Source organism: Atractosteus spatula, chromosome 6 (genome assembly GCF_055471065.1).
Source record: "Atractosteus spatula isolate fAtrSpa1 chromosome 6, fAtrSpa1.hap1, whole genome shotgun sequence".
Lineage (NCBI taxonomy): Eukaryota > Metazoa > Chordata > Actinopteri > Semionotiformes > Lepisosteidae > Atractosteus > Atractosteus spatula.
Window position 1 is genome coordinate 6,412,451 of NC_142711.1, and position 288,358 is coordinate 6,700,808.

At 38.8% G+C, this 288,358-nt stretch overlaps 1 protein-coding gene across 1 annotated transcript; it reads right to left on the reverse strand.

The window, feature by feature from the left end:
- Nucleotides 1-28,673: 28,673 nt before the first annotated feature.
- On the reverse strand, nucleotides 28,674-138,432 carry LOC148831735 (uncharacterized). Its single transcript, XM_088919056.1, has 4 exons — nucleotides 138,227-138,432; nucleotides 138,035-138,130; nucleotides 31,399-31,559; nucleotides 28,674-29,668 (listed from the first exon to the last, which is right to left on the reverse strand). The coding sequence occupies exons 1-4, from the start codon at nucleotides 138,430-138,432 to the stop codon at nucleotides 28,674-28,676; spliced, it is 1,458 nt and encodes a 485-aa protein (XP_088775182.1).
- Between the last annotated feature and the right edge of the window lie 149,926 nt (nucleotides 138,433-288,358).

Genomic DNA, 288,358 nt, shown 5'->3' on the forward strand with positions numbered 1-288,358 from the left:
TTTATTTTATTACTTTTCAGTCTGTGTTAGATCTTTTGAATATTTTAAGGAGTAAATGCTGAATAAGGAATTCAATAGTTGCATAATTAAAAGTTTATAGTTTTGTTTTCAAAGTCCCTTCCTATCGTACTTCACATCATTTAAAAATGGCTTTGAATGTATTGCACACTGTTAAAATTATGTAAAATATAAAAATGTTCACTTTCACTTTGCATTACGTTTCCCAGCTTGCTTTCCAGAATGATCCAAGATCTTGCTTTTTCTTTGCTTTTATTTTGTCTAAAAGCCATGTATGCAAATATCTCATTGTTGTTTTTATATTATAATTAGTGCTGTACATGAAAGAAATAAATGCACGTTAGTGATTAAACAGAGAGATGAATGCCAATGTAAGCAAGACTTCATTGCCTCTGGTACAGCTATTCAAATGTGGTGGAGAAAATTAACATGCTGAGTTGTGAATCTTTAATTTCATACAAAGAGATATTAATTTACAGAGAAACATGATGAGTGTATTTAAAATTTAAAAGGTATAAATATATCTACTGTAAATACTCAGTGTTAGAGGACAATTAAATAAAAAAATACCTTTCAGAGCAAAAGAATAAAAACTGTAGGTTGAGATTCCTCCACTATTCCATCCTTCAATTTTCTTTCTTATCTGCCTAAGGAACTACCTTATCCAGCACAAGGTCACAGGGTTGATTAAGAAAACAAGGTTGCCTTCTTTATTAACTTCATTAAGCCTCTATGCCACTTCTTTCTTACTTTTAATGGAAATATGATATTGTTTATTTGGAAATGGTATAACTGTTACAGTACATGATGTGTTTTTACCACAGTGAAACGTGTATCATTGCTATAAGACTTATGATCATAGCTGAAGACTTTATGCTTATACTGTATTACTCTTTAAGCTCCTCGAAAGAAGTTGCATCTTGTTATGTGATACTACATTTATTATGTTTTTAAACATAAATGTGGGATAATTGGAGTGGAATTTTACAGCATTATCAATGTATACTGTGAGAGCAATAAGAAGCACTGCAATGATCTAAAGCCATTCTCAGTGTACTAGGCTGAATCACGACACATTGTAGCGATATTTAATTTTGCATCATCACAATACTAATCTAATTTTATTTGTGAGCTCTTTACAACAAACTCGGAGTGCAGTACAACAGAGCACGCATCTTTCATAACAGAAGCAAACACTAAAAGCCCAAAAGACTGAAAGTAATAAAAAAGAATAAAACAAAATTATTTAGTGAGATGCATTAAAAATGCAGCAAATAAACATTGGAACCAATTGCATTTGTTTTTATTTTAATGCCTCTCAGTATGCATTACAGACTTTAATTAAATGACACCTTCAAAGCACGTTTTGAAAATGTTGACAGAAGAAGGGCCATGAGATGTGAGGCTGCAAATCTGAGAAGACTCTATCGCCCACTGTGTGGAATATGATCATTGTCAGTCATAAGGCCTGAATCAGCAGATCTCACATTAAGAACTGGGTTATAGTCATGCAATAAGTCCTTGATACTGTGTATGGAACATACTGTAGTCTCTCTAATGTGAAGAGTAGAACCTTGATGTTCACTTTAAATATCACTGGTGGCCAGTTCAGTGAAGAGAGGATGGAAGAGGACTTTGAAAGAAAGGGCTTTAATTTCCAGTCTAATCTTGATTAAATAAAGAATTAATATTTCGGTCTTGAGGTGAGCAGAGCAGGGGTCTTAACTGAGCCCTGTTATTGTGGAAGACTAGCTGAAAACAGATCTGTTATTGCAACTGACCTGCCAAGAAGAGTTACTGTAGCTACACAGCCCCTAAACTCCTTGTAAGTAGTCAGGCGAGACATGAGCTGTGTAATTATGAGTTCAGTGTTTTGGGTTGAAGAATGCATATTTTCACATGGGGGTTATTACATCATTATTTGACATTTAAAGGGCATACATGCAGCCAGTGGTGTTGGGTGTCTTTCTGGAGAAAATAAAGCCTCCTGGACAGGACCAGGTGTTAGGTTTATTCCATGATGAAAAGAAAATAAAGAAAACACAAAGTTTCGGCCGTGGAGACTTCTTCAGGAGCCTTCTCCAGCCTTCTTCTGGACAGGACGTCCGGTACCCATCATGAGATTTTGTGTGTGCAGACGCTGGCAACTTCCTTGGCTTGGTAAAGTCTATCCCAGTTATTCAGGTAGACCTCCTCGCATGTGTTTCAAATCATAACACAGGATCAGGGGAAACACCAAGACTTCTGACTTCAAGCCAAGGTTTGTTTTCAGAAGGATTGGCAACAGCACTGAATTCACCAACCTTGCAATGCCGATGTTGGCAGCAAATCAAGAATGTTCTGTATTGCTTATGTACTGTATGTCATTTGGTATATTCCTGATTCTGAAACTCATCATACTAGATCATATAGGAACATGTACAGTAAATATTACAACTACAAAGTTAAAGTCCTAGCATGGAACCTTGTGGAACACCCTGAGTATGTGGGACATCAGGTTTAAAACAGCCAAGAATTTCAATTCAGTTTCCTGAAAGAGAAATAGCCAAACGGAAGTACCATTTCCCATGTAAACCAGGAGCTGGCTGTGCTCAGCTATATCAAAAGCTACACTTAAACCCAGAAGGACAAGACTATTTAGAATATTAAGTGAGTGAGAGTCAGAAGTCAGCAGCCAATCGTTAATTACCAAGGTGTCTGTGTCTTTGTATAGAACATGACTGAGTAGGGTCAAAGAAATCATTAGATACAAGGTGACATTATTATTGAGCTGCTGCTGCCTGTTAAGGGTTTTTTGAGAAAACGGTAAATTAGAAACAGGATGTTAGGTGTGAAGATGATGATGATGATGATGATGATAATAATCTTCATTATCATTATCATCTTTATTTACATAGCACCTTTAAAGGTAATGTCTCAAAGCACTTTACACTATTGCAACTAGGATCCACATCTTAAACAAAAATAAAATGTGGTAGTGACGGAATTGTGCTGTTTCAAACCTAATAAGGCTGGCTAACTAGTATTATGGAAATTAATAAAAGTATAGTCCATACAGCTTCCTCTGCTAACACTATAGCCTGTTGTATCCACTATAACTTTAAATTTGGGTGTCTGAAATATTTGCATTATTAGCATTTCTGAAATTGAAATCCTGTCTAGCCCCATTTACTCAATTTTGAACTGAAATGGAAAAAGCCATGAGCAAGAATTTGACGAAGAACTCAACTACCTGTATAACAAAATCAAGAAAGAGAAAAAAGAACTGTAAGAGGAAAGATGGTAAGAGAAACCTGTCTGAACCACATTTCCCAGGAAGCAGTTTGGGATGACCTGCCACCCTCAGTCACCTGATTAATTGGAGGAAGAGAATTGGTTGGGTGACAGTTAAAACCAGGAAGTGGAGATTTCCAGTGTCTGTCATCATCTGATGTTTAGGAGATGACACCAAACCCTCTGTTTCATGCTGTACTAGAAGGAAGATGGAAGCAAGCGGATGGCCAAGAGTAGAACATCTGAACCTTCTAAGTTTGAGAGTAAGAGAGATTTTCATTTTGATGCCAGTAAACAGCTTAGATGCCTGGCAAACTACAGGAATACTACAGAAGATGGTCAATTAGAGCTCAGAGCATTCTAGGGTTTTGCGTGGGTTTGGAAGTAGTCTTTTGTTGTTTAAGACTATGAAAAAGCCTTAAAGACAACACCATAGTGGTTTTTTATGTTCTCAGATTCCCTGATCCATGCAATCAGTCGTGAGGAATCTGTAACAAGCAGATAGACAGGGAACCATCTGTTTTATTAGTGGAGCTCTAACATGGTGTTTTTGAAATAAAAACAGAAACCCCTAGGATGAACAAATGAGACTTAGTAACACATCAGGACACCAAATTATACAGGACTCTGCATTTTGGTCTTTGTTTTGCCATTATCATTGAAATTAGATTAATTTGGAAATGTTGGTAAGCCTTTGCTTCAGAAAATTATCTACCATTCCATCTCCTCACACAGTCCCCTGTCTTTACTGATGTCCTCCTCCGCTTTGCCATTTAATATCCCGGGAAGAATAGCGCCGGCTCTGCCTTGTTCAGTTTTCTGTACACATCCTTCTGACAGGGGCTCATTATCCCACCATGACACCACTCACAGAAATTACTCCCGAAGTAGTGAATGATGTTCCACAACAACTGATCAATAAAGATGTGTAATTTCTGTTGAGATTACAGCTCTGCAAATACAAATGTTGACAATAACTAAGCAAGTCTATCACCTAACAAAATCTCTTTTTTTCCCCTGACATTTTGGCTTCAAAATTAGGGACTGTCTAAGCCCCGAGTGCCTATCATAGTGACAGATTATGCACAACATGCAAATTAAGAGGAAGCAAAATAACCTACTAAAGTGGGTTGCAGCAGAATTGGTTCTAGTCCCTAAAAGATTCACAGAATGCTGCACATACTCTTTGGGTGCAGACTGCTATTACTCTACAGTATATCACCCTGTAACTCACAACTGGCAGCCCACTGGAGCTCAGCAGCTGTGAGCCCAGTTAGTACCTGGATGGGAGGCCCCCTGGGAAAGCTAAGGTTGCTGCTGGAAGAGGTGTTAGTGGGACCAGTAGGGGGCGCTCACCCTGCAGTCTGTGTGGGTCCTAATGCCCCAGTGTAGTCAATAGGACACTATACTGTAAAAAGGTGCCGTCCATAGGATGAGAAGTAAAAATCGAGGTCTTGACTCTCTGTTGTCATTAAAAATCCCTGGGTCTTTCTCAAATAGAGTAGGGATGTTAACCCTGGCTACATTTTTCCCTGCCCTTTACCAATCATGGCATTCTAATAATTCCCCGTCTCAGAATTGGCTTCATCACTGTATTCTCCTCCCCACTGAGAGCTGGTGTGTGTTGAGAGGACTGGTGCACAATGGCTGTCGTTGCATCATTCAGGTGGGGCTGCACATTGGTGGTGGTGGAGGGGAGTCCCCATTACCTGTAAAGCGCTTTGAATGGAGTGTCCAGAATAGCGCTATATAAGTGTAAGCAATTATTAATTATTATTATTATTATTGTCCCGGTGGGGTCTACACACCGGTGGTGGAGGGGAGTCCCCATTACCTGAAAAGCGCTTTTGAAAGGAATGTCCAGAAAAGCTCAATGTAAGCGTAAGGACTCTTTCCCTCTCCCCGTCTGGAACTTGTTTCTCTCAGGTTGGATCTTCCTCAACTTTTCACTTGTTTCTGCTGATGATATAATATCTTCCAGAGCAAACTCCTGTTGTGAATTATTTTTCATTAATTTGTCTTGCCGTGAGTTGTGCTTGTCTGTGTGCCCGGCGCCTGGCGCTGTTATTGTTTTCCTGGGCCCTAGCAATTCGACCCATCCATCCATTTTCAGCCACTTGTCTTGGAGGCTTTTGCAGTGCGATTAACAATACGATTATAATAATAATACAGTAGGAATCTGTAGGAATTCCTACAGGAATAGTGTAGTATTCCTACAGGAATAGTATAGGAATCCGGGTCAGGGCCTGAGCAAAGAGCAGGGCCATGCATCAGCTGTGATTCAATCCCGGTATCCAAGCACATAGACAGCACATAACTTCGCTCTGCCAAAAGACTAGGAGAATTCTGTCCCATCTAGGTCTCGGGGGGGGGGGGGGTGACCTCACTTCTGTAACAGCACACAGAGTCCTGTTCCATATGCAGGTGATTTAACCCATTTCTGAAGAGAAAATACAGGTCATTCCTCAATGTATTATCCTGTCTGGGAATGGTAAAAAGCAACGCTCCACCCTGAAAGAGAGATGTCACTTGACAATAATGACAGACACCTTTGTCAATTATTATGTAGTACTTCTGGGGGGCAGAATATATGAGTGGCACGGTGGTGCAGTGGTTAACATTGGTGCCTCCCAGCGCTCAGGTTGAATTCTAAGGGTATTATCTGTGAAGAGTTTGTAAGTTCTCCCCATGTTTCCGTGTGTTTCTGCTGGGTGCTCTGGTTTTCTCCCACAGTTTAATGACATACTGGTAGGTTAATTGGTTTCTGGCCCTTGTGTGAGTGTATAGTGTATGTGTTTGTCTTTGTGTGTGGCCCTCCGATAGACAGTACCCCTAAGACACCCTGATGGCATGCCTGCCTTGTGCCCATTTGCTTGCTGAGATAAGTCCTGTTCCCCTGCGATTAGAAAATGGTTGGTTGTATACTATATATATATACATGTCTGTTTTTTCTATGGTTAAGATCAGTTGCAACCATGAATTTGTTTTTTGTCAGTTCAGGCATCCAGAATTTTTCAAATCAAGGTCTTTTTGTTTTATCAAAGCAAGGCTTTTTCTTTGTTTGTTAACTGCAGTGGCAAAAAAAGTACATTTTTCTCCAGATTTATAGTTTTAACTCAAGAGCAAAGATGCTCTTGCATTTTTGTAACTTTATTAGTTTTATTTATGAATTTATATTGACATAGACTCCTCTGCTACCCCAACAGCTTTTCTCACAGCACAAAACTGTGTAAATTGCCATTCTTATTAAAGTATTTTGTTTTTTGGTTTCTTACTTTTGTATGATACCTTAATGATTGTTTATATTAGTAATAGAATTCAATAATTCAATACTTTTCTTGCATTCATTAACACATATAATTGAATAAAAGTTAAGGGATTTTATTTTTCTAACATGACATGAGAACTATTCTCATTGTCAGCATGCAAGCTGCAAAGGAGCAAGAAAAGGGTTTTTCTATACTGAAAAAAAAGAAAGAAGAAAGAAATTCTTCCTACTTTTTAGTTAGTAATTAGCCTCTACACTTTTCTTTGAAAATACGTAATCTGGCTACATTAAACCTAATATGCTTTTGTAATCAGTACTTATTATTCTTTGATCACAAAGGGCACTGAATTTATTATTTGGAAATGTCAAAATACATGTCAAAAAATAATGGCCATTTGAAAGACAACCCATGGCCACATTTCACAGTGTACAAAACACAGCTAACACGTCTCAGATCTCTCCCTCCAGACCAGAATTCATTGCAGAAAAACAAAACCACACTGTCTTGAAGCAAAACAAAGCACAACAAACTTGTCCTAGCCTTTCTCTCTTCATCACCTAATGATTCGGGCACTTTACAGCCAGATGTGCTTTTCTTTCTGAAATAATTGCCTTCACTGAATCATGACTTCAGTATATAAATACTTTGTGATTGTGGCCATAGGCAACTCTGAGTTGCTCCCTATGCTATACTATTTACAAGACTTTAATATTTTTTCATTGGATGATGATATTGTTCTCTTAAATTAAAAAGATCAATCTGGTATTTTTGTCTTGGCAGTTTACAAATCTTTAAAGCTGTCAACCCCATGAGAGAAATGTAAAAGAAATATGAGAAAGTGAAATGAAAACTACAGCCCATAAAACTATCAAGTATAAGGTTATCGATTCCTCTGCTCTTCCAACTTTATTTTGTTCTTCCTGTGCCATCCAGGGAGCTGGCGCTCACCCCTCACACCCACACCCCTGCCCTAATTAATGAAAGATTTGCTGATGTGAGTGTTGGGTCTCTGGGGGAAAATAGGGGGGGGGAATAATTTCTTGTTCTGGGCCACTAGTGATGTATTCTTTTTGCTCTGTGCAGGAGCCAGCATGTTATGCACATACCTTCTTCCGTTTCTCCAAATCTGAATAATCGCCAGAGGCAGAAAAAAATATACATGTAAATTTTTCTATCCTTTCAGGAAGGCTGGAAAATAATAGTAGCACATTATAGCAAGCTAGAATGAAAAACAGTGCATGTGTGTGCACACTAAGTGTAGAGATTTTTGTTGATAATGCTGAGATTGTAATCCTTGAGGTTTTTGAGGGAATATATCTATATAATGTTTGCCTTTCTCAACATCTATTAGCCGATTTTTGCTCCCTTTCTTTCAAAGCCTCACTTTCGAAAGACCCAAACAAATGGAGCTTAAGCAGCAGTCTCTGTGAGGTGCATTAACATTCTACTGATGCACTGCAAATGGTTTTCACAAATACGCTAATACGCTTTGAGAATTTGTTTAGCTTGACATGAGATGTGTTAAATTTGTAATTTTGAGGTACCGGTACATGCATTAAGGGCAATACCTAAGCAAAGAAGAGCCCTCTGAAATGCCCTCAGGCTCCCAGCACTGTGATGTGCATTAACAATCTGTGAGACAGTATTTGCATGTGTGTTTTTTTTCAAGATCTGAAAAACAACAGTCTGAAGAAGTGCTCCACGTGACAGCATGACTATCAATAAACCTTGAACTTTATCAAGCCAGTTCCCTCTCTTAAGATAACTTTGCATAGGAGAAATCTTTTAAATACATCATTGGGAGCAACATCAGCCATATTATTTGCAAACTTGGATTTGATGATGAAAGATCCCTGGCATGTGTTCATTTCTCCAAGGAGCCTCATTGAGGCCACAACATGGTGAAACCAGGATACGGATCACAACTGGAAATTAAATGGAAATTCATTCATTGGAGAACAGGAAATATTTTATTAAACAAAGAGTAGTGGGTATCTGGATCAGACTTCATAGCCAGGTGGTTTGAGTCCTAAATTCTTGGGAAACAACTGGAAGACATTTTAGTAACTTCCTAAAAAACAACAAGTGGTCAGGATTTCTTACATTCTTACTTATCTGACTGTTAACAGGTGATTCTTTGCAACAACCTTCAGTTGTAGATTTTATAAAAATATTTGGGAAACATCAAATCACATGGAATGACTAGTCTGTGAAGGTAATTCCTGCACCTTTATTGGAGAAATAAAGGCATTGAAGGAGTCTGTAACAAGCTTCCAAGCCAAATAGCTACTGTACTGTAGATGTTGATGGACCAAATGGTCTCCTCTCATTTTAATCTGTCTGTCTTACATTAGTAGTGCTTTCCTGTGTTTGACCAATAATAGAAGTAATTGACAAGCACTTTATTTCCGTCATGCAAAAACTTCCCGAGCACATTATAAACCTGTAGCGTGAGTAATTTTCCATTGCTTGCATGTGCTCCAGTCATGATGTTGGAACCAACACCCTGGCTCAGGCGTCTGTCTGTGTGGAGATTGCCAGGTGATCCGTTTTATCTCAGCTTTCCAAGATATGAAAATAAAACCTTATTGCTTACTCTAAATTGTCCTTTGCAGTACAAGCAGTTGCGACTGCACTGATGTCGCAGATGGTAATGAGGTCTTTCGTCTTAAACACTACCTAATGAGGGCTTACCCAGGTACACAGGCTCAGTAGTGCCTGGGGAAAAATACCTTTAATTCTCCATTCCCAAGCAAAAAACATAGTTGAGATTCATCCATTACGCTTATCTAATGAGCCCTTGGAACATCTTCTGTCGGGGTTTAGACAGAGATACCGCACTGAAACAGCCCTAGCTGAGGTACTTAAAGATTTACTTATGGCTTCTGACTCTGGGTTACTTAATGTTCTTCTCCGTCTGGATTTTTAAGAGCAGCTTCTGATACTGTCACTCACAGCATCATACCTGGGACACACTGGAAATTATTTATGCCACTGGGTTGGCTCCCATTTGACTTCAAGGAGCAAGTTTATAAATCTGGGCTGTTTAACTCTGATATTCCACTTACTCAAGGTGTTTCACATACAGTAGCTCTGTACTGGAACATTTAAGTACTGTCACGTTGCTTCTTGACCTTCTCATCAATTGCCATCATGAACTTGTTTTGCTGTGCTGATGACATTCAGATATACAGTATAAGGACATGGATGCAAAAGAACATGCTTTTACTTGTGGTAAGTTTGAGGTTCATAGGCTCTCCACATATGCTTTGCAATGTTGGTGACTTTAGTATTCTTGTTGATGGTGTTCAAATTAAACATTTGTGACAATTAGAAACTTTGCTATGACTTCTGAACGTGCGTTTTCAATTGAGGTGTATGTTAGGAATGTCACAAAGGCATTTATATTATATATATGATTTATGTACCATAGAAATATACGTATGTTAAATATATTTATTTTATTATTTAAAATTTATCATACGTAAATACACATAGCCCTAGTCCACTTTGAATTGCACTGGCGCCTTGTAAAACTGAACATTCCTCTGGTCACATTAGACACTGAATGGACCGTAGTCCAGCTCTTAATCTTTGATTTGCTGATTTGGGCCTTGTCTCTCTGCTGAAGACTGGGCTCCACACCATGAGCGATAAGGTTTCTTGAGTGTAGCATCACAACTGTGGAACCCATTGCCATAAGGCACTGGAGACATTGCAACTGTTGTTTAAATCTTGCTTAAATACAGTATGTGCATATTTTCTAAAGCTTTTAATGTAAAATTTATTTTTATTCTTGGTTTCATTTGCTGTATCTGACTTCCCCTGTGTTTTTGTTTCTCCTGGGTATTATGTATACACTATTTTTGCACCTCTTTAAGTATGTCTAAAAGTGGTTATAAATAAAATTATGTTTTTATAATATCTTATAATCTCACTTGTTTACAGCTATTAAATGTCCTTCTGGTGAACACCTAGAACAAATGTGAGAAATGCTATCACTAACTTTTGGTATTCTTAGACATTTTTTTGTCTGACGTACTAATTCTAATTCTAAAACTGTTTCTACTTAACAGACAGTCAAGCAAGTATTCAGTTCTTCTGTCTGAACAAAGTTTGTAAACAGACCGTGTTTAAGTTGCATAAGTGTCACTCATGTCTAAAACCTTTGCACAGCCACAGGCATTTCTGTTACAGCAGAATAAAATAATTTGTTCTTCAAACATGCCTTTGAAAGAGGCTGAAACCTTATAGGCTCTTGAGCTAAACCAGCATGAAAGATTTTTAAGCATCTAACCAGAGGATTTGACAAGGTTTGCAGCTTTCTAATAGTTTTGGTTATGACTAACATTGTCTGCCATATTTTGTAAAATAAATTGAAATCAGGTTCATCTTTAATCTTCTTAAGCTTCATCCTTAAGTACCACCAATTTCCTTGCCAGTCTTTTCTTTGGTAAAAATGCTTAAATCACATAAACAGCAATCCTGCATAGTAGTACATTGTATTTTTGCAAATTGTCTGCAGTAATTCATTTAGTTTTGAAAGGGAAATGAAACAGCATGATCACACTTTGTAACTTGTCATGTACAAAAAGAGGTTTATTTCAATTCCCTTTAAATGTAGTTCATATGCTTTCAATAATTCATTTCCCAATGAATTTGCAAAAAAGTATCGGCGTGCATTTACTGATCTTGTCCTTCTTCAGACTAGAGATAAATCATTAAGTACTATAATATATCTTTTACCTCAAGATGAAACACAGGAATGCTTAAGGATAGAATCTGCAGCTCTCTGTATCCCCTTTAATAACATGTGTGATTGAAGAAGTGGCTTGCCTTTCTTTATTAAAATAAGTCATGTCTTCAAAATAATAAAATGCTAATTTATTTATCATTAATTGTGAGTGAGGAGCTTTATATAAACATCTGGTGAGTGCTGGAAAGCATTGAATATGAAAAAAATTAGAATATGTGCATTCGTTTCCACCCAATTAAAAAAAATAACAGTACCACAGTAAAATCCCACATCTTGCTCATTTTGAACAGCACACTTAATTAGAATTGCAGATGCAGATTATTTTATTCTTGTACTTTCAATTTAAAGGTGATAATGTTATACACCATGTACAGTAAGAATTTATTAGGACACCCTAAGACTTAACTATCACTGATCTTTGCAGTCAAACAATATTATTTATCACAGTTATTAGCCCTTAATTACTACAGACTTATACTACAACCTATTCAACACTGAAAACAGTCTACAAGTTTGTTTAATGCTAATAATGTATTTTGTATGGCCACCTTTATCATCAATTTGTCATTGTGCTAATGTGATTTCTCAGATTTCTCTGGTGTGAGTTAATATATTTTCCTTTTGTACATCTTGTTATTGTCTCAGTTGTGTATTCCAATGAATTGCATTTTTTTCCTACAGAGCTATCATCATAAAATTCAGAAAAGCTACAGCTGTGAGGAGGCAGCACCTGTACTGATTCTACTTGGGACAACCGTCGCCCAACATGTGAAATCAATTTCAAATCCCTCCCCACAGTCTTGCAGTTTTGGACAGCCAATCACACATAACCCTGAATGTTTTAGGTTGTGGAAGGAGATTGGAGTGCCCAGCAATGGACTTGAACCCTGGAACTGAGAGGCAGCCACCATACTTCCTGTGCCACGTAAGTAATCCTGAAAAATGATCTCTTCTCTTATCTCAAATGATTTTCCTCCAACATTATGTAAAATAGCGTAGAGATCACATTAATCTTTGATTCCAGCTGTGCTGTGAAGACAATGAGCAGCATTGAAATACCCCTGATCATGCTTGAGTGCTGGAAGGGCTCTCTTTCTTGAAATTTCTCAATTTCTTCAACAAACATTTACAAGACAAGTCTCTTTGTTATGTTCTGTCTTCCTCGGGGGCCAGAGTTCTATCCCTTGATATTGTATTTGTGCATTTTTTTGCCTTCTCAGGAAACAGAGTTTTTAGAGATCTGATGCCTTTTTCTATAGGTTTTTTGTTTTAGCATCACACATTTGATTGTTTTTCCTTGTCCACACTATACAACACACTGCTGTCTAACACTTTTTCCTCAAACTCCATTACAGGACACGTAAACATTTAATTCACTGTCTTCATTTTGGGATTCTAACAATGCATCATGAAATAAAGATAAAGCATAAATGAGGACCAGTAAAATAAGAAAAGTTTTCAAAAGATAGGCTGTTTATTAAAATAATTATTGGGTTCAACAATATGGCTAGGTACTGTAGCATGTTCCTAGAACCCTTTGTGTTAAGATGTCCCTCCTGGTCTCAGTTTTAAATGCACTTCCATGTAGTTACCACTTGTGCCTTTTGATTCATGTCTCACTGTCCATTCTGAAGACATTCACTGGGTTGATTTGGTTGAAGCCTTTAGGATTTTTAATACTTATATCAGTTCCCTCATAATCTTCCCTGTTGAAGACTAAAAATGATAAAGAATGTCTGCTTGGGACATTCAGTTAAGCCCAGGAATGTATCTTTATATATATAAAATATATATATATATATTATATTTATTTATATATATTTATAAAAATATTTTTGTGATATGGTTACCAAAATGTTATACAATACTCTGAACGAGGTAGTCAGAGTGCATTGTACAGTTTTTAGATGGCATCCCTTAATTTTAGATTACCATACAGTATATCTTATCACTCTGTTTGCCTTCTTTATTGCCTTCCTACAAAAGATCAAAATGTTGACTTAAACACCTACTGTTCATCTTTTTTGTGTTGCTTTTTCAAGCTCATTGTCTCTTATTTTTTATTTATAGATTGTTTTTTCTACCTGCAAGCAACTCTCTGCGTTAAATGTCATCTGCCAGATGTCTACCCAGACTTCAAATCTATCTATAATTTCCTTGCAGCTTCTTTTGTGTTCACTAATCTCTTATTTTGTTATCCTCAGCTAAACTGACTAGCTTGCTGTCTACAGTATAGGCTGGCCAATCCTGATCCTGGAGGAAGGGTGTGGCTTCAACATTTCTAGGTCTCTTCAGAGCATCAGCTCCTGTAGAGCTGGGAGTAACTCTTGAATCGGAACCAATTAAGCCATTAACTGGCAGATATGGTTCATTAAGGGCTGGGCTGGATTGAAAACATGCAGACACTTTGGCTTTCCAGATTTCCAGGATTGGACAGCCCTGTTCTACATTATCGATGTAAATTTGCAAGAACAGTGGTCCTGATACGTGTTTGCTTGTTTCCTCCCACCATCCAAAACATACAGTACCTGTAGGTTGGCTTCTCCCATCCCGAATATGCCCTTCTTGTGCCCGGGATAGGTTTCTTGATAGGATAGGCTGTAATGGATAAATCTATTAGAAAATGAATGGATGTTTGTGATATCAGGGCTTCACAGTCCTTGTCCTGGAGTACCACAGACCGACCGGTTGGTTGTCATTCCAGCTGAGCTGAGCTGAGCCAAGCCTTAATTTAATTAGCTAAGTTGCTTGATTGGAACATTTGTAATTTTTTTCTCTGTTCAAAAGTTTTGTATTTGACTTCTGAAATGCAATAATTTAAGGGCTGAAAACATTCGAACAGTTCTAAATTACATCTATTATTAAGTCAATGAAGGATGCAATTGGTAGCTGAGAACTTAGCTTGAGCAAGTCAGCAGGTGTATGGGCCTCCAGGAGTAGAAATGGAAATCCCTGCTAGCATCACAGATACAGTACCTCTGCTTATTGCACCACCCTAATATGAGCATTCATCCCTTATGCTGTATGTAGTCTCTGTTACCTAACCTTTACCCAATATTAAATCCAAATACAGACATTTAATTCACTGTTTACTACCTGAAATTTGAGAATGAATTTTTATGAAGAACTAGATATTTCTCATAAAATAGTATTCAAATCTAAATACACCAAATGAGATACTTTTGTTTATCAATTACAGCTGTTTCTTCTTCCAAGAACCCTAGCAGCTATGCAAGACTGACTTTTACTGAATCCACGTTAACTAACCCTAATAGTAACTAGAATACTATTGCCATATATATCATCCTCTTGTTCAGGGGCTCCAAGCCCAGGTTCTGTGCATGCCTGTAGTTTATCAGATTGGCTTATTGTATCCTGGTATAGTATAAATCATCTGTGGTCTATTGCCAGTTGATATTTGGCATATCAACACACAAGAAAACCCAGGATCTGAGTGATCCAGCATGGACTATTTTGTGAATCTCTTTCAATAAGCGTGATTTAATTATTATAAAATGTGTCGCTTAAGCTCTGCTCTGAGAGCCTGCTTACAGGATTTTACCACAGATGTGCAGTTAAATTTGGTTCATAATTTGTGAGTCCAGGAGCTGTAAAGGTTCATCTCTAAATCTTCTTAATGGCTTCGTGTCCAGGAGAGTAATTAAGAGCATGTGCTTGTGCAATTTAAGGATTATCCTTTTCTTCTTCAGCAAAATTTGAATCGGAGTTCAGCTATCGCCTTTTTTAGGCCCTTGTTATGTAGAGAACCGCTAATTTAGCAAAAAGGTGTACCCTAGAAACATAAACTGTTATTTGTGATTCTAAAACACCTTATAAACAAAATTAATTGAATTTGAAGGTTAAAATATTGAAAGCAAAATATTGGACGTTTGCCGAACAAGAAAACTTGCCATTTTTCTTTATTTTAGAATAAAATCACAAAACTCTAAAATCCTGAAATATGAAAGATTGAGCCCTTGGAAACAGAAAAGATACTGCCTATTCTTCCTTTTTATGAGTGAGGGAAAATAAGTAGTATTTCTTTTAACCAGGAATAATTTAACTGTTTGACAACAAAGGGTTACACTTAGTCTGGAGCTGCAGAGGTTTGTGTAAATGCCCTGAAGTAACATTAGGCTTTTTTCTGCTTGTTGTCATTTTTTACAGGGACGTACGGAAGAGGTTTACAGAGTTGTCGTGAATTCACTTATTGTCTAATTGCCCCCTGAGGAGGCAGGTGTCAGCCTGGATTTCATCTGTCTCTTGCATAATGATTAAAAATGATGAAACTGGGATGGCTTCAGAAAAGGTCACTGTATAATCTTGCTTTACTGAAACAAATGGAATTAATGAAAGTGCTCTGTCTTTCTGGAGACTACTGGGGTGAGGTTTCTTTCCAAAGAACAAATGGTTTTATAAAGATATCACAAAATATTCCAGTCACTGTATCTATTACTGAAGTTAAGAGCACCTGAGCACATCCCATTAAACGCTGCGGTTTGTTTAGTCATAAGAAGCTAATAATGGTAAATAACAGACACAGAGGAACAGAAATGATTCAAAATCAATATATTTTGCATTTTTAAACTTTTGAAGAACGTTAGTTTATGTGAAAAATGTATTAATTATTTTATTATAGAGTAATACCATATTTGGAGATCAGCCAAAAATACTAACTTGCTCTCCTTATTTATTTTCATTTGACAAATTTGCTTTGACAATTTTTGTCTAAATACAGTACATAACTGTGTTTTTCTTGAAAACTGGACCCTAAATGAATCCTAGCATTAGTGAAACATAGAAAGCTGTCCCTGAAGCAGTCTTGGGCAACCAAAAACAACCCAAGAGTGTTGCGTGTTGTGATTGTCGTGCAATTCTTTCTGAAACCATCTTTTTAAATACAGTACATCCTGTATACGCACACAGTAAATAACACACATGGCAATGCTTTATGGAGGGCAATTATGGACACATGATTCAAACATGTTATTAGATGGAAATTCTTTCACTTTGACTTCCCATTGAAATATCACACAGATAATTATCTATTGAGGACACACGGAATATAATATCTGTTGATAAATATGCTAGTAAGACGTTTCTATTATGAGGCTGTTTACTAATTGAATGGACTAATCCAAAGTAGCCAGCATTTGAACCCATTAATACAGCTGGACATTTTAATGAAACAGTTCAGGTAAAGTATTGTACTGCACATGGCTTAAGGGTACAGTAACAGTGTCTCCTATGTAATATGAACCCACAACCTTCCAGTAACAAATCCTGGTCCTTAACTGCTTCTCCCTACTGTTCCCCTAAGTGGCTAGTGAATATGAAGAAAAGATGGCCAAAGGACACTTTCATCTCTTTCCAAACTAAGCTGTCTTAATAACAATGTTGTTATAGTAGTAGAAAGCACTGGTGGAGGCTTTGAATAAGGTGTTCAAATGGGTACTAAAAACTAACAGCATTTGCTGTACTTTAATGCTTAACATTATATACTATCACTCTTAATTGTGTGTAAGACGTCTCACACCTTGGCACAGCAATGTATACATCTATACAAGTTGTATAATCCTGACAGTAGTCACTTCCAGAGCTATGCCAAACCCTGCAATTATAACTGCACTGCCAGAAACATGTAATTAAAAACCAGCTCCTTTAACGAGAGTGCCTTGATCTTTGTGTTGTCCCAGTGCACTAACAAAATCAGAAAATTAAAGGTACTGAACAAATTGGCTGGAGGATCGAAAAGTCAGCAAAAATCCACTAGTATTGAATCCAAAGAGGAAATTACAGGTGAGAGGTTGAGGCTGTGCTTAATTTCTCCTTTTTAATTTGCTGTGCGTACAAGATTTGCTGAATCTTGCTGAAGTACAAAGTGTCATGGGCCATGCAGGAAAAAACAAACAAACTAGTAATTATACTTCATAAGTAAAACATGATGTCTCTTTTTTTTATTGTTATATCAGACCAGTCATAAAAAATGGATCATAAAACAGCAAGTCCCACCCATTGCTTGATGGAACTCTTAAACATTTGTTTGCTTTTGATCAGAAAAACATTTAGATTTTGTTTTGAGAATCTTTGGTAGAAGTTAAAGTGAAGACCAACTTGCAAGTCAAACTGTTTTTTTAAGAAAAAAATAGAGAAAATGTGACTGCAACCCTGCAGAGTGTAGCATAAGCTCTAACCCTCACCCTAGGCTAGCCCTAACCCTACTGTTCACACCACCTGCAACATAACGTTTGCCCACATCCACAAGCTGAACAAAGCTGCCAAAATAATGCAGTCTAACCAGCAAATGTATGTTTCACCTAATCTCAATATACAAACTATAGTTTACTTTAGATGTGTGTTTGTTTAGGGTCTTGGCATACTTAAGTAGTATTACATGAATATAGAATACACATGGCTATTGAAGGAGTTCATAGCAGGTATTTACTGTAAATTTTACTGTGTCCTGTATTTCAACTCAATAAACAGCATGTCCACTCAAGGTCCTGGTGATTCAGTTTCAGTTCCCTGTGTCCGTTGTCAATACAAAGCTGCCTCTCTTCCCAGTGCCTTCTTACAAGACAGAAGTCCTTATTACGACTGTGTAATTATTGTAATTAATCTCTCATTATATCTTGGTACTCAGATCATTATAGACTGTTGCATGTGTGCTGAACATTAAGAGTGACTACACTCTGGTGGATGAGAAATCGCTGTAGTTGGAAGCTGACTGTCTCCTTTAACCTGTCGCAGTTGAGTGCACAGCTGCACGTTCTCCAGAGCCTGAGCTTTGCTTACTTGGCTGTGCTGTAAAAAAAACATTCTAAGATTAAATTAATGCAAAAATGCTCCGGTATCCTCCCACAGTACAAATACATGCTGGTAGGTTAATCAGCCTCTGGCAAAATTTGTGAGCGTGTGTGCTTGTTTGTGTCTGTGTGTCCACTGCCATGGACAGGCATGCTGTCCAGGGTGTATCCCGCCTTGTTCCCCTTGCTTTTTGGGATCATCTTCGGCTCCCCCAAGATCCTAAATCGGAAGAAAATGGAAGGATGAATGCAAAATGTGATCACTTCAATCATGATAACTGTGCATTTGAAAAAAAAAACTCCCCCAGCAGATGCCCTTCCACTATACCCCTCTCTTACAAGTTACAACACACACATACTGTTAATAGGTATATAAACGGTGCTCAAGATATTAAAGTATAATGAGAAATCGGAAGGTGCTTTTGTTTCAGCTGTTCATTGACAGAAGCCAGGGTAACAGCTTCAGCAATATACAGTAAGTGGGTAATTCCTATAGTTTGTCAGTGTAGGACATTTCTTTGAGCCAAGGACAGTGTCTCTTGGCTCTTCTCTGGACTGATTCCAGGGAATTCTTCAGTCCTCTGTACTGTACTGCCCAAAATTATTCACACTATTCTAAATGGGTTCTTCTGAATTATACAATTTTAACATAACATCCCTTGATTTCATTTCTACACTTTTAACAACAGTATATACTGTACACTAGGACTGGATTTGCCTTATTTGCTGCTTACTGTATAGGGCTTTACCTATGCAGGTTAAAAATATACAGTACAGTATGTCAAATCTCACCATACTATGATCACAGTTACTTAATGGTTCTCTCTAATCGTCTTGATGATTTGAAAACACAAGATCAATACTGGTGTTCTCAATCCCGAGCGAGAGAGCAGTTATTAGTCAAATCTACCATTTCTATTTCAGCTTCTGACGTTCCTCTATGTGTGGGAAAGTAAAAATCCCCCATGATAACCACTTCTTCCTTTACACACGCAATCATATTCTCATTCTATACAGTAAGACGTCTTCACAAATCTGGACACAGTGATCTGTAACATGCTCCTAGAACCATGGCCCTTTATTGTGTGGTTTGTAAGTTTGACCCATGTACTGTAGATTCTGAGACCCTTGGTTTTAATATAGGTGACACTCCCGTGCCTGAGCTTTTGGCAGTACAGAACTTCATAATTACCTGCGAAAACAGTCGATTATGTGTTTTTTTTACATTTCATTCCCATTACTCCCCATATTAATGGTAGTTACATATACTGTAAACATTTAATCTGGTTCCGTGATGGTTTGTTTTTCCCCTGGGTTCTCATTTAATATCCACCCCCTCTATATCTCTCTTTCACATTTTCTTTGGATTCTACTTCCATCTATTTTAGTTCAGATGTTTCCGAGTTGCTCTGTAGTCGCTTGCCTCAAGCCAAATGGCGCCCATCTCAATTTGTTGCAATCCATCAAGAGGATGTTTTTTTTCTCTCTCATTGAGTTCCTCTCTCCAGTTTGTTTCGAGGGTCTTTGAATTTTGTTAAGTTTGGACAGAATGCTGTTTGTGCTAGTGTTATTTGTCACAAGATGAACCCCTAGATATATTCTGAGGCTTAAGGGGACATTGATACGGGTGTTGAAAATCCTCAAAGACACTGACAAAGTCAGCCTAGTGGACTTTGTCAGTGCCTTTGGAACTTTTTTGTACCCTTTCTTATGTTCTTATGAACAACAACTGGGTCTTCACTTGCATTTGCTAGTTGCCTCTCCACTCTGTGGAGAAAGCTGCTTATTGCACTCCAGTGTCTTTCAGTGTATTCACCACCACCCACCTTTAGGAGTCATTGTAACCAATTTCTGAACCTCAAGATCTGCGAGAGCGCCCATATTAAAAATATATACAGTATGTACACTGGCACACCTGGGGATAAGGGCTCTATAACAGAATCTTTAAAATAGGTGGGTGCAGGTAAGAAGTATGCTTCCACACACACAGCCATAATGCAAAAACTAAAAACAGAAACCACAGAAGCAAAACCTACTGTATGCTCCTTTTCGAGCTAATAACTAGACATCTTCGAATAATAGCTGTTCCTCTCTGAAAAACTTTAAAACTTTTCCCCATCAAAATTCAGCCTCTCTCTAAGACTCTTCCAAATTCTTTCTGAACAATTATCTTTCTGAACTTGTCAAGTGACAGAGGGTGGCAGCACATTCCCCATAGCATCCTGGGAGATGTGATTCAGACAAGAATCCCCATCTTGTGTGAACTAAAGCCCAGTACAGCTCCATGATTATCTTTGATTGTGATCTTTGATATAAATATTTACCTTGATAAATATTTAGTAGAGATCATTGTAAACCATTACTGATCTAAAGAACATCAGTATGTTTAACAGCAATCTCTATTAAATATTTATCAAGGACATGTGCTAATATGGTTTAGTGAGGGACTCTTTCTTAATAGGCTTACATATGCACAGGTCTAAAGATAAGCATCTTTTTAAGCAGCTGAAGGTAAAATGTGCTTTTTTTAATTAAATACTATATTGTGTTTGGACAAAACCAATCCAGAACTTTAAATCCAAAAATACAAAATTAGTATTGCATGATAAAAGACTAGAGGAAGAAAAATATTTAATCTGTACAACAAAGAAAAAAAATCAGGAATGACATGATACTGTACTGCTTAGGCAGTTAACACTGGTTAACATTTACATCACAAAGCTTCATGGAGTCGTAAGGCACCTGAATATTCTCATACTGCACATACATTAAATTAGCAAAACTATATAATGTATATTTCTAGGTCTTTAAATTTTAATTTAATTTCTACTATTGGACATGTTTTGTTTAGACGTAGCACAACAAGCGTAAAGTTCATTCACCCCCCTTGTGTATAAAGCACACAGCATATCTACATAGTTCTATATCTGTAAAACTAGTACTTTATCTTCCAAAGTTGCTTCCAGAAAAAAAAACAATTCTATTGCATTTAGTAATCTGACAACTGGATGTAAGTATAGTCTCAGAACTGATCGGCTCGATCCAATATCTCGCACAGAGAGAGCGTGCAAGGAAGTGCCAACAGGGAGGTGACCAAGAATAATCTTTTCTCATTTGTTGTTTCAGTCATGTCAAAGTTCAATGGTAAAAAAAAAAACATTGTAATTCACAAGCTGTATATCCCCAACTGCACGCTTCCTAATCAATTTCCATTTACTGGAGTTATCTCCAACCTTCCACCACCTCAGTGAGCTCTGTTGCTTCAGTGCACACAAGCACTATATCTCTTTCAGGAAGATGCAAGCAAAGCCATGTTTACACCAATCATCTAATGTAAATAAAGGTCAGAATGTATGAGGCTTCACCAGCCTTGGTAAATGCAACTTCAGCTCTAGGATTTCCATACTAAAAGGGATTCTTCAGTTTTCAGTGATTGGAACTGATCATTGAAGCAGGCACTTGTAATTGGTCAGGAAAGTAGGCACTTGTTCACAGTCCTGGAGGCGTTCTGCTTCTTTTTCAAATCCGCCTTTTGCTTGAATTGCAGAGCTGCTCTTGTGAAATCCGTCAGAACTGAGGAAGCGCTGCTGAAATCTGCAACACTGCCGAGGGATTGGGGTGAGCTCTGGTCCTCTGATTTTTTCTTCCCAGGTCTCTTCACTTTCAGACCTTCATCAGTAGGAGGATAAAGTTATCTCCCCCTCCTTGGATTGATTGTTACATCACCAGCAAACGTTATGCTGTATTGTACGTGTGTAACACGTGCCCCAGGTTGGTTTTGTGTCAGTATTGTGTCTCTCCGGCATCTCCTGGCCCCTCTGAAGCCAGTGAACCGAAAGACTGGTCATTGCATCCAGCTCTCAGCAATGAGATCTCATTGAAGCAGAAGCTGGGACCTCTCTGAGTGAGCTGTTTATTTTCAACATGATACCGAACCTGAAAGTCACAGCCAGACCAAGTCTTACTACCAACACTGGTAGGAACAAGAACTCTAAAATCATAACTTCTGTCCTCTCCTGTACTCTGACCTTAAATTACAGAAATGTTATAGGATGATTTTAACATAAAAGGGAAAAAATACTTTATTATTATTTTGCTCCATAATATAGATCAGATTAGATGGACAGAAACAGATGAGGATATGCAGTTCAGGCTGACTCACAGGGTTCCTTGAATACCACACAGCTGTCATTCCTCACAACGGGGATGTTTTGATGATAAAAGCTTGTAGTAAAATGCTAGCACAACATAACGTATTTTATTTTGGAAAAATAATTTTATCATGATATGCAAATCATAATTTCAATTCCCTTTCAAAATTACATTTCACTTTGGCTTCCTTGTAACAGACCAAAAATGATCAAGCAAAATACCCTCAGAATTTTCATATGAAATGCAAATGAGCAAATAGTAGCATTTTCAATTAATCAAAAAGTCATCACTCATGATCTGGAAATACTATATACTGTAGCACGACAGGTTCGGTGAGGATAGAGGCAGGGACTCAGGCTCTTGTTAACTGAGAACACGGCGCTCATTATTAATCAGACGTGCGTCTGGCACAGCAACCACAACAGAGCAGAGAGACAACAGGCTACAACACACTGGGGTCAATTCGGGTACAGTTACACAGGTATAGGGTGGTAATTGGATACATATATAAAAGGGGTGCAAAATCAGGGAAACTATTTACAGTACATGAGTCCGGGCGATCTCGCGACACCGGTTCCACAATTGGTCAGCAGCACTGGCCAGCTGCTCTGCTAGTCCCCGCCCCGGCCACCACTACTCCCTTGTTCAGGTACCGATGGTAATTGTCCTGTTTGTTTAATAACAGGTTTGCATTATATCTATTGACATCTGTATTGTAAGAGGACATTAGGTTCTGATAAGGAGATTCTTGTCTGAATCCTTTACATTAGACATTAAGCTGAGTAAAGATCCCATGGCACAGTTCCAAAGATTAGGAATGTTAGTCCTGGTGTTCTAGTTAAGTTTCACTTTGATACAGTATGGCCTCCCTAAAGTCCCCCCCATTAATCCAAATGTTGAAGCAGTTTCTTTCTCCTCTGCCTGATCTGCTGTGCAGTGGGGCTGCTGTGTCACCCAGGTGTGGCTGCAGTTCAGGGAGGATGAAGTGGTTCCCCTCCTATAGTATATGTAAAGTCTTTTTGAGATCCTTTGGAATGAAAACTGTCATTAATTGTGGTATAAATTGTCTTCCATGAGCACTGAGGGATATATACAGTACATCTTTGTGCATTAATGAACGGCTGGGTTTGTCAGTAGGCCTGCTACTTATTATGTCAGAGACTGAGATGTGATTTCTAGTGTTGAATGTAGTGAGTGTAACCCTGTAAAATCTCTTTTACGCAAGACTAATAGTGGTTATAAAGCTGATTATGCAGGTACTGTGCAGATTGGTTTCTTTCTCCTGACCTCTGGGATCAGCAGAAAGTTTTGTCCAACATTCCTAGTATCCTGCGCTAACTTCAGGGAATGATCCCAGTGCCAGTTCCTGTCTTCTTCCTCTTGTTTCTCAGTGTTAGGTTGTGTGTGCACTGCATTTTGAAAAAGAAACAGTACAGTAGTCTGATTTGATGCTGAGGTTATTACACCAATTAGAAGGTGTTACCAGCCCCGGCTTCAAATGTTTGTTGTGCAGAATTCAGTCAGGTGTAATTTCTTGTTGTTAAAAATTCAAGCAGATAAAAGCAGGTGGTGCACCTCAGCTCTTGCTGGGACAAGCTCTGCTGACTGAAAGAATCTGTGGATTTCTCGGACAGCTGGGCATCGGAATATGCCTTCTGTGATTGATGTTCAAAATATGCCTTCACCTTGTCTGTGCTTTTACATTCTATTTATTTATCTTTTACATTCTATTTATTATTCTATTCTATTTATCTTTAAATAAATGTTCTGTCCTTGTGTTGACATTTATGGTCACACAAGAGGTTGACCGAGCTGTGTCTGGATTATAAAAGGCCCTGGAAGTTGATGGTACTGTATGGCAGTGCAGAGCAGAGTGGATACTTCTGTGCTCTTGGAATGGCTGTCCATTCCAATGAAGTTACTTTGTAGCTGCTCTGAACTGCAGTGTGACTTCTCACATCCCTACACTTGTGTGTACTTACCTTCAAAGCTACTTACCAAAACTTGTGATCTTGCTTGATTTTGTGAACCCACATGCTCATGGGTTCTGAAATGCAGTATAGTTTTTGAGTTTGTGCTCTATACCTGAAGCTGGCCCTTCTCATGTCTTTTAAAATTGGATGTGAGCAGCTGCATATACTGCTTGTGCTAAGATGCCTTTGTTTTATACAACTTGTTTCAGGGTCTTGCTAGTTTGCTCTGAGTGAGTTTTAGCCCAAACTGTGTTATCTGTGTATCGATTGATAAATAATACTTAGCAATGTGTGCTTTGTGTGTATTAAATACAAGCTACTGATGAGCTGTACCAACATCATTGTGTCTAAATAGTCAAATAAAATCCCTGTACTAGTTGTTCAGGAGACTGGAAACAATGATGTTACTGCTGGAAACAGAATATATTGTAGCGTTGCAGGTTCTTTTCAGAACTAAAGAACAGTGGAGACGCGATTAACCAGCCAAAACACTGACTTTATTTGACAACCACACCAAAACCAAACACAGGATCTACACACACATGAGGAGACTGACGGAACACGTACACATATTTAGGGTGGTAATTACCTAACAACACACTACACTTTTACAGGACTACACAGGGCACTCGAATTACTAGGACATTATTTACACAGGTAGGGTCAGCCGCTGGTCATCGTGCTGACCCTCATACTCTCCCCGGCTACCACTCCCAGCATGCCCGGCGGTACTACGAGCGCCTAGGGGCGCTTCCTCCTCACCACCAGGTGAGGGCGTTACACTGCCCCCACCTGAAGCGTCTGGCGTCTCGCCGACATCGAACACCCCCCTCAGGCTGTACTCGTATTCGGCCAACTGCTGCGGAACCCTGCGTGAGCGGCCGCTGCGCTGCGGTGACGGCTGGCGACCCACGGACGCCCCACTATCGGCCGGCTCCAGCCCCGGCTGCTCCTCTAGAGCCTCCCCACACGGCTCCTCCTCCCGGGCCCGGTAGGGGGCCAGGCGGTCTCGGTGCAGGACCACCACTCTCCCCCGTGTTCGCAACCGGACACGGTAGCAGACCTCGCCCACCACCCCGAGTACCTCAGCGGGCCCCTCCCACGACGGCGCCAGCTTAGGGCTGAGGCCTTTGCGGCGCCGCGGGTTGTACACCCAAACCGAGTCCCCGGGCTGGAAGGCAGGCCCCCTGCAGCGCAGGTCGTAGTACCGCTTCTGCCGGACCCCCGCCTGTGTCAGGTGGGTCCGTGCAAAGCTGTGCACCCGCTGCATCCGCTGCCGCAGGTCCCACTTGTAGTCCGGTCCAGCCGGCGGTGCCGACCCGTCTCCGGGCGGCGGGCCGAAGACCAGGTCCACCGGTGTTCGCATTTCCCGGCCCAGCATGAGCGAGGCCGGGGTGCACCCGGTGGATTCCTGGACCGCGGTCCTGTACGCCCAGAGCGCAAGGGGGAGGTGGCGGTCCCAGTCCCGTTGGTGCCGGGACACCAGGGTGGCCAGCTGGGTGGCAAGCGTCCGATTAAACCGCTCCACCAACCCGTCGCTCTGGGGATGCAGCGGTGTGGTCCGCGTCTTAGTGATCCCCAGGCGCTGGCACACTCTGGCGAAGACCTGGGACTCGAAGTTACGCCCCTGGTCACTGTGTAACTCCTCCGGCACCCCCAGCCTGACAAACATCCCCTCCAGCAGTGCATCGGCCACCGTGGGGGCACTCTGGTCCGGGAGGGCGTAGGCCTCCGGCCACTTCGTAAAATAATCCATGGCCACCAAGACGTAGCGGTTCCCGGCCTCAGTGCGCGGAAACGGGCCCAAAACGTCCACTCCCACCCGCTCCATAGGAGCCCCCACCTGGTGTTGTTGGAGGGGGGCCCGGGAGCGCTCGGGGGGGCCCTTCTGTGCCACGCACACCGCACACGTTCGGCAGTACCGCTCCACGTCCCGGTGGCAAAGACCCCAATAAAAATGGCCTCGGAGACGCTGCAGGGTTTTTTTACCGCCGAAGTGCCCCACGCCCGGCTGGCCGTGCACCGCTCGGAGCACCGCCCCGCGGAGCGACCGAGGCACCACCAGCTGCCACCGTACCTCGCCACTGGAGGGTACCCGCCACCCCCGGCGCAGCACCCCGTCCTTTACCTCCAAGGCCTCCCACAGGGCGCAGAGGGCCTTGACGGACTTTGGGTGCGGGGCGAGCTCCTCTCGCGTAGGCCGCACTCCTGCTGCCCTCCAGCGGAGCACCGGCCCCACGTCAGGATCAGCTGCCTGACGCTGCGCCAGGTCTGGCAGGCCCACCCCCAGCGGCCCCTCCCGGGCCGTGGCCGCGGTGCTCACCCCCGCCACGGGGCGGACAGCCCCCTCACGCTGCTCCCGCCGGGCGCAGTGGTGGCAGTCCGCGGCCTCGCAGGGGCGCCGCGAGAGAGCGTCGGCATTGAGATGGCGAGACCCCGCACGGTGCACGACAGTGAAGTCGTACTCCTGCAGGATCTCTATCCATCGCGCCATCTGCCCCTCCGGCTCCTTAAAGTGGAGCAGCCAGGTGAGGGACGCATGGTCGGTCCTCAGCCGGAACCGGGTCCCGAACAGGTATGGCCTGAAGTGGTGGACCGCCGCCATCACCGCTAGCAGCTCGCGACGGGTCACGCAGTAGTTCCGCTCAGGCCTAGTCAAAGCCCGACTATAGTATGCCACTACGCGCTCCCCATCCGGCCCCTCCTGCTCCAACACCGCGCCCACCCCCGAGTCACTCGCGTCGGTATCGAGAACATACGGCAACCGCGGGTCGGGGTAGGCCAGCACGGGGGCCCCCACCAGAGCTTCACGCAACCGGCCGAAGGCAGTCTCACAGCCCGAGTCCCAGTCAAAACGGCGGCCCTTGTCGGTGAGGCGGTGCAGCGGGGCAGCGATGCTGGCAAAGTCCCGGACGAACCTCCGGTAGTATGAGGCCAACCCCAGAAAGCTGCGCAGCTCCGCGACGGTGCGTGGAGTCGGCCAGCCCCTCACTGCGGCGACCTTACCTGGGTCCGTAGCCACCCCTCGCGGTCCAAAACATGTCCCAGGAAGGTCACCTCCCGCCGCAGGAGCTCGCACTTGCGGGGGTTGAGCCTCAGGCCAGCACGGCGGATGCAGGCCAGCACCGCCTGGAGGTTCGTCAAGGCCTGATCGAAACTCCGGGCATGGACCAGCAGATCGTCCAGATACAACACACACTGGTTCCGCGGGACCGATGCCAGCACCCTCTCCATCAGCCTCTCGAATGTCGCCGGGGCATTGCACAGGCCAAAAGGCATGACAGTAAACTGCCAGAGGCCCTGGCCGATGGAAAAGGCCGTCTTCGGGCGAGCATCGGGAGCAAGCGGTACCTGCCAGTAGCCGCAGCGGAGGTCCAGGGAGCTGAACCAGGTCGACCCGGTGATGTAGTCTAGGGCGTCATCTATCCTCGGCAGGGGGTAGGAATCTTTCCGGGTGACCTCGTTCAGCTTGCGATAGTTGACGCAGAACCTCCACGAGCCGTCTTTTTTTTTGACCAGTACGGCTGGCGCCGACCACGGGCTCGCGGAGGGCTCAATCACCCCCGCTGCGGCCATCTCCCGGATCTTTTCCTCGGCGGCGGTCCGCTTGGCATGAATCATGCGTCCCGGTGGGATGCGGATGGGCCGAGCGTCGCCGGTGTTGATCTCGTGTTGGACCAGGGCAGTGCGGGTGCAGTCCTCATCTCTCGCCGCAAAGAGGTCTTCGTTCTGGGCGAGTAGCTCCTGGAGCCGCTGCCGCTGGTCCTGATCGAGGCCTTCGCAGCTCCGCTGGAAGAGGTCCTCCACGGCGCGCCTCGCTTCCACGCAACGCTCGGCCCCTCGGCTGACTCGGGAGCAGGATCCGGCACGCTCGCTCCCCGGCTCACAGGCCTGGTCTGCCCCGGCGACTGACGCCGCCGTCGCCGCCGCCGCCTCTTGTTCCCCCGGCTCCGGCAAGCCCGCGTCCCTCGGCCTTCGCCGGGCCTGCCCTCCACCAGGTGCAGTCGCTCCCCCTGCCACACCAACTCCTGCCGGTCCAAGTCCAAACTGGCCCCCACTCGCTGCAGCAGGTCCAGCCCCAGAATGCAGTCCTCCTGGATGGGTGCGAGGTAGCAGGGGTGGCGCACCGTCGCTGCACCCAGACGGAAGGCAAGCACCTGTTTCCCCCGGACTGCAGCGAGCTGCCCCGTCACGGTCCTTAGCCGCAGGCTGGAGGCCTCCCATCCTGGGGGGTTGGTGCCCTCGGTGTCGGGGAGGACGCCCGGTCGGAGTAGGGTCACCGAAGAACCGGTGTCGAGTAGGGCCAGGCAGGGTTGGTCCTCGATTCGGCATTGGAGGTACAGGCCTCGGCTACTGCCGACTCGCCCCACGGTGGCGTGAGGGGCACCGGTTTTTACAGCGCTCTCCGGAGCGGGGGTTGAGGTGTTCAAGGGCGGCCTTCCCCGCGCTGAGCCGCCCCGTTCCCGTTTCCCGACGCCGATCGGGGAGGACGAGGCTCGGGTGCCCGGCAGAACCGGGCTCGGTGTCCTCTCTTCCCGCAGCGGTTGCAAATCAGCGTGCGGGGCTGTTCCGCGGGGGTCGCTGCCTGGGCTGGCTCCTCTTCCCCCTCGCTGGATTCCTCCGTCGCCGTCTCGGTCAGCCGGCAGGGCGCACTGCGTCTGGTGGCGCTCCCAGCCACCCCGAACACCGCCTCAGCCCGTGTGGCAAGGGCCAAGGCCTGCTCCAGCGATGTTGGCGCGGCCAGCTGCACGTGGCGCCGCAGCTCCTCTGGCGAGAGGGCCTTGAGAAAGGCCTGGAGAGCCATCTCCCGCTGCGCCTCCCGGGGGAAAGTTGGGTATCCTCGGCGGGCAAGGAACATGACATCCGCGGCGACCGTTCCCAGTCGCTCTCCTGGTCGGCGCCGCCGCAGGGCCAGCCTCTCCCGCATCAAGTCCGGCGCCTCCTCTACACCGAAGCGCAGCTGGAGGGCTGCCGCCAGCGCCGCGTAGTCGCCTCTGTCTTCCTCCGGGACGTCCAGGAGCACCTGGCAGGCCGCTCCTTCCAGCGCCGCCGCCAGGTGGCCGGCCATCTCCGCCCGGCTCCAGCCATTCGTCCGGGCCGCGAGCTGGAACTGCGCCTCATAGGTTTCCCAAGGCGCTTCACCATCGTAGCGACCTGGTCGCACCCGCGCCGATGGGTGTGGGAATCGCTGATCGGCTTCGGCAGGGAGGGCATCTTCTCTCCGGGGCAGCCGCCCCAATTCTACTGGCGGGGCCACTACTGGGTAGCCCTGGTAAGGGCTGTGGCCACCTGTCGCACCCAGGAGTTGCTCAGGCTCCCTATGTGCGCTGCCGATGGGTTCTGCGTCTGTCAGCGTCTGCCACGAGTTGCTCATTCTGCCCGCTTCTGACACCAATGTAGCGTTGCAGGTTCTTTTCAGAACTAAAGAACAGTGGAGACGCGATTAACCAGCCAAAACACTGACTTTATTTGACAACCACACCAAAACCAAACACAGGATCTACACACACATGAGGAGACTGACGGAACACGTACACATATTTAGGGTGGTAATTACCTAACAACACACTACACTTTTACAGGACTACACAGGGCACTCGAATTACTAGGACATTATTTACACAGGTAGGGTCAGCCGCTGGTCATCGTGCTGACCCTGATACTCTCCCCGGCTACCACTCCCAGCATGCCCCGCGGTACTACGAGCGCCTAGGGGCGCTTCCTCCTCACCACCAGGTGAGGGCGTTACAATATTAACCAAGGTACAGTAATTCAGTCCCCAATTAGAGACAGAGTTGTTGATTTTCATCATTTGTGTTTTAGAAGCAGAGAAATGAATGCATCAAAACATCAAAATGTTTCTTGTAAATCAGGTACAGGTAAATGTCCAACACATGCACAAATTTGCAATTTGTTTTCCTCCTGTGAAAGCTTATAGCTGCATCACTGTGGGTTCATATTTCTGTAAACTGATTTTAGAAAGAACTGTATTAATTTATCAGAGTGGATTAGAAAGCCTATGAAGAGTGTCCCTCTCTTGATATGAAGCGAAGTGGCATACGGTTTTGTGGAAAGTGCTTAATATTAGAGACGCCAGTGATTTGATTTAATATTTTGAATACTGGATTGAATTGTTTGAGGCTTTATGAAAGATCTTAATAAAACCGGGAGAGTATAAAGGTGTAGTCAGGGGATCTTCTATATGAAAGCAACACATCTTGGCAAACCACAGGAGGAGAGCAGAGCAGATTTGCTGCAGGAGTAATGAGTTAAAGTGTCCATGACCCTTGTATCTTAAGCTGGATGTGTGCAGATTGTCAATGTGGAGTCTGAAGTAGTAGAAATGCAGGGGACAGAATATAAAGAAAGCAAATTTTGCAATTTTCATATTCTTAATTTCAATCAATAACGTATTTTAGTAATTTTTGATGTGTTAAATAATTTGATGTGTTAAATAATTCCAGCTCTGTGGCTGGAAGGTTGCCGGTTTGTATCCCATGGCTGGTAGAGGAATCCTACTCTGTTGGGCCCCTGAGCAAGGCCCTTCACCCCAGCTGCTCCAGGGGTGCTGTATAAATGGCTGACCCTGCGCTCTGACCCTAAGCTTCTCTCCCTGTCTGTGTGTCTCATGGAGAGTAAGCTGGGGTATGGGAAAAGACAAATTCCTTATACAATAAGTTGTATATGGCCAATAAAATGATCTTATCTCTTATCTTACCTGAAAGATGGCACCTTCTACAGCACAGTGTCAACAGTCACCATACCTTGGCATAAGACAAAGTCCTCTTTCTTGTCACTTCTACCAAAAGAAAATAAAAATACAATGTAAGCCCGTTCCTCACAAAGAAATGCAAAGAATGATTAATGACAGCTTGTTCTCCTTTTCTGGAACAACAATAAGACATACAGTACAAATGATATGTGGTAAAATGCCATGTTTGCAAACACTTCAGATGAACAAAGGGCTATGAAGTCTTGGAACCAAAATAAGTGTAAAGATCTAACCAAAGTTCAGCCATGAAATATGAATGACTTCAGCAGAAAGACCCTTGTAAAAATACAGTAAGATGCAGTCGTGTGGTACTCCTGTGATTACCATTAACCTGCTAGTATGCCCTTGGGCTGTGCAAGGAACACTATGCAAACAGGACCGTGGCGGTTCCGGGCTGGCTCGTGCCCTCCGCCACTCCATCCCGCCCGTTTCGTCCCACGACACCTGGGGCACGAACCCGGGTCTCCGGTGGAAGGCAACAGGGAGCCAGCTGCATGAGCTAAAGGAGACCTCCGCCAGCCCAGGCGGCTGAGGTCCGCGCTATGCGCAGGGAGGGCTGTGACGTCACCGTGTCCGAACTAGCTCCGCTACACAATCACAGGGAGAGCACAGAAACTACACACAGATAGCAGCCTGGGAGTTGAAACCCAGGGCTCTTGTATCACAAAGCAGCAAAGCTAACTACTGCACCACCATTCTGCCCAATAACCATTATATAGAAGAAAAAATATCACAGGATTTCTATAGAAAATGTTATGATAGAAATCCTACAGAATTTCTATGCAAGATCACTAAATCAAAGCCTTTTTTATGAATTTAACTGTATTAATTTCTATATACAGTAGGTTTTCCTTAGTTACTTCTGTAGTAAATGACTGCAGCTGCTTAATCAGGAATTTCTAAGATGTCTTGTAATAAGCATTATGTGAAGGAAACAGCTATTCCCCAAAAAATTATGGACTCCACCTGGTATGATCAAACACTTACATGTTTTGAACATGTCTGGAACGCATAACACATGAAATCTTATAGAATTGTGTATTACAATATCAATACAGTACTTTAGGAATGTTACAGTAGAAAAAGGAACACAACATTTCTACAATAGGAAATGTAGCTGGGAATAGTTTGCTGCAGGATAAATACCACATAATTGCTAAGGTAACTCCTTAAAACGCCCTAATTCTCTCCTTAATAACCCACACGTCTGTTGCTTGAGGAGAGTTGCAGGTGAAAAAGCCAGCATCCTTAAAGGAAATTCGCAAATAAAAAATCCTTCCCTAGAAAACAAAACTGGGGAGAATGAAAATAAATGAAACTGACAAATAACAGAATTGTTTGCATATATATTGTATGCAAATTTTACCTTTGTTCCTTTCTAATAATGCTACAAATCTTTAGATACATATTTAAAAGCAAAAGAAACCTTGTTTTGTGCAGCCTAAAAATAGTTCAGCTGGGATTCAGCAGTAAGCCAAGCACAGGTTTTGGAGCTAAAGAAATGACAAATTCCAACATTTCAATGAGATGAAATTTCAATTCTTATTTCAATAAGCCTTTTCTTTATTTAATCCTCCTCTTTTTTCTTGTCCAAAGTGTTGTGTTAGGCCTTTCTGTGTCACAGTGCTGCATCATTTAAACAAAAACAATGGGTACCAACAAAAGATCTCTTCAAAAACAGGTTTTGGTTTTTCTACAAACAAGGCAATAATTCACATTCTAGGTAAACTGCACATACAATGACTTTGTCATTTCTTTGTTTTTTGAAACCGGTGTTCTAAACTGTATTTTTCAATTTACATTAAATGATTTTTAACGTTTTTTTGAATATGAGGAAAACCACATCTGAGACCATCTCTGTGAGTCAGACATGTTTCATTATCTAACCCTGAGAGTGGAAGCCCAGCTTAAAGTAGATCAGTGACCTGGAAATTGTTTTTATTGCTCCAAGTATGGGGGTCTTTCTTTGGTGATGAAAAGATTGATTTCATACTAGGACTGAAAGATATCTGAAACTTTAAGGGCAAAGCACAGCAGTTTTATATGCTGCTGAGCCAAAAGCAAGCTAAGAGGGAGCTGAATTTCCGGAAGTCTCCAGATGTACGACTCTATTTTTCTCAGCTTGAGTGAATGCATGCAGAGCTTTCAAAGAATAAGATTATGATTAAAAACAAAAAAGATAAAAGTCTTCTTATATAGTCCAGCACTATGAATATAATTCATTTTTTTAATAAAGGCACATAATGCTCTTTGTGTTTTTCAGATGAATCTGTAACATATAGTATAGAACAATTAAAATGTTTGTTTCAATAATCAAGTAAAGATGCATTTCTTTCTACTGAACCATTGTGTTTCCATGGAATGTGTTCAGCTTAAGGCAGGATATTTTCTTTCCAATGGTAAATAAATGCTGGCATTTTCAGATGGTGTTTGAATTGGGTTATGTGTTTAGAGATGTTATATATTGGCTGAATTCCTGGGTTTCTCTCAGCATGAACTTGAGCAACCATAAGCCACTTCCATCTGCCTTTATTTCTGTGTCTTAAAATTAGTCTTTGCATGCCCAGGCTTTAATGAAAGCCAGATACACAGTCTTATTTAGAATGAATGTGTATTTGCATTAAAAAAAAATTCAATATGCAGTGTGTGTTTGCTCACATACTGTATATTACATATCCTCAAGTACACCTGCTTATTTTCTGCATCTTATGTATATTATATTTTATGCTACAATATCAGATTGTATACCATATTTTAACACTACACTGCCAAGCAAAAAATATTTTTTAATCAATTCTAACTGGGCCTGAGATGATTTGCTATTCAAATATTGCTGGATGTGAAATAAGGATCAAAACATTTCTATTAATAATTTTACCTATGTATCCACAGTCACAATGACATTAATCATAATTTATATTTCTGACTTTCAATGTTTATTAATATCAGTTGTTTTAAGCTTTATTTTTTTCTCAAAGGTGGATTTACAGAACTCCAGTGGGTGAGTGTATATGAACATGCGTAGCATGCTTAATTCTGCAATAGAAGCACAGTAGCCAGTTTGTCTTTTGTTCATCTATTTTTATATCGGGCAGTTTTAGTCATTCTATGAGTAATGCTTCACCTCTAATGGAAAATTTTCAGGTCTTAGTTTATGTATTTATTTTTGTAAGCCATTCTCTAGAAATAATGACCTGTTTGAATTGCAGAAATTAAAAAATATAAAGGACGCAAATCATTTTTAAGCACATTCGGTATCATTTTATTTGTACATTGTATCCTGTCAGATTAACTATTACAGTAGGATATTGATGACTGAAAGAGAATTAGGAAGAGATGAAGGACAGTTAAGAGAACCATTTTTAATTGAAATGTAATATATAATCATTAAAATGCAAAAAAATAATGAAGATACTATGAACAAAAGGTAAAAGGAACATTTATCACTAAAGTTGCTTTATCATCACAAAAAGCAATACTTTTACAAGACATCTCTTTCAGTCCTCTTAGTCCCCAATGGAGCCCATTTCAGTCATGTGAAACATGGAAATATCTACACGTAGAAATTTGTAAGACCATGAACAGACTGAAAGTACATGTTGACAACCTAGCTAAGGACATTACCCATGAATTTGACTGCGCATCTGTGCAAAGGAAATATTGGGAAGTTTTTCTCCTTCTCTGCACCTGTAGACGAAAACCTCCTGTACAGTCAATGCAGTTTCTGGCAACAAACTAGAAAAACTGTAGACAAGGCCAAATGGGACTGCTTCAGATTTCTACTTCTACATTTTCTTATTAAAGACATAATTTGTACAAGAAGGATCTCTCCCTCAGAGAAACACCTCCAAATACTGACAGGAATGACAAATATTAACACTGAAACACAAACCAGATGACACAAGTGGAAAGTGAAAAAGAGGTATACAGTATTTAAAACCAAGAGCAGGAGGTACTTCTTCACCTAAAGGATTGTGGGAGTGTGGACCAAGCTGCACAGCCTTTTGTTGAAGCTGCTACCTGTAACCCTGTAACCAGGACCCTATGCAGACGGTATAATCCGGAAGTAAGTGGAGAAGGACATCCGGGGAAGGTACAGCAGGATAGGATGGGTAGACAGACGGGGGGGGGGGGGGCGTGACGACCGTGATCCGGTGCTTGGGGGGCGTGGCAAGGGCAAACAGGTCCAGACAGTCCAAAAGGAGGAATCTGGGGCGCAGTCCAAAGTCCAAAACCGGGGGACCCATCCAAGACAAAACAAACACAGTTAAAATCTGGAACTGGATCTGGAGCAGGGACAGGGAATAAAAACAAGATGACAAGGCCAGGCGCTCCAACTCAGATGGTCAGGACGCCGTGATGAAGCCTATGCCGTCGGGTCTCTTCAGGATCCTGCTAGTAGGCGGGCTTCCGGGCGTCCATCTCCCAGTGCTGAGCCAGGAATAAAGGGAGCACCAGGCTTAAATAAGGAGACAGAACAGGGGGCATGTGCATGTAATCAAGTAAAATACAAAAGGGCCGGAGCACCGTTAAGAGGAGGGGTAACGATTGTGACAATACTCAGGTTTCTTTCAAGAAATGGCTGGATGAGATCCTTGGATCAATTATGTACAAATTATTATGTGCTAGATTTGCCAAATGGCTTTCTGTTGTTTACAACCATCTTTCACTGCATATACAGTAGCAAGACAAAAATTACATGTAAACCCAGACATTGTTTCATCTTTCTTCTTGTGCCAAATCTAAAATGATCATTGTTTGTTTTTTTCAAGATGGTTTTTATTCTTCCTTCATCTATACACAATTTGAAATATGAATCCTTTCTCTACCACTTTAGGGAATTGTTTTAAAAGTTATTTCTTCATTGAATTCATGTTCGATGTGTTTATGTGGAGATTGCAATTCTGCTCTGTCTCGGTGTGGGTACCCCAGAGTGGGTACAATCACTCTGCCAATTGCCCATGTCTTTTAGAGTGGATAATCTGTATGCTGTCTAGTTTTCAAAGAGGTGTGGCCACTTCGGCAACATTTTCACTGCATTGAGCCATCTCAGTGCTCTCCCCCTCTGCTGCAGCACGGGGCAGACATCAGCCTGTAAAATATCAAGTAGCACACATGTCACAATTGCTACTCTGCTCTGCTCTAGATGGAATTCAGTCACGGTTACTTGCAGACTCTGAACACACACTTCTAAGACAGATTCGAACTCTGCGACCCCAAAAGACAGGATTTGTGTCTGTCAAAAAATTCTACACTGTCTGGATGATGTCATGTGGATAACCTTCCTCTTTCGAGCCTTGGTTCCTCTCAAGGGTTCTTCCTACTTTAGTCTAAGGGAGTTTTTCCTTACCACTGTCGCCTTAGGCATGCTCACTGGGGGTTCAGGCCCGGAAATCTGTAAAGCTGCTTTGTGACAAATGTCCATTGTAAAAAGTGCTATACAAATAAAACTGAATGAATTGAATTGAACATGCTCACTTCACTGTTCTGTAACAGCTCTGTACTGGTAATATACTGCAATTAAGGAAACAGAAAAGAAGTAGATGTACGGATTTAAGGATGTAAGAACCACTGTGTATAATGAGAACAGAATGTGTGTGATACTGTGTTCACTGTAAATTGGGACTCCCTGTCAAGCAAGCAATCAGAAAGTGGTACATCAGCAAAAGAAGTAAAGGTATTTCAGACTTAATCTTGTATCCCTTATTTCAGCAACATACTGTGAGCACAGTAGTTCTCTGGTACTGTTCTCCTATTCAAACTGAATAGATCATGAAATTGCACTGACATACTGTTTGTCTGAATAGTAATTTCAGAACTGCAATACTGTAATGTTATTTTGGAACTTTCTATACATTTCATAAGCACAATTAGTGCACATGATATCTAATCTGTACAGTTTTATCTAAGCATGTTTACACGTCACATTAGTTGTTTATGTTTTCTTGGCCTCTAAAGATATAATCTACTGTATGTGTACCGAATACTAAACCAGAATAAAGCCCTTTTATAATTAATAAGATTATCTCACACAAATAATGCAGTCTTGTTTTTGTGGATTGTGCATCAAAATGATAGGACACTTTGCATCCATGAAATATGAATTTATTGATGTCTTTAAAACGAAATATGAAACAAACCATGGCAATGAAACAAACATAAGTATGTATAAAGTATATTAAGCAAAAATAATAATTAAAAAATGTCTAAAAGGAGACCACAAAACTATAAATGTTATTTTCATTGTACTTTGTATATTGTCAATGGAGACAAATACCAATTTCACCCGATGTAGATGTGTAAAACAAAGTAACTATTCCACTAATAACATACTGTAGCAGTAACTAAGGCAGACAAGTCCTTTCAGCTCCGTCAGTAACATTTCTCATGTTTACTGTAGTTACGATTAAGGTATCATTTCCTAATTGATTGGCCTAATTGTTTGTGAATAATTAATTACTTGCCATTACTTCTTCATATCTTAATTTAATGTTTAGAAAAAAATCAGCATGTGTGAAATGTCACACATCCTATTTACTTTGTATCTGTGCATAAAGCAATGATTTGAAGCAAACCTTTAAAATACTTTTAAAACTGAGAACGGGAGGCACTTCCATTGTTGTGGAAGTTGTTGACGTACTGTATACTGCATAATCTGTTCTTTTATGAAACAACTGGAGATCCTCCAGTCAGGACAGGAGTGACTTCTTTACAGAAAGGATGGTGGAAGTATCATACCATATCCAGAGAGCATTGATTTAGCAGGGCGGATATTTATACAATGATTTCTGTTCACAAGTTTTGCAGTTCTTCCTTGACCCAATAACAGCTGTTCAAATGAATCGGTCACAGAAACCGTATTGTTTTTCACCATTTGCTAACAATTTCGGACTGATCTTTAATATCTCAGTGTAACAAATACACCCCTGTGTATAACAGTAGCTCAGCCGGCAAGTTCCCTGTTACATGATGCCGGAGACCTGGGTTTGTGCCCAGGAAGTGAGGGATGACCTGGCAGGGCAAAGGCGGAAACCCCAAGAACCGTTACATCAGCAACATTCTTAAATCCTGACAGACATTTGCTCATTCACAGCATATTGGTGAAGTGGGGCTATGCTAGTGAACGTGCCAATTGGACAGCACGAGAAAATGGAATGACTAATCCTGGACATGTCTTGTTCTTGATCATCCGTGCGGTGTCTGTGCTACAGTAGGTAGTGTACTTGCTACAGTATTAGTGAAAGCAGAATGCTAAAAATTAGCAAATATTTATGGTTTTAGAAACAGCTGCTTTTGTAGAACATGTCCATTGGCCCATGCTCTTCAATGTATGTGAGCTGTGATTCTCTATCTGTCACGTAGCAGTTCCTTCCAGGCCCTATGCGGACGACGCGATCCGGAATAGTGAAGATACACGAGGGAGAAAGTCATGCAGGAAAGGGTCAGGATACAGGGGGGCGTGTCCGAGGTGAGCAGGTGTCCTGGGGAAGTGAGTCCGGGTGAACAAACAAAGCCAAAGTCCAAACGGGAAATCCAAACGGAAGAGTAGAGTCCAAAGCCAGGAGATCCATCCAAGGGTTAAAAGCATGAGCCGGGTGAGGACCAGCGGGGCAGGGGATCAGGAACAGAAAGTTAAAACCATAACGGAGCCAGACGCAGCAGGACCCCGGGCTCTCATGATGCGGAAATCAATGAGGAACCAGGAGTGAGGTCCGCGTCTGGCTTTTAAGGGGGAGCGGGAATAGGGAACAGGTGCAGACAATGGGAGGGAACAAGGAAGGGCTGGAGCGCCCTTAAGAGGAGGGGTAACGATCGTGACACTATCAAGCTCAGAGTAATACCAAAGTAATCACTGCTTGCTATTACAGTTGGACTCTTATAATGCATGCACATTATGAGCCAGATCAACTTAGAGAGTCAACTCTGGGATCTATAGTTGTTGTTCGTCTGAGATATTATTTTTGGTAGTTTTGTGAGATTCAAATAAGTGTGATATAGAGACAAAATGTATTAGAGGATTGTTTGATGTAATATACCAGACTGAGGGAACAGCAGCCTGACCATAAGGATGAGGCTGGCTGAAACGCACTCACTTTTGTGAGGAATGAGCCAGGGAGATGCTGTTAGGGTGAAGATGGGGTGGACAGAGAGGTGCGAGAGATATGTGCAAAGGGAAGTTCAGGGGGTGATATATACTGTACGAAGAGCAAGTGGATGAGATTTAGAATCTGACCTACTCCAGAATTTCTGCTACAGTGTAAGCTCATTTTTCACAAATGGCTTTCATGAAAAGTGAAAAGTGATTTTTCTTTGCAGTGGAAAATGATAGAATTCTTATTTGCATGTTACTGTGACTAAGACAATAATATATTTATTTGATTTTACACAGTCATTTCTTAAAATAGCTAACCATGTGTTACTCTTAGAACATGAAAACAAAATTACATAATAATTTCAACTAGTATGGTTACCTCTACGTGCGAAGATGAATCAGTTTTAAATAAACCTCAGAAAGAGTTTAAGAATGGGTCTCGATTAAATAACAGCATTTATTAAACAAATCTGCACACAATTGTTTTAAAAAAGATAGTGCAAAGAATTTTGTCTGCGACCATAAACTCAAAAGAGAAACTCAATCAAACTTTAAACCCACACAAAACGTATACAAATTATTAATCCAGAATCGATAACAGTCTTTAGTTTGTGATTGACATTTTCCTTCTTGCCAAAGTAAATCTACCATCAAACTATGGGTCTGTAACTGGAGTTTTGTTCTGGCAAAATAAAATGAGCACTTTTGGGAATAATGGGGCAGCCCATTAGTTTACACTGCCATGCTGATAGAGACTATGAACTGTAGAAACAGCAGCTAGGCAGTTTGAATGCAATGTACAATTAGTGCTCATAATATTTACAAGAGGTTTAAAAGTGGCCAGAGTGACAGAGTCATTCCCTGAGCTTTAGACCTGTCAAATGGATTACACCATCCCCCGGTATAATGACAATGGGATGATAGCCGGATACCCATCCAACATCAGCGTCAGTAAAGAAGTTTGTAAAAGCCTTGCCAGAGCCTGTCAGATGTTGCAAATGAGATAAGATCAAATTTGGATGTGGGTGCCTCTGACAGTCATGTAGAGGTGCAGAAAAAAGAGATGGTTTTACGAATAATCTTCCAGTTAGAACCAAAATGCAATTGAAGGAGTTGAAGTATTGGAGGAAAACAACAAATCACAGAGTAAATAAGCCATTAAAATGAACTTCCCAAATAATAAAGTGGCCTTGTTCAGCACTGCGTTGAGCATGATCCTCGACCTTCACTCAATAAAAGCATCAGGGCAGAACTGAACAATACAGAAGAGGACAGAATTTAGCCCAAGTGGCCCACCTACTGTATAATAAGACAATGCTCTTTACATCCAACCCGTGTACTAATCTGTAGCGCTGACAAGGAGAATATGGTGCTGAATGCATGCAAAACAATTAACGAAATGAAACTTTTGACCCAAACAATTGCAGTTTTGTCACATGATGCGTCGCATAACCAACCAGCCCTAAGTGCTGCCTTCAATGTATTTCTGTGGGACACTCTCTTGAGTCAGAATTAGTCATAGGAGTATGCAGGTGTTTGCAAGTGGATTAAGTAACTATGCTCAACAATCGTAGTCTCTTCAGGCCTTCCTCCAGAGGCTTGTGCCAAGATCACCTCGTAAGGGGGGAATGTTGTATTGCTGACTTAAAATTTGACTTCTTTTTAGTCTTTTTAGTCCGTTTTGTTTTTTTCAGTCAAGGTTTTCGAGTTTTAGACCTATACTGTACATTTCAGGAAGATTTGGCGACTTGCCACACAGCCAGAGTGATAATAATATGGAAGAGGAGAAAAAAGCACGAGATCTGATCTGATCCAGCCTTGAGAAAAATCTAATTATCTTTTTTTTTAATCAAACATTATTCTATTATGGTTTTGAAATAATTATCCATGATATCAAAGTTTATGAAATACCAAAAAAATACACCACCTCCCAGACCTCTCAAGCAGAAGTCTGGAATTTTTAATGCATAAAAATGCTGGAGAGGAAAAACAGTAATTTGCCATTTTACAAAAAAAGAATATACAATTAGGCAGCACAAAGATCAAATATAACTTGAATGGATAGAGCTTGTGAGCAAAATATTATCTACGCTTACCAGAGCTGTTATAGTGCTGTGAAATTGTCTACAGTCAGAATAAAATGGCTCAAAGAGTTCAATATTGAAAAATCGGCTTAGTAACTGAACTGTCTCGTTTACTCTAAGATTTTTAATAAGAAAGGAAGGTTAGAAAAAGGGCTGTAATTAAGCAAGTCTTCAAAAACTCAAGATGTGCTTTTTAAATACAGGTGTAACAGTAACAAGAGAGAAAGGCAGAATTCCTGAACAAAAAATATCCATTAACCATGGAAAAGCAACTGAAAAGTCTAAGAAAGTACAAACAGAATGCAGCAGATATAGTACATCATTCCCATCGATCAGATCAAATTTACTTTTATGAAATAGACTGTATGAGTGGAGCTTCTGATGACTGTCATAGTTTAATACAGACAGAACTGTCAAAGTGGAAAAAATATCCTTGAATGTTTTCTACTCTATAAAATGAAAGCCAAGTTTTACAAACCAAATGTATGCATTCTGAAAGACATTTTAAGCCTACTCTTCTAAGTAATAACATTTGACATATTTTTGAAATACAGAAGAACAGCACTTAATTTAAACTTCTGAAAATATTGACAAATGTTTAAAAAAAGAAAAATTCGCACATTTGCAGTAAGACAGAACCCAAAAGAAAGCACGACCTTTCTGGAAGGGAGTGGAACTCCTGGTGTGGAATGTGGCCAAGATTAATTATCTAACAAATCTTTTGCAATAGAAAACACCTGGACATTTCTAGCTCAGTCTGTTAGACTGAGTAATTATTTTTGGTTTGATGATGGCAGTAATAAAGCTACAGTATATCTCACACCATAGACTTGTAGGATTTGTTATTCTGCAAACTGCTTTGCTTTTATTCAAATATATATTAGATGGAAAAAAACATAACAAGCTTTTTACCCTGCTTACTCATTTTTCCTTGTTTTCACACTTTCAAGTTAGGCTGCTTGCCATAGATGGAATTGTATGTACTGTATGGGGGTTTAAGTAAGATTGATAGTGTAAAATTATACAAGAAAGATATCTGCCTTCAGATATCAAGCTGGAGGAAGCAGAACAAGTCTGAGTATCCATGTTTGATTTTACTTGTGTACTTGAAATTAAATATTTTGTTATTTTCTTCAGACTTTTCTTCATCAACTTTTTTTTTGTCACTAGATTGGAGAAATTGAAGCTGTTTGAGGAAGACTAGGAAATTTTTGATTTTCATATTTTTGCACAAAAAAAGAATTACCATTAGGAGTACTTATTTGAATTAAGGTAAAAAGTAGTCTCAACTTTCCAGTGTGAAGTGGAAGCTCTAAATCCTGTACCACATTTAATTAAATCACACATTTTTACTAGCACGTACTGTAAGTGTTAATTTAAAATAATAGAATCTAAAGATGAACCATTGTGGTTATGTAGCATTTGTTCAGGAATTATTAAGAAGTTGAACAATTAATATGCAGTTCTTTGGACTGGGGAACAATTTAGAGACACCAATTAACCAAGACAACATACAGTATCTTTGAGTGTGGGAAGAAGACCCACATGATCACAAGTAGAACATGGAAACTCCCCAGGTCAGAACTGAACCCAGTACCAAGTGTGTGACAGGGGTGTTAACTGCCACCACCTCATTGCCAGGCAGACTGATCCAGGAAAATCCCAGAGATCAAGAAGAAAATAACCTAAGAAAATCAGCTTTAATCTACGTTTCATTTTTATTTAATTGTAGTTCATTTGACCAGGACACTGGGGTTAACACCCTACTCCTTTCAAGAAAAGCCTTGGGATTTTAAATTACCACAGAAAACCAGAACCTCAGTTTTACGTCTCATCTGGACAACAGCACCTTTTTTTTTACAGTATAGTGTCCCCGTCACTATACTGTGGCATTAGGACCCACACAGGCTGAGGGTGAGGGCCCCATACTGGCTCCACTAACACCTCTTCCAGCAGCAGCCTTAGTTTTTCCCAGGAGGTCTCCCATCCAGGTACTAACCAGGCTCACACTGGCTGAGCTTCAGCACTATTTACTTCCTTCTGTTTGTTTGCCGGAGTAAGATGTGTATATGACCAATATGAATTTGTTCTTCAAAGTGTCATGACTGTTTTGAAACAACACAATGTGAAGCTGCATAAGGGTCTTAATACTTTTCCAGGGCAATGTACAGTATATATACAGTACAGTGAAATTATCAGAGTCAATGCCCACAGGGTGAATAGTTCACATTGTGTCACAGAGAGGTAAGTAACAAAGCAGTTTTTTTAGATTAAGGTATGAAAAGGTATAATTACTGTAGTACCAATAGCAAATAACCGACTTAAGAAGCAGTAAGGAGAGAGGCAGCCACACAAGTTTTCATTATTGTTATGTTCAATATTTTTATCCAAGCAAACACTCACAGCTTCTCTTTTTGTACCACTGGGTAATAACACTTTTGAAAGTACAGCAGGGTGTATGACCAAGGTAAACTGTGTTCCTGCATGGCCACAGCACACTTAAAATACTTTATATGCAAGTACAAATGTTTGGTTTAAATATCAATTTAGAAAAAAGGCACAATAACATTAAGTGTGTTTTTTTTAGAAAGAAAAGCACTTTTCTTGCATTTTATTTAGTTGTTTAGCTACAAATGATCTGAACTTGCCAATGAAATGTCACTTGAACAATCGAGAAAGCCCACCCTCTGCACATGGACGTCATTCTGCATTTTCAGAGATGATTTGAGTCAGTTTCAGTCTGAATAGTAAAATAATAGGGGTGTTAAAAAAGGAGGAATGCTCCATCTCTGTCCACACAGAGAAGAGTAGTTTCCATCAAGCATTATTGCACGTCACTTAAATCAGAAATGTAAAAATAAGAGATTCAGGGATCAAGTGATTACTCAGGTGTGGGCACTGCCTCTGCGGATTTCAAGATTAACTAACAAATATGAGCCACCTCAGTGTAGTACTGCAATAACTGTATATTTTCCAATAATGCAATCATCTGCACAGAATTATTAGTGGAAAGTGGGCTAGACACCAGCATGGTCCCTGGTGTTTTAGCATTGACACATAGAGTATGTCCTTAGTAATAACTGGGCTTGGAGATCTCACATTTGGAGACCACTTACCAGACAAGAAATGGACAAGTGTCCCATTCATGCATTAAACAGTTTATTCAATCTTATTTCAAGTGTGATTTCAAATGGTAAGTGTTTTATCCAAAATGGAAGAATAAGTGATACTTTAAAGGTCACAGCTGAGGCTAAACTGAACAGTCACCTTAAACGGAGACTCGTGAGCTCATAGAGAAAGCCATCAATTAATTGGGTGATGAAGATAATTTTGGACCTGCACTGCGCAGTTATGACTCTTTCCTCAGCATCCTGAGTGACATACTGTACTAACACAGCATACTAGGACTTGGTAAGTATCATCCTGCCAATGTAAGGTACTTGTAATTTAAATGTTTAAAAGTATTGTTAGTCACAAATAATCCCTGTTCTTTAATTATTTTTTATGCAACTACTGTAACAAACATTTTGGACTGTAAAATGTTTAGGTTTAAATACTATGTCAAACACTAAACAAAAATAAGGACAAAAAAATGAAAACATTCATCATCTAGCACTTCAGGCAAATTAGAAATAGACACAGACAAGATATTTGTGAAGGTATGCAACATCTTTGTAATAAAATGATGGGTCACTAAACTTGAATCCATCTTTATAACAGAAGGATGACAATAGGGAATTCATTTCTCAAGTGCCTGTGGCTTTTTTATGATACTAAATCTGCTTTCCATGAAGCCCACCTCTTTAGAAACTATGTCTGACAATTTTTCATAATCTGTTTAGGATAGGCTAGACATCTTGAAGATACTGCAACCTGTAATTCACATTACAAATCAGGCAACTGTTAAAGGGTTTAATGCAAATGAATTCACTTTGCTGCGATTGGGGATTTTGATAATACCAAATTAGAGCAAGAGTATCTGAACATATAAATATTCATTGGCCTGCAAATTATGCAAGTACCTTTTAATTGGATTCCCCCAAATCACCTTCACAACTAGTACAACTTCAGCCGAAGACTTTAAAATAGGGAAGCTAAGACCTCCAAAATAAAAGACCTTCCAAATTTTCCCTTCAGCTGTTGTGATCGAACAAGCTCTTAATTGCTTAATTAGGCATTAATCAATTAAATGTGTTAATTAAAGAGCTGGAAATTAAATCCAGTGGAGACACACATATTAAGAAATCTGACCTAGAGCATTCTGAAAAGCAAGGCAAATAAAAGATCTCTAATGGAAACATTAACAATTTACCTGGTTCTTCAACTGGCATCCTGAGAAACCTCTGCCACAGGGCTTTATCTCAGGAAACAGAGCTCAAATTATATCCAGACTTGCTCCTGTCAACCAATTGCAAGTCACAGGCATGGAAAGAACTGATGGCCACTTTCTGTTTATCAGGAGCTCCTACATGGTTAATGAGCATGATAGAGGACTGGGCATGGAGTTAATACAGTAGGTGGTGTGTTGTTTGATTTTTAAAAACGTTTGGGCCATTAGGACTTGTGGTCCTAAAGCTCCCTAATGCTTTCTTTTCCTTATTCCAAATGAGATCTTAACTTATATTCTCGTTCAACATATCTGTGTAATTAAAATTAAATAAACTGTTTTTCAATTTCTCATAAAGCTACAGTGTTTGAGTTTCCAATACAAAAGAATAAGCAATAGCAAGCTGCCCAATGCATGAGAGCAGAGAAAAAAATTAAAAGGTTTTAGATTTTTAGATTAAGTAAAGGTTCATTTAAATAACACAGCTCATTTGAAGTTACAAAAAGAAGACATACGTTCTTCATAAACTGTGTTTGAGCCCCTCTGCCATAGAATGTTTAATTATTTTGTGCAAATTTTTTGTTGATTTATTTGCAACATTTCCTCTAAGAAACCTCTATTTGTATCTTTGTTTTGGACATTTTTCTTTATCTAGTTTTTTTTTTTTTTAAATCTGCTTCCAGGAGAGACTTTAGGATTCTGCACTAAACCATTTGTAAACAAACAGTTTTCTGGTCACCAGTCTCCACTTCAACCTGCACAAATAGTTGAGGTGAATGAGTCACCCCATAATCGCCAGAACACTTTAAGACAAATTTCCCCTAAACCTGAAAGAGCTCATTGAGTGACTTTCCTTTATCAAAAATACATCATACTCAAATTGTTCTCTTCAACTGTAGGTGTTTCCTTCTGAGCTGTGATGGGGCAGCTGAAGTGGTTGTATGACGGGCCTACTGTATGATTCACCTGCTCAGGGTCAGCCACACTGTTAATGCAGTTCCTCATACCCCACCAAACAGCAAATTGAAAACCCAGGTACATGAGAACAGGTGCAAACAAGAAGAGGCCAATCAATCCATGTAGCTCATGGGGTAGTGAGCAGCTAATAGGTCTGAAGATATACATGAGCTGATTTGTGAAAGAAGCCAGGGTATTGGCTTCAACAACATGGCTGTGCAGCTCGAACTATACTCCCACAACTGTTAGGGTGAAGAAGTGTCTCCTGTTTTCAGGCACTTAAATATAATTTCTATCTAGTTTTTATTGGTGCCCTTTGCTTCATGATTTTACTGTTGATTGTGAAGATGGTCACTGTCACGAAGCGTTCTTTCAGGACCCTATGCAGACAACACAATCCGAAGAAGAAGACACGGGGAAAGAGGCATGCTGGGGGCTGGAAGGAAAACAGGGGGCGTGTCCACGGTGCGCTGGTGTTCGGGGGAGGTGTGGCCGAGGCAAACAGTCCAAGGGAGTCCGTGGCAAATCCATAAGTGTAGCAAATGTCCAAGACTGGGTGATCCATCCTGACAGACAAAGAGTTAAAAACCGGAGCAGGATCCGGCGGAGGGTCGGGGGAATAAAAAGGGGGTAACAGGACCAGATGCTCCCTAATCCCGGACCCAGATTGTCAGGACGCCGTTGTGAAGCCTGTGCCGTCGAGTCGCTCCTGGACTCGCGGGTAGGCGGGCTTCCGGGCGTCCATCTTCCAAAGCTGAGGCCCGATAGGCAGGAACGTCTGGCTTATATACAGTAGCATGAGGGGCTGGAACCAGAGGAAGGTGCGAGAGATAAGTATAAAACAAGGAAGGGCTGGATCGTCCTTAAGAGGAGGGGTTTACGATCGTGACAGTCACTGGGGTTGACTTTGTCAAAATGTTTGAAGATTTTTAATACTTGTTTGAAAACTGAAAAAAAAAAGGTTCAGTTCCTTGCTCCTTCAACCTTTGATACCATTGTTAAGTAGAAAAATAACTCACAGCTTAATCGGTAAGCATACTTGTGGATACTTCTATCGGAATGGGTTATGACAATTTCAGATGAAAAATAGAAAAGACACTTGCATGGAGAGATGAGAAAATCCAGACAACTTTCAACACTCTTTCAAACAATTTACAACAATGTCAAAAGCTAGACTTAGATCTACCAAAATTAATAGTGATGCAGAGTCCAGTAAATTGACTAAAGTATTCAAAACAGAAAAAAGGCCTGTCTTTGTAGTTAAAATTAAAATGCCATGATGCACTTCAAGGGTTTAGTTTATATGTTTTATGCACATGCCATTTTTGACCTTTACTGCAATATTCACTGCTGTTTTTTGTACAGAGGATAAAAAAATGACCAATTCCCAAGAGTTACTGTTCAGTTACACCAGTTGACTATAGCAAATATATTGAGCTATAATATAAAAGTTAATTCTATTATCCTTTATGTTATAACCATAATAAAATAAGTATAATAAAATAGTATAAAAATAAATGGATAAAATAGAAAAAAATCACCATCAACGATAACTGTAATTCATCTGAGTTGATAGAATGTCTACAGAAACCATCCTAGATTGAACACAAATTCTGCAGTCAAAATTTGTGGAACAACCTGTAATCTCTTTGAACTTCACAGAACGGGAATGCAGTCTTGAGAATTTTGTGTTCTGTCATGAGATGTTATTTCACTATACATACTGTTCTATTCTTTGTGATGTAAAAAAGTATTATTTTTTTCAGAATTGCATGCACTTTAAAAAAAATAAAGCCTAAATTTATAATTATTAAAGAAAACCTAATTCTCCAATTTCCTTAACTGTATTTTCTGTCATTGTAATAATCATAAATTAGGGATAAGTAAAATTCTTTGATAACTTTGAAAAAATTTAGAAATGTTTCAGGAAATCAGATTTGAATTCAGTTGGTATTACCTAAGTGTAGTGTTAAAGCCTTCATGAAGTTCTTAGCTACAAAGTAATGCAATAACAAATATATGTGCTTTTACAAATAAATAGTTTGGTTCTATCACATCTTCAATGCACTATTGAAAATGCTGAAGAAATGTGTTCTGCCTCATTGATTATAAGTCTCTTAGTATTGCATGATTCCCAGTGCTTTTGGAGAAAGTGGTAGAATAACCTCCAGTACTAGTGGAAAAACCTACCTTTTAACATTTTTAGAAAAATATCTAAAATTATTTTAATGCTGTTATTGCAAGCACTCTAGTTTGTATACCAGTGTTGATTTTGATTTTGACACCAGAGTCAAAGCTTTCTTGAGCAGCTATGGAAGTTAAAATATTCTTAACGAGATGGATGTACAGGTACAGGTACAGGTACTGTACACTTTCCGTGCAATACGGCTGATGCTGTTCCTTTTTGTGAAAAGGGATTAATTTTATTTTTTGTCATGTCTTGTATATTTTCCTCTTTCACCACAACTGCTTTTATGTAAAATGCTTTCAATAACAAGAACAAACATTTTCCACATAACCTTGACAAAGATGAATGTCAGTATCATAACAAAGGATTAACCCCTGACTATAAATATGCAGACCAGATGGCACAGCAGGTTTCCTAATGTCATGAAGCACTAAGCATCACACTCCTTTCTCTGTGGTGTTGTTTTAGGTTTTGAACACTTGACACTACAGTATATGCATTCACTCTGTCCCCTCTCTGCAAGTAGCAGCACAGAAAAGTTAGGCCTCATTACCTGGTCATGGGTCCGAGCCACCTATGCTTTAATCCAGACTTTAATCCATGCTTTAATTCTCAGATCTATAATTCAGAGTGTCAGAGGGTCTTGGGGTATTTGGCTCACCTAAGTGGTAAATTAAACATAATGTAATATATAGTCATACTGTAGATTTGAATAGACCTCCCAGTATTTGTAATTCAAGTAGGTGGCTGTGTCAACATGCGTAGGCTGCAAAGGAACAAGTAAAGGTTTTTTACATGCTGTAAAGAGAAGAAAAGAAGGACTAAAGTACCTTTCCGCTCTGGAGCCTTCTTCTTCTCACTTGAAGAAGGCTCTGTAGCTGAAAAATTGTGCTTCTTTTCTTCTGTTTTCAGCCCCAACTTGTTCCTCCCAATATTTGGTTAGGAGGTGTTAAAGGCAGTTTAAATAAATCTCGTCAATGTACTGTAACATGTCTAGATGAGTCAATTTAACAAATCTAGGTGAATGATTTAAGGTATACTGTAGCTGTTACGATGCGTTGGTCAGGACCCTATGCAGACGGTACTGGAAATGGAAGTACATGCTTGTGAAACAACAGGGCAGGTTGACGAACAGGGGGGCGTGATGACTGTGCACTGGTGCTTGGGGGGGCGTGGTCCTGGCGTCCAAGTCCAGAGGAGTCCAGAGGGTAATCCAGGGAGAAGTCCAAAAGTTCAGAGCCGGACAATCCAAACGAGACAAAGACAAGACAAGGTTTAAAAACCGGAACGGGATCCGGTGCAGGAAGAGGGAATAAAAATGGGATGACAGGGCCAGGCACTCTGAGCCACGGGCTCAGCTGGGTCAGAATGACAATAGGAGGCCTATGCCCTCAAGCCACAGGCGTAGGGCAACTTGTTGGTAGGCAGCCATCCGGGCATCCGTCTTCCAATAGCGTGAGCGCCCGTCTTAAATAAGGAGGGGCAGGATTGGGGGCAGGTGCACAAAATCAACTAAAATGTGAAAGAGCTGGAGCGCCCTTAAGAGGAGGATTTACAATCATGACAATAGCAGTGTTGTGCTGTGAGCAACAACTTACTGTGTTTTGTGTGTGAGAGTTTTTCCAAGGGAATGCAATTCCAGCTGTTGTGCTCAATGTCATTGGCCCCGATGCTAATGAACTGCCTGAGCTTAAAGAGAATGGCATACAGTACCTCTGTTGACTCAGGGTGCCTAACGCATGTCCCATTTGCAGTTTTCCTGAGAATAGAGTCTCCAGTCACTACCACTTCACTTCTTCCAGTGTTTTGATACTGGATGCCAGCCTCTCAGAATGAGTTCCACAATCCTTCCTCTAACAATAGAAGTGATTTCATTTTCCTTACTCTCACATTGATTTTCTTCACACAAATTGGGAAAACCCATTAGGGATGTTAGCAGCAGAAAATGAAAAGGTTGATGTTGATGACTGCTTCCTTACTCAGGCTGTCAGAGCACCTACAAGAGGGAATGCCTGTAGGTATCTAATCAGAATAGAGTAAGGAAAAAGGGGTGAGTGACCTGTTAAGTGCGATCGTAAAAGGGTGTGCTTTGAAGCACATTTTAAAACTACACAGGACGACTCCAAAATAAAGGTTGATAAATGCAGATTGTGGGGGAAGGAGACATTGTTTAAGAGATGAAGAATAGAATTGGATGGATATAAAGTCAGCATATAATGAATACAATTAAACTGTCTTTCCCAGTGCTGGGAGGTCCAGGTGTACCTACAAACTTTAAGATTTTTGGTCTGCCCTGAAATTAATTAAAATCACTGATGTTTAACCAGTTGCCTAATTTTAACTTTTCTGCACTTGGGTATTATGGATATACAGTATGTCTTTCATATGTGTTAATTTCCAAGGACTATAATAATTTCTATTTAATCTCGGATCAAAATTGTTTTCCTATTTTATTAAGCAGAGGAAGCATGTCTTTACCCAAAGGGCTGTGGGAGTGTGGAATAAGCAGCAAGAAACAGCTGAGTGTGATCCTTGGGTCAGTTAATTACTAGCTACCAAACAGGCTAGATGTGCTCAATGGTCTCCTCTGGTTTTTAATCTTTCTTTTATTCTTAGGATCCTAAGTTAACTTCCACCTGGTCATTTAACTGGTCCCAAGAGTGAGGCGAAGCTCTAAAACCTAACATCTGGCACAAGGAGCATACTAATTCCTAACCCCATTATTGCATTTAGGAGCTGCAATGATGAAAAAATATACTCTAATTAAAGGCTTAATAGGCTTAATGAGAAAGAATGCAGCTGGAATGAAAACCAGAAGAGACAGGGGTACTTCAGGATTAGGAAACACTGGTTCAGAGATTGTTCTGCATAAAGCAGAGAACTGATTCATCCCAAGAGAAACAGAATCAAAGGCTCAACAGCAGTCACCTACAGTAAATGGTTTGATAAATCAATTAAGAAAGCTCTTTGTAAAGTGTCTGAGAAAGGGCAAGATCCAGTTAAATAAAATGAGTATAATTAATTACAGGCACAGGTAAGAAAAGAAACTAGAATGGCTGAGAGACAGAAGATTGCAAAGTTCAAAATTAATAATTTACACACTGTACATAAAACAAGTAAACCAGCGAAAGAATAGAAAAGGATGAATCTTTAAAACTATGAAAGGAAAGTACTGATGTGTTAAAATTATTTTACTCAGGTGTTTACCAGAAGAAACAGACAAGGTGATTGAGGCTGACCAAATAATAAAATTCTATATTAATTATTATTATAGCAAAAGAGGCAGATATGTTACTGGTAGAAGACACACTTAGGATAAAGAATTCTCTGGGGTCCAATGATATTTTACTAATTGTACTTAAGAAAAGAAGATATGCGGTTCATAGGTCACTTCCAAGATTCACTCAATACAAGGATAGTACCAACTGATTAGAAAATTGCTAATGTAGTATCTATTTATAAGAAGGGTGAAAAATAAGAACTAAATATTTATAGACTAAAGGTTTGGACTCTTGTTATTTAACAGGAGTTCGTGAGGATGTCAAATAATTATGTCGGACTCCCCTATGTATAAGTACTCTGTGGCTGTAGACAATTGTGTTATCATCTTTCCTAGCATCCCCCCTTCATTTAAGTGAGAGGGTTGTGACAGTGCTGTCTTTGGTAAGGTTCAGAAAATAACACTTAGAGCGAAAGTATTAATCCTTAATCTACAGAGGATAATCTGTGTGACAGTAGGTTTCTGGGCAAGAGTTAACATGGATTTGGAGAAGGTGCATTTGGTTTAACTAACTTGTTAGAGTTCTTTGAACAAGCAGCTGGAGTAATGGTTACAAGCACACCTTTATTATAGCATGGTATATTTAGGTTTTTTAAAACTGAGAACTTTTTGTCACGAAAGACTCATTCGATTCCAGACTTTTTTCTTTCTATTGTGGGGTGGGGGGTATCAGTACTTTGATGTTGTGCAGGCGTGAATCAAACCACCAGGCAACAGCTGGATGAGTCCCTTGGATCAAGTACGGTAGCTACTAACTACAACAGCAGCTAGATGGGTTGAATGTCCTCCCTCTGTTTTTAACCAATCTGACATTATTAATTTAAGCATCCATTGCAACTTTCTTTTCCATTTCTCTTTTTACCTGTGCTTGCAATTCATTGCGCTTCTTTTCTTTAGCTGGATCTTATTATTTTTTAATTGTTTCATAAAATGCTAGTCGTTAGTTAATTATTATATTAGTGGTTAAGGGATTTAGTGCACATTTTCAGATAGATGTAATTAGCGATATGTTTGGATATATAAATGACTTTCATGTTGTTAATGCTAGCTGGGCTGGAAGCCGCCTGGAGAGAGTTAGAGATCACAGCAGACAGAACGTGGGCTTTTGTAGACTTGAATAATTCTGCAGTGCAGCCTCCTGAACTTTACTGTTGTTACCTTTGTGATTTTTTATGTGCTCAGAGACCAGGAGCCACCTTTTTAAAAGGGGAGTCTGTAATAAAATCATACTCCTGGACTGATTACATCTTTGCATCCCAAGGTCTTTTTTCCTGTGGTACACATTGTTGAGATAAATCAGTTTTGTTATCACCAGGACTTATCAATCTTACTATACCCCCAGCTGGTGTTAAATACCATGTTATTATACAGTGTTTCAGATATGATTTCAAACTAAATTGGAAGCATGCTTTGTTTTTGTACAAGATGTAATAGATAAACCTTCCTCCATTTGATCAAAGAGAGTCAACAGCTTCATTAAAGATAATTCTACTGTATTTGTCACACAACCTCCCAATTCCTGCCTTAGGATAATTACTGATTTGTAAACCAAGTTAGCTGTTCTAGGACATGATAATTTTTTTTCTGAGGAAGCTACTTAAGAAAAATCAACCTTGTCAGCAGAGATATAGATATAAATGTGCTGCTTAGACACTGTCCCTATCTTCTTACATGTAAATCCATGCAAATTACCATAATGGCTGGTGACTAAGCCATTTTTTAAATTTCATAGTAATTAATGATATTCCTACCATAAGATCAGCATAGGTGGTATTACTGTCAGATCCTGAGCACATAAACTCCACATTTCTTACTCTAAAGTACTTTATTCTAAATTATGCATTTCAGACATTCAGCACAGTGAGGAAAAGTGTGTTTGGATTGTCCAATCCATTTTTGCTCCATTAGCCTTGGCGTTCTCTTGCAGAGGCACCTATACTGGAGGCAACTACTGGATACACCTGTCTGAGCTAAAATAGGTGGCTCAGGACATGACAAAAAGTAAATCACCTGGTATTAATGGCCTCACTCCAGAGTTTTATCTGACCTTTTGACCAATTAGGTTCTGTTTCTCTAGAAATATGATGAACTGCTGTTGAAAAAAAGCTCTTTTCAGGGCTGTGTTAATAAAGATTTTATCTTTTATTAAGAAAAGATACATAACCTGCACTATATAAAAGCTATCGACCCATTTCTCTGATTTATTCTGATGCCACAATGTATACCAAAATCTTGATAACACTAGTTGGAAGGCTTTATGACTAAATTAGTACTGTAGATCACAATCAGACAGGCTTTACTAAAGGGTATTCTGAGTCTCATTTGTATATCTACTATAGTATATCTACTTTAATTATTGTTACTAATATCAGTTTTCTCATTTACTATAGATAAAATGTTATTTTTATTTGTCTGTTGTAGATCCTTTGTGTTCTCTTTGTCTTCTATCTGTTCTGCTATTTTGCATTGGGTTACAGAAAACAAGATAAGATCACTTTATTGGCCATATACAATTTCTTGTATTAGGAATTAGTCTTTTCACATACCCCGACTTGCTCTCCATGAGACACACAGACAGGTAGAGAAGCTTAGAGTCAGAGCGCAGGGTCAGCCATTTATAAGGCGCACCTGGAGCAGTTGGGGTTGAGGGCCTTGCTCAGGGGCCCAATGGAGTAGGATTCCTCTACCAGCTGTGGGATACAAACTGGCAACCTTCCAGCCACAGGCTCAGATTCTTACCCACAGAGCTACCACCCCACCCCACGTTGAGTTACAGAACCACACTCACCTCTGTCTTAAGTGAGCTTTTATCTGCCCAGGAGGAGGAGATTAGGAGGGGGAAAGAGCTTAGGGAATTTAACTTACTGTAGCACTCATGGTATAATGGTTACTTTAGTCTTAGTCTTATCTGTATGCTGAGACACAGCTTGGACTTATTTTAGGCATGATACATTTAAAACTGCTAGTAGCAAATTCCCCGGAGAAAGTTATTTTTAATGAATACTTACTCTTTTCCGTTTTGTAAATATATTTCTCACATCAGAGCACTTTTAGTAAACAGACAACTTTTGCACTATTTTTGTCTGGCTTACTGTATGTTTCTTCAGCATTGTTACACCTGTGTCTGCTACAGTGATTTATTTTATTTAATACCCCTTTTTCTTAAAACACAGGAGATTTTCTGAACACTTTTTTAATCTAAGATAAAGGTTGAGATGTGAAAACATCCTGCTGTGCTAATGATTTGTAATGTTGCCTCCCAGCACCCCACATGAGAGAAATGCTTAACAGAAAAAAAGGTCTTTTGCTCTGAATCTGAAGTACATAAATGGACTTTGTTCTCATCCACTTTAAATTGTTGGGTTGTTAATTTTTCAGCATGTCTTCCATTTTGAGCCAAACTCGAGCTTTGAGGCATATGTTTCTAAAGATTTAAAGGCTGCTTCTAACACCTAAGAAACATACTGATGCCCAAGTGCATTTTTTGCCACAATTTGCTTCTTTTGTGGCTTATTCAAGAGAACAATCCTTCTCAGCATAATGTATAGAAATATCTTGGCTTTCCCTTTGTGTCATCACTTACAGTACATCTCCAAATCCACATCACATTGTTTATTAAATTAAATATACATTTCATGGAGCTACACTAAGGACGTCACATTTACAGTTCTAGCCACTAAGTTGCACCAAGTTATTTGTTTCTATAGAAAACCAAGCAAACCTTGGTTTGGAAACTTGCAAAGATAAATTGACTTAGTGAAAAATATATAATTCCCCTGTTAGCAAAATATGAAAACTTGCTGAAATTTTACCAGTCCTGATACGAACATAATATAAGAAAGGTTACAAATCACAGTCATTCAGCCTATTTAACTTGCTTGGTTGACTGATGAACTTGTGAATGTGAATGTTATAGTAGCCAGGTCCTCTCAAGAGCATATCCAGCTAGGGTATCAGTTCACAGTTTTGATATAATGGCTTGGTAGCTTGTTCTGCACTTCCACCACCCTTAGTGTAGAAAATTGCCTCCTGTTCTCCTATTCTCCTGTTCTCTTGTTAAATTCACATCCCCACCGGTGTCCTTTGATTCGGATCCTGAAGAAGTCCATTTGCTTTGTCAATGTGCTCTGAATGCTTTGATTCAGGACTCTTGTGGTCTTCTAGGTTCAAGCCTAAGAAGTTCTCATCAGCCCGTCAGTGTATGGCATTCCCTTAAGCCCCAGAAAGTACATTGCATTACATTTTTGTTGGCATTATTCTGCACTTTTCGGCAGTTTTCCTTTTTAGTGCAAAACCACAGTTCCATACTACTTTCCACTGAAATGTTAACCATTGAGTTTTCATCTAAAAATCTCTTTACAGGATTGTATTTGTAATATAAAAAATACCTTTTAACATAATAGATGTACTGTACACTATACAGAGAAACAAATGATGTTAATAAAGAGAATCAAGTATCACCTGACAATGAGTCATTTAGATTTAATTAATAAACTTGATGGATTACCTACTACAACACCTCATACTGCCCTCTCTCCTATAGTATACATTGCCTTGAGTTTTGGTGATCTTGTTTATGAAGATTCTCATTAATCTGATCTAAAGATCATTAAATAACAATCTGGAATTCTTCTCAACCAAAATAAGATAATAATGCACTAATACTGTTACGGTCAACATTTTTGAAATAGTATTAAACACTTTGAGTAAATTGTTAAAAGCTCATAACATATACATACAATCACTTCCAAAATTATCGGCACCCTTCATGGAGATGAACAAAAAGGCTGTATAGAATAAACAAAACAGGTAATGACTTATATTACATTTTACCAAAAAGTGGAACATATAATACTTTATTAATTATATTATTGAATCAACCGAAATTACACATTTCTCAGATTCTATAAATGAATTTTCTCCAAAAAATTAATTAATAAAACCCTCCCCTTGCAAAGATAACAAAACTGGGCCATTTTCTATAATGTTTCATGACATTGGAGAACACTTTGGGAGGGATCTTATACTGTACCACCTAACAGAATCTTTACAGACCCTTGATATCCTTTGGTCTGTGCTAATGGACTTCCTCTTTAGTTCAAATCACACGTTTTCAATGGGGCTCAAGTCAGAACAGCGTGTTGGCCATTGCAAAATGATGATTTTGTAGTCAATTAACCATTTCTTTGTGGATTTTGAGGTGTACTTGAGGCCATTGTCTTGCTGGAAGATATACTTATGACCAAGTTTAAGATTCCTGGTAGAAGCTACCAGGGTTGTGGCTTAAGTGCCCTGGTGCTTGGTAGAGTTCATGATGCAGATGACCTTATCTAGGCCGCCTGTCACGAGTGACCCACTGAGCAAACGGGAAGATGAACCCTATGCGGTACCTTAGGGGGGTCTAGAAATGAGGGAGAAGATTCCAGAGGGAATGAGGGCAAGGCGAGGGGCGAGGTCCGAGTCGAGTTCCGAGGTTCATAACAAAAGGTCCAATCCGGGAGAAAGTAAGGCAGAAGTCTTAAGGTGTAGGTCAACGAGAAGGCTTCCAATCCAAAAAGGGCAAGACAGTAGATGTGGTGGAAGGAAAGATCCAAGGTTCATAACGAGGAGAGAGTAGAATCCTAAAACAAAGGTGAGGCAGGAGCTCCAAAGAACAACCAGTACCAGGCAAAGAACAGGGGCTTCTGGAGGGTTTAAGTATTGTGCGAGGGAGAAGGTGCGCTGATTGGTGGAGCGTCGTGGTTGGCTGAATGTCGTTTAGCAGAAGTGCTCAGGGCTGGAGTGTGATTAGCGCGAGTGCGCTTCCATGTGAGAATGTGGTGGGATGAAGGCGTGACACCGCCAGGGCCTGTGGAAGCAACACAGCCCCATAACACCAATGATCCACCACCATACCGAGTTATTCTACATAAAGGTTTGCTTCCGGCAGCCCTTCCAAATAGTCTATTGCAATCAATGTGGCATCTCATTGTAGATTTGGAGACTAAGTGATCCCAAGGTGCAACCATGTTTTGTAATTCTCTAAGTGTGGACCTGGGATTTTCTTTGCCTTCCAAACCATCCTCCTTATTGTGTAGGGGGGCAAGGAACACTAGGCACATTTACAACTGTCGCAGTGATTGAAACTACTTAATTATTGCCCTAATAATCAGTAGTTTATTTTTTATTGATGTTTTTTATGATTTATTTATTGATATATGAGGGTCAACAACCATTTGTCTCTTTTCATTTGTGAGTTCTTTGCCTTTCCCCTTGTGGATGGATGATAATGGGATTTTGCATGTGTGTTACCTCATTTTGAAACCCCAGTGAACCAAGAAGCCCCTGAAGGCTGCAATATAGTTCTTTAGAACGGAGATAAACATAAAAACACTGAATGTTAATGCAGATTTAACCTTGTTTGATTTTCTTTATACTGTATATCTATTGCCAATAATTTTGAAACTTATCATTATGAGAAATAAAATGAGTTTTTTCATATTTTTGAGCATACAAAGTAGGTCATTACATGTGTTCATTTGTTCATTTATACAGCCTTATTTCTCATCTGTATCAAGGGTGGCAATAATTTAGGAGATTATTGTATGTTGTAAATCCTGATTGGGTCTACAGCCTTTGCACAGAATTATATCTGCTTGCTCTTCTCTGGACTGATTCCAGTGTAATGGGATCTTTTCACATGCCAGTGCAGCCAAAATTGTTTTTTGAAGAAAGTCTTAAATATGGATTTTACAATTTAGGATAACATCTCTGATTTAACATTGATTGAAAACCAGTGTCTATACACACAGTTTGCTGGTAACAATAGCATTTAAGAGATAAAGTCGACATTTGTTTTCAGATACACCTTGTAAGTTTACAGGGACCAACATTTACAAGCAACAGTTTCCCTGGAGACAGTGTTATGTGTTTTCAATGTTACTGCAGTAACAACAAAATAGTTTCCCACTTAAGGGCATCCAATCTGAAGCACAGACGTGTTTTCCAAATGCCACATGAATATGCAATTGAGAATTTTAAAACTGTAACTACCTTTACATGCTTTTTAGAAGAACAGTATCCTAGCCAAACTGTAATGAACCACACAGTATAGAAAGGCATATGGACTCTCTGCTTGACCACTTTCTGTTGTGCAGTGCAGCTCAGACATGCCACTGTGACATATGTATAGGCACACCACCCCTCTTTCTTGCCTCAGATCATATAGTGACTCACTGCATACTGAGCAGAATTTGTCAACAGACAAAATGCCAGAGTCTCTAGTTTTTGGAGAAAAAAATAATAAAAAGTGTCATCAATTGGGAGTAAAAGACAATTGTTTGCAGACGTAGTTTGGAGGCACAAAATATTTCCAGAAACCTGGGTTGAAAATGCTCCACAATGTTCATATCTTAAATAAAAATATATGCAAAATGTGCAATATAATACTACTAACAACAACTTCTAAAATATTTATTTGTTGTGGGGGGGTAACTAATTTGCTGCTGCCCAGAGAGATCCATAATGTTTGTTCCTGAGAGTGTACTAGTGGGTAAAGTTAAGAATGCATGTTTCTTTGACAACACAACATACAAGATTGCGATGAAAGGTGTATGCATAAATTACATAGAACAGTAAAGTACTAAACTATAATCATTTTTGTTATTCTGCTTTACAGGTACAGGTATATCAGGTCCAGGAATCCCCCAGACCTGTGCTAACCTACACATTAATTTTTAAGAGTTTTCAGCTATGGATGACATGAACAATCTTTATTGTGACTGTGTGTGTGACCTTAATTCCCACTTCTCAAGTCTCTTTTCTGAGCTGCTGACAACCTCTCATGTATCCCAGAACGATAAAATAAAGTTTGATTGACTGGAAATCCTCCTAAGCTGGTCACTGAGCTGTACTGCTTGTCAAGAGCTCTGCATTGGTCAGGCAGCATCCAGACACAGGAGCACAATATCGCCTGACATTGCGGTAGCTGACAGTCTTATAACATATATCACACTCTATTGTGTTCATTACCTTTTAACTCTGACGGCTCTCTGTTAGCATTTTCCAGTGGGTGTAGAAATTCAGTTAGCACTTGTATTTCCTGCCAAGTTACTCGGTGTAAAGAGTGAGACTGGCAGATCGAAAAACAAGACTTCCGTATTTATAAGAGTAAACCAAGCTCTCCGTTGTTGCAGTGTTGTTCTTGACGTACAGTATTAATATTGTGGGGAGATGGCTTCAAAAAATAACCTGAGATAAAAAAAAGGTTTGCACTTGTCTAAGAATACTGGATATTAGAAATAATAAACATTTTTGTACATACAAAATTTTTAAAATTTTTAAAAACATTTTAAAGCACTGAACTGAGGAACTGATTTTTTTCTTGGAGCAAAGATGTATACTTTTAATCAATAGCAAAGCGAACAGAGGAAAAAAAATGTAAAATCAATATGTACAATTAGCAGTCACAAAAACATCCCGCAGTTGCCAGGTTGATACTTTTCTGAAAGCAAACACACAAGGCCCAACAAATCAATTACAGTAGGAAACAAATAAATTAGGAATTATATGAGGACAAAGAAAGTGCTTTATAATATTTAAGGTATTTCCAGTTAAGGGAAAAGAATGCAATGAATTACAAGCAAAATAAAGGGCAGGATATCTAAAAGGCCAATAGAGAAATTAAAAGGATTATAAAAATGGAGGCTAAAATAAATAATAAAACGTTCAGTACTACAACCGCAAAAGAACCATCAAGGATTAAGTAAAATATATCTAGATATACTGTATATAAAGATCTTTTCACTCAGACGTTCACATGACTCAGGCAGTGAAAGAACAAAGTTTTGTAGTATCAGCATAAAAGGAGGTGGAGAAGTGTTTTGAGTGCAAATTATACTCAAGGAATAAATGTTGTATTCAGGGGCTATTGACAGAACTCTTCCAACAGTCATTTAAGTTGTAGGACCCAGGGACTGAAGAATCGTTCATTTTACCCATGAAGAAGAATGATAAGAAAACCGAGGCAGGTAATTTAAGACCACAAATTCTGACTTTTGTTATATGTAGGGTTATGGAAATAATTATAAGAACTAAACTAGAGGATCACTTAAATGGAAATAACATCCTAGAAAACAGCCAGCATGGATATAGAAAAGTACAGCAGGCCTAACCAGCAACTTACTGTAGATTTCTTGGAACAGGCAACAACAGTAATGGAGATACACAGCACATATGATGTGAAAGAACAAGTAAAGGTTTATTCCATGCTGAAAAGAGAAGGCAAGAAACACAACGAAGAAGGCTCCACAGCTGACGCAGCTGTCTACGTGCACATACAGTATGATGTGGTGTATTTAGATTTTCATAAGGCTTTTGATGAATTTCCTCCTAAACATGTTAATCATGAATCATGAAGACATTCAGGGAAACACAAGCGTTTGGACTGAGAATTGCTTATTAAAGAGAAAATAGAGGGTACAGGTAGTACCTAAAGTGAAATCAATAGGTAAAAAATTAGTGGAGTACCACAGGAAACTGTACACGGACCACTGCTCTGCTTTATTTGTAACAATGATCTAGATTCCAAAATAATTAATAAACTAGTTCCGTTTGCAGATGATACTAAACTATTAGCAAACACTGTAGAAGCAACAGCTGAAATTGCTAAATATTTAGATAAAATATAGATAAAAGACTGGAGAAAAACCTGGCAGATGACATTTAAAGTACAGGGTTTTACATTCAAAACATAAACTATAAATACAAAATAAGAAGGTGCTGAGATATACAGTAAGAGGCTTCTAATCCAAAAAAATTAGGTGTTTATGTTGACACATCATTTGCATCTCCTAGGCAATGTGGGGAAGTAATTAAAAACTGAATGTTAAGATATGGGGATTAGACACAGTTGCTAGATGCAGTGATGGGGCTCTGGGTTCAAATCTGGACCTGGAGTGCTATCTGTGTGGAGTTAGTATGTTCTCCCCATGTTAGTGGTGGTTTCCTTCAGGTGCTCCAGTTTCCTCCCACATTCCAACACAATGGTAGGTTAATTGGCTTCTGGGAAACTGACCTTGGTATGAGTGTGTGTGTGTGTGTGTGTGTGTGTGTGTGTTGGAACAGTATCCCATCCAGAGTGTACCCTGCCTTGCGCCGACTGCTTGCTGGGATAGGCTTAGGTGCCTCACAACCCTGAATTGGAAGGGGTTAGAAAATTGATGGATGGATGTTAGTAAATATATTGAAAAGCATAGAATTCAAATCAAGGGATGTTAAGTTACAATTGTAATCAGTGCTAGGAAGACCTTCTTTAGACTGCGATTGTACAATTTTGGTCACCGCCTTATGGAAAAGACTACAGTATGTTGCTCTGTAATCAGTTGAGAAAAGAGCAGACTGATAGGGTACATTCCAGGGCTCAAGGAAATGTCCTACACAGACTGGCTGTTATTTTAGTTTAAAACAGAAAACTAAATGAGGGGAACCTGAACAAGTATTCAGAATTCTTAAAGGCACTGACAAACTCATTGGTTATCTGTAAAACAACCAGGGGGATTTATACTGCATATGCTGAAGTTGGGAGCAGCATTAGTGTACACGTTACTGTAACTAACTAACAGAGGTTAATCCCACAGTGAGGAGTAGATAACGTAGTTCTGAAATGTGTTGCTCCTTTTTATCACATTTCAGTGTAGGAATTCATACTGTATGTATACTGTAGAAGACTACATTTTTTTGAGAATTTTGGGGTATCTGAATATAAAGTTGTGGAAATATAGAATTATATAAATAGGAATACTATCATTACATGGGTAAAATTTGGAGAAACACTACTGAGCTTGTTTTCTTGCTGCTTAGAGCTCATACAAACATCATGCGAAGAAAAATGATGATTTTGCAAAAGATGCTGACCACACACTTCCTTCCCAGAACTCTGATCACATTTGTCTTACCTCCTGTACACATTCCTTTCATATCTAATTGAGATTCCCAGACTGCCTTTGAGAACAAAGTATCCACCAAAGGCAATATTCAGATTGAAGGAGGAGTGGAAGCTACTAATTCTCCAGGGTCTTCCAGCTGATTTTCTATTTAAGAACAATTGTGGTCTTACATAAATCACATCAGTGTATGGTTATTTTTATATAATTAATTTATTACTGGAGTACATAAACCATAATTAAAAATCTAAATGTATTTTTGCTTGTAATAGTATATATATGCAAAGCATGTGAATAAAACAAGTCTGTACACAATTATCTGAAAACCTTTATGGCATTTATTATGTTGTAATGAACAGTCTGACAGTTTTAAATCCAGAGGGGAAACTACCGCTGCAGTTTGCATACTTTGCTGTTACAACTTTGAGGTAATTGTTTCAGTTTATCAGATACTTGCTAGTGATAGGAGTGGCAAATTATATTTTTAAAAAAATCTCCTAAAAACATTCTGCTATTATCAAGCATCCTAACCAAATTCCCCTTCCCTTTTGACCGGATGTGTTCTCTATTGGATGTGACCTACAGTAAGGTAAACAAGACCTTAGTACACAAAGCTGGTGCCTCCATCACTAAAGGGAATTTACTGTACTGTAGGCAGTAGGATTCTGCTTTCACAGTGAAGCTATACTCACAGTGTCAGAGAAGCCTGCGCACATACAGTAATAACACAAGGAAGATTACCAATTGGCCCATAGGACCTATTTGGTTGCTGATAGCTATTTAATCCAAGGATCTCATCCGGCCATTTAATGAAAAAAGCCAGGGCATCACTTGATCCACACTCCCACAACCCTTTGGGTAGCGAAGCGCCTGCTGCTCTCAGTTTTAAACGCACATCCCTTAAATTTCTACTGGTGTCCTTTGCAGATTTTGAAGACGACATCTTTAGATGCTTAGATCAGTTCCCCTCATGGTCCTCTCAGTTCAAGTCTAAATAAAAGGCTGTTCAGTTTGTCATTGTAGAACATCCATTTACACCTGTCATTGCAATACTTTAAGCCTGTGAGAATATATACGGTTGTTATTTTCAAAACATCATAATTATTGTAATGTGCTGATCAAAATTATACTTAATAGTCTTAAATGAGGCCTTACTAGTGCTACTTTTAACATAACATCTATTAATTTAAATTTAAACTTTAATAATTTATAAATATATTTTAAGTAATTTAAACCACATATCCTACCATTCTCTTTGTCTTTTAAATGCTCCCTACATTGTGCAGAAGATGTAAATGATATGCCAATGTAAACATCTACTGTACTGTAAGTCTTTTTCTTAAGTTGCTTCTTCAAGCTTGTATTTAATGTTCCACTGTACTGTAAGTCTTTTTCTTAAGTTGCTTCTTCAAGCTTGTATTTAATGTTCTTGCTGCCTATATTTATATTCTGCATTGAAAAGTCATGAGAGAGAGTCTGGTGGGGGATCTGAAGGACTCATTCATGATGGAGAGGTGAAACAGCAGTAGCACCTAATTCAGGCTCTGTTGCTTTCATTTTGGCCTTCTGCCAAGACTATATTTTCATAACTGCACTTGAGAAAGTAGTAGCGTCTGTCATTTGGTGTGTATCATTAAGAGGCTGGCTCTTTCTTAGGGAAAAGGACATCTACAGGTGCCCATCACATTTCTTACAGTAATCCACAGTTTAATAGCATTGCTGGGATCTCAGGACCAAAGTGTCAAGAAGGCAACACCAGTGCTTAAAACTGGCCAGGAATGGACACCAGAATAGGTTGTGGAAGAGCCCAGGAGTGAATCAAACAAAACCAACAGAACAAAGGAGGATGCTAGTCAGACAGGTGTAAAACAGAAACAGAGGTAGGGGTTTTTCAACCCAATGTTTCATGAAAGGCAAGGGGAATGGGTGAGGTAGAAAAGGCGGAAACAGTGTAATACTGTATATGTGGGATGAGCCTATGGTCAGTGGAACAAAAGAAGATCAGCTCAAAAACAGATCAAAACAATGCCGTGGAAGAGGACTTGGTGTTTTGGTGTGGCAGAGTTATCCTCTTTCTAGGGAGTGGTGCTTGGAGCTGGGTGAGGTTGAATCCCATCGGGGTCACCCTGCAGACAAGCAGCAAATAAGAGTAATAGAAATGAGGTTTACTTGAGAAAGCTTGAGGTAGCCGAAGATAAGAAGATACAGAGCTGTCAGAAACCCCCTCATTTTCCCATCCAAGTTTGCCACCACTATGATGTGTCCTGCTGTTGTTGGACAATGTTTTTGCCCCCTGTGCAGAGATAAGATGAGGATGCTCAGACATGTTGGCATTTCAAGTACTGTACACACAGCAGAGGTGAACAGCAGACTGGCAGAATACAACTGCGTGAAGACCTCACTGGGACTAGAAGAAAGAAGATCAGAATGTATGGCTTACTGTAGTTGAGTGCACTAGGCTGAGTACACCTGATTAAGTCTCACTCACTTCCTTGCGTGGACACTCCAGAACCTCTCTTCTTGACCTCATGCAGGCTTCTTGATCGTACTCAGAGGTGTGGCTGGTTTCACAGCCAGCCTATCCTGACTGGCCTTTTCTCATTCCATTCCCTCTTGCCTGAGGTAGTGCCCCGCACTACACCTTTGCACTTGGCAGCCATTTTGGCTCAGGGCTACACCTTGGCATGGGTGTGATCCAAAATGGTAGCTTCTACAGGTCGGTCTTTTCACAAGCACATTTCACTGTGAATCCATATCCTGGTTTGTCAATACGTTAGCAATACAAGTATCATATAAGCATGGCTACTAACCATTTGCATGTGACAAAACATAGGTGTCCAAAATGTTGGGCCCATGAGATGAAAGTATTCATTTTTTATATACATTAATTCTAAGTAACACCTCTGAGGATGGATTGATGAACAAGACCTTTGTATTTTATCAAACATGGTGTCCGTCAGTCTTGATCCCAAAGTTCACTTCTGTTTGCTATAACTATCGTATTGTTAATTAATATGTTATATTGAATTATTTTTTTGCAAATATCACTCTTCATAATGGATTTTTATTAAGAAATGTTACTAATAATAAATGTTAAAAAATCTATCCATTTTCAGTTACTCAGATCTGATTTTTTTAGAAGATTAATACTGTTTGGATAGGAGAAAATGGATGGATGAATACTTCTGCCATTACTAATTATATATAACAAATTTAAAGTTATTAAAAGTGAAATAAAAGGAGTGATTCTAAGTATTGATTGTTCAAATTACCTCTCATGTTAAATTGCAGACCTTTGCAGAATATACAGAAAGTTCTAATACAATCATGGTGAGTATCGATAGACAAATAATTACAATTACCTTTAGATTGTTCTTTGGAGCAGATAGGTAAAATGACAGCATGAATTCACTGCTTTGCTATAAGGAATGACAAAGGTAGCACATAGTTCCAAATTAAACCATTCCTTATCATATAATAGCCGTAAACCAAGGAACTGCTTATTTTATATATCAACGTTTTTTTTCTGTGCATTAAACTGTAATGATTCTTGAAAAAACATGATGAGAGAAGGCAACTCAAACCAGCAAAGTTCGTATGTTATTTAACTAGGAAATCTCTGTATATTTCATATACTCTGTTGTCTTAAATGACAAAGAGAAAACGGGCTAGGGTATTGTTTTCTGAATTCTATCTTAACCCTGAAACAGGCATACAATTCTTTTGAACACAGCTACATGTTAAAGAGTCAAGAAAACCAACTGACTATCCATATTAACCAGCAGTTTATTTTATACCAGAGGCGTTGTTTATTCTCACATTATTTTTACACGTGTTTTTATCTTTTTCTTTATGCTTCTTTTGCTGCATGTCTTTTAACTCTGGGTTCATTCTTTCCTAGCTGTGATTTATTACTTTCAGTAGTTGTAATTTACCTCTCAGACATTTCACACATAAGGATTACCTAAATATTCAATGTTCTCTAAAATTGCTTAAAATGTTGAGAGGTTCTTGACCCTAATGATTGTTCATGTTCTGATTTTTCTGACATTTAAAATGTGAGTTTAGGGAAGATTTAAAAAATGATGAATCATATGCTTTTTTTCCTGTGTGTTTGTATTGATTACCTTTCATTCCAGCAAGATCTTGTAAGGTTAAAAAGCACTTAAAAGTTTTATAACCGTTATTGATCTGTCTTACACCAGATCAAGGCTGGCATGCATAAATTCTCATTGTTTTTCTGAATGTTTAAGCCAATTTAAATTTTAGCCAGACTAAAATGAAAGTCAAATTAGGCAAAATAATTTATCACTACAGTACATGCACTTTCTGTGTGACAGAAAGATGTTTTTAATTTCAAATAAATACAATCAAGGCTCTCTTTAAAATAAGCTAGTGATTTGCTATAGAAAGCCAGATAGCAAATGGTTTTAAATGTATTTCACCCAATAGTAAAATCAAAGTCAAGTCAATTTCACTCAATAATTAAGTCAAATCAAGGTCATATTTAAGAACGTTCCTATATAAAGCATGTTATATATGCCATTCAAAATAATAGTGTACTTTAAATAACATGCAGTAACTATGAATACTGGGAATTAATATTATATCTTGGTGTTTCACAGTATTGAGGGGGTGGGGGTGGAATCATTCAAAGACTTGTAATTCTGCCTTTTGTGTACAACTTTACTGGTATCAGACAGCTGCTTCAGCCTTATTTGGGTCCATCAGCATCACATGACCATGATTATTACCTAACTTTGACTAGCGAAATGGACATTATACTGTATATAAATTTATGTCCACATATAATTTGACTCTTGATGATATGGGGACAATACATATCACGTGATAACATTTATAAAGTGGATGATGTTCTAGCTTAAAACATTTTAAAAATGTTACACAGTAAGCATACTGTAATAGCATTGCACAGAGCAATGTCATAAATAATGTAAGTCCAGAAAACATGAGAATAACTTTTATTTACAGCCCTATAGTAAATGTTTTGTAGATCTTCTCCTGGCAACACTTACACAGTAGATGCCTCCTGTAATGTACTATGAAGTTTGTGAACTTCAGACAGGAGGTTTATGAATTTTTCTCTATATAAAATTCCTGTCTTTCAAACCCTGTTCTATAATTCTATAATAATACTGATATTTTTATATTATTACAGTATATTGTAAAAAAAATATTAGATCTTTACAGTATTTCTCAATGGCCATGAGTATTTTCTCAACATGAGCTTAATCTGTTTCACATCAAACTTGACACTCAAAAGCAGGTCCAAAAAGCTCAAACTTCCTTTAATCCTTGACCATTTAATCCTTGAATTTTTACCTCAGTTTTTTCAGAATTTGACTTTGAAAGAAGCCAGGGGATCAACTTCAACAAGATGACGGGGTAGCTTGTTCCACACTCACACAGCCCTGATCCACAAATCAGGATACACTCTTTGGTGTGTACTGAATTCTGACTCATCTAGGCATTGTATGAAAACAACAAAAGGGCAAACCAAATATTGGAATACATAGATACAAAAGCAGAATTAAAATCAAGGGGAGCTGTGTCAAAAAGGCTCAAAAGGCCTTGATACAAAAAAGATTAGAGAGACCTGAACAAAACATTCAGTATCCTCAAGGATATTGACAAAATCCAATAGACTTCTTCAGAATCCAGTGTGAAATGCAAGCTCGAGGAAACAGATGAAAACTAAGGATAGGTGCATTTAAAACAGAGGCCAGGACTCACTTCCTTCTACAAAGGTTTGTGGGAGAGTGGGACAAGCTTCCCAGTCATGTTATTGAAGAAGGTAGTCTCATAACGCCTTTGAAGAAAGAGCTCAATTAGCTTCAGAAAACCAAATAAGATGGCAAAAGGCAATCAGTGATCTCTTGTTCATCTGATATTATGTTGGTTTAAAAACTGGAAAGAATGAAGTAGAGAATGAATGGGAATATTGGGAATATAAAGGTTGTCATTTGTTTTTGCTAATATCCTGAACAGTACTTGTACATTTTGTTTCTATCTTGCATACTGTGTCTTGTATCCGTTTTGCAAAGGCTTACATTATTTGTGAGTAAAAGGGATGCATTTTACAGTAGTTCTCATGTTTAATTCCTGAAAGCACATTGACGTTAATATAGTATACAGCAAGTGAACATGAACATGAATATCCCCAGTGCATCCTCATAATGTATCTACAGTATATTTACTGTATCAGTAATGCTGTGGAATTGTGAAAGGGTAACTGTTTCCTTAGAGATGCTTTAAAATTTCAACATTTCCCCAGGCAAAAACACAAATAAATGGAAACACATGCATACAGGCCTGTGTACATCTCAAAACGTCCTTTGGTGTCATGACCTGGGCCCTACAGACCAACGCTTCTGTCAGGTCACTGAATTTGCTGCAGAAATTAGAGAAGGTGTTGTGATATAAAATTCATTTATTATGGTGGCTACAGTCTCCAAGTCTCTCAATAAAAAATAAATAAAAACCTCATGGTAGGAGGAGAACAGCATATTTTCTTATTGGCTTACAGTAGGTGCTTTTTAGAGCTACTATGGTACAGTACAGTATATGCAGTTTGGACAGTGCTATGTCCAATGCCTACCTGAAAGCAGCTGCGTATTCTACATCATTAACAACCCTCACGATGTGTTTTAAGGCTTTCAGTGAGTTTTTAGTCTAATTTTGCCCAGCTTCGTCAAACAGCTGTCCCCTGAAATTCATGACCATTCTATGACCATTCTCTGGATTTTTTATTTTTCTGTCATTTTTAATGCTACTATATGTCTGTGATGCTGAAATTCAGATGTTTTTTTTTCACTTTTTGGATCTTTCACATTTCTTTGACATTTATATCCAGATGCCAGTCAAGCATACTGTGCTTAATACATTCACATCACCCCTAACTAGGCTTATAGAAATCTAGCCCACTTCAAAGTATATTGGTGTTGCTTGATCAGTAGGTGATGTTCTTCTATTTGGTCCTGAATTTCCCATACTAATGACCTAGTGCGTTGACTGGGGACACTGTACCATAAGTGCTGTCCCTTGAATGAGACATTAAATTAATGTCCTGAGTACTTGGCCAGTATCCTAGACCCTAAGGCACTACTTGTTATAACTTAGAGTGTTAACCTGTAAAGTGTCCAGACTAAATTCCACTGTGAGCTAGCAACATCTGGACTCCCTAACAAAAATTAGAGATGTGAAGCAATTTCCCACTTCTTTACCGGAAGCTCCTGTTGCAGAAAGGTTGCTGTGACATCCAGGTGGGCAGTGCTCTTCTGTGGGGGTTGGAAAGGCAGCCCTCCGATTTGTAAAACTCTTTGGATTCCTTTGGTTTGAAAGGCCCTGCACAATGTATTATGGATCTATTGCCCTCACCCAGACATTTCCTGAAATATCTTAAGAAATTGGCTTATACAGATCCTTTGGATAATCCACAGAAACAAAATTAATTAACTGATTGATTGATTAAACGAACCCCTCCTTCATGTATTCTGATCTCTCTAGCTCTACAGTATTTACCTTGATTCTATCACTCTAACTCCTCAGCGGCCAACAAACTTGATTTTGTCCTTACCTCCCTGCTTTTTTACTCCCAGCATGTTTCTTGCCTTGGGATATTCCTGTCATCCTTATCCCAGCTTCATCTGCAGAATGCAGACTTTCATACTCCACTATCAGTAGCTCCTGCACCAAGCCGCTCAGGACCCTATGCAGACGGCATAATCCTGAGGGGAGTGAGAAACACGAGGAAAAAAGGACTAGGATAGAGGGCTGGAAAAAGTACAGGGGGGCGTGTCCAAGGTGCGCCGGTGCTCGGGGAGGCGTGGTCCATAGCAAACAAGTCCGAGGGGTGTTTGTAGGAGATCCAGGGGATGCAAATATCCTGAGCCGGGTGGTCCATTCGTGACAAAGATGAGACAAAGTTAAAAGCCGGAGTGGGATCCGGCGAAGGGTCAGGGGAATAAAAAAGGGCGCTCTAAGCCCTGGACTCAGATGGTCAGAACGCCAGGGAAAAGGCCTGCCTTCGGACAACCCGGAAAATAGGCAAGCCTTGTGGCGTCCATCTTCCAATACTGAGCCTGGAATGGTGGGATCATCTGGCTTTTAAAGGGGAGACTGGAACAGGAGGCAGGTGCAGGAGATCAGGTAAAATTTGAAGGAGCCGGAGTGCCCTTAAGGGGGAGGGATTGCAATCGTGACACCTCCATTCTCCCTGTGCTGCAATATCCCCTGCATCAGCAGCCAACTCTCCCCAGCTGATCCAAAAACTGTAACTTGAGCATTTTCTCAGCTTCAATCCTACCAAGCCTGGAGAAATGTCAATTAAATGGATGGAAGAGCTCCTTAGACACATAAGCCACTAGCAATTGAACAAGTACAGTATTTACTATAATCTCTATACTTAGTTTTTTATTATGCAGTCATTACTGCTAAAATTATTCAAATTAGATTTGTTTATACCACTCTATAAAATGGAATTTTCCATTCTTATCTGTTTTTGTTAATAGACGTTTCTTTGGATATACTGTATCAATCAGCTACATGAGTGCTACATAGTATCAACAAAATTAGCAGGTGTTAAGACTGCCTTTTGTTATTTTCGATGGCTTCTTAGTCTCAAAAGTTATTTGCGTTATGAAGTTTGTAGGGTGATTAACTGAATTTCGAATGGATAAGGCAATACAGTTTCCTCGTACAAAGGTAAAAAATATACAGTATATCTTTTTCACCCTTTCTTTCTATACCACACACATAGTTCAAGGATGACATTACATCATGTACTGCTGGACATTTTGCAGAAGCTAAACGTGGTACCTAGAGACAGCACGTGCTCAAGAGTAATGTTTTACAAACCACCAGAAGCTGACTCAATACATTGCCGATACTATCTCCGCACTGCAGCAAGGATTTTTAAACATTTTAATAATCATATCAGACGTGGTGCCCAGAGATGCTGAAACTTAATATTGAGGTGACAATCTGATGATTTTACATTTTTTGAAGATTCACTTCATTTTGCAATATTTTTCGGTGCAGAAAATGTGCAAAAAAATATATCAACACTTTTATTAGTTTACTTTAATACAGGTGCCATGTTCAAAGTTCATTTCGATTGAATCTACCATTTTAAGAACTCTCCTTATGTGTTGACTTGAACCTTCTGACTCCCTGAATGCTGTGGATCTTATTGTCTGTCCTACCTTATTGGTTCTTGTTTGCCGGCAGTGTCAAATCTCAAAGCTCAGCTATATAGAGTCTAAGAAAAATGTCATCCAGGTTTCAGTGTGTTCCTCAGGATAGAAATTGACAGCTTTTTTGTTTGGTGCAACTTTCACTAACAATACACACAGACTCCTAATAATCTGCATCTGTGAATTGTCTTCATCAATCTGTTTTCCTCCCTACTGACAGCTGGTATGTAGTGAGCATACTTGTGCACTCTGGTGGATGCTGCACATTGGTGGTGGTGGAGGGGAGGAGTCCCTATTACCTGTAAAGGATTTTAAGTGGAGTGTCCAGAAAAGCGCTATATAAGTGTTAGGAATTATTATCATCACAAACACAAACATCGCATTCAGGGGGGCTGATTTCCAAGCAAGAATTTGTAAATACAAACCTGGATCTGTCCTTCAGAGGTAAACCACCACTTGATCTTCCTGAACAAGTGTTTCCATTTATCTGTAAGACAGTTTAAACTTTGGGGAAAAAAATCCCATTAAATCATCTTGGTGCAGTGATTCAGTTTCAAGATACCTACCTGGTCATTGAAAGAATGTACATGACTAATTGTTGGATGTTATGAAACATGGCATCTGTGAGAGGATTAATTATAAAGTCAAACCTCTCCATATCTGCAGTGCCGAAAAAAGCTAGGACTTGTATTCAGATAATATGACTGGGGATTCTTGTTAGCTTAAGTAATTAAGAGTTCTTGCAGAAAGAAAAACAAAATCACTGGAGATCCTAAGCTAAAGGCCAAGTATTCTATTTGTTTTTCACCAGATCTGTATTTCAAATGTCATTGCTATTTTACTCTTTTAAAATTGAAATATACAGTATACGGGAAATATGGGAATTCTCTGATATTTTTTATCCTATAGAGTATATATCTATGCCTGAATTCCAAGTTATTTCTGCAAACAATTGTGATATCAACATCATTCTCTTTGCTGTTTTGCAGCAATAGCTCAGACTTCCCGAGCAGCCTGTTCAAGTGATTGCTGTTTGAGCTCTTTCAGCTCTTTCAGGTACAGGCAGAAACTGTGTAGTTCACAGCAGAAGCACCACACTGGAGCTGTGATGATATGATTACTAACCCCCTGACCCGGTATTCCATCATACTCTCCAGACGCCATCCTGAGCAATGTCTGGTTATCAAAGACAGATGTTTCTGAACAGCCGTAACTTTTGTGTCTTTTTCATAGACTTGACTTTTAAGAGTTTATCTTTTTCTTATCCATCGATTTTCTAATCTTTTTACAAAACACAGGGTTGCGGAGGGGCCGGAGCCTATCCCAGAAACCGAGGGATACAGGGCAGGGTGCACCCTGGACAGAACAGTCCACCTCAGGGCAGACAGACACAAACACGCACTCACACCAGGGCCAATTGTCCCACAAGCCAAGTAACTTACCAGCATGTCTTTGGACTGTGAGAGGAAAGTGGGCCACTCAGAGGAAAACCATACAAATGTAGGGAGAGCATACAAACTTGATGCAGATAGCACAGGTCTGCAATTGAACCCATAGCTCCAGCGCTGTAAGGTACTAATTCTAAGCACTGCACCACTCCACCCCTTCTTATTCTTATTCTTATTCTTATTCTTATTCTTATCATTTGTACGGGAGAGTGACAGAGTCTACAATCCATATACCACAGGTACAGACTGCTTCTATGCTTCTATACATTTGCAGTATGTCAGCGACCCCACCATCAATGAGCAGGCACATCTTTCCTTCTTGTTTTGGAAGATAACTGTACAGTATATCTGTTTGGTTGGCTCATACGATAAGATCTTTTTGCACCAACATGTCCTATATCTCGGAACTGTGAATGAAATGTATTACCGTTTTCCAGGCGATTCTATTCCATTCCCCTGCCATGAAGATTGATGCAGGTGAAAATGGATGAACTCTGGGTTCTAGCACTCTGCTGGCAACAGTGCTTTCTCTGCTTGCTTGCTTACACTGCACTAACTATCCACCTGTAGGTTGAGGATGTGCTTCTTGTGATAACGAGTTTGGTGCCTAGCCTCACTTAGCTATAAAGTCCTTATGCAAACAGCTATTTCTGAACTCTGGATCAACAAAAGATCTTTGTTGCACTCCACAGAATTGCCTTATGTCTTCATGTTGCCTCAATGTCTTCATCTCAGACTCAGTCCTTGAGCTGCTTGTGTTGGGCTCTCCTTTGTTGTGCATTATTAATACTTTTTACTGGGGGGTGAAATTTGCACAATATTTTGTTTACAAAAACGTTAAAAAATGCTTTGATGGTGTCTTGTATCTAGAAACTACAGTATAGAGTAGGTGTGAGCCTATTGTCTATGTACTGTAAGTACTGTAGGTGTTTATGCCTGTCAGCTTTCTTGCTAATATTTCAAAATATTAGAATTTCATTTGTTTAGGGGGGTTCCACTGGAGTATTATTCAAAACATGTTTTATATATTCTTTCCATTTAGACACATGAGTACAGGGTGGGAAGAGGGGTCACTTCTTTCTTGTGCTGAAGCAGACTAAATTTGCAGTTTGTGTCTTTAGCTTGTTTATTTCCTGTTTTTTGATTTCAGATTGCTTAGCAATAGTACTGTATATGTGGCAGAATGCTGTGGCTGTTCATTCTGCTGTCTTAGAGCTGCAGGATTCTGGGTTCAATTGTGGCCCAGATTTGCATGGAATTTGCACGTTCCACATCACTATGTCCGTGATGCCAGTTTGAGATTGCCAAGCTCGCTGTGACATTCTCCAGGGTAACATAAGCAAGGTTATGAATGAGAGATGGCCATTTGGGCCATCTACCCTATTTGGTAAATAATATTGTCAGAATGTACAGTAATTTTCAACAATCGAAAAGTGCACAGACACAAACATACATATCCATTAGTAAACAGCAGGACTTAAATCATTAATTATCATGAGCTTTTTTGTGTAACATTTTAATTTTGTACCTGTTATACAGCTGGAAAATTTACTATGACAACTTGAATGAAGTACAATCCCTCACTCAAGGATACAACAGCTTTCCTCCACACATGTTTTGAATCCACAAACTTACAGTTTGGAGTCCAGAGTCATGACCACTCCACCACCCTGCTGTGGCTTATTGGCAACAGAGGGATAAAACAGAATAAAAATGATCGGAGTGTTCCTGGGTCAGTCAAGACCTTTCTTTTCAGGAACAGTACAGGGTATGTGCCTACCCATTATCAATGCTCTGTGCTGTTTTCTACTGTACTGTATATCTGTGTTCAACTTTGGAATAATTTGTATATCATCATTAGAAATTGATCAGTTTTTAAAGACTGTATTGCTCGTGAGTCAAGTGTGTTGATGGTTAAGACAGGAAATTCAATTTTTTGTGTGATGTACAACATACAACACTAAAGCACAGAATAAAAGAAACGTAAATAATGAGAGCAGGTCATTCTGCCCATGTGCCCTGTTTGGTAATTAGTAGCTAATTGATCTAAGGCTCTCTTGCAACAGTTTCTTGAAGGAAGTTTGGCTTCAACAAAATGGCTGTATAGCTTGTTCCACACTCCCACAACCAAACCAAACCAAATGCTTGTTCTTGTTCTCAGTTTTAAATACACAGTTTAAACAGCTCTCTTTACTTCATGCCATCAGACTACCAGATGAGTGTTTAGCCCTCACTTGGTACTGTAAGTAAGAGTTTTTAAAAAACCTCACAGTACTATGTGTTTGAAATCTCCTCCTCTGCTCCCCACTTCAGCCATTCCAGGGCAGCTACCTCTGCCTAGGGGTTACTAATAGTGAGGCACAGTGTGCTTCGAAAGGTTGCTAGGTGACAAAGATAAACAGGAAACATTGGAAAAAAGATCAAGGGTGCAATTTGTGAAAGCAATGTTTAATAAGTATGTATTTGTATGACCTCGCCTGCTTGAGCTATCATTTTATCTACAGTATGATGAGGCAACATGTGGCAGGAAACAATGTTCATGGAAGCATTTTGATAACAGCAGCACTTCAGGTAAAGGAAAAATCATGTCACCAATTTGATACATTACTTGCAGTGCAAGATGGGATTCAGATAAATACCCTGTGACAAATAAATGTTGAGAAAAAGACATGAATGCAGGATTCGCAAGGCACCTTGTGACAGAAGAAGGAGATATTTGTCAGTCTGCACAACAGATGGCTCTAGCACAGCACTTGATGAATTGCCTGTGTTCCCTTTTGCTGTTCACCGCTGTTGCAAAAGCAACTCTGTGGCACTGTTAATCTGCATGCATTAGGCACAGTGATCTGACGCACTGAGGGTGACTTCTTTCTGTTTAATGACCTTCAAAATATTGTCCATTACTCATGTCAAAAGTCCAGAAACATGTACTGTAGCTTATAATTATGCACTGAAATTCTAATATATGGGGTTTTCTGTCACAGTAGAATTGAAGCTACTGTATGCCGGGGTGTATAGTAATTGTGACAACAGTGTTCCTCTCCCTGTAGGTTGACCTCATCAGTTCTCAGAGGCTCAGCATGGCTGAGTTGAGTCAGTTTAGGGATGGGAGACCTCCAAATAATAGACAGATTGCTGCTGTAAGTGGGGCTGGTGGGCTAGGAGGTGGAGCTTTCCCTCCAAACTGGAAGTTATAAAACAATACTGTAGGACAGTGTTGTTGTGAAGACACTGTACTGTGCAACAGTTTCTTTAGTGAAGTGCCATGTCACTTCAGACATTGATGAGTGTGCTGTAGGAGTTTGAAAAAAATCACATGTGAAAAAATAAAAATGAAATGTTACTTTATGCACATACAGTATGCTGTGGGATGGAAAAGGTTGGTAAACATGGGTCTGTGAGGTACCATTCCTCAGATGAGGAATTAAACTGAGATTCTGACTAAAAAGATTGTTTTTATTTAGTCTGGATTATTAAAGATCCCATGGTATTGTTCATAAGAGCTAGCGTTTTAACTCCAATGTGCAGGTTTAATTACGCTCTAAGCTTTTAAAATCAAGCCTCCCTTAATTTTTCCCTTAATTTCCTACTTATACCCATGATCTGCTGTGCAGCGGGGAAGCTGGTGTAGAACGATTGTCCAGTGGCACTTCAGAGGTTAATAAGTCTTTCACTACTGTATGTGCAAAGCCCTTTGGGATCCTTTGAGATAAAAAGCAATATACAAATGAAATCAATTTTTAAATATTGACTTGTTTGTGCATACAGTAGCTGGGTTTGTTGGTATTTCTGTTCTGTACACACCTATGTCAATTATGTGGGCATGGCTGTATGTGTGCATGTAGCAGCAAGGGTACTGTATCATCATTGAGCTTCAGAAATGAACAGAACAGAAATGAAGGTTTTGGAAGCTCACTAATGGCATAAGCTGGTATGTTCATTTTTCCCTGACAGACTCACTGGAACACCTTTTTCAGACCAGAACTTTTATTGTCCTGAGGCAAAACAAAATTTAACTCCAGTAGAGTTTAGAAAAAAAGTTATTTTTTTTCCTTTGTGTGTAGAACATAAGCTGACTTTGTGATTTTGAGAGCTGTATTTTAGGTGGGCAGGGTGCCCATAGAATCTACGATACAGTATTTGTGAACAGTGGGACATACAGTATATAAAAGTATAGATTTTGTATTCAGGATCTAGTGTTCAAATACTGTATATTCATTCCAAATGTATTCTTTCTTCTTGACACACATTCCTGGTTTCATCTGGTGACACAAGCACCTGCTCATTGGTACAGCTAATGGTGTAAAGAGCACGATTTTACAACCTCTGCAAATGTCTGTACTTCAGAGTGGAGCGAATGAGGGTCCGCAGATATCTCTCTGACATCTAGGATACTCTGTCATAAACCAGTTTCAAAACTACTACTCTGAATTGCTTTGTGACTTATCGGATACCTTGTGGACCATCCACTCTAACTCTAACTCCACCCAGCCACCCTTTGCTAAATGCCACCAATCAGGGCCTGAAGTAAGCTTCCACACCCCAGTCATCAGAGAAATAGTACATAAGGGCTCCCCAGACCCATGATACCCTTCCATTTTCAGTCTTTGCCACCAGCATGTACAGTAGTTTGATGTGCATTGGCTGTAACTCCATCAGGCCTGTTGTCCCCACTGCTACCCTCTTTAGGGCAGTAGCAAATTACAATATCACAACGTCTCGGCTGTGGAGGCTGAGAAGTCTCCACAACCGAAACGTTGTGTTTCTTCTCTTTTCAGCGTGGAATAAACCTTTACTTGATCCTTTGCAGCCTACGCATGCTGACACAGCTACCTACTTGAAATAAAATATAACGTATAATTAAATAGTTCAGGTTCACCTTTCAGTTTGATGCATATGCTAACATCAAAGTCTTGTAATGAGAGATGTACAGCAGGGCTCTTATTATTTATTTCATTTTATTTAAATTTATTGTATTATTTTTTTTAATCAAGAAAAGTCTTCCATGCATTAACAAACATTGCTTCTGACAATTTGAGCCTTAGATTCCGAATGCTTTAGTGCTATTTGTAGTTTTGAAAGGCAGCGAGTGCATGGATGTCACTTCTTAGGCTTCCATGCTAGCATTAAATAAGAAAGATCTGTTAGATTCTTAGCTTTTCTCTAAAGCTGGAGATCACTGAAAATCACTGCAGACCACTAGATCACTGGAGACAATCCGAGATTATTGGGGACTACACTAATTCAAGACGTGTCATTCAAAATAGGCAAAACTGGCTCTGGGCTTATGTGACATGCTTGTGTGTGAGTGCAGCCTTTGAAAGACGCAGCCAGTCCATGTTAGAGATGATGAATCCTTCAGTGTCTTGCCATGGTGGTTGGTGTCAGCAGCAGATGTTCTATCTCTTGGTGGTCATTAATGCATGACGTCTGTCTAGCAAAACTAAAGGACAGGATAAATGCAGCACATCCATTACTGTCTTTAACAAGTTATTTGGGTTATTTGAAAGACAAATCCAGTTACCTGCACATTTCTAGTGTCCCCTTAAAGCCAGCATATGGCTTCAGTGATCTTTGAAAGATTAGTAAAGTTAGTCCTTTCACTGACAATATCCATGAGTTAAACTGTCAATGTTAATTCGTCAGCAAACTGTTGATTGGTTGTACAACTGGCTGGCAGTACACAATGTATTGGAAATGTGTACAGAAATGTGTTCTGTCTTAAGCAAATTTCCAAAAAGCACAGTGAAATGTACAGGGCATTCAAAGAAAAACAGAAAAGCTGAAGCTCTTCAGCTTTCTAAGCTGCACTTGAGGGATTTGACTCAGATTGAAAAATACACTGTTCAACAGCACACTATAGTTCTTGGTGTAAGACTTTGGAACATGGACACCAATAGACTGCTCCAGTCTCAGCATATTGCTACCTCTGGGGTTCCCAATCCTGGTCCTGGAGAACTCACACCTGCTGGTTTTCAGTGTAGCTCTGCGTTTTCCTTGCATTAGTTTCCTTACACTCAAGTGGATCAAAAACTTGGGATTTGGGATCCTCTGCTCTACATTGTTTTTGTCAAACTAACCTCAGGGCAAAACAATGCCATCCCTTGACAAAGACAGTTTTTTCTGTAGTTTTTCAATGTCTTGATACTGTATGTCTTCAAGTTCTATTTCCCAGGTGTTTGTACACATCTCTTTGACCGGACTGATTTTGACTTTACTGACTTGAGATCGAATGATGAATGAAATATTAGCTCAGCGTCTGTAATCTTTCCAGAGCCTTGCATGTAGTAGAAAGATCAAGCAGGCCATACTGCACCTTCTTGGGATTGCATTCTAAAGCAAGCTGAATCTGCAAGGTTTTATGATTGTTTCAGAGATGGAGCAATAATTCATAATTATGGGTGGCTGGATGGCTACACACATGGTAACCAAGAATAATGTACGTACTTTCTGCTGTTTTGTGCGATGCAAAATCTTTTCCAAGCAGCAATCTGCAAACAAGCAAAGAAGTCCCCAAGGTACCATACATCAGCTTTTAGTATAACCACCAAACCGGATGGTAATGTCATATCTTTGTGCACTTCTCTGTTTTACCGGCGTTATCGAGGTCTGTGACTGAAGATACACATTTTCTCCCAAAGAAAAGTGAAAATACACAGAAAGAGACACCTTCCGTGCATTTCACTGGGAAAGTGAAAATGCCTGGAAAATGCCCCTCCACTGTCACGGTCGACATTCCAACCCTAGAGGGCGCTCCATTTCCTTACTATTTACTCAATAGTTCCATGTGATCGTTTATATGTGTTCCAGGTGTGCCTTCTTGTGTCTACCCCTATTTATTCTTAGTGCCTCAAGGGCTCAGGGCTCAGCATTAGCAAATGGATGTTGTGAGGCCCGCCTGGCATCAGGTCATCCCACGTCCATGGCCTAAGGGCATAGGCCTCTTCCCTGACGTCTCCCGCATCCTGTGCCTGGGGTCTGGAGGACCACGCCCCGAAATCCCAGGATCTCCGTGTTCGTGTGTTAGTGTTTTCCCCTTCCCGGGGATTTTAACCTTGTCTCGTCCCAGGATGGATCTTTCGGACATGGACTCATGGACTGTGCCCTGACCCTGTTTTGGACCCGCTCGGATTGGGATGCCGCTGTTTATTTCCCTGTTCACTGTCTCACGAACTCTCACTGTTTACTTTATTGCACCATTAAACCCCTGTGTGTGTTTCCCCGTACTACGCCTTCTGTCTACCTCAGCCCTTACCGCTTCGCATAGGATCTACTACACCATCCAACACAGACTGCAGAACCAGTTCATAACATCCACCTCTTGAAGATGCTTTGCGGCAAACTGTTTTTAATATGGTCATATTTGTAAATATTTGTATTATTCATTTGTATATACAATCAAAAAACAGTAAACCAAAACCACAACAAAACAACCCCTCCTTTTCCCCCTCATTCTTACTGGCCACATACTGTATCATCTACATAATCACCATGTAAAGCATAGATTATACCATACAGTATATAGTCTCCACAGTACAGAAAACAGCAACCAGATACATTCAGGAGCTTAAAGGAACATCCCACACTTACAGACAGAAGTAACGGAACCCTTTTAATCCTGAGCAGAGAAGATAATAAGAGGACATGATACAAGCAATCAAAATCCTCAAAGGCATTGACAAAGTTAACTCAGCGGACGTCTTCAGAATCAACAGTGAAATACGAACACAGTCACAAGTGCAAACTATGTGGATGTGCATTTGAAACTCAGAACCGGAGGCAGTTCATTACCCAGAGGGCTGTGGGAGTGTGGAACAAGCTACCCAGCCACGTTTTTGAAGCCAATACCCTGGCTTCTTTCCAGAAATGGAAGGATAAGATCCTCAGATCAGTTAGCAGCTAAATAGGACTAAAGGACTCCTCTTTTTTGTAATCTTTATTATGTTCCTATGTTATTCTAATTGCTGTTTTTATGTCCACTATTGCTTGGAATGATACTGACCCTTGTGCTAATCCCTTTGTCATGTCTGCATGGAATGTGTCCTTAAAATCACTGCAGTGCTCTGTATCTGCTGGTAAACTCTGAAAGCCATGCTCATTCCTTTCAATTTAACTGCACTCAGAGACATGCTCCTGGTATTGATACCCAGTAGAAACATCTTGCAGACGCTGTGATACCAGGTCCAGAATTCCACTTTGGTGTTATCAGGAGGGAGTGACTTTATCAGTGAACACGTACTATTCACACCTCAGTAACACACCCTACTGCCTGCTATTACAGCTGCTACTGAATTTAGGGGAGGTTTCTGTATCTGTGGTTTGCAATGTGCTTCAGCCCAGTCAACACTCATTTCGAATGTGGACTAGGCAGGTTGGCCTGCTGCAGCTGGAAATGAGGATCAGAAGGTTTAGCGATAAAAAGCAATGTCAGAATAAACAAAAGGAGTATTCCACTGCTGATGCAAAAAAGGAACAATATTGAGATATTAAAAAAGAGGAAAAGACTACAGTCCTCAATGCCACCCTCTTTGCAGAAAGTACAGACATTGATACTTTCACGTGTTTTTAGTTTCTAAATCTCTTCTTAAGGTGTCCTTGTGCATGTGTGTGACAGATACAATCGTGCCCTGTGGTTTTGGGATAGACCCTGGCTAGAGATGAGCCTTACTAGGGTTAATTTCTGTCAATGGGTGGAATAAAAAGTAGTGGCAATGTCACAAGTATACATGCACGTGTATGTATTCCACTAAAGGTAAAAAGAGTTCTTTCATTCATATTGCATAAAAAATTCCTGAATATGTTATAAGCATACAGTAAACAACAGCACAGTCAAGTAATCACTCAACTCCTTCCAGCAGCATGGTTATTAGTGGTATAGTACTTAATGCTTGGTAGATGTTATTCTATAGGAAGGATGCTTCACACTGAACAGACAAAAATCTTTAAAGTACAAGTTTCAGTGTTTTTCATGTTCTTATGAGACAACTTACCTGGTCTATGAGCAGATAAGAGAGTCCATTTCTAGCTCCGTTTATTGCTCAACATTAAATGCAATACCATTAAAAATGCATCTTTCTGTACGATTTATTGTATGTCAGAAAGAGATATGGCCTAGTTAACAATTTCATTTACATTTTTATTACTCCCCTTCTGTTACCAGTTATTCATTTTTACACTCCTTTTTAAACATGTATAACTTCCCAAAGGGAATGTCATAACTCTCCCTATTACCCAATATAAAAATTACAACCACCATCCTAAATGCTGATTTATTGAGATCTAATTCAAGATAGAAAAATCGAAAATCAAGATGTACACATCATTCCAGTAAAGCGAATGTATTTTTACATTTTGTGACATGAATACCAGAATAACAGCACATAAAAAGACACTACTGTATATGGTCAAGAATATGAATGTGTGGATAGTAAAAGTATTTACAAGGGAAATTCAAAGAAAGTGATGATCATGGCATGCCTATCCTGATGTATTCAATAACAGATAATCACTTAGTCCGGTTCTTCGAGTCCCAATGTCTTCTGGTTTTTGTTCCACCATGTTCTCGAATACACAGTTTGTCTAATTGATTAGCTGCTTACCTATAATACTTATAACCAGGCTCTGAGGCGATTTATACTGTAGGTATCTGTGTTTTTAATGAAGTGAATGTCTTGTGTAATCAACTGTAAAAGTGCTTCACAAAAATCCTACAGTACATTTGTGTACTGTAATTACAATAAGGGCTTGCAGTGAGCCAGTGTCTAATGGACTCTAATGTGTAACCCATCACAGGGCACGCACACACAGGGCACAATGTAGAGGTGCCAAGTGAGCTAGATACCATTTCTTTAGACTACGTGGGCACAAAACTAGAAACCTTCTGGCCCTCAGGATGGCATTTCTTTCTACCTGAGCTCTTCATGTATGAATCAAATCCAAGAACTCTGAGACACCAGCACTACTTTCCACACCAACACACAACTGCCCTTGTTACATTAGCAGAGTGATCTGACATTTTGGTAAGTGTAGTTTTTGAATGCTGCTATCATATTTTGATGCAAAGGAACAAGTAAAGGTTTATTCCATGCTGAAAAAAAGAAGAAAGAAAACATAATGTTTCGGCTGTGGAGCCTTCTTCAGGTGTGAGCTCACTGAACCGGCTCTCCTGAACCGGATGTGAATTTTACTGTTTTAGAACATTTTTACACTAACATACTACTTGATTACCAAGGTGTAGCAGTAAAAAAAAAAAAAGAAAAGATGTGCCTTCCCTGATGATACAGACTTGTGTTTTCCCTTGCTGAGATATATAACAGTTATATATGTTTTACACGCCTCCTAATTGCCCTCAGAGGAGTGGCAAATTCTGTGGAGAAACTATCCTAACAGCTCATTTCCCTCACGTGAAATTTCAGCTGTGTCTAAATCTGCTGTTCTTCCCAATTATCAGGCAACCATCTTGGCTCAGAGTTACACCTCTGGGACTGTGTTTTGAGCCAAGATGGTGACCTTACCAAAGAGGTCCCTTCCACTACATCGCAGTATGCGAAGAACGTTTAAAAATAGAATAGCAGATGAAGCTAACAATTTGAAATGAACCAGAGACTGCTGTTGTTTACAGGAATATAACCAAATCGTCATATTCTTCACTCCTTATTTAAACTGCATAAGTGGTCGTTAACACATGAGGGATTTTGAAAAAAAAATATTGTCTTGTCAAATAAATCTGTTAAAAGAGTTTTTTTTATTTTTTCAAATGTACAGTACAAAATGTGTACCATATAGTACAGTTTACAGAACATACTTTTCTAAATCTAAAAAGACTGCTCTGTTTTGTATTGTCTGTAAAATAATGAACTCACCATGCACAGTGTCCTACAAGAGCAATGAGACAGAAAAGTCTGCAAAAACATTTATTCGTGATTTACAGTCAAAATTTGTATTTGTGGTCATGGAGCTTAATGTTGTTACAGCTATAGGAGACTAGGAAGTGTGTCTAAGAGGGGTTGTTTACTGAGAACTGGATGTCCCCTGATCAAAATAATTATAAAGTTTACCTTGGATTACCTAGTTAATTAAGTTGTGAGTTAAGGATTGTCAATGAGCAGGCCCAAAAACACACCATATAAGATCATATTTAGACCACAGAAAGGATTAGGAGAAAGGAGACAAGTAGATTAAAAAAAAGAAGAAAGGAGTCAGGAGGAGTTGGAACTTGAAGCCTGTGTCAGACGACAGCCTCTATTTCATGATCTTCCAAACAAAACCTGAGCAAACGTAGGTTTTAGAACCTTGCTAAAGAGAGCTTGCTATTCTGTGTTTTTAGGGAACTTGGGTTTCCTGGGTTAAAGATACCTCGCTGCCTTCTTAATAAATGTAATACAACCTGCAGTTAAATCTCTCTCTGCAAACCCAGGTGCCACAAAATAAATTTCCCTAGTTTAAAAACGCACCCACACTCAGGGAAGACGTCTCTAACTGAGCAGTCTTGGGGGTTTTCTGGGTATTTACAATGATAGGCCTCTGGAACCCCTAGTTTGTACATACTGTAAACATAGTAACTTGTGTGTTGTATGATTTGTTATGTGTAGTGTTTGTTCCGTTGTCCTTGTTAATAAATATTTTTTAACCAAGTGTGCCCAGGTTATTACTCTTTTCACCAAAGCTGTGCCAGAGAACAAATAATTCCCATTCATCTTATTATACCAACCGTTTAGGTATATTCTGTAAGAAATCACTTACAAGTTGGTGGTTATGAATAATTATTTCACTTACTGACTAAACTGCTTGGTAAATTCCTGAAATTCACCATTTTCGCAATCCCCCATTTGTAACAATATGAATTACAAGTGCTATATAATATCCCTTTTATTATTGGGTAATTCTGTGCACACATTTGATCATATTGGAACAAAACATACTTTCATTTCCATCCAGTAATTACAGCTATTCTGCACAGAGAAAAACAGGTGTCTGGAGGAAACTGCTGAAGCTAATTACCTGGGATTCTTCAAAAAACAGCTTTATAAGATTCTTGAATTGCCTACAAGGAGTCAAATAAGCAAGATAGCTCCGTGTAAAGTGTTGATAGTGTCTTCAGCATGATCAGTATTCTCTGACCAGCTTTCATGCAATTTATAATTGTTTTTCATAAAATGTGACAAAGACGCACACATGCCATTACTGACAGACTAGTTAATGCTATTTTGAAAGAACAGAAAACATGCTTCTTTAAAGACACAAAAAAATAAAATTGCCTTGATTGAAACCTCTCTCTAACAGTCTGATATTTCAGGCAGTGTTTCATTATTTTTATTTTCTTGCTTTATCTGATTAGTCAGTGATTAAAGCATCAGATGATTTCCATTTGATGACTCCTATTTTTAAGCATGAGAGTGAACAATCCAACTGCTCTTGCGGATTAGTTGCCAAATGTGTCAATGAACCAGCTGTCAAATGTGTGCAGGTCCACTATGTGCAAATTATGGTGAGACATTCAAAACTGGTCAGTTTGCATCTTTTCACCTTTGCACTGCTGTTTCACATATTATTTTAACAAGATTATGACCAATTCTAACAATTATCAGATACAAGGCATGTATTCTACCTTGTTTTATTTCTACAAAATATGTTACAAATTAATAAACAACTTATTTTCAAAAATTGAACACCTCCAAATAGCACCTCCCCCCATCTACAGACAGAATCATAGAAAGAGTGTTTTATGTGGCAAGTAAGGATTACCTGGAGATGAAGTCAACACTCAGAAGATATTTTAAAAACATGATTTAAATTCAACAGACGTCATTTTAACTGCTTCAGCTTTTCAAAGGAAGCTGTTCTTTTTAGTGCATTCTTATCTTCAAAGACTGCTTGCTTGGAGTGTGTTTTCTTCACCTCCGGACCTTTGTCAGTGAAACAGCTGTACATCTGACAGGTGAAATGTATCCTGGGTAAAATATTCTTCATATGATTGACCCGTTCTTTGTGTGGCTGTTCAACACATTTTTCATGTCTTATCATGGGAGGTGAAGCTGGCCTTCAGGGATGTTGTAAATGTCTGAACTGCCTGCTAATAACAAATATGATATGATCTGTGAACTGCTGTATACTGAAGACAAGGCAGTGGATTCATTGGGCTCTCCTGTGTATGTTCATTATTTAGGTTTTCTGTTATAGAACTGTAGAAGGCTTTATTAACTAAGCCTTTCTATTTTGTTCCTGAGTGATCCTTACTAATCATTTTAGTTATTTTTCAAGTTTCAACAACATGAATGGGTACAGTAGTTAGTTCCATACTCCCACAACCATCTACGTAAAGAATGGCCTCCAGTGCTCAGTGGTAAAAGCACTTCTATGTAGTTTCCTCTTCTGCCCTCTGACCAAATTTTTTTCTAATTGTGAAGAATCTGATGACTTCTGCTTCCCGCACATCATCTCTGCTCAGTTCCTTTGTAGTTTCTAGCAAAATATGCATGCGTGTTTCAAGCAAACATGTACACACAGCTGCTGGTAAATGCATGACAGTTTATTTTAGTCCACCTTTCAATTACATGCTTGAATCAATTTATTTATGAGGTATGTCTAAGTAATTAGTCCTCGGTCTTAATAACGTACTAATTAAATTTTGCCTAACCGTCTGCAGAACTGCTCCTTTGCCAGGTTCTAATGTTTTAAAAAGACATTTAGAGAATAATTGAATAGAAATAATGTTGTTTCAGATTGTATTATACTGTTTCAGTAGGCAGCATGGTGGTGCAGTGGTTATCAATGCTGTTTTGTAGCGCTGGGGCTCTGGGTTTAATTCTCGGGGTGCTCTCTGTTTGGAGTTTGTTTGTTCCCCCTTTTGCTGTCATGCATTTTCTCCAGGTGCTCCGGTTTCCCCCACAGCCCTGTATTAGATCGAGCGGTGACCAAGTGGATGGATGAATGGGTGTTGCAGTATTTGGATTCTGGAGTGAGAACATGGATTTTACTCCAGAACAAGCAATGATTGCCTAGTAGTTAAAAGATTTACAGACGAGAGATGTAAAAAGAGCCGTACCTGAAATGATTCTTAAAAAAAATGCACAACTAGATATGTCAAACTGGAAATTTTGTCAATGGAGACAGTTTTGGACAGAGTCTTAAAATGGAGGATTTTCCCCTGCATGATATTACAACGAAGGGATGCACTGAAAGGAGAGGACATTCCGTGAATGTAGCCCTGTGCAACAGAAGTCACTGTCTCCAAGATATTGTATTGTGTACAGTAGATCTGGAGTGGGTAACAATAAAAATTGCTCTGCAATGCCACTCTGTGAATATATGCCTGGACCAAGAAGTAAGGACATCTGTTTCATGTTTTATTTGCAATTAATTTGTTTGCCCTGGAATTACACTTTAGCCTGGAGGTTGGCCTGTGCCTCATCTCTTCCTCATGCCGATGGGTTTGCCCCTGTCTCAGAATTTTAAACATGATAATCCTGATAACTTCTGCCTTTAACAACAGGAAACAAGCAGACATCCTGCCACGACATGATGAAAAGCTTTGCACTCAGTAACGTATCAACTATAATTATTACAACCAATGTTACAGGTATTATTACATTTTTTGCAATGCTCATTATGCTACACTTGTTCCCATTTTGTAGTTTAACTGCTGCTCCTGTAATGTAATTGTACCAAAACAATGTTTATGCTTTAGTTCAAAACCTGTTTGACTATTCTCCAAAATCTCATTATTTTTCCAGGTGTTTTGTAATTTATCATCATTTGCATCAGGAAAGAGGAATCTGCCACAGAGTGATAAGAAATTTGTTTTATAGGGACAACTGTTTATTTATGTTTTTTCTGGAAAGCTGTGAAATCTGAAATGTATTTCAGGAATCTTCTATGTGGAGACACAGCTGAGCATTACTTAAATCAATATTGTGCTTAGAATGTTTCTTTAGGAAGTTCAGCTGGCTGTTATGTGATTGTATGCACTGGTATGAGAAGATCATGGTACTGCACCCACTGAAATGTGCCTACAAAATTGATCACTTTAGCCATAAGTCCCATCTAGCCTTTAGGGGCTAGATGTTTTAAATCTTTAAATCTAACCTTTAAATGCGATTTAAATTGCATTTAACCTGCTGCTTCCTGTAGCTTTGTTTATATATCTATTATATATAATATGTCTTATATATAAAATGTATATAAGACATATTAAATATACTGTGTATAATATTATATTTATCTATGACTTAGATATATATATATATTATATATAATATGTATTATATATATATTGTCTGTGTTCCTTTAAGTGATGCTTTTTGTTCATATACACTATATTACAGCTAGAATATACTGTAGGCAATTAGCAATAACACCTTCCCTCCTTAAAATTTAAGTTAAATATCAATTAATTGGCTTTCATTTCCTGTTTGTACACATCATTTAAAATTACTGCCTAAGTAAAAATATCTTAACAAAAAGATATAAATACACAAAGTGATGGCAGGATCCCTGTGCAGAGTGTTCAAAACATTATATTGGATTCATTAAAATGTGACAGTTTTCTGTTTTAAATGTTTTTATGCTGCAGCCTGTAGTTCAAAATGCATCACACCTTATAATGTGTCTCCACACCGGACAGCAAAGCTCTAACTTGTTAACAGTTATTTCTAGATCTGTTCTTGTTTAAACAGTTGTTTTTCCTGTATTCAGTGTTTTGATATGCTGACTTTTATCGTCACGTTATCTAGTTTCAGCTTTCCTCAAACTGGAACAGTGTTCGATATTCCAAAATAAAGAAATTAGCACTCATGCCAAGTTGATGAACAGAAATCAAGTTGTTGAGTAAAAACCTGTAAAACTAGCAAAATAACTTTGGCAGCATTTCGCCATACACACATCTTTATAAGGCCATGACAGTTGATTTTGCTAATTTAACTGTGACCTTTACTCTTCCTTCAGCTTTTTAGGAATGCATACTGTAACAATAAACATAATCTTCCTACCTGCTGTTAAAGACACAGCATCAAGCTACCCCCTCTGCTTCTGGTTTACCAAAGGCTATGAGAATCATATTTTCAAAGTCCAAAGAACTGTGTGTTAAATATATAATTTTGTTAAATTTTAATTTGTGTTTTTTTTCTGTTTTAAATTTATATTTATTATTACACGTACCCCCAAGTCCCGAACTCAGGATTTGTTTGTTTCACTCATGATAAGTTTAATACTTATACAATATGTGGAAACTATGTAGATGTACATTTAAAACCAAGAACAGAAGGCACTCCTTTACACAAAGGATTGTGGGAGTATGGAACAAGCTACCCAGCTATGTAGTTAAAACCTACACATTAACTTTGGAGTAAAAGCTCTTTGAAGAGGCCATGATTTGACATAAATTTTTCAACAATTCTAATTTTGTTTATTTTATTATATGTAACATTGGGGTACATAACTTGTCAATTCTGTGTATAGTATATAAATGCAGGGAAGCTTGAATGGCTGAATTAATCTATCCATAAATTAATTCATCAATCCATATTGGATTAATAAACCAGTATAATACCTTTATACTGAACAGCATTCAGAAAAGGAGAACTAATGTATAACAGATATGGACTGTAAGATCAGTTTCTCCTCTCTCAAACTGATATCTGTTTTCCCATGTAGGACACAGTCAGATTTTAAATGCTGGGAATCAATTGCATATCACTCGTAGCACGCAGTAGAGTTTACGGTCATAATACAGTTTTGAACTTAAACGCTTGCTATGTGTTTACAAGATTATTTTTTCAGGCTCCCTTACAAAACACTGCATAAGAAAATAATAGCCTGTGAATGTGATACAGCCATTAGTTGGCTGGGAAAATTTCCTAACAGATAACTCTTACCTACATTGCAGTGGGAGTCCCACGCTGAGAGCAGAAGTGTTTGATTGACTCATCATCTCTGCTGGAGCCCTCTGCTCTTCTGCCTGCCTCGGCTTTCTTGCCCTTAAAATAAAATGCTGATATTCTACAATTCATGAAAAAGAAAAAATGAAAGGGGAGAATGTCTGATTATGAATACAGTTTTAAAGGCATTGCTGTCTCATGAATGGCTTAATGAGGACTCCCATGGCAGCCTTTATTTTATTTTTTTTTAAATGGCAACAGAATGCTCAGCTGAAAGAACCTTAAATGTCAGGCATAGTTATTGACCCTCAACAACCCAACATATAGAGAAATGTGAACGTATCAAGCCCCATTAATAGCTAAGCAAAGCAGCAGCAATTAAATTCTCTTCAACATTCATTTCAACATATATTTTAATTGCTTTTCTGCCTGGTGTTGAATATCCTGTTTGCCAATAAGAAAAGGATTTTTTTTTTGGACAAATGCAAAAAATCAAGCTACTTTTCTGAACTGCGAGGGGATAATGGTCTCATTAGCCCATTTGGTGCAGGTGCCACTCGTTTTACCCTGTAGAAAATCTTTAGAAAAGCAGGACTCACAATCTGTATGTGTGCAATTTAATGGTGCCACTGGTAACTTAACAAAAGAGTCTCTTTCAGCTCATTCTGTTGAACTTAAATATTTTATACCCCAGGCATAGGCAATCCAAAGAAAATAGAAAGTACTTTAACTTGAAGGCTCTGAATTATAAATAATACAGTTTTCCAGAGTCCATAAAAGCCTTTGGAATTCTAATTAAATATACATAAATGCAAATATGTAAATAGTTTCAATTCATGCAGGTGCATTTGTTAACTCATTATACTGTACTGTATATATTGTGTTTCACTGTCAATGGTTTTATTCTGCATAACAACGACTTATAAATCTAAAAATGCTCTAATAGAAAGACAATATGGTAAATTGATTTTGTCTGATGTGTCAGAAGACGGAATCCTTGATGTTTGAAATCAAGAAATCAAGATAGGTTGTCAATCTTTATCCTGCATTTTTGTCTCAATAGATTTAAATGTTAACTTTCATCTGAGGGGAAATGTTGAGAGGGTAGCAGTGTGGGGGAGTGATACCTGTTGTGCTGTATGTAAAAATGTTATGGTGACTTTAAAGTGCTTTTTCTCTACACTGCTTTACACAAAGGGTTGTGGGAGCGTGGAACAAATGCCCCAGCCATTTTGTTGGCAGGGGAGACCCTATTTTTTGTAAGAGGGGAGGATGGGAGGCAAGAGGCAAAAGCATATATGTTAGTAGCTAATTACAGTAGCAGTTCCAAAGAATATCCGGGTCATTACAAGGCTTGGGAGCAGCAGGAAAGGGATGTGGCAGGAAGCCAGGTTGAAAGGGATGGGATCAAGCTGGCGGAGGGGAGCTTGAGATCAGGAGTGAGAAGAGGAAAACAGGAATAGGGACCTCACCATACAGGGGAATAAAAGGGGAGAGGAGAGGAATAGAGCTGGAGGGAAAGGGAGCCACAACTGTTTCACCAGGTTGGACTGTAAACCCTCTCATAACCCTCCTCTGTGCATTGAACTCGAAGAGTTCTCGAACTGCAAGACTGCAAGGGGCTATGTTGCTTTATGGCTGGAGGGGCTTCAGTTTCACCAACCCGGGTAACACACCAGCCCAGAAGTGAATGGTGTGTGGCTGTGGATAGGCCAAGGAGCATTTCATTATTTTTTTGCAGCTAGTGGCGCTGGTATAAAACAGTTCAATTATGCTCCTGAAAAAACGCTGTGAATGAGAAAGGCCAGCTGGAACTATTATAGTTAAAAGCACAACAATTACTGAAAAGTGCTAAACAACGAAGCGAGTGCTACTGAGATTAACACATTCAAATGTAAACGTTGCTTATTGCTGGCTCATTCTCCTCGCTGCGGTAGCTGGGAAGTTAGCATCGTGCTAAAAGGAGTCTGGCTGTTACAAGTGGGCTGGTTGTAAAGTGATGTAGAAGTTATTCTCATGAAGGGCACGGGTTTACAGTAACTAGCCGCGTGGGGTATGTTTTTCAGAGTACGAGAAAGTTAACAAATGAGCCATTGAGCTTGTATTACTTTTTTATTTACTTGTAGTTTAATTAATTGATGATTCCTTAGTCAACTGGTCAATAGATCACATTTTTATAAATTTAAACTACCTGAATTCAACCCCCAGCATACAGTAATTTTCCTAGATTCAACCCCCAGCATACAGCAATTTTCCTTGTTTTAGGTTAAAAATATTCAGTTCTCCTAATCTGTCAGTGTGACAATTCCTTCAGACTGGGTTAGTTTTGCTGCTCTTCTTCATACTGTCATTAGAGTAGCAATACTCTTCTGGTAGTTTCTTGACCAAAACTGTTTTCCAACAGAGGTTTGTTTTTGTATTGTGTGATTTTAACATTTCTTCTCTGGACTTTTAAATGCAGTATCTAAGCACTCGGTTGACTTCTGTATGCTTCCACAAAAAAAATGTTTTTTGCATATACAAGAAATCCATGTCATCTCATGACCTCTCATGAGGTCTAACATAATCTGAAACATCATCTTCACACACCAACACATATACAGTACCCTCACCTGTTTAGCAATGGTCTGAATTGTTACCCTCAGTAACTACATTGTCATCATTTGTCTTTTTTCTGTTTTCTGTGAAAACATTGTTTACGTGTTGTCAGCCATCTTGTGAGGTCACAGACTCCTACTCTGTTGCTGTCTCTACCTGAGCAGTCTTGCCCTGTCCACGAGGGGGAGCCAAAGGCTTCAAACTTTTCTCAGAGCTGTGTTTCTCTTTTTGGTTTATTGCAGAGTGTAGGGATGTCAGACTCCACAGCGCAGTTGAGTGTGGTTTTGAAATAACTTTTATTACAAAAGACCCCCCAGAGAGTTGAGAAGTGAGACACAATCATTGCTCTCAGAGATCAGCTCTAAAGATCAGACCATTTCTATATACTTTTATACTTATAAATAGCCTCCTGAGTTTCCTGATAATGAACAAAAATTTGTGCTAGAACACAGACATATCTGAAACAAATGTATATTTAAAAGCCAGCACAGAAAAAATATCTGCAAACCACAGAAATGCAGACTCTGCAATGTCAAGTCATTACACATCTCCTACAACCTAAAGATCCATTGGTGCCAGAGTCACAAGAGTATTGTCTGCTTTCTTAACACAAAGGAGCTATATCTAATTCTCCTGAATTCAACAGGACTTTTGCTTGCTGGGAAGAGTTTGACACAGGCAGGGAATCTCTCTGTTAACAATCTCACTGGCTTTTTGAACATCTCCTAAACAAACCTTATAACCTTAGTGATACTCCTTGGAATGCAAGTGAGTTTATCACAGAGGCCTATGAATGCTCTGAGAACTTTTTTGGTTGCTTGTATTAGAGACTTTTGCAACCCTTTATTCTGCAATGTCTATACAGTACCTACAGTAGTTTGTATATTCACTGTACTACAGACTAGATTATTCGCATAAATTAGGAAGGATAGTGCTAAGATGGGATACCTGGCATTTTTATTAGACCTGTATTTCTTTAAGCTGACATTAAACATTATAAGAACAAGTAATAGGTTTATTCCATGCTGAAAAGAGAAGAAAGAAAACACTTTTGGCCATGGAGCCTTCTTCAGGTGTCACAAGGCCGAAAACGTTGTGCTTTCTTCTCCTCTTTTCAGCATGGAATAAACCTATTACTTGTTCCTTTGCAGCCTATGCATGCTGAAGCAGCTACCCACCTGAACTACATTAAACATTATACTGTAGGTGATCCTAAGAAAAAAACTGAAAAGAAAAGATTCACCATCCTCTGGTGTTTCCTAAAATCTATAAACCATAAACTATTGCCAGTACAATCTAAGCAATCTCCTGAATTCAAACAATCCATAAAAGCCCTTCTCACAATGTCAAGCACAGTAATACCCCATAAACATTTTGCGTCTAATGTTTACTTTTGCCCAGTTTAGTCATTTATTCAGAGAATTAGATAGAACTCGTAACTGTAGATGGTGTTTAATTAGTGTGATGGGTAAATCTTTCACTGACCCTGCCTGGATTCTGTCCTGGTCACTTGTGAACTAAAGTACTCTACAAGCACACAACTACTCCCAGGTACAGTAATTCTGCATTGCCAAAAGATAAGGTCCTTTGCTGTGGAAAACGTTTTACACTGTCTATACACCCCCTCCCTGGATTACTTACTGTAAGTAATCGGTTCGGTTCCTCGAGTCTTGATGAAACCCGAGTTATGAAACGTGCACATGTACTGTAACAATTTAGAATGCGCAAGGTGTCAGTAGGTATACCGAGGTTGGCAGCATGGTGTTATAGAGTGCCAGAGTAATTATTTTTTTAATAATCTGCAAAATGAAAGTCTTTAAGAAAAGTTAGTGTTTTGCATGGAACTGGAAAATAAGATACACATCACATAATTTGGTCAGAGTAATCTTTTCCTCCCCACAGGTTGATACAGTATCTGTTATATAAAATTGTTTAAAGCCAGCTCACTGATTTTATTCACCTTGTTACTCCAGCAGCTTCTGTTTCAACCTTCTCAAAATCTGTAAATTCCTCTGGATTCACTCAGTGTTTCGCCTGAAACCCAAAAAACATGCCTTACTGTTAGAGAGAGACAGCACAAATATTTCAGTAATAAGTAGAATAACAAAAGCAATGTATGTCAGAATACTAATTTATACTGATTTGGAGGTTTTCTTCTGCGACAGGCGTCAATCATTTTGTCTGCTGTTCAGCATGGTCAAGCAGCTTAGAAGCATTTCCCTTTTTCCCAGAGTAGTTTTCACTTGAAAGCCTTTCATTTTGAAGCCCAGTTGCATTTGTGACATCTTCTCAAATAATACAGAACAGTGTGCCTGGAAATGTGTGAAAATAAAAATAAGCGTTTGATAGGGTTAACAATGAGGCAGGAAATTCTGTTTATAATTTTGTAATTCTTGTTGTACAAAGTTACTTGATGTTAAAGATCAGTCAAGATAAAAGAAGAGATTATAGGAAGACATTGAAAATATTTTAAAAAAAGACTTCTTTTCAACATATTTGCCCAAAAGCAATTGCCTGTATTTCATGTCAGTTAATATTTTCTAGATTTTAAGGATCTTGCTGCAGTGAGAGTTTATAACTCTTTCTTATCTACTCTTCATACAGGTTTGGCAAAGCTCAAGTTAGTAGTCAAAAAGAGCAAAAAGGAACATGCAACACAGAATGCTCCACTGTAGGGGTCCCTGTCTCTGATCCTCAGAGGCCAGGATGTGGCAGGATTTCCAGGTACAGTACTGTATATCAAAATCACGAACTGTTTAATACATAAGAGCACAAAGAAAGGTTACAAACGAGACGAGGTCAATCAGCCCATCTGGTCCTTTGAGTAGTTAGTATTTAATTGATTCAAGGATCTCAGCCAGACATTTCTTGAAAGAAGGTGTTCTGACAATTTTTGTGGGTCTTCTTGGGTGCTCTCTAGAAAAAGGCCCTTTTTCGTAACAAATTCAATAACTTCATATTTTGACTTTTTGCATCCTCTGGGCAGCGTGTTCCACATTCTCACCATAACCCAGAAGAGAAGGATACAAAATAATCCTTATTTGGAAGAATACCAAAGAAGAGGAATTGGTCTAAATAAAGGGAGAAGGATTTGCGATTTCTACAAAGCAGTTTGCAGCAGCCTCGGAAAAAGTCTTTAACACACATCAACACTCCTGACTGTGAAAATCTCAACTAAACATTTATTGTACCTGCTTGAATCACCTGTATCCACAGTCATCACTAGGAGAGTGGACTAAGAGTGCATAAGGATGCATATGGATGAATAACCTACAGGTGACTGATGTCGTGATAGCATGTTTAATTAACACTAAACTTCACTATAAGGTCATGCAGATGCAAGAACTTAAATGACACAAGCAAAATAATGGGGCAGAAAGAACAACAATAAATCATATTTGCCATTTATGAAGAATTATTTGGGTTAGGTGCTATAATTTATAGTCATCCTTCTGAGCTAAAACATAGTTAATATATTTTGAATGTATAGTTGCACGGATAGTTAATCTTTTGGATAAAGAAAGCTCTTATAGATTGTAATGATGCTGCTTTTTTCTCGTAGACTGTGGACTGTGTCAGCTGGCATGAGCAGGTATAGTCCAGAGTGGTAGTCACAAACAAAATGAGGTTTGAAGCCAGGTACAGAGACACAGCACAAAAGGAAATCACAAACAGGGTCGAAACAAACAAAGTTGGCACCAATTCCAGGAGATGAGCTCTGAGCAAAATGAGGGTCAAGAATCCAAGACGAAGCACAAGTCAGGGAACACATAAAGTAGAAAACAAAGTTAGGCTCAGAGTAAAACTCTACAACAAAGTCCAGAGCACTGCCAAGGCAGTTCTTAATCTGTTCCTCATGAGCCAGGTGTGGTAGTATTTTGAGCACAGGTGGAAAAGATTTCCGGCCTCAGCACGTAGTCACGGCAGGTGGCTGACTGACAGGTGAGTAGATGTATCTCCTGTTGCCACAGAAATGCTAGTTAGCTCCGCAGCACTCCAGCAGGATCAAGCATGACATAGATCAGTAACATAGTTACCTGCTCTAGCCACTGTAACGGTCCATGAGAGACTTTTGGCTCCTTCTACCACATGTTAATAAAGTTTATTGTATAACCCTGGAGGATGATGGAGCTCTCAGCTGTGGACTCCAGGAGGTTTCCTGACTGTTACGTCCCAGTGTGTGTTCTCTGTGTGTTTTTTCTGTTATTCCCACACTGCTGACCCTTGATTGTTCTCCCTTCCCCATTGGCCAACCATCACACCACTGTTTCAATATGATGTCATCATCAATCAGCCCTCAGCCAATCAGAACTCATTTTATTCACTATATAACATGGAGGCTTTCAGGAAGAAAAGGCCTTTTGTTTGACTTCGGTCCCGTTTGGTTTTCGCTTCGCTTCGCTTCTGGCTATTGCTTCGGCTTCGTTTGTTGGTTTGTTTTGCTTTGTGTGTGTGTATTTTTGTATAGCTTCGGCTTTGTTGTTTTGTTGGCTTTCTGTTAGTTTCTTTGTACTTTCGTTTGTTTGTGTGTTCATCCTTGTTTTGCCATTACCTTGCCCCAGTGTTACATGTTCAACTTTTGTGTTCTTTTGTACCCTGCTCCTGTTGATTACTCTTGTTTTCCCTTATTTGTATTCCTGGTTCATTTGTGTTTTTGTGTGAACTTTCGTATATAAGGTTAGTTTAGGTTGCTGGGTACACTTTACACACTTAGTTGATTTTGTATTAGTACACTAGTTTAGTACGGGTGAGTGCCGTTTGTCTTGTATGGTTTTGGGTAGTCAGTGCAGGTTAGCTAGGGTGTTGAAGACGCCGAAGACCGTGTGTTTCGGGTTTTCTTTTGTCGTCAGATTAGCTTTCCCTCACTGTCCTAGCCAGCTCCATTTTGTTTGTTATTTTCTTTTCTTTGGGACCACTCTAGTTCCTTACCCTTGTTATCACGCTTCCTAGTCCCTCACCAAAACCCCCCTGCTTCCAAAAGAATTATCCTAAATGTTACACCCCTTTTCCCCTAGACAGGTGTGGTCGTAACACTGACAGTTAAAAGAGATTTTTCCTCCCCCTGTGCTGTGCAGCTGATTCTATGTGTGGTACTTTCTCGGTCGACATCCAACCCCTTGAGGGCGCTCCACTTCTTTCCTGTTCCTAGTTCCGTGTGATTATTCATGTCCTTCCGGCGTGTCTGGTTTTCATTTCCTATTTAGTTCCTGTGTTTCCAGTGTTCCTTGCTCAGCATTAGGGTAAGGATGTCGTGAGGCCCGCCTAACACCAGGTCACCCCATGTCCGTGTCCTGGGGGCTTAGGCCTCATCCCCAACATTGCCTGACCCCTGAGCACGGAGCAAACCTCTGTGTTTGTCCCATTTTTACCACTCCACATTGGGTCTCTACTGCTCTTCTGTTCATTCCACGGCTGGCCTTTCTGTGACAGCCACAGCAACTTAAACAATCCTGGTGCTCATGGAAAACAGAGAGCACATAACCCCTCTCTAGATGGGACACCAGCCCATGACAGAGACGACCCTCAACAAATGCTGAGTCCCATTTATATACTGTCGTTGTGTGGACTGGAGCACCTGGGACAAAATGCTTCACTCAAGGGAAAACAGCAATATCTGCAGTGGGGATGCAAATCTCCAGTCAAGAGTCTAGAGACCTATCCACTACACTATGCTACCCCTGAAAAGCCTTTATACTGTAAATGAAATTTGTCATTCTTTTTATTGTTTTTTGCCGAATTCAGAATGGGGCTGTAAACACATTATTACTTTTTCTCAGCCTTTCCCACTGGTTGTTGTCATGCTTTTATGCCACCGATTTAACCCATGCATGTCAGCGGTAAAATTACACAATTTTACACAAAGAAGACTTTTGAATTAGAAATCTGGAATCTGATATACCGCTGTACCGTTGTGAATTACAAGCACCTTCAGCTTGGTTTGCAAATTAGCTTTAGGTACAGTAAGTAGCAAGCAGGTGTCCTTCATATAGAAAACATGCAAAACAAATATGATAAAGTGATTATGGATGCGTAGGGCAGGCAAATAGAATGCAGTGCCAAAAATGAAAGCAAATGGGTGAATAATGCAACAGAAAATGTCAATCTATCTGCCACTTCCTTGGAATTAACATCCTACCTGGCACTGAGGGGACACTATAATCAGATATCCCTCTATTGTTAGGAGAGGGTTTATTTTAATGTTCAGGTCCTGCATGGTGGGACATGAGGTTTGGAGCAGATTTGTATCCCTGGTTAAGTACAAAAAGCGCCTTCACTGCAAACAGCCAGCTCAGTGCACAGCTGTGTAAAATGACAGATCTTTACAGGTGGGAAATGGATTTCTTGAGGCCCTAGAGAGCATATTAACATTGTAATGCTCTGAAGTTGAGCAGTGAAGCATTATACACACACTCAAGTGTAACAGTGCCATGAGTCCCCATACTTGGTTTCTGGATGAGTCTTGAGTGATCATTTCAGCAGCGATTTCTAATGAAGTCATTGACAAAGCTGTATGGGGTACAGGAAGCCAAATGTTCCAGTAACACGCACTGTACAGTATGTCTCTCTACCTCATTAGTCTCTCGTCTTCTCTCCTGTCCACGGGAGAGTCATACTTTTATGACACAGGCATTGAATAGCTTCCTCAAAAGCTTTATACCAACTCAGTAATCGGATCTGAAATGTTACTATTAACACTTTCTTGATAATTGAATTTTAGAAAGGGAGAAGCCTGTGACATTTATGTAGGTGATCGATGCATCCTTTATTTTTGTGTATCCTCATAAAGCTGTGTGCCATTACATTTAAATAAAATATAGAAACATTTGATTAACAAAAAATACAATAATACAAGGCAGTTATTGATTTTATTGTATATTTATTTAGTAATTTATTGTGATACCATACATGATATTTCGATTTAATTGATTTCAGTAAAAGTGTTTTTACTCCCTGTCACAGTCTATATCATTTAGAACTGCTTAATCTCTGGAGGATTTTGTCTTCAAATTTTTAATTATCTTAAAGTTCAATGAACAGTAATTAAAAGAGATCCTATCTAGCCAGTTTGGTAGGAATTGATTAGACAAACTCATCCAGATATTTCTTGAAAACAGCAATGGTATGGGCTTCAGCAACATGGCTCGGTCGCTATTTCCATGTCCTACAGCTCTTTGTGTAAAGGTATGCTTCTTGTCCTCGCTTGAGAGAAACACGGCTAGGTAGTTTGTTCCATACCCCTGAAACCAATATAATGTTTACTTAGCTCCTTCACTTTCATTGCTATAAACATATCTGCTAAAGCATCATCTGGAAATATTACAGATTCAGTGCAAAACAACACAAAATCCTGTTATTAGTCAAACACAATTGGCACACACTGGGTTTATATTAAATAGCATTCAATACCATCTCAGGAAAGGAAACTTTCACACTACCATAGAGACCACAGTGAATTCTGTTTCAAAATTAATCTGCTAATAGACTGGCATCTGTGTTATATTCATCACATCATTGCTGCCTTAGAGTCACTGATTAATCTCTGAAGAGTTTTTGATAAACATTCTTATAAAGTATGTATATTAATAATAAAGATAAAATGATCAAATGGATCACAGTATTAATGCGGGGTTCCATACTCAATGTCAAATGCACCTCAGCATATTTTGAATCTATTTCAACCTCCTTTCCAGTTTCAAAACATTTAGTATGCTTCCAGAATACCTACAACGTTAATTGAATACTTCAATTTCTTAGATTAGAAATCTGGATATTCTTTTATACTAATTGTGCTTAGAAATAAGTTTTTTATTTATAAAAAATAAGATCTTCAGTAATACAATCCTACACATTAATCTTTGCTAAACTAAAATATTAATAAAACACAAAATAACTCAAAATATTTAAAGGACAATTTTAAGACACTTTGAAATTTCCTTATGAATTTGAAAATGCAAACTTTGTCAGTAGAACCACCTGCAAAAACTGAGCACATGTCTGCTTGATCAAAATGCTGGAAGACAAACTCAGAATAATTTGCACTCACATCTGGAGCATGAATGTTTTTTTTTAACATGTTCCCACATTTTGTGACCTATGAACCTCAGCTTTAATCTTCACATTTTAGTGCTTATGTTGCTTATTTTATACAGAGTGAATTAGAAGGATTTTGCTAAAAGGAATTATATATAAGACAACTGCTACTTTGTAGCAACATTTGTCTCCATATGTTCTTGAAAGATCCCCACAATTATAAACAATCCAAGATAAGGATAATTAAAATCCCCGTTAGCTCTGTAATACCTCTGGTCATGAGATGCAGTAAGCTGGTGCATATTCATCATAGAAGTTTCTTTTTTCCCCATTTTAATAATACATCATGTGGCGGAGAGCTGGGTAAAAGAGGAAGTCTGTGTGAGTGCATAAGGTCTCATTAAAAACGACTGCAACTCGAAGACAAAAGGGCTGAGTTTGCCCTCAGGCACAGTGTGAGAAAATGGCCCATCTAATTAAATTACTGTGGAATGGGCAATTTGCCTACATTTTCTCCTGGTGCAAAAGAGAGACCAGCATTTCTGCCAGCAGCAAATGACCAATATTTGGTCATCTAGGCAGCTTTCAATTTTGGGGTTTTGGCGTCTAAGATGTGCTGGAAGCATAATAACTAGGACCCAGCAAAACCCATACAGTAGGTGAATAAGAGCTCCCATTTCACTGGGAAACCTCGCCTTGCTGATTAAGCCACGCCAATTTCAAAGCAAGTAATCAACACATCATGTTCTAGCTAACCAAGCCATATTCTCAGGAATGAGGGTAGTAAATAGTAATCCTCTGTATTCAGTCTAGTAGTACTTAGGCTTTGTATTCTAGCATTCCAGCTGTTATAGAATGGCTAGGATTCTTCATCAGTTTCGGGAGACACTTCATACTTAGCAGACACATTGCCACATTTCAGCCTGATCTTATCAAACTCCATAGTCAAGCAAGACTGGGTCTGATTCAGATTGGGAGGGGAGACCTCCAAAGAAAACTCAGTTGTTACTGTTGAGGTGTTGGCAATGCAGTAGGCCCAAACAACAAAATCGTGTCCCAAACAACAAAATGCCGTCAGACACACAAATGAGGCAGCAAGGCAGAGGATCTTTTGTGGGGAAAACTGCGACTGCAGGGTGGGTGGGAACTCAAGCTCTTTCAATGGCAAGACAACAGGTTTGTTTGCCTGCTGAGCACATTTGCAGGAGCATTACCAAACACAACGGACAGAAGATGGGACAAAAAATAAACAAGCAAAGACTTGATTGTTGCCTGCCCTTGTGTTGTGAAATTTAGTAGGCCTAGGGCCTATGAAAGAGGAAAACAATAGTGACTAACGAAAAAACATCGACTTGCAATCGACTCTAGATGGTCCCTCCAAATCAATAATCTATGCTATCTAGCGGCTGTTCTAGAAACTAGAAGTATCGAAATGATGGTCGCTCGACTCGCTCCATCAATCACATGGTTTAGAATAAAATGCATCATGTCAATCAACATAATTCAATTGGCGTTTACCTCTCTTTTGCACATTTCGGAGTGAAAGTGCCTTTAGCCTACGGACACCAAAAAACCGTCCCTGGCTATACTGCCAGGCCAGTAATCACTGTAGTGTTGACAAGAAACATCAGCTGTCCCTCTTCGACATCAAGTGTGGCATAGCACAGTCTCTGCTGTGAAGGCAAAGGCCAAATTATACTGTGGAGTATCTAACTGGTGAAGAAGAGAAAGCTTCACATGCTGACTAACCTGGACTGCAGAACTGGGCTGGTTTACAGGGAAAAGGCACAGCTTTGCAAGAATGGAGGCAGCTAAAAACTGACAAAAGTCAAGTGTCAGAAATGTGTCACATTTTTGTGTTTTGTACCTTTCAGGAATTATTTTATGGATTTTCATAACTAAGCAGACCTCAGGTTGTGGTGAATACTTGTGCTCAAGCAAAGCAACGACAAAGGGATGTGTTTTACATTGTTTAAATATTTTCTAATTGTTAATATTATTGTATTATCCACTGTTTAAAAAGTAACTGATGTAATGGAAAAAATATTTTAATCTTTTTATGACTTTCAGGTCAAATTGCTGTCCCTGTAGGCAAAATAAAAATTAGAAACCCTATTTTGAAATGTTTCAAATGTAAATTTATGAATTTGCATGGTTAAAATAAACTTAACATTTTAATGTAAAATCATCTTTATTGTTAGATTTGTCATTGAAGTAACTGCTATGATAATCTTTAAGTAAATGTTAAAAATATATATATATGTTTTATAAATGTATTGTTTATTTAATTTATTGCTGAAATTAGTTCTTGGAATGTTATGAAGAATTTCACTTTTAAATCAGAAGTTCCATATGAATTATAATTTTTATTTTATTGTTTCTTATAAGCTGTACAACCGTTATGGCACAGTGCATGTTTGAACATACATTTGATTAAAAAATAAATAGAAAAAGTTGATTAAATTTGTGTTTCTGGGACCTAATTCGTTACAAATTCATGGATGCAGGTTTTTTGTTGTTGTGTGCTTTAAAGTCCGTACCATAGTTAACTAATTCTCTTTGGAAAATCAATACTGTATTGTGTAGTATGTAAAAATCAAACAATGTTCATACCTTTTGGGATGCTCACAGCTTAATATGAGCAATATTTATTCATGGCACCTTAACAATGAGTTTTATCAGCAAATTAAGGAACCCTGAACATAGTCAGTTCAGAAATGAATCTGAAAACATTTTTTTAACCTGAGAATTCCACACCACAACAAAAAACAACAACAGAAATTTCCTATAATAAATAAGGAAGAAAGATCTCTTATAATAAAGCTCAGATTATCTAGAGTCACTTTTATAAATTTAAATTGTGTGTCTAAATCTGTAGAGAGTAAGAGAGACTAAAAACTTCTCAACCTAAAGTCTTAAAGAAAACAGGAGACCAAAAAACAAACAGTAGCCCAAACTGTGCTTTTCAAATCTTTTTAATCACTTTCAAACTGTTTTTATTTATGGGGGTTAAGGACTGAGTGATTAACTGCATGTGTTTCGTGCTGACTTTTCAGTCTTGATTATGTCCTCTGGCTTTGTGGCTGCTGTACCTCAAGGTCGGAGGAGATGGGTTGACTTGACCTGTTGTTTCTTTTTGGAAGTACAAACCAGTACTGAATGTGTAAATGTAGGGGTGTACTTTTATTCTTACTTTATATTTTCTTTGTCCTACTGCAAAAAGTAAATAGATTTTTTTTCATATTTAGGTGACAATGCCTTCAACAGTGTCTATGAACCTGCTTTCGTGCTGCCTCATGGTTAAATTGGATTTTTATGCTTATCAGTTGTTCCATATACTCTGAGATATCAACAAATCATAAAGGCCCAAAAATCATACAATAAACATCCAAGGCCTTTACCTATTAACATACAATATACAATATTGTACTACTAAACGTGAAAGCACGTTTCTGATCAATTGAAAACACATATTACGCCATTAAAGGGTTGCTATGTTATAGCAACTATTAGCTCATACTAATTTGAACCCTTCATGTTTGAAGGTGGATATAAAGGTAATCCTTTTTTAAAATGCGTAAAATGAAATCGGCTTTCATCTTCTTTTCCTGACAGTTATTTTAAGACAAGAGCTTATGATCGTGCTGATGTGGAAGGAGTAAAAACCTTTGTGCAGACAGATCAAGAAAGTACAATTTACAAAATTAGAGCAGTTCAAAGTGTCTTGTCTTGGATTCAAGAATTGCATCATACTTAAAGAGGTTTAAAAATGATTTCGCAGGGTTGCAATCAAAATCATTATGATGCAATTCGCTGACTTCTTCCCAGAAACACCCAAATAAGATACTCATACAAATTAACTACCAGGAATCAAATAAACTAAATGGGCAATGGGCTCTCATTTGTCACCTTTCTTATGTTCTTATTTTTCTCCTGTGGTTTTACTTTCTATCAAAACAAATTGCTGCCTTAGCCAGTGAATTATACGATATGTGAAAATTAGTTGGCTCTGTAGCCAAAATGGGTCTCCATTTACGTAACTGAGACTTTGTTTTCAATAGGAATACAGTACCTGAAAATAAATGAATATAAATACTCGTAACATACAGGTACTGTACATAACATGACTCAGTGTGCAAGATTGCTTGTTACAGAATGTGACCTCCTTGGAAAATCACTGTTCAAGTCTATATAGGAGATACAGTGGCTCATGCTGCTTTCTGTAGTATAAAGCAGCCAAGATAGACACCAGTCTTCCCCAGGAACATCTCCCAGGAATGCTGGTGCTCACTCATACAGCTGGGAGGACTAGGGTAAAGTACTGTAGATAAGATAAGATCACTTTATTAGCCACATACAATTTCTTGCATTAGGAATTCATCTTTTTGCACACCCCAGCTTGCTCTCCATGAGACACAGACACACAGACAGGGAGAGAAGCTTGGGGTCAGAGCACAGGGTCAGCCATTGTACAGCGCCCCTGGAGCAGTTGGGGTTAAGGGCCTTGCTCAGGAGCCCACCGGAGCCCAACAGAGTAGGATTCGTCTGCCAGCCGTGGGATTTGAACCAGCAACCTTCCAGCCACAGGCGCAGGTCTTTAGCCACAGAGCTCACTCAAGGTATAACAGCAGTGTCTGCAGTGGGGACTTGAACCCACAACATGTCAACTAGCAGCCCAAAGGCTCATCCAATATCAGTGCCACCCGCCTCTGTGCACCCTTGACAAGATGGCTTTCCAGCAGTAGGAGAGCCTGTCATGGGGTCTATTAGAAATGTCCACAAGCTGACGAAAGCTGATTTGTTGCTGAAAGGCCAGAATGCCTGTAAGAGCTATACCTGTCACACATAGAGTAACTTGTCTGTTTTGTTACAAACACCATGATAATATAGCGTGGGAAATTAATATAAACAGTTCTAACTCGGTTATGATGCTATATTGTCTTATTATTCCAAACTGAATGAGTTGTGGCGGTGCTCTTGTGTGCACACAATGAGAGTGAAAACACAGTGCAGTTTCAGACAGCTGCCTGTGCACTAATATCACTGAGAAAGTGACAAGAAAAAATGTTAATTCAACCTAATCTCCTTGCTTGCTGTAGAAGCTAACTGGGGAGTTATTGAGCCCTGCAGGCAAGTTCATCTTCTAGTCCTTCCCTTTGTCAGTCCTCAGAATTTAATCTGGGGAGCAATAGATAGGTATGTATTTTTTTACAACTGCTGCTTTTAACATATACTGTATTGCTTTGTACAACATGTGTATAGAAATGGATTAGGGGTCATTTGTATTACACTCCATCAAAAACTGACAAAAACAACATAACAGCGCTGTGAACGAGCTCAGCTAACAGCTTTCTTCACAGGTCATCAGCGGTTATGACAGTGACACCTTTGAACTAATTCAGTTCACTGAAGGGCCAAAAATATGCCGTCCAAGCTTCACAGCAAGGCAGATAAAATAGTAAATCAGAACAATATATGTGAGTAAAACATAAAGCATGGAAGATTTGTGGAATTTTGCAAGTTTACTTAATTAACACAACTGTAAACACACTCATTATACTGTAGCTCTCAAAATGTAGTATGGTATGTGACTACCGGAGGTACGTACTCTGTCATGGAAGAAAAAAACAACTGCACACCTGCTATATTTGCACAAAAGTTGTCAGTCACAGTGTTTTGAGGCGCGCAGGTAGTGTTTCCCTGCATCTGTATTTAAATTCAAGGATTCATGACAAAAAAATTCAAAACATGCCTGTGAGAGACTTCCCTCTGCGAAGAAGGCTTGTGAGCCTATAAAGACTTGTTCTTCATAAAACAACATCAGCTGATATCCTACAGTATAGATCTCAAGCAAGCCAATTGTTAACCCTTCACCAAACCCTATTAATTAACTGACAGTTATCAGTTCTACCTCATGTGAGATTTTTTACAGCTACTGGAGCCTGTAGCGTTAGGTCAGCTGTAATCACAATTCGTACTACAGTTGCAAAAGGAGCAAGAGAAGGTTAATTCCACACTGCAAAGTAGAAAGAAGGAATGCAAAGTTTCAGCTGTTGAGCCTTCTTCTGGAGCTCCCTACCCAAAAATCTTACTACAGTGTCATCTTGAGAAAGACCGTGCAGGGGTGTATGGCTGTTGTATGGCTAAAAATAGGACACACTTCCTTTAGTATAGAGAAGACTAAAGCACACCTGAGGCCTAGACACACCATATAACAGACTCTGACTCAGGTGCTGAAATGCCCAGTGGGTAAGGAAGTGAATATTGGTCAGGATTGATTAGTTGTTCTGTCACTGTATCCCTCACTATGTACTGTATCTCAGTATACTGTACATATACAGCACATACTAGAATCCACACTATACAGGGAAGCACCAGAGGCCCTTGACAGAGAAGAGTAACGAGGAGGGCTGATCAATTCTGTTGTTTATTGAGGACTTACCAAAAAACAAAACCCAACATATTCAAAATCTCCAGTGAACCACAGCTCCTAAGGATGGAACTGAGCCTTGGACTTTGGACTCCGGAGCAGTGAGGCAGTTGTGCAGACCCTGAGCAGCAGCTGACAAAATCTATTGTTTTTCCAGAGTTTGGTTAAAGTACGGATTAGGCATAACCTGCAAAGCAGGGTGTAAAAATCTGTAAAAGCCATCAGAGCTTAACAAAAGCATGGAAAAAATGTAACACAGAGAAACTGTCTGCAGGGGAGTATTGCCTTTGTATAAAGCAATGGCATATAGACTTTTTCACTTTCCACGACTTCATCATGTTGTGTTATGAATAGTAGTAACATTATTTATAGGAGTAGTGATAATAACAAAATCTGCAATTATTAATACATATATCAGTGTGTGTTACAAATAAATGCTATCTATGGAGAGAAAATAAACAAGTACAAAACAAAAACTTAACTGAACAGAATGACACAGAAAAATACATTATGTATTAGAATGTATTGCATTGTTGAGGCATTTTAAAACATTCATTCACCAAATCAATTTAATGTTTTTTTAAGCTTTAACCTTTAAAAAAAGCACAGCAGTGGTGGAATAAAAAATTGACGTACTGTGCTGTCTGCACTGCTATGGGAGGGTATCTGTTAAGTAAGTACTCATTATCGGATGATTGCCTGGTGATAAAATTATTACAGCAAGACTAAATCACTCTGCATGAAACATCCTTAGATCTGCAAAGTAATGCTATTAGCACATAAAATTCTGTCTCCTCTTGCCAGAAACTTAGCATAAATAATGGACATGCATAATCAACCACCTGCAATACGCTGTCTCTAATCCAAAGGTGTTGGAGTCTGTGGGTATTTTTACCTCATTGTGATTAATTGGTCAAATTAACTACTTTGCTGACATGTACTGCTGTATTGTAGTTTCATGTTTTGCCATTTTCTTAAGCAGATATCACTGGCCTAAATTACAATCGGGATCCCCTGTCCTAAAGCCACAACTAATAATGAGTAATAAAAATCTAGTGTGTTTTGGTTCTGCTTATTATGGGTGAAGTTATGATTCAAGAAACCTTAAGGATGGCAATGGAATGGCAGGAGAGCAAAATAAGACCCTATGCGTAGTGGTGGAATGGGGGTTAGCCCGGGCTCAGCTGGTCAGACAAGGTCAGGTAGAAACCTATGCCCTCAGGCCGCAGAGGAGACGACCTGGTGCTAGGCGGGTCTCAAGACATCCGAGCCCTCAATGCTGAGCGAGGAGGAAAGCGTGACCCGGAAATATTGATAGATAGATAAGACTTTATTGATCCCGAAGGGAAATTGCTGAAATATATAGCCCCAGACGAAGACACACCAGAAGGACAAGCAAAGCACAGGGAAACTAGGGACAGGACAGAGTAGGAGTGCCCTGTAGCTGTAGAAGACGTGAAACTGAGCTGCCCGAAAAAAGGGGAAAGCATGTGTGTCAGGAGGCAGCCCTCTTCTCGAAGACCAACACTCTGAAGCCAGAAAGAGCCACCGGGGATCACAGCTGGGCTTCTCTGGATGCTCCTCTGGGAGTTGGGGTCTCTCCACATACTGGTGAGGCGGGAAACTCCCACTTGGTGATCCTCGATCACTCGGTCAGGGCAGAGGAGCCGGTCATTAAGGGTACATGCACATGCCCTTAAAGAGGTGTCTGCACTGAGACCAGCCTTGTGCACGCTGTCAGGTGCGAATGGAATTGAATACCCAGGCAACTTTCGGATCAAACCAGGGGAGACATCTGCTAGGTATGGGTGACAAAGAAACCCTTCCATATCCCCTCTCGTGCCAGATCGGCACGGCTTCAGGGAACAGTCCCAGGCAGGGCCCAAGAACACAAGAATCCTCAGGGAGCTCAGACTAACTAAGCATTGGAGCAAAAACAGGACGTCTGGTTCCCTAGGAAGAAAACAGAGAAGCGCTAGACAGCAGCATTGGGGCGCTAGAAGTTGGTTAGGAAAAGAGAAAAAAAATAGAAAAAGGAAAGCATGACCCAGGCAGCTCAAGAAATAGAAAGTGAGAGATAAGAGCAAAGGCTGCCACCTGAAGCAGAACGGAACTGCTGCAGGAAAGGGTCAAGGGTTCATGGGCAAAGCCAAGGGCCACTGTGCAGACGGGAGGGTGAAGCAAAGTGCAGACATGGAACTGGAACTTGAGTGCAGAGCAAAATCAAAACTTGTAACCTAGCATTATTGAATCATATTCACTAGGAGCAGCTTTTGTCAATGGTCTTGATTGTTTCCCACTCTACCTTTAGGTTTGGGGAACGTGTCATACTCCGATGCTCAGAGAGGTTCAGATATACTGTGGATCGAGGAAATGCCCGGTTGACACCCCAGTTAACGCTGGATTTTGGGGCTCAAGTCAGGTTTAGAACAAGTGGTTATTTGCTCCTATATGAAAATTATGTTTTCTTAAACTTTCTGGGACCTGGATGGTGGGGTGTTTTTGGTTTGGGGAACATGTCAAAATAGTGTACTGCATGGTGCAGAAACAGCTCTTGTTAGAGTTACTAAGTGTCTCCTGATGAATGCTGTCTGCAGTTTTCTCCATTCCTTTTCTGCTGGACTTTAGTACTGCCATTGACACTGTTGTAAATTAGAGAGGGCTGTTGGTATGACGGACACTTTTTTGTTATTTTATATAACTATATATAGAAAATAAATTGTACACATCAGTCTTACTTCATCCGAACAACACTGATCAGGTCTGGTATCCAACAAGGCCCTGTACTTGGTCCAATACATTTTCATACTGTATCTATACTGTATGTTACCTTTAGGTCAAAGTTTTAGTTGTTATTACATCAGCTTTCATTTTCATCGCTGCAGTCTTGGTATTCTAGCACTCCTTAATAATCAGCTTCACCATGCTCAAAGAGATTTTTGAAAAAGTTTTTCTGCCTTCCTCCTATCTGTTCCTTTACACAACTTTATATCGGAAGTTCACTCACTACTTGAGTGAGGGACCTCAAAGAAATACATGTTTTTATTTTGAATGCATGTGAACCACTATTAATGCACACCGACAGAGGCCACTCAACTAACTGTGTGGCTCATTAAGGAGATTGTTTGAATACTTATGCAGTAGTGTCTTATCTGTTTTTCTTTCATGTTAATTAACTATTTCCTTCTTTCTTTTGTTTTTTTCTGCTTTTAATGTGAAAAGTAAGTTGTGTGGGTAACAAACTTTAGTTGTTGATATGACAAGCTTTAAAGCTCTAAGCAAAAGGTCTGAATACTAAATAATGTGTACATTATATATATAGGAAATACAGTACATATATACACACATAGTTTATCTGATGCTGACTGTTATTCATCTTGGAGCGCTTTGTGTTATTTCAAGTGAACAGCTCAAGCTGTTGTGATAGTAGCCCTGTATTAACACAGAGTGTGCTTCTTTAAATGTGACCGTGAAAAAAGCTCAGTGCGCTCCAAAGTATTGATACAAAGCTGAGTTTTGGATATGTTGATGCCATTGTCCTAAAACATTAAACATACTGTATACAGCATACAATGAAAATGTAGACAGAAATGTGTAATTCCAGGATTGCAGAGCAAGCTCCATGGTCATGATATTGATGTCTAGCTTGCTTCAACAAAGAGCTGGATGCGATTCTTGGATCAACCAACATCTGAAAATAAAAACGAATGGGCTAGATGAACTGAGTGGTCTCCACTCCTTTGTAACTGTTGTCATTTTCTAACGATCATGTTATTATGTGGAATCTGGACAAGAGGTGAAAAACATAACACTTCACTTTGAGTTTGCAAAGAGAGGAGTAACTCCCACACACTGTGAAGTGTGAAACTCACATGTATTGCAGAAAGATTACAAAGCCGATGTTCTGGTCAGGGGCCTTCATTAGAGTATTGAATTTATAAGCTCATGTTTTCTCATAACCCCGGCTATCATGCTCCTGAAGGACTGGTTTACAAGTTTTCACTCCAACTCAGCTGTTAACAACCTTAACAGGCTTTAATGGGACCAGTTTAACTTCTCCCAGCTCTTCGGGTGCTGGTACTTTGAAGAGATCTTGACTACATGCAGACACCAGCCCTCCAGGACCAGGCCTGAACATCATTTCACTATGCAAACGTGTTACTAATTAACTGCTAATCAGTGTTCTCAAAGTATGTAAATGATCAATTTCCAGTCAGTCCATTAACAACAATAAAGCTTCATCATCCACAGCCAAACTGGACGTTAGACATAAAGAAAACTAAATTTGTTCCAAACCAGCTGATCATTTCAAATGTGTAATGTTTTATATATAATAAACAGTTGTAGATATTACTGTAATATTTAAACACATACTCTACTAATGTGTTATAATAACAGTCACAGACATTTTCAATAATAAATCAGAATATACACAAAATGTGATATACATTAAAAAATTCATATTACAAACTTCTTATTCAGCCATTAAAAATATCAGTTGTACAGTAACATAGCTTGTTAATAATGAATCATTCTAGCCCTTAATTATAGAGGTCCTGAAAGTCTGAAGAGTCTGTTCTAAGATTTCTCTGTGCATGTCTAAATAAAGAAGGCATTTGTGATCAAATGTGACACTTTATTTCAAAAGGCAGTTGGCATCATTTAGGCTCCTCATAAAGATCAGTAATTCTTCTTCAGTTTGTAAGCAAATACCAGAGATGTCATTCATCTAAAACAACCATCTGAAAAAGTAAGAGAAAAAAGGAAAGTTGGGGTACTACATATATTTTTCCTCAGAGAAGAAAGGTACAGGTTTGCCTAATTTGATGCTAAATTTGATCCCATAGCTGATCCCTAGGTCTGTACAGAAGATTTCTTTGGTAACAAAAAGTAGTTTAATCTTCAAAGAAAGGATGCCAGATTTAAGATAAATTGTGAGGGAGGAAATACATTCTTTTCATAAACTCTTAAATGATAATGTTTTGCATAATGATATCTTATTGCCTTCAAACCTTCAGTTTGATTCCACAAAACTGTAATAAAGCAGAAATCTTTTCCTCTTCAAGCAGCATTGAAAATAGTTTTGCCTGGACTGAGAAAGAATGTCGTTAGGGATTGCTGTGTGCTGAAACAGTAAGTGTCCTTAAAAACACTTTAGAGAAATCTGAATAATCAAAGCAAAGTGAGCCCAACCTGTTTTGAAAATTGTCTGAAGCTTTTCTTGAGCAGCCACCTTTTTAGCTGCACTTTAAAGCTTAGATTTAAAAAATAAATAAATAAGCAAAACTTAGAAGTGCTTGTTACAAGCAGGATTGGAGACCCAATGGTGGTGGTGTATATGTGACTGGTGCAAACTTTTTGGCCATTAAAAAAACATGAGTTTTGAAATATTTTGCTATTCATTTCCAGGCCCACCTCTCAGAATGGAGCAGTGTGGAGAAGTGGTCAGGGTTCTGAATTTGAGACTGGAAGGTTGTGTGTTTAAATTCCATGTGGCACTGCTGGTGGTGTACCCTTCAGTAAGGACTTCCTTCATATTGGCCTCAGTAGAATACTGACTTTTATAAATGAGTGAAAATGTACGTTACTTTACCTATAAATGTCGGGCAGATAAGCAATAGCAATAGTAAATAGTTACTATAAAGTTATTATAGTTAAAAGTTACTATAAAAGTTACTATAAAGTGTCTGTGCTTTCTTTCACTCCTGCTGAATTAATATACTGTATACAGTGCAGATTTCTAATACAAATGATTCACAGAAACAATCATATATGTGTATAAATTGACAGGAATCAATTTTGTTTTCTTTTCATGATTGATTGTTTATGCAAATGCTCCTAGATGTAGCAGGGCTCTATCTTTCATTTCTGTAAAAGAAAGCATAATTTCCAGGAAGGGACACAAACAGGTGTTCCAATCTGCTGGAAATCATTCATTTCTGTTGACTGCTTTGCAATGTTCACTTTTATCACGCATCTTTACTTATATGTTGTGCAATCCTAAATGTTTTCGGGACCCTTACAAAGCAATAACTGTGCATGTTGAAATGATTTCTGCCCTTTTCTTTCCCAGAGTAACCTTTCTGTGGTTGAAAATCTCCTGAAAGACAGCACCCTTCCTGCAGCAGGTGCAGTCTTAATGATGCTTTGATGCCATATGTCAAATTTCATCACTTGCTGAGTGGAGTGACATTTCTCTTGATAGCTCCTAGCAACAGCATTACAAGTGGTTGGTGGTCACTTCACAATATACAAATAACTCCTGCAGCAAACACATTTGTTTTCAGTTTCATGCTAGGTTGCACACAGGCAACACAGCTTCTGGTGCTATTTCCATTACAGAGGTCTGTTATTATGAGAGTTGTTCATTGCATTTAAGTAGACACAAGGCTCTTCACAAGCAGACAGTTGGTAATTTATTTGTGTGTGTGACAAGTGAATCCGTGATGATAGGTTATTGTAGCAGGAGTGATTCTATTAGAAATGCTATAGTGGATTGTCTTTCATGGTTTTGTTTATATACTTTTTGTGATTGCAACCAGCAATCACGGCTTTTGTGAAGCAATGCAACTTAAATTATTAGATGCGGTTACTGTTTTTTTTTTCCTAATTTAAATGATCGTTTCCAGTTAAGAACAGGCTGCACTCATTTGATGAAAAGTGCAGACACGGTCACTCCGTCTCTAATGTCCTTTCTGTGGTAAATCTCCTACATGCAGCAACTGTCAATCACTATGCCTCTGGCATAACCAGAGGGAAAGCAGAAGGGATAACCGTTGCCTTTACTTCTAAACTCTTTAGAATACAAGGACATTCATTATTTATACTGTACCTGCTTTGTTCCTTGGAAAGGATTTTGAGACCATTGTGTTTGCCCCAGCCATTTACAATAAGTATGCAGGCACACGCAGTGTGTAGTAAATGTTTATAAGGCAGACCCCAGTGCACGGGTGATCAAAGACCCTGTTTCACTTTAGGTCAGGTTGTAACACAGCCTTCACCTGATTGCTCCATTTTAGTAAGATGTTATAACCGTGCTTTGTTTCCTTTGGAGTCTCTTGAAGAACAATCTCTTTCAGGCTCTGGGTTAAAAAACATAAAGTGAAAGCCTTGTCTTAATATATAAACCAGAAGCAAGAAATGCTTCTATCTAGTTATATATGTTAATGCAGTTCAGTATGCATTGATGAGGCAGCTGTACTGATATAAGGGTTTGTAATCTACTGAAACAATTAGAAATTGGACTATAAATTGACGACTGTTCAAATCAATCAAACACAATAAATTACAGTCTCTCATGTGGGTACTAAATATACAATATGCAACTTATTGCTTAACCACCTAAACAAGTATAGCAAACCAACACAAATACTAGAATATATTTGTCAGGTGGTTTGCTGTAATATGAATGGTTGATCGTTTACTGAGGGATTACCTAGATAAGAATCAGCAACATCAAAGTTGAAATACTGTATATCATCTATAACATGTTATTGTCTACCTTGTAGGTTATATCAGTCTCATATCACATTCAAATTTTCCAAAACACAAGTAAAAATACTTACAGTATATACAGTACACAGTATAATTTATCAAACATTTGTTTGGAATAAAAGTTTAATTCTCAAGAAAATTGAAGTTTTATACTCAAAGATTCGTTGACCAGATGTTTCTCAAAGACAGAGTTGGGGGGGTTATCCATGATCCAATTCTTTAGCTGCCTGCTCTGTGCCAGGACTGTCCTAGTGCCAGAGAAACAAGGGGGGGTGGGGGGGAGCTCACCAAGGATATTAGCATCTTGCTGAACTTTTGTTGAGTCTTTAAATCAGTCTGTGCTCAGCTTTCTGCTGAGATCCAGCTGCAATAAGATAGGAGGGAGAATGCTAGGATATTCAGAATGTCAACAAGAAATGTCTTAATTTCACGGATCAGGGGAAAATAGCAAATGGTTTGGGAAATACAAGATCTCTTCTGTTGCCGAAAGAATATCTAGAGCAGAATACCGTTCTTTACTGATTCTCTGTGTTGGCCTTGCGTCTTGAACACATTTAAAGTCCTGACTAGGACTGCTTGCAGGGTTGCCAGGAAAATGGAGAGGGAAGAAGAGAGGAGTGAGTTGTGCACTACTTTTTAAAGCAGGAAACCACGGTTGTTGGTTGGTTAGAATGCCTTCCATGTCACGTGTCACAATGTGTATACTGTATTTGGAAGCTAAATGGAAGCTGTTACATTTTATTTTCACCATTGCCTGAGCATACTAAAACAAAAAGGAGCGTGGTCAACAATTTCATACAAAAAATTACCTTTTATAAACATAAAGTTGTCATACAGTATTAATCTTGTAGTATGTGGGACAGCAGTGTAGAAACACGAATACCGAATTTTTAGACAAGAGCATGTTTACTTCACCTGAGGGTGTATTTCTAATCATCTGATAGAGGACTTTTTTTTTTCAGAAATGACCTGAAACAAATGATTTTTTCATAATCTTTTAAGATTTGTGTACAACAAAAACATTTTCTTTTTTAATTGATTTTAGCATACAGCTAAAATGTAAAACAACGTTAAAAGGATATCAAACTAACCAACAGAAAACAAAAACTTTATAACAACAACTTTGATGTTATATAATAATGATGGTGTTTTTGTGTGAAAATCCCATCATTTATTAAAGAGCATGGATTGCTACAAATATTACACGGGGGACTTGACCCACAATCACACTAAATTTCCTTTCACCCAGGGCACAGCTTTTTTACCGATTTTCTGTCAGAATTAAAGCTTACTGTAATTATTCCTATATTTAAAATTCATGTGCTTCTTCAGGAGAAAAAAAAACTAATAATTAAAATGTATGCTGCACACTATTAGGATAAATTAAAATAACATTTTTAATTAAGGATAGAGTACCCTTGTTGTAAGAACTGTGACACAGCGAATGATTGGGGCACACTTTTTAGTTGATGTTCAGCTGAATGTACAGTGTATCTCCCCTGGGGATGCATTAAATCTATGACTGCATGCTATTAGTAAGCTAGCAGGCTTCCATCATATCAAAAGCTGTTTCATTATGTGAGCACTTCTTGAATCAAATCCCTGTTGAGGTAATATTAAAGAATATGGGCAGAAAAGGTTTACTTAAAGCATGTTCATGTCAGAATGCACCTGTTTTGACACTGATAGTTCACAAACATTTTTTGGTGACGCTATGTCACAAGTACTTCTAATGGACAAAATTAGGTGAGGAGTATTTTGCCTTACATGGGCTGTTTATGGGCTGTAGTTCAGGTCTTCAAGTTACGTTGGGCCTCAAAAAAATGAATCCATAATTATAGATGTAGAACATGCTATATATTGATTTTACATACAGAAAAATTGATATATTAGAATGTACTGTATCTGTGGTCTTGGGCAAAACAACTCTATGCCGCTGTTGTATCTTATTAAAATAGCAGTCTGATCATAATCATCATGTGAAAAATCTGGTCATGTGCCAGATATTACTTGGATCTATGTGTGTCTTTGCAGGGTTTAATAAAACTGTGTACCTTAATTGAAATGCAATGTTTACCCGGATTTTACAAACCAAGGGCAGATTCACACAAGACGTGTGATTTGAAGGTTATTGGTGGTCACAGGGGTTGTTTTTTTGACATCTGACATCTGTTTTTTTTGTGCCCTGTATTTGCACTTCTGTGTTTCCATCTGTTTTCTAACCATCTCATCCAGTTCAAGGGCGAGGGGAAGCCGGAGTCGATCCTGGTAATGGGGTGCAAGGCGGGATACACCCTGGACAGCATGCCAGGCCATCATAGGGAACACACAGACACACTGGGACCAGTTTTTTCAGAAGCCAATTAACCTACCAGTATGTCTTGGGACTATGGGAGGAAACCCATGCAAACATGGTGAGAACATACAAACTCCACACAGACAGCACCCCAGGTCCAGGATGGAGCCCATTTAACCCCAGGTGATGCTAGTTCAGGGCCCCTGCTCTGCAGGGCAGCAAGGCATACCACTTCTACCACAACCATGTTGCCCCACTTTTGTGTTTTCTAATACAAATATGAATTTCTAAAATTCTGATTTTTACAAATCAAGGGAGACATGAATTCAGTTCAAAAGTACTGCTTAAACAAGGTCCATGTAAGAGACTACCCAGTGGCTCAGCTGGTATATAAACATATATAGAGTGTATAGCCTATACAGTATATAGTAATTTAAATAGATTGAACCCTGTATGTTTATAGACTTGTACAATTAGTTATACAGTTGCAAGAAAACGTTTGTGAACCCTTTGGAATTACCTGGATTTCTGCATTAATTTCTCATAAAAATGTGGTCTGATCTTTAAGTCACAGTAATAGACAAATACAATCTGCTTAAATTAATAACACACAAAACATTGTCCTTCTTCTTTAGAAATGCTTCTGTAGTCTTTTCCAGCTTCATGCTTCTCTACAATTCTTCTTCTTCTAAGGTCCTCAGATATATATTTTGATCGGGGAATGGTTCACATGAACAGCTCTTTCTTGAGACCTTTGTGTGCCTTTTTTATAGGGCACCTTCAACCCACACCCCCAATCCCATCTCAGTGATTGGAACACACCACTAGTTTTTGCAGAAGTCATTAGCCTAGAGGTTCACATACTTTTTCCAACCTAGACTGTGAATGTTTAAATGATGTGTTCAGTACTGACAAGAAGTACAACTATTTGTGTTATTAGTTTAAGCAGAATGTGTTTGTCTATTATTGTGACTTAGTTGAAGATCAGACCACATTTTTATGAGTAATTAATGCAGAAATCCAGGTAATTCCAAAGGGTTCACAAACTTTTTCTTGCAACTGTAAATTGTATGCATAGAGTTATACTGTATATGTTGTATATGTAGTCACAAATGTACTGTTATGCTGTTATATACATTATAGTGTTTGTATTTATATACTGTATATAGAGGTAGATACATACTGTATGTTGTTTATATAGTTACAGTATATATGTAAAGTTGGTATGGGCTGAACCCTGTTGAGTAATACACTATATAGAGCTGTACATGTAGATTTATAATCAGTATGTGTTGTGCATATACTTGTCTATGTACAGTGATACACATATATTGTATATGTACTGTAGTTGTGCTGTAATTATACATTTAGTGTTAGGATGGGCTGAACCCTGTTGAGTTCATGTGAGTTGTATATAATGCATGTAATGTGCGTGGAGTTATATTCAGAATGTGTTGTGTATGTACACTGATATGCAGTACATATGTTGTGTATGTAGTTACACACACAGTATAGTGTTGGTATAGGTTTGAACCCTACAACCCAGGTGATGCTAGTTCATGCTGTGTTATAAGCTAAGACCGAGATGCCCCAGGGGATTTTGGGACATATCTTTAAAAATCCAGATAAAGAAAAATAAATTGGGTAATGACATAGTTGAATCTAAAAGAGTATTGGTTTATTTTGTCCCGTGTCAGTGCTCAAAATGCCTACACTCTTGTAAATGATGGGAGATAATTTGTTTGGTTACATCAATGCAAGTTACTAAATCATTGTCAGTTATTCACTGGGATCAGTGCATGGAAAGAAATAGTAATCACACTTCAAATATGGTGATTTTTTTTCTTTTGCCTTTTTTTCTGATTTATTTTTTACTTTTGAGGTGTCCATAACACGCATTTATAAACAAAAGAGGTTTTGAAATAATAATAATGCCATACCGTCTGCAGTCACAAAATACATTTATATACTGTATACAGTATGTATAAACATTTTTAAACATATATTTTCCATCTGGCGTTAAGTGCTATGTGTGGTTTGCTGTGACACTGCTGGAGAAACAATGGTATTTTATTTCACTTTCTCTGGTTTCACAAAGGTTTTCCAAAGGAGACCAAGGGCATCCATTTTTATAACTTCCCACTTCTGTTTTCTTTTTAACAGCAAAATCAGCTTTTGCTGTCTGTCAGGAGAATTAAAACCTGCATAAGTTTGAACAAGTCCTTTGTGAATTACTGGAGTTGCATTTAGCTCCTTTGAAAACAGGGAATTACATGAACATCTTATGAAATTCAATGTATAAATAGCTGACTTACTCATTAAAGGTTACCAACCTCTTGGGTGTGTTGAAGTGACTCTTGCTTCATTTATGACTCAATAGTCCAAAAAACTATTCAAAAACATAAGATTCCACACAATCTAAGTAAATACTTTTGCAGTAAGTGGGGGGAGCTGAGTTTCTGCTGGGATTAGCAATGTTTGTCTTCCCAGATTGATTGCCCTACTCTGAAGCTTTGGAACAATGGATATTGTGCTTGTATATGTAAATAACTTCTTGATAGAAGATACAGATGATCAAAAGTACTTCTAAAGATTTACTCAGGTTAATTCACTTCACTGTTAAATCTTTAAGACAGCCATATTAAAGCATAAATATTCAACAGTGAAGATTTCTAGTGAGATCATTAATCCATCCTCTATACGGATGGACCCTAACCATACCTACAGCAACAGACATACAGACAAGAAAGGAATCATTGTCAGAAACTTGTGCTGTAAGAGAGCTCCTTTTACCAATGACATTGGAAACCAGTTTCTATCCAGGTAATCTGAAAACTGAAAGAATAAGGGACTCTTAGGCATATTATATAAGAGAGCTTGCGGCCGTATTTACTGTATTTAGAGATTCTGACATTTCAGTTTATTGTGGAATCTGCAAACTAAAAACATTTCTCCTAAATTAGTGATTTCATTGTGTAGAATAGGGAAATCCTATTTATTTGGGAGCATCTACTGTATATAGAGAGGGAGATTTAATTCTGCTAAGGACCAATTTTGTTTATCTGGATGCAGGGTCTAATTTATGGCCTGTTAAAATGTTCTGTTGTACTCAGGTTAATGAAATAGAATTCATGTATTCTATGTCTATACTCAGAGACCTGTAAATAACTGTGCGTAGTGTAAGTGTTGTATTTTATGCAACTTTTGTGTGTTAGTATTAGTTATTGTGTGTAACACTCAATAAAGTCTGACTTTACAGAGTGAAATTAATAATTTTTAGTACATGTTTGCATAACAATCTGCCTTTGTATTGATTTAATAACCTCCTTATTTAATCATTTAAAAATGCGCCAGGTAAGTAACAATACTTTGATTTTATTTAAAAATCTTTTGATGGGTGAAGATAAATTTGTTCATGTTACCCCTGTGTTTCATAGGAGTAACTTTTCTTTAATACGTACGTAAATGTAGAGGACTCATCACCTTCTAATTAAAAACCTGTGCTAATGTGAACTTAATTACATGAAGGATACCTTGGCTTAAAATTCTCAGATCTGTCTGCTTTGTGTCCTGACAGTGTGTAACAGAGAGACTGAAATAGGAGCTCATGGCACATAAAAACAGCCTCCACTGGTTACAGAAGTTTAAAAGGCGCTCCTTAGGGACCTTCGATAGAATAAAATGCTGGTGACACAGTCACGTGTTTAAAAAGATCAGGATTGTATTAAAAATAAATTAGTTCTCCCTAACTACTGAAAATTGTGTGGGGGTGATGAGTTATAAACTTGTATAAATGTAGTACCTGTAGATATGGCCCTTCACAGGTTTAGTGTTGTAGACAAAGGCTCTAATAAAATTTCAGTGGAATCCTTCACTTTTATTAGCACAAGAGTGGCATTAGCCCCAGGGGGCTCACTGTAAATTGCCATTTCCAGCCGACTTGCATTTCCAGGCATCTGAAACTACAGTTCTGTCAATAAAGCATAAGGCTTTCTCGATTAATCTATATAGTGGCAGGTTAAATGCCACTGACTTTTAAAACATTAAAAGAGGACTTTAATTTGTGCTATCCATCCACTAGAAGACTCAGACCTTATTCTTGGGTATTCTTGGGTACTAAAAATGTGTGAAACTTAAATCAAGGGATGTTATTCTCTAGCTTTGCAGCAGTCCAGTCACACTTCATTTGCAATATTGTATTTTAGTTTCCACACCATGAACAAGGATGATCATATAGTATATGGAGAGGTTAAAGGAGCTAAATCTCTTCTGACAAAAGAACAGAGGTGACTGAGATGAGATTGGAACTAAGCATCCAATCCTACAGTGTGTAGATCAACAAAGGGAGTATTTTACATCGAATCGTAAAAGCAAGGATAAAGGATCAAAATTAGAAACTACAATAAAAAGAAAAAAAGGAATGAGCACTTCTTTGCACAAAGAGTTGTATTGATTATTGATTCCAAAAGCACTCGGGCAAATCCTGGAGTTATAAGTTTTTACATTTATATAGCACCTCTTATCCCAAAGGATCTCAAAGTGCTTTTCAAAGTCCCACCTTTTCCACTGCAAATGTACAGCACCTCCTGCGGCTGCCATCCCACCCCAGCAGCCCCACTACACAGCAGATTGCAGGTAGAGAGATGAGTAATCACTGCACCAATTTAATTGAATGGGAGCTTTAGGAAGAGCAAACTGTCCAAGCTCAAAGTGCCCTGGGAATTATAATGACAAAAAGGTCAGGACATTTCATTCAAGTGACAGTCCCTGGAACCATACAGTGAGAAGGGCAATATACCAAATAAACACTGTAATTTAAGTGAGTGTCTGGAAGAGGCTGCCCAGGTAGCTGTTTGAGGTCCAAACTCTGGGATCCTTCAGGAAAGGGCTGGTTGAATTTTTAAATTCACTTAGCTACTGTACTAAACCACCAAACAAGCTTGATGGGCAGAAGTGCTTCCTCTCATTTGACAAGTTTCCTAGGTCTTATTAAATCAGATTTAACATAGAACTGCAAATTCTGTAGCTATTTTGTACTAGAAGACAGCATAGTGAGCTTTGATATGATATTCTTCCCGTGTATCAGGAGTCTTCCTTAAAGAACATTTATTTAAGTTGCTGGAATTCACAGCTTGAGTATACAGATGCCTTAATTCAATATTCTGTCTGGTCCATTTCACTACTGTTTTGGTCAAATCTAAATGTCCTTATGGCTCAGAAAAGTGCAAATATCTTTATAATGATAATCAATAGGGGTTTAATACTGAATATCTTTTAGTGGCAAACTGGCAAATCCTGCTATTTTTAGCTCACAGTACAATAAATAAGAGTAACTTGCAGACTTAAAATATCATACCATAAAAGAGAAGCATGGCAGATACATTGCTAAGCCGCCTCCAGATTGTCACTGATTGGCATCCTGCTGGCATTTGCAGAACCCATGCATTGTCTTTGAAAAGGACTGCTGTCAGCAAAGCCTCTTTTTCGTCTGTTTGGTTGTTTCTGAAGCACAACAGCCTTTATTATTTGCAAATTATTTACCATCTCATACATAGAGTTTGGAAGGTGATTTCCATATTGTTTTGCATTAAAAGGGTTATCAGTTTGGTATATTCTGAGAGGCATTAAAAACACCACAAATGACTCCTCAGACCCACAGTGCTTAGAAGTTGATCAAATTCGTTTTGGAACCCACTCGGTATCCTTTTCTAAGTATGCAAATTGAGGAATAAGAGTTATTTCCGTGTAATCTAAATCACTGTGCATAATAAGCAACCCAGTGACCTGTATTATTATTATTCATTTGCTTAACAGATGCTCTTATCCAGGGTGACTTACAATGTATACAGCATGGAATTGTACCAATATCAGATCTTCACCTCCCCTGAAAAATTATTAAAAAACAAATGAAAATATCTAATATTAAACAAAGAATGGTTTTGCATTACCATTTTTTCTCTATAGAAAGAAGCAAATTTCTCTATGCAACAGTATACAGTACGTATTATATAAAGCAGTAACTTATTAGTAAAAATAGAAAAATATATATTTTTCACTTGTCTGGTGTTATTTGATAGCTGTGATTTATAACAGGCCTCTGCCCTGGAGACATTGAGGCTCTGGTGTTCCACTGCTTTAAACACATACTGTTAGTGTTATGAAAACAGGATCAAATAGGATCAAAAGCATTAAAAACTTTAAAATGTAACAAGACGTCAGATACTGAAATGGGTTAATTACAATTAAAAAAAATCCTGTTTATTCAAAATTTCATCAATATGTGTGGATGTGCCTTGGATACCTCGATAAGTGAGGAATACCAGGTGTGCCTACCATTGTTTTAAACTGGAAACATAAACCTGTGGAATAGCGTACAAAAAAGCACAGTACCATTGCACAATGAATAGTTACAGGTGCAAAACCGTGTCATGTTCCAGAGGTGTTTCAGTATTCTTCTACAAACCAGATTTTCAAGGTTGTGGGTTATACTGTAAAACCGTGCTTTAGAATTCAATGCACCAGTAACTTGGAAAGGCTGTTGGATAGCTAGTAGATAGAACAGGTGCTCTTGGCACACTGAGTCATTGCTCACCCTGGGCCTCCCTTTCTCTTTCTGCATCATCTATGGCCTCATGGTTGTGTCCCTGCAGCTTCTGAGAAGCTCACATTGCTGAAAGTAACTTGTGGAATTAGGTAGCAAAACATATTTGCAAGACTAATTCTTCATACTGTATGTAAACCCCAACATTATGAATTCATTCATTATTTAAAGTTCTCCTTTGTTATTTTGCATACCTGAGCATTCTTAAGCAAAGCATTCATCATTGATATGTTCATTATTATATGAAAAATGCATCTTTATTATGCATATGCTGTTTAACGTGTGGTAACCCATGGTCCGAGGACAGCATTGAGACTCTTGGGGACATTAAATATTGGGGATGGTCTTTTGCACATAAGGAGTTATTTAAACGCATCAAACACATTGAGGCTCTGGAAGGCCACAAAGTCTTCTACTGCATAGGCATGCCATGGGCTCTTGTAGGGACAGTCTCCTAAAATAATCATATAGCTTTGCATTTTACTAAATATCTATAAACTGTAGCAGCAAACGTCTGTAAATAATAAAATTGCTTCATAATTTTCTAAATAAAGAGCTAGTATTGCAATTCTCTAAATAATCACATAACATTGCACTTCCTTACTTACAGGGAATCATGTAGCATTGCAATTCCCTAAATAATCATATTGAATTGCACTTCTCAAAATAATCATTTCAATTCACACTGCTAAACTCGCAAAACAGTATCCACAAGTATTATAACTGGTTTTGGCAAAGATCTGTAGCTTACCAACTACAAACATTCTAGACCACAGCAATTCAAACAAGAGGAAGACTAAGATTACAGATAAGGAGAACAATGTGAGTTTATTTAGTGCTATAAATGCAATGAGCAGGTATTTCCTTGATTGGTTCTGTTAACTCAAATTGATTGCAAACTTCGCGGAACTGCAGAACAAAAAATATCATTTTAAAAGCTCGCCTTAACAAGACTCCTTGTATACAAAATCTACTCTGTGCTCTTTCTTTATGGAATCACTCATCACAACATGTTTAAACTTACGTTTTGAGCATTAGAGCAAAATTCCTTCCACGGTCCAAAGACATAGTGTTAAGTTGGTTGGCCCCTGTAAAACTGGTCCTGGTGTGAGTGCGTGTGTGTTTGTTTCTATGTCCGTGTGTTCACTGGGGATCACTATGGTGTCTTATGCCTTGTACCTGTAGCTTGCACCCCTGTACTGGATAAAGAGGTTAGAAAATTCAGGAATGGATATAATATTGCTTCTGTAATTGTAGAAACACTAGATTCTGAGTGGCATTTTCTGCGAAACATTTTGTTTTGTATTTAAAAATTTCAAATTCAACGGAAGGGAGAGGTATTCCAACTCATACTGCTCTCTACCCCCTCTGACATGACCTCTTGACCTTGACCTTTAGTCGTGTCCTCAAAAATATGTTTTCCCCTGAGGCAGGCAGGACTGTAATGGCTGTATTTTTTATTAATGCCCTAATCAGTATTCACCTTGCTGCTGCTTCAGTTCTTGCTGGTTGAATTTCTTTGTATAAGATGAAACAGTAAAGGGGCATTTTAGAAAAGCTGGTTTGATGGGGCAGAATCCAAAACCTGTCGAGAGAGCAGGCAGTACTAAGACCTTCACTACTTTGAAATGTTACTGGGTATGAGAGGGATAGGATGGAAATCCAGTAGCATTATTACAGTATGCCCTTGGGGATGATTTGAACTAAATGGGAAACAAGATGATGGCTGAGATGGCAGCGAACATGAAGTGTCTAGCTGCTAATCAGGAGAGATATTTTAATGAGAACATTTCCTGTAACGTTTTTCTCATATTGACTGTGTTCTTTCCAAAGGATTATACATTTCAGTAGATTATTCTAATTTTTTCTCTCTTGGCTGTATTTCAGAAAGATTTACTGGTAGTCACCATAATTTCATCTACTTTAGAACGTCAGATCCAAGCTTTTTTAACATTAGTCTATGTTGTCTAGGGGTAACAAAGCTGAGTCTCTACAAATGAACGAAAACCTTTTTATTGGTTGCTTCTTTAATCTTTGTGCCCACCTTTGTTGTATAATGTTTTTTTTATTTCTGCTGTGGTATTTATTTATAAAAATGAAATGCAGCAATTGTAAAGCTAATAGCTACAGTATACAGTATCTCCGTCATATTGGCCACAATGACAAGTCTCAAACCAAATCTACAACTTAGAATGGCCATCTCAATTAAAATAGGGTTTAAATAGTGGTATTTATTTATAAAAATGAAATGCAGCAATTGTAAAGCTAATAGCTACAGTATACAGTATCTCCGTCATATTGGCCACAATGACAAGTCTCAAACCAAATCTACAACTTAGAATGGCCATCTCAATTAAAATAGGCCTGAACTTTGCTTTTCATTAAATAAAGTGTTCAAAAACAGAAATGCAAAATCTAAAAAAAATGATTTTTGTCTAAAGTGACACATAGCTTTAAATCTATTGTCCATGTTTTGTAGTTCACCAATCCATCTCTATGTTTTCAAATAGCTCCATTATTTTTGTCTGCTGGGAGGTGGTCATTAAAGGGGTCGAAATATTTTACATGGCATCAGCAGCTGTAGTTAACCCATTTAGAATAACAGGGCCTGAGCTGGTCATGATGATGTGTGACATTTTTATTGTATGAATGAATTGGGAATTCTAATACTGCTAAAGTGCAGATAGCTAAAGCTAAGGAATGTGTAAATAAAGAACAGCACATTCTTGTGACATAGTTTCATACATCTAGCAAAGTCACCAATCAGAAATGCTGTGAATCGATTCCAAATAATTCTCATTTGCATTGGCGTCATGCTTGTAAAAAACGCTACATAGGGGTACCACTTTAGCAAAATTCTTCTGGCAAAAACAGTACATTTCCTATTGAAGCAAACATAATCACTGTAGTTTCACTGATGCAAGCTTTTATGCCTCTGAGAAATCACTCAGTTGGGCTTTGCAATCTAGAATATATTTACAAAAGCAAAAGAAATAATCATTATGGAAAATTGAATCTTCTCCTTTGCGATTTATTAGTGCACTGACCAAAAGCATCACTGTAAATACCTCTTAAGACTCAACAAATGTACTGTAAATAAAACATCCTTCCATACCACTAACTTTAACCCACTGAAAAGGGATAAGCCCTCTTTTGTTGTGATAATGTCTTTACTGTTACAAGATTTATTCATACTGGACAAGTGAAACTTGTCATAAGAGCACAACAGATATCTGACCTCCTGAGGCAATCTCACACACCTTCAGTAGATGTCTTTGAATTGAAAGGAAACTATTGTTGCTGCCTCATAAAAGCGCGTCTTCATTTATCTGCAGACAAAGAATAAAAGTTGTATGTTTTGTACAAATTTAGCCAAGTTACTTGATTTACTGTAGTATACTTTTTTAAAAATACTTTGTTTTTACCATAAATGCTGAAATAAGTTTTTTGAAACTGTAAAAACATGTTTTTCTATACTTATTTAGGGTGTTAAATCTCTTGAGTCTAATTATGTATTCATTTTTAAAAAGATGACAACAATGTGCAGCTAGCTGTGTCAGCGCTGGAATGACAGCTGGTGTGCAGTGGCCACTGGGAATTACCCAAAATTCCTCCCTCACAGCTACAGTACCTGGAGTGTCTGCAGTGGCAAATGACTAAGCTCATTCAGAATCACTCCACAACATTCTAAAGGTGAAACAGACACATCCCTCTGTTTATTGTTTATCTTTACAAAAAAGATCCAGAATATTTCTTCTGTTCTCATTACAGATTGAGTTTCCTGTCTTAAGATTCATTTTAAACTGAAGCCTGTTTTGGTGCTTATATCTCAGAACCAAAACATTTATAACATTTCAAATCAAGTGAACAAGGATATTATTTTTCTATTAAATATACAGCAAATGATGTTTGCACATGAATATATAATATATTAAGATTATTGTGCTTACTATTGTGACCTCATATATAGTATAATGCTCCCTTTTGCCATTTTACTAAAATAAAAGCAAGTTTCTCTAGGCAGTTAGTCAGTTCACAGTTACTTCATGTTTCACTGAAAAATTAAGGACATGCTATATTTGGAAGTTATGAACATTACACCCATCTGTGTTTAATAAACAATAAACTTTACCCATGAAGTCTTTTTTTTTTTAAAGAATGAAATGAATGAAAATAATTTCTGGTCTGTTTTACCAATAATGCTGACATTTTCTGCATTTATTAATCTACTGTAGAAACAATGTTTTTTTATTATGTGTCATACACGAATACATTATTCACCACATTCAATATTTATAGTCATCAGCTGAAAGCATGCTTTGAAAAAAAATACAATTTTGGCTGATCTCCATAAAAATGTTTTTAATTTTACTGCAAAATCCAGCTGCACTGAGAAGCATAGAGGGGTTTTATTGAAAAAGCTTGGAAATTAGCTACTGTTTCTGCTTCTGCTTAACAATCAGAAAGCCACTTTGATCACTCTCAGAAATGGGTGCAACAACCCAGAGCCCATCCTGGAAGCACAGGGTCGAAGATGGGACCCCACCCTAGACCCGTGATATTAACTCCTGGTCCTGGAGGGCCATGAGGTGTTTTATATACAGTAGCTCACAATCCTCAGATGACAACAGTGGTACTTAAGGTCAGTTAAGGGAACAATTGATTCAAATCAATTCATTAAAAGTCCAGGGTGGAGTGAAAACCAGACATCACAGGAGGCCTGCAAGACTGAAGTGAATCACAGTGCACATATTGTACGCACAACAGCCAGAATGACTTTCGAAGGTGGGAGAAAACCGGGGCACCATGTGAACATGGGGGGACCATACAAAATGCACATAGAAGACACCCCAGTCCAGCACTGAACCCTGGACCCACGAACTATGTGACAGAAGAGATGACAGCTATACCACCAATGACATGTCACCCAAATGTGGGTAGTACACTTGCAAAACTTCTTATTTTTTGCAGCATAATGTGTTGACAGGTAGTGGATTTGATTTCCTGCTGCGGACACTGCTGTTGTACTGTACCTTGAGTGAGCAGGTCTAGCACTTTACCTCCGTTGCTCCAGTCCACCCAACTGTAGAAGTGGGCACCAGCCTTACTTTAGGAGTTAGTCCTGGGATGGACCTACGTCCCATCCAGGAGTGAGTCACATGCTCTCTAGACTGCTCAATGATACAAAACACAGGAGTGCTGGTCTGTTAGCCCTCTGTGAGCCTGGAATGAATTTTAACTTTTTATGCTTCTACATTCATGTTACAGGATATTTCTGAAATTGGTAGAAATGTGGTTGTTCAAGGAATCAGTTCTAGAATTAATTATATTAGAACAGTACACCGTTTTACTTTTATTTGAAGGCTATTTTCTTCTTGTTTCTATCAGACTCAGTGCTCAAGGCCTTATAGAATATTATATTTAAACATAACGTATATATTAGAACCCCTGATTGTGTTATTATCCTTTCTTACCAGTACAATACAGTATTTCACGTTCTTGAATAAAATATTAAAAGATTTTTAAAGAAGCAAAACCCACTAAGATCACTCTGTAACTGAACTGTACAACTCACCTGCTTGAGGTTACGAACCTTGAATTCTGGCACTAGCCTGTGAGATATTAATCAACAAACAAGGTACAGCAAACTAATAAAGAGTTGAGCTGTAAGAAAAAATGCTATTTCTTCTCTTAGTTTTTTTGTCCTGCTAAGCATAAGTCATGCACCACAACTGTATCAAAGCTACCCTATGAAGAGCAAAAAGTGTCAAACCTACATTGTAATTATTACTTGACAACTAGTGTGAAAAACCAAGATTAGTCGAATGATAAGCTGAGACAAGTGCTGTAGATTAATAAATCATTTTAAAATGGGGTCTGTAATGCAAATCTTAAGAAAAATATATTTTGGGCAACTGGTCATCCTGCAGATGAGACATGATTAGAATGTTGTGCTAAGTAACTAGATCACTGAAGCTCCTGTCAGTAATAATTCATTCTACTCATAAGCAAGGCAAGAAATGATTTTGTCTGACAGGCGTCTGAAAGAGTAAATGCTGGAAGTAGACATTAACTTCTTGAAAGCCGGTTTACGTACCCATAAAAGGACAGAACTTGTGAGCATACATGGTACAGCATCTACTGTAGGTGCCTGAATATCTTATCATCACGTTGCTCCTTTTGTGGCTATGTCTAAAGCAGGGATCCCTCTAGTCTTGGAGATCCCCCATCCAGTTAATACAGGGGTCCCAAATTCTTGTCCAGGACAGCCCCCATCCACACAGGGGTCCCCAACCCTGGTCCTGGAGAGAACCAGTCCCCACTCCTCGTCCAAGAGAGCTCCTCTCCAGTAAGTCCTACCTGTTTTTACAGATTGCCAACAACTGTAAACTATTGATGAATCAAGCAAATCATCTGGTCAACTAAAGCAAACTCCAGACCTTTAGTGCTGAAAAGCACTTATATTTTGGTTCTAAATATTCTCTAAATGATTTGATTTAACAAATCATGTTGAACTGATCTCAGTAACACTGTTCCATAATTTTAAAAAGTACTGATTTACAAAACCTGCTGGATTGGGGTTTCTGAGGATGAGATTGGGGGATTCCTGGTCTAAAATATGGTATTACTGGATATGGAGTCCATACCAAATGAGGTAAAATATGGTAGAAGAGGTAGTATGTGGTACACAGTGACAGAAAAGTAGTTACTTCTCAGAATCACAGCTGATGTTACTGACCCTTCACAAACACTTCCTGTGGAGAAAAGATTTAAAAATATAACATTTCTAGAATGACTGTTTATAGACACCTGGACACTTCTTTCAAAGACTGAGATTCTAGATTCTAGATTCTAGATTCTAGAGAGCAGGTCAGGTGAAGTACTAAGGACTGGCCAACTTTGCTTCATTGTCAAACTCACATTTCTGGAGAATCAATGAAAAATAAAATGATGGCGGTTTATTTTCATGTTATAGAAGAAACCGTTGAAACCGTTAAGTGCATTTACTGTATAAGACTTCATTTTGAATATACAGTAATGTAGGTTTCGTGGCCACATTATAAACAAGACATTGCTTCTCTGGAATTCGTCCTAAGCTGTGTCCTACTCTTAACAAGCTAAAATAATGTGTACTTTATAACTGAAATATTGAAAAGAGAAGACAACAAAGGAATTGTTCAAGGGCACTGACAAAGTCAACCCAGTGGACTTCTTCAGAATCAACAGTGACACACGGATTAAATGACACAATGAAAACTACGTCAAAGTGAATTTAAAACCAAGAACAAAAGGCAATGCTTTACACAAGGGGTTGAGGGAGAATAGGACAAGCTACCCAGACACGTTTTTGAAGCTGACACTCTGACTTATTTCTGACTTACTTATAGAAGCAGCAATGGTGGGAACAATATGAAACATCCATACTGTATTTTCCATGAAAGGCTAATGGGCAGAGAGATGTCTCAGAGACACAACTATCAGACCCAGGCTTGACCATTCAAATTGGCACCACTGCATGTTTTATTGACTCTCTAAAATGTTTGGCACAACACCAAACATTTCCTCAAATACAAATGGACAAATATTATTAAGGCCAAGTAATCTGGTAGCTTTGAGGGCAACTATTGCCCCTAATGATTCAGTTTCACTTATATTATCCCTCCTAAAATCATGTGAAGTAATATGAAGAATGTTATATTATTTTGAAAATATAATAGTATGCCAATGCATTTAATTTTATTAGTTGCATGCCTGTTATCATCTTTAATAATTCAATTTTTATCTCACAATGTTGTTCAGTCCCTCCTTCACTTTTCCTTTTCCATCCTGGGATTATTCGGATTACTCACTGCAGTATTCCTTGCTGTGTGTGCCCTTTGGCATTTCTTATTTCTTTCTTGACTTCTGTAAGAATAATTTTGCTTCTGTTAGTTATTCCCAACATGTTTTTTTTTTCTGTGATCTTAAAAAAAAAACAGAAACAGTTACAAATGTAGAGTTTCTGAAGCACTTTTTGTTTCCTGGGGTTGGTGGGTGCATTGTGATATTTCAAAAGCATGTGCATGGCTTCAGATTTAGACAGTATCCTCTGTCAAATCTAGTCATCAAGGCAGAATGATCATTATTTTGTTGAATTCTCTGATGTCAAAGTAATTCAGCTGTGGTATTTCATGTCAGAGGGAAGGTTCTCACAAGCAGCCACACATGAACTGTACAATGGTCTCAGAAGACCTGGGCTCAGCATAAAAATCCTAAAATCTCAGAAGAATGCTGTTGCAAATACAGTATGTTTCCTGTTTCCAAAAGTATATGGCTTGTCTTCTGCTAGGGATTGTAGGTGAAGAGCAGTTTCATACAATATTATTTATTTTTCATGTACATTACAACCTCTATAAAATCTTGACTAACAAAATGAATGATTCATAAAGACATGAATTATGTGTCAGAACATTAGCAGGAAATCCACGTCATCGGAACATGTTTAAAAATCTTATTTCTGTGTGCTTTAAATAATCAGAAACATGTACAGTACTGTATGTTTGACCCAATAAACACCATCATTGACACAACAATATTTTTGTCAACAGCTGAGTACCACTGAGAAGTTGCTCTAGATGCAAGAGAATACAGTAACCCCTGCAGAAATCTAGGTTCGATGGGATGAGCCACTGTCACCCTTGGTAGGAAATCACAAGTTTACTGAAAAGGGCACAGTTCCTATTATCTCAATAGACTGCCTTTCAATTAATTCCTGTTGAAAACAACTAGTCATGCTCTTTGCACATGATTTTGCACAGTACACTGTAGGTGGGCACTGCAGCAAGTCATAATCATGAAGTCTTGCAGTTGCACACAGAACACTATCTTAGGCTTAAGATAGTAAGACTCCTTGCCAATATGTTTCAGAGCTGTTCTGCTCAGCATGCCCTGTCATAATCATCTTTATTAATGAACAAAAAAGATTTACATTATTTATCCTGTCTGTTTGACTCTGTGTTTGATAACTGAACTTTGTCCGGGGTGGAAATGTTCATTTTGTAACCTAGGGCCCTGAATTGTACAGAATATTACACCTGAGGTCTAACTAATGCATAACATTAACTCACTATCATTTGATTTAAATTCTACACATACCAGTAGTCCAGCAGTTTGTGAGCCTTTTATCGCCTCTACCACCTTGCCAAGAGAAAGACAGTGATGAATCAGGATTAACTCCTAAATTGCTTTCATATGTTGCTTTATACAGGTTCAGTGTTTCTGACCTGACATTTATATTGGATGTTTGTGTTACCTACAGGTTACTCCATGCTTTTCCATCCATCCATTTTCTAACCAGTTTATCCAATACAGGGTCACTGGAGAGCTGAAGCCTATCCCAGCAAGCAATGGGTACAAGGCAGTATACATCCTGCTTGGTCCATCAGTCCATCAGTCCATAACAGGGCGGACACAGACACGCACACAATAACAGTTCTCCCAGAAGCCATTTGACCTACTGTATTGGTACAGATTAACCTTGAACTGTGGGATGAAATTGGTGCATTTGAAGGAAACCCATACAAACACGAGGAGAACGTACAAAATCCATGCAGATAGCACCTTAGGAATTGAACCCAGTGCACCAGGGCTGCGATGCAGCAGTGCTAACCACTGCTCCACCATGCCACCCACACTGTACTTTTCTAATTTAAATTTAATTGGCCAAGTGTGCTGTCATAAAGCATCTGGGTCTTTTTTATATTTTCTTTGCAGCTTCTATAGTGTTTGAAACCCACCAAAAAGTTAAGCTTCTGTAAACTAGGTTTCTGCTTATGTGAAGAAGCTGTCCCCTGGTATTTCACTACATCCATTACTCCGATGGTTTTGTGTCCATTAGTTGATTCTGAATAAGTCCACTGGGATACCTTTGTCTGTGTCATTGGGAATTTTGAATACTTGGGCCAGCTCCCCTCAAAGGCTTCTCTGTTTAAGACTAAAAAAGTCCAGTTTCTTCAATCTTGAACAGAGAAGGAAGGCCATGATGGGGACCTGATATGAAATACTGTAGGAACTTTGAAGGGTGGCCAGTCCTCAATCTGGAAATAACAGGAAAAGCCGCATGACTGCCTCTTATTCATACTATTGAACTGAGGTTTCCTTAATCTCATAACAAGAAAGACCTATCACTTGATCAAACCAGAGATAGCATAAAAATCTTTCTGAATAGTAATAAGACATTTAGAGATATGTCTCGTGGCTTAAAAAAGTACTTTACTAATTTATTTGAATCATACATACAGTACATCTCATACATCTCATTAATTCACATGGCTAGAGAGTGTCATCTCATTTTTGGTGTTAGAATATTTCTTGGTTTTGTGATTGATTACTGGATATCCTTAAGATGTCTTGGAATATGTACATTTTTGCATTTCCTTACAGTATGGAATCAATGAGCGAAAAAAAGAAAAAAAGATGGAATTAAACAGTATAAATGATCCACTTTTTGTGTTAAAATGTTACCTAAAGTATTATGATATTAACATATGACATGGGCCAACCAATCTAAAAGTACTACACAATCTCAAGACTTTTGTATTATTATTGAATTTTAATTATGTAGTGAAAACGATCCCTCCTGATGATCTCACACAATCATGTCTATCGAAATATATTTCAAAATATCAAAATACTCTTATCAAAAGATTTCAGCCCAACTTCACAGTACACCCAGTTCTACATGTAAGACTGTGGGAGCTTTGTGAGGCTAATACTTCTGACAACAGAAGAACTCAAGGAAGAAGACTCTAAGCTCTCTAATGTCACATTCCTTTTTTATGTGATAGATAACAATCAAGGACAAATAAGTTCAGAATTATTTCAAAGAGTAGACACAGTGTCTATTTGTCTTTGATTTTGACTTCTCTTTCAGAATGTCAGTGTAGGACATTTCATTCGATGAATCCTTCTGGTTGCTCTTCTCTGGAACAATACAGCAATATATTTTGTTTAGTGGAGATCAAAATTGTACACAATATTCTAAAGGAGGTCTTGTTAGTGCCTTATACAATTAAATCATAACATTGCTGGATTAAAATTACAGTAATTACAGCTGTGTGTCTTTTAGGATTAATCTTTATCAAATAGTGCACATCGGCTTGGTGTACATTTCGCACATTCTTCTTTGAAAACGTGCTCAAGATCTGTCAAGTTGGTTAGAAATCATTGGTAGACAGCAACTTTTCTTGCCACAGATTTTCTGTAAAATCAGGACTTTGTCTGGGCAGTTCAAGGACATTCATGTTCTTCTTTTTGAGCCAACCCAGCGTTGTTTTGGCCTTTGGGTTATTGTCTTGCTGTAAGATGATGTTTCATTCCACTTTTAGGTCTTTAGTTTCAAAATTGTTCTTGGCCTCATGGTGGCATCATTCACTTGCCCGACTGCCCAGCTGGGAGGGATGGCCTGATATAGGCAGCATTTGGGTGATAAGATATACTTTCTACTCCTTAATGATTGTCCTCCTTGCTTGAAATTCACTTTCTGACAGAGGGATCTTACAGAAACAGATATCTATATTCCGAAAATGAACCATTATTGCACTTGCACATTTTTAATTGCAACTTAGTTACTTCAAAATCTGTATCCTTTTTTGTTAGATGTTTCCATTATTTTGTCCATCCACTGTATGTGTATGTAGTCACATTTGCTGTAGTTCCAGAGTAACTTCAATGGTGTATTCTGAAGCAAGTTGGAATTCATACTTTGTTTTGATCAAAACCGGAAATGAAAAATTGGCTTGCATGCAATCTTATTACAAAGCCATTAGAAATTACAAAGGTATTTAGGAAGCTACAGTACAAAGTGCATAACATTCAGTAGTGAAACTGTAGAGTGCCACAGGGTGGTTCGGTGGCTCTATGGCTAAGGATCTGCGCCTGTGGCTGGAAGGTTGCCAGTTTGTATCCCGTGGCTGGTAGAGGAATCCTACTCCGTTGGGCCCCTGAGCAAGGTCCTTAACCCCAACGGCTCCAGGGGTGCCGTATAATATGGCTGACCCTGCGCTGTGACCCTAAGCTTCTCTCCCTGTCTGTGTGTCTCATGGAGAGCAAGTTGGGGTATGCGAAAAAAGACAAATTCCTTATACAAAAAAATTGTATATGGCCAATAAAGTGATCTTATATGTTAGTCCACTCCTGGAGTACTGTGTCTTGAAACGAAAGACAGCAGATTTTAAAACTGGATCTAGCTGATAACAGATCTGGATTAACGGTCATGTTCATTTTGTTTCTTCTTCACACTAAATCAGGGAGTGTAGCAGTACTTTTAAGGAGGTTTAAAATGAATGCAAGTTGCCATATGCGCAGCCACACTTGAAGACTCCCTGGGTCGAAGTTCTTTCACTGAAATATGAATCACCAATTTGGAAAACAAACTAAAGTGAAATGACAAAAATGTGAGCACACTATTGTCAACATATAAATGGTTAATAAAAAAAACAGGAACTCAATTTAAACACTGAGGGCTCCTGAGGCTACCTCACAAATTGCAGATAAGCAATCACCAATAGCAACATCATGTAGATAGGAACTGAAGGAGGACTGAGGCCCTTCAAGATCAAAACCTGAGAGACTGACGTGCGTTCAAAGACAAGATAGTAATATGCTCTGGTCAAGAGTCAAAATGCAAACTCTTACAGGTATTAGCTGTGCTGTAGCAGTTTTGAAACAAGGATAAAAATTCTCTTTCTAAAGAGTATAATTCCATCATTTTCCTGGATAAATTATACTTACTGTATTGGATATTCACTAGGACTATTCTATTAGAGCTGGTAACTCTGCTACACATTGTACAGTACATACTGTACTAATAAAGCAAACACACACTGTGGGTGCTTGAAATAAATGTATCTTCACCGGCTCAAGTGATACACGTCTCATTGCAATGATTCAGTTTATGAAGAAAATGTTTGCCAATCTGAGAGATGCCGCGAATATCACTTATTCAGATGGGGGTGTTTTAATTTTTTTTACAATGTTACATTGTTTATGACATCTTCTTCAACATTATCACATCTCCCTACCCCATATGTCTGCTCATGCCAAAAGAAAAAAAACCTACACTGTGCTGTGATAAAACAATATCACCTACCTTCTGTCTGGGGCACAGTTCTTTACAAAAACACTCTCTCATGGTTAAGCACACAGGTTTTGTTTAAACACAGGAGGCAGAAGTTGGAGAAAAGTATACACTCCATAAAATGTGAAAACATTTGATAAGCAGCATTGGTTTTTAAATTTAACAGGGGTTTTATGGGGTTCTTATACAAAATTCCTTTATTATTAGAAAATAATAAAGAACCAAGTGATGGGCAAAATCCGTAAATCAACAGTGTTGTTGTCTAGATTTAGAATTTCAAGTCCATTAATTACATGTTTATTATTTATGTAAAAATTAAAGATATTGTTATTAACTTATGCCTCCTGTTCACTCTTTACTCTGCAGGGAGGATCCCAGCTTCCTTAACCTGTGGTCAGGGGGCCGGACCTTAGCAAACTGGGTAAAGTCAAACCTCACTAGTCCTCATTACTCAATAAACATCCTCAAACGCATGGAATTCTGAGGTGTCATTAGTGCTTGAGAAAAGATCTTGATCATTTTATACAGAAGGAGGCATCCCTATGTTAGTATCGTGATATAATTTCTACAGCCATCCCCCAGAAAAATGGATATAAGATGCTGCATTTCTGCTTGGGTATCTTACAGTATGTATGGTACTTTTGCTGAATAGGCAGGAAGAGCTGCTCCTTCTTCAATTGTAAAATTGACATAGCTGGAATACGCCATCAAAGGCAGCAGCTGGAAATAATCTTTGTCGGGACCGAGTAAAACTGATCTCACCATCCACTGTGTTCATGCAGACACCAAGTGATGCTTTTACTTCTGGTCTAATTTGACTAATTACAGTACACTCAGAGAGTGTACAGGATAGGCTCCACACTTAGTGAAGTGGGCAAAGACCCATGTAACAGTGTGGGAGTGAGCGGAGCCGCGGCGAGCACCGGTAACAAGTCAACGCCCCTCACTGAGGTGTGAGGCTAGCAGGGACCGAGAATAACACAAAAAGGGGTGAAGAATGAAACAGAAAGGCAAGAAGAAAGGTGTACAACTGTGCGTCACAACCTCCAGGCTGGGCTTACCCTATTTCACAGGGTCCAGCCTGGGAAAAAGAAGAACCGCTAGCACAGCGGCGACCAGACTGGACTGGCCAGTTAGCAGGGTCCAGTCTGGTACAGCTGGGCGCATAAGGCCAAAAACAAAACAAAAACTTAGTGTGCCTGCCCCAGTGAAAATACTGTACATGATGGGAGAGGCAAAAAGAAAATGACCACTTTATACGGGTGCGATCCCCCTCCGGGACGATCGGTGTAAACAACTCCCCCTTTCCGGGCGTGTCCAGTGCGCCTTTATAGGACCCGCCCAGCTGTGGCTCATCGTCTAGAAGCCGGGACTTCTGGGACCACAAAGGCGAGGCGTCGCCCTTCCTCCAGAGCTTCGCCTCCACACTGGGCACGCCCCCGCGTAATGCCACACCCATAACAAAAACTACCAAGAAATATCATATTTTACTGTGTCCTCCTACCAAAGCTTGCCCTATTCATTCCACTCCTGTTCTCACCAAATGAGTAATGAGTGAATGAGTACATGTCAGATTAACTGGGATCGAAGGCTGAGGCTAGAGACATTATTCTTATCCCAGAAATACCACAGCTGCAGCTTAATCTCTGCTTATCCAAGCTTAGAACACATGAAGTGAGGGTGACCCTTTCTGAAAGTCCCATTTAGTGTTGTACAGTACAGTTATTCACACACAGTGTTTAGATACACACACACCAATTTCAGTAGAAAAGCAAGATGCAGCTAAGGCCCTCTCAATGCCATTAAGAAATTTCTTAAATTTGACAAATTAAAGTTGTAAATTGGGCTTTTATTTTATGTGTAAATTGCACAAGTCATCCCTGTTAAAATAATGTCACTATCATCATTAAATTTAACATTAATTGTGCACAGTTTCTGAAGTTAAACCAGCACATTGTTAGTTGTGACAGTTTACTAATTACAAATGTTCTGCTTGCAAACACAATTCAAAAAATGAAAAATAAATAGGAATCAATTGTTTCCCTAGCTTTACTTTTTTTCCTACTTTTTTTTGCGGGATCAGTGTTCATTCGTCTCTCAGTTTAAATGTTCAGGTTATCCAGGGGAAAGAATGAATAAACTACTTAACACAATGCATCTCTGAAAAGGTAAAGTGTGGGGGTTACGATTCTTCCCACCTCCCAAGCTATTCTGCTTAGTTGAGACAGAGTTGAGCTTTTCGTGCAGCATTTACTCTTGATGCTTAAGGTGTTGCACACGTCACAATGCATGCAAAGTTATATCAGGTGATATCCGGCTGGGCATCAGGGTGCAATAGTGATAACATTCTTGGATTCTTTTCAGCTTAGTTTGCATCTCTAAATTATAGTTGTACTGTGTGTGTCCTGTGACTGGCAATATGTCTCGGGTGTAGTTATGCCTTGGACCCTGTGACTCCTGGATATGCTCTGGGTAGGCTCTGGATCACCAAGAATAAGCCACTTTCTGATAATTAATGGATGCTTGTGAGAGACTTGGATTAATATTGATGGCAGATGGCCAAAAACTATGAGACAGTAAATTAAATCTATATTTTGTACTTGCAGGAGCAAGCCTCTTGCCTCAACAAAACTTTGATTACTTCCAGGCTGACAGAGGTCTTTTAGGTGTAGAATGATAGCCTTCAAGGCTTGTCTGCAAACACTGACATTTCTCCACCTACAAACCCCACTACGTGTCACTCAGTCTTGTCAGTTCAGCAGGGGAATTCTGAGGGAATGCTGTACAGTGCAGAAAATACCATGGTATCCTGGAATAACAATGCATTGCAATGGAAAAAAGCAATAGGGTAACAACAGAATGCTCATAAATCTCAAATCAGATGAGTTAATTTTATAGGTATCTACAGGAAAAAGGTTGACAAATTGCTAGTTAATTTAAAAAAGAGCAAATTTAATTCCAGTTATCCTAAGGTATATATATTTTTGGTTTTATTTGCATGATCCACAAATCTTTCAGTTTAGAGATAAAAACATATGTCATTCAGTTACTGCAATTACCAAGTTGAGAAAACATGGTCATTAGAAAAGTAAATAGCTAAATAATGTAACTTGTTACCGATGTGGTTGATTTAATTCTAAAATAAAATAAAGTACACGCATTAAGTATAGAAACTTAGTTCATTAACAATATGGTAGGCCAGTTTTAAAAAAGGAAGATTGTGGCATTAACTGATTTGTGGTGAATATGGTGATTTGTGGTAAATGCATGTGAAAGTTTTAACTGGGCTCAGGTTAAAAAAGAACAAACATGAAATATTTCCTGATACAGTACTGTATCTAACACAATGAGAATACTGTATGTTGCGGAGACCAGTAGATGAATTATGGAGTCCTATATCCTGTTTAAATCAGAAAACTGAAAAAGTAAAAAGAAAAAACAAAAAACATGGTGCTTCAGTTGTGGAGCCTTCTTCACACATATAAGAAATTCTGTATAAGTGAAGCCTCAAGGTTCTGCTCCTTTGCACAACAATGCAACACTCCACTAGAAACATGTACAGTATAGAGACGTGTGCTCAATGTCATAGAAACCACCCAGCTCCGACTCATATGTCTCCTTCTCTGAAAGCAGTGAACTCTACTATGCCAAGAGGCTGGCTTCCCATCATAACAGTATTCAAGGCTAATGATTTGTTTGTAAATATACTGTACGCATGCATGTACTGTATATATTGTATGCTGCTGTAGATATCTGGCTCTGGCCTGGGGTCATTGACCTGGTCTCCTGACCTGGCTTTAGAGAATTTTAGAATGGATACCTGCTGTTGTACAAGACACCACAGAAATAGCTGAAAGGTGGGACAATATCTTCAAGAATAGCCAGTGGGCCATAAAGTAGAATGTGGACTCTTAAACCCCTATTCATGGTAATAACATGGCTGGTCTCAGACTATAAAAACCTGTTGCAATTCGAGGCACTGTGGAAAACATACCTCATGTGTGTCTCCTTCAGTGTTCTCCAGAAGTGGCCCTTTTCATTACAATTAAATTAATCTCAAACCTTCACTGGACTGTGCTGTAACTTCTTGCATCCCTACACTGCAAATACTGAGCATCAAAAGAACCTTGATGTTGTAATGTCACTTCTCTTACCTGACTGAGAGCAGCAGTCTGAGGCAGTGAGGTGAACACAAATGCAGGAAAGACAGGCGAGCAGGCTGATGAAAGCAGACAGGCAGATCAGCATCACAGGCAGACAGAGAGACACAGTTCAAAGCCATAATCGAGAGCAAAGCAAAGTCCAAACTCGTTAATACACAGAGCAACATCAGGAATAGGAAAGTGACAAGTGTAATCACAGGAAACAAGTTTGTAGCTGGGAAGTGAGTCAAAACACCAGAGAGACGGACAAAAACAGGAATAATTCAAAGATGTAGTGAAAAGTATAAAGCACAAGTGCAAAATGTAGCCAGGGGAAACAACTCCAACACTAGACATGAAATCCTAAGACTGAGCTGAGAAGTGGTGTCGAGGTTGGTATCAAATATCCTACTGGTAGAGAAAAGAGATGAGTTGTACACAGGTGGTATCAACTCTTCCAGACCGCATTGTCACGGCAACTGCCGTATTGGCAGATTGAGAAGAGACTCTTCCAGCTGCAGTGGTGTTTCTGGTGTGTTGTCAAGCACTCCTATGGGAGCAGGTGTGACAGATGTTTGCTATGTTCAGTGTTTGCTTATAATTAAACAAATTCACTACATTATTATTAGGAAAATTGTATTATCTGTAGCAAGTTCACTACCATTTTACAGAAAAGACATGGCACAGGTAAATAAATTATCCTTCTTTCTTTCATCAGAAGTGTTTAACAAGGGAGTCTACTGGAAGCAATACAAGTTGTATTGTATGTATCTGGGATGCATGCCTTATACTATACTAGTTTTCAATCTTTGTTTTGTGGGATTGCATAGAGCCTTTCACGACAAAGGATCTAAAAGTACTTCACAGAGCACCTTGCTCATCCTCCTCAGACATGCAGCCTCACCATGGTGACACACAGCAGCCACTCTGCACCAGCAGATCACAGAGAGGAGAAAGAATCTGCTTCACTAGATTTCATCAGGGAGTTTGTGAAGGTCAGATTTAACAACACTGATTTGAAATTTAACCTGGACACACCTCCTTTTACAAACAGTGTCATGGAATCAGTAATGACCAAGTAGTTAATATCTCGGCTTAATGACTCGGCTTAATGACAAAGGGCAACAGTTCTTACAACATACTGTTCTCTGTCACTATACAGGGGTATTGGTTTGGAAATTCTGATCAAGAGGGAAGAGCACCACCTAATGGTCTGCCAACTTTTTCACTGATTTTTGTTTTCGCTGTCTTGCACACCATTTTATATAAGAGCTTTACTTCTGTACTCACACACCCACAGAATAAAAAATCCTACATAGATAGTGAAACACAGCACTGGCAGGTATGCACCATTTAAAAAAAAACAGGTACAGATCAAGCAGTGATGATGAAAAGATGATGTTCTGCTTCCAAACAGTGTGGGGATAATTAGTCAATTAACAATCAGTCAGTTGGGAATAAAGAAGTCATTTACCACGTCCGAAGTAATCAATTTACTTAGTAGCAACTAATTCATTTAACTAGAACTTTAGATGCATCTGCATTCTCCAGAACACATTCTATATCCCACACCTGTAGGACTTCCTTTCTTATGTTTCCACATTTGTATTTGATTTTGGCTGCCCTGATCTAAAAGCGCTTCTTACTGTACATGTATATCCACAGCTGATGCATTCATCTAGGTGTTATTTAAGTGCATTGTCTAGGTGTACTTATTCATCTACTCAGAACTTTATGTAACTTGCAAATATGTAATTACTGAAGATTTTTCCAATTTCAATCCGTCTCTAAAAAATGAGTCTCAATATGCCTATTAATTTTTTGTTTACCAGGGGATTCGGCTGAATGCATGTTTGTTTGTTTTGCTCATTTGTAACAAGCTTTTGATAATTCTGCAATCACACTGCCTGTGTGCCTTTCAAAGCCAAACAATATTGTCAACAGGAATCTTCTGAAACATTAGAAATACAGCCGATCTCCATTACTGGATCTGTCAACCTGAGCTTTATGATAAGAAATTTCTCTGTTCCTTTGATCTTGAAACAGTGAAGAGGAAAGCCAGTGTCTTGGCTCTTTTTTGGCAGAGGTCTCAGGAACAGACTCTGTGTGAAACTGGTATTGTAGAAATATCTCTGCCAAATAGCCATTTCCATGCCATAACCCCCTTAGTGTACAGCTGGCATAGTTTTCCAGGAATTAAATGCATTGGAATTCAGAACTATAGTAAACCAGACATTTAATAGAAGCGCTGATCATTATATTCGAGATTAAAACTATGATCTCCCTGCTACAGTCAGCACTCAGATATGTTATCCAGATTATGTCAAATGCTTTAAGAATAAATTAAATTCCACCTATAAATCAATACACTCATCTGTCACATGCAGTTTCTGGTTCCATCACCAGTTTCTGTTGACCATAGACCACTTTTGCAGTCTTAAACAGCTTTGCATTATCCATCAGTGCCAGCATTTACTTAATGTACATACATAAAAAAGAGTCCATTGATAGTGTGCACCACCAGAAAAAGCAACCAATATGCAGCTGCATCTTTTGATAAATTGCATTGTTTGTTACCTTGTAATCAATTCTGTGCATGAAGCTTGATCATTGATGAGCTACTGTAGATCAAGCAGTGATAAAGTAAATGCATAAATAAATGGATTTCAAAGCATGCTTGCAATGTGTGCTCTTTGTGAATGTCAATATATCAACTTGTTAAAAGCTGGGAACAGAGCAGATTGCTCACATGAGTTTTTATATCATGTTGCTTTATTTAAAATGAGATAACCAACTAGCTCCTTTTTTCCCCCCGATGTGAGTAGGCTGTTCCATAGCCATCACTAACTGCAAACATTTTCAAATAAGAACTTTAGAACAAAAAATGATTTTTACACATATTGTTGGAAAAGTAGGCCAAACTTTTTTAGTTCAAACTCAGGGACACATATCTTTTGTTCATTATAAAAGTAGTGGTGTCACACAACACACCCACAACTCTCTATTTAAAGCAGTAAGAATATGGCAGGCAGAGCTGTCAAAGTAAGAGCTGCTTCACAGAATGAAGCAATGGGTGTTCAGTGCCTATCAGGCTCCAATCAACCTGAAAAAGGCTGAGAGGTGATCAGTGGTAATATGCAATTGATGGCTGCTGTCCTTGCAAGCCTGAAAATCTGTATCACTTAAAACTTTGTTTCAATAGGCCTGAAAAACTCAGCTTATTCTTTTTAAAATAAAAGAAATCTAGAAAATGAAGGGTATCCAGTAAGAGGTTGAGTCACGTTTATTTTTATTTTGTCATAAAACTAAATGCAATTTTGGTGCCTGTTTTATCCCAGTATCCGATATTTGTAACACAAGTAAATGTAAAATGCATTAACATACAAGATGTACAAAGCCAGACAATCTGAAACAATTCTCCCCTTTCCTTATAACGACAACAATAATACTTTCTAATGCAATTCAGGAAAAGATTAACATTAAGACCCAAAGAATAATCAAAACGTAGACTGCAACAAATGTAGAGTGCAATTTCAAAGCATTTTCCAATTTTACGCCTCGTGATACACTGTGCTTTGCAAAAATATTCAGACCCCTGCACAGTTTTTTTTTATTTTGTCACATTAAACTTTCAATCCTGACACTTTGAAGCAGCAAATAATATTTGTTATATGCACAAGCCACTCCACACAGTTAAAACAAAACTGTGTAAAGTAAAGTAAAGTAAAGTAAATAGATAATTAATATTAAAGAAAAATGCCAAAGTCACTATTACATAAAAATTTAACCCTTTGCTTTGGCAGAACTAAATTGTAGTGCAGAAAATTACTTTAATAAACCACACAATTAGTTGAGTGATCTCTGTCTATATATAAATATAGTGGTTATCATGAGTTCAGGAAAAACACCTCTCTCTGTGAGGCTCCCTGGTCAGATAGTGAATGTCAAGCAAAGACTCACCCATGAAAACTAAGGATTTTTTAAAGCAAGTCAAGGATAAAATCATTGAAAAGCACTGATCAGAAGAAGGGTTCAAAAAATATCGAAGTCCCTGAATGTTCCTGTGAATACAGTCTACTCAGTCATCAAGAAATCAAAGATGCATTGTACCACCCAGATGCTGGTTAGATATCACTGGCTATTTCCCCAAATTGAACAGCCAGACAAGCAGGAAGCTGGTGACGGATGCCACTGTGAGGTGGTGTTGTGGTTATTACTGCACTACTCCCAATCAACATCATTGTCTTGAGTGGCCCAGTCAGAGTTCTGACTTGAGTCCAGATAAGCAGATGCCCACAACTGGTCTACAAGCAACTTGAGATACCCTGTGCAAATCCATTGAGAGGAATGGACAAGAGCTACACCAAACCAATGTGCAAAGTGTTCTTTAGAGACCTTCAGAAAAAGACTTTGTAATTGCAGTAAAAGCTGCTTCAGCCTAATATTCTGAGATCATGGAACTGAATACCTATACAGAATGCAATCAACATATTTCATTTTTTTTTGTCATGTTTTTGCTGACATTTTCTGTAACCTATCTTACCCTTAGGAGTCTTCAGTTTGAGCCGAAGGTATCCACTGACAGGTCCAAATCAGCAGATGTTTTCAGAATGAACAAAACCATAGGACACAAGTGCAAACAATGTGGAAGTGAACTTAAAACGAAGAACAGGAGGCAGTTTTCTTTAAACAAAAAGCTGTGAGAGTGTAGAATGTCTGCCATCTTCTTTCAAGAAACAAGTGAATGAGAGCCTCGGATCAATTAGCTACCAACTACTGTACCAAACATGCTAGAGGGACCTCCACTCATTTGGAACTGTACTTAGGTTCTAAGCAATAAGGTTCTTTATCTTTGCTAAAGCATTTCCTCGGAATACTACATAAAACTTTACCACCATTTGTAATTAAGTAGAGGTTATTGTGCCGACTTCGGTGTGGTTATTCTTTAGGAAAGTTTCAGTGATGCTCAATTTATTGCAATTTATTCATCTTCATCTGTAGTGCAATAGTTCAGTAATTTAAAATTGTTCTTGTTGTCCAGGTTTTCTGGTCCAATTAGATTTTATTGGTTTAAATTTAAAGAAACAGTGCTATTTAAAGAAGCTTTATTTCAAGGAACATAGTTTTAGCTGCATACTACTTGTCAAACCAGTAGAGGAGTAATGGCAAACCTGATGCATTATTGATTTCATTTCAAAGCACTGTACAAATTGTCAAGTTTATTTGAAATAGCACATTCACTTCTGGATAGGTGTTATTTCAAGCATTACACATTTACAATGAAACGTTTTGTTATGTGTGTGTGTGCTGAAATTTAATTGTTTCCTTTCAATAAAGCTGTCTATGGATTTTTACCACCCATGTAAGGTGCTTTCTTGAAAGTAATGTATTTCTACCAATTGAAATACGAGTTTCTCTCAGCCCATACATTTTATATACAATATATTTATAGATATGCTCATTTCACTGAAAATAGGTCACTTTTGGTATGTATTATTCAATGTTGCTTTCTCTACCTATGTTAAAAAGTACAGTACCTTTATATTGAATAAGGAAGTATACTTGTGGTCTGGTAAGAAGAAATCTGCATTTTAAGAAATACAGTCCAATGCCAAGAGCAAACAACAGAGCTTTATGTTCAAAATAGATCTTCACTGCATTGTACTTGCAGTCCTATGTCATGACATTCTTTTCACTACAGAGAAACGCTTCTTTACATAAAAGATAACGTATGCAAACGGGAATCTGTAAAAAGCTGACAAGCCTTTTTTTTTTTTTTTTTTTTTTTGCACTGTTCCAAGAATTACCTTGCACTGTTTATGTCCTGTTAAATTTTCTCTGTTTGCGGAATTTTGCACAGTTTTCGATTACGTTATTTATGTTATGTTATTACATGTTGTTACTGTTATTGCTATTGTGTAACTGTCTATTGTCTCATCTTCTGTCCTATTTATATACTGCACCTGAGTGACTAATGAGAAACACTTTTCATTATACTATGCACCTGTGTAAGTTTAATGACAATAAAGTTGAATTGAATTGAATTGAATTGAAGCCATTTTGTTGAGCTGAAACCCTGTTTTTTTTTCAAGACATAACTATGTGAGATCCTTGACTCGATTCTTTACTGATAAAAATTAAATGAGCTCAATAACCTTTCTGATGTTCTTATGTAGAGGCTTAGTGCACCCATACTATAAGGAGTTATTGAACAGGAAATACTGTATATTGCACCATGAAATCTTTCCTTATATTTAAACAAATTCATTTTCAATGTGTTCAGGTCTCAGAAATCTACACAATAAACACATATTAATTTGAAATGTTTTTCATTCAGACTGGATAGCTCTGCAAAATGGATTGCTGGAATGGGTTCTTTTTTAAAACCTGTTTGATGTTAACAAAAGTTTAAAGTAAATTTGTTCCCTCATGTACTATATTGCTGTAACATACAGTAGCATGATCTCACTCTTTCTTTAGCTAAAAAAACAACATTTGACATTGTTTAATTTAGAGGAAATTATAACTAGTTGGTTTTAAGTTCTCACCACATATACATTTGTTCCAACAGCCCCCATTACTGTAGCCTCTTTACTTGCTTTGTTCAATTTATATTCATTTTTGAAATTGGAAACAAGTGCTTGGCCTCAGTTTCATATATCAACATTCACAGTATTTTCATCTTTCACACAATCCACTGCCTGCAGTGTTTTTTTGTCTCTCCTGAATCATTTCATTAATGGTTTCAGATACTGTATACCATGACAGCAACTCCCACAGTATCCTGTCTATCTAGATTCAATCTAGAAAAGCACAGTGATTAAGTGTATTTGATTGAATTAATATGATCAACTGAGAATAAAATGGCTGAAATAAAGACAACAATTTGTCTGTGCTTATGTTGAGCTGTCAGAATTAACATGTACTGTAGATACAAGGCATAGATAACAGTATAAAAGTTCTACATACCCTAGAAACATATGGAATGATGTATGGGTTGAATAGCATAAGGAAACAAAATAATGTAGATAGTGAGCTAATTCTTTGACACATCATTAGGCTTCATTTAGAATAATGTACAGTTTTGGACACCTTGTTATAGAAAACAATGTTCATGATCTGGAAGCAGTCCAGAGAACAGGAACCAGATACATCCCAGGGCTTAAAGCAATGTCCTACACTGGCAGATTGAAAGAACTGAACCTCGAGGGCACTGACAAAGTCAACCCAGTAGCCTTTTTCAGAATTAGCAGTAAAAATGGACACAAGTGGACACTATGTTGAAGTTCATTAAAAACTGAGAAAAAGAGGCACTTCTTTATGTGTGGGACTGTGGGAGAAACGTACCACGAAATGGTGTTGAAGCCAGTGCCGAGATTTCTTTCAAGAAGTGACTGAATTAGATCATTGGATCAATAGGCCAGATAGGCTGAATGGTTTCCTCTCATTTGTAACTGTTTTTATTGTAGCATCGCAAAAGTGAAAAAAGTAAATTGGCTCATTGCAAGAGGAATGGATTTGTGTTTAACCCCCCCAAAAAAATAGCTACCAAAAAGGGATACATAAATGGATCTCAAAACACGTCAGAATCAAAAAGTCCTTCAGTAAAAAGGCAAGAAGTCAAGATGTTTCCTAGGTGAATGGGGAATAGCTGAAAATATGACTCCCTGGACTCTTGGGCAAATTCTCTAGCAAGGGATTAACCAAGTTACGTCTAGCAGAAAGCTATTCCCCAAGCCCACACACACAGAAGATAAATCTCAATGTCTCTGGCGAGACAGAGTTATACATTATTTAATACTACCCTGTTTTCATTTAATTTTCAACCCATAAAATTGCCAAATGTAAAGAAGTATTTTTACAACCACATGAGTTTGCAATAAAGATTAATAGAGTATGTGCAATGAGAAACACTGTGCCTCCTCTTTTGAGACTTTACAGAGTTCAGTTAAACAAACAGTACACAAAATGTGCATTTTAAGGTTTTGGTATGTGCATCAAGCCTGAACCTAAATACTATTTAAATGAATGCCATGCAAATGTACACATATACTGTAATACAGAACAGACAGGAGTTAAGCACCAAGTGTATTAATAAAATTTCAGACTGATTTTTTTATAATACATAAAGGCTAAAGAGTACACTGACATGGTTTCAAGGAATTGTGCTGGCTCAGAACAAAGGAACATTTACTCTTGCTCTTTTGCAAAGTGTCTTGCGAGCTTTGTGGTTCTGCTGAGGAGCTGTTCTCATGGACCAAAAGAGTATTCCCACTCCAAACTCATCCCTACAGTGCAAACAGTCTTTCCAGCCCAGCAGTATCACTGTCCCAGAACCCCCTAGTGAAGAGTGTGCCAACTGTAATATGTTGAGTGATGACCAGCCTGCCAGTGAATTTATTTTCCTTACAAGGGCTCTGTTTAAATTCCGCTCAGCATAAAGTTTTTGAAATTAATTGCTGTATCTGTGTCCAAACAAAACCCTTAACCCATGTCTTATATGGGCATATGTAATAGTTTTTGCTTTTTATTATGCACCTCTCATACTGCAAAGAAATACAGACACTAGTTTTATATGGGCAATCCTTAAACAGACAAGCACAAGTTCAAAAGATACCAATACATTTAATGATTGCTGCTTAAGATTTAATCATTACAGCACACATGTCATTACCAAAATTCATGAGTAATTATCTGCAGTTTAATGCATCACATCAATTCCTTTGATGTACTCTTTGATATCATATTATATATATAAGATTTATTAATCAACTCAATGATTTAGAAAATTCAATATCCATTCCTCATACAATCATACAGTACAAGCACAATTATTAGAAAATTAACGTGATATTAATATAATCCGAACTAGTGATTTTCTTTCCCAAATCTGAGTGACTACATACAGTAATGCAATGATTTTGTTGAGCTGCTTCCTGTTCAGGGAAAGGGCATGCAGAATGAATTATGTATGTTCATCATAATGTTTTATCTATGCTGGAATGGCCTCTTCTTATTTGTAATCTTTCTTATGTTCTTAGCAGCAGTCAAGACAGGAAGAATAATGTATCTCATAAGTACAAATACACAGTTTAGTATAAGAAGAAAGCTGGGAGATTTAGAAAAATGAATTATTCCTCTTAAACAGATGCGGTTAGGATGTGTATTGTTTAGTTTTACTGGAAGAACCCACATTGACATCCTAACTTTCTGTTGAAGACAGAGCCATGATTAGAATATATTCATGGAATATATTTATAGAATATATAGAATGATTAGGATATATTATCTCTTTTGATGAGAATCTCATTCCATATGGCTACTATTTTCGAATGATATCTGTATTAACCTTTTCTGTCTGTGTCCCTATTGATCTGTTTTTCTGTGCTCTTCAAATGCATAACAGATGCTAAAGCTGACGTTCTCAAACAACTTTTTATTCTTATAATTGTAATAGTCCTTTGTTTCTCCATGGCATCTGGCACAACACATATTAATTCTGATATTTTTTGTGGTTTACAGCATAATGTGCACTGTGCTAATTGGGGAGTTACCATAAGACTGCTTTTTCAGGAGCTATAATTCTGTTTTAGTTTGCACAGGGGGGTTTCACTAGGATATCTAACGGATGGAGCATTACGAAATATTAAAATCCATAATTTACAATTTTCAGAGGGACTACAAATAATTTCAGATGTTGTATTCTCTTTTGCTTCTCTAACTCTCGGCATTGTGTCATTAATAAAAAAAAGAAGAATTATCCTTGTTTAGTAAATGTCAATGTGTTACCATTTTAGTGCTGAAATTGTTAGTCACATTGGGTCAAACTGCATGAGTACAGATGAGCAAAAGGTTAAGGTCTTATTGTACCCAATGCAGAAACATATCATTACTCAAATATTAGAGTTCTATTTTTTCCACAGTGCTCAAAAAATATGGAAATATGCCCAACTTAGAGACACTGAGGTCATAGCTTTCCGTCGTATTTGGACAGGAGCATTACCTCCTTATAAACTGGTCTTGTCAGCTGTTGGATCACAGGGACACTGCTAAGGAAAACCGTGTTTTGACTGTAATTGCTGCTGGTGGACCAATAGATAGCGCTCTTCCAGCAGCACAACAATTCCAAAACCATTATGGTGACAGAGACCCATGCTCTGTAGCAGCATTCAGATGAGAGGTTATGTCAAGGTCCTTACTGTCTGGCCATTAGAGATATGCAGGATGTAAGTGTAAATATGTTAAGCCTGATACCCTGACAAAATTCCAGCTGGGGCTTGTGAAGTCAGGCCTACCTGAAGTTCTTCCTTTTTTAATTTGGTTAAGTAATGTCTCACCTGATCTGTGGTGTAGTGGTACTACTGGTGCAGAAAGGAAAGGTAGTGCTGCACTGTCTGTAGATCTCCTACACTGCATTGCACTGTAATTGCTTCAGGTTCTTTTACGATAAAAAGTGGTATTTAAATGCTAACAACCATTATTAGGTCTTGTGATCCAAAAGTCATTTTTTGTTTTCATTTTACTCAGGCTCTCTGTCACTTACTGTAATCATTCCCTTAATTGATCTAATAATTTGCTGAATTAGAACTTGATCCATTGCCTTTATCTGCCAAAAAGGTTTATGATTTCAAGATACTTGTGGAATGCATTAGTTAATTTAATATCCCATATCGTTCAATAAAGTAACAAAGTAAGGTGACTGAGAACTCAGCTTAAATGAAACCCAGCAGACAGTGAGGTCTGTGGCTGTGGTGCTCAATGGTCTTTGCTGAGCCTGCCATCAGATGTGCACATAAGCAAAAAAAACAGCCATGTGGTAGAAGATTGTATCCTTCATATAGAGAAGCACATTGTCACTCAGCAAAGCAGAACAAGAAAACGCCACACTTCTTACTAATATTCTGCTTTTATTGCTTCCACTAACATCAATGATTAAAAACTGAAGGTGGCTGCAATCTTCAGGTAAGGAATTTCTAATGGGAATACACAGTGACAATGTAAAAAATAATAATACTGTTCTTCATTTATATGGCTCATTTAAAGTGGCATCGCAAAGCACTACCCAGTAAGAAAACAGTGCCTGATGAGAAGAGAAAACAGAAATACACAATTACAATAAGGGATTGGAATACAGTAGGAAAGCAACGGAGCAGACCCAGAACAAGTAAATAAACACTCTTCTAAAATAGAAGGTTGTAAGTCTTGATTCAAAAGAGCTCAGGGAAGGGGACTCCCTGATATCCTTAGGGATAGAATTCCAGGGCTCTGGGGCACAGCAGGAGAAGGCCCTGTCACACATAGAGTGTAGACGGGCCTGGGGGACAGACAGGAGACCAGAATAAGATGAACAAAAGCTGTGAGGTAGGGAGTAGGAAGCCAGACAGGTACTGAGGTGCCAAGCCATGTAGAACCCTAGAGGAGCGCATGAGGATTTCAAAGGTGACATGAAATCTGACAGGAAGCCAGTGTAAGGACTCCAGGACAGGAGTAATGTGATCACTTGTACTAGACCTGATGAGGACTCTGGCTGTCGAATTCTGGACATAATGTAGATATTAGTTAAATATATTTAATATATTTACATTTAATGTAGTTAAATGTGGATTTAGATACCTCAGCGAGCAGGGTGTTACAGTAATGAATTCACGACAAGACAAAAGTGTTGACCAGCTTTTCAGCAAACAGAGACAACACAGGATGTAATATTTCATGATATTTCTGAAGTGGAAGAATGATGTTTTTACAAAATGTTGCGCATGTGGGTCAAACATCAAGCCTGAATCAAATATCACTCCAAGCTCTTCAATTTAGATTGCAATTCAAGTACAATGCTATCCACAGATAGGGTTACTGCATTGGCTTTACAAACTTGATGGGATGTATCAAGAACCATGAATTCAGTTGAGATGCAGTTTAAATGAAAGAAAAGTTGAGTCATCAATGTTTTTATATCAGAGCTCTGCAATTAGACAGCTCTGCAATTAGATAGAGCACGGACTTCCACTTCAGTGTCAGATATAATAGACTACTATTTCACACTCAGCAGCACAATAATGCTCAAAGGAACACAAATGGAAACCACAAGGGAATTAAGTTATTGCACTGAATCAACACTTCTTTAGATAAAGTGGTTAAGGGTATTTGAAATAGGTCTGTACCCAGGTTTTTAAGACCAAAACACTGTGCTCCTTCTAGAAACACATGGACAAAATTTTAGTTACTGAAAAAGAAAGATAGACAAGACGACCCCTTGTTTCTGCAAAAATCTTGATAATAAATATTCCAAGGCCATAAAAAGATTCTCAAGACCAGTATGATTACTGATATGAAGTTTAGTAAATCCTCTAGATTCAAACAGGATGTACTGTAGAAGTAAAAGAATTCTGTTGGATTTGAAGGCAGGGTCATGGCCATTTCAAGCTACAGTATTTTCAACATAGCAGCTGTCCGGCAGGACACTTCTGCACTCTGCTCGGAGAGGGTGTCATGGATAAAGCAATAAACTCAATACCAAATCAGATCTTGTCAGAATGTTTCTGGGAGATGGAAGGTGATTGGAGGACCCAGAAAAACACATACAGTACAAACTCCATAGACTGGAATCGCACCTAGGACCCTGGAAACTGAGAGGTACTGTATAATAAACTAATAAACCAGCAGACAGCCCAAAGGTGCTTCATCTCAGTGGTCAAACATACAAAAGAGGATTTGAAAGACAATTGTCTCATTATTATCTTTTCTGACCCTCTTTCCTGACCGCCCCATCATCTCATATCGCTGATCACCTAATCTGCGTAACCTTCTTGTTCACAGCTCCCTTGACCACCCTCAACAACCATCCACACCAGGCACTATCCCCAGCAACAGAGCTCGCTGTGTCACCTGCAAGTACATATCTAACACCACTCTCATTCAAGGCTCCTCAGGACAAATCTAGATCTCCCAGGCGACCTCTTGTACCTCTAGCAACCTCATGTACTGTATCTCTTGCAGGAAATACCCAGCTATCTATGTTGGGGAAACTGGAAGGAGACTAGGAGACCGCTTCAGAAAACGTGTTAGGGCTGTGAAGATGAAAGATTTCTCCAAGCCCATAGTTTCTCATTTCACCTCAGACGGCCATGATCACACTGATCTCTCAGTCTGCATTCTCAAAGAAGGGTTTCTAAACTCCCATAGCAGAAAGACAACAGAAACAAAAATTATCCTGAAACTTGGTTCACACCTTCCCCTTCTCTCAATGACCGACTTGTTTCCGTGAAATCTTCTCTATTCACATGCAGATTTCGACTTCACCCCTCTCTTCACCTCTCTCTGCTTCACACCACCTGAGTGGCCTCTCTGCCTCTCCCCTGCTCCCACTCCCTCCAATCTCCCAGCTTTTGTTCTCCTGTGCTCTTTAATCTTTGCTGTCTGCCCTGTCTTTCTCACACCTGAAGAAGGCTCCACAGCCGAAACGTTGTGTTTTCTTTCTTCTCTTTTCAGCACGGAATAAACCTTTACTTGTTCCTTTGCAGCCTATGCATGCTGACGCAGCTCCTCACCTGAACTATGTCTCATTATCTACCAGTTAGCACCTCTACACTGCTAATGATAAAGTTGCAATTATATCAGTTTTTTCTTATACACAGTGCAAGAGCTTGCAAACAAACTTGTGCCATCTCCAGATACCACAAATATATCTGATCCGCTTACACTTGTATGATGTTAAAACAGTTTAGGTTTAGGTGAAACAGATATTAACTTTAGTAAAGTTTCCTTGGTGATCAAGTTATTGCTTTGTGACCAATTTAATTTTGTTTTAAAAAGACAATTATACATAACTGGTAGCATTCTTTTGTATCTAGCAGAACACTGTACTGTATGTACTGGATGTAAAGGAACAAGTTGAGACTGATTTCACATTCAAATAAATAAAAAGGAGCAGAACACGATGTTTGAGCTGTGTACTCCTGCAAGGTACTGTAACTTAATATGTTTATGATTGAAATTTTATAATGAAATTCAGACAGAAGAGTAAAACATACAGTACTGTAAATTTTTAAATCCCAGAGTATTTCAATGGATTTCAATGCTGTAGAGTAATGTATGTCTTTCCAAATATTTCCCTGCTTTTTCAAAGCTGGACTGCCATGTGCCAGATACTGTATAAACCCTTTTTTTAGCTGAGCAGTTGAAATGAATCCCTCCCACACCGAGATGCAGCAATGCTCTGACAAACATTTGGGGCCGACATCAATGAAATATTAACAGCTTAGACCTGCTCCCTGTTCATTGTGTGGGTGAAAACCACAGGTTAGGGGATAGGCTCAGAGAGTTATCTGGTAGTCCTCATCAAAAAGCAGGTCTTTTTGCATGCCTATCTGGACGTACCTTTGATATATTTGTCAAAGATCAGCCAAGGTAAAATCGATTCTGAGATTGTGGAAGGCATGGTCTCTGTCCCTCTTAGGAAATGTAATGGTGTTAAAAACATATATCCTACTAGCTTTGATATACTTGGCAGTAATGTACTTACTGCCAGCCAGAGTCAGGCTCTACAAGGAATCATGTTTAACTGTGTCAGGGCAGCACTGCGGAGCAGCTGTTAGGATTCTGCACTTGTAACTAGAAGGCTGTGGTTTTAAATTCCAGATAAGACACTGTTGTTGTAACCTTGAGCAACATGCTTCACCTGAATTGTTTCAACACGATGCCCGGTTGAACAGTACACAGTAAATGGATGCAAACGTGAGTCGCTTTGGATGAAAGGGTTAGTGTCTGGGACTGGAGGTACATCACCAGAATGGATGAGCCAGGCAGATGGAGGAAGAGGACAAGATGAGCCCCACTGCCTCTTGAACCTGAACTGCTTTTCTTTAGGAGCCTACACCAGGCGCTAAAGAACACAGTCAAGCACAAGTTTTGGGACTTTGGCAGGCTGTAGCTTCTTCATGATGATTGGTGCTGGAAGTGGGAGTTTAGTTGGCATCTTATCGTGGCAAACAGGTGTTGTCTAAACCACGTTACCTCCCAGTTATCTACAGCAGAGGTTTCCAGTCCGGGTCCTGGAGGCCACACACATTCGAGTTCTCGCTCCAGCCCAATGTTATTATCTACTGTAATTGAAGCCTTAATTAAACTAACAAGTGGCTTAATTACATTAATTGCACGTTTGTTTGTCTACTTAAATGTTTGGGATTTTATTTTACTTACTGTATAAAACACAATAGTTACAATCCACCCTGTGTAAGAGCTGAAAACCACCAAGCAGTTCAAAATTAAATGTATTATTAAGTCAGTTAAATGTTGTACTGTGTAACAGAGCTCAAATGCAACAGAGATCAGAAGGTGTGTGGTCCTCCAGGACCAGGGATGGGAACCTCTCACCTGCTGGATAAAGACAACTAAACAGGCTGTGTGCAAACTCTTACTGTGCTGCAATATAGGATAGTACCATATCTTCCTCTACAAGGCAAGCACACCGCCTTATCTACATGGGGTCTGATAGCAGTTTATCTACTTTGTAGCCTGATCTTGTCTGATCTCAGAAGCTAAGCACGGGTGGCCTGGCCATTATAGGCATGGAAAAAGGAGTTTGCTGATGGTATTGGTAGAACAATAGGTGGCTCTGTTCCCTTTGTACCAGAGTTTCCAAACCAAAGACCCCAATTTGGTGACCAGAGATACAGTGCTGTAGGAGTTCCTATCTTCTGGATAAGACATGAAGCTGAGGCCCTGTACCCTGACTAATTCTCGTCGTAATGGTCCCATGGACTTCTTTCAGAAGGGTGAAAGCGTTACCTCAGTGCCTTGGAAAAATTCTACTTTAGTCTTGCCCAAACTAACTGCCTCCTTTTTTCCTCAGTAGGGGCTGTTCTTCCATTTGGACCAGAATTTCCTAACGAGCACATTAGTATGGTGACTTAGGACATTGTGCTATACAGTAGAAGACACTGCCCCCCAGATGAGACTTCAAGGTGAGGCCCTGAGTACTGAGTCATTAAAGATCCTGTGGCATTGTTTGAAATAATGTGGGGATTAGCTCCTGTGATCTGGCTAAATGCCACTCATTCCTCTTGATCTGTTGTGTAATGGTGCTGCTGACACACAGTTTCTTCTACACATCATTCAGGTAGTTGTTCTTCTCCTCCTTGTAAAGCACATACAGTAACTCTCCTTTGAGTTGAGAAGTGCTACACGAATGCAAAGAATCTTCATTAAATCTACTTTGTGACTCCGGCAGAAGGCTTTTCAGTAAAGATGAATAGTGCAGCATCTGAATACTTTGGTGTCTTACCCATATGCAAAGCTGCTTTGCACACTTACTAGCATCGATTGAATTTTGTGCTATAATATAAAAAAAGGAAGAAAGTATGCCTCACATAGCTGATTTAACAGCTTCCCCTCTGAGTACTGTTAATACAAGGTTGGGAGTTTTATTGAATAAACATCTTGAATCTGCAGGTTGCATACAGTAATTTATGTACACTGATGACAACACCTCAGGCACCCTAAGGGATGCTTTTTAGAGTGTCTTCATACAGCTTGACATGGAAACTTTATATCTTCCATGAATTAATTTCATGTTCTTTTCTATTACGTTGGTGTGCAGACAGTGATTTCATGCGATAATATTTGCATACAGTATCTCCTGGAACTAAAACAAGAATGTGGTAAGAAATATCCACACTAATTGCTTGAAAGTTAATTATATCACAAGGCAGATTGTTTTGATGAAACTGTTTCTAGTCTTTAAATCCTAATGGGTCTTTAGCAATAGTTGCAAACTGAAAACAATGTATTAACTTACATTGCAGGATGTACTGCCAGCTAATTACTGATATAATATTTTCAATATGTAATGATTTTAAGCATTGCTTCCCTTGTGTGACTGGCTTGCCAGAGCTGTCCCTTGACCATGCCTGGACTGCATGATGGGCAATCACCGCAGTCTCATAAAAGATGACTGCCAGGACTTGGCTGTGCATGTGCTCACTGTGCTTGTCCAGCAGGAAGCACAATTCGTTTTTGTTCTGGTCACAAACTGATTACATAAGGCATGTCTCGGGGCATACTGGGCATGTTCAGTCCTCAAGCAATGCAGTCACATGTTGTGTGAGTCGTATGCTGGAAGTCTTTTATCACGGCAGCTCTTGCAGAGGGGGAGGGCTATTCTGGTTCATCTAAGGGAGTTGAATGGGGGGGGGGGGGGGGGTGTTTAGAAGTGTCTGTGTCTTTAGCTCCCAGTCCTCTGGAGCAGGCTCCACTCTCATCATGCTGGAAAAGACAGTGGGTGGTCTGGTGTTAGTTTTGGGACAGGAGATCAATTCTGTACTAGGGATACTCCAACTTCCCGGGAGGAGGGGGTGGAAAAAGAAGAAGTTGGGTTCTGGGTCAGAGCTGAGCTGTCCCTGTCACAAACCGCCACGCAGACATGCAGACACTGTTGCATTCCCATGAGCACCCACTAATGAACTTCACTCACCTTGTCTATTTAAACTCCCACCCTGCCACTTGTCCTTGCCCATTATTGAGGTTTCCTTAGCCTAAGTATCCAGTATCCAGTTAGCAACTTACACCGACTTCTCGTTCGTTCTTGTGACCCCCTGGATTGCTGACCTACCGCTTCTGATCTCCGACCTCGCTCTAGTCTCACAACTTGGATTACATTCCCCTTGGAATTCTGTTTTCTCTCTCAGACTCCAACACAGGGTCTCCCTACCCTTTCCCTATCCTCTTCCCTCGGAATACGTAACAATCCCCAATACCAAGAGATTATCTGGAGAGCTCCTGCCAGTAAGGGCCCACCCCAGGTCTTGTCAGGGGCCCCTCCAGAGCCTACACTAATATTACCTCCCTCATTTTACTATTTAGAACAATTACATAAATGAATTATATAACTATAAAACATATTAAACAGCTTTAAACAACACATAATAAATAAGTTACAAACAACGGCAAGAAACACAAATCTTACTAGGATAATATGTATTTTAACATTGACAGTGATAAATAGAACCACTGATAATAAATAACGATGAACAGAATCTCTGCTCTGTTACTCTGTTACTCTTAACACAAATTACTGCATGCAAAGGAATTGTAGAAATACAGTATGTATGTAAGAAACAAGTGCACTCAATTTGAAAAGTGAAATCGATGTGAATCGATTAACTTCTAGAAAAACACCTCCAGCAGTCTACATATCTAGCTTGAAAATGTGACATGTCTACCGTTCGCTAGTTACTGTACATAGATCTGACAAACTCAAAACCAAGTGGAATGCAAATGCATTGTTTCAGTGAATTCATTTGGCGTACCTGTTTTGAGATAGCTTATTCCACTCTTCTGTTCTGTGCTTCAGAAATATGTTTCTGAATATTACATAATACTCAATTATAATTAGTCATTTTTTTACCAGGTTTCCATTAGGATAGTCACAGCAGCAGAAAACAGAAAGAGACACTATAGGGAATTTTTCGCTTACATTTGAGCGTGCCGATTAAAAATGTATTGTGTTGCACTCTGAGGGGGCCCACTGGTGGCCTCCAGGCCCTAGATGATTGCTTAGGCTGCCAGTCAAAGTGGAGGTCCTGAGGTCCTTGATGTCTGGATGTCTTGTGCGGGTGCCCTGTTATAGAGGGGGGTTGGGGTTACCAGGGAATGCTACAGATCACCTACGGTGGGGGAGATTGTTGCACAAGTAGAAGCCACCTACCACATGTTTGAAGAATCTATACTCTTGTGTTTGGGGAGTGCAGCCAGCAGGAACTCTATGCGTTGTTTCCTTGTGTTGACACACTTATGGTTGAGACCACACTGTTGAGTCCTTAATAAACTTTTCTTTAACCCCAGGGTCCTCAGGGTTAAGGTCATCAATCACAATGGAAGTAAATGGGACGAGAGAGTGAATAAGAGAACACGTGCAAGACAATGTGTTTAATCACCATCGTGTTGTTGTTTCAATTAAGACATGAGGAGTTTGGTTAATTATCAAGAGTAAGCAGCAATGACACAGTAGCAGAGCAGATGAAAAAACCTTGAACAACAACAGAAAGGCTGGAAAGTAGAGAGTGGTTGTGAGCATGCATGGACCACAATATGAGAAAGACTAAGGTGGACAGTGAACTCGGATTAAAACCCCCACTGACCCTAGATTTACCAGCAAAAGCCTTGGATACAATGGAATAAAACAAGGGTAAAAACATCCCTTACCTAAGACTTCTACCTGTCACCTGTAATTTTGTAGAAATTAAAGACTCACTTATTAGAGACGGGATTGTGTGTGGAATTCATACAGTAACTCCCATCTCAGTGAGATTCTCTTAAGGGAAACAAACCCGACTTTAGAAAAAAAAAGGTTTACTAGATTGCAGAGGTGCTGAGCTGTCAAAGGAGAACATCAAAACGAGTGAAGAGAATGCAGTTGAATAAGTGCAGGCAGTGAGGGGAGATAGCTTCAAGGATACCGAACATACAGTATTCTGTGGGCAAAAAAGCAAGAAGCAAAGAGGAATGCAATTCACAGGGGAAACAGTACAAAATGTTGGAGAAACAACTGTTCTGCAACTAAGTGTATGGCGAAAGTGAAAAAGGGAAAACAAGACTGCAAAATGGGGTTGAAACTAAGGAGCAGCAATATGAAAAGATTGAGAATAGATAGATGGATGCTTTATTAATCCCGTGAGGGAAATTACAGTAAGAATGGAGGAACAGTTACAAACAGGAGGAGACCATTTGACCCATCTAGTCCCTTAGGTGTTTAGTAGCTAATTGATCCAAAGATCTCATTCAGCCATTTCATGAAAGACGCCAGGGTATCAGATTCAACAACTTGTCTAGGTAGCTTGTTCCTGACCCCCACAGCTCTATGGGTATAGACATGTCTCTTCGTCTTGATTTTTAATGCCCTGCAACTCTTTGTGGAGTTTCCATTGTGTCCCCCGTACCATGTTTCACTGTTCATTCTGAAGAAGCCCACTGTGTTGTCCTCTACTCAATACAAGGGTATTACTACTGTATATGGGTTTTGGAAATCGATTAAATGTTGTAGCATCATTTTGATTAATTGTACATGTATCATTGACCATCATACATCCAAGGTACTTTGTTGCACTAAACTACCTTATTATTGGAACAGTTAATTGGGCAGAGGTGATGAGGCAATGTAATGATTCATTTTTTACAAAGCAGACCTGACCCCTTCGAGATGATACAATATGTGTAGGAAAGCCTAAACCAGCATGGATGCATTGATGGGTAGCAGTTGGAAAGCACAGAATGGGAAACTGTGCTGTTAGCTCATCCTTTGTGAACAATCTTAATTATGTAATGGAAGGTATGACTCTGTGGATAGATGTAATGAGATAATTGAAGGGATTCCCATGGGCTCACCTATACAGATGCCTGAGACAGAAGCTGTTAAGTGTCTCTCCCAGATTCAGCCACACAAGGCACCTGGCCCAGATGGTTAGCGGGGCAAGGTGCTCAAGGTGTGTCCTAATTTATTGAAGGGAGATGTAACTCAATTATTTCAGGCACTACTTGATTGTTGTGTTGTTCCAAATATGTGGAAAGTTTCTTCTTTACTATCATACCAGTATACCTAAAAACCCTAAAGCCAAAACACTAAGTGACTTTTAATCTGGCGGCGCTCACCCCCTTATTAAGTGCATGTAGAGGGTTATTTGTTAACATCTCTCAATAACAGATCATCGGGACCCTTTGCAGTTTGCTTACTAAGAATGCAGAGGGAAGCAAATGCAACTATGACTTCTGCAACAGTGTTTTTTTTACTTGATTTTTGTTCAGCATTTAATATGATTCAGATCCATGGCTGATGGGTTGGATGTTAATTAGAGCCTTATGAAATTGATTAAGGATTTTCTAGCAGATTGCTCACAGCAGGTTCTTATGAGGAAAACATTGTCAAATAAAATTGTTTTAAATACTGGTGTTCCCCAGGACTGTGTTTTGACACCTTTACTATGTTCCATCTATATAAAATGAAAATGCTGGGAATGTCTGTTAATCTGTTCAAGAGCGCGTGGATGATATGGCACTAACAGGACTGTCTGAGAATGATAGAGAATGGGTGGATTTTGAAAATTTGAATCTAAGAGAAAGTGGTTTACAATACAGTATATATCAAAGACATGTTTGGAACACACTCATCTGGAAGTAATACAATTCAGTTCACAACCTCCTGTTGTGATGTGTGTCGTGGAAACTTTTACGGTTAGAATAAAGGGGCCACAGAAAGTATTCTCGATTACTTAGTAAGGTCTTTATTCATATTGCAATATGGGTAAAACCCATCACCCGTCTGTGCAGAGAAGTGAAAGCTGATGCAAAAGCAAGCAGGGAGAGCCCTTGTTTTATATCTTTTTTAAGCTGATGCTACACTTCAAGGACAGGCAAAGCAGTAATTTTCCATTCCTTATACTGTAGGTTTCTGCTTTAAGCAGAGAAGAGCAGTTATTCAAATAGTTTCTAGTTATTCAAATAGATACTCCCTTCTTCAAGCAGCAGAGATAAGCTTTATTAAAACATCCCGTGCCCTTGACGAGTTGGGCACTATCACACTTTGTTCTAAGTATCCAGCTGCTTCTGCAGCACAGCTCTGTCCATAAACAACATTTTTAGGATAAAACACTTTTTCTCAGTAACTTTCCATTACATGTGACTCATCAGATATAGGAATGGTAGTAGATCTGGTTTAAGCAATATTCTGTCACCAACATAACTGTCAGTTCCTGTGTCTTGGTGCTCCAACGATGTGTTGTGTATCCCTTCTTGAGTGTGGGATTTTCCCATTGCTGCATCTCATGGTGCTCTATGAGTTCCTGCAGCTCCAACACTCAAGGAGGAACGGGCTGCCTCTTTTTCCCACACGGAGTCTTCTAGGATGCTGCACTTACTCTATGGCACAAGATGTACATCACAGACTTGAAGACTGATATTAAGATGGACGTTTTATAGGAATTCTTTAAATATGCAAACATGTAAATCCCATGATCCCACATTGGAAACAAGTAACATACTTCGAATGAGATATATATTTAAGTTGTGTTTGCATCAAAATAAACTTTTGAGACTGTTCAAATATTAGCCTGTTAATCGTGAGACAATACCAGGTTGATGTGAAGTATTGTAAATCACTTTCAACAAATTGCAATATAACTCAGTGAAATTAATTTGCAAGTTTCGTTAATCTAATTTTGATGAATGCAGTAGGTGAAAATGAAGCGATCACTAAGAAGAATTTTTTAATTAGCAAATCATTAAAGTTTAAAAGGGGTCAAATGATGTTTGAAAAATTAAGGAACACTATCACACTTCTGGAGATTTTTTAAGAAGACGTTTTTTTTCTACTTGCTTGCTTTCTTTAATGTTTTAAAAAAAGATCATCTTCGCTGAATGTGCTTGTTTCACAGCTTCAGACCTGATATCAGATATTATCTGAAAATGAAAACAGAAACTTTGTGTGGTCCCTGTCTCCATAGCAACACAGTGTAAGTTTAAATTCATCATGCAGTGGCATATTTGCAAAGACTGGAACTGTCTAGATATGATTTGAAAATCCATCATTACCTAACAGATGTCTGCTATGCATTTTCCTCAAGTTGTTGGCGTATATCTTCATCCCTGATTACTTTAGTGTTTAATAACTTTTCAAAGAAGAGGTACATATTCTATATTATTGTCTAGAACGTTATATTAATAAAAATTAAAAGATACAAAAATATTTTACAGTATGTACAATACACCTCACATAGTGTGCCAGGATAGGCTCCAGCTCCCCTGCAACCTTGTATTGGATAAAGCAAAAAATGGATGGGTGGAAATCTCTAGTGGAGATTTTCAAAAGTTATAAGAGTGCCAATCTGGACAAGGGGATACACATGTAAGGCATTAAGCTGATGTTTTTAGGACAACATTTTAGGGGCACTTAAACCAGGGGAGTTTAGTACTAGGAAGTAGAAATATGTATCCTGGAGATGTTTTATGACCAATGAAGTTCTGGGGGAAACTAAAGGAAAACCATCATGTTTATTATTTGCCTTTATGTCTGCTTAGGGAAGTGTCACTTTGAAAGGTGGGTTTTAAGGTTGTTTACAGTGGATGTTGTCCGCCTATGCTGCACAATATCTTACATTGCTGAAAAAAAGTCTGTGAACCCCCAAGGTTGGTCCTCGTTCTTAAATATGTTAGACCTAAAATATAATTGGATCTTCTTAAGTCTTCTTTAAAGATTAAAATATCACAATGATGGCAAACAGTCCAGGTCCTGAGTCAACAAAGCAGCTCCAAAAACCATGCTTGACAATCAAAGTGAGGTTCGTGTCTTGAAAAACAGTGTTTGGATTTTGCCAAACAAAACTTTTCTTATTGTGGCCAGTTTTTTTTCTCATTGTGGACAAATCAATTTTTGTGACCAACCAAACACTGTCTTTCAAGACAAGAACCTCACTTTGATTTTCAAGCATCGTGTTTGGAGCTGCTTTGTTGTTTATGAATGGTTTTGCAACCCTCTCCCAACTCACTTTCTGAGTTCCTCTGAAACTCTTTTGATTGTGGATTGTTTCTACTAACCTGTACAGTACGTTAAAGACCAAACTCACAATGTGTCTGATTATTGTATAGAACAGGGCTGCCCAGAATTACTCGTCTACTTCTTTAACCAATTATTTATTCCCCTGATTCTAATTACCTCCTTAATTGTGGTAAGTAAACTAGGAATTCACTTCTTATTTCACATATACCGATTCTTAATGATTCATTCTTTGTATCTCATGCAAAATTGCATTTAAAAAACATTTGTCTAATTATGAAATCTTTTTTAGTTATTTAAGGAAGAACTTTTAAATTGTGGTAGAAAGCTGAAATATACAGTAGAGCACTAGCAACACTCCTTAAACCTATAGAAAGGTAGGGACGTGTTCAGCTATGTGCTGTCGCTTCATCTTATTGAATGGAGCCAAGAATGTATTGAATGGAGAGTGTTCTGCTTAAAGAAGCTGTCACACACCAGCTGGGAGCACTACAGCACCTCCCCTCCTCCTCCCTCAACCAGCAGCATGCCAGCTTTAGGAAATGGCAGATGATAAAAGACTGGGACTGAAGGGAGGGGAGGCTTGTACTTACACCACATTAAAAACTCCACGGCTTATCAGAAAAGCACAGTGAAAGATGGAATCAGCCCTGACTGATTGGCAGTTCACTGTGAAGAATAAGCGGGGGGAAAGACAGGTGAAGTTGAGGTAAGGAAGTAAAAGGGGGTATTAGATTAGAATTACACAATACCAAACACGCTAGATGGGCGAAATGGCCTTATCTTATTTGTAATCTTCCATACAATATTATGACCCCATGATCTTGCTGGCTTAAGATAAATGTGAGTTTTTTAAGAGAAAAAGAGTTCGCTATCCTTACTCTCGTGTAAGGCATTGTGGGACTCACAACATGGCTTTCTGGAGTGCAGTGTATGCTGTACACATTCACTAACACGCTGGCACAAGCGGCAAAAAGGATCACAAGGGCAAATTTACCGTCTGTCTAATCATGAGGCTCTAACGTATTCTTTTTGTCATCCCCCGAATGGACGGACACTTGCAGCCTTCAGTTGCCCCAAGAACATGTACAGTACCATGTCACTTGAGCGTCTGCATTCTCTATGGTGCTACCAGAACACGCTTGGGCGATTTATCGGTGGCCCCCTTATTCCAATAAGTAGGAAATTTTCCCATCTAGTTCTCCCTATACCGTGTTACACCACTGGACTGGTGCTCTGACATTGAGTAAATCCCAGCAGTGCTAATCATAGTACTGGCCTGAGAGACTCTTCCAGCCTGAAACTTGAAACCTTATGATATATAATTCATCACTATACCTGAGAACTCTGAATGGCTTTTTAGCACCAGACCAGTTGCGTCAGCATCTCTTCAACTGACACTGCCCCAAAAACTGCATTCACCTTCTACACAGTAAGATTTCCATCCGCCATTAACCTACACCATCTTCCTCCCTCCTCGGCTGTCTCTGGTGAGTCCCAGGCTTCTCCAACTTCGGGTTTCTCCACCAGTCCTGAAGATCCCTGCTAAATCCCTGCATTTGGATTCCTGGTTATCTGTAACTGGCAGCTGGCAGCTTCACCTAACCATGGTATTACAATTTTACAATTGTAAGATAATCCTAATTGTTCAAATGAACATGATTGGATCAAATGTTGTGAGCTATTGAGAGGACGCTGAATTGATTGCAACATCATTTGCATAACATTTCCCAATCCTGCATCCTTTGCTGCTACACATGGATTTTTAAACAAAAGTTTTGTCACGATTGTAGTCCCTCCCCCTTAAGGGCGCTCCGGCTCTTTCACTTCAGACTTGATTTTGTGCACCTGCCCCCTGTTTCAGCCTCCTCCCAGCCCACCTTAAAAGCCAGACACCCACTCAGTTCAGGGCTCTGCATTGATTCCGGGACCTGGATGCGCCTGGCTCTGTGATGGTTTTATTTTCCATTCCTGTTCCCCGCCGGTTCCGATCCGGTTCCTGTTTTTATCCTGTCTAGTCTCAGATGGACCGCCCGGCTTTGGACTTTGCGCATTTTGGATTCCCCGTTTGGACTGCTTCTGGATTGTTTGCCCTGGACTCACTCCCCCTGGACACCTGCACACTTTGGACACGACCCCCGTTTTCATTCCCGACTCCTGCATGCCTTTTTCCCCTGTGTTTTCCTCACTCCACCCCAGATCGTGATGTCTGCATAGGGCCCTGAAAGAACTCTTTCGTTACAAGTTTGGAAGGAAGTCAAACCCTAATCTTGATCACTTCCACCTACCTGCATATAATTATGATGCTTCACGCAGATTCGCTTGTCCACTTCATTTTTCGCATCCCTGCCTCCTTCCTCACCCTTCTAGCATCTCCCTGGCTCATCTCTCATTAGAGGGAGGGTGGGGGTTTCAACAGCCCCTGCCTCATGGACTGTCATTCACTTGTGTTTAAACTATCTTATGTTCTTACATCAATAGTGAGACTAGTTGTATTAATTGGCCCAGTAACTAAATGTTTTAATTTTGCATAGTAGTCAATTATCTGTATAATAGTGTAGCTTGAATGTTCTTTATTGGGGAAATAATTAGATTGTTGTTGTTAAAATCCCCTTAATATTTTCTGACATTTTATGCTAGATGTATAAAGGTGTTTCAAAGCCATAATCTAATTATATTGTGTGAAGTTTCAACTCAGCCCAGCACCTCTGACACCACACTGGAGAAAACTGTGTTGATTAATTTTAAATTACAAACTGCAAAAGTTTTATAAGTGATATGCGACTTTTTAAAAACTATGAAAAATATCTATGATAAATGTGTGATTTGAGTAGTAATATTAACTATATATTTTGTTCTAAACTAAGTGGTGTATGACATATATAATGAAAAGTCATGAAAAGTTTAGTATACGAAAGAATAATGGAAACATAGGTTCATTTATGAAGGTACCACTTTTTACTACATCTATTTGTGAACCAGCAAAGCAACCTGTTTTTATTATAGACACTACAGAACATCTGTCAAAATCTTGGTTTTGTTCTTACTCTTTATTCTCTGAGTTGAAATGTTCAGTCTTCACTTGATCTACCTACAAAACTCCTGTATTATTATTTTTTTCGAATCATTTGGCTTAGTGCTCATTTTAGCATAAGTTATTGAGTCATAATTCTCCTACCATATCAGCCTCTCAAAGAAGTCTCGTTACTGTTTCACTTGATGTGGAGAAATTTGATGAAGTATTTAAAGCTCTAGCAGGCTCTGTGCTGTCATGTGTTCATTCCATCTTCCTGCTTGAATCAACATTTTGTAAATGGAGTTTTTAACAAAAGTTTGGGAGTTCACCTCTAACTTGTACTCCTACAGTACATGACATCACTTCCAGAAATGTTATAGAGAATTCCTCTATATTGTGCAGGTGTCCTCCAGCTAAATTAAATTGAAGAATTCTAAGGTTCTAAATCGACCTGAATGATTCTGAGGTTCTACCTCAGTCTCTGGGATTCTAAGGTTCTAAATTAGCCTGAAGGTTTCTGAGGGGTTCCAGGGCCTCTCTGGTGAGTCCAAGATCAGCACCTATTAATAAATGCTTCTGCTGCAGCAGCTGTTGTAAAACACCTGGATACGAGTGCCTGTCTGTTGCATGCTGTGATCTTTTACCTTTCAGTTGTGTGTGAGAGCAGCTAAGATATACGGATACCCCAAAATGCAACACTACATATTATTTCATTTTTTCAACAGAACTGTTAACATAATCAGGTTTCAAATAACGAATACGTGAGAAGAAATTTCACCGTTACAGCGTTTAATATATTGTCATTCTTCTCAATTGCAAAAACACATTTTCTTGAGCAATTGACAGCATTCTCCAAAAAAACTGAAAAATGATACAAAAATGTATAATTACATATGAAATAGAAATCTCAATTAGCAAAATGCATGAAACATCATTTATTAATTGACCAAATGCTTTTTGTTGAGAATGCTGTCAACTGTTGAGAATTGCTGTCAATATAAGCCTTGCCACAGCCTCAAGAAGTGACGTTTCTTCATGGTGCCGGCGATCATTCACCATTCACCCCTTAGTTACAACACCCTATTCTTCCACATATCTGCATATAATTATCACACTTTCTGAAGACTAGGTTGTGCGTTTCTTGTTCTCATCCTTCCCATCTTCTTTGCCCATACAGTATCTCCCCAGCTCATCCCTCATTATTATTATTATTATTATTATTGACACCCCCCACCTTTTGAACCTAACTTTTCTAATGTACTTACGTTAAGAGTGAGAGTGCACACACAGGGACAACTTGTACCAGCTGTGTTAATTGGCCCAGTAACATAATCTTCGCATTTTTCAAAAAGGGGAATAAGACTTGAGGTAAATGACAGAGATGCGGAACAAACCAAACCCTCACTGCTACAGCATGATGGGAACTCACGTTGCCCCACGCCATGATAGACATCTGTGGTCACTCTTCCAGCTTTGGAAAGGAAGCTTGTGACCAAGTGACCAAGAAAGAGAAGTATTGAATGAGCCGAGCACTAGACTGTGGAGGAGCAACACGCATGAGTTTGAGAGCACAGCACGTGTTGACCCTTCCTCCACACTGGCCAGCCCACAGTGTCACGCTGTCCTCCGATTGCTTTGGCCACATTCCGTGGCATTTTGCCAAGCTGAAGAAGCCCTCGTCAAATGCAAAGTATTTATAGGGACAAACACTGGCAACCAAGGCCATCATTCGTGTAAGAAAGAAATGTTCAGGTGTGTTCAGAAGAAGGAAATCAGAACTGGCTGTCCCTGAAATAACACTGTAATATTCATGGGAATGAGCAGTCTTGCAACATCTTGCTTGAAGATTCTTGCCTCGGCGTGGGCTTGCAGGAGAGGGAGTGACAATGGCTTGTAAAACCTCTTTAATCTGTCACTGAGCTGTTAAATTACCTTCGAGGACTATTAAAGATGTTCTTGTGCTAAATGAGGTGCCACCCCACATCATTAAGCTTCCACTATGTTAATGAATGAATGGCTGGACAATGCAGCAATCAATGTAACCGTAGCAGCAGTTTCACTGTCTTGAAAACAATAACAATAACGCATTTTATTTGCATGCACTGTTTAAAAAATGTGTAGATCTAGGTTATCTTTAAGGCATATTACTTACTGTAAATACAAGTAGTATAATGGAATTAGCTGCTTCAGTCCGCCTTACTCTACCAAAACCATGTTCAACACAGTGAGTGACAGAACCATCTCTTGTACAAATCTTTGTGTACAAAACTAGTTGCCCAAATTTATTAGATATGCAGTTGTTGGAAACTTTTTAGCAAGTCCATCAAGAGCACAACAACATTCACCTATGAGTTATACCTTCTGTCATATTGTCTCCTAAAGTATTTCTTGTACTGCAGCTTTTACAGTTTGTTTTACTCTTAAATTATTACATTAATGCTGTGCATTACTTTTAGCTTCAGCAATATTGCTGTTTGTGATTCTAATCTCTTTTCCGTCATTCAGTTGCAGTGTACTGTACATATTTTTTCCTCCTGTTTTTTTCCTATTTTATCCTTATTTTCCTGGAGATGGATTTATTAGTTCTAGGGATTAATCATTTTGAGTTCATACTGTTGTTAAAAAATCAAGATGTGATTCAATCAAGTCCTGAGACTCGCTTGCTATGCAAGCCAATTAAAAGTTAATAATCCCATTAATATCCATGGACTACAAAATTTTAACCAACAAGTGTGTCTTCTATTCTCTGGCACAGTTTGATAATAGAGCAATGACCAGGTCCAGACTGAGTACAATCAAATATGAGCCTGTTTTTCTCTTCCTGTCAGATCTGTTACTCTTATTTATTCCCTTTGAGGCTGGCATAATGACCTTACTAGGAAATGTCCAGTCACTTAAATATTGATGTTCTAATACAGCTGACTTGAAGATTTAACAGACAGTTAGTTTTAACCTAAGTTAACTAGCCTAAAGACATCATGACATGCGTTAGACCTTCAGAATAAGTTGTTTTGCTGGGAACTACAAATATTTCTTTTACAAACCAGATGTCAAAACCACCCCCAGCCTCATCAATATCATATTTTTTAATCTTCCTCTAATGATTCCCAATTCCCTCTTTATAAGCTCTGCCTCATTCCTGAAAGGCTGTGTAGACAGCACAGCAGAATCTGTGCAGATTCTGAGAGACCATGTCCAAATGACAAGAATAAAACACAATCCTCAACTGAAGTCTGAATCAGGCCAGAGTCCAGAGCCTGGTGCCGTAGGTAATCCAGGAAGACAACAATAAATCACAATTCACAACCGAAATCTAGAAACAGGCCAAAGTCCAAGAAGTTTCAGGGTAACAATAAGTAACAACAAAAACAAGGAATACGCTACTGTAACTACAGGGGGGAAACAGGACAGGTGAGAAAATACTTTGAACGGAAAAAAATCAAGAAGTCAGGATCCACAGCTCAACACAGAATTAAACTGTACTGAACACATCATTGTCAGGGAGCAGGGTTTAAATAGGCTTGAGGAGGGGATGCCTGGCGACCTAGGGACACTAGGCAACCGGGGATTGGCTATAGACGTCTGCTTGGTCTGCGCTTCTGCTGCGCAGCTCAGGTAGCAACCAGAGGTTGAAGTGCCCTCTGGTGGTGAGGTGGTGTAACCATTAGAATTCCTTCATTGTCTTCTTTATCTAAAATTATAAACCCCGGTTTTAGGCTGTGTCCTTGGAGATGTAAAGTGAACACAAATTCTCCAGTGGTTCTATTGCATCTAATCCTTTTATCCTGAGCCACGTATCCATAAAGACCAGGTCAATAAGAGCACATGTTCTAGTAGGTGCCTTAACAAACTGGATTAAGAAAACTATCATAAACTATTTCAACCCAATTAGTTTATCCAATATCCAATAACCCCCCTGGCAATATATGTGCAGAAAGTTGAAATACCCCATTATTATCATGTCAGTTTTGCTGAATACCTTCTTGGTCTCATTATACAGTATGATCTCTTCTCTTGTGTCTGAATTAAATTAAACATACAGTAGGATATACCTGCAATTTATGCTTTAGATATTTTTTTCTACTTCCTCCTAAAAGGTGTGTACTTTATTAATTTTATATTAATTTCCAATTATTCTACCTTACCATGTTTCGATTGTACTAAAGTCTTAGCAACTTCCTTAGAAAACTAGACATAGATTCTTCCATTTACTGCTTATGCTTCTAGCATTGAGATATAAACATGTAACAAGAGACTTACTTGATGTGTTATTTGTTTGAAACTGCTTTGTAGTGTTGCTTTAGGCCTTTTCGATCCCACCAGATTTGGTCTGCTGTGAGTTCCCTGCAGATGTGGGATACACCTAATCTTTCAAAACCTGGAACCCCCCAGTGCACCAGATGATCATGCAGGACTGAAAATGGTTTGAAACGTTTTAAGTTTAGAAAGTGGAAAAAAAAGTACAATGTTTTTTTAAGCAGAATCCTGGAGTGAATGTTAAGAGCCCGCATTGTATCTGTTCCTTTGCAGATTAGCTTTGCACAGCTGTCTGTTTTCGAATCTGGTAGGACTTAGTGACACTGGGGCATGACATATATTCCTAGCAAACCCACTCTGAACAAGAATGAAACGCACAATTTTGGCAATGCGGTCCATTCCACAATGCACCACAGCTTCCTTCATGACATCCCTCTGTTTTCCAAATATTCACCCAAACAAACGAAAATAAACAGAGCTCTTAATTAATTTTAAAAAATAAGGAATGTATTAAATGTAGACTCGCGTAAGATCTCAATGTCGGTGCAATGTATTGTATTCTGCCACTCATACAATGACATGAGTAATATTGCACTCAAATGCAATAACATTGCTTGTACCAACATTATATATGTACTGTACTGTATACAGCCTCTCTCCCTCTATTGCAACAATTTTATCTGCTGCACTGCTGTTTCCTTCTTGAATTTACATTTGGGGAAAGTATTAGCTTTTTGTAACCCTTTGTGTGATTTCTGATTTGATTTTACTTCTTTTTCTTGTTTCTGTCCCACTTGCACAATTCTGTTTCATTGCTGACTGGCTTTGCTCAGGTAGGCTATAACACGAGCCTTAGTGAGATGGATGACATTTTGTGTCATTGAAAACAAACACCACCATGAGCGCAATGTTACAGTAATACTGTATCATGTCTGTAAGGGGGCAGGTGGACACCTGGAAATAGTGAATGTAATCATTGGCCCTTACAGAAAATGGAAAGTTATGAAATCTCTAACCAGTCTTTCATTCTATACAATGGGCACAGTATGTAATTAATGGATTCTTTCATATAAATATAATCACCCACCCTCCACTATTGCCCCAGGGTGTCCCATAGGGTGCCTCTGGCTCGAATGACCTTTGTCACATAATTATGCAGACACCTCTTGTGCTGTATGTTCTCAATTTTCTCTTTAATTTCGACGGCATCTACAGCTAAGATGCCCTTCTAGCATAAGTTTGCCTAAATGTCCCGTGAATCCAGATAAACTGCTCATTTTTTTCAGAATCTATCCAGTGCATACTTTGTGAATATTTCTTTCAATAATTGTTTTAAACAGAGCTGTCACGTTTTAAAGGATGCAAATCAGAGCAAAGGTGCGATGTGAATGATATAAATACGCAGGGCACAACTAAATATAGGGGAACATGAAGGTTTTAAAACACTTGTGAGTCATGATAGTTGAGTTAAGCAGATGTAATTTTGAAGCCAAAATTAACACAATAACGCAAAAAAACTAGAAAGCAGGAGGATGAGCTATCTAATAACCAGAAAAAAATCATAGTATGAGGCCACTTCATAAGACTACTTTAAATTTTGAACATTTTTAAAAATTAGTATTAAAAAGAACACCTGAAGGATTTTCCCATTTACGATTATGATACAGTTTTTTGATTAAATATTCATGAATTTAATTAAAAGGACATTTCCCGAGTTATGGAAATTGTGTGCTGTCACAATACTTTTTTTTTCCAGACAAAATTGAAGGTGTGCATGGGGATTGCTGTAGTTATGTGATTTTTAAGAATACAGGGAATAGTTCCATTTAATTATGTGGAGGCCTTTATCCTTTGCAGCTAAATAAATAATCCTTTGTATTCTAAATATGTCATACATAATTTAAACCATTTTCCAAATCTCTGGTAAAACCAAAGCGCAGGCATGTAAGGGCTCAATCCTCCGGAGCTGCTGCCTGTAGAGAGTCCAAATCAGAGTGCATTTCAGCAGAGTAGTGGTATATAGCGCTTGTTTTATACAGCAGCCAGTTATTAAACATATCATCCATAGCTGTTGTTCAGGCATTCTTCACTATCAAGCAAATTATTTGACTTAATCATCTACTTTAGTCCGTATAATATATCACAATCAAAGCAAAACAAAATATTGTTGCTCATTCTTTTGCTAAAGAACAAGTCTGCTTTTTAGAACTGCTGTGTTTGCATATATTACCTCGCTGCAGTATTTGTCACTGGAAACCATTAAGGCACAAAAATACCTTCTTTCTATTCAAATAAATTTTAATCATTGCGTTCCTTATCTTTCTGGGTAAAGTTACGTGTGAGGAATTTGCATAAACCTCTAAAGTAGAAGCTGTTTTTTTCTTGGCAGTCAGAACAGAAATAAAAGGTTTTGGGGGTTTATTCTGACTGGTGACGCTATTTAACTGAAAATGATTGTCTCCTAGATTTTGTTTCCACTTGTTATTCTGTCACAGAACATTTTCCTGTTCCCTAAAGTGATCCTCAGCTTCGTATGCAAGATGATTCCGATTCACACACAATTTTCTCTGTTCTGTAAGCAGATTGTGACTGAACAATGGACCATTAAGGAGGACTGATCTACTAAAACAATGGTTCCAGACCACACTGAATGTGGAGGAAAGACAAAAATAGGAAGATAAAAAATCCTGTTAAAAAAGCAAAGAATCACAGAACTACGGTCCTAACTTTATTTGCATGAAAAGATTTGTACTTTTTGAACTGTGATTTTTGCACTTTAATTTGTATAACCGAGAAATCATTTTGTGAGGTGCACTTCACACGAACACTACCCCTCTTACTGTATACTGTATAGCTCAGTTTAAAAGCACTTCGCAAGATGTGGACATCTTAACGACAGGGAGCATGTCAACAAACTCATTGTTATGTTTGAAGTGGATGGTTAGGTTTCATAAACAGCTACATGCTTTCCCCACCTATAACATGCAATTTGCTTACAGTTAGTAGGCTTAAAGTCCTTTAAATTTAGCTTTAAATGGTTGTACATAAAGCATTACGATTTTAGTAAATACTTTGTGTGTTTTATGATGTTTATGATTATTTTAAGTATTGAACAGAATGCATGAACAGGAAGACATCTTTAATTTACACAGGCATTTGACAGTTTGTGAAATCATCTGACATGGAAACATTCAGCTGCTTGTCAGTGAAGCTCCATGGCACTGTGGCAAAGTGGGTTGTGCTACAGCACTGCTTCACAGTGCCAGGTCTCATTCTGTCTTTTCCATTCCTTTCTTGCTTTGCTCCATTTCCAGGTTCATGTCTGTTTGCATCTTTACTATACTACAGTAAAGGGATGAGGGAAATAAGGGAAAGGTCAATCTTTTTTACCCAGTCATCAATACATAGCATCCATGAATACTGGGAATTGTTTAACCAGGTATGTGGTACATTTTAGTACTTGAAACGTAAAGGATCTCAGTCAGCCTTTAAAATGTAATGAGGTGTTATCTTGTCTTCAACACCTTCAGTGAGGCATGGTGTCCTTGCAAAAAAATGACTTTTTGAACAGCAGATCATTTTCGATTTCACACTTCCTTCTTATTATTCTCTTCTGAGTTTCTTTTCTTCTCACGTTGTTCTTTTGCATCTTTCACCTCTGAAACTATGAAAGTGTGTTGATAGAAAAATCCTACCTTAACCTGCAGGTTTTGCTCTGATGATATTCATTGACTCAATTACAGTAAATGAGATTGTTTATATCTTCCAGCTTGACATTAAGATAAGATAAGATAGATAAGATCACTTTATTGGCCACTTGGAACTTGTCTTTTTGCATACCCCAGCTTGCTCTCCATGAGACACACAGACACAGAGAGAAGCTTGGGGTCAGAGCGCAGGGTCAGCCATTTATACAGCCCCCCTGGAGCAGTTGGGGTTAAGGGCCTTGCTCAGGGGCCCAACGGAGTAGGATTCCTCTGTCGGCTGCAGGATTCAAACCGGCAACCTTCCAGCCACAGGCGCAGATCCTTTGCCACAGTGCCACCATGCGCCAGGGTAAAATGTATTTACTGTACATTTTACATTTATTCATTTGGCAGATGATTTTACCCAAAGAACACATTTACTGTTCTGTGGGAGGAAAGGGATTTGTTAAACATCAATTCACTTTTGAGTTTGTTTTATAACTTTTAAAAGTTCTGAGTGTTTACAGTATAGCTGAATTTCTTCTGGGTTCCTTGCAAACAAACCTCCAAAAAGAGTGAAGTGTACATATTTATGTAAGTTCCATTTACATTCAGACCATTCTTTTCTGAACTTGGGTTCTTAAAATTATTTCCAATGAGGGACTTGTAGAGCTTTGGAGGTATAGGAATCTATATTCTGAATTTTATAGTCCTTTTGTGGCCTCATTGATGATATTGTCCACTTGTAGATGGTGCTGAGGGTCAATAAGGACTACAGTGAAATTAAAACATACAGGGGTTAGTCATAAAACCTACCATCTGCTTTGCAGTGGCTGTAAAGGATCCTCTTATTGTTGGCATGAAAGGTATCATGTTTAATATTTTCTTTTTCATTTTGTCTGATTGACACGTCTATCACTTTTTTAGCAGTTTTTTTACAGTTTATATTTGTTGTAACTGAAGTATTGTAATGCAATTCAGAAGCAATTTTCATTTCTGACAGTAATGTGAGTACAGATCAACTTGACAGAGAAAGTCAAGAGGGTTGTATTTGCCTGTATATCTTTCAAAATTATTCTAAACATCCATCCTTTTAAACTACAAAATGAGTATTTCTCCATTTCTGATCATGGCTAAACAGAAAGGCTTCAGCTCAACAGGTTGTCACGTCCTGGTCAAATCAACACAGAAAAATGCTCCTGTGTTTGAAAACTTGCTTAATATTTACTTCTTACTGGATCACTAGAGACATTTGCAGGGTTACATACCAGGATAAGTCTATTGTACTTGTTTAAATAAAATCTGACTTTTATGTTTCTTTCAGTGATGCTGTTTGCCACTGAATCATATCCATCTATTGTGCATTTGGCATTTAGCTGCATGTACGCCTTTTCTTATTGATTAGTATCATAATATAATACTATAATAGTAATGTTATGAGCTAGTGGTATCAAAGTATAACATTTGCTGTTGATAACATATTGTACTACTCAGGGCCTAAACATCAACAACAGACAAACACAAAAACAGACACACACATGATCACACCAGGGCCAGTTTTCCCAGAAGCCAATAAACCTCCCTGTACTGTAGGCCTTTGGACTGTAGGAGGGAACTGGTGCACCCACAGGAAACCCATGCAAATACTGGGAGAACTTACAAACACAGTGCATTATTATTAACTGGGGATTATTTTTGCCAAAAATGCTTCTGTCGTGTACAATAATGACTGAATATAACCTCTGACTCAAATGATAAAGCAGACACAATTATAAACCTGTTATATCACTCAAATAATGAGTTAATAGCATTTGTAAACACATGAAAAATTAAGCATTATGTATTTATTACTATGACATAATTGTATTAACAGACTTCAATTTTAAAACATAGGGCCCCAGTGCCACAAGGCAACAATGCTAACCACGGTGCTACCCTCACAGCATAAAAAGACAGAAAAGGAAGGAAGACAAGAGAGACAAAGAGAAAAGAAGAAACATTCATTTTCCTCTACGTTTGTGCCATTTGAGAGGACCTTATTCTGCTCAGTGTTAGAGACCAAATTTTGACTTGGTAATTTGAGCTTTGTTATATAGAGCTTGCTCTCCTATTTTTTTTAAAATTCTGATTTCCTTTATTGTGGAATCCTCAGGCTAAAGCCATTCTTCCTTGATTTAGTGACACATCTTTAAAACAGGGAGACAGATTCCCTTTTACTTTCAGCATCCATGCTGTAGGAAGATTTAGTCCTGGTCATATTCTTGTTTTAGGGCACATGTTGTATTTCTCTTTGTGGCCTGTTAGGGTAGTTTCAGTTTAAGGCCTAACTTTCTCATTTTTTGGGTCTGTAAAATATGTTTTGTGCAGTGTAATTTTTTATGTTGTGTAATGCTTTGTGTTGTTTTGTTTGTGTTATAATATTGTTATAGTATTGTCTAGTTTGTCTGTGATTGCAGTAGCCTATCTCCAGAGCTGAGCCAGAGAATAAAAATAACTTCAAATCTATACCTACTTTTGTATAAATTGATTTTAATTATTTTATTTCACTCCCCGCACCTTGTAACAGCAACTTGAGGATATTACCTGTGATTAACTTTCAGAATGAGTTACAGATGTGTTTCTCAAAAGCACACTAATTTTTGTAATATGAATTTTGTTGTTGTAGTCCCCAAGCTATATGACTGCTCAGCCATGTTATTGAAGCCAAACTACTGAAATTTATCGTAGAGGTGTTTCTTGAATTATACTGATATAAATAGACAAAGAATGATTCTTACTCTCTCAAACACATACTGTACATAATTGAAAATCCTGTGCACACACCTGCTAGATCACATACATGTTGTGTTAAAGGGTGCCAAAACATTGTTTATTCTTGAAAAAAAATGTTTGTGTGAGATCAGAGTCCATTTTTTGGTCAAAAGCACCAGCCACTCATAGTGAGAATCCAGTGAAGTGAGATTTCTGTTCTACATTTACACACAAAAAGAGGCAGTGATTAATTTAGCGATTTAAAACAAAAAAAAGGAAAGTTAAATTCATTTTGGAACCTGGGGGAAAATTATATAACATTGTGTATATACAGTACAGTACACCTAAGCTGCAGAAATAGCTGTTGATGTTCAGAGCTTCAGCAGTGTTACAGATAACAAAGGGAATCATTGTTATCTGCTTCACCTGAACATGTTATGACGTTGAGCCTGATTGGACAGTTAGTGGAAGGAGGGAGGCACGGAGGCTGTTGTTCTGGCTCAAGACCAAGCTTCATTGCTCTTCTTATTTACCACGGGTGTAATATTGGGTTTGAGGAGGTAGGAGAAGAAGAGAGAGAAACTGCTCCTGAGTGATTCCAAGCGGGAAGAGAGTGAGCCAGGGTTTCTCAGTCCTTGGAGTTTGGAGTAAAAGATGGAGAAAAGGGGAAGGGTCACAGGAACAGCTCATTTCCACGAGGAGCGGATCACTAAAGTATACATACAGTAAAGTACATCCAGACTGGTGACATGTTGAAGCTCAAGAACAACATGAAATATCTCAAAGGAATTCTGAGCTTTAAGGGCACTGTTGCTAGCCAGATTTCTTATTTAAAATATTGGGGTTCAAAGAATATGAACTAAATGTCTAATTATTATTTTTTTAAAAGCTGTTGGAAATAAGCAGATGATAATAAGAAACATGTTATAAGACTAGTAGATATTAAAAGGTTCTTCAGGTTGGCTTCTTGGCTAGCAAAAGCAGATTTTTAATTTTATTTTACAATGTCACGGTTCATTTGGGCACACAAGTGAAAAACGTTTCAAACACAATTTTAGAGATGTTTTCACCTGTATTTTTATAACACAATTTTCCCCCATGTTAAGTAAATATTTATACTTCAAACATATTTGTAGAATATGCCCGGTAGGCCATTTATTTGCAAATAAAAAATATCCCTAATCCCCCTAATGTTGGAACAGAGTAAAGAGAGGTGAAAGTAAAATCTTTCTCACAGGGTAAATTTCCTTTTATCTAAAAAAAAATGCCCCCAAAATGCTTCTGCCATGTGAAATAATGACAGAATACAGCCTGTAGGAACATTACACAGACAATTATAAACGTATTATATATCACTCAAATAATAATCTAATAATATTTACAAGCACATGAAAAATGAAGTATTATGTATTTATTGCTATTATATAATTGCATTAACAAACTTCATTTTTAAAACACATTTGGAACATTATGTAGACGATGACAGGGCTGATTGCCCTGAACAGACGGATATAAAATACAATTTGAAATCAGTTTTGCTGCAGGTATTACATTTATAGTTCTGCATATTTAGCTGAGACTATTAATCCCAATAAAATATACTATTAAGGTCTGTTTGCACATAATAGCCGGCAGTGCAAGAGTTGTGTGATAATTCATTTTGCAGTATTTAGTTAGGGCAGACTTTCCAAAACAATGCTCTCCACATTCTTTCAACTTTTTAAAAATCTAACAAAACACAACACTAAGTTGCTGAACCGTTTTTAAAGAAGAGCAGATACTGTAGTGTTAAGTGGTGTATTTCCCCCAACAAGAGCCTTGACTGTTCTAAATGATCACTGACACTCAACCGGTGTAGTGTTTTCAAAGAAAGTGAATATTGCAAATGATGTGATGGATATTTAGCCATTGTGGTTTATGTAAGGACAACATATTTCTTCATGTATTAGTTGTATTGTCTGTAGGATGATCCCTACCCATTTGTGATTGAATTGCTTAGTTCCAATTTGATTGGTAAGACAGTTCCTTAGAAAGAGGCAGTTTAAACAGGGGGAACAGATGTTACTGGTAAGCCCACTTGGGTGACGATGCTTACCATATTTAGAATTAATTGTCCAAATGTTTTTTAAAGAGCAGGAGCCACATATTGACAGTGAGAAAAACTAAATGGCTGTCAGGTGGCCATCTTGTGTAATGCAGGAACAGGTTCACACACATTTTTACACATACATTTCCTGTTGGTATTAGAATTACACCTAATTATATATTATATATAGAGTATATTAGTTTTTGAGCGGTGACAGCCTGCATGAAGGGCAACTAGAGTACCTCAAAATGGTTTATTAGCCATTTTTAGGTGAATCCTTGTTTATTCAAGGCCTCCTTTTAATAGCTTGCTGTATTTGTCTCCGTATACTATACAGTATATGCCTGGTAAGAAGTGGCCAGACCATCTGCCATTTTAAAATGTTGAAAAAGGTCTACAAAATCTGGACAATGCTGAAAAGGGTAATGATATCAAAATTATTATGAAGTTATCAAAAAGTTTTTCTACAGTATATTCTCATATACCTGTATGTTAGGTCTAAAACTCAATTAGATCATCATGAAAGTATTAAAAAGATTAAGATAACCTGATTGATGGTTGATTAACCTGACCTGATTAACTTTGATGGCCATAAAAAACAAGGACAGAAGATACTGTATATTTGGATAATTTCATTAACAAAGTAATCCAACAGTAAGCACACTGATTGTGAATAAGTAAGTGAACCCTTAGATTCTGCACCTGGTGGCACCTCCTTGAACAGTAATAAATTCAACTAGACAGTCTCTGTAATGTCTCTGGCCTTAGCTGTTTAGGAGCTTCCTTATAGAATTGGTTGACATGTAGATAGACGTCCGTACCACTTGAGGGTTTTCTTGCATGAACAACTTGCTTCAGTTCCTGCCATTATATTTCATAGGGGTTTAGAGCTCAACTTTGACTTGTCTAATCCACAATGAAAAATGTCTTCTTTTGTTGAAGATCTGCTTGTGTTGTCTTGATGCATGATCACTTTGGACCTTTAAATGGTTTCCATTATATACTGTATGTCTATAAAGGGCTGAAATATAATGCTAATCTTGATTAACTGGGGGTTCTGTGTTTAACTTTTATTTTCTGTTTTAATCTTTGTGATGAACTGTGTAATAATTATGGCTTACTTTAGATATTTGCATCTTTTTCATCAGAACACAATATTGCAATAGCTAAGTTGTTACAAAAGGTAATGCTATTCTAAGTTATAAAGGTAATGCAATTCAGAAAGCATTTCCTTTAATCAATTAATAAACATAATAGATATGTTTGCTTTGTAGACATAAAGATACTTATATACTCCATTTGCGGCCAGTCTTCAACTTTTAGATTCTGATTAGTATTGGTTCACGAGAAATCCTGATTTCTTCACCTTTTGCATTTTGGCTGGAGGTGATTGCATGTTCCTTTGGACAAAAGCATCGGACAAATGAATGCATGTAAATGTAAATAATTACACTTGATCGGAAAAGGCACGTCATGGAGAATTAAGAGTCAGAGCTGGCGAAGTGGAGAAGCAGGAGAAGACAATTTGATAACCGCCATCTCTTTCGAACCGCCGTTAAATCTCCACGGAAAAGGCACACTTCAAATGGAATACGAGTGGTGAGGCACAGCGAGCGCTGCATGCCAGGGAAACTGCTGCAGCAAAGTCACCTGACACGGGGCAGACGTTTGCACAGCTCATTATCGGTGCCTGGATTTCCTGGCACAAGCAGGTAAGAAGCCCTGCTGTCTGCTAACCGCCAGACACACTCCGGGGAAGGGGGGAGTGCAGGGAGGCAGGCGGGTATTTACTCAGCACTGAAACAGATCTTTTTTTTTTTTGCTCTTCCCACTTTGCACAAGCCTGCTGTCAACTTCCAGCCTCTGCATCTCCACTTCACCTCCAGTCCCTGGCCCAGACAGCCCCTCTCTAGCAGAAGTTTCCTTGTTTCTCTCTCTCTCTCTGGAGAACAGGTGACAGAAAGCATTGAGCAGTCGACAAATCTTAAACCTCCCAGTCCAATTCCCTTGCTGCTGTATCGCTACCTCTGCCTTTACTTTCTTCTGACATGATGAATGAAGCAAAATCCATAAAAATTATTCTTTATCTTCTTGGGTTTTTTTTTTTAAAAAAAAAACCTTTCCTTGACTGCTGACAGCAAATTACTGCCCTGACTCATAAGGCACTGATGCAAGACAGATTTTTTCCCCCTTTTATTATTATTATGGTTGAATTATTCAGGAGGGCCCATTAGCATAGGGATAACTTGACAATTTTATATTTAGGCTCCTGTGTTGACTGCATCAGCAGCACACTTCTAAGGCGCTCTTTTAGCGTTTTTGACAAGGAAAAAGTGTGCAGTGACTCAGAACTGACTGCAATTAGTGACCAAGGGGAAATCTGTAATAACTTTTCCTTAGATCATCAGCACAACCTTTCCTCTGTATAATGCCTTTTTAATGGCTAAAGGAAATTTTCCTCTTAATTATGATGAGCAAGCTAGATTGATAACTTTTAACGTCGTCTGCCAAAAAATATGATGCACACCTTTTACAGTAGGGTCCCATTTGTCCTTATTAGTTAGAATCGTGAAAGACGGAATCTATTTTTCTTCATCTTGCAAAGCTATAATTTAGTCTGCTGAAGATAAATATATATATTTTCCTGCTTTGCTGGGAGCCTCTTATATTGCTTTTTTATATGGAGAGGAAATGGAATCAAGCAGCTCTGAAGGTGATAAAAAAATGAAACTTTTCTTGAAAATGATGACTTTTCACTTGTCATTTCTAAGAAACATGCTGACAAGCATCTATGCTTAAAGATAAAAATAATGCACAATATATGCAATAAGAACCAGATATCCTGTGTAGAGTACAACTGTGTATTTTTTTAAATTGCATTTTTGTCCTAGTGCCTGACAGGTGTGTCCTTTGCTACTGTATGTGCAATTCTTCGATCTGTCATCAAATTACAAGAGTGCAATCTCTTCCTTCTCTTTTTGTGGGAATGCCTACTGTACCACTCCCATTCCAAAACCTGCTATTGAGATGACTCAGAATTTCTAATCGCCTGGTACCGGAGAGACTCTGAGAAAAGTCATGAAACTGCTGTCAAAATGTCTTTGCCTTGGAATGATTTCCCAGCCTTCACATTCTCCATCTTTTTTAAAAAAAAAAAAGTTCCATTAAAGAAATAGCAGGAATGTAGTGGGCTCCTGTCTGCATTTTAAACCATGGTACTCTGCCCTGTACATCAGTTATTTGATTTTAATTCATGATTCGCGTTCTAAACTCCTGTTTCAATATAACTAAGCATTACACAAAAACGAAACACATAATCAGTTTTAAAAACAGGCTTACTAAAGACAGGAGAATATTATTCAGGAGATTGACGTAAATACAAATGTGTTTGTTTTGATATGAGGAAGATAATGGGCATGAATTGGGTCTGTGTTTTGGCTCCTTTTTGCCTTTAGGTACAGTGGTCCGGACTCTCCTATTAAAAGCATGAAAGGGACCCTACTTTGGCAGATGCTGTTGTTACAGAGATGCCTGTGCAAAGCACACTGGGAGTGAAATTCCAAAGCCCTGTGCTCATTCCCAAGCAGAGAAGACATTTGCTCCCATCAGTTTTTATTCACTGTAGATTTTCCTTTTCAATAAAATCAGCTTCGAAAACGTTTTACCCTATCTGGTCTTAAATGTTGACATTTCCCTCAGCTCTGGTCCTGCATGGAAACAGCAATAATGTTTTGCGCTCACTGCATGAATCCCGTTCATCAATTTTTCGTCAGCCATGGAACTGAAGTAAAAGTGGCATCTCTGCGTACATCCAGAGTTCTCATTTGAAATATACTGAGATGCATTCAAAATATAACAAATGATTAGTGTTTTTAGTTAATAACTGTTTATGGACAGAAAAACTGTCACGATTGTAGTCCTCCCCCTTAAGGGCGCTCCGGCTCTTTCACTTCTGAGTTGATTTTCTGCACCTGCCCCCAGTTCCAGCCTCCCCCTTCCCCGACCCTCCACTGGATCCCGCTCCTGTTTTTAATCTCGTTTGTCTTCATCTCTGATGGACCACCCGGCTCTGGACATTTGCCTCGTCTTGGATTTCCCTTTGAACTCCCTTTTGGACAGTTTGCCTTGGATTCACCCCCCAGAACACCTGCGCACCATGGACACGCCCCCTGTTTTCATTCCCGACTCCCGCATGCTTTTTTCCCCGTGTTTTCCTCACTCATCCCCGGATTGTGTCGTCTGCATAGGGTCCGGAAAGACCGCTTCTGTTACAAAAACTATAGTAACACTTCAGAAAAGGAGAAACCTGTAAGGCATGTATTATTACTCTTTTATTACCAAACATACTACACTCTGCTGAATGCTGGGAAATGCAAATACATGCCTTATTAGTGAAGTGTTAAAATAAATAGTTCTGTCTTTTTTGTGAGTAGACACTTCTAGCACTTTTTGTAGTTATTATTTTTGCTACCCTTCACTTGTCTACATTAAAAGTCATTTGCCAGGTGTTTTCCCAGCAATGAATTTCATCTAAATCTTTTTTTTTAATTTAAGTTATTTTCTGCCTTTACAGTGTTAACTAATCCTTCCTGTTTGGTATCAACTGCAATGTTCCAAGTACAGATCCCAGTGGTACTCCACTGTAATTACATCATCCCAGTTTGAACATCTTCCCCTCATCTGTATTCTTGGTTTCCTATTTATTAATCGGTTCTCAATCCAGATGTACACATTTCCCTGAATGCCAAGCGCCTGTGATTTGAAAACATTTTTTATGGGGAACTGTAGCAGAGGCTTACTGGAAATATACAGTAAATCGTAAGGGCTTAGATTGGACCTTTTTCTAAATCAATGTTGCCTTTTTCCGACAATGTTATTTCTATGTGCTGAAGACAGTCCTCTAATTTTGTTCTAATAATTGTTTCATAACCTTACATGTAGTAGAAACCAGATATTGGTCTATAATTACCTGGGTCAGTTTTGTAACCCGTCTTGTGGATGAGCACTACATGATGCTGTTGTTTGGATGAGTTGTCGAATACTATACCACCAAATAAAGCCAAAAGAACTTCCTCGTGTCACCCAGGACCAGCTTCTCTCTTTCTGTGTTTCAATGTTTCTCTGACATTCCATGGCGCACACCTTCATGAAAGCTGGGTTCAGCAGCCCTTCAAGCCATTGATTGACAAAGGCTTCATTGATCACTTAGGAAGACATGGCTCTACTGCCAGTATGTGCACCAGAGGGTTTGCTCCAGCATACCGATAACACAAGACAGCATTCTTCTCTGTTACGGTACCATCATCCAGCCACCAGGGGGCTCTGAACCACAGGCACCTACCTCAGCTACCCAGGGAAGACTCAGATGACCTAGACCTCGTCAACCAATCCCAGTACTTCTTCACCACCACGCCTCCCCTTCCCAGCCTACTTAATCCCAGCTCTCTGTCCCTTCCCTGTTCAGTATTTGGTTTTCACTGTGAGAGCCACACCTCTTGTTTACCTTGAGATATTCTTTGCTTCCCTTTTGGCCTATGGAATTAAGCCTTGCTTTTGACCATGACTTTTGGATTCTCTCTCAGGTATTTTTTGCTCTAAAACCTTTTGGCTTTTGACCTACTGCTTGAAACTTGTATTTGGATTCCCCTGTTTAACTCTGTTTTTCCAATTCTTGAGTTCCCTGGATCTACATAGGGTCCATCCCTTGCTATCTTCTTAACACACCTTTTTTTGGCTGTTGAACCTCTTCTGGTTGAGAGAAACAGAGGAAGGTAGCAGAGACTTGGAGGTAAATAAAGGGCAGACCAGGAGAGAAAAAAAATCCAAAGGATAAAGGGAGATCTGGGGCTGAGGTGTGAAAAGACCAAATCTGTAAATTAACAGAGAGGTTCTTAAAAGGAATTAGTTTACCATTGCGATGTCTTATGTCTTCTTTCAGGGAAAGTCCTGAAATCCCTGTAAAATACAGAAAGATAAGTAAAATCATGGCAGGTAGAGGTGAAATGGGGAGCCATTGGCTTAGAGTTCTTCAACCCTCACAGGCATACATACAGTATCCTGAAGCAGTCTTTTTCCTGTCTGCTGAAAGGGCAAGAAGATGCAGCTAAAAGTTATAGAAAAAAGCAATAATCAAGGTCACTCCAGTGTATCACGGTCTGTCTTGAGTGATTTACGACCATGTTTTCCTGAAATATTTAATCAGCAATGTATACTTCATCTAAATATGTACATCCACAAGTATAGTACAGTAGTATAGATACAGAAGATATTCAGATTAGGCTACAACAGGACATACATAAGATAATGTACAACACTGCAATACCCAAATAAAGACAACTCCTTATTGTTTAACGCACAGTACTAACCTCTACTGTTTTCAGAAAGCAAATGGCAAATTAAATCTAAGTAAATGTTCTAGAATTGACATACCTTCAGCTGATGGCTTTTGCTGCTCTTGCCTCTATCTTCAGGTGAGTCCCTCTTCACTGGGTGTTGCAGTGCTACTCCCTACACCATCTAGAGGCAGTGCTGCCTGGGAGAATCAGGCTCCTCCTGATCCGGCCCAGGTGTAAAGACTGGGACTGGCACACCTTGCTCTCATATGCCTCCTCCGTGAGTTCCTACCATGGGATCATCAGCTCCAACACAATGATGTTCTTTGTAGTTCTTGACCAAAATTAATAGGTCTGGTCTTAATGTTGTGTTGACAATATCCTATGGGAAGGTGAGGCACTGTCTGATGTCTGTCCCAGTCTGTAGGCATCCCTAGCAAGCCACTCTCCTTGTTATTTGAGGTCTTCTCCACACTTCTGACGAGCTCGATGAAGGTGGGTCCTTTCTGGAGCTTTGTGCATTTCTGTAGTTCCCTCCAGGTGGCCACCAATGATATAAGAACTTTGTATTATCTCCAGCAGTATTTTCCCTCTACTTAGGCTTTTCTACAGGTTGACAGGATATGTTCTAGGTTTGCAGACTTCCTGCAGTGTGCAGAGCTTATATCTTCTTTTAGCCTCCAGGTAACAAGGTTTGTGGGACTTCGTAGGACCTCATACACACTGCTGAGTAGGAAAGCAACATCAATAAGAAGAGAGCCTGGAGAGCCATAATCCAATGTCAGAAATCTGATTTCATTAATTGATTTAAATGAAAAGTCCTGAAAAGCATGTTAACTTCTGATAATTAAACAACCAATTTGACAAATTAAGTTATTCTATGAAAACCAAGGATCTCTCCTGCGTTCTAGGGCCAGAGCAGCAGAAAGCCTGCTCCAGATTGTTTGGGAAGTTGTACAGTTATACTGTTTGGGTACAGCAGATAATATGTATATGTGAACCACTGCTCCATTCAAAATAAATTCTGACTGTTCCATAGAGTCAGACTGTTCCTTCAGAAACTGCCAGAGCAGAGAAAAGAAGGGCAGATGAAAAAGTGTATTTTCTTAAAAGCTCTTTAATCACTGTACTTCAGGCACTTGTGAAAAGTATGTGCCATCTTCCAAAGTAAAGAAATGTATAAAAAAATAAATATCTGGTACACAGGTTCAAAAAATTCAGAAACTATTAATGTATGGGTACAGTTTATTACGTCTGGCATCTATCAAATGAAAAGCTTTAGTCTTGGTCTCTATAAATAACTGCTTATAAACAATCTATTAACATCCTATTTATTCCAAAATTATTAACAAATGTTGTATAAATAACATTAGAGCATTTGTTCCTAAAATCTAATCTGTAGAAGATGTCAGTTATTATCAGTTTATGTCACTCAATTCATATAATGTAAAAATAAATTGATGTTATTTTTATAAACGTAATATGCAATGTTTAATCTAATGTATTGCCCATTTACCAAGATAAAGGAAGCAGGCAGGGAGTAAAGTTGTGTTTTGTTTTCTCAATTGCACTAGAAAAAAAAGTGGAGTCCAATTTAGAAAGTATTCCAAAGCATTTATTTAATACTTAAACCACCAATTTACAGAACTTTATAGAAGTGCATTTCAGATAAGTTTGTATAGATTTAATATTTTATTAAGGTTGTATTTGTTTATATACTGTAAGCAAATAGTGCATTGTTAAACTATATAATATTGAATTGTATAATTCAAATTAATTATAGAACTACAGTATATGACTAAGAATACTTTCATTTTGATGTTCATTTTCACTGCAGTATGTTCAGACACAAGCATTTGCAACCCAATTAGTGAAGTTAAAGTATTTGATTCTCTAGTGATAAAAAATCAGTAGTTTCTTTCTGAAAACTGTTAATTAGATGTACTAAATGACCTTTTTTCATACATAGAGAGAAGCCAACTGTAACTTATTGCTAAACACTTTTTTCTGAATAAAACCCAATTTCAAGATGAAAGGCTATTCTTTCTTGATTGTGTCGAGAAAGTCATCTAATTTCACCAGACATTAGTCAGGACTCAGTCTCATGAGTTGCAATTACCTGCTTCAGCTGTATCAACTTTTCACTGCTCTCAGACCAAGATTCTCATGCTCATGGTCTTTTATAAAAGTGAGGTACAATATGGACAAAGATTTCTAGCAGAGCTAGCAGTGCTGGTGGATGACAGCAGCACTTCTGCCATTTCTCTTATAACTTAGCCAGAAAGTGTTTTGTGAATACTTAACATAAATACTGAATCTTATAAAATGGGGAAACTGACTATACTAAATTAAAAAATAAAACATATTGCAGCATTCAGACTAAAAACTGAAAGAGAGAATAAATAAATCTGTACCAGGTTAGAATCCATCAGTTTGATTTCATTCATGTTCCAGTTAAGATGTTATAAGTTTCCTATGGAGGAAATAACAAACATTGTATATATATCATTCCATTGTTACATTTCAAACATAAATATTCCTCTTATCTTTCATTTTGTATTGTGCTACAGAGCATGGGGTAAAGTTATAGTGGTAGTCTAGGCTACGATAGTCTGTAGACAAAATGTAGCTTTTCCCTGTTTATTCTCAATGGTTCAGGCTATATAAGGGTAGACCAGAATGAGCTGTCTCTTGTGACACAAGTTATTAGTTCTGGAAACTATATTTTTGAGTGGGCGGGATTAATTAAAAGAGATAATGCAAAGTGTTAGGGGAGCCTGGAACAAGCTGCCCAGCCAGTTTATTAAAGCTGATACCCTGGCTTCTTTCAATACTATATACATCTACAGTAAAAGCTGTTTAAATAACATACAATTTAATATGTGAGGGGTAGCTTATATTGGGGGAAAAATACAAAAATTAAAACTACTTTTTAACTTGCTGATGCATTCATTACTGCTTGTAGGAATTTGCGTAGCAAAAATGTACTATGAAGAAAAATGTTTGTTACAGATAACTAGATGCCAGCTGTAACTGACACGGACTGAGATCCGTGTCAGGTCTTGTAGTAGACCCTATGCGATGCGGTAAGAGCTGGAGAAAACAGGAGGCGTGGTAAAAGGAAACACACAGGGGTTTAATGGTGCACAAAATAATAGTGACAGTCCATGAGACAGTAAACAGGGGAGACAAAGAACGGCATCCAAATCCAAACAGGTCCAAAGGCAGGACAGGGCACAGAGTAATCCATCCTGGGACGCGACAAGGTTAAACTCCCCGGGAACGGGGAAAACACAAACAGACCAAACACAGAGGTCCAAGGGTGACGGGGCGAGATCTTCCAGACCCTGGGCTCTGGAAGCAGGAGGTGTCGGGGATGAGGCCTATGCCCTCAGGAGACGGACGTAGGGTTTCCTGGTACCAGGCGGGCCTCGCGACATCCTTACCCTGATGATGAGCCCCGAGGACTGGAGGAGCTGGTCTTTAAATAAGACACCTGAGAGGGTACACCTGGGGAGCTTAATCACAGGAACAAGAACGGGAGTAGTGGAGCACCCTCTAGGGAGGGATGTCGGGCGTGACACCAGCCCTCTTTACTGTTATTGTGTTGACCACCTCAAACTCACTAGGGCTTCTAGCACAATGACGGTTGAATTAAGTTAGAAATAGATGCCGATATGGGCTGACTGCTCTTCTTGTGAATGGCTCTTCTTGGCTTAAGAAAATATTTGACTACTCTGATTGAGAGGTCTTGAAATTTAGCTTCCATTGGGCTTCAGCTATCTAGGAAAATGTCAGCATGCCTTATAGGAAGCACTTAATTACTGCTATTGCTTTCTGTATTCTTAAAGCAGAGTGATGCAGGCATGCTTGCAAACAACTTTGAAATTCACCGCATGTTCTCTTACTGTGACAACATAATAAGAACATGCATCTAACCTCGAACCATCCTCCTGCTTTAGTGGCTAAACAACACCATCATAGAATCCCTGGAAGAACAAAAGGGTTTTTGTCAGCTGCATCTCGGACGGAGATGTGAGACGTTATGAGTTCAACATCTAAAGTGGCAAGATGTAGGGAAAAGTCTGTGAAATCTCTTCCATTTGCATAATGTTTACAATAAGTCTTTGAATGACAACTTCTCTTAAAATAAACTTCTCCATGTGGGTTTGGTCTTCACCCATCCCTGGAAAGGGAAAACTCAGGGATAAAAGATGACTTGTAAATCACAGGAATCAGCGTGTGCATTGTAATCACAGGCATTTTTCATATCAACACACTCTCCATCTTTTGACATGTTCTGGTTTTGTCACATTTTATTACAAACTTTGTATTTCTGGTTTTCATTTGTATATGGCTATACTATGCAATGCTTACATAACAGCAATTTACTGTGATTCTAACCATAGCATTGTGCTGTAGGAGTGGTGTCCCAAGTTGGACCATTTCTAAAACCCATGTTAAAAACTACAGATTAGAAACAAACGATTGTATTAGTTTTAAAACTAATTATATTACAAGAGAATGGGTGGAATAAGAATCAAACTGTTCTAAGAGTTTATTATGTTTCTGTAAAGTCAAAATAATATTTAGCAGACAATCATTGATGGGTTGCACATTTAAGAGTGGTGTTCATGCAGAATAAGCTCATTAACATTAAGTACTAATTAGTCCCTTAGTATTTTACAATGAAGCATCAGCAGCTGCTTACACAGTGTATGCTAATTAACAATATTAAATTCTGAAATAGTTGTCTCTGTTGCTCTGTGTCATAATATCCTTTATAATTGTACTTTAGAGAGCGTTGATCCACCAAATGGACATTGGCGTGACTTTGCACCCAAGTGTACCTTAATGAGCATTTCAGAAAAGTAGACAGAACTGTGAAATATCAATTGCTACTAACAAAGCTAAATAACAAAGCTACATTTATTTGTTTTCTTTTTTTGGGGGGTAAGGTATAGAATACTTGTGTTTTCAAAACAAGAAGGAATTGTGTCAGAGTTTTAAATTTGTTTAACTTACACAGATTTTCTGGGTTACCTTCAGCTTTGTTACACTTTCCTTTGTTAATATTTTGCATGTCTCCAGCTCTTTTCTTGGGAAACAGGGAGCATGAACCTGATGAATCAATAACATACTGTACAGAAGAGACCCTCAGTTCTGCTTTCTTGAAACCATCAGCTATTGCTCAGCTTCACAGAATCATGTTGAAAGATGTTCTGATCCAAAAAAAGATGTGCTTAGCATTTCCAAAGCTCTTCCAAAGCTCTAAAGTTGAATGTCATCTTTTGCTAGGTCTACACAGCCTGTTGTGAAAAGAGAATAATACAATACAAATATTTTGCGATATTTTTTCCCATCTCTGTGCATCTAAAGCCAGCTTCAGCTTCAGTAATGCGGACACACATGCCACAGATAAAATATGCATGCTAAAGAACTCCCAGGAAAAAGAGAGCAGACGCAAGCACAGCAGTATTTGATAAATTGGCCTTGTGCACCATGTGGGGCGTGATGTAGATACCTATGTTGAAGGATAATATTAAGAATAAACAGCACAGAGGCATTGTGGGATAACACGATAACACGACTGTGTTTGAAACTCCTTATTACATATTCCAAAACTCATGCCAGCTACTACCAGATTAACCATAACCATCCGAGCTGTGATGAATCACAGACTGCAATCTCTCCATCCATTCTTCACTGTCATTTTGGCTTTATTCTAAAGCTCTGAAACCCTCCTTAGAAGAATGAGATGCAGCATTCCTTGCCACGCTCCGGTGAATCACCAGCCATCTAATTAAGACCACAGGCAGGAGTTACGGCACAGTCTGTCTTGTCTCGGCATGACACGAAGACCATCTGGACCATCTAAGGTGAGTCGCTTCAAAAACTGCAAAGAGTTAAACGTCTTGGAAAACGTTGATTGGTGAGTGAGTGCATCGAACTCCCAAATGGTCGTGGCCATTTATGGCTGTGTCCTACTCACGGATTCTGACAGTTTTGACTAAGAAAAGCCATTTTTAAAAAACTTTTAGATGAAAGATTAATCACATAAACTGGGTTCGTGCTTGTGATACTCACTCCTTTCTGGACAAACCTCCTCATTTAACCCCCTGTGATGATTCTTATGCATACTCTGTCTTAATGAGCATATTCTACATTTTACATTATTTCATATTATTTTGGTTTACTTTTATGCCTCTTTTATGTTAAGTTTTATTTCCTATTGTAATGGACTCTCCTAGAAGGTTAAATCAGGACCTTTTCACCCTCTTTAAACATATGGTAACATTAAATATAACACAGAGACAATCGTTAAAGAGAAATCATGTATATATAATTGTTTACTACCTGAATACTACCCGCTATCATTACATCTACCTCTTAAGTTTTTATAATCATATTATAACTGAGGAATATCATAAACATTAACACCAGGATGTTTAAAGTTAACCTTATTTTCTTCACGGAAGACTTTCTCATTATTAATTCAGCAAAAATACATACGCTTCAGGGTCTCATCAAATTTGTCATAAGATTTTCTTTGTCTTTTTTGTTGATGATAAATTATTTGAAATTATTTCATTTCCCACACAGGCATATTACAAGTTCTAATTGTAAGCAAAACTATCTCATGAGATATTCATTTAAAGTTTCTGTCTCAGCGGACAGATGAGTATCCTTACACACTGTGCTTAAGTTAAGCTGCCATGAAATCCCATTGTTCCTGGACCAGTGATTTTAAATCCCTGCTGATGCAATATGAACTATTCATGCCAATGAGTTTGAACTTGTTTATTTTATACAAAGAGGTTTGGGACTAATCATACAGATGCCTAATGCTCACAAAACAAACACAAGGAATGCATGCATGAACTGTTACGTTTTCTGGAAGGTGTATTTAGCACATCTGCTTATGTGTTTAACAGAGGCATTGAACACTGATATTAATATTTATCTCCGCTAAATTAAAAATGTATCTATTTGCAATCATCTGCAATACGCCGCTCACGATAACAGCAATGTTAATGCTCTTTGCTTTGCAAATCATCCAAATTAGAAAGAATGATCCTCAGACTGAAAATTATTATTTATTTAATAAGAAAAAAATGTGAGATTAAGTGCATTTGTGTGGCATGCCAAAACATACTAAATATGATTTTAGCACAACATTTGTACAATATCAGGATATGTCATATATATTTAAAACCTGAGTAATTAATTGTATACATATATATGTAATAAAGTTCAAGTGAGGAGCTGTGTCAGTGTGTGAGAACTGAAAAGGAACAAGGTTAATTCCACACTGAAAAATAGAAAGGACACTATAGAAGAAATATTGTTTCTATTCTTATGTTTTTCAGTGTGAAACTTTTACTTGTTTCTATATATTTAAAAGCTGAATATATGTATATAGAAATATAATATATATAGAGAGAGAGCAAAACCCTTAAAATATACTGATAGGAATTACATTCTCTTCTATAATATTGAGTACTGGAGCTCATAGTGTTTGAGTGTTTAATGTCTCTTAGTATGGTGTATATAAAAATATATAATCTATATAAACATGTAATTCTCATTTCTCAATATTGTGGCTATAAAACAAAATGACGACGTCCTTCACCACTCCACAGCCTGGGATCCCTGAAGAGGAATGCAGTCATCACTGATGGGAAAGTGCCTTGTCAGTGAAGCCGTTCTGAGCCGTCACACCACATGAATCCCATATGGACCCAGCCACATTATCCCACAGGATCTGCCCCTTTCTCCTGTAGTTGGGATGTCCGGAGCTGCTTTGTGTCATTTCTGACAAGAACACTCTGCCATGTATCCTGCATTCTTACTCCACCTTCCCATGAGCACTGGGCTCTGCTGAGATCGGTTTGAATGAAATCTCTTAGCATCCGCTTGAAAGCATTAACAAAAAAATGAACTAAGCAGACTTGTGGTTCTGCTTTTATTTGCCTTTTTTCTGTCTTGAAACCCAAGAGTGGCCATCGTCCGCACACCTGTTTTACAAGAATTTACCTTTATTAAGAACACAAACTTTGCGAACGACAAGAAACCATATAGCCCAATTAGCTTATTTGCTACACAAATGTTCTTCTTTACCACAAACCAGACAAGTGTACAATTTTCATCCAACTTACAGACAATGCAATGATTGAGTAATGTATTCAGTTCTTCCACTCATTGCAATTTCCTCTTTTTCAATTAATGTGTATTTTTCCTTGCATAATAGAACAGGCAAGGTAAGGCCTGGCATATGGCAGGTTACAGAAAAACAGTATTATGGAAAATGTCAGTCCTTCTAAAATGTCATTTATGTACAAAATCAGGCTGTGCAATAAATATTTAAAAACTGTCTAAAAATTCTCATGCACAAGAAGTCATAAGCCAGCCTTGGAAAATTAAGAATGCCTGAGTCAAAGCAGGTTAATCTGTTTATCACATTCTGAGAATTTTACATAACAGTGTATTTAAAAAAATCTAGGGTTTTGAATTACATATTAAATGAGAAAAGTGGGAAAATACATACTGTAAATTTGACTGGAAGGTTCTGGGTTCAATCCCTGGCAGGGGCATGCGATGTACTGTAGCTCTAATTCCTTCCAGACGGCTCCCAGGTCCACTCAGCCTGCTTTCCAAGTGAGTGCCGGGGGTTAATCCTTCTGGGGGTAATAGGCTGGCTGGAGCGTGATGCTGACCACATCACCTCCACCTCCAGTGTTGGCTGATTAAAGAAAAATGCTGGCCCTTGTCCCCCATTCCCCAAGGGCCTTTATGACCTACCTACTGTATATCCAAATATTGACCCAAGTATTCATAATCTTCAAGGACAAAGTCAAACTAGTGGAATTCTTCAAAATGACCACTGAAACAAGAACATCTTTACCTAAGTGAGGATGACTAGCTACCCAACCATTATTGAAGCCCTGTTTTCTTTCAGCTGAATGAGATCCTTGGATCGATGCGCTGCTAACTACCAAATGGACTAGATAGGCTGAATGGCCTCCTCTTGTCTGAAAACTTTCTTATCTTCTTATGTATGATCATCCAAAATGAGGAAGTACATTCGAAATGTGGCTGAGTGTTATCAATTATAATGACAGAATTAAAGAACTAAATCTATTTAATCTTAACAGGTGATAGCAGATGGGATACATGATTTAGTTATCTAAAAAGATGTTAGAAAATAAAAAAAGTTTGTATCTGACATGTGTCTCATCCTTAGTTTATGTAGTGTAAGGGACAGCTATGTTTTAATTAATTAAATTGGTTATAGCATGTACATAAATTACACTTGCTTTAACTTTGTAGCAGTTCATTTGTTTTGACACTGTTTCTCTCTCTTAATGAGAGTTTTATCAATTTTATTCCTAGGTGTGATGACATGTATGGTGTCACAAGCAGGGAGCAAGAAAGGAGTCATCTGATTACCCTGTGAAGCATTATACAGCTCCTGGCAGTCTGAAAATTAAAAAAAACAATGAAAAATACACGCCCTCCCAGGAAGCACATTAAAAGTACTCAAAAATTAAAAACTACGGTTTTAGTAGTAGTACATAGATTTTAAATAGTTTCATTATTCAGAGAAACTAACATGACATTAGGCCATTTTTCTTACCATTTTAAACTGCTACAGTATGTATAACTTCACAAGTCTGACTTTCATTTCTGACACTGCTTTTCAGTGCTAATAAGACCAAGGCTCTTTCATCTTTTTTTCTAGCTTTCTCAGTGAAAACAGAGAAATTAAGGAACAATAAATACATACTTTAACAAAAGAATTCAGATATGTTTACTATATTGTTATGCCCAGATCTTGGAAAATATATAACATGCATTGTAGATTTTGTTTATGTACTCTTTATTTGGTGTATGAAAGAAATAGTGGTCGTTATTTGTCACGGTCTGATTAATGGACAAAATCAACATCAATATCAGGTGCAATGTCTTCAATGTTCTTGTGATGACCAGGATCACTATCTAAAGTCAAATGTGTCTTGTTGTTAAGGCTGTTTTTGGCACAACACGCTACAATGATGGGTGCAAGGTACAGTATGTCGATCCATTTGTTGAAAATGTAAATATCAACCCTAGCCTTCTTTTCCAATATCAGAGCACAGGTAATCAGTTTTTCATCATGCCCTTAAGGGCTCAGGGGTACTGTGAATAGTGCACCAACAGCAGTTTCAGCTTCAAGTCGCCTTCCAGATTGCCACAAAGAAAATGAGAGAGAGAGGTTTCTTGAACACTTTAAAGCCTTGAGTTTTCTTTTCATCAGTGGAAATAAATGTTCAAGAAGACGTTTTGGTATTTTTTTCCAAAATAGTCCAGTTTCATCAATGTTGCAAATCTGTTTTCACACATATCCTCCTTTGACTATATTTTTTGATGTTCATCTGGGAAAGGCACGGCTGCTACAATATCTGCACTCATGTTTCTGCCATTGCCGTGCAAATTTTCATGTTTCTTGAAACATTCAAACGATCCGTGAGTTACTTTAAAATTCATGTCTCAAACTGTAGATCTTTCATCTTGAGCCTTCTTTTAAATCTTTGAACAGAGAGCCTTCTCCTTAATAACATTGAAAGGCTTGTCATGGGCTTACGAGTATGGTGACATATCCATCACATTTCTCCGTATGTTCTAATGTCGCCTCCTGTGATCTTGCTATACATTTCAGCTTAGCACCACCAACAGTGGATTGAGTAATGTCTTTAGGGTTGTCCTTTTGTAGATACATAGTCCTCACGACAGAGGACTGTCCATCACTGTTGATGAAGACAAGTTCATAGAGGCAAAAATGTCCTTTGAGCATTCACCTTTATCCAATCTGTTAATAATATCCAGTTTCTGTGCTACACTTAATGGCCTTCTCACCTTCTTCACTTTACCACTATGACTAGGGATACATTTAGGGGCCATGATGTACCAAAGGTGATCAGATTTAATACAGATGCAAAGAGATAAAAATCACTAAGATACCACCACCTTGACGCAATGCTATGAAGGCAATGAGAAACACTGACACACAGTGCATGCAGAAATGTTACAATGTTTCACACAGAGGTGTAGCATCAACAACATACAAGAAGATGTGAAAAAAGAAGAGTCTTGGTAATGCTTTACAAGAGCCCACTTTGTAAGAGTAAAAAATATTCTCTTCAAATGAATGTGTAAATGAAAAGTTGTATAGCAGTTTCTTATATAGCAAGAGATTAATGCACACATGTGCTGTACATGTGCAGTGTCCACTGAAGAAAATGCATGTGGAGAAACAGGGTTATGTATGAGTTCCATTGCATTTTTTATTTTTGATCATGTAAGATTGATGCCCTACAATCCTGATACAGTGACACCTGCTGGCATCTTTGAGACATCTCAAATGCTCATCACATTCAGGTCTGCAAGACCTACTTCCAATCTAAACACAGATTTTCCTTTAGTCATTTACTATACAGTATGTGCCATCTATAACCTACAGTATTTTATTCTTTAAACAAGGTCAGTTTTGTTTTTTAGTTTGGAGCAAATGTCACCTTGGGTTTCTAGAAAAAAACTACAAAATATATTTAACCCCAATGTAGTCTCCAATAGGACCTCCTGAAAATAATAAACCTTTAAAAACTATAATTTATATATTGATTCTTGCAGGACAAATTTGGTACAAGCAAAGCCACTGTATAGAGAATATGATTCTTTGCATATTGAATATTTTATGATGGTTTGACCCTGGGTAGCAAATATACATAAGTTCAATGCATTAATCCTTTATCATTAATCATTAATCCTCCCAGGTGATGGGAACAGGTTTATTACAATTTTCTTGCAAAATGGAGTGTTAGCATTCAGAATTCAGAACTGTGAAGTTCTACTGAATTTTGACATAAATAACCTCTGCAGAAATAATCATCAGTGATTTTACATAAAGCTGGATTTGTGTAAGCCCAGTGTTAAATAACCTGGTGAATGCCAGTATATTGTCTGCTAAAAAAGAGACCAACACCAACACAAAGACAAGTTCGAGATCCTGTACTTGCGAACACATAGGTCCTTAGAATGAGTATTACAGCACTTAACAAGACATAAATGTAAACTGGAGCTTGAGCTGACCTAAGGAAACAGAACCAGAAAGTGACAGTGTTTTCCCTACAATCATCAAGTCAACAATAAAGGACATAATTTCAGGTGGGTAGCTGCATCAGCATGCGTAGGCCGCAAAGGAACAGGTAAGCATTTATTCCATGCTGAAAGGAAAAGATGCCAAAATGTTGTATCTCTTTTTCTTTTCCTTTCTGCATGAAATAACCCTTTGCCTGTTCCAATAAATGACATATGTAAAATATGAGTGTGGAGTGTCTGCATTGGCTGCAAAGGAACAAGCAAAGGTTAATTCCACACTCAAAAGTAGAGAGATAAATAACACAATATTCTGGCAAACAATATTCTTTCTTTCTATTGGAATCAACTTTTGCTTGTTTATATTGTAATAATATATTGCATACTGTATGTATACAGTATATTCCCATGAAAAGTGTTCTAGTGGCGTATAGACCTGCCATTAAAACATCGAAAAGCATAAATAGTTCATTGGAGTGGAACAAAGGTACTAGGTGCAATTTGAATTGTTTGGAATGAGTGCGTTTTCAAAGGCACTCATGACCTGCTTCCCTTTGCCACCTGGAGGAAGACAGTTGTTTTGTGATTTAATATCTAGTGGCCCTCATCATCTTTGATAGAGGGCAGCTTTCCTTCTGAGAGTGAGAGCCCAACCAAGCGAGCTTTGATACAGGTTGCGTTCAGAAAAGGCGGTAAGCAGTGGAGCTGACTGGTTTTGTGATTACTGAGGTACTGGAGAAGAGCTGTGTTACTGTGGCTTGAGAGCTAGGTTTGTTTTCTGCACTTGTAAAGACACCATTTCAGAATATTTTCTGTCTGGATGTGTCTGTGTTTTTAGACCCACCTACTTACAGTAATAGCTCCCAATCCTATGATATATCCTATGAGCTCCCAATCCCAGACCTCATGTCTTATATAGGCTTTACTATAAATAATAGTACTGTAAATAAATAGTACTCCAATAGTAGTCCAAATAATTTACTGTATTTATTAACTTCTGACATACATGTTTAGCTGGACAAAAATCTTACATAAGTTTCTTTAATTGCTCGATATTTATATATATGTGAGCAAGCCCTTTATAAAAAAAAATTAAAGAATATATTCTTTATTATGAATCATCGTATAGTACTTCTTTGTAATTTATTGGTAAATATTCCAGTGTAAAGAATATTCAAGATGTACAGTAATAACCTAAAAAAGGTACCTAAATGTGTACAAGACAGAAAACAGAAACTTTAGAATTGAAGAGAGTTCTTAGATCCCAACACTTTATATAAAAGCACTCCTGGACTAGTGCTCTCAGAATTGGGAACATACATTTTAATAAGACTCATCTGAACCACATTCCCCGGAGAGCACTAGGGAATGACCTGCCTTCCTTAGTCACCTGACCAAATGGAGGAAGACAATTAGTTGGCTGAGATTTAGAACCAGGAAGCTGAGGTGTTCAAGATAGACCTCCACTAGCTGGACAGCTGGCAAGACCTCTGTTACGGTATGTCACCAGAAGGGAAGGGAGCACAAGATAGTGACAAAAAGTGTGATTTTTTAAAACAGTTTTGGAAAAAACAGGCTTTTGGGAGAGGATTTTTTTGGGAGGGAATAGTCTCAGAAAACTAGAAACTTCGAAACTAGTAAGCAGATTAGTTGCCAGACTATGCTTTTGAAAGGTAATGAAGACATGAGCTACTGTAGAGTTCAGACAGTGCTAGACTGTTGTTTTCTTGTGGGTTTTGTGTTTTGGACTGTGTCCCTGCGCTATAAATAAAAACCGATGTTCTTTTACGATTGAACCTGTTCTCCTGCTCTCCTCTTCACTTGTCCCTCAATCTCCTGACCCTGAGAGTCGTTGCTCTTCAGTCAGAGGTCCCTAGCCCTGATCCTGATATTTTTCTAGGTCACCCTAAATCACCTGTTATTTATTACTTGGAATGCATGTTTAACCAATTAATCAATTAATTCATTGGTATAATTCGTAGAGGGGTCTCCAACCCTAGACACTTAAGACCACATACAAAGCATTTTTTAAAATTCTTTAAGAACACACTGATCCTGATAAAATGTTAAAGGTCATTTCAAGATTTTGCCAGTGTTGAAAAGGGCAGTTTTAATGAGGAATTTTGACTAGACTGTGATCCCATGTGACTTTTCTACTGACACTAATTTGGTATGGACTGAAATCCCAATACATGACATGCATGACATACAGCACGACATTGAGAGAAATGTCCCATTTATGAAGCTACTTCTGCCCATGTTCTTTGACAGGTGTCTGTGCTTCTGAGGTAATTGCACTTAAAATTCAAATATTGGCTGCACAGGCAGTTTCACATTTCTGGATGTTTTGGACAACATGGTGTTTAAGCTCAACATGAAAAATGTCAAATTTAAGGTTACTGTCCTATAGTCCCAGACTGAATATCATGAGTTATACAGTATAAAACACAGAAATGACTGGCCAATACTGTACTGTACATACAGTACAATGTTTGAAATAATGATTCAAACAATGCAAAAATAGATAATAAAAAGTAAATAATAGGTGACAGGTTCCATAAATGCCCAACACTACTCATTCCTAAGTCATTCCCACGATCTCCTTACTTACTCACTTATAAGGTTGATGTTTTTGTCCAAAGTCATTTACATTTGCACCCATTTTGTACAGCTGGGTATTTCACTGGAACAATTTAGGTGAGGTTCCTCTCACCTAGGATATGAAGTCCACAATCCTAACCAATGTGCCACATGATGGCTAAAGATGGTGGTGGGGTCCAGACCCAGAATCCCTTTACTACACTGGCATTTTAACCAATTAAGCCAGAGAGCCATTAATCTCCATTTAACCCTTGTCTATACAAGGAGTACACATCCAGAGGCATTCTGCTTTACTTCAGTAGTCTTTGGGCTTTGACTGCTTATCAGCTTTTAACTTTTCCAAGTAACCTCATCAGTGTGTTTAGTTCCTGTCAGGGTCCATTCTGTTGAATGGAGAAGCCTTAACTAGCTGTGACCTCATCAACACACGTTACGTGGTATTTCCTTTCCAGAGCCCATAGCATTCACATGCTATGATGGTGTGAACTCCACAGATATTTTATAAGAACATACCTAAGCTCCACAGATTGTTTATGGTAACCTGTGTTGTTAGTAGCTAAGAAAACTTTCCAGTGAGATCCAAAGAAACCAGGGAATATCTGCATTTTCTTTTTGCTATGTTAAATTCTAATTCTGTGATGTCATGTTCCGTAGAGATTTGGGTTTGTGTCCTGCGCTGTACTCGGTAGTACTTCACAGTACTCACTACTGCACTGTACTCACTAATGAACTCTTCTTGGTCAATTCGATAAGCTCTTCCAGAAAACCTTACAAAGATCGTAGAAAGAGTCTTGAGCTCCATGGATTTCAAGCACAATAGCATGCTTCCTTTCCCTTATTCAGACTACTATCACTGAACCACCTAAGAAATTTGTCTTCTTTTGGTTGGTCAGGTAATGTAGGACAGCAGGTCACTCCCCACTGATTCCTGAGGAATGTATCTCAGACAAGAACAGCCATCTTTTCTGACTCTAGTGCCGTCTTACACAGTAGTTTGCAGTGCATTTAAACACAATATTATCTGGTTTAAACATTTGTTTTCTCCATGCCACTAATAAGCTTGTGTATAAACTAGATTGAGATTGCCAAGCTGTTATTGCAATCACTTACAATAGACTCACGGTGTATTCTCAAGAAGATGATTTGATTCTTCACTTGCACAGTAAATTAATTGACAGTAATTGTATGTCTCATGCAAAAAACAAGCAAGCTGTCAATGCAAATTCAGTCTTCTATATACTGCACTCAGCCTTGTACAGTAGGCCTATGCTCCCACCACTTATATTTGTCAACTTCAGCCACTATTGACACTTTGCTTCAGGATTCCCATATTTATGTAAAGACTGTTAATGTAGCTTCATAGATATTAGAAATGTTAATGCTTTCCTGTAAGCGTTTGCTCTTTCTCTGTGCCATCTAGCTCCTTCTAAAGACGAAATGCCTTTTTTATGTGATGGGCATCTGATTTCAAGACCTTTGGTCTTTCGTGATTTTCCAGAAATCTAGTTTTATTGAAGCTAATGCTTCAAGGTGAAAACACAGGATATGAGTAAGCAAGCAGAGTGACATCCAGTGTACTTTTAAAGTGCCAATCAATTTTTAATCATAGTTGAATCAATACGTGATGTTTGCAATTTTGAACTTAAGAAAACCGCTGATCAGTTAAGCCTGTTAAAATCAAATGATACCAAGACTGGTTTGAAGCTTTTCATTTGTATCCCTCCAAAAATCCTATATTTAAGCTTGAAATTAGTATCAATCAGATTTAAGAATTCTTAGCAACCAAAACTTTCCTTTGGTAAAAGTGTTTGTATTTTCAGTACATTATTAATTTGCTGTGCATCAGAAAATTGCAACTTCTTGGCTCAGAAAAAAACCCCTCCTTGTCTTTCTGAGCCTTTCTTGACAGTTGAAGAACGAAGCTGTTGTTATTAGAAGCAAACTAAAGATCTTCCTTGGGAAGGTTGGAAAATGAGCTGTCAACTCCCACCCTTAAGGAGTGTGATTCTGATTCAACTGGGTTTATAAATTTCTTTAAAACATCACCAGCTCAAAGCCTTTTTGGAGTTAAAAGAAAGCCAAACACATTACAGTTCAACAGGCTACTATCCTAGTGAGAGCTGATTTAGAGAGAAAGCTGCCGATGGATTAGTGTTACCAAACCAATAAAAAAAAATTAAATAATCAATTGTTGTTGTTTTTGTTGTTTGTTACTATTATTACAGCAGATCACATACTGGACTGCAGCTGTGTCTCTCAGTTTCTATAGCCAGGCTGTGGTCACTGAGCCTGGATAAGTATTTTTGTAATGGTGTATTCCTGTTCTGTGATTGGACCACACCATGTACTGCAGGCCAAGGCAAGACCAGGTCTGAATGAGTAATTTCCACAGAGGGAGTGAAAGGAAAGGATAGTCGACAAGCTAGAGATACGAGAGAAAGGTTAGGTTGTCATGAGCTGGGCTGACCTGGGCTGCACAGCTGTTGGCTTGTGGAGGCTCTGTGGGTTTGAAGTGAGCTGTTGTGGAACAGGTTGATCCAGGCATGACTCGAGGCACTGGCACCAGGAGAAGAGGGGTATCTCCTGGCAAGGTAGCAGTGTATCTTCTCCCGAGGACTCTACATGGAACAGGGGTTCTTCCTTGGCTTTTCCATCAGCATCTATGAGAGACAGGAAAGAGAAAACTGACATACCTGCTAGTGCTTCGTCAGGAACGCAAGTGTTATACAGAAGCTTCCCTGACCAAACAGGATCAGACAGAGAATACTGTATTAGTGGCTGTTAATGAAGACTTGGTCATTAATGCCAGCAGCCATATCACCCTGCAACTCACAACTGGCAACCCACTGAAGCTAAGCAGGTGTGAGCCTGGTCAGTACCTGGAGGGGAGACCTCCTGGGAAAAACTAAGGTTGCTGCTGGAAGAGGTGTTAGTGAGGCCAGCAGGGGGCGGTCACCCTGTGGTCCAGGTGGGTCCTAATGCCCCAGTATAGTGATGGGGACACTATACTGTAAATAAGCGCCATCCTTCAGATGAGATGTAAAACTGAGGTCCTGACTCTCTGTGGTCATTAAAAATCCCAGGGTGTTTCTTGAAAAGAGTAGGGGTGTAACCCCGGCGTCCTGGTCAAATTTCCCATGCCTCCTAATAATCCCCCTTTATGAATTGGCTACATTACTTTGTTCTCCTCCCCCACCCTCCCACTCTGACAGCAGGCGAAGCAACGCACCGGTTGGAGTATTTCTCGGTTGCAGTTAATGGCAACGTCAGCTCAAAGATTTGGTTCAAACCACCAAATGGAGACTGGTGTGCCGACAAGCGGACCCTGCTGATGCGGGATTAACGCTAGGAAAGAGAGAATGAAGACTTGGTCCTTGGTGAAGAATAGAAGTTAAAGCATAGAGTGCAGTTGAAGTGATTATTTTAGTGAAAATTGAGACTGTATGACTGGAGTTTAGTGAAGATGGTTTTGTTAAAATGAACGGTGATTGGTGAATATTAAGAATGGGGTGACATTAAGTTATTGAGTTGAATATTCCAGTGCCTGGTTTTTAATGAAAATGAAGAGAGAAAAGGTAATGAGAAGATCTAGTGAGCTTGAGGAGAACCAAGTGAGGAGCAGAGCAAGAAGAAAGAGCTTGGATACCTGAGGGACTCCAAATGACTAAGTACAGCCTGCTTAAAATGAGAAAAACTAAATTTACATGCTGGCTCTGTTGGAATTAGGTACTTTAAAGGTGATGTAGAACAAAACCACATGAACTGGTGGCATTGAAGGACCACAACTGGAGAATTCAGGGCGTATTCATGGTCAAGGATGCTTGTCATGAAAAAAGCCATCATATCCATCAACTCTTTTATGTGTTGTCTGCTTTGTTTGGAAGGAAGCTACTTAGTGTCTCAGCTCTTCATATAACCTTATCCTCCTTTCCCTGAAGGTTGAAAAGATACTTGATGGAAAGCAATGGCACTATCATGAGGGTCCAAATCTTATACCTTGATCTTGTATCTTGCAAATGTTAACAGCTCATGTCACAGATTAAGTGCAGAAACATTTTTAACTACACAGTCTAACAGCATGCTGTATATCTGATTATGGGCTTTCTGAGATGACACTGGTATTAGACCACTTAATCCAAACAATACCCTGGAGGAGGGTAATTGTCCAAATAAGCCTGGAGCCAAAAGACACATTGCCTAGGAATTTGTCAGCTATGGTCCCTCAAATTGGGCTCTATCCTGGTTATAACCAGTTTGTTATTCACAGATACATATGTTTCTTCTGATTTGATTAACAAATTATTGCATTTCTGCTCACTGTCAGCTCCTTGTCTCAGGCCAACCTGGAGCACATTCAACATTAACCCAAATACCACCGGTTTCATGCGGAAAGCTGTATTTACTTACGCTGTTATATGAGATGGATTTTTGTCCATCTCAAAAATAACATACACACAAGAAGTTAGGTACGTTTTTTTTCACAGTAAAATGTATTATTCCAGATAATTACACCGTTCAGTATAAGATATTATATTTTATCTGAGATTAAAGAGAGCAAAGATTAAAAGGATTGAAATAAAACCAATAGCTTATATCTTAAACAAAAAAAAGTATTTCCTCTTGGTATGTTGTCTTTGTCTTAATAATGTAATATACACTGAAATGCATTTAGCTGTTATATAAACTGACCTGGAAAACAATAGATAAGTCCAGATTTTCCCTGGTATTACAGCAACATGAGAACATGAAGCTGCTGTGTTTCTTTCTAACAGTCAATTGCATCTTTGCCACAGCCATTCACAAGAGTTATGGAAACAACACAATTACAGTATAAACCCTTCCTGAGTAGACCTTATTATGTCACTTGAATGCTGTATGGAAACTATGATTTTCTAATAAGACAAAGCAGGGTTCTAATCCTCTCAAAAGGAAGCCTATTGTGTTTCTTAATGCGGCTTACATCTGCGTGTAAATGTAATGGTGGATAACAAAAAAGAATAATCTCCCTTATTATTACATCATTAATCACATAATTTTTTGTAATTTGATAAAGAAGAGGGATGATAATTGCTCTAAAGTCAGCAGCTTCTTTCTGTTAAGTTTCACCGGGAGGTGTGCTAATCATTTTTCTGTGAGAAAATTATTTTGAAATATATGCACATTATGTGCGGAGGATAGGTAATAAACAACTGTTCCCACAGACTGGAAAAAAATACACAAGAAATAAAATTTGCTTCTTGAACCGCACATCATTGGGGACAAAATGAGGCTATTTAGTTACACTCCTTTGTCCTAAAAAAGAAACACAGAATTCACAAAGTGAAAACTTGATCAGATCTTTAACACAAAGAAAACAGACAGCACCAATGAGCAATTGCATAAATTTGTTATTGTGAAGGAACTAATCGTCATTAAGACTCTGAATGTTCATATAATTAATCCCTGCCTCTAAAGGTGCGGAGCTGATTAGATCTAATACATCACATTTTGAGAATCATTATGTTAAAAAAAACATGGATTTAAAATTGCACTTCAGAATTCTAAGTTATTAAGCATAGGTATACGGTAAGTAAACAATACACTTAACAAAAACAAACAATTTTAACAAAACCACACTCAAAATTATTCCAGTAATAATTCATTGGGATGATAGGTTTTAGTGGTCATTTTATCTCCCTATTATGGGATAGACAGGGCAATCGCTGTAATTGGACCACGTATGTATTGTATTGTTCTGTTTTGTGTGTGCTTTATCATTTTAATCGTAAATTTATTAAAAGCAAATTAATAACATTGTAAGGAGCATTTAATGTGTTAAACAAATAAAAATACAAACGTATTTTTTTATTTTATTGGTGAACACCATGCACGCCAAAGTGTCATAGTAACCTCTTTGGTAACAGACACTCAAGAAAACTGAAGTACTTTGTTTGTGGTCCTGTAAGCTCTTTCACGTTATAAACCATTCAAGAAGAAAAAACATTTAAGACAGTTAAGAAGGGGAGTAAAGAGGGATGCTTTTGAGTTTGTTTGATGGGTCCATGGTTTGACGTTCTGTGCAGACATCCTTGCCCTGACAGATGCCTGTCTCAATCAGGTGTGACCCATCACATCTGGACAGATGGCCCTTGCCATAGAGTGGTTTCCAGATGGCATCAGCACACTGTGTTCTCAGCCCTGTGTTGTCTCCAACACCCACCACCTGTCTCCTCTTTATTGGCGTTGGCACAGTCTGTAGTTTTAGGGTAGTGGTTCCCAATCTTGCTCCTGGTGACCGACACACTTGTTGGTTTTTGTTCCAGTTGAGACCTCAACAAACAATTTAACCCTTCATTGACACAATAATAACATTAATTTGAACTGTTTCTTCCCAGCTCTTAAACGTATTGGGGCTTTAACAGTTGTGTGCTGTAAGTGGAATAAAATCCCTAGCTTGAGTCTGGAAACGAAATGCTAATATTTCAATGAAGCAACTTCTAAGAACAGTTAAGTCCTTCTATTATCTAATGAAGGAATGAAACCAGCAGGTGAGTGGGTCACCAGGATCACTACTGGGAAGCACTCATTAGGATGCAGAGACCCATCTCTGAGCCTCCTGTTCAATAATGGAGACAGTGGTCTTAAACCTGCAAGCCTTAGTTGTAAGTCTTCCAATCCTGAAGAACAGATCTGTTTGGTAATGGGTTGTTGATGGGCAGCTGTAATTTATCCACCTTGAACACATAGGGTCAGGTCTTCTCTGTCAGCTACTCTTTGCTCTTAATTGAATAACATACAGTGTCAGTGTGCACAGATTCCACCTGCGCAATTGGAAATGGATGTTTTGCGGAACTTTTTTATAATGTCTCCTTCCACACTGATGTAGTGAAGTCAGCATTTTGGTGACAAAAAAACAAGCAGCTTCACATCTGCTTGAAGTGACACTCTGTCAGACCTGCCTAGGAATATAACAACTTAAGAATGTGTACAAGAGAAGATAATTTGGTCCAGCTAGCATATTTGTATTCCTTTTTAGGAATTTGGATTTAATTGATCCAAAGATCTCATTCATCCATTTTTTTAAAAGAATCTAGGGTATTAATAAGTAGCAATAAAAAGGCAAACAAAATGTAAAGATAATGCACTGAATTTAATGTTATGTCAAAACAGTATAATGTACTAGCAAGACCTCAATTAGAATATTTTGTACAATTTTGGTAATCATGATCTAGAAAAAATATTTCTGCTCTAGAATCAGTCCAGAGAATAGTAATGAGGAACATTTTTGTACTTTTGCGATGTCCTATATTGACAGGCTGAAGGGACCAAACCTTTTTAATCTATGAACAGAGACGATTGCAAGAAGACCTGATCCAAGTATTCAAAATACTCAAAAATACTCAAAAGCCTATGACAAAACCAACTCAGTAGACTTGAAAAAGAAATATTGCAATTAAAGGAATATTAGGGTCTTCAAGTTCTACAACAGCAAAAGAACTTTAAAACAATAAGGAAAATATATCCAGGACAATGACTGGAAATGTCTAGTCATGAAAGGGGAGTGACTGATGTACTAAATGAATATCACTCAGGTATTCACCAAAGAAGAAATCAACATCACGCCTAAGGCAGTGAAAAAACAAAGTTCTTTTATTAAATTGTATTAGCACAGGAGAGGAAGAAGTGATTCAGGTACTAGAAACATACAGGATTAATAAATCTTGATGGCCCAGTGGTATTTTACCATATGTATTTAAGAAAACAAGATTTAGTTAATAAACCTTTGACACAACTTTTCCAACAGTCCCAGAAGACAGGGATCATACCGAGGGACTGGGGAAGTGCTCATGGAATACTTGTCCATCAAAAGAACCAATTAATTCTGCACAAATTAGTCTGATTTATTTTATATCTAAGGTTATGGAAACAATTATTAAAAATAAAGTAGAAGAGTACCTACATGGACATAAGATTATAGGGAATAGTCAAGTACAACAGGTAGGACTCATTAATTGTTCTTTTGAAAGTGGTTAAACATGGTGAATATAAAAAACATTTTTAATAAAGGCCTTCACAAAATATTCACTCTTAATTTACAGGAAGTAGATATTCTTAGAAACCTGTGTTTGGATTGAACAATGGCTTATAGAGAAAGACTTGAATGTTAAAATTGATGTAATTAGTGGAGTAATGCAATGTGTGTACAATGGTCTGATTGATCCAATGTCAGTTTTTACAAAAAGCCTTGGTTTAAATTCTAGGAATAACTAGAAATAATCAGAATCACCCCAGCTGAACAGGTGGAGGCTAATTAGCTAGTTGAGTAATTTGGAAGGCAATTACTTTTCAGAATGTTTGAGCATTTGTTTTTCACTTGGAGGCTGTGTGTTACAATGTGTAAATAAAGGTCAAGTAAATTCTGATTTATGTCTTGATTTCATGGTGCTAGGCCATAAAAATGTGTTACTTTGGAAGGGGTGTGTAGACATCCTATAGGCATTGTGTTTGTGTGTGCCCTGAGATGGAAAGGTATCCCTTCTAGAGTGTAACCTGCCTGCCTGCACCTGCCTTGCACCTGTTGCCTGCTGGGATAGGCTCCGCCTCCCCCGCAACCCTGTTTTGGATAAAGTGGTGAGAAAATGGATGTCATGATTGTAGTCCCTCCTCCTTAATGGCGCTCCGGCTCTTTCACTTCGGACCTAATTTTGTGCACCTGCCCCTTGTTCCAGCCTCCTTCCCGCCCCCCTTAAAAGCCAGACACCCACTCAGTTCATGGCTCTGCATTGATTCCCGTATCGTGCGAGCCTGGGACCTGTAATTACCTGGCTCCGTTATGTTTTTAAGTTTCTGTTCCTGTTCCTGTTCCCGTTCCCCCTGCCGGTTCCGACCCGGTTCCAGTTTTTAACCATCAGTCTTGGATGGACCGCCTGGCTTTGGACCTTTTGCTTTTCCTGGATTTCGCACTGGACTCTGTTTTGGATTGTTTGCCTCGGCCACACCTCCCCCGACCACCAGCACTTCAGGGACACGCCCCCCTGTTTTCATCCCCGCTTCCTGCATGCCTTTCTTCCTCGTGTATTCTCACCCCGGATTGTGTCGTCCGCATAGGGTCCGGAAAGAACTCTTCTGTTACAACGGATGGAAGGATGAATTTACGTCAGCGTTTGAGCCACTACTTTCTTGACTATCTGTCTATCCTGTCCAATACCACATCTCTCAAGCTATTTCAATGCATTCCATATTTTGATCGCTGTTCCCTAATGGTACTCACCTCTGTTGTCCTCAGTCTTTCTTGTTTGAAAACATTAGATCAATACAGGCGTTCCCTCTAGTAGGTGTCATGACACACCGAGTGAGAAAGCAATCATTAGCCATATAAATCATTTTAATTTCAGCTCATGAAATTCCTATTGATTTTCCCCAATCTATGGTGAGGAAAGTTAAAATCTCTCCAGAGAAACACTTTTTTTTTCTTACTTTACCCTAACAACAGACCCTTGTAGGAAGAATATCAGAACTGGAGATGCTCATGATCCACTTTAATACATTTTAATAAGAAAACCATCAGGCCAGGTGTTTATCTCAACTGTTTATATATTATTATGTAAAGTGAGGATTGATTGATTGATATTATACATAGAACTCTTATTGTATATCATATTACAAGACTGACTTCCTGCCTGACTTTTGTCTGTAGCACTTTCCTAACGCTTTGTATCTTGAATATTTTCACCATTTAAGATTAGACGTTCTTGTGCCTGAATGCTGGTTTTGACATACGGCATGGTCATCATAATATAGTCTTCCTTCTCTTCCACATTCCCTGTCATTACATATGCTGTGCACCATTTAATGTTGTGTTTTTCGCCACAACTCCTTATTAACCATGTTACTGTGTGAGCTATTCCAATTTAATCATAATTGACTGATAATAATGAGGCGTATTTGTCTTGAATTGTGTGCCTAGCACTCCTAGCACTAAGGTATAAGCATTTTAGTATACAGTGCTTTTTCCACTTTTCCTGTGGATCCCCCTTTGATATTTCCTTCATATTCTACCCTCTTCCCCTCTAGCTTGGATGCTTTCAGATTTCTATAATGGATGGTTCCCTTTCAGCCCAGATGAGGCCCATCTCATTCAGATGTTGATGCTTGTTACACATTGGCCTGTGAACTTGGTCATCAAACTGCCTAGCTCATTGGAGAGAAGGAAAGGGAAGATTGAAGGATAATATCAATGCCCTTGGCAGTGGAGGGAGAGAGGGTGATAGGAAATAGAGAGATCTCAATAGTGGAATGGGACACAAGACACAAGTCAATTTTTTAAAGAAAATAAGAATATATTGAAAGTTACAAATAAGAGGACGCCATTTGACCAATTTGTCCCGTTTTGTTAGTTAGTTATTAACTTATTGACCCAAGAATCTTGTCCAACCATTTCTTGAAGGAAGTCAGGGTATCATCTTCAACAACACAGCTGGGTAGACTGTTCCATGCTCTTACGACCATTTAAAGATGTGCTTCCTGTTCTTGGTTTAAATGCACTTCTATGTAGTTTCCACTTGTGTCCTCTGGTTCATGTTTCACTGTTCATTCTACTGAAGGTCCATTGAAGAAGAAAGATTGAGATGCAGGCAAAGGTAGTGCATCTAGCCTGTTTGCTAATAGGCTGTCCCTTTCAAGGTTTGGGCATCTTTGACATGAAGGTGGTATATGAAGCCATAGGAGGAAACAGAAGAACACAGAGAGAAGGTATGGAAATAGAAAAGAAGGGTTCCAAGTACTGTTCCCTGGGTAACACCTGTAGAAGAGAGGTTGAAATGAAGAATGAGAGAAATGCCACAATACCTAAAAGTAGTAGATGTAAGCAGAGAACCAGTCAAGAACAGTTGAGCAGTTGAAATGCAGTGCTCAGGTATCGACGATGGGAGGAATGCTATGGTCAAAAGTAATAAAAGCTGCAGAGATGAAGGAGAATTAGTAGAGAAGCTTCAGGCAATGTATTAGAGACAGAGAAAGAAGATGTTCCTGTGGAGAGAGCAGGTCAGAAAACAACACAGACAGTTTTACTGGCACCCTACTATCTGTTTGCTGACTTAAGCAGCATATATTTTTTTTTGTTCAAGTTCACAAAGAATTGGTTATGAGTGCCCACAAAGGGACTGGATATGAATGTAGGACAGCTACTGTATACACAAGGAAGCTTTGTCTGGGAAACATGAGATCTCAGGATTATGCCAAATGTGTGGAATATATTATCCTCCTCAGCCATCGATTCTGGTGCCAATAAATGTTTTTCTTATGTCCTAGCACTGCCTCTGCAAGGAGGTTAGAAATGAGAGAAATAATTTGCTTTCCTGATTTGAATTAGTAAATTAATTTTATCCTGGAATGTTCGACTCTCTTTTTTGTTTTGAAGCAATGTATTAAATCTGCACTTCATAAACAATTTTTGGACAGCACTTGAAAAATATTTTACATTTTACATACTTTGTGAAAGCTTAATCTTCTATCATAAAGAACTCCTTGAATTGTTCTTCATTTTGATTTTTAATATAATACATTTGATGGAATTCAATGAGAAATATAAAACTAGGGAAATTATACTTCCACTTACCTATAAACTATTGATTCTCATCTTTAATGTGCATAATTTTACAGACCCCAGTTTGAAAAATAATTATTTCTGGTATAGGAAATGTAGTATAAGGGAATAATTAGTCAATGGATCAAAAGTAAAGTTTGTCAGTTATTTAAACTGTTTACCTCTGCAAACACACAATATACACTGAGTACTCTTAACTGTGCCTTGTGATTTTACTTTACAACACAGTACTAAATAGCATAGATAGTGTTTCTGCATGACAGATCTTGGCCCTGAGCTCAGCTCTTAGCTGGAAACTCTCTGTGTTCTCCCTGTTGTTGCATGAGTTTCCTCCTACCTACCAAGGACATTCTGGCTTTGTTAATTGGGGTGTCTAAATTATCCTTCCCTTTGTGCAATTCAAAGTCTATATTGAAATGCAGACTTAAAACCTTCTTCTTCAGAAAGCCCTTTATTTAATTGGTGTCTGTGTCTATTCCTAGCGTCTCCTACTACGTTTCTAATCCTTTGTGTTTCTTCGTACGAGTTTTGCTATTTCCTATGTTGTTAGTGAGTTTTTTTTTTCCTGTAATGGGCTTTGAGAAGATTTTTGTATTAAAAGTGTTATATAAAATACATTTCACTATTATATGTCAGCCCCCTGTGTCTACTGGGTTAGGCTTCTGCTGACAGAGACACTCAATAGGATGAAGCAGCTACTGTATGGGCAATGGATGCAAAAGTGTACTAAGCAGTGACATTCTGGATATATATATAATACCCAATGTTTTAAGACTACAATATATATGATAGTGGGATTAAGATATCCATCCACCCACCCATTTTCTTGCTGCTTTATCCAATGCAGGGTCATACCGGAGATTGAGCTCTAGCCTATCCCAGGAAGCAACAGGAACAAGGCAGGATACACCCCTGACATGACCCTCGTCCATCGCAGGGAAGACACACAGAGCAAACACGCGCACATTCGCGGCACCAGGGCCAGTTCTTCTGGAAACTGATTAACCTACCAGTATGCCCTTGGACTGTGGAAGGAAACTGCAATACCTTGCAAAAATCTACAGGCACACAGGGACAGCGTACAAACCTCACACAGATAGCATCCCAGATCCAGAATTGAGCCCAGCGCTTCAAGGCAACAACTGCACCACTCAACCACCCAATTTACATTATATTCTACATAATATACAGTATTCAGTCATGTAATGTTTAGAACATTGGTACATCAATATCCACATTCACAGAAAGGAATATTTAAGGTTCCATGGACATCATACAGTGTGCTTATGATTGTAAGGTAAATACATCACGTCTTACTGCATTACTGATTGCAGAATCACCCTGCAGCAGTTAACGTAACCTTTTGGACACATTCTTTTGCCATCAAAAACAAAACAATGCAGCAAACAAAAAAACAGTTGTAGAAGAGCCAAGCCTTCTCACATGAAACATTCCTACATTGCTTTGTATTGTAATGTCCAGGGGGCTTTTGGGCTTTATTTAAAGAAAACAAAAGACTTCTCAGAAGTAACAGACTTCTACAAAAAGTAATAGAACTGTATAGAAGTGTGTGGTGTTTACTCCCCCTCATGTCTTACCGCTACAGTATTACAAGCTAAGCTATTTTACTGATAAAGACTACACCTCAGCTGCATCCCCAATATTCTACACCCTTATACCCAGAACCCCCCCCCCCATACTGAACCCCTGTGAAAATGCATCTTTCAAATAATTAAGAAACAGGTACTGGGTTTACAGCATAACACCCAAAGGATCTAATTAAAAGGCAATCTGAGACTCTACTGGTGTCCTCTAGTGGCAGGCTCATGAAAATGAGAGCTGTTCTATGAGGATCCCTGCCAGACTGCTTTACAGGTCATGAGGACTCCCCTCCACCACCACCAGTGTGTAGCCCCACCTGGATAATGCAGCAGAAGCCATAATGAGCCAGTACACTCCCCACACACCAGCTATTCTCCACACCAGTGGAGAACAGAACACAGTAATGAAGCCAATTCATAGACACAAAGTCAGAGCAGCTAGATCTTTTGCCCACTCTAATTTCTGTTAGCCACTGTTACTGCTCAACAAATCATCAGAGCACATTACAGATGAGTTTCGATTAATATTATACAACATCATCTGCACAAGGCCCAGTTTCTGTCATCCTGCATTGGCGTATGTGAAGTTCAAGTTCAAGTTCAAGTTTATTGTCATTACACTCATATACATGGTATATGGTATTACGAAATGCTATTTAGCTAGCTCTCAGATGGTAAGCAGTACAAAGAGAAAACAACAACAACAACAACAACAACAATACAATTGTGTAGCAAAAGAAAGACAGAGACAACAGGCAGTGTGCAAAAAACAACAACAGACGATGTGCAAAAAAACAACAGGCAATGTGCAAAACAACAAAAAGGTAATAGGTTATGTGCAAAAATATGCATCAACAGAATAAAATAAAGGGATAGAAATTATGGGGAGTGAGCTTTTGACATGTATGGTAGAGGTAGATTTTCAATGTGTTTTGGGGTTTTTGGTAAGAAAGAAAGAAAGGAAGAAGGCACTGTGAGGTTCAGATCATAGGTGAGAGGTGAGGCGAGAGTGAGAGTGAGAGTGAGAGAGGCTGGGAATTTAACAGTTTGATAGTGCGGGGGTAAAAACTGTCTCTGAGTCTGGTAGTCCGGGCCCGAATGCTCCGGTACAGTTTTCCAGATGGTAGCAGATCATAAAGTCTGTAGCTGGGGTGTGTGGGGTCTTTGATTATGCTTAGAGCTTTCCTCAAGCACCGTCTGTCATAAATGTCCTGTATAGATGGGAAGGTAACCCCATTGATGGACTGGGCAGTTTTCACCACCCGCTGTAGGGCTTTGCGGTCAGCAGCACTGCAGTTGCCATACCACACTGTGATGCAGCCTGTCAGTGTGCTTTCTGTAGTGCATCTGTAAAAGTTAGTGAGGATCTGGGGACATATCTTAGCCTTCTTCAACCGTCTTAGGAAGTACAGGCGCTGTTGTGCTTTCTTGATCAGGGGTCCAGCACAGGACCGGACAAGAGTATAGCTCACGGGTGTCCTGAGGGGGCGCAGTATCTGCAGATTTCCTAGGACTCTTCAAAGCAGCAACAACTGTAGAGCTGTGAGAAGCCGTTAAATTGGTGCCATTCAGCCAACTGAGCTCGTTAAGAGCTGAGATGGAATGACATCCGGCAGACACAGGGGCTTTCCAGAACCAGGATTAGATACCCTTGATCCATCTGCACCAGACAGGGGTGAAGAGCTTCAGTGACATAAGACATGCAATTACTGGGATCCTCTTTCTCTCCCTGCATCAACTGTGTGCTACTGTCATGGCTATAGTGAAAGACACACCCATTCTAAAAACCATGGTTTTGTCTTAGACCAGAGAGAGAATTTGACAGCTACGGGGATTGAAACTAGCAATACATGATCCCCACGAATCATTGGAGTCAGAATTTGGCGTCTAGACTGGAAATCAGTGTTTCACATCTGGTGTACGAAAAAGCTGCAAAAAAGGTTGACGTACAGTAAAAGCTCATATTATTCCTTTTCCAGCAAGGTCAATAATTGATGGAACTATGTGACTGAGGTTATGACAAAGAGAACGATGTGAGCTTCATTTTCAGAAAATACAGTCATCAAACTAGTCGCAGAAATGCTACGTTGGTTGAATTACTCTAGGGAGAGTGGACATTTCAGGACCTTTTAATAGGTGGGGTCTTGGATCATAAATAATACACCACCTGACAACTCCTCTCAATACGTTGATGATGATCATGGCTTAATAAGAGAAATTGTTAACAAACATAATTGAAAAAAAAAACAGCTTTGTTGGTGCCGATGACATTTGTATCAGAGCACCAGCACAAAAGCTATTTCAAATTGAAAGCCTTTGGGAGAAAACAATAAGGTAAGAATTCCGGAAATTATAAGATATTTGAAAATTCCACTTGGACTAGGATTTAATAGCAAAAAGAAGGAAATGCCCTGGAAATCTGAACATATGGTAACCTATTTTAACACATTTCCAGGCATCTAAGTTGCTTACTGTTTCAGAAGAACAAACTACAAACACAATTTCAGTCTAAAAGGAAAAACCTACATTGTTTTTACAAGTTTTTTCTTTCTTCAGTGACTCTCCAAAAAACAAAACGATTGCAAGATTACAGGTTACCTCCTCGGTGTCTTGTGATCCAAGGCAAAACAAAAAAACTACTCTTCCGGTTTCTGATCCATGTGTCAGCTTTCACCTCAAATCAATCTCTGACTTCATTGCATGGCTTTCTGGATTATGTAGTATTAGATCAGGGGTGGGGAACGTCCGGGAAATCATTTGGTCTGGCCCTGCCAAGGCAACCGCAGGTGTAGAGCTGGGCGATAATTCAATAACGATAATTATCGCGATATAATTTTCCTCGATATACTTTTAACAAAAGTTCGATAAATGTTCAATATATATGTTTATGCTTTGCGCACAATATGCGCATGCGCACAAAATACTTTGCGAGTGCGCGTGCGTGATGCAGACCAGGCAGCTAACAGATTTTTTTAATGTTTCTGCTGTTTGGCAAGTGTTTGTTGTGTTCTTAAAATAAAGAGTTGTTTAATTTACCAATTAACTGTCTGGTTTCTTCAACTTTTACTCAGGAGAAAAAATCTGCCTTTAAACTTGAAAGAAATAATGATTTGACTTTTATCGTGATAATTATCGATATCGACTGATATGAAAATTTTTATCGTGATAATGTTTTTGGCCATATCGCCCAGCCCTATGCAGGCGGGACTCGAAATTCAATAAATCTAGGAGCTTTTTTCATAGCAACATAAATTTATATTAAGTGAATCATAATAATAACGTAAATTTTGAGGGACAAGCAAGGAACGTCCATTACGGGATAGACAGGACACATACGAGTACATGACGGGACAGACACGTATGCTTCTCGTTGGCTGCCCACGGCCCGTCTGCCTGTATTGCGGTGACTTAGAGGACAGTTCGTGCCAGGCAGGCTGGGAGTGTACACGTTACGAAAGTGTTAACACACTGTGGCAAAACTACGGCGGTCCGGTGATGATGAGACGAGATCCGATAAGACGATTCCATGCAATGTTGATGACCTTGCCTCTGATGATAGATGATGATGTTGTCGACTTCTTTGTCGACACAGACAATAACTCCAGTCCAACCTTTATCCACACACACGTCCACGATCAACAATCCTCGTAAAAACTGAATCTCAGATGAAGATTAAGGAAATTACAGTACACAGAAAAGACCTCAAGAGTCGATGATACGAACGTTGGATATGTTCCAAATCCAAGATGCAGGATTAGAACAGCGATCAAAGCAAAATAATCGCGTCGCGATGTGTGAGAGAATTGTTTTATCGCGTTGCGTTGTTTGAGAGACTTGTTTTATCAATGAAAAAACTTGAGCTAACATTTTAAAAGTGGCCTTACTACAGATGGAGCTCCAGGCATGGTTGGCTCTCAAAAAGGGTTAATTGCATTTGTCAAGAAAGAACTGAATCGTCTCAGTCTTGATCCAAGTGATTTAATTATATGCCACTGCATCATACACCAAGAAAGTCTCTGTGCACAGTTGTTGCGGCTCAACAATGTGATGTCAACAGTAGTGTCATGCATAAATTTTGTCAAAAGCAGAGGGTTTAACAGCCGCCAGTTTAAGGAGTTACTGAATGATCTTGACTCTGAGTACGGTGATCTTGTTTATCACTGTGAAGTGCGGTGGCTGAGTCGCAGGAACATGCTCATGAGGTTTTACGAACTGCGGGATAAAGTCAAGCAGTTCATGGAGATGAAGGGAAAACCTGTCAGGGAACTCAATGATAGCAAGTGGCTGTTTGATCGACTGCGCTCCAGACTGACCGACGTAAACCTAGAAAAGCAGTTGCAAGTAGCAACATCATCAATACCAGCTAACATCACACGCCTCACCAAAGAGAAGCAGTTCCAGCCGTCACATTAGGGTTGAGTTAATTAAATGTTTGACCAAATATAGCAGGCTAATTTTTAAATTGATAATTTTGTATGGCCAGCGAATGATGTTATTAATATCCAAATGGCCCTTGGCAGAAAAAAGGTTCCCCACCCCTGTTTTAGATCATGCTTGGACTATGATGCTGTATGTTTTTTTAGTGGGGCAACGTGGTTGTGATTTGGCCAGCAGCCATAACACTCTGCAACTTACAACTAACAGCAAACTAAAACTCAGCAGGTGTGAGCCTGCCGGTACCTGGATGGGATACCTCCTGGGAAAACGAAGGCTGCTGCTGGAAGAGGTGTTGATGGGTCCTGTAGGGGCGTTCACCCTGCAGTCTGTGTGGGTCCTTATACCCCAGTATAGTGACAGGGACACTATACTGTCAAAAGGCACTGTCCTTCAGATGAGACAGAAAACCGAGGTCCTGACTCTCTGTGATCAGTAAAAATCCAGTATCTCAAAAAAGACTACAGTACACACGACACTTGGAAATTTGCAAAAAGCCATAGCCCACAGGCTCATCTTTCAGGCACTTCCTCACTCCCTTATCCCTCCAGTGTAGCACATAACAGACACACCACTCTGTCTAGAGAGCAGAGGTTGACAGCCAACTGGGAGCCTCTGCTTCCTGGTTTTTAAATGTCACTCGACCAATCGTCTGATCACAAAATTGGTCAGGTGATGGGGAAAGTCATGTAATTCCCCATAGCATTCTGTTGGTTCCAACAAGACCTCCGACTACCTCCATCTTAAATACATGAATATATTTTAAATATACAACTATGCAGTTATTCTTTGCATGATGATTCCACGTTTCAGAATTTTTGTCCAGCTGATGCTGCCGACATCAGTTTTATAACATGTGTGCGCTACAAATTTATAACTTACAACCCTGAATTGCAAATGCATCAACAGCAACAGGTGGTGGTAATTTTAAAAACACAACAATTTTTCACGTCTGGCAAAAATGACATTTTTTATGTGGTTGCATGGAGATATACAGTACCACTTTACACATTACGAAATAATGCTATACCCTGGAGTTCATGGCAAAGGGACACATCAATGAACTCTGAGTTCAGTGTTGTATTACTAACAGTTCTTTAGCACAGATGTTTTATTTCAGTAGTTTCAATTTCTGTTAAGCCTGACATAGTATATTCGTGCTCCATGGCCTTTATTATTTTGTATCTGATTCACTTTGAAGATTAAAACCAATTTTTCCACCAGATATCATTGGTATTCTCAGGTCATGCTTGTAGAAGTTATTGGCATGTGTCATGTTGCCTGTCGGAACGGATCACGGATGGACTGCAGTCACCCAGGGGTTCCTGTTACTGCGTGTTTCATCAAATGCACTGCCATTTCAGCGGAGGTCTGACCTCTTTACTGCTGAGTTACTATTTGTATTTTTATTTTCAAATTTGATTCTTCCTGTTTTTGTCATTTCTAATTTATTGAATGGAAAGGTAGTATTTAACTTTATATTTCTAACTTGATAAATGTCTAAAGTATACCCAAAGTATTTTTACATGGTGTAAGTTAAAAATACCCTTTAACTGGACTCTATAGAAACTCATGCAAACGGCACATATAGGTAATATAGGATTGTATAAACAATTCTTGGAAGCACCTATAAAATGGATGTAAAGTTATTTTATGGATATTCGGGTGCCGCTGTTAAGGTGATAACAGGTTAAGATTAAATGAACTGAGATCTTTTATGAATATTAATGACCTCCTGTACAAGAGTTGCGCTATGGACGTTCAGCTGTTTTCTCATTCATTGGTTTTATTCCTATGAATAAAAAATATTATCCGTCATAGTTATTACATATTATTAACACACCACAGTGTATAGAAAGGACCATTTGTCCTGAGACCAGGACAATATATGTGAAGAAAGATATAGGATGTGAAGAAGGGGTTAACTGATTCCTTTCTGCACATGGACTGGACTTCTTGTGACACAAGACATTCTAGGCTTAGAGTTATGGCAGGAAAGGGGGATAACTGATAAGGATTCCAGATGCCAGCTAGAAACCTCCCTTCTCAAGGAAGGAAACCTAACACTGACTATTTGGCCAAAGTCTGTGAACTGTCCGAACACCGTGACCTCACCCCATTACCATAGAAATGAGCTACGTAAGAAGCAGCAGAAAAGGGCTATTACCATAGTAATGAGCTATGTCAGAAGCAGCAGAAAAGGGCTATATAAACTTGAAGTTTTGTACCGGTACTTTGAACAATACTTCGGTTTTATTGTTCCTTGCATGCAATAAAACTCATCTGTTTAACTTCATCTCGGGATCCAGAACTTATTTGTCTGTTACAACATATGACATACAGTAATAGAGATTTAAATACTAGTTGTGAATCAAAAATGTAATTGTATTGGAGAGAGTACAGAACTGAAGTTTTTATAAAACATAAATTAAGGAATCAATAGATTGGAGTACAGATCATTTAAAATTTTATTTTTATTCATCACTGAATATTTTAAAATGCTTTGCTTCACTGTTCTGGTGATTCTTGCGGGATTTCCTGTAGAATGAATAATTGAGCCACCATCCCTATTGCCCTGGGTTTGCATCTCAACATCACCTGGGACCTGCTGGGCACCTGTGAGATTGCAATGGCATCAGGGAGAGGACTGATGCCCCTGCAGGTGTCACGATTGGAATCCCTCCTCTTAAGGGTGCTCCGGCCCTTTTGTATTTTAGTCGATTATGTGCACCTGCCCTCTGTTTGTCCCTCCTTATTTAAGACGGGCGCTCTCACTACTCGGGCTCTGCATTGGGAGATGGACACCCGGAGGCCCGCCTACCATAAAGTCGCCCTACGTCTGGGGCTTGAGGGCATAGGTGTCCTAACGGCGTCCTGACCCAGCTGAGCCCGGGGCTCAGAGTGCCTGCTTCGTCATTCTATTTTTAACTTCCTTGTTTCTGGTTCTTGTCTTCGTCTTGGATGGACCTCGCGGCTTTGGATTATGGACTGCGCCCCGGTTTCCCTTTTGGACTTCCTTGGACTTGTTTGCCTGCGTTCCCGCCTTGCACCTGGATTCACTGACGCAGCGCCCCCTGTTCGGCATCCCTTCCTTTCCTGACGGTGTTTTCCAGTCACTTCCGGATTATAGGGATCTATAATATATATAGATAATGTAGATTATACAAGATAATTTAGATACTGTATATTATCTGCACAGGGTCCTAAACTACGCATCGTTACAGCAAGGTTCTGTGGAGTCTTAGACAGGTGGCAAGCACCAGCATTGTCAACATTTGGCGATTACAAGGATAAATTCCTCTTATTTAAAAAAGGGCGGAAGATCCGGCTGCAATTTTCAGCGGGACATCCTATTGTTATCTATTGTTGTTTATAGTGTATAGTATGTGTTTAATCTGCCGCAGAGTGGCAGAAAATGTTTGACCTTTCACATAAAGCAAACAAAACAACACCCACATCCTGTACCTTGGGATTTTACAGCTAGAAGTGCTCTAAGGTATACCTCACACAGTGATTTGATGTAAAACATTCCTTGTGCTGATGACATCTGTGTCAGGTCTTTAAGCGTCTTTAAACCACTAAGAAATAACACATGCTACAGTACTCTTTAGGGGAGGGGGAAATGTACAGCTTACAGCCTGATGTGTCTTCTTGGATTGTTTTATTAGAAACATGTCTCTGGAAGCTCACTGATATCCCCCAGTGCGTGCTGATACTGCCGTCAGCCCTGGTTTCTGTTTTAATCACCTCCATATCATGACCATTTGTCAGTTTCAGGGAAAGGTTTTTTTTTTCCTCCAGATCTGACATTCTGAATCCAAGATAATAAAGAGCTAATTAAAGAGAATAAAAAGAGGACATGAATGCAGGGATCTGTCAGTAATTGGGCACATGAAAGACAGAGCCAAGGTGCAGTGCTTAAGCTTCTGCTCCTTATTAGGCTCTAATTCGAATACCAATATTTCAGTCCACGTCAAGGTGCTGTGGGAAAGGCGCAAACTCCCTCAGACAAGTGTAGGTCCCTGCTGAGAGCTTCAAAACATTGTTCTCCTTTTCACATTTAATTCAGAAGCACAGCTCACATGAACCCTGATGCTGAGAGAAAGCACATTTTCCTGAAATTGAACTCAGCAAGTTACCGGCATTGGAGGAAATGATAAATTCGACCGTTAGAAGACTTCAGCTCTGAAATAAAAAAAAAATCTATTTAGAGCTAATTAGGAGTAATTCCTGTATTTAACCCTAAGTGAATTGGAAGCTGGCTAAGTCTTAAACACTTTTAAACATGTCAAATTTAAAGATATCGCTGTTCTACCAAACGTTCCTAATTAAAAAGAATAGCGCTACACCATAAGGGCATTGTGGTAATTGTGTTTTAAAAATACTTTAGCAAGTATGTGTACATTTTGACTGCTTTTTCTGCCTCTGACGTGAACTTCAGGGACATCACTGCAAGAAACAAAAAGTTAAACTTTCACAAAAGCAACTGTCAAACCAAAGCATCTGCACAAAGGATTAGAAGACACTATCCAAGCCACAGCTTATCCATGTCCTGTACCTTACTCCAGGAATAAGAGCAGTGTCTAAAACAGGAACTTAAACTGAGACCAGGGACCCACAACTTTATGCTGCCCACAGACAATATTATATATTTGGGAGGAGTGGTGGCTCTGTGGCTAAGGATTTGCACCTGTGGCTGGAAGGTTGCCCGTTCAAATCCTGCAGCCACCAGAGGAATCCTACTCTGCTGGGCTTGTGAGCAAGGCCCTTAACCCCAACTGCTCCAGGGCTGCTGTACAATGGCAGATCCTGTGCTCTGACCCCAGGCTCTCTCCCTATCTGTGTGTCTCATGGAGAGCAAGCTGGGGTATGTGAAAAGATAATCCTAATACAAGAAATTGTAAAGGGTTAATAAAGAGATGTTGCTATTATTATTATGTTATATAGGAATTATACCTACAGTATAAACAGATAGTCAGACTAGGGCATCATGGTAGCTGCTCCGTCCCAGCTCTGCGCTTTGCTTTTTTACACATGTGGTTGTGGGGATGTGAACCAAGCTACACAGTCATGTTCTTGAATCTGCTACACTGGCTTCCTTCAAAGGCTGAAATCCTTGGATCAATGATACTAGCTACCAAGAAGGCCAGTTTGGCCAAATGCCCTCCTTGTGTTTGTAGCTATTCTTATGTGTCCCCTTCCTTATGCCCCTTATTTGGGGTATCTCTGCTACAATACCATCCCCAACACAGCTGAGATAGGTTTCAGGGTAAGAAGATGAAATATCAGAATAAACATTTACATACAATATGATTTGCATAGTGATGTTACACTAAAAAGAACAATATCATTCTCTAGGAAATAACATCTGGAGGGATGTGATTTATTTGAGATTCACAAAGCTGTAGTTTTTCAGCCTACAGCAGTAAATGTAACACTTGTCTTTGTCTTAGTTTTATAATCCTAATAGTATGCCTGATCAATGTGTTTCTAATTGAGTTAAATTCATCTTCCTGCTAACACTAATGATATATTTAATACATACAATCAATACACCAGCAGAGCACAGTAGTTGGTTGTCACTGAGCTAATTGGAGAATAAGATTTTATGGAAAAAGTAGTGTCATGGTACACAGCATTCGTGTGCTTTGGAAATTACTTGTGCTCTATTGATATGTGTTTTTGTCAGGATAGGTATGAGTAAAAATGGTATCTACATGTCTAAAACACACCTGGACAAGCTAATCTCATTCATAAGCAATATATAGTGAAAACAAATATCAATTTGTTGTTAATTAAAAGGGTTTCCAAGTTACTGTAGTAGTTTTGTGTAAACACAACAATGCAAGGGCACATTACAGACAAAATAATGTAAACTTCTGATCACTGAAGACTAGATATCATATAGTTTCTTTAACTATAAACAATCCCATCTTCAGATTTATCATTCTAGTAAGAAACATTAGCAATATGGGTTCGAGTAGCTTGCTGTGTCAATATGCGTAGACTGCAGGGGAACAGGTTAAGGTTTATTCCCTGCTGAAAGGTAAGGAAAAGAAACACAACCTTTCATTAACGCAGCCTTCTTCAGGTGTCCTCAGGACTTCCCACCTCAAGAGATCTCTACAGCCAAAATGTTGTAGTTCTTTTCCTTACATTTCAGCATGGAAGGAACCTTTACCTCATTCTAAGAAATTATGGGTTAATTGTTCATGTTAGAGCTTCAAAATCCTTCCATCAGAAATATTTCTCAATCCTTATTTTTTGCTGAATGTTTCATCCATTCCAGGGGCTGTGTTCACACCAAGAAAGGTTGATATGACAACAGAAATCATACAGTATAATTCATTTAAATCGAGCAGTCATTCATGCTCAATTTAAGTGAGGGACATATGTGTTCAAAAATTCGTATTAAATGTTGACATATTGTATTTTTTTGTTTGTTTCTTGATTCCACACCTTTTGAAGCAAAGCATTATTTCAATAAGACAAAGTTCTGCTTTCTATATCATATTGTAGCAAGGGAGAAAGATTCACAAGTAACCAGGTTACCCACTCTCAGCTGGCCAGCACAGTATCCTGAGTTAATTTCAGGGGATGATCCACAATGAAGTGAATGGCAGGATATATGATACTTTGAAGCACATGGTTTGAGAAACACAACACGAGCAGAAATGTCACCATAAAGCCAGTCCTTATGATCATTTTATGAGAAGAGAGTAGTACAAAATATGACATTTTCAATTTCATTTAAACATCCATAACAATTGCAAATATTGATTTATTTGAATGTTTTTATGCAGACACAGCTGGAACCTAAGATGGGGGGGTAGGATGCCTGAAAGAGAAGGTAAAAAGAGAGGAACGGAAAAGGGAAGGCATGACCACGTCTACTCCAGCAAACAAGTTATTTCCAGTTTATAATGACAATGAACTAAACAATTACAGATTTCTTGCTTGGAAATAAATGTGCTTGGGATCTTTGGGACAAAAGTTGCTGGCTAAATAGGTGCTAGCCCAAACCAATAACCTTTCTCTCTTTTACAAAGAGTGCATCACAATATGAGACAGATTTCTTTCAACTGGTAGATACCCCAAGTGGAAGTACAGTGAGTATTCCCAAAACTATAAGATAACAGTCCCTGTCCTAAATTCTTAGACTGAACTCCTTAGTACTCTTCAGTACTCAAATTACCTGGGAGACTTCTATAAACTGGCTTGAAGGAACATGCTCACAACTCAGTTTCTTCTTCAGCTGGAGAAAGTCTTATTAAAGATCCTAATTTATACTGTATTAAGAACTCAAACACTTTGCTTCACTCTCCCTAAAAACGTTAACTTAATGACCTCAGAAGGATTACCTGGTCATTGTTAGATGTTTCTAAACCTGCCTGGGCATTGTGGCTGTCACAATTGACTGGATAAGAAAAGAAATTAGGCTCCAAGATCCAGATATCTGCTTGTGTTCTTCTCAATCTGGTCATAGTGACTCCTCTTCGATGTTCTCACTTTTCTTCCTCGTTCTGGCACTTTTGTGTCTCAAAGAGCTGGGCTCTTTACCAGATATTCTTTCTCCCTATGGTTCAGTCAAGTGCCATCATCTCTCAAGAGCTGATATGGATATTGTGGATCTTCATGATTGCTTTCACCATCTCTTAGAATCACTTCTTCTCTCCTCCTTTGGTGAGATTGGTGATTTGGTTAAACTGGGGAAAAATACTTTCTTTAGGAGTCTGGAATCCTGACCTCTGGATGACTTGAGCAACACTGTGGAGCTAATGGGGAATAGTTATGGGCTTAATGCTTGTAAGTCCTGCCTGGGAGAGAATGCCGATGTTAATGCCTTTATCTTTTGAACGTAAAATCTTCCTCAAACAGTGCAGTCGATACAACGTACAATATAATTTTTGAATGCCTGCAAAAAGGTTATACAGTAGGAATAATGACTGTATGGTAGACTTGTACTATAGGTTACTGTATTACGTAAAGGAACAAGTAGTGGTTAATTCTATACTGTAAAGTAAAAAGAAAGGATATATCAATGTACTGTATACAGCCTTCTTCTGGTGTGTCACACACTGACACAGCTCAACACTTCAACTTTTATATAGCATTTATATACTGTATGTATTTGAATCAAATCTTCCCAATGTAAAAACCTATTTGCTAGCAAAATGTGGTAAATGTCATACAGTAAATGCTATGCTACATTTTTAAAACTAGTTGCATACAGATGTATAGACATGTTTTACATGAATACTGCCTATCATTTTCAATGCTACATTTTTAAAACTAGTTGCATACAGATGTATAGACATGTTATACATGAATACTGCAAATCATTTTCATTAACACCCTCACTTGAAGCAACTTCCTTGTGACATTTATAGCAGTGGCTGTCACCAACTATCTATGTATTACAGCATTACTTTCTTCAATAAATGTAATTATACTTTAATTCCAGACAATTTAAAGTCTCGATAATATAACATGCTGTGAATTTCATATGTGCTGTCAATCTTAATGCAAGCCCAATCCTCAGTTGTGTCTTCTAGGTTTTTCTCTGGTTTAGAATGTTAGTTTTATTCTTGATCAACACGCCGATGAAGCCCTCCTAGAATAGGATCTTGAGTCCTCAGTTCACTTCATGTTTAAATACCCAGCAACCAGGCTGGGTGTTTGAACATGCTCACAGTGTTGTCTAAGGCCATCATTCTTCATTTTGCAGCAATTTTTTAAATGCACATGCTGCTTCTGCAAAAACAAATTTCTTTCTGGGGTAGTGACAGATGGCATGGGGTTTCAAAGAAGATAAATCAGAAATGTAAAGGTCACAAGAACTTAATAGGCCTCTGAAAATGAAAACACTGAAAGTAAAGCTTAACTGTTTGTTTAAATAACAAATATAGCATAAACATATAACTTCTGCATTCTGCTTCACTGTAGAAATTATTTGTCACATGATAAAGAATTCAGATTCTAATATATTTCTTGAAGTTTGGATCTTAAGAGCTCTTAACAGTAACAAATGTCGACAATGTGAGCATTATCTTTCAATTTTCTGAATAAAAAGGTTTTTATTATGTTGGTCTTAATGGTCTTCATACACGTAGATTTTTAAACCATGTTGGAATTGACACAACTTATTGAGAGACTTGCTATTTCGGAAAATGAAGAAGTTTGTACTGAAGATCCCTGCCTGTGGTTTCTCAGGCTCGGGGGCCTTCACAGACAGAGACGCTCCTGACACAAATTAAGGTTAAATAATTAAGATTCAGGAGCTGTCCAGTCATTATTTTAAAAATGCTCTTCGTACTGAAAGAAATAAAAGTCATCTCAAAAAGATATATAGGAACTTAAACAGACTTGTGTAAACAAAAGTAGAATTGCTGCAGTTACTTCACTCATTACAATTCCTTATTTCTGTGGTCTTGTGAGAGTATCATGGGTCTGAAGAGCCATAATTGAATCCCAGTAGGGGCAGAGAGATAGTTTAACCGATTTATTCTCGTTACCTTCTCTGTGTGGTGGCTTGAACTGACACGACCTCTTTTTTTGTAACTTCATCTGCTGATAATTTGGCATTTTATCTCGAATGCCATGATCGTTTTGGTTAGTTCTCAATATTATCTTATTACTCTCACTTAGAAATAGTGCTATAGCTAGCATTATTCTCTCTTATTAGTCTTCACTTTTAACTTAATAATTTTCTTTTATTTTACAAACAGTTGCATGGGGATCTCTTGTCAATCAATTTTGTTGAGTCAAGAAATCATGATCATGTCTCAGCAGGAGTAAGATTTCACTTTTTTCACCAGCAAATGACTTTCTGTTCACTGTAAAGATTCTGTTGTGTTCAGCAGATTAGGGGTTATGCCTGAAACAAAACACGAATGGTATTTTATGGATGGAACAGCGGCTTATTTCAAGTAACTTGCAAAAAGAGAGCATAGATAGTATAATCATTACAAGTGAAGTTATAGCACTTTTGAAGAGCTAAAATCACCAGAACACTGGCCTTTAATTAACAACTGTGCAGTAGCTAGGAGCTATTCCAGTATCGTCTTATGATTAATTCACAGACATACAGTCTTCTGGACTCTGCAGTCCTAATTTCCTTCATATTACTTTAAAACACAAGAACATATGATCATGTGCAGTACAAATGAGAAGAAAGTCATTCACCCCATCAAGCTTGCTTGGTAATGGCTAAAGTAAATAATCCAGGTACAGTATCTGATCCAGCCATTTCTACAATGAAAGCAGCATGTGAGATTGAGCTGGGCTGGGCTGCTTGTTTCACAACCCTTTGTATAATAAAGAGACCTCCATTCTCGGTTTAAATGCACGTCCCTGAAGTTTTCACTTGTGTAATCAGTGCTGATTCTGAAGACATCAGTTAGGATAAATTTGTCAATGTCACAGGAATCTGAATTCTTGAATTATACTGTACCTCCCCACCATCTTCTCCCCTTCTAAATGAGGTCTTACTAGTGCATTATACAATTTTAAATCCCTTGATTTGAATTATTTTATTTTTACCAAAGCAGATTTAAGAAACACACGCTGAATTTGACAACATGCTGGTGTAGCGGAGCTAGTGTGGTGACGTTAGCGCCCTCACTGCGCGTATCAGGGTCCTCAGCTGCCTGGGCTGAGGGAGGTCTCCTTTAGCTCACGCGGTTGGTGCCCTGTTGCATTACGCTGGAGACCCGGGTTCGCGCCCCAGGTGTGGGGGCCGGAACGGGCGGCCAGGGGCACGACCCCGTGCGGAACTGTGACTGTCACATTGGTGCCGTGACCCGGGCGGGAGTGTGGAGTGTCCTTCGCCGAGCTGAAGTTCAGCAGGGGAGGGTGTAGCGGAGCTAGTGTGGTGACATCAGCGCCCTCACTGCGCGTATCAGGGTCTTCAGCTGCCCGGGCTGAGGGAGGTCTCCTTTAGCTCACGCGGCTGGTGCCCTGTTGCGTTACGCCGGAGACCCGGGTTCGCACCCCAGGTGTGGGGGCCGGAACGGGCAGCGGGGGGGACGACCCCTCGCGGAACCGTGACTGTCCCACTGGGTAGCTTGTTCCAGACCCCCACAAACATTTGTGTAAAGACGTGCCTCCTCCTACCAGTTTTAAGTGTACTTCCATGTAGTTTCCACTTCTGCCCTATGGTTCATGTTCACATTTTGATTCTGAAGATCCACTGGGTTGTCAATTTTTATCATTGGCAAGACGAATATAATTCCTTTTTCATTTTTACAATCTAGTCTTTCTTCCTTCCAGTAACCTTTCCAATATTGTAACTTGTTTGCAGTGAGGGGTTAAGTACATTTTTGAAATCACATATTTTTTCAATCAGGGGACATCAGAGGCAAATGTTAGTGACAAGCCGATCAGCACAATAAACACAATTATGATGGACAGTCACATTGATGGCATTTAAACCCTTGAAATACTGTATGCTGCTCGGTCACAGGTACATTTTATGTAACAAGTAATTCTTAGATGAAGATATAAAAAGTCGTATGTAATCCTGACATTTTCTATTTGATTCTAGTTCAATTCTAGAAGATATTGTTTCTTGAAAGTATTGCAGTTTTTCCAAAATTTGATTTCCACAATGTCTGTATCATCTAAGAAACTGAAATCCGGAGGTAATGTTTACTGTAAACATTCATAGCACACATGGTAGTCTCGTCTCCTGTAACACTTTAATTGTTGGTGCAGTACTAAATATTGACTTTTTTGCTGATTAGATGTATTGCATGTACTGTAACTGTAGAGATTCTCTAAGCTAACCTTCAGCAAGATGAAATGCTTAATTCAACAAGATATCTAAAAATAAAGACTGTATATATATACTGTACACATATATATAGTTGCAGACACGTACTGTCACTTTCAAATAGAGTACATATTAATCTTTCAAAGAGCTAAGTCAATATTTCTACTGGATTTACTAATTTAAGACACAGAAATTGAGAAGGCATCTCTGCAGCTCCTCAGAAGACTATTAAATTGTAAGAGAAACAAGAGTTTGGTACATTCATGTGTTATAAGCACATGGTTTTATTTAATTTAGGTTGGGTAATTGCTCACACATTCAATGAACACTGTGCAAAGAGACTTTTCTCTCCCATGCATAAGCACAGACTAACAAATTATACAGAGAGTTCAGAAGGTTTTGGTAAATAAATGAATAAGGTATTGTCAGTACTGCACTCAGAAACATGTCAAAGTTGGGAATGTAGTGCAAGGTGATCTGTAATAAAAGAGTCTTATTCAGTGCCTAATGCAATCAATGAGACTCATGAGTAGGGGAATCTCGCATCTGTCCAAGTGCGAGGATTGAATTGCAAAATATTAAACAAATTTAAATGTTGTGAGCTGATGGAAACCAATCTGGCTGTCCTCCATAATCATAAATTGATGCATCAGTCACTGCCCAAGCCTTCAAATAACTGGAGCTGTAGTGAGTTGAAACAGGTAGTATAGTGCTGATTTCACAAGGCAGTGTGGTGCACAAAAATATTCTTTCATATCTGCATTTCATCCAGAGCAAAAGTTTTTGTTTTCAAAGGAACTGCGCAAATAATGTCAAATTAGAATTTAATGTGAGTGTCAGAGATACAGTATTTTAATCAGAAAAAATGTATAAGCCTACTCCAGGTGCTCTAAAATGTAGTTTCTTACCACCTGTTTTCCTCATCTCAGAGCCTGGGTGATGTTTTTGACTTTTAAGATGAGAGAGAACCTTTTCTCTAATGAGAAAATAATCCATGCTAACAGCAAAACAGGAAGAAAAAGCTATTGTGTAAAAGGTTAATAACCTCCCATCGCAAATGGGCAACCAATGTCCATTAAGCACACTCGTAAACGTTGAAAGTGATATAATAATTAAAATGCACTATTTTTTGTGATTTACATTACCTGGGAACTGGTTCTTACTGTAGATTTTATTACCCAAATTCAGATATCTGTACTTTGAGAGTCATTAAATTGATCAGGAAGGTTTATGAACAGTGTCTATTATGAAAATTATCTTCTTAGGGCCCCTATTCATTGAAAACTAATGGGATGTTGGAGTGGCTAACTCCCAATTAACAGATACGAACAGACAGAATGTGTGACTTTGACGTGTGTAACACGTAATTCAGGTAGGTTTTATAAAGCTTCTCGTTTCCAAATTGTTTTGAGCATGTCAAGCAGTTGAAGAATTATAGTTTGAAGCAAGGTGTCATATGAGAATATGTCTCTTTTTATTTATGATGTGGTCATTGGTTGTAGTTTTGAATAAAATGATTTTGTCCTGAATAGCCTGTCAGGAAAAATATTCACTGAATTCTGATGAAGGATGGTACTGTAGATATTCCATTAATTAAGTAGTGAAAACTGTGAGTGTACAGCTCTAAGAGACTCTTGCACTCACAGTTTATATAAGAAATATAAGAGCAAAGGATGAGATGAAAATAGTTGCTATGGCAACATAAAGCAGTAAGGTATCATCAACAGTAAAGCATTATACCTTATCTGTGTGTACAGTATATAAGGTACAATGGAGCTGGTGACATATTAACTGGCTTAGGAATTCAGAAGTAAAAAGTGAGTTTTTTGTGTCATTATAGAATGCTAAAAAGAGTCTGTGACAGACTTTGGGGTAAAGTTATAGGGATAATCTACTATGGGCCTAGGATATGACATAGTCTCAACCTCCTGTAGCTTTTCCCTATTATATGTTGAATAAATGCCAATCAGAGTTAATTAGAACTGTCCTGAGTTAATTAAGCACAGCTGTTGTCACTTGAAATCCTGTGCACAGGATATTGACGAGTCCCAGGTATTTTTGTTGGAAACTAGTTTTTTTTTGTGCAAATTAAAAGGTGATAAGAAAAAAACAGTTTCTTGGTCTTGGGATATGTTTTGGAGAACCAAGATACATGATGTATGTTTTCCTTATTAGGTTTGTGGGATAAGGGAAAAAAATGTTTCTAAAACAAAGCAGTTCATAGACATGCCTGGCTTTTGTGATGAGCAAACCCCCCAAGATGTTACGATTCATTAAAATACTCTTTTATTTTCCAGTCTGCATTTCACTCAACACAACAATCCTGTTACATATTTAATAAAATGTAGAGACGCAAAAAAAAACACTTAGAAATGACATGTGTTTCCCCACACCACTGAGATGTTTCATGAAGGGTCGGAAACTAGAACCTTATTTAACTTTCTTTATGCTCTTTTCTCACATCGTGTCATCTTAACCTCAACGCTGCAGTACACAAATTAAACTAAAAATCTCTCTCTGCCATCTTTGCAGGGCTGCTCATTGAAGCTGGGAATGCCTCTGTCTTCCATTGAAACAACTAAAATGCAACTACTGCAACTTTTAAAAGGAAATTTAAAAACATGACTGGATTTTAACAAGTACAATGTTTTTACATGACCTAAATTAACTAGACCATTTTTCAACACAGGGATTAAGTTTACTCTGACACGTCACGTATCTGAAGGAATATTTGAACGATAGGCTTTCACACTGAAGGATGCACATCATTTTGGTGAGATCAGATCTAAGATCACTTTATTGGCCACATACAATTTCTTGTATTAAGAATTTGTCTTTCCGCATACCCTAGCTTGCTCTCCATGAGACACACAGACAGGGAGAGAAGCTTGGGGTCAGAGCGCAGGGTCAACCATTTATACATCACCCCTGGAGCAGTTGGGGTTAAGGGCCTTGCTCAGGGGCCCATCGGAGTAGGATTCCACTGCTGGCAGCAGGATTTGAACCGGCAACTTTCCAGCCAGAGGCACAGATCCTTAGCCACAGAGCCACCACTCCAAATTATTTTTAGGCATTCTCTTAATATATCCTTGCTCCCATGTGAACATTAGAAAGATCAAGAAATGCCAGTATCTACACAGCTGTGGTACTCTTGGGCTTCCTTTGACCATTAGGACATGCTTAAATCTCACTTCAGCTGGTATTTGTCTGTTTCGTGTTTCACAGTACTCAGCAGTTTGAAATCAGAACAGAAGTATTTCTCCTCTCTTTTGTTATTAGCTTTTCTCGCAACAGCCACCCCAGCCCTGACAGAGACCCTTAGTCGTTGTGAATGCAGCAGAGATATTATTGAATTCCTTTTTTCCTCCAAGGAGTTTTATGTAATTTTTCTGCCTCTTCCTGAACAAATATATCCCAAATACTAAAACGGAAAAGTCAAAAACCAGGATCAGCAAAATAATTGTTATCATTTAAAAGTTCCATGTTATTACAATTAGTCAGTCTTTTAAATACTGAAATAATAATGAATAATGGCTGAATTAGACAAGAAACAAACTTCACTTGCTTGATTCCATCTTTAATGAGTTTCACTCAATTTTATTTATTTTTGAATTCCATGGGACCAAATGTCTGCTTTAACTCACTCCTGTTGCACTACATCTTTAAAGGACAGGCTGTCCCTTCAGTTTTATTTCATATGCCAGCTGATTCCTCTTCCTAACTTGTCTGTTTTGGGGAAACTGGTCTGGTATTAAGGACATTCTGAATAATGTGATAGTGGATGTCCATCTAGTAAGAAAATACTTCATGATTAACTAGATTGAATGGTTTTGGGGTTTTAATACTGAGTACAACAAAAGGGTTGCATTTATTGTATTTTATGATGTGGCAGTATGCTGGTGTAGCACCTGAGATATCGCATTGCTCTGTATTTGTATCCCCTGTGCTTGATCTATACAGTATGTTAGTTTGGTTGTCTGCTACTTTTTTGACAGATCTATCAGTCTGTGTGTGATCAGCACTGGGAAGTAGTCTTGTGTCAGTAGTGATGGTTACAAAGGTTGAATAGTAAATAATATATTCGATAGAGAAGTATGTTTCAGAAAGAAATGTGACAAGCTAAATTACTGGAGAGGGTTCACACTTGGGGCTGGAGCACTTGAAATTTCTCCTTCCTTTCATTGAGGGGAAGACAGCACAGAAGTATTTACTGAATCACAAAGGTTTGATTCTTCAAAACCAAAAGCGTGACATCTCAATCACCTCCCCCTTCTATTAAACTAACAAATCCGACACACTGGCGCGCAAGAAAATGAATCTCGAAGAGCTGATGACCTTTCCTGATTCTTGCCCTTCATATTGTTGTTTTTTATCAGTTGTAGATTCAAAACTCATCATCCTAAAAGTCACAGAGAAACAAATCAGTCTAGAGAAAGGTACACACAGGGAAGAGTTACAAGATAGGTAAGAGGAAGAAAAATGATTTTTCAGTGAGATAGGTGTTTTCAAACAGCAGAATACTGAAGCTGCACATTTTTGTGCACAAACAAGGTCATTCGTAACTAGTTTTCAGGCTAAAATGTCTCTAATTTAGCTAATAAGGTGTGACCAGGTTAGTAACATCTGAACACCTGTAGAAAAATAAATTTGGTGTTGCCCTTCACTAAAAAGGTTTTTAAAAATAGAATTCTGTTAATTTGCAGGTCCAAACAGAATGCTTTCTGATATACCTATCATTATTATGAGAAATGCATCATAACTGCAACATATTTATTACGTGTTTATAATCTGGAAAATGCCAAACAAACATGGCATAGCTAACTTAATTTATCCTGATTAACAGTTATCATTAACGGGGTGATTAACAGGGCATCTGCTGACACAAACTAGCAGTGTGTGTTTCCACTATTAGAAACAATACAAGCAGGATAATTGCTGCACATAGAGTACTTGAAGGTTACAGGAGTCACATAAAGTTCTTGAGTAGAGAATTCTGTCTTTATTTGCCATTTTGACATGTTGATTTGAATTTCTCAAGCATTTACCACAATGCACATAACCATTATTCTATTAATTTTAACATGCCAGTACAACAAGATTTCCAGTCTTAACCTGATAATAAATCTATAACATTTTTGCAATATGGACATACAGTATGATCTATCATGTGTATCCAATCCTGGTCCCAGAGGTGGCGCTGTGTCGGCATATTTTCAAGGCCTCTTCAAAGCAGAAAGGAGAAGATATTCAATTAATCCAGTTAAGCCAATAACAAGTCAGCCAAAGCTATTTAGAGCTCAGTTGCAATGAAAACCCACAGACGCACCACCCCTCCTGGACCAGGATGGGACACTCCATCAGTTTTTAATTGTTTTTGCAGTGCATCATTTTTTTTGGCATACCAAAGTTCCTGCCTAGGAGGAACGCTGGTGTGTTTAGCTGTTGCTCCTACCCTGAGTACATTTACATGTGGACGCTAAACATTTCTTTTCTATAAGTACATTTAAATCTGAACACAAAACCTTTCTTTGCAGAAAGGGTTTTATTTAATTAGTCTGTGTCTGCTCCATTTTCTAACAATCTTGCATAGTATATTCTGTTGCACTTCTCACTTATATTCCCTATATGCTGTTTTTCTTTTACATCTGTAGCAAAGCTCTTTGAGACGCAACTTCAAAAGGCAGTATATAAAATAAACATTATAATATTATTTTTTGAGCCAGGTATACTGGAGCAATCTAGATAAACAACAGCAGTGTTCCCCCTTGGAGTCTGTGTCCTTTTCCCTCCTGTCAGGAACCCAGAGCCCAAACCATTACTCCACACTTCCGTCCCTTCAAAGATGTCTGAGGTCTCCTTACATCTTGAAAAATCTGACACATTCATGTGATAGTTGCTAGCAGCTATAATACATGTTGTTTCAATATTTTTGAAACCTCACCAGCATAATCCAGTTTTAATTATGGGTGTTCTTACAGGAATGCTTCTTAAAACCTGACAAAACTGCATTGAACTTGATTATTGTGTTTTAGTACTACAGTATAAAAATTATATTATTATTCTGCATACTGTATATTTAAATGTATATACTCTTCCTGTTGTTAACAAAAAAAGAAACCTCTGGGACCCTCTCTACTGTCTGAGCTGCAGTTTTGATAGGTGCAAGTTGAAAATATAATTAGAGCAGATTCTAAATTCATTTAAACTTATAAATCAATCATTCATTCAAGGGCCCGGTGCTTGATATTTACATGTATTCATGTTTAGCACCAACTCCCTGCCTTATAATTAGAGCTGAATCCTAAGGGATGAAAAGTAATTGCTCATTTTTTAGATACAGCACTTCCAGATCAAGAAGTGATTAAAATATTTAGATTTTGCAATCTGGTCTATGGCCTCATTTTATACACATTAATTTTCTCAAATTTGGTACACATCAAAATTTGCACGGATTTCTCTGTGGTGCCCAAAACACAATTGTGTGAATGTTCTATTCAGCAGATTTGAAAAGATAATTATGTTGATGGCATATTTACATGGATGTTTAGGAATTAAAATGATTACATTTTTATTTAATAAACATCCTGAGTCAAGGATATACAGATACATTGAAAATGTATCCAAACAAAGCAGGGCTTTAACATCCCTGAAGAATTTAAAAGTAATTGATTCCAGTTGTTGACTTCGCTCTCTATCACTGCAATATTTTCTGAAATATTTAATGTAATTGCTCTGGTAAAATATCTCCTTTCTGTTACGCCGGGCCCGACAAGGTGTTGAAACGGGCTCAGCGAAAATTAGAGTCAATGAGCCAAGATATGCGGCAATCGAGAGAATTTATTCGATGACAGCACTGAAGAAGACAAACAGAGCTGAGGCTGAGGAAACAGCTGAGGCACTAGCTGCGTAGCTGAAGCTGGCAGAGCAAAGGCTGAGGTCTGAGGTGAGGAAGAGATGATTAGCAGCAATGATGACTGAGGAACTGGAAACGGAGGATTAAGAAACAATGAGAAATACTTCTGAGAACCTGAAACTGAAACAAACTCAAAGCAGGATTAGTGACTCTATATCTAAGCCCTGAGGAATCAGGTCTTAAATACTGTGTGAGGTTCCTTGATTGGCCTAATAGGCCCGGCCTGATCTCGTAGGGGATGGCCCCAGTGAGTCTCCAGCATGTGTGGAATGCATATTGGTAATTGGTGGAGCTAATGCGGAGGTGCTAAATCTCGTCGGGGCATAACACTTTCTCAATCATCTGATAAGGACATGCTCAGTCACAAATAATTTTTTTCTTCATTTTTTGCATTACGTCCATTACTATTATTCTTAAGAATATTGTTCATAATAATACTTTGGGCTTCACTGTGTTAAAACTTTGTGTGAGACATTTGGGTTTCTCTATCCTTTGCCAATCAAAACTAAAATTAAGTTACAGGAAAGGCTGTTCATAATACTCCTTCATTGGCCAGACTGTGCTGGGTGTGCTATTGGAAAGTGAGAAGATTCATTTATGATCATTATATATTTTCAGTTTGAATAGTCGGGTGTCTGTTTGAATCATAGCTACAAACCCTGTGTCCATCTAACAGAGCTCATTTGGCATAATCACAGTTTACAGTAATGTAACATCCTGCGTCTGGTAGGATATGGATGGGTCACACAATCGGTCTTTTGGGCTCAATGGATTTGATCCCCTGTTTGTGTCCTCTGTGACTTCGAGTTGATGGGAAAACCCGGAGGTCACATATTAGTAAAACTGATGCCTCTCAGTGATCACTGCTTTTGTGAAAGTCTGGACAAGGAATCCAACTGGGTTCATCACATGATGTGTGCCTGTTATGGTGACATAAACCTTCTGGAGCATGAAAGAACTGCAAACATAATAAGGCACATGACCAGTTGCGTACTCTTTTGGGAAATCTCATTTGTTAATTTATATTTGGACAAATAACAGAGGTGAATGCCAAACACAGCTTTGTTTTATTGTATTCACTATGTATACCTACACTCCACTAGCACACAGTTAAGAGTGCAAACAGCAGGGCTTCAGTGTCCTGCAGGGGGACAGAGACCCTTTCGCAAAGGCTACATATGATATGTACATACAGTATGTATATATGATGAAGCCGGTAACTGTGTACAGTTATATACAGTGAACAGTATATAAGCCAGTCCTGAAGCCATACAGTAGGTGTGGTTGAACAGCAACACTTGACATGACTGTCTATAAAAAGCTACGAGTTGTGTTGTGTTTTTATTAACTTCACATGACAAATACTAACGTACATTCCTCTGAACAGTCCTAAATTGTTTCCGAATTTATATTATTATTAAATTTATTTATGTATTATTATTTTTATTATGCATTTATCAAGCACTTTTCCCAAACGATGGTTTACATACAGGACGAGACCTCAACTTTATCCAGCAAGTAGCCCCACCAGGGTAAAGCAGAAGGTGATAACACAAGGTTATACAACTGTCTCCATTTGGCAATGAGAAATGTCAGATGAGCTTAATTCTGTTACATCCTCTGTCCTGTGGCGTGTCTCAGCCCACAGTTGCCCTGGGAAACCAAAACCAAAACATTCCCATGAGGACTCGCAGTTTCCCATAGCTTACCACTGAGATCAGATCCTCTTTCAGTCTGAGCTCCTTTATCACTTTTTAGACCTCCAATTATTCAGTTACCTATTTCCTTTTATATTCCAGAGGCACCTCTCTGGCAGCGATTCATCATTCACCTCTCTCCCTCCGGCAGCACTGCTCTTCCTCCCCTCCCCTCCTTGCCAGCCAGCTTCTGCAAGCTGATTCTTCAGCGACCTGCCTGTTTGTGGCCTTGTCTTCCCTGGAATTCCTTAGACTTCTCCTTGGCTGCCCCCATCAGCTGCTGCTACCCAGCTTTACTGTGGGGGAGTCTCCTTCGCCCGGTCCCCCAGGCCCCACAGTTTTTCTGAATCTCTGCTGAATCTGTGCCGAAGCAGCCTCATTCTTAAAAGAGCTCACGGCCTTTTTCAGCGGCCACTCCACCAACTCCAGTCCCGAGCCCTGAACTCCAGTGCTGCAGCTCCAGCCTTTGCCTGGCCCCACTGCTCCAGGCTCATTCTTCACTCTGTATTTAATCTCCCCCTTCGCTTTATCTCTCTCCTTCCTTTCCAGGCCACCTTCTGGGATCCCAGCAGAGCCTTCTTATTCTGGGATTCTGTGCTGTTCCCCGTGCTCCGTCTGGGAGCTGTGGCCAGGACTGTTCTGTTCGGGGGCTTTTGGGATTAAGAGGACAGGGATGATGGGTCAAGGTAGAGAATCTGTCTTCAGTTGGTCAGCTGTTCCATCTGGCACCAGGGAATCTGGTTTTGTCTGATCCAGGGTCTTTCATCGGAGGATTGCAGCCAGGAGACTGAGCTGACGGTCTCAGAAGAGGGTCTCCGGGCCTTGATTTGTCCGGCTCCCGGTGCCCTCAGACCTGATCGCCCGACAGGAGTTTCCTGCCTAGCGCATTACGCCAGACCTCTCCGCTCTCTCATCCCTACCAGACAGAGATCGGTTTCGGATCTGAGCAGCCCGCCCATTTTAGTTTCTTGCTGTTTTGTCTCCTCTCCTTAGCCACCTTTCCGTGTCCCAGCTCTGCTGCCTGGGGAATCTTCAGCAGCAGCGAGGAGACCAGGGGATGGGCCGAGGTCAAGGACCCGTCTAGAGCAGACGTCCCCATCAGCCCGACCCATCAGGCACCAGGGAAACCTGGTGCAAAGAGAGCGACTCCCAGGGTCCATGGCTCCCAGTTCCCAAATGGCGGACCTTTGTGACAGTGAGCTGAAGACCGGCATAATGCCAAGCTAGCCTTTGTGGCCTGAGCTGCAACAGGCTGACTCTCTTCTTTTGTCTTCCATTGCACCTTTGCTTTCCTTTGTTTCCCTTTTTTCGTCTGATGGGCTCTTTCCTTCGTCTGCCAGCCAGCATCTCATTATTTAATGAGCATGTATTTTCCCCCCCCCATCACTTTCCCTCTGTTGTTACGGAATGCTCAATCCTTTTACAGTCTGTTTTTCTCAGACTTCTCCGGACTTTTTTTCTGATCTCTTTTGCGCTTGGATTGAGACCCCTCACACCTGCGGCTGTGCCCAGCGTGCAGCCACGGCATAACAAGTTGGAAAAGAACATCAGGATGCCAACATTCTGTTGTCCTCAAGGAGCATTTAAAGGTCCGCACTGTAAAAATATCACTCCATTTGCTTTCTCCGCTGCTGCCTGAACAGTATGTGCCTTTTTCTTTTAACGACTGGATATCTTCTTTTTCCACAATTATGTATCTCCCCTGTAGCTGCTGTAAACTGACACTGATGATGTTATTGCACTGTGGGAAATAATTGAACAGAAAAGGAGAAATTGCTGCCACACTCTGCTTGCCAGTGAATGATAGGAGTACTTTGTTGCTCACGTTGCCATGATAATGACCTGTTGATTGGTGGGGTCTTTCGCAACGCCTCTGTTTGTGTGAAAGGGTTGTGATGGCTCAGTAATTGCATGAGTGTGCTGTGTGAATGGCTTTTCTCTAAGAACTTTTGTACATCTCTGAAACGGTTCAGGACCAGCATTTCTGTGTGAAAAAGTATCTCAAGCTAGCAGATGACTGACCACTGGCAGGAGTTCTTGTTGATCAGGATCTATGACCTAATTGCTTCCACCTCCACTCCAGTATATTTCAGCCATGTTCTAGCCTAGTGTGAAGCATAGCTATAAATATACCACCTTCACACAGATGCTGGTTCCTAAATGACATGTCATCAGTCAAAACATGTGATTGCACATCGTTGCATGGCAGCTGTAGCTCTCTTCTCCAATCATTGTGTAGCCCATGCTGCCCATATTCTCAGTCATTTCTATAACATAACTGACCTAGCTAAGGTTAACCTAACTAAACTTTTCATTTGACCTAGCTAAACTTTTCATTTTCAGAAATCCAGCATCTGAAAACCAGCTATCAGAGTATTTCAATACTCAACAAGAACCATAGTCGTGTCCCCAACAATCAGACTCTTGGTCAGCCTCCCAAGAAGAAGAGTCTTTATTTCTTCACTGTCACTTGTCTCCATGTGTGCGGCAGGCCAGTCCACTTGATAACAGCTGACCTGCCACTAGAGGACACTATTTACTGTGCAGCCTCAAGATTTGATCGTTCTCTTGCAGTGATGACAAATTGGTTAATTGTAATACTGTCATGCAGGGGCTGACTGCGGAGGATAGGGATCCAATGCGGTGCCCTTGGTAGGGTTGGTGCTAGATGTAGGCGTAGTCAGAGTAAACAGGCAGGGGTCCAAGTCCGGGAAGGCATAGTAAAGGCGGAGGCACAGAATCGGCAGGCGAAGGCGTAATCGATGGAGCAGGCAGGGGTCGGAGTCCGGGAAGGCGTAGAAGAGGCATCGGCATGGAGTCGGAAGGCGGAGGCGTAATGGAAGAGACAGGCAGGGGTCAGGATCCGAGAGAGCGTTCTAGAGGCGAAGGTACAAAATCGAGAGGCAAAGAGGTAGTCGGAAAAGCAGGGTCGAGGTCCAGGGGAGAATCAGTAGTAAGGCGAAGGTGTAGATAGTGGGTAAGCTCCGGGAGAGAATCTCAATCGTGAGCAAAGACCGGGGGACTGTGAGGGTTTAAGTAGAGGAATGATTGACGCGTGCACGTTTGGTACGGGAAGAGCTCGTGAGAATGCGGGAGCGCTTGCCTGTGTGAGGGAGATTCGTGACAAATACGCACTCTCACATCAGTTAGCGGTTCAGTTAGTTACTGGTGTATATAAGGATGTGTCACTGACTTATTAGAAGTTAAAGTTTGAGCTGAGATGGATGAAGGAGACTATCATTCACTGTAATTCTTAAGACCTTGTGAGTTTTTAATGTGTTAAGGCCCCTTGAGCCACCTTACTTAGGTTGGGATCTATAACAGAGTTGATGGTTTCACTCAAGTCTGCACAGGTATTGTGCCCTTCTAGTTGTATTGTGTTTCTTGACATTTCTATTTTTCCTTTTTATTGCATTTTTTAATTTACTTTATGTATTATTGTTTATGTTTTAAGTTGCTCTGGATAAGGCCTGCTTAGCAAAAGGATAATAACAAAATAGTTAAACGTGACTGTACAAACCATCTCATCTCAGAAACTGAATCCTCAGATACGGACAGCTGGAGCACACCCTGGGCAACTTAAGATAGCTTCTTTCCAATGGCCAGCCTTCTGTTCCCTCAGTGAAGCAAGGTAACACTTTAAAGTCTGGGAATTATCCAAGCTGGCATTTAAACAAATACCCAGTCATGCCATTGTTTGAAGTTCCTGGGCCTCCATTAGAGAAAACGGTGGACATGGTCTGCTGAACTCTGGCTCTGAACCACTGTCACATGCAGGCCCACGAGCACCCAATTCACACAGCCCAGAGATGTGCCAGACCTGCAGCACAGAAAGGCACAGGGAGTTTGAAGCCTGTGAGAAACATGGGAAGTATTGTCACCTTAACAGTCTCATCTCGTGGCAAGATGTTACAGATGCAAGTGAAAGTTTGACAGCCCTGTTAATTAATTAAAATAATATTATCTGACTTTGCAAGATGATCTTAGATGTTCTTCTTTTCTCTTTTGAAGTGAATTCACTTTGTAAGATGAAGCTTGCGCTTTGAGAGGAGAAGAAAAAGCACACCTGTACAGTGTATCGACCGACTCAGAGACAGGGATCATGATCTCTGCATCTATAAGTATAAGTAGAGATGAACTCTACTGTCATGTTATAAAAAGCACAAAGGTTACTTCTTCAGCTGAAAATAAAACAAGGAGAGGATTGCAGAAACCACTGAAAGTGTAGAACTACTAAATAATGTTTTTATACTTGTAGTCAAGAAGCATCTATATACTGTATATGTCAGAAGTATTTAAAAATATATGCCAATATTAACATGTCAGAGGATGATCAGTGTTGCTCAAATTATATATTTTTGTGACATTCTTTTTTACCACTATGTCAGAGGAGGTTTGCTCAAATAATGGAGCTTGCTTGTCATTTCAAGACAGCTCTCTGGTAAAACCAACTTCCTAATTATACAGCATAATGCAAATAATTAACAACTAATCAGACAGGTAAAGAGACGCTGTGGTTTTAGCCTGCAGAGGTTGTATTGGAGTAACATGGGATAATAGAATAATGCTGACAACTGTTTACTGTGTATGAATCTGCTGTGTTTAACTTACAACAGTTTTTGGATCCCAATGGTCTTTTGGATTTAGTTCTGGCTTTGTCCCCAGTTATCTACAGTATCTGTATGCTTATTTGAGCTAATACTAATACTGAATCATACATTTTCAATTATTTCCAAAATTCTCCAGATTTCAAGCTAATTTCACTTTTTACTAGGTAATTCAGCCCATCTTGGTAGTCTAAAATGAATTATCGATCTCTTCTTAAACAATTAGCTCAATTAGGAGTTTAATTAAGTGGCAGAGCTCAGGTATAATGATGTCCTTGGAACTCCAGTTCAGGTTCAGGCTACAAAAGCCCTGATCCAGTGGATGCAGCAAATTGCCTTTGCCTTTGTTGTTTTTATTTCTATGACTCACTTCCAGGAGAACCTGCTGTATTCTCGATTTTTTTCCACTCTGGCTCTCAGTTACATTTTTCATAATTATTTAATTAACTGCTTAATTATAATACCAGTCTTCAAGGTGTTTTGGGTCTTGTACTGATAATTTTGCTTTTAATGAAGCGCATGCTTTGAGCAATCAACTGTAAAAGACCTTTTAAAAAATTTAGTGGCAGAATGGTAGGAGACAAGATGGAGATTCTTGCCTCACCCACATTTCCCAGAATGCCATGGGAAATGACCTGCTACCATTTGTCATCTGACCAACGAGAGGAGGAGGATTGGTCAGGCAATGATTTAAAAACCAAGAAATACAGGCTTCTAATGCTCTGTATCTGCTGTCTGGAAAACATTGCTTTGTGACTAGACAAGCAAGATTATGTGGGTTAAGAGTTCAACTGAGATTTCAGAAAAGGTAGAGCATCTGATAACAGTGAAATAGGCAGCATAGGAGACCAGCTGAAGTTAGGGAGGAACCAAAGAAGTCAGCTAGATCTCTGAGGGGAGCTGGACTTGTTGTTGTGAAATTATTTTTATCTGTAATTAAGCTGTTGGGACCTGAACCCTGAAGTTCACTGCAGGTCTAAGAAAACATTTTGGTTAATTGCATTGCTGCTTTAGAACTCTTTTACTTACTAATTTATTTTGCAGATGTTTTTATCCAAAGTAATATATATTTGCACCTATTTATACAGATAGTTATTTTACTGGAACAATTTAGGTAAATTACCTTTGTCAAGGGTACAAAAGCAGTGTCTTGCATGGAATTTGAACCCACAACTTTCCAGTTCCAAATCCCTGACTATTGTGCCACAACCTTCTCTGGTATTGTTGCTCTGTTACATGGGATTGCGTCTGCTGGTCTTACTTCTAACTGCTACAGGCATCCTATCTTTAGACTATTGGCTCTGGATTAACCCTACTGAGTTCCGATGTAGCAAAATATTTTTTTTCTTTCTGCAAAGGAGATTTGGATCTTTGAAAGGTCAAATCTGTGTCTGCTGTACCTGGCTGTGTTATTTTCCCTGCTGCCTCTGACAGTTCCACACCATGACCAGTTGTGTTGGCTGTCAGTATATTGAAGACTGGATGCCAACATATCATTAAAGTATATCAGGGACAGAGACACACCAGAGGGACTCCCTTTGCACAGCCACAAGGGCTGTGTTTAACTTTCCTGTTTCCTTAGTTCCATGCAGCAACTGGTTTACATTGTCTGCATGAAATTGTTTAGTCTGTACTAATCTATACAATTTGTGTTTATTCTGACTCTTACCATGGGTATGTTCTCTGTATTATAACACACTTAAGGGTAATAAAGGGTAAATAACAGGTAGCAAAGCCAAAAAAGGCACCAAAAACATTTTTGGTGACTGACACAATAATAAAAAAACCTCTAACAACTGCCTGCTCTTTCTGAAACAAAATTTAGATAAATGTATTCCCTCCCAGCCTTCTCTATGCCTTTGAAATGCTGGAAAAAGAGCAGATATCGAGGTCACTTTTTAGTTATACATCTGATGTTTAAAATGTAAAATATATTTATAGATTGCTGTCTTCTATTTTTTATAACATGTTGTCAAAGGAGAATGTAACCAGACCATCACCCCAAAGGTCAAAAATATTTCAACACTCTGAAATGTCACCTTTTTATTCTTCAAATGTCTTCACCTTTCTTAAGTCATTGAGTGAAAGCTTTGATTAGAAGCTTTTCATTCAGATATCGCGGTCCTAGATGACTCAGACACTTTACATTCTTAGTTTGCACTTTTGAGGAGGAGCAAAAGCACATTCGAGTCCCCCTCATCCTCTTTCCATCCCAGACTGAAATCAAATGTGTCTGTTAAATGCATTTAACTAAAATATTTTAAAGTGGATAATTGAAAAAAAGATGGGAAAAAAGCATTACATTTTTCAAATCGGAAGCAATGAAGCGTAATTAGACAGGTTTAATATAAGATCTTTAAATTATGAAGCTCCTGCAGTCAGGAGTCATGGGCAGACCATTCAAAGGTCCAGGTGTGCAATAGAATATTCAAATTTGCAACATTAAAATGTCTTTGGAAATTGTTCTGAAGGATCGCATGGCTTTTTCTTTTAATTGCCAAGAATAAAATCATTGTTTTCTTAAATATTCGGTATCTTGTGTTTAAAATACAGATGCAGGTTTGGCTGATTACAGCAATGAGAGTTTTGATTTAAAAAAAAATATCTAGCAGAAGTTTCTCTGTTGTTAGTAGGAATACTAATTTTAGTTTGCCATCATAACTGACAAAAATACTATAACTTTCATTGTGAACGGCATAGTCCCAATTTATAAAGTAATACTCATACAGTATTTCTGTACTCATTTATTAATTGTGTAATATTTACTGGTCTTGAAAACCAAATCAGTGTACCTAATATTGTTGTAGTAGCTGTGTCAGCATGCGTAGGCTGCAAAGGAACAAGTAATAGGTTTATTCCATGCTGAAAAGAGAAGAAAGAAAACACAACGTTTTGGCCGTGGAGCCCTCTTCAGGTGTCACACCTTACTTGTTCCAAATATTGTTGTAGTCTGCCTGTCTATCTCCATGCCCTGTGAACAGGGTTTATGTTACAGTACCAGCATCCAGCCACCAGAGAGCACCTATACCACTACGGCCTACCTCACCTACTCAGGGGAGGCGTAGGTCTACCAGACTTCATTAGCCAATCCCAGTACTCCTTCATCACCACGCCTCCCTTTCCAGCCTACTTAAGCCCTGCTTCTGCTCCAACCCAGCTCAGTATTAGGTTTTTACCTGGTGAGTGACACATTTCGTCTTCCTTGCAATTGTGCTTTGACTGCTTCTTGGTTTATAGACTTTTGGATTGTCTTTTGACCCACGATTTCTGGATCTTGTCTTGGTATTGTATGACTTGTCTCTTCTGGCTTTTGAAGAGGTTGGAAGACCTACTGTCTTCTACATGAGATTTAACCCTGTAAGGATGGCTTAGTCTAGCTTTGTTAGAGGAACCTGAAACACCCAGTAAAACCCTGAAATGATCACAGGGAGAGCAGGAAAGTATGTGGCATGTCAAGCAAAAGAAAATCTAATTGTCATCCAAAACATCAGAAAATTCAGGAGAAATTCCATCTTTACCAAGTGACTTACCTTTTGTTACTGTATGTCCTGAACTGCTGCATGTCTGATCAGTCTAGATATGATTATACACCAGCCTTCCTAAATAGAAGGGTGTTATGTATTGGAGTTAATATTGTGCAGTTTATGTAAACCTGTCCAATCCTGGAAAGACTCCCAGGAGCCCTGTCAGCTGAGCACATGGTCATCACATGAGTCAACCAGAAGAGAATAAAAGCTGCAGTCAATTAGATCTGGACAGAGGGACCAAAAGTAGGAAAGACTGAAACCCCTTTTTTGGGTAAAGGGGTAGGGGTAACGGGGTGTAACATTTAGGATGATTTTGATGCAGGTGGGTTTCTGGTGAGGGACTTGGGAAGTGTGACAACAAGTTTAAGTGCAAAAGGGATCTATTTTAAAGTGAATAAGTGACCGGTATGTAAATAGGACACAATAACACGCAGGGAAAGGGAACTAGAGCAGTGCCAAAGAAAATAACAAACAAAATGGAGCTGGCTAATAAAGTGAGGGAAAGCTGACCTATCTACCAAAACAAAACCCGAAACACAGACGTCTTCGGCGTCTTCTAATGCTCTAGCTAACCTTCACTAACTACCCAAAAACCATACAAGACAAAAGGCACTCACCTGTCCTAAACTAGTGTTACTAATACAGAGACCAACTCTGTGTACAGAATGTACCTGACATCCTAAACTAACCCTAAACACAAAAGTTCACACAAATACACAAGTGAACTATGAATATCAATAAGGGAAAATTATAGTAGACACAAGGAAAAGGTACAAAAGAACACAGAGATTGAACATATATCATATAACAAGTTTGGGCAAGGTAATGGCAAAATAAAGGAAAATACAAACAAACGAAAGTACAAGGAGACGAACGCAAACCAACAAAGCCAAAGCTATACAAAAACACACGCACACACACAAAGCGAAACGAAGCTGAAGCAAAACCAGAAGCGAAATGAAACCGAAGCTGAGCCGAGTGGGAACAAAAGTCAAACGAAAGGCCCCTTCCTTCTTAAAACCTCCAAGTTATATATTGAATAAGATTCACTCTGATTGACTGTGAAGCTGATTGATGACGACGTCATACGGAAACAACGGTGTAATAATGGACCAATGGGGGATGGAGAACAATCAAGGTCAGGAAGTGTGGAACATGACAACAAAAACACACATGGACCACACACTGGGAGGTAACAGAGAAACAGACTAAAAGAAAAGTCTTACTGGAGAACACTTTGCTACTGTGAGCTATAAAAGAGCTGAGAAACATTTGGATTTATCACTTATCTATAAGCTTTATTTATAAGAAAAGCTGTGATTCAATAACCCATGTGTCTCCATGCCACACTGTCTCTTGGCTTTCTCAGTCACACCCCAGTGAGTCTTGTAAACACAGGTTTTTCCCTCAGCTGTGTTGCATAATAAAGCACAGTGCCAGACACAGCTGTATAGTTCTTCACACGATCCAGAGGAATATAGGATCACCAGTATCAAAAACCTGCACCTGCATGCAAACAAACTACCACAGCTAATGGATCAGAGTCTGCAACCATCAGAGGATCATAGACCATCTCAGCAAGGTCTCTAGATCCTGAAGGACAAGATTCAGAAAGTCCATTGCAAAATCACTTATTCTGCTGCACTCAGAATTATTATTGTATATCACAGCCTGTTTCCTTTTTTATTAAAAAGGTCAGGTTAGAAAAAAATTATTATGCATATCCAAATCTGTTTTTGTGTAATTACACAACAGATTACAACTTAAAATAGGCTGCAAAACTCAAGGCCTCGAAGGTTCATTAATGATGTTAGAGTTAAGGGTGCAAATTTTGCTCCTGACGTCCTTTCTGAATTTCCAAAATTGTTCAAGATGCTAACTGGGAAAGAAAGAGGTTCTGTTTCAGCATTCCAGATTGCTTTGCAACAAAAAAAACAAAAACAACTTGTAAAAAACAATATTGGTGTGAGGGTCTTGAAGAGACTCATTTAAACTTTTTTCATATGTCTCGATTTCAGAAATCAGCTGCGATTTGAAAAGTGAGCTGTCAAAATGAAATTGTGTTGTGGGTGTCAGGGGTGCGCTTGGAACCAAATCAGCCCTTCTCAGTGCAAGTTTAGCACAGTGCGCTGGCTGAGATTAATCACTTTGTGGAGCAGCATGCTTAGAAATGATGGGAGAGTCCAGCATTCCAGAAACAATATCCGTCACACAGGCAGGAGAAGAGAGGAAAAAGGCAACTGCTGGATTGGTGCACCACACTAAAGCAGCAATCCGTTCTTCCTCAAGGCATAACCCTTTCCACTTCCTGTGAAGTTCCGAAATCGGCAGGGGAAAGGAAAGCGAAGGGCTTTAATGAATATTAACACGGCACTCAGAGCTGTGCTTTCGACTGGAGGGGAACCGTGCAGCTGCCTCGCCAGTCACAGGAGGGACAGCCCTTCCTTGGCTGTGAGGCCTAAAGGGGAAGATAATAACACTTAAAGGAAGTGGAGAGAAGTCTTCTTCACCAGCCATATTTTTAATCTGAATGCTAAGCAGTGTGGCTAAGAAGTGTTAAAGGGCACTTGCCTCTTCAATGCCGGATCACCACTTGTGTGGGTAGATGTCTTTCAAAGAACTTTACGCAGGGGAGATCCCAGAATTAGCTTATGGTAATTTTGTATCAGAACATGTTTTTGGCTGTTGCACTAAACTCTCTGAGTTCTGAATCACCACTATAGGTCTAAGCTGACTTCATATCCCTAATGGTTTTTCAATGTTCTTAGTGCATAACATGCAAGTCTTTCTGACTTCCCAAATCATTAAATAACCATTTCCATTTAAGTGTAGCGAGGTCCTGAAATAGCTGTGCAGCCATTGTAATATAGTCGTGAGGTTCACGGTAATTCTGCTTAACTGTTTTGGCAGGAGAAAAAACCCAAGGAAACAAGTAATTCATTTCAAATGTAATATAAGCTCTGTGGTGCTCTTGACAGCTCTAACGCAGCATTTATTTCTCTTCATTTACGGTTACTGAAAAAAACATTTAGCTTTCTGGCAGAAAGGAACTGGCTCCTCGGTTTGCTTGATTATACAAGGTTTTAATATTAACATCTTTATGAGAGAAAGAGGAAAAATAAGGACTAACCTTTAAATAAACCTTTAAATCACCTGTCTGGCTATCCATTCTATTCTTGAATGAGCAAGGCAGTGTCAATTTGGGAGGAACCTTCTGGCAGATTTTAAAACAATTACAGAGAATCATTTTTCAGAATCTCCTCATTTTGTTGTTATAGGTTATAAAATTGTATTGTAATATGCCTGTAATATACTGAACACATTATTAAACCAGCTCTAGGCATCAGTGCCTAAAACCCAATTTAAAGGGAGCTTCTGATATTTCACATTCATTTAAAAGTGCAATAGAACAAATAAATACTAAGCCAGATGTTAGGTAGTAAAATGACTGGATTTCTTTGGTTTTCTGCTGAGCCAAGTGATTCTTGCAGAGCATCATGGGAGTTGACATCTCTCACTGAGCAGTAGATGAAATCAGGTGTTCCTCACAGAGGGAGCACAATTTACTATAAGCAGTTTTAACGGCCTCAGCAAAAACTTTGTTCCATGAACAAAATACAAACGAGGGCGTTAATAATATTTCAAGATAAATGCCTGACTTTCTTGGGAAATTAAGCTTGTTTTTTTTGTGCAGGCTTTGCAGAATTTGTAAACTGAATTACGGAGCAATTTGCTGTGTCTTTGATGTGGTAAATATGAAGCCCTGCTGGAAAGTATACAGACTGCAGGGGGAAGAGTGATCAAGACCAGTACAGCAAGAAAAAAAGACGAATGAGATTTTGCTGTTGGGCTTTCTCATGCAAAATTGCTTAGTTCAGGGTCCGAAGCATCTTCATCTGTTCCAAGTAAACCACAGTGGATAAGAAAATGATGACTACTACAGGAACAAACTGGGATGCTGACTGAGTAACCTAGCAAGAGGACTCATAAAGTAAGCCAGGAATGTTGTAAATAGCATGCATTGTAAATTAAACACCCCAAGGGACACATGATAAAAAAATTAAAAAGAATATTGGATTATTAAACTTAACGTGTACATGTAGAATGTGTAAAATACTAATATGTTTATTCTACAGTGGGAAGATTTTAATATAAATCTTTTTTTTTATTGCAGGATAACACCACTTAAAAATTGCAGCGACATTTATTATGCATGTGGTATGTCATCTCAATAAACTGTATACTGCACCTATGAATTAATAAAGTCCATAAAATCACTATAAAAATCTTCACCTTCTGTTGCTAATACTGTGTTATAGGCTGAATTTTTGGTATGGGTGACACAGTCTGGCAGTTGTTTGGAATTTAATTAGTGGGAGGAGAGAGAAGCAGAGGCGATGAGGAGTATCAATCATTCTGTCTCTTGTGTGAACTTATTTGTGGGCAGACTGGAATCAGTAATGATAAAGAGTAACTTGTTTTTATCGCGGAAGATTTGTGGGCAAATTCAGTCGAGAACAATGCAAGGTTAAAGCCCGAAAGAGCTCACTAGGCAGGGGAAAAAGAAAAAAAAAACAGCCTGGAAACCTCTAGAGTCTTTCCTGCATATTGCTTCAGCTTTGCTTTCTGTATTCCTGCAGTGCCTTCTCGGTTGTGAGGAAACTAAATGTGATCAGCTTTACAGCAAACATAGATCCCTGCGTCATATCTCATTTGCTGTCAATAGGATTAAATGAGTTATAAAGTCTTAGTGGAGGAAATAATGTCGTAGTTTGCATAACCTGAAGCACTCACTGATCATGGCCTTGAAGTCGTAGCTTTTGGGTTTGCCCAAAGCAAACAATCACAGACTCCTAGTTCAAATTAGCAAGTATCAGCATCTCCATTTACCTTTATCACCAACCACATACTTAGTCTCTCAGAATTATACTGGCAGAATAATCCATTCTTTTTTACCCCTATTCATACTTTAAAATGGTTACACAGTAAATCATTATGACAAGAGAGACTGGTGATAAAAGTAAGCAGTACAGTTCATATGGAATATGGAAAATTGTTCCAGTTATATGTCCAGAAACCCTAACCATTGCTCCACCATGCTGCCCAGTCATAACTCATTAAAACATTTTTTTGTCTAATTTGACAAAGTGTACCAAACTGTTCTTGGTAAATGGTGAAGTGCTTCATGTTCCATTTAGATTCAGGTCTTCTGAAAAAAAATAAAATGCTCATATCCATTGATTATGGCCTAGGATGTGACAGATGACAGAGCTGATTTATGGTACTATATGAACAAGCATTAATAAAATATTAAATCTGTAAGAAATTTTAAGCAAAGGAATGAATACTTAGGGTTTAAAAATCTGGATTGTAGAATAGCAATGAAACATTTACTCTGACATAAGCAGTTCAAAAAAATGAATTCAGGAACTAATAACCAAGCCGTACCTTAGAGACCATAGGGTGATGGCATAAAATTGTAAAAACTGTATATAGGGAAAACATAACGTGAAGTTATAGGCCAATAAGATTGTGTGTGGTATAGTTTTTATGAAATGGGACTTGTAATGGGGAAAGGGTCTCTAATCTCTTTCGAAATCTCTCCTCAAATCAGATTTTTCAAAGCAAGGGCATCACAGAAAAAGTCAATGACCTGGCTATGTGTAATGGATGAGAAGTGCAAATAAATGTACGTATTAAAATATTGTGCAATAAAAGAAAATGAAAAGTACACTAAAGTTTTATAAGAGAAGATATGTGAATATTAAGCAATCTATTTTTATATTTGAGTTACATAACATCCACACTCTATTCCTTCAAAAAGAGCCCACAGACATGATTTGACACTGGCTTTTGGCGTTTTTTGCTTTTCAGTGAAGTGATTGCACAGTACAGTATAGGCAAAACCTAACCTCATGTTCAGACAGTCTGTAAGAGGACCACCAGGGTGATATATCACAATATAGAGTATTTTGCAAAAGTATTCACCCTCTTCCAGTGCGTTCCAGTGCAATTTGTGTTGTCACTTACAGTATCCTCTTTCACCCTTAAAAGTGTTCAGTTCAAGCATTAGAGTTATGGTTAAAAATATTCACTATTTAAAAGGTGTATGTATAATTTTGAATTTGCTAAAATGGGACATCATTGGAAGAGCTGAATATGTTTGCAAGAAACTTTAGGTCTTAAAGTTAGTACCTGTTGTAGTGTGCTCTCACGAGGCACCAGTTCTGTAGGGGTTTGGGCATTTACTGGGACAATTATTAATTGTAGCAGTAAATCACGAAATTGATTCTTTTAATGGCCTTAGAATCCAACCATGCGATATAACTCAAACAACGCACACACACAGGTACTAATACACAAGGATACATTCATTAATACATAGAATATGCATATAAACCTAACAGATCTTATTGAGAGGGTTATCAGAATACAAAAGGTATATATTCAGTCAGTTACGAAGAGTTACATATATCAAGAGGACATATGTTCAGTATATCATTCATTTAGACCGTTTCGTAACTGAACTTGGTTATAACTTCTACATTGGATACTCAAAACAAGTACATAACTCTTAGGAATTAAATTGATATCAGCTGGTTGGGATAACAATTGAATTCTCAAGCTGTAATGCATTGAAGTTGAATACTCATCCAATCTCTGGGGATTCAGATTTCCTGCGGGCTCTCTGGCTCCGTGCCAGGCTGTGCTGTGCGGCTTGCGACGGTGCGCTGCTGATGCTCACTGACCGGCTAGTTAGTGTTGGCTTTAACTAGCAGAGTTTGTGCACAGGAGAAAAGATGACTGTGGGTCCCAGCAGGTCAGGAAGAGGACCGGTTCGTTCCTGATGAAGCCCTAGTTCTGAATAGTGATTCACCTGTCCACAGATCCGACCTGTTCACGAGGCTTGAAGCTGATGCTAACCTCGGGTGGATCCTCTGGTTACTCTCTGGCAACCTGTGCTCTAGACTCTTAGAACAGAGGAAAGTTCTGGCACTCGGACACACTGGCCGTTCCGTGGTTGTCCGGGCTGAGTCTCAGGATGGTCAGGAGGCGCGTTGCGAGAATGTCCTGCCCTTGGGAGCCTTCTGCTCCTGGGCTGTCCTGCCCTGGAATTGTCTCGCACCCCTGGAATTCTCCTTAGAATTCTCCTTAGAATTTCTCCTACAGGCTCTCTGTGTTGCCTGTTTTTACCTGGAGGAACTTTAGCTCGTTCATTGGCTGAAAGTTTTATGGGCATCAGAGACCCACGTGGGTTACTCGGCCCTACCAGTCCCTGATTGGTTGATCAAGGTGAGATATGAGTCACTTACTCCTGACACCTAGGAATGCAGTCCAGATGTCCATCTGGCACTCCCTAGACAGATAGGCGCCAATGGATGACCATTGATCATGATAGCCAGGCTTAGCTAAGTGCATCCCCATTTGGGAGCTGTCCCTTATCAAAAGAAAACATCTTTAAATCAGCCTCCATGAATAGCTTCTCTGTGGCTGCACCACAGAGATGAAGAGAGAGATGGGGCCTCATTTGGGAAAGCACAGCAACACTTAATTCTGTCTTATTAACAAGCATTGCCGCTACACTGTTGTAGCGGCAATGTTTATTAATAATACAGGAATTGTTTGATTCCCCCTCCCCCACCAGTCTCTCTCTCCCTCATCTCCCTCATCTGTGCCATTCCATGTGATTCAGAATTACGGTGTTTTTCTGTATGATAGGGTTTTCTGATAAGGAACAGCTCCCAGGACTGAGATTCTCCAGCCACCTTAATGAATGGTCATCTCTGGCGCCTTTCTGTCTGGGAGATTCCAAAGGGGAGTCTCATCCCAAGTTGTTTACAACCCTAAGGTCAGAGAGCGTTGTTACTCAACCTCCACCTTGATCAGCCAATCAGGAACTGGTAGGGCAGGGTAACCCCATGTGGGTCTCGAATGCCCGCGAAACTTTCAACCAACGAACGACTGTAGTTCCTCCAGATAAAGGAGGCAGCACAGGGCCCAGAAGGTGCCCCTCCAGGACCTTCTCAGACTCGGCTCGGACGATCACGTGACGGCCAGTGTGTCCGAGTGCCAGGACTTTACTTTGTTCTAAGAGTCGAGACTGGAGGTCGCCCGTGCGTAACTAAAGGATCCGCCCGAGGTTAGCCTAGCAGAAAACTTCGTGAACCGCCGGTAACCCACAGTGAGTGCTCGCCTGATCAACAAGTGAACTATGGATGGAACAGTCGACAGCTGAATCTCAGTATTCAGGACTAGCGCTACATCGGGAACGAACCGGTCTTCTTCCCATCTAAAGAGTGTGACTTGCTTGGACCCACAGTCATTTTTCATGTGCACAAACTCTGCTAGTTCAGCCAGGACTAACTAGCCGGTCTTCAGAGAGTCACTGCCAGTGCGCCCCAGCAGGAATCTCTCCCTCCTTCTCCCACACCTCCAGCCGCACCTGCACTGGCTGGCTCCGAGCCAGAGGACGCTGATTGGACGCAGCGACAGCCTGTCACTGTTCCTTTGTGTCCGCGGGAGATCTAAATCCACATAGATTGGATGAGTATTCAACATTCTGCATTGCAGCTTGGGAATTCAATTGTTACCTCAATCCCAGCTGATGTCAATTCAATTCATATGAGTGATGTACTTGCTTTTGAGTATCTAGTGCAGAAGTTGTAATCAAAAAGCTCATTAACGAAACGGTATAAATGAATGGTATACTGAATGTATGTATCTCATGGTATTTGTAACTCTTCGTGATTGAATATATACCTTTTGTATTCTGCTAACCCTCACGATAAGATCTGTTATGTTTATATGCACATTTTATGTATTAATAAATGCATTCACGTGTATTAGTATCCATGTGTGTGCGTTGCTGAGTTGTTCCACAAGGTCGATTTTCTAATAGCCATCGAAGAATCATTTTGTGATTTACTGCTGCAATTAATAATTGTCCCAGTGAATGCACGAAACCCCTACACTGTATATTAAAAATCACTGCTTTTTTGTGTCTAGAATACATTCTATTAGGAAAATGTGGCTCAATATATCTACAGATATATCTTTCGGTAAGACAGCAGCTCACAAAACTAATTGAAGGTTATGCTATCATTACAGTACAGAATGTTTACAGAATCAAATACAAAAATCATTGGGGCATTAAAGTCATCCTCACCTGTTGCAAATACAGTACATTGCTCTTCAATTACTCATTCACGATTTCCAGTGAATCAAAAACGGGACTCGCCGTTCATATTGAGTACTATGGATTTTTTTGCCTCAGGGGAAAGAGAGAGTTTCTGTACATTAAACATTGACAACTTTTCTTCCTAAGATGTTTAGGTCAGAATATTCCTTTTTAATCAGAAGTAAAGAAGCAGAGGTTATAAATATATGGTTGGCGTGATGAGCCTCTTTCTATTCTAGTGTGTGCACAGCTGAGATTCATGGATGGAATAAATCTAGATTGAATACTCTCTGACGCAAATGACATCTGTCTGTTTTTTCTTGGCAATAAAGGAGAAAACCTCAAGGGAAGGGACTTTCCATGCTGTTGGTAATGGCAAGAGACAGTGAGGTTGTCTTATAAAAATTCAAGCTAGTAGGACTGCGAACCGATTTTTGTTGCGGTTGGTTCAAAGATACAGTACAATTCAGATGAAATACAAAAGGTCTCACCTGTACAAATATGAATTCATAGAGAAACTGCAGCTTTTCCGGGGCTTCGAACTAATCAGTTGTTTTAAGCAAGGAATAAATAATCATAGTACTAAGCTCATTCAAATGAAGAGTCTTGATTATTTTCTGAGGGAAAGCCTGACTTACAGACCCAGTCAGGTTATAGGGTGAAGGTAAGAAAGCTGGAGATGGCATCCATGTAAATGAAAAAAACACACACAGACACAAAAATAGAACAAAAACAAAACACACATAGACACAAAAACAGAACAAAAACAAAACACACATAGACACAAAAACAGAACAAAAACAAAAAACAGAAAGTTTTACTTATCGGGTTTGGGAAGCTCAGTTTTTATGGACAGAAACTGTTAATACAAATTGAAAAAAATAATTGTTTCATTTAATTATTTCTAGGACTCTTAATTTGGATTTATTTTATAATTTCAGCAATGGAAACCTTGAATGGGTGGCACAGTGGTACAGTGGTTAGCATTGCTGACTTGCAGCTCTGGGACACGGAGAGCAACTCCAGGCCTGGGGCGCTATCTGCATGGAGAGTGTACGCTCTCCCTGTGTTCATGTGGGTTTCCTCCAGGTGCTCCGATTTCCTCCCACAGTCCAAAGCCATACTGGTAGGTTAGTTGGGTTCTGGGAAAACTGGCCCCGGTGCGAATGTGTGTGTCTGTGTCTGCTCTGTGAATGGACTGGGGTCCCATCCAGAGCGTACCCCACCTTGTACCCAGGACTCCCCAGTTAAGGTTCCTCACCACTGTGACCCTGAATTGGATGAGCATTTATTGAAAGCGGAGCGATGTGACGATGATGTGAAAACCCTGAATATTTTCGTTTGTCCTACCTCGTCATGCATATGAACATCAGAGGATTATTTCACAACTGGATGAGATTGTAGCCAAAACTATTATACACAGCGAATTCTGCTCAAGAATTTCAGCTCCACTTTAATAACCTATGGCTATAAAGGCATGAGTGGTCAATTAAATCAAACAGGAGCAATGTCAAAATCTTTCAATTCATATAAGATCCAAGTTTTGTACTAAAATAGCTGTTTACATGTTTTTTTGTTGGTTGCTTTCTAGACAGCACAGTTGTGTGATGAGTACTGCTGCTGCCTCATAGCTCTTGGGTCCTGGGTTTTATGTTGGCATGGTTGGTCCTGTGTATGTTTGCCTGTAAATGGACTGGGATAAACTCAGAGATTCTGCAACTTTTGTCAGAAATGGGTGGTTATCTGACGATGGATGGGTGGATATTTTTAATTAACTTATATATACTGTTACAATAGTTCTCTGTTAGCTATATGCATGGATTTTTTATTTTATACTGCCATCACTTAAATTCAAATTCTGTGACTCAGAAGCAGCTCATTTAATAAACTCCTTTGCCTGAAGCATGTGTTCTGAAGTACAGAGATGGTTGGAAACCAGCATGTTTGAGTTGCCAGTTCCCGCTGAAAGTTCCCAGTGGCGAAACTGAGCTGGCAGCAAGCCATCAAGGCTGAGCAGAGAAGAGCTGGATAGAGGAACCCAGGCTTACATACAGGCCAGGCACTGGCACAGACACTGGCACTGGCACAGTGAGACCAATTGCTGCACTAAATCCAGAGCATACAGATCATCAGCAGGAAAAACTATTTGTGTTGCGGAAAATGTTGTTGCACACCGATGAGCTGCTTCGTGCAACATGTCAGAAATGCATAGCTCTGGGTGAAAGGCTGTAAACATATGACTCAAAGGGAATAGTTGCAGACCAGGGGTTGAGTAGTTAGATATAACACAACTAATATTTGGTAACTGACAATTCCCCCTTGGCCTTTGCCTCCTAATAATCCCCATCTATGAACTGGCTTCATCACTCTGTTCTCCTCCCCACTGATCTAATGGTGTGTTTTGAGTGTACTGGCGCACTATGGCTGCCGTCACATCATCCAGGTGGGGCTGCACACTGGGGGTGGTGGAGGAGAGTCCCCATGACCTGTAAAGTGCTTGGAGTGGAGTGTCCATGAAAGCACTTTAAAAGTGTAAGGAATTATTATTAATAATGTTCAATCAGTTGGAGTCCAGGTCAAGAACTGGATGTGGAAAGGTTAAGCATACAGTATGTACAGCATGTGTTTTTATCCCTGAAAATAATATTATAAAGGCCTAACAACATTTTTTGTACCCTGTACATTCTTGTACATTCCAGATCTCCCTATTGCTTTATAAATGAAACAGGTATATAAAGTGCCAAACAGAAAGCAGCAAGCGAAGGGGTCGTAAGGGCTTTAGGGTCAAAGTTGAAAGGTTGTGGGTTTAGATCTTGCGTAGAACACTGAAACTATACCCTTGAGTAAGATCCTTCTCCCAAATCACCAGTGAAATGCCAAGCTGTACGGTTGCAAATGTAAGTTGCTTCGATAAAAATCATCAGCCAAGGAATTTATTAATAATGACGTATTTTTAGGGGAAAAGCCCTATAGGTCCCTTTGCTTGAGACAGGATGTTACTGATGAAGACAATGTAATTCTGCCCCAGTATCGCTGCAGGTGGGGACAAAGATCTAGACAGCTGAAGCCCGCAGTAAGCTCAGTGCAGTGCATGCCAAATCCAATTTCTAAACTTTAATTGATGGCATACTTTAAAAATGTTTAGAAATAAAAAAAGTATTTCTGTTGTATGAAATGACAAAAAAAAAAGATGTGTCAGTAGGTACCGGTAAGGACACACTCTATCAGAAGTTTATTTTAAACATTTTAATACTATAGTTAAAGTTGTAAAGTAAAGTGTGTTTTATTAAAACACTGAGTGCTACCTCTAGCCTTTCAGCCACAGCTTTAAACTGTTTTTTTGGTATCTCTGTTCAATTTTATAGGATTTAGTTCTGAGTGCAAAGTGATGCATGACTATTATAACACTAACACACATGGGATTGCTGTCATTTCAGTTGAAAGAGGAAATTCAAACGATCTCAGCACCGCTATTGACTACACATCTACTGTATTTTGCAATTAATTGTGACTGGATTTCTTTGTGCTTATGGTTGCACTCCGTGTTTTTTATTTCTGTTCAGGCACTCTGGGTTGCCTAGGTATGAAAAGCGCTATATATGAATACAGTTGTATTGTATTGTCAGGCTCGTAGAATGAAATTGCACTGCAATGCAAACAGAGTTTAATCACACACTGTGGGGAATGTCAAGGGACTCATTTCACACAGGAAGCTTTTTTTTTGCAAAAAAGGGAAAGGTTTTAAGTAAGAAACAAGGGAATGCATGAAGGTATTTTTATGAAGCATTGCTCCTGAAAGGCTAACCATTAATGCAGTATCAGAGCACAGTACATACAATGTATACCATATTCCAAATTATTCACCTCAATTAATCCTGTGCAATTGGTACAACAGTGTTCTAGAGGCATTATTAATCTATAAACATTACAATAATTTTATACACATCTTTGAGCTGAATCATATGAATATTATATATTATAAGATATTTATATATATGCATTATATTATATTATATGCATGTGTGTATTTTAAAATGCATACCATACTACTAATTGAATACCATATTCCCCAATTATTATTCACCTCATTTACTCAGCTACCAAGCCATATTGTCAAAGCTTGGCATCATTTCTTCTTTCAATAAACACCTGCATGGGATGTTCAGAACAATTAGTTGCTAAAGTTATTTGCTAAAAGTGCAAAGCAAAAAATTATTTGCACTGAGCACAGAGCTTGTGAGTATGCAGTATCATAGTATATATTGGACATTCAAGTCAAATGACAGTTTGTATTGGGCACCTTGGTTCATACTATATGGTGTGTAATGGTCAAGATTAATTTTAGTTGTCACAATGACACATTAGGAAGTGAGAAAAGCCATAGTTAGACACTGCTTCTGTTCCTGAATATTTTTTTTTGTTTTAAAAATGTCTATCTGCATGAGGATAAACTGTATGCATACCTTTTTTCTTTGTTGTAGTTGCTACATATCATACTTCATGTTTTGTAGTTATCACATTTTTTAAAATAAGCATCAGCATTACTGGTGCAAATCAAATTATTTTCACATTCGTAATTTCCATGAATGTCAATGTGCTTCTTTATGTGGGAACTGCTACCAAGAAATTTCAAAAACCTTTTCGTGACTTTAGGTTTAAAATCCAAGTGATTTGAAAACGTAGTGAAAGATCTTAAATCAAATCTCAGTCTTGGCATTATAACTGTTTTTTTGCATTTCAGTGGTTTTGCAGTAATTGGCATCATATGTCCTATACTTAGTTCTTTACATCCCAGTCTTCAACACTAACACCAGCAGAGGTGATAAGATGCTGCACTACACATTAATGTCTGCCACTTACTAAACTGTTCATGCTTTATGAGATTTAAATTCAGGTTCATGGACCTAATCCACTTATTCAACAGCAGCACTGTGCTGTTAGTCGGCTCATTTTCCTTTATAATGGGTAATTAAAGAATTAGTAAAAATTTGTCTTTGTGCCTGATTGGATTTGTATTACAGCTTTTCCGCTAGATTAGAAATAAACTGTAAAAAAGTAATAAAGCAGTTTGTTACAGCAGACATTCCAGAGCAGTCTTAAAGTTTGATGTTTCTCCTGAGTCTTTGGGTATGTGAGATCTAATGATTGAATATTTTATTATTATTTGTCTATTTACAGTCATGTTAAAATATGTGTTAAAGTCATAGTTTAATATTAGTTAAATTTATATTAGTGTAATATGTCGGTAAGTATAAAATATGTCATTTTTACATCTTACTTTTAAACCATATTTCAGAAAATTGTTGTTTTAGAACATTTTACTTTAGAAAGGTAAGCAACTTTAAGGGTAACCTGTAAGTAAAATATTAATATTTTATGAATTCTTCATTAGTACTAGTATTAATATTCAGAATCTTTAAGTGAAGCGTGGCTCATTGAGCTGTAATATGTGACTAAAACATGCATAATAGATGCCTTGTGTAGGCACTTATTCATGTCATGAGCTCATATGAACCTACAGTAGGTAGACTATACACAGATGTAATTTGTCATTCGTTAAGTGCTAGTACAGTATTTCACTCATAAAGAAATAAACCATGCCTTACAGGTTACTCTTAAAATATTTTTTATACTGCAGGGTTGTGTAATGCAAACCTTGAAATAAAAAAGATTGATTTTGTGTAAAATACATATTTCATTCTGAGGCTCGGAAACAAAATGGTTAAGCAAAATAAAGTTATCTGAAACTCGAAAACACAATCTATAGTAGTTTCATAAAAAGAAAAAGATTTATTGCACCAAAGAGTGAGCTAAACCAAAAATAGTGAAGGAAATATATGATTAGTATAAAAACATTATAAAGCTACTGGACTGAGATTTGCCTTTAACAAAATCACTAACAGTTTAAATTAAATAATGAATCTGCAATGCATGTTTTAATCTTTGGAAATGTATTCATTTCTAATCTCTGTCTACATTTTCTATTGGTAACTTGGAAGATGAAAACTATTTAATTCATATTTAAATAATTAATTTTAAATAAGGAGCCTGTGTAAACAAAAATGTATCATTAAATATATTCAAATGCTTCTCATCTGTGACAGCATTTTCACAGATACACTGCTAATGCTTTTTGAGATAAGTAAAAAGCAAAGTATTTAGTGTTCTTAAAATTCACAAAATTGAAGTGTCCTGTACACAAAGCAGTATATTCAAATATTGTCAGATACCTAATTTTCCCTAGACGGAAGGATTAAATCTATGATTCAGTGCACTTTTGCTTCTGAATCATTATCGTCATAATCAAATGAGGCTGTTGGTTCGAGAAGATAAAATTGCCTTTGCTAATTGAAAGCCAAATGCAGAGAGCCTTTCGGGATTCAAGCTTTTGCACATGCGGTGGACAGAATGTTCATTATTTGCTGCAAATCAAATTTTACAAAAACATACAGTCCCAAAGAATGAAACCAGAGACTCCTTGAGAACATAGTTCCTGGTTTGAAAGGGACAGAACAGCTTGGGAGCTCCCTGGGGGATAGAACTGCAGTGATTCTGCAGCTGGTACTGTGAATTGTCATTGTAAAATATTCACATATTAAATCGGGGAAGACAAACTTCTCAATCCCCCATATTACATGCCATTTTTAGCCACTGTGTCAGCATTCTTGTTGCTCCGTATTTTCAGTACAAGCATCTAGAGAAACAAAAACCCCAAATATTGTAATGAGCTCTACATGGCACAATGGATTATTGAGAACAATAGCTGGTAACTAGTATTAAGCTTGTACCTTACACAAGAAATGCAGTCCTGCTTTTATTAAAACTAGGTCTTACTATGCAATTAAATACATCCCAGTCTTACAGAAAGAAGAGAAGAGCCAGTGTTTCTCTGGCACCGTGATGATGCAATATTGCCTAAACCCGGGGTTCCTCAAATTTTCTCTTAATAAAATTTCATTTTTTAAATAGCATTTTGACTGTAGAATATCACAACGCATAAACAGGACTCCAGTTTCAGAAGGTAAAACATAAAACTTTGAATAACAATAGAACACAGTCTTTAAGAATACAACTTTTCATAGTTTTGGTTTGTTTTAAATATGGATGTGACTGTAGATATACTGTACATACAGTTTATACGTTACATTGTGCAGCACACACAAGCATAGCACACAGTAATGTGTTGCGTACTACAACACAATATGTTTCTTCACTTTTAGTTACAGCTCTTACGACATTAGGATCAAATCAAACAAAATTGACTAATGTAATTTTATATACTGAAATAAACTTTTCTAATACTTTCATATTAAGGACCTTACGTTTTTCACAACGCTTGAACAGCCATTTCGTTTTTTAAAATATCCTCTACTCGTATTAAGGTATCGCCAATCGACAATCGAGATGGCTCACTACTTCATACATTAATTGGTGGTGGTGACCACCAAAAAAAAAACCAAAGGGAATATACTGCTTGTGTATCAGTGCCATGTTCTTGGGGAAGGGAATTAAACAATGCTATTGTACTATGAAGTTTTAACAATGGTAATAATGGAACTGTAATATTTAAACATGTTTTATTTTGGATAAAAAATATATAAGAACATTTAACACTTGCGTCATACACTCAAGGACAGAAGGTGCCAAATAATACACTATAGGAGACAATGCAGGATGGATTAAATATAGACCATGTAACACCTCATACTGTATGTTACAGAAAATCCTTTTGAGCTGTTGTCTGTTTTTTTAACATTAACTGCATAATATTAACGTTTACGTCAGTGTTGGAAATAACATTGAGTTTTTTATATTTTTTAATTTGACTTCAGTTGCGTTTTTTTTTTTACAGTCCTTAAGGCTCGGTCTTTTTATAGTTTTCTAAATTGTTCAGGGTAATAAATTCAAAAGGGAATACACCTCTCAGAATTTCTCTCGATATCGTGCGATTGGCGCTCACGGCAGGACTCGGAAGACGACAGGTCTGAAGCTCGAATCGAACCACACTGTAAAACTAGATCTCCCGAAAACCCATTCCTACCAGTATTTCCAGGGAAGAAGAAAAACTCAGGAGCCACAGAAAAGTTATCAAACCCTATCCCGCTCTACTGGTTGTTTCTAAAAAAAAAAGAGGACACTGCTCAGTTGCAGTCAGAAGACTTGCGACTTCAAATCCTAATTAAAAAAAAAATCCTAATTAAAGTGACAGGGAGACGAAACGTATTGAAAGCTGGAATCGTTGGGAAATGGGTGTAACTCGCCTGGATGAGGGAACTGTAACCCCCCCGGCAAGGAAGAGGCTGACAGGAGCCCCCTTCTCCTTGTGAGCTGCTGCGAGGATGAAGGTTGGGGGGATGCAGGGGTGCGAGGAAAAGCAGCTCAGAGGTGTTGCGTCAGCAGTCGACATATTTTCAAGCAGGAGAGCAAAGTGGGCGAGTTTAGCAATTTTTCCTCCTTCTAAATGTACGTTTAAAACACCATTGGGACTTTGTGGGAATCATTTTTAATAATATCGATGATACAATATATTTAATTTAATAAAGGGGACTCTAAAAATAATATTAAACCGAGGAAGTGCCTTTGGTAATGAGATGATAATCATAAATCGAGAGACCACCCAGTGTGTCCACACCGCACAAACTGCAGCTGCTAAACAAGAGTGTGATGGTGACCCATAAAAATGATCTTTAATATTATTTAGCCATTCAAGACAACACAATTCAAAAGAGTTAATCATGTGTTAAAAATAACAGTAAAAAAACAAACAAAACTTTTTGTTGACAGAAATTAATAGGTTAATAAGTTATATATAATATCCAAAAACCCTATTGACCCCATCTACCCTATTGACCCTGACCTATGGCATAACCATTGCAGTAGCAAAGATGACTCTGATCTGATTTTAGCTCTGATTCCAAAAGAATGTAAGGCCTTATTATTTCCAAACTGAGGTGATTAAAAGACTGCAAAAGTATAATTTTGGACATGAAGAAAGCAAGCCATTATTAGACATACTGTATACTCTATACAGTATAATGCAAGCCAGGAATAATAACAACGAGGGATATAGTGTAGGTTCTGAGGAGGCATTGGAAAGCAGAGTCAACTCAGATCAGATTCATCTGTGCCACTGCAATGGTTATGCCATAGCTCAGTGTTACTGGGGTAGACTTTTCAGAAACTTTTAAAAAAGAATGAGATGATGCCACTGCCGAAACATACCGAATCAATCAATTTTTGTCTTTCTCTGCCCCTTTCACCCTCCCTCTTATGCAGAGATACAACCACATAACAGAAGGAATGTCATGTGTCTTCTTGCACATCAACAAACTGTAACAAATGGCTGATTCTAAAACACATCAAGTGGCCCTTCAGGACATAGATAGATAGATACTTTATTGATCCCGTGAGGGAAATTGCAGTGCAACAGCAGCTTAACACACACAACACAGCCACAGTGTAACGAATTATATAATAATAGTACAATACATACAATACAATACAAGAGTTACTCACAGTCCGGACGCACAAGAACAAACTAGAACAGAACAGTACACAGAAAATCGTATCACACTCATATCACACATATGAATATAAATATAGATGTAACTATAGATATAAATATAAATGTATTGCACATGTCCCTGGCATATATTGCACAAAAAGTGGTTGTAAACGGGAAAAAGAAAAAGAAAAAGAAAGAGAACAGATGTAGCAGTAGATGTGTAGATGCGTTTAGTCCAGAAACAGGTCACTGTCGATGTTGCCTCTGCCAAGACGCAAGGTGGATGCGTTGTACAGTCTTATGGCAGACGGCAAGAATGACCTCCTGTAGCGCTCCCTGTCGCACCGTGGATGAATCAGTCTATTGCTGAACGTGCTCTTCATTCCTGCCAGCCTGTCAAAGAGGGGATGGGAGAAGTTGTCCATGATGGCCTCTAGTTTGGACCTCATTCTCCTCTCAGCCACTACCTCCAAGGAGTCCAGGTCAAACCCAATGACAGAGCTTGCTCTCCTGATGAGCTTGTTCAGCCTTTTGGAATCTACTGCTCTAATCCCAGAGCCCCAGCACACCACTGCGTAGAAAATGGCACTCGCTACCACCGACTGATAGAACATGTGTAGCATCTTACTACACACATTGAAGGACCTGAGCCTCCTCAAGAAGTAGAGTCGGCTCTGTCCCTTCTTATAGATGGCCTCGATGTTCTTAGACCATTCCAGTCTATCGTCGATGTGCACTCCCAGGTACTTGTACGAGTCCACCATCTCCACGCCACTCCCATGGATGTAGACAGGAGTAGGTTTGACCTTACATACACGCCTCCTGTGACAGGAATGTGATGCAACACCAAGGTGCATGCGGTGCTTTAGAGCATTCATTCTGAGGTGAACATCACGAAAAATAATAACACATGTCTTGTGCAATAATATTATTTTATAACTAAAGTAATAGGTAAAATGTGCCACTTTGCTTGTCAGAAATTAATCCTTATCTACTGGAATTAAGGTATGTAAATGACAGCTTTGTGGAAAAATATACTTCACCTTAAGTACAAAACGCAACACTCGGGGGGAATAAAAGTGTGGATGAACTACCTGAATCTCACCAGATTTTCTGGGTTCTGCAGTATTAATACAAAGCAGCTTTAATTAAATGGATATGCGGGTTTAACCTGTCAACAGAATATCACAACAGCTTTTATCATTACGCACACTGTAGACTGTGAAAGGCATCATCTTTAATCATTTTCCGAGGAAAAAAATGTCCCTGCGCAATGCAGACTCCCGAGACAGCTGTGTTGTTTACTGAAGATTAACAAAGGAAAGGAAAGTCAAGATTCTGACACAAGATAAAGCGAACAAGGTGCCTGCACACCAGCACAAGAACAGAGCAGGATTTTTAAAGTAACTTTTAAGTGATTAAGTCAAACTTGGAAAGGCTTACTTTTCTAACCTACAGCACTAACTTTATGTGAATATCATTTTTAAATAATCAAACACCTCTTACTTATCTAAACATAGGTAACTGCATGTTGTCCTACTGCTTACTGTATGAATGTAGTTCATTTTGTTGTCAAATTTCTTATCTAAACATAGTGCAACTAATGTTTGTCAAACGCAAATTATATCATGACAAAGAACCCAACCTTACTATGTTTTTTTTTCCAGTTCCCTCCATTTTTTTGTCTCTCTTATCTGAATTCCCACTGGGCTGCTGTATTAGTTAAACTTCCAAAGAAAAGCAATAATGACAATATTGTAGTGTTGAGGCATTCTTCTTGTATTGTGCCTTTATGAAACTGCTCTGTTTTCCTAGTGGGGATCTGTTATTGCACTTTGAATCAGGGATATATGCTATGAAATGATAAATAATGTATTGTTTATATATTACTAATTTAAATTGATTAATTAAGTCTTTATAACTTGACACATGTTTGTGAAGCATATATTTCTTCATGCCCCCCTACAGTTACTCTAATTATTCTATTTGTAATTAAATTTTAATACTAACCCTAATTAATGCATACTGTGGCAGAATGTAATATTAGTGAATATAAATGAGAACAGAGGGATTGTGAAGATTTCAGTACACGTTGTGATCTGTGGGAGAACAGGTGTTTTTTCTGTGTATTATCTGTACACTGTACCATAATACCTGACTGAATGTCTTGAAGACAAATAAATCTACTTAATGCTGGGCACACAGAAGGGTAATTAATAGTTCTCTACTTGATTATGAGAAACATTTCTGTTTCATAATGATAGGTGGAGCATAATATCATATAAATTAACATAATGCCACAGGAGTAAATAGACTGTAGTCATTGGCATATACTGAACTATACAGAATAAGACTTAGTCCTTTCTGTATGTGCTGTGAAAACAAAGATCATGAAAGAGGAAAAGGCATTCTGGAAGGGGTATCAATGTTTAATTATTCCAAGAGCCAGAAGTCTCATTCTGATGGCATCTTTGAGGGGATTATGGAACATTGTTCTATTCGTTTATGCCAAATGGATGACACAACCTAATAGCAAAGTTCCACAAGATGTGCTCCACCTGCCTTATGATTTATTGAAGTAGAATTAGAAAGTAAACATACAAAGGTCTAATTAGAGACTTACAGTATTACAGGGCGCCTACAGACAAGAAATTAATGGGTGGCAAAAATGCCTGCATCTTTCAAATCTGTCACTGTATCTGCCCATTCAATTTTTCAGTTCTGCAAACATTCAAGCAACAGCTGGAAGACGCCCATAAAAATCTGGATTTTTTTCTCCAAAATTGAAATCTCCTACGTGACCAGTTCATCTTTTCAATTAACCTGTGACACTATGCAGAGAGACGACACTCCAGATAGGATCTCAGTGTAATGCAAGACACACATGGACAATACATAGACACCAATTAATACAGCCAGCATGTCCTTAAGACTGTGAGAAGAAACCAGAGCACAAAGAGAGAGACTTCTTGAATAAAGTTTAAAAAGTAGCACACTGATAAACACAGTACATTACAAAGATACTGTATACAATGTAAAATTGCCCTTACATACATCATTGCCATCTTTGTAAAGATACTTTAAATTAGCAAGTTCAGCAGTCATGTTTGATGTTAGAATCCATGAAACTGCACTGATACGCACATCTGTGTAAAAAGAGTATTTCATTTAATTTTATTCACAATATTTCTCATTCAGAGTACAACACACAGGAACAAGGGTTATTTGAAAGAATGTCTTTAGAATTCATACTGTAAGTCTAAACCAAATGTAATTTCAGTTTTTTCACCCAAGGCTATGAACTAAACTCATCAAAGGGAAAACCGTTTTAATTCACAAAACCCAGTTTTGGTACATTTTTATAATGTATACCTCATTTTCAAATTCCAAGCCTATTATCTGTAACCTTTTTATGGTAGGCTGTCATTATTCACAAACACATCCTGAAATACAAAATCCAATCAGTAGTTAACAATGCAATGACAAGAAATAAAAGGCTGCATTCTTCAAAATAAATTCCAGATAATATATTCTTCATTAATTAATAGTTGATTAAGCTATTTATTTGGTAGCGTGTCAGTTCAGATTTTAAAACACCCTTAACGCAGTTCAGAAAATCCATTGAGGAGCTTTCTTTATCTTGAAAATGGTGATACAGTGCTAAACCAGCTCTACAGCTAAATATCTCTGTGAAAATATTATTGATTATTTGTCTACAGAGAATATGTTAAAAGCTATTGTTCCATACTGCACTTAAATTAGTTCTAATGAAAGTTTCTGCTCAGTGCGACTTGCAATTCTCTGATGTGAAGGCAATATGAGTCTTTATTCAAAATGAAATTTAAAATGCAAAGCTGATGCATATGTCACAATGAATAGTTGCAAAACCTAACATACGCAATGCTTAACTGAGCTTTTTTTGTGTTCTCTAAGTGAATATTTCTGAAACAGCTACTCGTCTGTTTTTCCATGACTGACATACATGTGATAGTTTCCAGTCTCTGCTGTTAAGTAATTGCAATTAAGTGATAAATCTGTAATCCCAAAACCTAACCCTGAAGTCAGGGGTATGTAATAATATTTTAGAACTGTTTACAACATTGATAATAGGATTGTTTATAAACTGCTATAACAGCTACTGTACCTGAGCTAAATTGTGAAAACATTAATTTTACACTTATTTTGTTAGTCCAGCAACATTCTTGAAAAGTCTGGTCTGAGGCAGGTGTTAAATACCAAGATTAGATTCAGTTTCAGCCTTGAAGATATACGTTATGTGTTGTAAGATAGGTTTTTGTTTGTGTTGGACAAAAAGGTGTCTGATCCTGATGTTTCACTTAGTATCTGGAATATAGCGTAGTTTTGTTGTGCGCACTGCATTCAGAAGCTAGAAATAAACATACCACAAACCATTAATGTACAGTAATTAGTTTGATAATTTCTAATGTTATTTACTTACTTTTAAGAAAGCTAAGCACCTAAAAATAGAGTGGAAATACATATCAGCCTGTCGATCAATTTGATTGAAAATTTGTGCGCAAAATCCTAGACTTTTTCAAATGTCCCTGTATGATATTTCGATACGTATTTTGTTTCAGTAGCATGTCAGCTTCTATTAACCTGCAGAACGTCTACATTTCAAAGTCTCTATAAATCCAACAATATAAGATAAGGGTGATGATATTATGCTAATGTGCTTTGCAGAGGCAGAAAGCCTAACAATGTGCACCACCAGTGAATCGAAACCTACATGTCTGTCAATTCAAGAGGCTGTGAATAGAAAATACTTGAAAATCTCCAGGAAAGCCTTTTTTCAAAATAGCAAAACCAATTTAGACAATCTATTTAAAAAAGGGCTTTCATGTTTTAATTCTCACATTGACAGAACTGCTGAGAACATTTCAGAAATGCAAGGTAATTAGACGTTTCAGGTATTGTTCAACATGAAAAAAAGCTATTTCAAAGTAATGTGTTCTAGTATTTTACATTATTGGTTCAATGTTGGCTTTGTGTATTGAAGAATAAGATGCTTTGTAAGAGGCGACAAGCCAATTTACAGGAAATGTGATTTTACAATGAATAAAACCAGAACTGAAGATGTGCTCACTGTGAAATTCGAAAGGTGAACATTTGTTGATTTTATTACCTTAGTGTAGTCAAGTAAAACCTTAACACTGACAGTAAATAGCCCCTCTCCTTGTAAGTGCTAGAAATTATCCATAGAATTAAAGCACTTGCCGTTTTCTTTCTAAGTGTAGAGGGAAGAAATAGAGACGTGGCAAAAATTAAATAAAATTCACGTTTAACAACAAAACATACAATCTATATCACTTTTCAGGTAAAGAGCGAGTACAGTTTGAAGCTGGGAGTACCTGTAAATTCTATGGGCCGACTATATACAGTACCTTCAACAACTGCGCACCGTTGCAGTGTTTTTGGTAAAGGGTGGTGTGAGTGATGACTCATACGGAATCGCACAACATCAGCTAGTTTTCATATTGCTAAAAATAATAGCAGTCTATCTATGAGGAATGATTATTAAAGCACTCTACAGTTAGAACAAAATGGCTCACAAATGTGCCTAATTGGGCCATTTGAGATCAATCCAAGGTTTGTTCTTTTACTACTTTACAATAGACTGATTTGTTTCCATTAAAAAATGAAAACAACAACACAATTATAGCAACATTTTAGATACACTCTGGCCACTAGATAGTATTATTTTATAAGTTAATATCAGCCTGAATTTCTGGGAGAAAACCTACATTTTTAGGGTAGATCTCTTTATATTGTAGATACTTAAAACCTTGCATGCATGCTGGATCAGTATTCAAATATATTTGTCAATACAAATGATGTACTGTAAGTGTCACCTTAATAATAAACAATGCCAAATAAAATGTCTGTCAACAGAACCACCACCAAAAAAATGTTCAGTTTATCATTAGCAGTGGTCTGACTATGTCTGAACAACAGTGACTCCTTTCTTCATTTATAAAAATCTGATTTGAACTGCAAGTCTTGCAGATATTAGCTATGTATGTGGGATTTGTAATTCTTTATACATACTGTATAGTATAGTATATATATATAGTATATAGTATATATACTGTATAGTATTTGTTTCTTTTCTTTATTGTCTTAAAAATGTCTATTGTTTTTAAGAAGCATGGACATTTTGCAACTTTAAGAAAAACAAGGTTGTATTTTTAGAAAAGAACATTTTCTGAAAATAAAATGGATAGATGTGAGCTGGAAAGTGTCTTTCCCATTGGCTGATGTAAGATTGTAACATCCTGGGCTGCGAATGTGTTTCTCTTGTCATGGTGCAGCCCATTGCTACAGACAGCTCTTTACCATAAATGTCCAAAATATAATGTCATGCAGTATTAACAGGCACACACAGTCATGGACATAAAATGTTCACTTTCATCTACAAAAATCACGTCTCTGTTTTAATAAAGCTACAAGAGGAACTGTTTCAGTCAAGTACTGTGTACACTTACTGACTTAATTTAGTGCACTACAAGCTCTTAACCACTCCTGGTTGGATGGATGAGTGTGTGAAGTATTACTGACAAACAAGTACAGTATTTATTACACCAAGTAAATTACCGAATAACCTTGTTCCAGTCCGCAACTGTATGGTATGCCTCTATCAGGCTATTATTGAATGTAAATTAGTAATTATCAAAGCGTACATGATGTGAATAATGTATTGTAATCAAGCCGAAAAACAAATCTCTCTAATGTTATACCTTTTATATGGTAGTAATGCAAACTCTTAACTCGCAACAAGTTTACACAGGATGGGACTCCTTCCATTCCTGGAGAAGAAAAAAAAACACATTACTTTTAATTCATTTGAATTGGTTTGCAAGTGCCATCTAGCAGAGGAAAAAAGAATTACATATGAATACAACTGATCAAGGAAGACATATGGTGACCACTCAGCGTTACATAACTTCCAGGTACAGTATATTAGCTATGTACTGTATGTGTGCTTTGTAATTCTTTATATACAGTATATATATGTTCGTTTTCTTTATTCTCTTAAAAATGTCTATTGTTTTTAAAAGTATGAACAACTTGCAATTAAATATATGTAACATTTTTGTATCAGTTAATTATATACTGTATATATTTTTGATGCTAACACACAGAATAATCTCTTTAAGTACTGAGATTGTGTAAACATTTTCATGTTGTGTTTTGAAGTTGCCAGTAAAGTATAAATAGCACTACCTTATTACTGTCATAAAGCCAAAAACATTATCTAAATGCATTGAAATTATGCATTTAACTTACAGCATAAAATGACAGAGAGCATCAGAGAAAACGTGCGGGCACACCTGCAACATTTATCAATAACGACTGGCATCAGTTGCTAAACAAGGACATCTAGAGGAGTGTGGATGTATGACAGTCAGATTTCAGAGGAACCACAAAACAGACAAATGGCTAGCCTGTGTTTCAGACTGACAAGCATAATTTGTAGATATTTAACCATAAATATAGGTTTGTTTAGACATGGAGATAAACAAATATAATATCTGTAATATGTGTATAAAGACACACACTGGAAAATAATAATAATAATTAATGAAACATTAGAAAAGGGGATGTCAGACTTGTATTGTCTGTGTGTGAAATCATTGTGCAGTAAGAATACTAATTTTTTTCCAATTAAACATGGATCCCTTCTCCTTAGGGAATGTCATATCAAATCATAATGAGCTGCTGGATTACTTAAAGTTCTATTCATTTTCCAACTTGACTGCTATATTCAGCTTTGTCCGTTCTTCATTATGGAGGGCACTGGATTGCAGAAACTATTCCCCCTAAAACTTTGAATTACAGTAGCAGCTCTTGATTTTCAGAAAATGGCTCAAGTGCTGCGTCCCCTTGTTTTTTCCCCTGTCCTGAAGACATGTTGTTCCTGCTATAGTAGGATGTAAAGGGACATGCTACACCTACAGGCAGAACAATTTTAGTCTTAAACAGAGAAGACTGTGAGGGGACGTGATGTGAATATTCAGCATCCTCACACCGACAAAGTCAACCCAACGGACAGCTTCAGAATCAACACTGAAGCACGAACCAGAGGACACAAGTGGAAAGTACTGTACATTGACGTGCCTTTAAACCTGAATTATGGAGGCACCTCTTTACCCAAAGGGTTGTGGGAGTGTGGAACAAGCATTCAAGAAATGTCTCGATGAGTCAGCTGGGATGAATTAGCTAGCCTCAACATTTCAAAGAATTCTGAACTGGCTAACGGGGGGGACCTAAGTACTGTAATTGCAGTGGACAAGGCACTTGCACAGTTGGAACAGGAGTCACGGGTTCGAGCCTGGCTCATCTCACTAGCTGACTGTGAACAGGATTCCCCAAGGGGCAGAATATACTTGGCTGAGTGCCATCCCGAGTTGGCTGGGGCTCTCTTACGGCTCAGAAAAGACAGCCCCCCCTCCAGCCTGCCATCGGTGGTGAACCTACAGCACAGGGCGTTGTTTCCTGTACATGTTAAAGGTCAAAGGGCACGAGTCTGATGAGTCTGCACACACTCCTTTGTGAGGTTCAAGGGTTTAAAGCCATAAGATGAGACTTGGAAAAAAAACCCACAAAAAGTTCTAATTCTGAATGTATGTAACAAAAATATAACTGGTGGTTCTAAATTCCACAAAAACACTAGCACTCTCACAGAGTTTGTCTGTTTGACTATTTTATTTTGTAATAACTTCCACATAACCCACAGCTGAAAGTTATGGTAAATTGTCAGGTTCCTGTATTAATTAGCATAAATCAGCAGCAATACCTCTAAAACACAACTCAGATATCTTGGAATAACCATTTTATTGTAAAATAAACCCCTTAAATTCGACTCCCCTTCTACATAATATCAAAGACAAATTGGATCTCTGGAGTAAAGTACACTTATTTATCGTAAGGTGGAAAATATCAAAATATCATTTTGTCTCAGTTTTCTTATCTGTTGAGTATGCTACTCCTCTGCAGTCCAACACATTTATTTACTTAAACTTGGTAAATTCGTCAACTAATTTTTGGGGACGGTAAAGTGATTTATTCAATTTTCTATACATGACCTTTTCATGTAACAGATTGCTATTTATGATGCCGAATATCAAAACAATTGCAAATCAGATTAAAAGTCTGTGAAAACAAGGATGGAAAATCTGTAGGATGGTATTCAATTTGCCTTTCGTTTTATAGTTTATGGTGCTCCCACACTCACTTATATTAAGCATCTGTTTGTATGTTACTACTATTGATATATCTATGATCTCCAGGAGGAATTCCTGTTCCTCTGAATGAAAATGTGACACATTCTTACTTCAACAGTATGTCTCCCAGTGGACTAACTTCCCTGTTCAGTTTGCACACATTATGTTAGTGTGTTAGATTTCTCTACAAATGTCATGTGGTAAATACAACGAGAGTGAGCAGGGTGAGATGGAATACAGAGTAATCCTGGAGAGGGTTCCTTACTAACAAATGTTTCAAAGGCTGTGTACAGACTGATGAAAGAAATCATTTCAGTAAAGAATGCTTTTGTAGAAAGCAAAAGATCAAAATATCAACAGATTTCCACAACTAATTTAGCAGTGACATATACGGCCAAATGTTACTACTAACATAATTATTTTTTGTTTGAGATAATAAAATCTAATTTTCAATGTCTTTCGATTAAGCAGGAGACACCACACAGCTCAGTGTCCTTCTGAGGGAAAGAAAGCATCTTGCAGTCAATGAAATTTGAAAATAGTTTTAGTATTTTTAGCTCCTGCTGGGTGGCCCATAGTAACCTTCCCTCTGTTGCCATGTTTGGTGAGTGATTCTTTTATTTGATCCATCTCCTGTGTAATCTGTTGTGGGAATATTTATAAACTGCGTCCTGCTCTTAAGACTCCAAGTCTTAAGGTTTCAAATCCTTACCCTCATGCCTTGATGACCTGTTCTGCTTTTTTGGGGGGGTAAAATGAAAGGAGCAAGTGATTATGTGGAGAAACAGAGACAGAGGTGCACTTCCTACTGCACTGTGACAAATATTCATGGATTATACATTCTTCCCAAAAATAACAAATCTAATCCCAGAATTCCCACAGCTGCCAGAATCAGAACAGCTCCTGATCCTACTGGGAGAGGGGGGGAACTTGATTGAGCTGGTGGCCCAGTACGTGATCTCCCGTCACAGCCTGAGGAACTGTGAGCCTGTCTTTCAATAGTGGTTTTCAATAGTTCACTCAGGTGTGAGACATGGGTGAAGAGGACTCCACAGCCGAAACGTTTCCTTTCTTCTCTTTTCAGCATGGAAACACAATGTTTTGCCAAATCAAAAAAAGACTTGAAATGTCACATTTGTTCAAATTCCACACACTGGTTGTGTATTCTCTTAAATGCTGAATAATACATCTTTCGTAATACAATTTGGGGGGAACAAGTCTGTCCACTAATTTGGATATGGCCAGAAAAAAAAGTATAATATTACTTAAAATATTTAATGCTCTTGAACAATAAAAGTTTTTATCCTTGTTTTAAACATTAAACCCTGCAGCGCTGGTTTGTTCCACTGTATACGTGTAAAACTGTAAAATATGTTTTATTGGTGTTACCTGTAGACCCTAAGCAGCAGGTCCTTAGAAAGAAAGATTTCTGTTCTGCTGTAGTCTACTCCCAACATTCATTACTATTTCATGGCTAGTGGCCAATCTCATTCTATAGGAATGCCATCACATTATTTAAAATGATCAATTCAAAATGAAAAACAATTGAGCAGTGATATGTAACAGGACTAGGGACACCTTAAGAACATAAAAACTAAACAATTCGTGATGAAGTCATTGTAATGCACGTCCAGTTTGAATTATATTAATAGCACAATATTTGTTAAAGCTGCACAGTGCCTTATCATTTTTTGAACAGACATTCTTATTAGAAGCATAAACATTGGTACAGAACAGTGCGCAGAAACATGTCTAAATCTCACATTCACCACATCAATACAGGGCTAGCCAAAATACACTAAATCTTTCAGGGCGAGCCTGAAAGATTTCCTTCTCTAATATCAAAATGACTCTATACGTGGTCTATTGTAACAAAATAAGGACTTGAAAATGCAGATGTCTTAAAATGGGGTTTTGTTTTTAAAAAATACTTGTGACATGTATTGTACACAATGGAAAAAAAGTGCAGTTTAATTTAATACTGCAAGTCTAATTTTTTTCATTGTGTTTCATAGAAAGCATTACATGTAGTCTGTAAAAGTCATTTCTGATCTGTGACTGTGAAAGTGCTTATAATTAAGAGAAGGAAAATATTCTTCACAGTGATTTCTTAATTTAATTAAAATGAAGAACCTTACAACACCTCTTATATCAAGGAACTACCCTGCATTTTCAAACTTAGGTGTCTTAGTTTGATGGTAGCATTGCCACTGCTAAATATGCATGCATCTCTACAGTAAAAAAAAACTTATAATGACAAATACAGTTGTGAGATATAATAAAGAATTCTTACAGCTCCAATACTACAAGGACTAGACATCTAGCATTACAACAACAGAAAAGGAGTGTAAATATTATTCAGTTTATTTGTTTCTTCATATTGAGAGGCAAAGATCAAATCATTCTCATCAACAAAATACTGCTCTAAGTGAACATAACAAAGCCTTAGGGAAGTTTGGTGATTTCTTGTAGTTCATTATTTAGATTTAAAGCCAAGTTATAATGACTGTAGTGTTTTTGAATGTTTAATTAAGCATGTTAAATCTCACAGTCTACATTTCATTCTGACATAAATGTTGAGAAATTGGATGACATGATTAGGGAATTGCATACACATACATCAATTCTGTCACTACAATTAGCTTTTAATAAAGCTCCAGTGTTTGGCCTCCTGATATAAGAATCATGTTATTGTCATGGACAAAAAAGATTTAATTAAATTAATTTATTATAATGCTAAAACAGAAAGACATATATAGTATGTGCTATAAAGCATCTTAGGACTCAGCTGAGGGAAATTCTCTATTTTCCTCCATGGCTCAGACACAATTCTAGTCAAAATGTAATGTGTATTTCAGTAACTCGAACGAATTATGTTTACCGTAACAAGATTAGGAAGATTACGGAAATTAATACTGTATGTAATATTAATAATACTTCATATTTTACTGTTTGCTGTCAATTCACTTGCCTGAAGATGTGACAGACCTGGCTGTAAGGTCAAGGCTGCAAACTCCCCCTCCTCGCTTTTGAGGAATAAACCAGGGAGGCTGCTCCAAGGGTGAAGATGGGATAGAGGAAGTGGTGTGAGATAAGATGCACACAAACAGACATTTATACATAAGAAAGTGAAAGTGCAGGATTAATATCTGACCTCCTGTCAGATTTCCATTCCACAACTCCATTGCATTAGTTTGGTTAATTAACACTGTAATGAAAATGGCGAGACAACAAATATAAAGGGATAGCATACTTAGTATTTTTTGCTGTTTACTCATTTGCCTCAAGAAATTACTACCTTGGCCATAAGATCAAGGCTAACACAAACCTCAAATTAGATTAGAGGATCCCCAAAACACTGCAAGAGATTTCTTTTATGACAGAGTTATTGGTGTGTGAGTTTGTTCGATTTGTTCAGGTGTGCAAGGTTGTAGAGGAATTCTGATTGTTGGAGGAACTGGAGGAGATTGGAATTCTTTGGTGGGCTGATAGAGATATTGCACTGACTCAAAAAGAGTAGCCTGAGGTGACGGCGTTGAAGTTGAATAGGAACCGTTAGTAACTTGCCTATTGCTGATTGTCACGGATGTCGGAAGGGACGAACCGTGGAATGGCAGGAGAGCGAAAAGACCCTATGCGTAGCGGCGAGACGGGTGTTAGCCCGGGCTCAGCTGTTCAGGAAATGCCGTATAGAAACCTATGCCCTCAGGTAGCGGACGTGGAGCGACCTGGTGCTAGGCGGGTTTCAGGACATACGAACGTCAATGCTGAGCGAAGGCAGACTGAAAGACCCGGAAATATATAGCCCCAGAGAGAGAGAAACACCAGAAGGACAGCAAAGCACCGGAAATGAGAGACAGGACAGAGAAGGAGCGCCCCCTGGCTGCAGAGGGTGTGACACTGATGTTTGCTACAACTAAATGAATGAGGACACATTCCATGCAGAACCCCCAAAAGAAGAAAAAAAAACTGTTGTTCCTGAGGACAACTGGTAGTCTGGTGTTTTCACACCCTAGGAGTGGAGTGGGTTGGATGTTCGACCAGAAATGGAGAGAAAGGGAGGGAGAGATCAGAGCAAGTGGGGATTGTGGAAAAGAGAGGGGTGGTGAAAAGATTGGGAATGGAAGAAGAAGTGGCCGCAATTGTTCTGGAGTTCCTGGGAGGGGTGACAACAACAGGAAAACTGGAAGAAAGGAGCAGACAGCAAGGCAGGAGCAGGGAGCCGTTGTTCAGTGCAGAGGTTGGGGTTGAGGTGGAGATGAAGACACAACAAAGTCGCCCTTGTCCTGGCTTGGAGGAGGGGAACAGTAGTCATAGCACCGAGCTGAAAGGCCAGCGGGTATGAGGGGATGATGAGGTACAGAAGATGCAGACGAAAGGTCTAGCACTGCAAAGTGCGACATGCTGTACTGTATGTCAAGAGCTGGAAAAAATGCTTGCAAGGGGGTGCTCAGCTGGTGAAGTATTGCTCTGTAAGAAAGAGGAATCGCATTGTGTAGTGCCGCTGCTATTGCTGTCTGCTACCATTGCAGTGACAATATTTTTTTTTAATTAAATTAAAAAACATATTGTAGTGACAAGGGTCTGTTTAGGTACAATGGCAAGTAAAAAACTGAGGAGACATCTTGTAGACATACAGGGAAGCTTTTTTGTCTGAAGTTTTTTTGCTAATCATACAATGTTACTAAAGATAGGGAGGGAGGAAGAGAGAGATACAAGTGCTTTTCTTGGAAGACCACAAGGGAGAAAGAGAAAGGACAGAGGTGTCTGTCCCCCTTTTTATAGGATGAAAATGTGGAAAAAGGTGAACCTGAAGGGAAAGGAGTAAATTCACCAGAATAGTGTATTCTGTGAGGAGTAGAACGCTACATTATTTTATTATTTATCATGCTCTAATAAATCTAATAAAATATTTTTTTATGCACCACAGTTTTCTCAGAACCAAGTAGAAATGCTTAATAGGATTTCTTTTCCATGTTATCTGCAAGAACTCACTTGCAATATTCTTACAGCCACTGCTTGACCTAAAAAATGAAGACATGTCTCCCTGTTTCACACACCACAGCAAAAAGGACAACATCATCCACAGACAGCAGAGATGCAGCACTCAGGTCCCCAAACTGGATATACTCCAGACCTCAGCTGTGCCTTGGTATCCTGTTCATGAAAATCAATTGTGAGGACATAATCTTATAATACTGGGAAAAAATTAATTCAATTCAGGAACTAATTCAATACAAAACAAACACATATAAAGTTGTATTTAACAGGGGAATTTAATAATTGGCTCTGGAAAGGAAGAGAGCTCTCTGTCCACGGTTTTCTCAGAAGCAAGCAGCAATACTTACCTGCATTTCTTTTCAATGTTTTCTGCAAGAAATCACTTACAGTACTCCTAAAGCCACTACCTGACATTAAAAGTAAATTAATCTCTCCCTGTTTAAGACAGTCATTATACACCACTGCTATTTGCTTTCATTACCACTGTTCAGCCTTTTACGTGTATCTGTGTTCACAATCCGAAACAAATGCTGTTGTTGTTATAAATAGGGTTCGCAAAAATATTTGATAACTTCAAAAACTCTGCTCCCACTTCTCCACGATGGTTCAGTACAGCGTTCGCATTACTGAAGCCGCTCTGCCTATCCACTGGTCAGTCCCACAATCCCCTCTACCCTCTCTTGTCAACAAGACCCCGCATTACTAAAGCCTCTATACCAATCTGCTGGTCAATCCCACAATCCCCTCTACCCTCTCTCGTCAACAAGACCCCGGATTACTGAAGCCTCTATACCAATCCGCTGGTCAATTCCACAATCCTCTCTACCCTCTCTCGTCAACAAGACCCCGAGGTACTTCAACTCCTCCACTTGGGGCAGCTGTTCCCACCCCTCACCTGGGGAGAGCAAGAACCTCTTTTCCCTGGAGAGAACGTGACCCCTAATGTGGAAGCCACTGACACTCATCTCGACTGTGAACCTCTCCAGTGCGCACCAGAGATCACAGAGCAAAGATGACAACATCAGCAGCAGACAGCAGAGATGCAACCAATAGATCCCCAAACTGGATACACTCCAGACCTCAGCTGTGCCTTGATATCCTGTCCATGAAAATCAATTGTGAGGAAGAAATCTTTTATATTGGAAAAAAATAATTCAATGGAAAACTTATGAAGTTGTACTTCAACAGGGTAATTTAATAATCGTCATTTCTGTACAGAGGCTTCTCAGTGGCTTTCGGAAGGAAGAAAGCCATCTATCCATCCATCTTCTAATGCGTCCAGTTTACTGACACCCTGTCTACTCAGAAAATCTGGGTTTTCAATAGCATGAGCATCTCTGCTGTATGCTATATCTTTATCACTCTGATCAGTCTGTTAACAATATACCTTTGAGAATTATGGTGTCTTTTAAGAGCAAGCAGTCACTAGGGAAACAGTAACTTTGACGCTCTATATGCACAAAGTGGAATTACAAGACTGTCTAAACAGTTCTACTTTCTAGCACAGTCAGTGCTAATTAAGATTTGCACTCCCATGGTCTATAAAGATAGTTATGTGTGCTAAATATAGTCACAGGTGAAATTTGAAAAAAAAGTTTTTTTTACACTAATGTGAAACCACGCTGTTGTTGTCTATCCTCTACCCCCACATTTAAGAGATGTAATTTGATTGCTAGTGCAGATGGCTTTTAAAAACAAGTTCATTACATCCGCTCAGTATAGTTATGTTACAAACCCAATGCAGATAGCTGTCAGAATTGGATTTTTTCTTTCATGGCATGACAGGCGCCAACCTAAGCTATGTGGCTCAAGGGGTTTGCGCACATTAAAAACTCACTAGGACTTGAGAAGTACACCAAAGGAGTCATTATTTCAAAGACTCTCCACAGAGATGCACACAATCCTCTATTCTAAAATCAGGCATCAGCTGCCAGCCACTGTGCACATCCTTTATATAACAAACAAAAAAATCTATATTAGCCCCATTTGAGAATGTATATAATCACTTCTCGCCAATATTCTAATTAACAATCACCATTGAGAATATTTACAGATAACAGGGGCCTTTAATGGTCTCTTGTCATATTGTAGGTTGCCTATTCTTCCTGACATGCCTGTCACTTTGAGTGTTGGGGTGGAGAAGGGGTGAGTGCCTGGGGAAAGTCGCAAAACTATGTTTCCAAAATAAGGGAAGCCTCTTATTTAAAACCAACATCCAGAAATAATGGACTTATGAATGTGTAAATTAGTTTCTTAAGCAAATTACATTTCCAAAATAGGTAGAAGTGAAAATATTTACAGGAAGGAATTTGATTTTATACCTAATAATAATTCCTTACACTTATATAGCGCTTTTCTGGACACTCCACTCAAAGCACTGTGTAGGTAATGGGGTCTCCCCTCTACCACCAATGTGCAGCCCCACCTGGATGATGCAACGGCAGACAAAGTGCACTAGTATGCTCCCCACACACCAGCTATCAGTGGGGAGAAGAACAGTGATGAAGCCAGTTAATATAGGCATTATTAGGAGGCCATCACTGGGAAAGGCCAGGGGAAATGTGACCAGGACACTGGAGTAACACCCCTACTTTTTTCAATAAGAGCCCTGGGATTTTTAATGATCACAGAGAGTCAGGACCTTGGTTTTATGTGTCACCTGAAGGATGGCACCTTTTTACAGTATAGCGTCCCCATCATTATACAGGGGCGTTATGACCCACAGAGGCTGAAGGCTTGCACCCCCTGCTGGCCCTACTAACACCTCTTCCACCTTAGCTTTCCCAGGAGGTCTCTCATCCAGGTACTGACCAGGCTCACACCTGCTGAGCTTCAGTGGGTTACCAGTTGTGAGTTGCAGGGTGATATGGCTGCTGTATTCAAACTCCTGAAAGATTTTCACAAACACATGTCGAGTTGCTCACACCTGAGCAGAGGAAGACTGAGAGAAAGTGCATTTAAGATAAAGGAGTGGGAGGAACTTCTTTACATGAAGAGACATGGGCCTCTGAATCAAATTACAATCCAGCCGCGACAAGAAAAGGACACTGCTGTTCCAGAATTAGTTCAGAGAAAAGTGAAAAGCACTGTTAATTCCTATCCATAAAGGAGTCTTAAAGACATGCAACAGGAACTGGACAGTCTCGAACAAAGGAGGCTACAATGGTTATTTGAAACAATGCTCCAGAACTCCTGAAAAATGTTGAAAAAGCTAACCCTGCTAAGCTCTTCAGGATCAACAATGAAATGTTGAATTGTTGGAGCTCATATCCTGGGTCTGGAATATCAGTTTTGGTCAATAGAAATAATGATAAATCATAAATAATAATAATAAAATACTAAAGTATAAAAAAGGGGATAATAAAAGGAGAACAACCAGACTCGTTATAGGCCTGATGGGATTATCACACTCAGAAGAAAGCCAAAGTGTTCAGGACCTGGAGGCACAAGTGGAAATTGAGTTCAGGTGCAGCCAGGTAAGAAAGATTAATTAAAAGGCCCATCTTGTGTGTAATATTTGTCAGATTCTTAATTTGAAAAATATCAAGTAACTCTTTGTTAAGCAACATGTTAACTAAGAAATTCCATGTTTTTTTTCTGACAAAACAGAGATGTATGTCAACTAAGGCATTTTACACATTATAAGCAACAACTACAAGTTCAGTTGTGCAGTTAAATTCAAATAATGAGGAAATGAGCCAGCATATATAAAGGGATAGCACACTTAATACTTAGGTTTTATCTTGCTTGGCTGAGGAAATTGCAGTACTGATCAGAGATCAGTGCTGTCACATCCTTCCTGACTTGTGAGGAATGAGACAGGAGGAAAATGCTGCAGCAGTGAAGTCAAGATGGAGGGAAGGAGGCTAGAAAAGATTTGCGCAGTGCAATGTGCAGTCAGGGAGCTTTTATGCGCAGAAAAGCAGAAGTGTGAGATTAGAATTTAACCTCCATCCATACTTCCAACAGTCTGAAACTCTGAAGACGTATATTTTTTGTCTACTTTAAAAGGTATGAAAACGATGACAACAGTAAATATATGAAAAGTTATTGTTTGGTTTTGCTATTTAAGGTGTATTACTGATTACTGACAACAAAAGCTGGTGGAAATGTGACTTAATAGAACTGATACACGTTCTCTTTAAATTCTGAGAACTTTGACTGCACTGAGTGCAAAGGATTAATCTCTTTACTGATTGTTTAATGTGTGCTCATTCATCCAGTAGTGCATCCTATCACAGAATCGTGCTCATAAAGAAAGGTTACAAAGGAGGCCATTCACACATCTTGCAAATTATTGTTATTTAACAGGGGAAATTATCTCGATTCACAAACAGATGTAGTTACCAATAAAATTTACATTAATTGATCACTGTCTGCATTTCATGTCATAAAAAATTATCAGAATTCAATCTCAATTCTTTGAATAACAAATAATACTCCCAATTCTATAACACCTTCCAATATTAATTAATCAATAAATCAATGTATCAAAAATCACATTGTGTTGAATAGAATTGGGATTACTAACTGTTGAGCATCGTAATTGGGTGTTAGGAACCTCTATAACATTTTCTTTTTTTATTAATATTGTAAATTAAATATTTACAATATCTCCAGGGCGGTAGATGGCACTGTGGCTAAGGATCTGTGCCTGTGGCTGGAAGGTTACCGGTTCATATCCTGCAGCCAGCAGAGGAATCCTACTCCGCTGGACTTGTGAGCAAGGCCCTTCACCCCAGCTGCTCCAGGGGCGCTGTACAATGGCTGACCCTGCACTCTGACCCTGGGCTTCTCTCCCTGTCTGTGTGTCTCATGGAGAGCAAGCTGGGGTATGTAAAAAGATCATTCCTGATGCAAGAAATTGCAAAGGGTTAATAAAGTGATGTTACTATTATTATTATTAAATATCTCTCAAAAAAGCAATATTAAGTAATACATTTGTCAAAGCCTGAATAATGTAACAAAACCTTTTATCTGGTGCTTTACTTTTCCTACAGTGTAAAACCTGAAGGCAAAAAACAGAAATAACAAAAAGGCTTTCACATTTTGAGAGTTTCAATATGTGTTTTTTACTTACTTTTTTGCGCCCTAGCTACAGTAACTTCTTTGAGTGTACTGAAATTAGTTTCAAAGTTAAGTTCTTGGGTATGGCTCTTTTTCAAAGCATTGGTTTGGATGCTCATTCCAGATAGTTAAAACCATTAAGTAAAAGGTCATCATATTAAATTTTATTCAATATTAATAATTCAGCTCCTGTATTAGCTGCTCTTTACTTCTAAGTCGAAGCAATAAAGTTCCTGAAAAATCTTCCCTCAGAGATCAAACTGAATATCATAATTCTAGATTACCAGCTAAGGAGAGATGAATTCATCCTATTAAACAAAAGTTAAGTGCATAGTTAAGGTATTACTCAGTTTATATCCTAAACCAGACGTTTGTTTGCAGAATGTTGATTTTTGGGAAAATATCACCAGGAATTCTGTTTAGGTTCAATGTTAACATCACCATCATCAAATTTATTAAATACTATATTTTTAAAAAGCACATGTACAATACATAAAATGCTTCACAATATTTAAAATCAGTGCAGCTACAGTATGATTGCAACAGAAAACAGTCAATACAGTAATCTTTTCATTAGTTTGGAAATATAAAAGCGAGCTTGATTTGCCTTCAGAGCTGTTGCTCATTTTAGTAACAATTAATCATTTTACAGGATGATTAACAGATGGAAATCCATAACAGGACTATGTTCAATCAAGAAGAACGAAGCCAAAAAAATTAGGACTCATGAACAAAAAGCAGACCAGTGTGTGACACGAAGTGTGACTGAATTCTGCCAGCATTGCTTATTTGCACTCAAAGTGATACTAGATCAGTGGCACCAGACATTTTGATTTAACATCTAGTTCATTATAACAGAGCATTTTACTTCATTATGCAGCTTATTGCCTTAATGTGTTTTAGAAAACGATGGCCACTTTAAGGAAAACTTGTTCTTTTACCAGACATTGAATGCTGTGTGGCTCTTTGCAGGTTTTCTAAAAACTTTTGAAAATTTACAAATAAGGATGGATGAAAATTACACAATCCTGGTGTGCTCAGTGGAGTTAATACTGAATCAATATATTTTTTATTTTCTTTTGCAGGTTTTGCTGACTTTTAACTTCTTTCACGGATAAAATTGTAAAGTTTGTGCCTTTTTTTTAAATATTAATTTTAAAAAAGGTGTATTCATTTGTAATTCAACCACATGGATCATCCTCAGAAATCTGAATGAGTACTTTTAGCAGGGCAAGGTGTGCGACATTGAAGAAGGCTCCATAGCCGAAAAGTTGTGTCTCTTTTCTTTTCCTTTCAGCATGGAATAAAACTTTATCTGTTCCTTTGTAGCCTACGCATGCTGAGACAGCCACCTACTTGAATGCCTTGCAGAATTGGTCCTCACACTGAACGCATTCTCTTTCAATAATCTTTTTTACCAACAGGTCAGTGGAGTTGCCATGGGCACCAGAATGGGACCCAGCTATGCCAATATTTTTGTCGGCTGGGTAGAAGAATGCTTCTTCGCTTCCTACACTGGCTATGTCCCTGACCTCTACAAACGATATATTGATGACTGCGTCGGTGCCGCCACATGCTCCAACGATCAGCTTGAGTTCTTCCTGCACCATTTCACCAACTTCCACCCGTCCCTCAAATATACGGTTAACATATCTTCCACTACTCTATTGTTTCTAGACATCAACTTCTCTATCAACTACCCCCGACTGTCCACTTCAGTTTATTACAAACCCACGGATTCACACAGCTACCTCCTGTACAGCTCATTTCACCCCAACCACACTAAAAACTCTCTTCCTTTTTCACAGTTCCTTAGGTTACGACGATTATGCAGCGACGACATCGACTTCGAGAACCAAGCCCTCGAAATGTACTCATTTTTCATCAACAGAGGATACACCAGCAGTGTGATTGACAGGGCCCTTGCCCGAGCCAAAAACACCCCCCGGACCATCAACCCGATCAGGAACTCCCGCTGTAACAACCGCATTCCTTTGGTGCTTCCTTACCACCCTAACACACTTCCTATCCCCAGGACCATTAACCACAACTTTTCCATCCTACAGGATGATCCCTCCATTGGGGCCCTCTTTTCTGATCGCCCTATCATCTCATATCGCCGACCACCTAATCTGCGTAACCTCCTTGTTCACAGCTCCCTTGACCGCCCTCAACAACCATCCACACCTGGCACTTTCCCTTGCAACAGAACTCGCTGTATCACCTGCAAGTACACAGCCACCACCACACTCATTCAAGGCCCCTCAGGACAATTCCGGGTCACCCAGACAGCATCTTGTACCTCCAGCAACCTTATTTACTGTATCTCTTGCAGTAAATGCCCAGCCATCTACATTGGAGAAACAGGAAGGAGACTCGGAGACCGCTTCAGAGAACACGTCAGGGCTGTGAAGATTAAAGATCTCTCCAACCCCATTGTTTCTCATTTCACCTCTGACGGCCACGACCACTCTAATCTCTCCGTCTGTGTTCTCAAAGACGGTTTTCCGAACTCATACATCAGAAAGACCACCGAAACTAAAATTATTCTGCAGCTAGGATCACACATTCTCCCTTCCCTTAACGACAGACTACTGTTCTTTTAAATTTTCTCCATTCATTGGAAGTTTCATTTCACACCTCTTGATTGGCCTCTCTTTCTGTCCCCTACTCCCGCCTCTCACTCCTCCTCCCTCCCAACCTTTGTTCTC

Coding starts and splice junctions, on each gene's coding strand:
- LOC148831735 (XM_088919056.1), bottom strand. CDS start 138,432: ATGGGTGTGGCATTACGCGGGGGCGTGCCCAGTGTGGAGGCGAAGCTC. Junction 31,560..138,034: donor GCTGGACCCTGTGAAATAGG/GTAAGCCCAGCC, acceptor CCCTGCGCATAG/CGCGGACCTCAGCCGCCTGG. Junction 29,669..31,398: donor GCCAGCCCGGAACCGCCACG/GTCCTGTTTGCA, acceptor ACTGTTCTTTAG/TTCTGAAAAGAACCTGCAAC.